The sequence below is a fragment of the Megalobrama amblycephala genome, linkage group LG6, assembly GCF_018812025.1.
Source record: "Megalobrama amblycephala isolate DHTTF-2021 linkage group LG6, ASM1881202v1, whole genome shotgun sequence".
Taxonomy (NCBI): Eukaryota; Metazoa; Chordata; class Actinopteri; order Cypriniformes; family Xenocyprididae; genus Megalobrama; species Megalobrama amblycephala.
Window position 1 is genome coordinate 3610833 of NC_063049.1, and position 288358 is coordinate 3899190.

Sequence of the window (288358 nt, forward strand, 5' to 3'; positions counted from 1 at the left end):
GCCACCGTACGCGAACGCAAAAATCCAGAATGCCAGCTGACAAGTTGATCCACGTTGTCAACAGCACAAAACAGCAGCACTGAATGACATACAACGTGAGGAATACAAGAGACCAAATATAAAGTCAGATTGTGCCAGTAGTAAAGCATCAAACAGAGCCACTGACATCCTGAAGTAATCTTTGAAACGCTCGGATGATGAGGTGAATTCTCCTGTCTCTCTATGCAATCTCGGGATTGAATGGACCCAATACTTCCTGTTTCTTTTTCTCTTTTTAAGAAGAGAGGAGACAACTTAATTGTGCTCACTGCTGCTTGAAGACTTCATTTTGTATTGTTTTGCGATTTGTTTAAAATATGCCCCAGACAGGGTGGGTGGAGGTGGCAGGAAAAAAAGCTGTGAATAAAACTGATGTTAATATGTTTTGAAAAATATTCAGTTCCAATAAGGTTGGTGTTAAAATTAAATTATTTTGAAAATGTTCTGTTCCAATAATGGTAATAATAAAACAAATAAATAAATCTTATTTGTTGTAATCCAGTTCATCTCTTTGTCATTTTTCTGATAAAACCACCAAACATTTGTAAATTCCATTTTCAAATTAAGTTAAACTATTCTTTTTGCTAATGTCTTAAAATTTAATAATTTGGTGTAGTCTCACATTGGATCTTGATCTCTCTCTGATCTTATTGTTAGAGTTTCTTGGTATGTTTTTTTTTTTTTTTTTCTCTCTGAATGTTGATTTTTATTTTACAACAAAATTGAAGGTTTAATGTCATGCCAACAAAATCCATACTAACCATATCTTTCTTTAAAGTTGGAATTTGACAGCTTGACAATTTGTTGTTGGTTTTTGACAGATACCGATTTTGATTTTATTTTCCATCAAAGCGCAATGTCTCAGATGTAGGAGATTGATGTTAGTCTGACGTTGGGTTCTGACATCAACCCAATTTAAATTTTCAACCAAAATGCAACATATGTTGGACGTAGCAGATTGACGTCAGTCAGACGTTGGTTTCTGACATTAACCAAATTGTAATTTTCCACCAAAATGCAACGTCTGACCAACGTTGGAGATTGACGTCAGTCTGACGTTTGGTTATGACGTCAACCAGATTTTCATTTTCAACCAAAATGCAACGTCTTACTAACGTTGGAGATGGACGTCAGTCTGACGTCTGGTTATGACGTCAACCAGATTTTCATTTTCAACCAAAATGCAACGTCTTACCAACGTTGGAGATTGACGTCAGTCTGACGTTTGGTTATGACGTCAACCAGATTTTCATTTTCAACCAAAATGCAATATTTTACCAACGTTGGAGATTGACGTCAGTCTGACGTCTGGTTATGACGTCAACCAGATTTTCATTTTCAACCAAAATGCAACGTCTTACCAACGTAGTGGTCCAACGTCAATCTGACGTTATATTGACGTCCGGTGCCTGCTGGGACACCTCAGCATTGCCTTAATCTACATTTCCTTTCCTTCACCCCCTCTTCCCCCATCTCTTCTCTCTACATGCAGAGATGACCTGAAATTCACCCAAAATCTATATGGTTTATTGTGAACAGTTATCATACAACACTATACATGTTTGGTTCATATGAAATGTCTCAGAGCGACTGGTACAAAGGTCTCATTCCCACAGAAGTAAACCAGAAGGTAATAAAGGTTTGAAGATTTTAGAGATATTTTGCTCTCTGTAATGGGTGTGTCCACCTTCACAGGGTCTTTCATAAATGGCCTTCTGTCCCCAAAAGGTGTAAACTACTCAGTCTAGAACCCTGATTAATGCAAATTCCCATTGTGAACTCATGTTTCCATTTGAAAGAAGTTTCTGTCTTGCAACTTTCAACCTCCGGAGGACGGACTGGAGCGTGATCTGGATATGCTGCTGAAGAATGAACCTCTGAGGAGCAGCAGAGAACAAGTTGTAAAGCTTCTGAACTACGCCAAAGAAGCTGAAGACATCTACTGACTGCTTTGATGAATCTGCACCCATTAGATTTAGGGAGTGTGTTCCTCCTGAAGCATAAAGAGCACGAGCATCTCTTTCAAGCAGCCTGACCTGCACTCCTTCATGTTGGAGCCATTATCATGTGACTGACCCCTGCAGTCTTGAAAACAGATGCCCAGCTCCTCCAGCTTGTTCAGAATCAATGAAGATAGGCCAAAGCAAGTGGGAACCCAGAAAGTGCTCTTTAATCTCTGGAGGTGTTGATGTGGAGACACTTCTGACGTTTGTTCCTGGTGACAGATGTATCAGTCTAAAATGATAGCAGAATACTTTGACTGCTTTATTTCTGTCACTATAGTGCTGAGTATTTTCCCACTTATACAAGCAATGAGTTCATTTTGGATTGTTTTCCTCAAGTAGGTAGTGTGATTTTCACCAGAGTTGATGCGTCTGACACGGTCATTTAAAACTGGATCATATTTTGTAAGATCTTCTGCCTCTTTCAGAAACTGCTGTTGTTTGGCCTGTTGATGGAGTCTGCTGATCCTCGGAGAGCAAGGTTTCTTTCAGACAATGATTGAATGATGCTGATCAAGTGTTTGAGTCCCTCTCTCCATCGATCTGCTCTGATTGAGAGAGCTGTCGCAGTGTGGTCTGCTGATTTTCCTGCTTTACAGTTTTTTATTCACTTTGGTACTATTTTCACATGTAAAGGCCCTTTCACACATGACGCGGTATGCGCTGTGCTATGAAACCCATTCATTTCAATGGTTTGTGCCACGTGAGGACGGTTTGTTGATGCATCGACCAAAGCACAGCTTGCACACTTGCCCCGGTCAAAGTTCAAAATAGTTCAACTTTTGCCGCTGCGCTCTGTGACGATTACCCGTGCAGCCAATAGAAACGGGGCATCCAAACAAGTGTAGAAAGCAAAATGGACAAAAAGATTGTACTTTGTGTGTCGGATATGATACTGTAGCTGTATGAGCTGTATGATAAGTTTATGCTCCTATAGACATCAGAAGAAAAGCTGTGACATGGAAACACATATCAATTCAAGTTGGCATGTCAGGTGTGTTTTAAAGGTCCCGTTCTTCGTGATCCCATGTTTCAAACTTTAGTTGGTGTGTAATGTTGTTGTTAGAGTATAAATAAAATCTGTAAAATGTTAAAGCTCAAAGTTCAATGCCAAGCGAGATATTTTATTTAACAGAAGTCGCCTACATCGAACGGCCAGTTTGGACTACATCCCTCTACTTCCTTCTTTAATGACGTCACTAAAACAGTTTTTTGACTAACCTCCTCCCACAGGAATACACAAAAAAGGGGGCGTGGTCTTGTTGCGCTCCCACGGAGAAGAGCAAGAGTTGCGTTTGTAGAGTGTGTTTGTCGCCATGTCGTCGAAACGCTGTTACCCATACGGAAATGTAATATATGTACATATATGAAATTTACATATATGAAATATATAAACATATATGGTGAAAACATATATGAAACCTATTCGAAAATGGAACAATTTCATATATTGACATATAAAACTAGCCCATATAAATATATGTTTATATATGTATAAAACAGTCTTATATACATATATGTCACATATATAAATATCAATATACATGACATATTTCTTTGTATAAATGTTCAATATACAAATTACACATATATGTATAGCATATTGCTCACAATGCACATGGCCTTAAATGTTAAACGGTGCAGTTAGGAAAAATAGAATACAGTAAAAGAGTTAAAACATTAAATCTTTATTAAAAGATTACATTATAAAATAAATAAATAAATAAGTTGTGCAAAATTTGAAATCTAATGAACACACAACAAAAGCCCAGAACATGAAAATCCACCAACAGGGGCCTGTACCATGAAGCTGGATAAGTTTCAGATTAGTTTGGCCCAATCCTGGGTTTTAGGTACCATGAAAGTGACTTGGCTTTTAGCGGTGTTCATCACCATAATAACTTGCACCCCACGGCTAACCTTTCAACCGGTAATAAAATTGTCTGGCTTTAATAATAATTACTTAGAATTATTATATGATTTATATTATATGATATTATTATTAATTCATTAAACAAGCGATTTTAGTTAAAATTTTAGTTTAGCAGTTATTATTAAGCATTTAGTTCCAATGAATATTAATATATACAGATCATATGTAATATAAATAAGCTGTAAATAAGCTTTAAATATGATATGACCTTACATGTTTGAGTCTCTATCGCTATTATCAACTATACAAACTAACTTCACACGTTACTAATCCTATAACACTGAGTTTGTATGCTGTTCATTTTTTAAGTTTTAGAGTCTTTTTGGATGTCCACAGCTCAATGACCTTTTGATTAATAGCAACCCTTAGTTGGCCCCTGGTGGTTCCAGGAGATCTCTGGATCCCTGCATCTGTAAAAAAGACAAAGAAATATCTTTTAGTTTTACAACATTTATCTAAGGACATCCAAATTATAATCCCCTAAAACACATTAAATGAACACGGGCATACTTCGTTAGGTAGATAAACTAAATGTTACTGAAATTTAGGCATTTTTCAGAACCAGGGGTAATCTCAATTCTATTTTATACCCCTTCGCCCTTCCCCTTGAAACAGAGTGGCAATGTGTAGGGGTGAAAATATTCCCCTAAGAAATGGGAAACCACTACAACACGTCATCATAGATTCTTTTATTAGTGTCCTGTAACATTTAACCAGTATGAACAGCAATGAAGTGCGCATATCAACAGAAATCAGGCGTGAGCACATTAAACAGATTACTCACTCACAACATTTTTTTGCGTTGTATTTTGGACGGGCTCGGTTTCAGTTAGAAAACGTATGAGCCTTCGAGTTTCCCAAGACTGGTGAAGCCGCCTTTCCATCAGGCCAAGCCGTTTGTTTAACCATTGCATTTCGTGCCGAGTCGACCGGTACGGATATGGTTTCGTTTTCTACTGTGGCGCTGCGATAACGGAGCTCTTTGCAAAGTAATACAAATGAGTTAGTTGTTGCCTTGGTAACGCAAGAGTTTACAGCCGATACGAGATGTGTTCACATCATTCAAATAGCACGTTTAGCAAGCTACGGAGAAACTGGCAGCCAGGTAACACATAAGTGATCAATCCTGTGTGGAAATATCAATACCATGATCACTACACACATTCTAGCAGCACGGTAGTCTGTGTATGCAGGGAAATTTCTCATACGAAAAATCTTCGTTTGAAAGGCTATCTGGCCCTTTCCCTAACCTCTACCACTCCAGCCAAAAGAGAATCGAGACACCCCTACCCCTTCTTGTGAACGCACAAAATGAAGGGGTAGGGGTAGAAATGGGATTGGGCCTAAGTGTCATGACACTGATACACCAAGATGACACTGATAAATTCTCATGGTTTACTGTGACATTTGGTTCAACAGTTTTAACAAATGAGCCCAATTAAAAAAATAATATACATACTCATTATTGCATAAATTTTTGTTCTGTCCAAGGCCTCTTTTGTTTCCCCAGGGCTTGCTTTTTTTAGACTTGCCACCTAAGAAAGAGCAACATAACAGTTTAGAACAAAATCAGAACTCACTCCACTCCTATCTAACTACTCAACTATAAATTACATTTTTCAACTTAATTCTTGGACAGCCTGCTTCAGTAAAATGGTGATAATGTAAATAGTACACCTCAAATTATTTATATTTTAATGTAAATGTGTGTACATATATCTGTAAATATGCCAGAATTGCTATAATAGGACTTTTTTTTTTTTTTAAGTTTTTTATTTTATTTTGACCTCTTACCCAAAGACTTCAGATATTAAGTTCAATCTACATAATTACCAAAATATAATAATAATTATACAGACACATGCACACACTATGACCAATCACATACCTCTGAGATTGCGCTTTAGCAAAAGTGTCAAAATACTCCAAGAAGAAGCATGCCATAGCAGTGGGGCTGTTTGCATGACCACAACACAAATTCCTGAGCCCGGGTGAATTTCAAGCTGTGAGGAAAGGCAAACATGAATCAATATTAAAGTTATATTAATAAATAGAACATTGCTTTATCAAAAAGTGTTTAGGGGGCCTGATACAATTTAGCTTTGCATCACATATTTTCAATACTATTACTACAATTATTAATAAATAATAATAATTATACTTAACAATATATGAAGTTAAATATCTGCTTCCGCCAGAACAACTTCCTTATTCTTAAAAAGCTTGGCCTGCATTTTCTTTTGCTCAGAAGTTTTGGACTGGACTGATGTTGAGTCCTCGTTGGTTTTTCTAGGGTGGACTCTCTCTCTGTGGGAAAAAGGGGAAAACAAAATGTAGAATCTAAAGTTACAACTAGGGCTATGATATTTTTAAATGCCCCTGGTTTCACAGACAAGGCTTAAGCTAGCCCTAGACTAAAATGCATGTTTGAGCTGTTTTAACTGAAAGAAACTTACTAATACATCTTAAATCATGTCTAAGCCATTGTTCCGTCTCAAGATAGTTTTTTTTTTTTTTTTTTTTTTTTCAAATATACGTTTATAAAAGCTACTTAAATATTAATATTGAACTAAGGCCTAATCCTGGCTTAGGCCTGTCTGTGAAACACAGTGTAGTTAACAGTCATGCACTTTTATTTCTCCACTATGTGTCTGACAGCTAAAACATAACTTTTTAAACATATTATTCTCACATAAACATTTGAAGATCATAGAATTATGCACTTCATTGTAGTAATCTACTCGTACTTAACGTTAGCTGTTAAATATGAACATACAACGCACACAATTATGCAGTAATAGAGCAATTTAAAAACCTAATAGTTAAACACGGTTATTTTCTGCTCATTTAACTGATCTGTAGCCTATAGCTGCGCTAATGTTATCCAGTACCTTGGTAAATCAATGGCTCATGCAGTATAGCGATCATTTAAAATGTATTCTCCGTGCAATATCAATATGTGAATTATAATTTAAAAAAAAAAATCAGAAATTACCTGCAACTTTATGCGCCATTGCCTCATACAAATGCCATCCGCATTGAGGTTTTTTCTTCAGTCCACCTCTCCACTCGGTTAAATATACAGATCTGTCATCTTGTCCGTCCAAAAAATCATCATTATTTTATCTAAGTTTTTTATGTGTGATGTTGGAACAATGCTCCAACTTTAATTCCGTTTCTCGTTTCCACTCGACAAAAGCGAACATGTTCATCCCGGTTCATCCGTTGGTCTCGATCCTGAAATGCGCGTAATTTGGCGGTCTTTTGATTACGTTTGAATTTGGGCGCGCGCAATGACGTAACTACTGCGCAGCATTCTAAATGCAAGGCCTGAAATGCAGACTGAAAGTGTTTCTATCATTTTTTGTTTGTTTGTTTGTTTGTTTTTGGGTCAAATCTAAACGCTTTATTCAATAGTAAGCATTAAGTATACTATTTTCATTACCTCTTGGTTAGGTCACAGTAATAACAACAACAAAATTAATTTAAACCATACAAATTCATTAAATAAGTAATTTAATTAAAATTATTTGAAGTTGGGTTAGTTGGGTTAAATTGCATTTGTTTTTTACAGCAGTTTTTATGAGATTTTTTAAGATAAGGTAAAATAAATAATGTAAAATAAATCAAGTTTTTAAAATATTGTGCTAATTCTAAAATGGGATAGAAATTTAAATGAAATGTGGATTGTGTAGACTTGTTAAAAGTTCAGTCTGTTCAAATAATGAAAACATAAGGAGTATGTTAGTAACAGAAGGGAAACAAGCATGTAAAATGTTTTTATGTATGTTGTGTAAATAAATTGGCATATATAAATTAAACATATCTGTGACATATATGGTCATAACATATAATATTATATAAACAAAAATCATATAAATAGTATAAATATATGTCAATATATTTATTTAATATGGACATTTTTTATAAGTTATAAACATATATTGGCATATATAAATTAAACATATATATGTGACATATATGGTCATAACATATAATATTATATAAACAAAAATCATATACATGGTATTAATATATGTCAATATATTGATTTAATATGGAAATTTTATATATGTTATAAACATATATCAACATATATCTAGAGATATGTATATATGTGATAGCAATATATTGTCATATATTTTGCATATATGACAGTGTCACTTGCGATATAGGGACATATATGTCATATATTACATTTCCGTATGGGTATTTTCATCCTGCAGTCCAATCACCTTTGTTTGGCCTTCCCAGGGACGCTGTACTTAGAGATCAATGGTTACAATTTATGTTTAACTTGGTTCCCGAAAATTATAATTGTGGTATCCTTACTGCAATAGTTAATGTTGGACTGCAGTGCACATAATGGCCACAAGAGGGCACTATGTTTATGTATATGGCTGTTTTCCGTATGAGGTACTCTTCTGAGTGAATGCTAACGTTGTACATTTTCTGTCGCTGCTTGTGGAGATTAAAGAGTTCAGTCTCTCGGGAATTATTGTCTTTTGTGTTCATTCGGCACGACACCACAATGATCCACAAGTAAAACTATGTGCAGCACACGTTATGGTAAGAGGCGTGACCTTTCCGGGCAAGATGCGCTCTCTATGGCTCTGGGTTCGCTAAGCTGCTGTCGAATCACAACACAGGAACCGCTGGCACAATCAGAACTCGTTACGTATTTCTGAAGGAGGGACTTCATAGAACAAGGAAGTCATCAGCCCGTTTTTATGACAGTGGAAACAGCGGTATACAGATAAGTAAATTATGTGAAAAATACTGTGTTTTTTTACACGCGAAACATGAACACATGTTATATTGCACACTATAAACACAATCAAAGCTTCAAAAAAAACACGAAAAACGGGACCTTTAAGTCAGGTAGCATGTTGGTAGACAATATGTGTTAACATAGCTTAGGTTTCGATAAGTGTTCCCCATGGATAGCTCTATACCTTCTAGAGGTATTGTTTCAGAGGAACAATTTTCAAATGTGTTATTACAGTTTTTTTCGATTGCTAAACGACAGTGTGCACAACTGGAGCTACATGTGCAAAACTTTAACTACAGTCTGCACTACCAACAGTCACCTGAGCTGAACAGTTAACACATGGCTCAAAACAGGCTCAGTGCAGCCAAACACTGTCACAACCCTCACTGAGATACACACACTGTCACTCAGAACACACTGAGAGTAAAAACACTAGCGTCAAACTCCAACACAGAAAATACAAACTTTTCATCTTTACATTTTGAACAATTTCAGTGACTTCATACAAAGTAATATTTTCTTCAAAGAAAAGAGTGACATTCTTTCACATGATTTATTTACATTTTTAGAACATAATTCTTTAAGGTAAATGAAAATTAGCAGTTTGCTTCAATAGTCTGTAGTAATTTACGGAATTACAGTAATGAGTTACATATATATATATATATATATGTGTGTGTGTGTGTTCACTAACAAGTCTAAAACAAGACACCTGCTTAGCCTTTCAGCTGAAATTGCAATGTTTGAAAGGCACAAGGCTGAAATCTATTCTGTTTTGAATGTGTGGTTCACAGTTTTGACAGCAATGTGTTTGCATTTGAACAAAGTGCTGTAAATCCACAGTGTTGTGCAGGTTGTGGTTAAAGTCATGGGATAAGTGTGTAGAGTTTGAAAACTGTGTTCAAGCAATGAAAAACGAACTAGAGTTTGGTCCACATGAACTGCTGCTGTGCAGACTGTAGTTAGAGTTTTGCACATGTGACTCCAGTTGTGCCCACTGTCGTTTAGCAATCGAAAAAAACTGTAAAAAATAGTAACACATTTCCTCCACTTATTTAGAGGATGAGTGTAAAAGGCGTTGGAAAAATCTCAGGGACAGATATATAAAGGAGAGAAAGGCCATGAGGGAGAAGAAGAGTGGTGCAGGGGCAGAACAGAAAACCACATGGAGGTATTTCTCCATTATGAGTTTCTTGGAGCCTCATGTCAGAGAGAGGGCCACTTCCTCCAATATGTCCCCGTCTCTAGAAGAGAGATCCTCTAGCCCCTATGCCCTCCAGGTTACCTCATCACCTCTGACTGGTAACCCAACTGAAACCTTTACCCTGAGTTGAAATCGAGTTCTTGTCTGTTCTACATAGGGCTGAGTTTTCCTGAGAAATAGCTTCTTGATCTCATTTGTTCCTTGGTGTCAGCTTTAATGTTCAAATACTTTAATTTTTTATTCTAAAACATACACAACTTACCTTAAATATTCCGCTATACATAAAGGATAGGACAAACATTGTCCAAGAAAACTGTTAATAAATCCAGTTATTTTGTAACAGAACTGAGCTCATGATTTATGTTTTGATTCAGATGTTACAGTGATGAATCACTGTTTAGTGTATGAACTATGCAGTTGCAGTTGCAAATGTTTTTTCAAACTATTAAAACACATGACAGATGTAATGTGTGAATGTAATGTGTATGTTTAGTCAGGAATCGGATCTTTCCAGAATAAGTGAGTGGCTCTTAAAAGAGCCTTTGTGTTATGAAAAGCACAGCAGGTGAGGGGTGCAGAGATGACATGTGGGCAGATCAGGCTATGTTGTGTTGCCAGGGCACTTCACCAGTGACAGAAGAAAAGCACCTCTTGAAGGACTCCCGAACAGCTATGGCCTCTTGGGTGGAGCTGTTGGTGCCCACTCTCCTTGCACGTGTCAGTCACATTGATTCACATCTGGCTACAGACTGATCGTGATCGACGTGAGACCAGATCCTATGAGTACAGTAAGTCATCTCATCAAATTGCTGAGGAATATCTGTGTCCAGGCAGCTGGTAGGTTAGTTAACAGTTTGACCAGAGTACTTTACGTGAACTAGTCTAGCTAGTAGGGATGGGCATTTTTCCAAAATATTGTATTTGAATATTAAAAAAATGAATATTCGTGTATTTAAATGACGTTATTTTGAATAAATGAGACACACGTTTTTTAATTTTATTTTTTATTCGAGTTGTAGTCACCATTTCTGAACAAACTTATGATTAGGTAATATACACAACAAGCTTATGTTTTATCTTAAGGTTTTCATTTTCAGTTTAAAACATTAAACAATATGTGTAAACAAAAAATATAATCATACACATTATATTGTTGTTTTTTCTCAACATTATAATGTGTGTGGAAGTAAATTCAAACATGTACACTTTATATTACCAATCTGTTAAGCCCAATGCCAAGTAAAACAGTTTGCTGATAGTGTAATAAATATTTGAATTCATGTATTGCAGATATCCGGATTTGATCCAGAGGATCTGACTGTGGATGTTGGGTATTGGTTTAAGGGAAGCACCAACCGTAAAGGTTGCCTGGCAGGTTTGTGATTCAACCAGCTCTACTGTTATACAACAAAATTCAGACATTTTAATTTGTTTGCAATATATATATATATATATATTTTATTTTTTTTATTTTTTCCCAGAATTTTGTGACTTCCATGACAGCAAGTACATGGAAATGCTGCTGCACGTTTTAGTGCGATGGTTAAGCCTGGAGAGGTGTATTACACAAATTCTGTGGCAGTATGGGCCACTTACCAGCTATTTTAAGTCTTTAAGTATGTTGCTTATTTCATTGACAGTAGTACAGGTGCATTACACCAGACTAAATATGTATTTTTTAAGAAAAACCTGTTTTTATTTACAGATGAGAAACAACCAAGGTTTAGAAGGCTGGTGGATGCTTTTTCCAAGCCCCTGACAGAAGTCTACCTCCGCTTCTTTCAAGCAATGCTGCCAATGTTCTCCACACTGAACCTCCTCCTCCAGTCCTCCAGAGAGAAAGGTCTTCCATCTTCCAGCTCCATGGAGAGGTAAAATGCAAGGGTTGAGCCATCCTGCTGCCAAGGATGTCTGCTTATTTTTCATGGGCTGAAATGTCCTTTTTCAAGTAAAACATGGAAATCTTTTATGAACTACAAATTTGCAGATGACAAAGCTCATCATGAAACTGTGTGCGAGGTTCATGATGCCGTCAGCACTACAGGGCCGACAAGTCCAGGACATCCCCTACAAGGACCCAGTAAACCAACTGCCAGGGAAAACTTTCAAGTCTCACATAAGGAGATAAACCTGTATTCCCATTGACCTCAAATATACTTTTTGGGAAGATTGTTGTTGGGCGATCTCTCTGATGTTATGGAAGAGGCATAAAATGTGTGTAGGCATACAATGTATATGTAGTCTATGGGTAAAATAGCATACTTATTGCTTACATAGACGAATATGCTTTTATGTGTATTCCTTTCATTAGGATACCTCAATTGTAGCAAATGTATTCATATATTAGACTATATGTATATTTAACTTTACTACATATTGTGACACTGTCCCATAAAATACATGTTTTACCGCTCTATTTATTACAATGATTTTATGTATAATAGAGTTTTAATTGGTTTACATGTGTTTTAGTCCATTTTATTCCTCTTACTTATTTTAATGTGTGTATGTCTTTAAATGTGTATGGGTCTGCCTGTCATGTGACTGGTCACATGACAGGAACCAGGAAGTAGACCAGCATAAAGGAGGCAGCATGACAAACAATCAGCCTGATTGCAAACACAACAGCTGGACTGTGGAGTTACTTTTATGGACTTGCCTTTCCAGCCAATCACATCACTTTCCGTGGACTTTGTATATACACCGGTGGACATTTCTCACTTGCACATTGGGACTTATCAGCACACTAGGATTCTTAAGGACTGTTTTATGGTATGGTGAACATGGACTCCCTGCTTTTAAACGGCCTAGGTTATTCTAGTTTTATTGTGTTGTTTTAAGTTCCTTGTGAATATTGTAAATACACTTTATTTATTCATTTGTTGTCTGTCTCATCTTTTTAAACACTCCAAAAGCTCACACAGTATAATCTGACCCCAATTTCAATCAATGTAAAATCGACCGATACACAATTACACATGCAGGCATGTATAACCTGGTAAAACAAAAACCTGGGGAAAAAAAGAAGAATGAATTGAGGCTTAATGAACGTAAATTCTGAAACTGATAAGTGTACAGAGGCTATGTGTAATAAACAGTCGCTTCTGCCTACTTTTGGTCACTTATATGTCTTGATCACTTATAGAGCAGAGCAATCTGCAGATTAAAGTATCTGCTGCATGGGTAAAAAAGAAATGAGAGAACCTTCAGCAGAAGTACAAAGTAAGTTTTTTTGTTAACTTTTATTTGTGAACAACTTTGTTTTAATGCTATTTGTGTATTTATTTAGCTTGTGACAGGACCTTAAGTGTCCACAGACAGGGGTCGGCACAGAGGCTGAGGATCCTCCAGCATCCTCCTGGAAGAGGTATGGAGTGATGGATTCTGCTTTAGGAATTAAGCCGTCCATCACCCCACCACTGATCATACACTCCTCATCCTCTGTTACTGGACCATCTGATATGACACCAACAACCAGACAGAGAAGAAGGAGACCTTTTGACATTCCTCAAGGAGATGGAAGAAAGAGGCAAAGAGAGAGGAAGAAGCCCAGCAGAGAGAGGAAAGAAGAACAAGAGAGTTGGAAGAGATACAAGACGATATAATCACTTTCCAAAAATGATTAATTTATTATTATATTATGATCTGATATGTCACCAACAACCAGGAAGAGAAGAAGGGGACAGGCTAAAGCGATTACCAAATCTATCAGGATGTTTATCACTGCAGACATGAGGCCATACTCTGTTGTGTCAAACAATGGGTTTAAAAATATGTTGAAAGTGCTTGAGCCACGCTACACAATCCCCTCACAATCCCACTTCAGCATGAGGATCGTGCCAGAACTTTACGAACAGGAAAAAGCTAAAGAGTTGCAGACTTATCTAATGCACCCTGTATTGTGATCTCCACAGACGGATGGACATCAAGGGCTACAGAAAGCTATGTGACTGTGACTGCTCGCTTCATCACAGCGGAGTGGGAGATGTGAAGTCCAGTGCTACAGACAAGCCCACTCTATTAAAGTCACACAAGCACAAATCTAGCGCAGGTGCTGATAGAAGCAGTAAAGAGTGAAGTTAAACAGGCACAACACATGCAGCAATATGCCAGTCACCACAGATAATGCCAGAAACCAAGTAGATGCAGTGACAGAAGCTGGACTGGGCCACAGATATCTTGCTTTGCACATGTGATAAATTTAGCATCTCAAAGGGGAATCTCTGTGAACCAGATGGGAGGATCAGGAAGGTGGTTTACTTCTTCCACAGAAGCACAACAGCAGCTCATGTGCTTAAGACTGAGCAAGAAATGCTACAGCTACCAGCCCACAAGATGATGTCACAACAAGATGGACTTCCACTAATGACATGTTGTACCGTTATCTTGAGCACCAGATGACTGTATACTCTGCACTGACAGAGAAGACACTGAAAACATATCAGATGTTTTGCAGGACATAAGGGCATGAATTTAGTAGATAAAGTGACGGGCTCTGTAAAAACTGCTTTTTTTTCAGTGTCGGTTCATATTACGTCACTAAAGGGAGTCGATCGCCAAGCTCTGTGTTGATTCAGTGCAGAGTAAGCTGGTATTCACTGACAGCGGTCGTGAATCAGTGTGTTTTCTGTAGTTTTTGTATTCTATTTATCATCGTCATGGTAAATTATTGTGTTTGTGGAGGCTGCACAAACTCCAGCCTGTCAGGACATCGAGTCCTGAGGTTTACTAACAAGAAAAAGGACGCTGCTATCTTCCGTGCTGGTGTGTGTTTTGTGCAGGTGAAGAGACGGACTTCACTTCTGCATCTGCTTCGAGAAACGCGTTCATTATAGACCGGAGGATTATCATCCCTGTGATATGATGTAGTTCAACATTGTAATACTACTGTAAATAATGATATTTAATGAATAAACTTACACATGCAATGCTTCTTCACCGTTTTTGCTTGAATCAATTTCAACACTGATGAATACAAATTATGTACACATGCATACAGTCTCACACTCACACAAAACAGTTTTGAATTATGTGCTGGTAATGTAAATAGGCCTACTCCAATTTCATTCATGCCATATATATACCGTAAACGTACATTCAAGTTCACACAACTACATAATCATGGCATCTTATACATCCATTTTGGGTTTTTTTATCATTTTTTTTTATCATTTATTTTTTTTTTTTACATGCGCTAACGTTACCAAATAAGTCGTGATGAGAAACCGCTATATCACGTAACGTTAGTGTGGACGGATATTAAGGAAGTTTATTAGTTTCTGTTATTAGTAATCAATAACGTTACTCCTAGATGGCCAATAGCTTTGCTTTTGCCTGATTCATAATAATCTGTACAATATTGTGATCTGAGAACAGTGTTACATATCGTTTGCTAACGTGTATATATCTATAAGCTAATACTCTCGGCCCTGTTCTCCACTGCTTCTCCTCGCACAACAGCTCAATTTGTCTCTTTTGACCGTTGTTCTGTCTAATTCTGGCCTGTCCTGCTGACCACATAGTGGTTAGTTATACGAGTATGAATAAACATTTACAATTTCCTCAGCATCCTAACTGTCATTGCGATCCATTGTTTTCCTATTGCTTATTTTGATCGCACTCCCTTAAGTTACGTCACTTCCGATTTGGCATTTTTCAGATGCAGAAGTAAAATTCTCTCACAAAAACTACTCCAGAAGCCTATGTAGCGTATTTATACGTGCTTTTTCAAGAAAATCTATTTCATACATTATTTTTCTATACATTGAATCACTGAAGCTCTAACCTGCAATATAACTGTGGAGTATGCATAAAACTTGCATGTCCATGTATTAAAGAGATGTAAGCACATCATGTATGCAACCTAGTCAAAGACACAATATATCAAACAGTGAACTGTTGAACATAAACATGGGTAACTAGGAAGGAGAGGTTGCTAGCACATCACTTCCACAAGGCGTCTTTACCACGCCTTTCCCTGGCTACAAGCAGAGCCTGTCGGGAGGCTTTACCATTCTGTCTCGTCTGGTAGTGTACTGCCCATTTGACAATGTCTGCTTAGCAGTCCTGAATTCTTTAGGTGATGCTTGGAATGAATTAGGATGATCTACAGACTTTGGCTCCTCGACACTCACTGGCTCTGATGTCTCTGTCCACTGATCATCGTTAAGCCCGTGACGGGACTCATTAGCAGCTGCTGTGCTCTTGCGAAGATGCTGGATGTTGCGACGGTACTCTCTACTTCCACAGTCAACAACATAAGATCTTGGGGCACAGTGTGATCTCACAACAACTCCAGGAGACCATTTGGGACTGCCAGGATGTGGTTGCATCCTTACTTCATCTCCAGGCTTCAACGCAGCACGAGGGCCACTTGCGGTCATAGTAAAACTTCTGAACACTTTTACTTTCGCCTAGTTGCTGTTTAACTTTGAGGGTGTCGTATGCTGCTGGTGCGAGCAGCAGACGGGCAGCAGGCAGGTTGTTGCGGGGACGCCTGGCCATCAACAGTTGAGTTGGTGAAAGGCCTACTGACTCCAGTGGTGTCGTTCTGTAGTCAAGCAGTGCAAGATGTTTGTCTGGTGCCTTATACCAAAGTTTCTTAGCAGTCTGGACTGCGCGCTCTGCCTCACCGATGGAATGTGGCGTATGAGGGGATGATGTTTTGTGAATGATTCCATAACTTTGACAGAAATCCTTAAACTCATCCGTTGAATATTGTGGACCATTGTCTGTTCGAAGGACGGTGGGGATTCCATGTCTGCTGAATTGAGCCTTGAGTTTTTCTATGACAGCACGGCAATGTAAGCTCTTCAGCTTCTCCACTTCAATGAATTTTGAGTAGTAATCCACCAGCAGAACAGAATTGTTCCCCTCAAACTCAAACAGGTCAGAAGCTACTTCTTTGAATGGAAGATCAGGTGTTTCTGTTGGTCTGAGTGGTTGTCTAGGTAACCGGTTCTGAAAGTCTGCACACTTACCGCAGTTCTTCATCATTTGCTCGATTTCAGAACTCATTCCTGGCCAGTATAGGACCTCGCAAGCTCTCTGCTTGCCGTTCACTATTCCTAAGTGTGACTGATGTATAAGCTTCAGCATATGTTCTCGCATGGAAGGGGGTACGACTATACGCAGGCCTTTATAGACAACACCATCAGCAACAACAAGTTGGCTTTGTAAGTCCCCAAATGGCTGAACTGCATTAGGTACATCACGCCTGTGGTCTGGCCAACCCTGTCGAATTGTTTGTTGAAGACAGCTGAGCTCCTTCTTTGTGCAGTCCTGGAGCTCTAAATATTTCTGCTCACTCACTGAAACAAAGTTGAGCATAAAGACACACTCAAAGCCTTCCATCTCTTGCTTGTTTTCAGGTAACTGGGCTCTAGACAGTGTGTCAGGCAGTTCCATATCCTTTCCTCGTCTGTATTTAACAGTCAGATCATACCACTGCAGGCAGAGACGCATTCTCTGTATGCGCATGGGGGTAGAGAGCAGTGGCTTTCTGAAAATATCTTCCAGAGGCTTATGGTCATTGTACATTGTGACATGGTTTCCAAATATGTAATTGTGGAACTTGACACATGCGTGAACTATTGAGAGTATCTCTTTCTCAATTTGCGCATAGCGTGTTTCTGTATCTGTCAGTGACCTGGATGAGAAAGCCACTGGATGACTGTCCTGTAATAAAACAGCACCGATGCCGTTGCTGCTGACATCACAGAAGATCTCAACAGGCTTGGATGGATCAAAAAAATTTAGCACAGGGGACTTTGTGCATAAGTCCTTGAGTTTGTCAAAAGCTTGCTGTTGTGCTGGTTGCCATGCAAACTCAACATCTGCTTTCAGGAGTTGTCTTAGAGGTGCGTCGACCTCGCTGAGGTTTGGCAGGAATTTTGACAGATAGGTGACAAAACCTAGGAAACGACGAACACCATCATTGTCTGTTGGTGTTGGCATGGACTTGACAGCCTCTATTTTCGCTGGGTCTGCCTTCAGACCAGGGTGCTGCGATGAGAATGTCATCCATGACACTTATTGCTCCACTGATGCCTTCAAGCATCTCATCCATAATACGCTGAAAGATTTATGGTGCGCATTTTAGGCCAAAAGGTAGCCTAAGGCACCTAAATCTACCAATGGGCGTATTAAAGGTTGTCAGAAATTATGATGCTTCATCTAGTTCTATTTGCAGGAAACCAAATTTTGCGTCCAAGACCGAAAAGACTTTAGCACCAGGCATTGCGGAGACTACCTCTTCGATGGTTCGCATTGGGTAATGCTCCCTTTTTATGACCTTATTCAAGTCGCTTGGGTCAATGCAGATCCTTATCTTGCCATTACGGACAGCTGCTACCATTGAACTCACCCAGTCGGTCGGTTGGCTGACTTTTGTGATGTATCCATCTTTAACCATCTCGTGTAGTTTCTCTATTATTTTCTTTTTCAGTGCAGCTGGTTGACAGCGGACAGGATGGACTACACCTTTTGCATCAGGATTAATTTTGATTGTGTATTTACCTGGTAAAGTTCCAGTAGTGCGAGTCAGCTCTGGATAATTGTCTAATCCAGCTGGCGCATTTTGTTCTGTTGTCGTGTGACCGTAATGTGTCTTATTTTCTTTGTTAGTAGACTGCAATGCATCAAGCCGCATAACTAAGCCTAAGGCTTCTGCTGTTGCACCGCTGAGCACATTTTCTTGAGAAATGTCCACAATCTCAAATTCTGTTAATATCTCAGCATCCTTATATTTAGTCAGAAGGTCAGCCACAGCTATAGGCTTCAGCTTGTGGTTAGAGTAGGACTTCAGCACTCGATTAGAGCATTTAAGCTCACCATCATACAGGAGTGCCTGGTAACTACTTAAAGTCAATGTGTTACATTTTGCACCAGTATCAATTCTGAATGGCACCTTCTGAGACAGAATTTCAATGTCTGCTGTCCATTTATCATCACTGTTCTCATCTGTTTGTGTGATATTTATGCTCAGCATCTCCTCATCCTCTGTTGTGGGTCTTTGCCGCAACTTGGACAGTTTTTTGGTCGGTTTACATGCATTTCTTTCTGCACAAATTTTGCCTGATTTTTCTGAAAGGTCTTCTTGTTTGCAGTTTGGTATTTTGCTTTCACCTTTACTGCTTGCACTTGAGATTATTCTTCTCTATTTTAATTTTAATTTAATACAATTTTAATTTGCCTCTGTGACAGTTCAAACAGCTGGGCGATTTCAATTGTTTTTGGTAGCGTTAAATCTTCCACTTTGTCTAACAGTCTCTCCTGAACGCGCTTTTCTCTGACACCTGCTATTATCGCATCGATCAACATATCATCTGGATCGCCATACTCGCAATCCATGAGCAGGAGTCTCAAATCCATCACAAAGTGTTCAAGACCTTCTGTGACTCCTTGTTTTCTTTGTTTGAAACGGTGTCTGGCTATTCTCTTATTTTTCCTCGGCCTTATATAATTAGCAAACTTGTCCAGGACTTTAGACGGGTCATCCTTCTCACCTTCGCCCCACTGCAGCGTCTTATATATCTCTCTGCCCTGCTCACCGATCCACGTACCCAGCCAGCCTGCACGCTGCTTTGCTGTTTGCTCCGATAGCGGGCCGTCGAAGACGAATGTGATATGGCTCTGAAATCTTTCAAACTCTTGGTACAAATCTGGAGCATCCCAGTCGATCTTAGGGTGATCAAACTGTGATGATGTCATACTTTGCTTATTATCTGTTCTTGACAGACTTCTGACACCATGTAAAGTAACGCGACTGACACAGAGCTTCAGTAACGAGATATACTTAGTTTACTAGGTACTGCAGTGCATATACAAAGTAGGAGGAGTCATAGCATCGACTACGGAGGCCGGAGCGCCACTTAAAGAAACATTGTCAAAATGACAATACATTACAATTAACATTTGAACTCTCTCTTGCAAAATTAACATCCCCATCCGAGACACAATCACACCGAGTCAATCACTCCTCAGCATTGCCTTAATCTACATTTCTCTTCCTTCACCCCCTCTTCCCCCATCTCTTCTCTCTACATGCAGAGATGACCTGAAATTCATCCAAAATCTATATGGATTAATGTGAACAGTTATCATACAACGTTATACATGTTTGGTATCATTTGAAATGTCTCAGAGCGACTGGTACAAAGGTCTTATTCCCATAGAAGTAAACCAGAAGGTAATAAAGGTTTAAAGATTTTAGAGATATTTTGCTCTCTGTAATGGGTGTGTCCACCTTCACCGGGTCTTTCATGCAAATGTCCTTCTGTCCCCAAAAGGTGTAAACTACTCAGTCTAGGACCTTGATTAATGCAAATTCCCATTGTGAACTCATGTTTCCATTTGAAAGAAGTTTCTGTCTTGGTCTGAGTATTTAAAGAGATGTTTCAGGAGGCTCAGGGCAATTCTTTGATCAGATCAGCCCACGTGTGTCTGAAATGTGAAATGTGTATTTTTCTAATGTCAGGTATTCATCTTTTACTCTGTTTCTGAACATTTGATGTTTTGTATTGATCATCTTTGAAATGATTGTGTGATTGTAATCAAAGTGTTAAAGGAATCCGAATTAACGAGTACAATAAGAATTAAGAGTTAAATAGAATAATCAAATGTCTAGATAAATTATCATATAAATGGTCAATAATCAGTTGACATTTTAAACTAAATTTGAGATCATAATAGAGCTCATAATAAAATGGAGTCAGATAAAAGTTTACTTGGAATTAAACTACTTTGCCACACTGAAAAGACCGAACGAGCAAGAAACCTTCCCCGTCCTGTGGGAAACCGCCACTGAGCCGATTGGGCCTAACAGGTACTAAAATACATCGTTAAAACAGTCATGTGACTGCAGTGGTTCAACTTTAACCCTGGAAGTAAACAATAGCTGTGTCTCATTTCATTTCGAAGGCTGCATCCTCAAGAGGACGAATCCTGTGAAGGATGCAGTATATGGAGTGTCCTGAGCCAGAATTAAACAAGACATCCTTCGTAGGACACACAGGCAGGAAAGGAAACAGGAAGTACATCGTTGCTATGCCAACGCATAGTTTAATAAATCTGTAAAGTCATTTGAACAGAAAATGCATTTAATTGTTTTATTTTGGGTAATGTTTGAGGAGCTGGATTATGTTCAACAGATTTCTGTTACAGAGACAAAGGAGGAGGATATTAAGAAGAACAAAGTTTAAAACAAAAACAAGCATGAAACTACTTACTGTTACAGTACAGAAGGGACAGAGACAGGGAATCACAGTTAAGGATGTTTTATTGAAACCAGTATGGATAAACAGCAGTGCAGGTGAGTAGATGGTGAAGTTAATGATGATACTTGAAGAGTGGAAAGGTAATACTGTCCTCTTGTGATCGTAGATGCATTAGGTCCTGGAATGACTGGAGATGGAGATCGCTGGAGACAAGGAACACTTGATTATTTTATTTGGAATGACAAATACTGATTAAAGCAACACAGCATCCAAATATTCACAAAGAGCCTATTATGTTTCACCTGACAATACAGACAATGCAAATAGTCACAACCATATTAATAAGTAGACTATGGATAAAGATGACATCGTCTTCTCCAGACATGTAGACTGCCTATAATTGCTGACACAGAACAATACCTGGCTGTTTGCTTAGAGGTCTTTTTACTCACTCACACATAGACGAGGAGTCACACGAGGAGAACAGGAGACGCTGGAGACAGATAAGTAGATCGCTGGGAGTCCTTAAAGGTCCCGTTTTTCGTGGTTTTTTGAAGCTTTGATTGTGTTTATAGTGTGCAATATAACATGTGTTCATGTTTCGCGTGTAAAAAAACACAGTATTTTTCACATAATTTACTTATCTGTATACCGCTGTTTCCACTGTCATAAAAACGGGCTGATGACTTCCTTGTTCTATGAAGTCCCTCCTTCAGAAATACGTAACGAGTTCTGATTGTGCCAGCGGTTCCTGTGTTGTGATTCGACAGCAGCTTAGCGAACCTTGCCCGGAAAGGTCACGCCTCTTACCATAACGTGGAGATGCACGCGCTCAGTGTTATTGTAAACATGTCTTTAATTTTACCCTATCAATTTGAGCCGGAATCAGACCCGGTGATTGGACTGCGGGATGAAAATAACAGCGTTTCGACGACATGGCGACAAACACACTCTACAAACGCAACTCTTGTGTATTCCTGTGGGCGGAGGTTAATCAAAAAACTGTTTTAGTGACGTCATTAAAGAAGGAAGTAGAGGGATGTAGTCCAAACTGGCCGTTCGATGTAGGCGACTTCTGTTAAATAAAATATCTCGCTTGGCATTGAACTTTGAGGTTTAAAATTTTACAGATTTTATTTATACTCTAACAACAACATTACACACTAACTAAAGTTTGAAACATGGGATCACGAAGAACGGGACCTTTAAGGTAAGCGTTGATGCAAACAAGACTGGACACTGGAGTGGTGTGTGTGAGTGTTCTTTATACTGATGGTGATGAGGTGCTGATGAGGTGCAGGTGCCGGTGATCAGTACTCGGGTGATTGAGTGCGCTGTGATTGGTGGACGGTGGAACCTGACGTGTCTGTGGCACTTAAATTTAAACACATCTTCACTTGTACATTTGTCGACGCCGCCATTTATTTTTTATTTTTTTCAAATAAATTACGGTTGTTAACAGCGACGCAAAGAATTGTGGGCTATCTGCAGCAGGGAAGGATACACCTCATGCATCCTCCGAATTCCTGTGAAAGAAGGACACATTCGAAGGTCACGTTCGGAGTGTCCTACTTAATTTTCTGAAACGATGCAGCCTTCGAAATAAGACACAGCTAATGTATGAGAATGACACAGAAGAGAAGATATTGTTGAATGAAGCCTAGTTCCTGTGCAGAATCCGGGTCCTTCAGCCAATAGTTGTAGGAACTATGAAAAGGTTCCTCTGGTGTGAAAGCCCCTCATGACTTGAGTGTGATCTGGACATGCTGCTGAAGAATGAACCTCTGAGGAGCAGCAGAGAACAAGTTGTAAAGCTTCTGAACTATGACAAAGAAGCTGAAGACATCTACTGACTGCTTTGCTGAATCTGCAACCATTAGATTTAGGGAGTGTGTTCCTCCTGGAGCATAAAGAGCAGGAGCATCTCTTTCAAGCAGCCTGACCTGCACTCCTTCATGTTGGAGCCATTATCATGTGACTGACCCCTGCAGTCTTGAAAACAGATGCCCAGCTCCTCCAGCTTGTTCAGAATCAATGAAGATAGGCCAAAGCCAGTGGACTCTGGAGCAGGAAACCCAGAAAGTGCTCTTTAATCTCTGGAGGTGTTGATGTGGAGACACTTCTGACGTTTGTTCCTGGTGACTGATGTATCAGTCTAAAATGACAGAAGAATACTTTGACTGCTTTATTTCTGTCACTATAGTGCTGAGTATTTTCCCACTTATACAAACAATGAGTTCATTTTAGATTGTTTTCCTCAAGTAGGTAGTGTGATTTTCACCAGAGTCTGACACGGTCATTTAAAACTGGATCATACTTTGTAAGATATTCTGCCTCTTTCAGAAACTGCTGTTGTTTGGACTGTTGATGGAGTCTGCTGATCCTCTGAGAGCAAGGTTTCTTTCAGACAATGATTGAATGATGCTGATCAAGTGAGTGAGTCCCTCTCTCCATCGATCTGCTCTGCTTGAGAGATCTGTCGCAGTGTGGTCTGCTGATTTTCCTGCTTTACAGTTTTTTTATTCACTTTGGTACTATTTTCACATGTAAGTATATATTTTCAAAACTCCAATCTGATCACACTTGTAACAGCAAAACCTGATCTCATGCTTTCATTCAAGTACATTCAATACATATTTCCATTCTTCATAATCACTGTTTCAAACACAAGATCATTGTGATGTAATGAGAACATTTGGTTTAATCACAGAAACACAACAGTTTGATCTTTCAGTTTAGTACTTTAAACAATCAGTTCAATAGCAAACAATGTAAGACACATGTTTAAATCACTCTTGATGCTGAAATAATTACAGTTACAGGATACAGATTACATTACACACACACTTACATTACCTGAATTACATAATTGATATAAAATCCATAATGTTTGTAATAGTATCTATACAGTGTTATCAGAAGGTGTGAAGTATGACAGTCATGAGGTTTTGTGTAGAACAGAGTTTGCTGTAATACAGTAAATGATCTTGCTGTATATGACTGAATCTATACTATAGTTGATCTTTATAAGGGTGAGTTACAGTAATGTGTCGGTCTCTACCATGGTAATCTGTTTACAGTGTCACATGACATACAAACTGTAATGTAAAATGCTGTATTTGATGTCATCTGTCTCTCTTCTACTGATGTATCTCTGATCAATCTGTTGTTATACAGTTATTGACTGTTGCTCTGTTCACAAATTGCAAATCTCTTTGCCACGCACACACACACACACACACACACACACACACACACACACACACACACACACCATCACTCATCATGACCCACACACACACACACACACACACACACACACTTATTCTGACATGATATTTCAGTGACAGTATTAATGTAATGAAGAGACTCTATAACATCTCACTGTCACTGATTCATCATGAGCTCAAAGCATTATGGGTAGAGTCTCTCTGTTCTGATTCATCAACACAGTTTCACTGATGATTCAAGATAAACCACAAACCCAGGATAGAGTGGTTGTGTGAATGTGGTCTGGACTGTGTGGATGAGGATCATTGTGTCTCCAGAGACGCTGTAGAAGGACAGAGTTCCTGCACTGTGATCCACATACACTCCTGCTCTATAGTGATTCTCCTTATTCACTCCTGATCTCCTGCTGATGATGGGCTTTACAGGGAGATCAGTCTTTATGTTATTGTGTATGAATGAGTAACTGGAGGGAGAGCAGATCAAACTCCAGGACTGATTATTACATCCAAACAAACACTCTTTACCTCCCTTCCTGCTGATGCTCTTATATGACACTGATATATCAACATATTCTCCACTCCACTCAATCTCCCAGTAACAGCGTCGATCACACACACTCTCTCTACACAACACCTGAGGATAAACATCAAATCTGTCTGGATGATCAGGATACGACTGAAGCTTTGGGTAAGTGTTAGTAATCACTGTGTTCCTCTCAGACAGACAGATCCATTTATTCACTGTGTTCAGATCCAGAGTGATCCGATGGGAATCTGATGGAGATAAAACACATCACAATCAGGAATCATCAATCTGTCCATCTTTTAATCTACACTGTAAACATGATTTCTGCTGCTTGTTAAATGAACTTCATTTAAATGAGTTAAAGCACACAATTACTGCACATTCTGTCCTGTTTTAATTGAGTAAATCCACTTAAACACGTCAAACTGAAGTTCACTTCATCATTTGTGTTGAACGAACTGAAACTGGGCAGTTCCCAGCATGCTTTGCTCTGGTCTGGATCTATTCCAGAATCTTGAGTTAAGATCTGACGAGTTCATGTAGGATTTGTCTCAGATCTGAACTTGATTTAGGATCTTCTCCTCTCTCACAGAATCTCATCTGTAGTTGTGAATCTTAAAGCCTCCATCAGTTCGGTGATCGACTCTCATCGCTGATCTTCATCGTTTATCATTAATAAATGTGACATCATTCTCAGACGGGGATATTTATAGCAGCCGCTTGAATAAAAGACATTTGTCTGTGTCTTCCTTTTTAATTATTTTCCGTTCATTACACCGATATAAAGTTGGTTTGACATTTGTCAGCTTAAAAACTTCAATAGATCAACAACGATTAAACAAACAAACAAAAAACAGGTTGTGTTTGAATTGTTTTAAATGTATCAGAGAGCACAATGTAGTTTATGTGTTTAATCTGCAGTATCACAACATACAGTCATAGGCGCCGATTTATGTTTCTGCCGGTGGGTGCCCAGTAACCCAGATGTTATAGTTTCATTCTTACAACTACATTACAATACAAGTATCGTACCACTATTATATTTTAGACAAATCCGCATTTTGTTTTAGTATTCCCCATTGGTCTCGTGGTAGAGTTATCGTTAATAGAGTAAGAAATTCACCCGTGCTCTAATTATCATCGGTTCAAATCCGCCCTCGCATAGTTTTTTTTTCTAATTAAGATCAAAGAAGTTTATTTATGATTGTATATCAATACCAGGGAACTCAAATGAACGTCAACTGGATGTTTCATTTGAATTCGAACCAAATCAAGCACATTCTTTTCATGAGTGTTGTCGTGCTCTCGCTGAAATCTGATGATCAGACAGTAACGTTACTTAAAGGTAGCCTACACTGTGTTATTTCCTCAGTCAGTCATGAAAGTCAGGTGGTTAAAAGCTTCTGTCAACTTTAAATCCAAGAAAGAAGACCATTTTAGGGACAGGGCAAGGACAGTTTTGAGTTCTGATTCTGAATCTGAGCAAGCGCGAGAGTGATGGAAATCCGAGTTGAGATTTGTGCTCGCTCGACACTGGATGCACTCTCGACGCGCTCTTGACTTTTGCCATTAAAATAACGGGTAACACTTTATTTTACAGGGCCATAGTTACACGTTACTGTTACAATACAGATGGCTCGGAGGCAGATGTAAAAGCAAGTATGGTTTCTTTATTGATATCAGCAGGCAATGGGTGAGTATATGGCAATTGAAGAGCTTGAAGTGTTGATAGAAGAATAATACTGTCCTTTTGTTGGTCGTAGGAGGAATCTTGATGAACACACGGATGACTGAAGACTGGGAACACTCACACACAGTTGGAGAAGCACACGAGGGAGACTGGAGACACAGGAGACGTTGGAAGCAGGTAAGTAGCAGATTGGAGTCCTTGAGGTAAGTACACATGAGTCTGTTGTACGAACGAGACCGGACAAAGACTGTGTGTGAGTGTGTGGTTTATATAGTGCTGGTGATAGCTGAGTTGATGATGTGCAGGTGGCGGTGATTAGTACTCCGGTGATTGTGTGCGTGGGTACTGGAGTGAGGTGGAACCTGACGTGTCTGTGACAGTACCCCCCCTCCCACGGCCCGCTCCTGAGGGCCGAGGACCCCGGCGTCGTGGTGGTCGTCCTCGTGGGCGCGGGGCAGGTCTGTCCTGGTGGCTGGCGTGGAATGCTTGTAGAAGGTTGGGATCAAGGATATCATTTCTCTGGACCCAAGAGTGCTCCTCAGGACCGTAGCCCTCCCAGTCTACGAGATACTCTAGGAGACCACCACGGCGCCGGGAGTCCAGAATTTCGTGAACCTCATATGCAGCTCCATCCTCCAGAAGAAGTGGAAGGGGGGGCTCGGCGGCTGCCACGTCAGGTTCTGTGGAAGGAGAGACAGAAGGGTGGTGAGGTTTCAACAGAGATACGTGAAATGTGGGATGAATTTTATATTGAGGTGGGAGTTGAAGACGATACGTGACAGGGTTGAACTGTTTGAGGATGGTGAATGGGCCAATGAAGCGAGGACTCAGCTTCTTGCAGGGCAGACGCAGCCTGATGTCCCTGGTTGACAGCCAGACCTTCTGCCCCGGTTGGTAGTTAGGAGCGTTGGAGCGACGAAGGTCGGCTGTCATTCTGCGTCTGCGCAGGGCTCTCTGCAGTTGATGGTGAGCAGAGTCCCATACCCTCTCGCTCTCCCGGAACCAGTAGTTGACTGCAGGAACGTTGGAGGGTTCCCCGTCCCAGGGGAACAGTGGGGGTTGGTAACCGAGTACGCACTGAAACGGTGTTAATCCAGTAGAAGGCTGTCGGAGGGAGTTCTGGGCGTACTCGGCCCAACCCAGGTACTGGTTCCAGGAGTCCTGGTGGCCGTGACAGAAGGTACGCAGGAAGCGGCTGATCTCCTGGATCTTCCGTTCCGTCTGCCCATTCGACTGAGGGTGGTATCCTGAAGACAGACTGACGGTCACACCCAGGAGGGACAAGAAGGCTTTCTAGACACGGGAAATTAATTGGGGCCCTCTGTCAGATACGATGTCCTCGGGGATTCCATAATACCGGAAGATGTGGTTGAACATGAGTTCTGCAGTGGTTAGAGCAGTAGGTGGACCTTGTAGAGGAATTAGACGGCAGGCGTTGGAGAATCGGTCTACTACCACGAGGATACATGTGTGACCGTCTGAAGTTGGGAGATCCGTAATAAAATCCACTCCCAGGTGTGACCATGGTCGCTCAGGAACGGACAGAGGATTGAGCTTGCCGGCCGGCAGATGACGAGGGCTCTTTGAGATGGCGCACTCCCTGCAGCCCTGCACATACCTTCTGACATCCCTGGTCAAGCTGGGCCACCAGAAGCGCTCTTTCAGCAGAAAGAGGGTCTCATTGACCCCCGGGTGGCCAGTGCCAAGTGATGAGTGAGCTGCGTGGATGAGTGGAGTGCGTCGTGCTCGGGTGATGTACTGGAGACCTTGAAGACAACCCGGCGGAGTGTGGGTGGAGACATTGGAGGAGGGCAGAGTTTCTTCGGACCACTGGATGGGGCTCACGAAGATGGATTCTTGAAGGATGGTCTCGGGAGTTTCATTTTTCTCATCTGGAGCATGGAGACGGGATAAGGCGTCCGCCTTGATATTCTTGGAGCCAGGACGATAGGAAATAGTGAAATCAAACCTTGAGAAAAACATAGCCCAGCGGGCTTGACGAGGGTTCAGTCTTTTCGCAGCCTTGAGGTACTCCAAGTTTTTGTGGTCGGTTAACACTTGGAAAGGGTGGTTGGCTCCCTCCAACCAATGCCTCCATTCCTCCAGAGCAAGCTTGACGGCCAGGAGCTCGCGGTCACCGATGTCGTAGTTGACCTCCGCCGGGTTGAGCTTGCGGGAGAAGGCGGCGCATGGGTGGAGTCTACTTGGTTGCCCCTGCTGCTGTGAGAGTACCGCTCCCACTCCTGTGGTGGAGGCGTCCACCTCCACGATGAAAGGTAGGTCTGGGTTAGGGTGGACGAGGAGGGGAGCAGTGGTGAAGGCGTGTTTGAGGGTCTCGAAGGCTTTGGTGGCATCTTCGGACCAGGACAGAGACTTGGGCTGATGTCGGAGGAGGTTGGTGAGTGGACTGATGATGGAACTGTAGTTTCTGATGAATCGGCGGTAGAAATTGGCGAAGCCTAGGAAGCGTTGGAGTTCTTTAATGGTTGTAGGAGTCGGCCAGGATCTGATGGCTTCTACCTTCCCCTCGTCCAGCCGGATGCCACTGTGATCGATGAAGTATCCCAGGAAATGGACAGACGACTGATGGAAGGAGCATTTCTCTGCCTTGAGGAACAGTTGGAATTGCCGTAAGCGTTTGAGGACCTCCGCAACGTGGTGGTGATGTTTGGCCATGCTCCAGGAGTAAATAAGGATGTCATCGATATACACTAGTACAAACTTGTGGAGAAACTCCCGGAGCACCTCATGGATGAAATCCTGGAACACAGAGGGGGCATTGACAAGGCCATAGGGCATGACCAGATATTCATAATGGCCGGTGGGCGTGACAAAGGCGGTCTTCCACTCATCCCCCTCGCGTATCCGGATGAGGTTGTACACGCTGCAGAGGTCCAGCTTCGTGAACACAGTGGCACCACGGAGATGTTCCAGGGCCGCTGGGACGAGGGGAAGTGGATAGTGGAACTTGACGGTGATTTTGTTGAGAGAGCGATAATCGATACAGGGCCGCAAGCCTCCGTCCTTTTTGGCCACGAAGAAAAAGCTGGAAGCAGCAGGGGAAGTAGACGGGCGGATGTATCCTTGATTAAGGGCCTCTTCAATATATTCCTCCATGGCCTTCTCCTCCGGCACTGAAAGGGGGTAGATCCTTCCCCGTGGCACTGGCTCACCCGGTAACAGATCGATGGCACAGTCCCATGGCTGGTGTGGAGGTAGCTTGGAGGCTCGTTGCGGGCAGAAGACGTCACTGAAGGGGGCGTAACAGGATGGAATGTCAATGGAGCGTTTCTCGATGGGGCTTGCGATGGAGGTAGCGCAGACAGAGATTTCTTTGGAACGTGGAGATTGGAGAACTGGAAACCCGGAGAAGCACTTGGAGAAACAGTGTTCGCCCCACTTCAGGATCTCCCCCGTGCGCCAGGAGATGGTAGGACTGTGCTGTTCGAGCCATGGGCGCCCTAGAACCATGTCAGCGGTGGAATCCTCCAGAACCAGCAGATGGATGTCTTCAACGTGTAGAATACCCACACGGAGCTGCAGAGGTCCCACACAGCGACTGATCTTCTTGCGATAAGGGGCTTTCCGGTGATGGAGTGGACTTGGTAGATGGTCGGCGAGGGCGAGGTTTTGAGTTTGAGTTGTCGGCAGAGGGCACCGGAGATGAAGTTCCCTGCTGACCCTGAATCGAGGAGCGCCACCACTGGAACGGATACATTTACAGCGGTAAGGTTTACAACAGTAGTGAGTGGTTTCATCTTCTTAATGGAGGGAATGATGGCACTCACCAGAGGTCGTGGAGGATGGATTGGGCATGCAGAGAGCACATGCCCAGGAGCACCGCAGTATAAGCACAGATTCAGGGTCAGCCTTCGTTGACGTTCGGTGGGTGAGAGGCGTGAATTGTCGACTTGCATGGGCTCGCTGGCTGGTTCTGGGGAGCTGACAGGCTCTGATCGACGGAGGAAGATGTTAGGAAGTGGCTGGCCCTGGTGCTCTTCGAGACACGACTGCATACGAGTGCCTACGCGGATGGCGAGTTGGATGAAGCGTTCGAGGCCGATGGAGTCCTCGTATGCAGCGAGATGCAACCGCAACTTAGGCTCCAACCCTTGATGGTACGAGGTGATGAGGGCTTGTTCATTCCATCCACTGCTAGCGGCTAGCGTACGGAACTGCAAAGCATAATCACTCACAGACTTAGATCCTTGTTTTAAATTATAGAGTTTCTCACCAACTGATGAATCAGAGAGGGGTTTTCCAAAGACCTTGCGGAAATGGGCGACGAAGGCAGAATAGGATTTTACCACGGGACCTTTCTGAATCCAGAGTGAGTCTGCCCAGTGGAGAGCTTTGCCTTGCAGTTGCGAGATGATGAAGGCGATCTTAGCTGTGTCGGTGGGGTAGAGTTGCGATTGCATCTCCAGGACCAGCTCACATTGCAGGAGGAATCCGCTGCAATCCTCCGCCGATCCTGAGTAGGGCGCCGGTTTGGCCATGGGACTGGCGTGCATGGTAGGTGGAAGGAACGAAGAAGTGAATGAGGAAGCGGCAGCAGGTGCTGGTGACAGTGACGGTGGTTGCTGTGGAGTGAGTGCTCGGCGCAAAGTGTCAACGAGCTCTTGAAAAGGGACGGTTTGGCTCATGCTGATATCCTGTTGCTTGGTCCGGTCTTCTGTTACAATACAGACGGCTCGGAGGCAGATGTAAAAGCAAGTATGGTTTCTTTATTGATATCAGCAGGCAATGGGTGAGTATATGGCAATTAAAGAGCTTGAAATGTTGATAGAAGAATGATACTGTCCTTTTGTTGATCGTAGGAGGAATCTTGATGAACACACGGATGACTGAAGACTGGGAACACTCACACACAGTTGGAGAAGCACACGAGGGAGACTGGAGACACAGGAGACGTTGGAAGCAGGTAAGTAGCAGATTGGAGTCCTTGAGGTAAGTACACATGAGTCAGTTGTACGAACGAGACCGGACAAAGACTGTGTGTGAGTGTGTGGTTTATATAGTGCTGGTGATACCTGAGTTGATGATGTGCAGGTGGCGGTGATTAGTACTCCGGTGATTGTGTGCGTGGGTACTGGAGTGAGGTGGAACCTGATGTGTCTGTGACAGTTACTACATGTACTTACTATAGTAATAACAGTAAATTATGCATAATTACAAGTAACTAACCCTAAACCAAACCCTAACCCTAACTGTAACTCTATAGTAAGTACATGTAGTTAATTAATAGTACTCGGTACTTATTTGAGCAATTACAATGTAACTACAGCACTGTAAAATAAAGTGTAACCAAATAACGTCATTGAAACGGCCTTAAATAAACTATATATATATATATAAGGATCATTTCTGATAGCTGCAATCAATTTTTTTCTTGTTAAAATCCATGGAGAATATCTCGTAATTTTCCGTGGGTTCTCGACCATTTCCGTGGGCAGGAGCACCCACGGGATCGGGATCGGCGCCTATGTGTACAGTCTGTGATGTAAAACAGCAGATAGGGACCGTCTACAAAGAACAAAACGAAGAGGAAAACGTTCAATTATTCCATCCATATGATTTACTCTTGAAAAAATGTGATCAATAAATAAAGTTGGTTTGACGTTTGACATTCGTCAGCTTCCATACCTGCAAACTAGTCACTTTTCGGCAAAATTCATCGTTTTGAATCAAAATATGTCATTTATGTGAATAGTGTAGATCTGAAGAGTTTTCTGTTCTCGAGGTGTCAGGGTGAGTTTCAGGCACAATAAACCTCACAGGAATTAAAAATGGGCTACTTTCCCATAGACCAGAGTGCTACCATAGACGTCTCTCGAGCTGTCGTGATCTTTTTTAGCGCTCTGTGGTGTGACTGACACATCGCTGAAGCGCTTCAGTTCAAAAAGAAGCAGAGCTCACGTGAACCGATCATCTCTTCCGCTTTACAACACAAAATAAACATGAATGGATGAATGATGAATGAACACCTAAGGTATGTTGAAAGATCCAGTACAGCTTACTGAAATCAGTATCATGTCATATGTAACGTTAATCGATCAATCATTGTTTCAACCGCAGAAAAGCAGCAATAAAATAGCTTGTAAAAATGTCACAGTTACCGTAATATTTACCTCATAAAAGCTGTTCAATGTCAAAAAAACTTGTTATTCAGCAACAAAAATGATCTTGGAGAGGAGCATTTTGATATGTGACTATAGGCCATTGCATATTCATGTACTTAACATGTGCTTCAGTATTGAATGAATAAAACCATTTTATGATGGCCACCATTTAAATGTGTAGGTCCATGTTAAAAATGAGTAGAAACAAAATTATGTAATTAAAAATATATTATAACCTTATTATAACACTTATTTATCTGTAATTTATATGTAAATAGCTTACAAACCAATTCATTTGAACTTTTAATATATAATACAATACAGCACAAGAGTAACCCGGGACGTGATGTCTGACGCAGGATGTTGGAGTATCGTAAGATTAGACTAGTGACTGTTAGACTATTAGATTAGTGTCAGCAAAATATGGGACAAATCACATCCTGCACTGATTTGATACGGGACGCATCATTTAACCTTTAAATCCAGTTTTTTACGGGATGATGATGTCATTGTGTCAACCCTACGATAGCAGCGATCATTACTGAGGACGCTCAGGGTTTGTGGGATATTGTAAAACATTAATCCATTTCTTTGTGATTTGCTGTTATCACAGACTGTGTGTGTGTGTGTGTGTGTGTGTACTTACATTTACGAACTCTTGCTGTAATCCTGATTTCTCCTCCATGATCCACACTAGAAAACACACACAGTGTCACATTCACACACAGACACAAGTAAACTTTAGATTTCTGAGGACATTTCTGAATTTTCATAATCAAAATGGTGGTGAATAAATGATGTGGAATTAAATGAAATGTCCTAACAGTAACACTTTAGATGCTGGAACAAAAAACATCCAGGCCACAGCATCAGAAGTGGAAACTTTGATCAAGTCGAGGCTCTGTAATGCTGGAGACCGTGATGATGAAAGAGGAGAAGATCCAGAAGATCAGAGATCATGAGGAAATCTACTGATGTGTCTGAGAGGATTGATTGATGCTCTATTTAATGTGTTCTGATGCAGTTAGAATTGATCATTGTTCTGTTTCATAAAATATTTTGTACCATCAGTAAGATCGTAACCTTGAGGGCTAGACTCATTTAAAGTAATGTAATCGTCCAGTTTTAGCCAAGTTTCTGTCAAACACAGCACATCTTTATTGTCTGTGATAATTTAATTTATTATTGATAAATTATCATTTGTTTTATCATTTGTTTATCATTATTATCTCTATTTTTTATTTGTTGAACATCAATTCAATTTTTACCCTTAAATGGGTTTGGAAGATTTTTGTTTTTACTGGTTCGGGGTACAGACACAGTCTCTATGTGATAATATCTAGGTGTAAGAGTTTCTATGTGTTGGGATTTATCTGACTTCAAATTACTTCTCCTGACATTGTACTTGCGAGTTCACACACCGCTTTAATGTTAATTTTAGTGATCTCCGACTGGTGAAGTCGAACATCATTTGTGCTGACGTGAATAATAATTTTAGAGTATTTACTAGCGGCATCCAAGTAGTGGGCTCGTGACACGTTTGCACTTGGTCATCTTGACATCAAAGGAAGACGAAGATTTAACTCGCCTTTTGGTTTTATTTAAGCACATGAAAACATGACTAGACAAGCACAAAACGGTCAACAGAAAGTTGGCTCCCGCTACTCGCCCCTTCCACCAACTAACAATCAATCCCAATCCCTGCATACATTGTTTCACATTTGAACTTCTTATGAAAACTTTCCACCCAATTCACAACATGTGTGTACACACAGAAATTTGTTCTTTACCTCGTTCTAATCTTGATCAATTCCGAGTATTGTAAATGAGCGACTGTGTGCCCGAGGTAAATGCCGAGCCTAAATACACCCAAACCATCCACAAAACAAGATCAAATGCAAATCTTATGCAGAGCTACCTCACAGCTTCAGCTAAAATGCACCTTTTCTTTCCCTTTTCTGATATATATATTAATTATATATATAGTGCACAGTGTACCGGTACTACGGTAGTATCGTATACTGGCGATGCCATTATATTTTTTTAAACGGTAGTATCGTCAGTACCGTAAGGAATGTTGTATGTGCGGCAGGTACACTTCAGTTAAATATCCATGCCAGCAAAAACATTACAAGAGACTTTTGTTGCCTGTCTGCTGTGCCCTGTGTAGTAAATGCTCTGTAGAATTAGCGCCCTATTGCAGACATCCCAACCTGCAAAAAGTCATTTCAGGGAGGTACTACTATACACCCCCCCCTCACAGGAATTAAAAAAAAAAAAAAGGAGCTATAAGCTATAGGCATATGCAATTATTCGTTAATTATTACTTTTACTATTTATATAAGCTGCTTATACTATTTATGTAAACTGCTTTTATTTCTTTTCCATTGCAACTTTAAACAGGTCTAAGGAGTTTGTTGTTTTCATGTAGCCTTGGCAACTTGCCTGAATAATATGCACATGAAATGAAACTTGTCAACTCACCTCACTGATAATTGATTGGTTGATTTGCCGAAAAAGGACATTCGGGATGCTCTCTGTCATACATGCGCTTCGCACACACACGCACGGTCTCTCTCTCGCTCCCTCTCCCTCTCTGCTGTGCGCGCGCTGGTTTGAAACACAGTCTCTATGCGCGCTCTTGCTCGCTCGCTCTAGATTCCGGGAGATTTTAACTAATTTGCGGGCATCAGGGAGCCGCTATCAATATGCGGGAGACTCCTGGAACTTCCGGGAGACTTGGGATGTCTGCTATTGTTTCCCAATGCTTCAGTTAATTTTGCAATGAGATAAAGTTGCACTTCCACATTGTTGTTCGCAGTGCAATTTACCTGGAGAAAGTGTCTGAAATTCACTTAATTAACATCATAATATATTTATATAAGAATGAATTCTCACAGTTTTTCCGTTGCTCATTTGACCACTTCTGGAAAAGGTGTAATGGTTTGTTTCTAGAAACATCTTTGCTTAGACAATTCAGACAAATGCAATTCCATTCATCAATAGGCTATAGCGGCTTTGCACTCAGCTCTTATCAATCATATCAATCATGATTTTAACAATATAAATGTATCATAGGAGTGCTGTTTTTGTTTTGTTTCTAAATGAATCTGTTTTGAACAAATTGGGAGAGTCACTGACTCACTAATCCATTCCTAAAAAACAGTCATTTGCTTTGTTCCTGAATGAATCAGCCATTTTGAACCAATCGGTTGAATGATTCATTGACTTAATCATTTACACTTGCTGCCACCTACTGGCGACTTTAGTCTCCCATCTAAAAGTAGTCCTCTTCTATTATTTTTTTCCCCCAACATTTTTATTTCTATATTCAGATTTTTTATATTAACATTATTAACATATATTAACATATTAACATATTAACATCGTAACATTATTTATGCAATTGCAATTGAAGTGCAAATTCTTTTTGATGTAGCACGTTATAACTGGGACAGGATTTTTCTTATCCCTGACGTTGAGTCTGCCTGGAAATACTTTTATGATGGCTTCATATCGTCTGTCAATAAGCATGCCCCTTTTAAAAGATTTCGTGTCAAAGGTAGGGATAATACTTGGTTTTCTGAAGTCGTATCTGCTCTTATTCGTGAGCGTGATGTTGCTTGGGCTAAAGCTAAACAAACTGACTCAAGCTCTGATTGGATCTACTTCAGGCAGCTACGTAATAAATGCCCAGTTGCCATCAGAAAAGCTAAGGCTGATTATTTTGCTGCAAATGCTGCTAATTCAAATAATCCCAAAAAATTTTGGCAGAACATAAAGCTGTTAACAGGCAGTAAAAACACTTCTAGGTTTCCTTCATGTATAAATACGGATTCTTCTACTATCTCAGAAAAAGAGCAAATGCTCAATTGTTTTAATAAGCATTTTGTTGCTTCCGGTTTTCTATTTGAATCTAAAAATACTACATGTTCTGATTCAGATTTTATTCATGCAGAAAGTCGTTCTAAAAAGCGGGAGATTTAAACAAATCACAAATTCAGATGTCTATAAAGCACTCAGATCATTGGACACAAATAAATCACCAGGTCCTGACTGTGTGGAACCTTTATTTTTAAAATTAGCTGCAGATATTATTACTTCCCCTTTAACCTACATTTTTAATCTCTCATTAAATTCTGGTGTCATTCCAGAGATTTGGAAATCAGCCTTTGTTGTTCCACTGTTAAAAGGAGGAGATCCTGCGGTGTTAAACAATTATAGACCAATTTCAAAGCTCTGTGTTTTAACAAAGATTTTAGAAAGTTGTATTAGTGAACAGTTATCTTGTTATTTGAATACAAACATCTGGGTTCCGCAAAAAACACAGTACTACAACAGCTGTTCTGAAAGTTATGAATGATATTGTGGGATCAATTGATAATGGTGAATATTGTGCCTCTCTTTTTATTGATTTATCAAAAGCTTTTGATACGGTGGATCACGAAATATTGCTGCATAGATTGAAAAGCGTTGGTCTATCAAGGTCTGTTATTCTCTGGTTTAAAAATTGTTTATCTGGAAGAACTCAACGTGTACAAATTGAAAGTAAACTATCTGATTCACTGGAGACTGCTAAAGGTGTTCCCCAAGGATCTGTGCTGGGGCCTCTCTTATTCACTATTTATATAAACAGTCTCGATTACGACATTCAAGATGCCAACTTTCATTTTTATGCAGATGATACTATCATGTACTGTAGTGCTTCTTCTGGGCAGCAAGCCATGTATAAGCTTCAGTCTGCTTTTGATGTTATCCAGTCACGGCTTTCCAGTTTAAAACTTGTTCTAAATAGTGATAAACCAAGTACATTGTACACTTGTACACTTATTTTTAGGTTCTAAAAACTTGAAGGTAATTTAATTTCTCTACAGACCCTGCAAGGTACCATGATTGATTGAGTAAAAGAGTACAAATATCTTGGAATTATTGTTGATGATGCTTTATCCTTTGGTCCTCATATCACTCAGCTGAAGAAAAAACTGAAAATTAAGCTCGGGTTGTATTTTAAGAACAAGTTCTGTATGTCATTTGATGCAAGAAAGCAATTAGTTTCTTCTACTTTTTTATCTGTACTTGATTATGGCGATGTGGTGTATCAGTTTGCTCCATTATATCTTATCTCTTCTTTAGATGCTGTTTACCATGGTGCTCTTAGATTTATATCAAATTGTAAAGCTTCAACTCATCATTGTACCTTGTACAGTAGAGTGGGTTGGCCCTCTCTGTCTAGTAGGAGAAAAACACACTGGTACTTATTCATCTATAAAGCCATCTTGGGGATGTTGCCCTCGTATCTTTCCTGTCTTCTTCAACAGAAAACTGTTAAGAATTATTTTCTACGTTCACAAAAATGTTTTAATCTTTTTGTTCCATTTGCTAAATCTGAACTTGGGAAGAAAGCTTTTGGGTATGCAGCCCCATTTGATTGGAATTACCTTCAATCGAAATTGAACTTAAAAAATGTGTTGTCTTTAGATCAATTAAAAATAGTTATCCGGCAAATGGAAGACGATGCATTGAAATGTAAATGTTTTTAATTCTGTGTGTATGGTGTAAATCTGTGTTGAAACTAATTGTATTGCTGCTCATTTTGGCCAGGTCACTCCTGTGAAAGAGATTTTTAATCTCAGTGAGTCATTCCTGGTTAAATAAAGGTTAAAAAAAATGCATAAATGCTACATCGTAACATCACTTCATGCAGATTCTGTGCTACTGTGCAGTGCTAAGATGAATTTTGTTTCCAATGATTCATTTGATTGGTAATAAAAGCCTGTTATTCATTCTCATTAATGAAGTATTCAGAGAAAAATCTGGTCTGTTTTCATGTATTTATGAAAGTTTGGCTCATTTTGTATACTGCATGTTATCACGATACTACTTGGTATCATGATACTTCAGCTGGTATAGTATCGAAAACATTTTTATGGTATCGTGACAACCCTAATATATTTGTGGTGACCAGGGCGGGTGAGAGCCGTGAGAGAACGGCGCGAGGCCGGTGGCGCGAGTGTTAATGAGCTCCACCTGGGAGGCGCACTGGCCTTGAGTCTCTCACGGAGGAGATCCGGGAGCATAAAAGGAGGAGCGACGTCAGTGAAGGACGAGAGAGGACCAGGCCTGGATTTTACGTTATGTTTTATTATGTTTGTGTGGCCGGCAGACGTCCGCGAGGGTCTGCCGGCATTACTTTCGTTTTGTTCTTTGTTTATTTTATATTAAAGTTTGGTTGAATGTTTGCCGGTTCCCGCCTCCTTCTTCCCATATTTACGAACATTGTTACAATATTTATTTATTTATATATGTCTGTTTAAAATTTCATCTTATTATGTTTGTAAGGCACCAAAAGTATGTGATTTTTACATTTAATATTTTTTCATGAATTTAGGATAAATTTTAGAGCAAATGTTATTGATGAATCATGATTTGTTTGTGAAAACTTTCATACGTATATCTCACACACATTTGTAGGTACGCAAGCTGAGTGAATGAGACCCTAAGATCTATGAAAAAGATTGCACATCTTAGAACGTTAGTCATCCAATCACATTCAAGCATTGAATGTCTCTGCAGTATAACTAAAGCTAAACTGGTTACAAAACGCCTCAGCTTGATATACTTGAGTTTGTCCAGTCTGTAGTTTGGATGGTTGAGTTTATCGGAGAGCAGCTTGATTCCTGAATCTCTTGGATGATTGTAGCTCAGATCCAGCTCTCTCAGGTGTGAGGGGTTTGAACTCAGTGCTGAAGACAGATAACGACAGCCTTCTTCTGTCACCATACAGCCAGACAACCTACAAACACACACATGACATTAGTTTGACAATCAAATCAGTCATTATCTCACAATGATCTGTGCAGTTTGCATTTGTTCACAAAATTAACAAATGAGTCTGTGGAAATGTACTAGAGTAAAAGCATTAATTTACTTTTATTAATATAGTGAAGCCAACACTTCATTGAGAGCACATTTCAAAATTAATGGTAATTTATTGTGATAGCATTGTGTTAATTTTATGGAAAACCATTTACCTCAGTATCTGCAGTTGACAGTTTGGACTCTTCAGTCCATCAGAAAGAAGCTTCACTCCTGAATCCTGCAGGTCATTGTTACTCAGGTCCAGCTCTCTCAGGACAGAGTTTGAGGACTGAAGAGCTGAAGACAAACACTTACAGGAATGAGCGGTGAGATTACAGGACTGTAGTCTGTGTAGAGAACAAAACAAACAGCAAAATGAATGCGTATTAGGTAGGGTTTATAATAACAGATGACTTGCGGAATCCTTGGATGTAGTAATTTAGTTGAGACAAAGCAAAAACCATCAGATGTATTTGGTCATTATTGAATGTAAGAAAAAAATGTAATGCTATAAAAGAAAATTATATAGCTTCCTTTAGATTATATTAGTGTAAAATCTTTCAATAAATCAACTCTTCATAAAGCATCAAACCAGGGCAGTTTACCAAATATTTAATGTACAGTTTATTTAAATATTTAGTTGATTGTCACCACTGCTGAGGTTTGAATGACGAGTGTTCAAATCTAAATGTGAAATGTTTAAAAACATTTACAAACAAAGATGTTGCATCTTTGAAAGGGAAGCTGTAGTCACCTTGTCTCATTTTTGATGCATCACACATATATTTTTTTATCACAAAAACTGATTTTCACATTTAATACCACTGCCACTCTTCTGTTTGCTTTATAATCAAACTACAAAACAGCACATGCTAAATTCATGAATGTGATCATGTTTTGAAAGTGGAGTGATTGTTGTCAGTGTTTCTTACTGAGCAGATCTGGATTCTTTAACCACAGGCAGTAGCTTCTGGAGAACTTCATCTGCTGTATTACGTGCTCCAATAAACTGTTTTAGATCAAAATCCATCTTCTGCTCTGATGTCAGCAATACATAAACCAGAGCTGACCACTGTGAAGAGGAGAGTTTGGTTTCTCCTATTTTTCCAGATTTCAGATAACGCTGGATCTCCTGCATCAGTGAATCATCACCCAGTTCATTCAGACAGTGGAACAGATTGATGGATCTCTCTGAAGAGTGATTCTCCCTGATCATCTGCTTGATATACTGAACTGTTTTCTCTTTGTTGTAGGAGCAGCTTCCTGTTACTGTCAGTAGCTCTCTTAAGAGAGTCTGATTGGACTCCAATGAGAGACCCAGAAGGAAACGCAGGAAAAGGTCCAGATGTCCATTCTTACTCTGTAAAGTCTTATCCACAGCTGTCTGATGAAGCTCAGATAATGAATGATATTTCTTCTGGTTTAAAATCTTAGACAACAGACTTGGTTTGGTGATTTGTTCAAACACGTTTCTGTTCTCGTTTGTACAGTTAATGTGTGTATATAGAGCTGCTAGATGTTCCTGAAGGCTCAGATGAACAAAGCAGAAGACTTTCCCCTGATACAAGCCCAACTCCTCTCTGAAGATCTGAGTGCACAATCCTGAGTACACTGATGCTTCTGTCACATCAATGCCACACTCTTTCAGGTCTTCCTCATAGAAGATCAGGTTTCCTTTCACAAGCTGCTGGAAAGCCAGTTTCCCCAGTTTGAGAATCATGTCTTCATCTTTCACTTTCTTCTCATAGTCCTTCTCATGTTTGATGTTGGTCTGAATGATCAGGAAATGTGTGTACATTTGAGTGAGAGTCTTGGGAATCTCTCTTCTCTCTGCTTCACTCAACATCTTCTCTAGAACAGTGGCTGAGATCCAGCAGAACATTGGGATGTGGCACATGATGTGGAGGCTCCTTGATGACTTCAGGTGTGTGATGATTGTATTAGCCAGACTCTGATCACTGATTCTCTTCCTGAAGTATTCCTCCTTCTGTGGGTCATTGAAGCCTCGTACCTCTGTCAGTCGATGGACACACTCAGAGGGGACGAGATCAGCTGCTGCTGGTCTGGAGGTGATCCAGATGAGAGCAGAGGGAAGCAGATTCCCCACAATGAGGTTCATCAGCAGCACATCCACTGAGGCTGATTCAGATATATTACACAGTTTCACTTTGCTCTTAAAGTTCAGAGACAGACGACACTCATCCAGACCATCAAAGATGAACAGCACTTTATATTCATCACTGGATATTTCCATTTCTTTGGTTTCAGGGAAAAAGACATGAAGAAGACCTGAAAGACTGAGTGTTTTGTTCTTCATCAAGTTGAGCTCTCTGAAAGGAAGTGGAAATATGAGCTGGACGTCCTGATTCTCTTCCCCTTCAGCCCAGTCCAGGATGAACTTCTGCACAGAGACTGTTTTTCCAATGCCAGCGACTCCCTTTGTCAGCACAGTTCTGATGGGTTTGTCTTGTCCAGGTAAAGGTCTAAAGATGTCATTGCATTTGATTGGTGTGTCCTCTGTTGCTGCTCTCCTGGATTGTGTCTCAATCTGTCTCACCTCATGCTCATTATTGATCTCTCCACTTTCACTCTCTGTGATGTAGAGCTCTGTGTAGATCTCATTCAGGAGTGTTGTGTTTCCCTGCGCTGCTGTTCCTTCATTCAAACACTGAAACATCCTCCTCAGGTTTGATCTAAATGTGTTGAGGCTGTAGGCTTTATGAATGTAAAATAAAAAGGCCACATTATTACATGGGTTAATTACCACAATGCCTAGTTCTGTATCATATATTCAAATTAAAATATCTGTTACAGAAATGTTTTACCTGAGATCAGGCTGTGTATCTCCACTCTTTAAATGTATTGGCTGATCTATAGACGCGTCACTCTTCATAGACTCTGGTTCTGATCTCTTCTGATGAACTGAACTAAAACAGAGAGAGATTAATGTAAATTACTGTATTTAACAACTCAATTCTTTATTTATCATTAAAGAAATAACTCTAATGTGTGTTTTACATTATAAAGTAAAGATAAAAATACACACGAAGAAAGCACAAGAAGAATGTCCTATCTCTATCTTGTAGAAAATACATGATAATATTTAATGCCATAATATAATCATGTTTTTATATAAATATTATACCTGAGGCCAGTCCGTGTATCTCCACTCTTAAACTCTATTGGCCGATTCAAAGACGCATCACTCTTCATAGACACACAGCTGGGCTCTGGTTCTGATCTCTTCTGATGAACTGAGCTGAAACAGAACATCATTCATGATTACAATCATCTTAAGATAATATGCATTACAAAAAATAAAAAAATATGAAAAATTAATGAAAAGCACTCAAAGAGGCTTATTGTTTATTGTAAAAAAAAAAAACAAATCTGTAGACTGTCATTTCCTCTATAACATAAAAGGATATGTAATGATTTACTCGAAGTACCTGTATTGTGGAAAATAATGTTCATTTCTGGATGTTTGTGTGTCGTCCATAATGGATCTGAACAGTTTGATCTCCACCTCTGACTCTAGACGGAAGTGACAAACAATCACAGAAACTAAAGTAATCAAACAGCTTTTATAACTCATCTGAATGATCTTAAGCTGGAGAAATAGATCACCATCACTGAAATACATGAAGTTAGTCACATGTAGACACAAATGCTCTTTAGACTTTTACACAATCACAGTCAGCATTAAATACACAAGAAACATTGTTCATTTTCTTTAGGTTGAAAAATATCATACATACCGATTCACAGAAATCCTACAGCTTTTCCATCGAGTAGATACACATACATTCCTGCCTAAACTTTTATAAAAGACTCTATTACAGTTTTAAAGATATTCTGACTTGTAAATGATCGATTCTGTCTGTTTAAAATGGAGAAACGTCAGCTCTGAAGATTACTTTCACTTTCATTTATACAGCAGGTGACTGAAACAGGTGTTGTGCTGAAATCGGTGATCTATCGAAAACTGTCGCCAGGTGTCGCTGTTCAGCAAATGTTCTCGCGAGAGCGTGATGACGTGCAGTGGGCAGACGCTGAAGAGAAATGATACTGTAAAATATGTTTTATGTTTAAAAACCCGTCTAAGGTAGATGTTGTGGCGAGCATAGACATGCTTGTATAGAGAACAAATTAAACATTAGCTAATTAGTTATTCAAAGAATGGTTTCATTTTATAATATATTCTCGTTGTCTGATACACGCTTATCTTTATTCTTTTTACAATCAACTAGAATCACCCAATAATGTTGGAGATCCTATAGTTATATTTGATATTTTTATATATAGTTTTACATTGATCAGTCTATAGGGTCACAGAATCTGACGGGTCAAACATGAAAAAAATACCACAGTAATTTTTAGAGTAAATACTATAGTGTTTTTGAACCATACTATAGTAAAGTACTTGAATTAATTTGTTGTGTTAATTCTATAGTTGCTGTGTAATATAACAACTATAGTAATATAACAATACTTTACCCAATACTGTACCAAGTTTTCTACTACTATAGTACAGTGTTTCTCAAACTTTTTCTGCCATTCCCCACTTTGGAGGTAGGGAAGGGTTCCAAGCCCCACCTGTCCCCAATCGCCCCGACAAAATGGTAATAAACTAGGCTTTAAGTTTAACTATTAAAATTTATTAAAATGTATTTCATTAACATCAAATTAAAAAAAAAAACATAACATCAAATAACTCATTTAACAGTATTAAAAACTTTCAAATAGAGAAAATAAGTGCAACTGTATTATCACTTTGCATGAAGACTTAAATAATAGTAAATAATAAAATAATAATAATGCAATTGTTACATTTAGTCTCTGATAACATCAAATTCAGAGAAAATTAAAGTGTGGACTAGTTGTGCTTTACTTAATTTTTTCACTTTTCAAACTGTTAGCAAAAAGAACAAACAAAATTTACAAAAAAAAAAAAAAAAAAATCTTATTCACTATTTTAGTGGCTGCAGTGAGCCTGTTTTGTAGTACACATCTTTTCAAAACGAGGTTGTTGGCTTGATACTGCCACTCTCAAGTCATGTTCAATCTTAAGATGAGATCTGTATTTTGTTTTCAGTGAAGCAACAGCTGAAAATCCCATCTCACAGAGATAAGATGTAGCAAAGGGGAGAAGAATGGTCAGACTCCTCTACCCAATGAGTGGATACTCTTTCTCCACTCCAAGCCAGAATTCACTCAGTGTCTGAACTGGAAACCTCAGCCTAAGAGTGGAGTTGCTCGTCATCTCAACGAATTGGTCCTCTTCTGCAGGGCTGAAATCTGCAGGTGCTGCAGATACAATATTAATTTTGACAACAGTCTTTTAGCATACATTATAAATAAATGAACAATATATGACTATAATAAAAAAAAAAATAAGTCAATAAAATTAAAATACCAACCTGCTGTATTGAATGGATCGATAATCCGGTTATACTGGACGCTGTTGTTTGGAAAGTATTTTTAAACAATTCTGTCAATGTAGAGATGTGCTGTTTGACACATGGGATCACTGTGGTGGCTCCAGAAGTACTGGTTTCAGCAATTTCACTCAGATTCTCAAAGGCATCAGTACTTCTTTGATCAAGGTGTCTGCCCCATGCCTCGAGCTTTCGAATGAATGCAGTGATCTTGTCTGCTAGGTGAGGTAGATGCTTGTCTCTGCCTTGAAGTTGAATATTTAATTCGTTCAGCTTTTCAAATACATTGCTAAGATAGGCCAGTTTCATCAGAATCTGTTCATCACTGAACTTGCCTGCAGCGTCATACATGTGTTCCTCTTCCAAAAAGGCCCCAAACTCCGCTCTAATCTCAAAAACTCGCGACAACACTTTGCCTCGGGACAGCCACCTTGCCTCGCTGTGAAATAAAACACCTGTATGATCAGCTCCCATCTCCTCATAAAGTGCGGAGAACATTCGCGCTTTCAAGGGTCGGGCTTTGATGAAATCGACCATGGCCACAACGTCCGTCAAGACCTTGTTTAGTTCGGGGCTGAGCTGCTTTGACGCGAGCGCCTCCCTGTGAATAACACAGTGTGTCCATTGCGCTTGTGGAGCGACCCGCTTTATAAGTGCCTGCAGTCCTTTCCTTCTTCCTGCTATGGTCTGAGCACCATCGGAGCAAAAGCCTAAACAGTTTTCCCATTTCAGATCATGTTCTATGAGATAGCTGTCAAGAATCTTAAAGAGTTCATCAGCCGTCGCCCTAGTTTGGACATATTTGCAAAACAGCAAATCCTCTCTCAGTGACTCAGAATATACAAAGCGAACATATGAAATGAACAAACAATCTTGATTGCTGACAGTAGCCTCATCTACTTGCAGTGCAAATCCTGTGTCTCTGAGTTTTTCCATGAGTTGGTCCTCAAGATCATCTGAAATGTTGTGTATTCGTCGTGCAACTGTGTCGTTTGACAGAGGTATAGCTTTCAGTTTGCCGGCGCATGTCTCATCCAGCATAACTGACACCATGTCCTGAGCAGCGGGAAGAATGAGCTGCTCGGCTATTGTATGTGGTTTCTTGCACTGGGCAATCCTGTACGCAACTTTGAAAGACGCCATTTGTGCATTTCTATTAACTGCTGTAGATTTTAGCATTCGACTTTACTGCTGACGGTATTCCGAGAGTTTTCTTTGGAAGAAGTCAACCGACTTGTTAATGTGTTCGGAATGTTTTGTCTCTAAAAGTCGTCTTAATTTGTTGGGCCTCATGCTATCTGCTGCTAATGTTTTGAGGCAGAGATCACACACAGGTCTCTCATCGGCCCCCACCGCACCAACCGTAAATCCAAGACCAAGATATGCCTCATCATATTTTATTTTCGGCTGGCTTTTTGGTTGATCAGGTCCACTGTCTGTCGTGGTTTTCTCTGCTGGTGTAGAATAAGTTTTCTTATCATTCCATGTCACAAACTTATCCATTGCTACCTTTTATACCCGCTACCGCCTCTCCACATTAAAGCTTGTGTTCGCTTCAATTAACATGCTGACGTTAACGTTAAATTATTCTCGTAGACTATTATGGTTCCACGTGACATTTTCTTTGCAGTCTAATGTTGTTTTAAGTAAGGCTTGCATTTAAATGTGTCGCTGTTTTGTTTTTAGTGTATAGTCAATAAATAAAGGAATTAATGGAGATGAATAATTAATAGAGACAAAAATGACCAAATTTCCTCCCGTTTGTTGCGCCCCACTTGTCATGTCTCTATTGCCCACCAGTGGGGCGCGCCCCACACTTTGAGAAACGCTGCTATAATATAATCCACGTTAGGCCTGGGACACTCTTGACATTTGTCAAATCTTAACTGATTGTGAATCTGTAGGAGACCACAGACATAAAGACAGTTTCAGCTGATTTTATCATTATAATCCTCTGAACGCGCACTAGATGATTATAATGTAATATTGAGTTCCTGTGAAACACTGTTCCAGTGGGCGGAGCATACGAGCACATTCATGAATATTCACTCCGCTGTGGGCGTGGCTTTACTGAAATACAAACAAACGAAAGGAATGAAAGTTGTTGTTTTATCTTCGGATCACAACATGTTTGATAGATTATTTCGATAAGGTAATACAGCCGAATGGACACATGTCCATTTACATATTCAACTGTTTATAATCTTTACATAATAGGATAAAATGATCGGCTTTGCACGTGCTTTTATTAGAAAGCTTTCATCAGGGTTTAATGTCTTCTCCTAACATTAGGGATACAAAAAACTAATCGAGCACATATTTCTGTTTTTCCTCGTCGCATATTTTGAAGTTGTACATGTTACTGTGTCTCTATAATTGTTTATTTTGCAGCATTGTTACTTTCACTAGAATGACTGAAATACAATTCAGATCTAACTGCAAATTTTAATAAAGATTTTAAAATGTTCTCTGATGTTGTTTTGAGTTCATTCTTGTCATTTTTCAACCATTGGGTCATGCTGACAACACATTTAGACTACTTTGGGCATTAGGCTATCAAAATGATTGACTAATATTTACACTAAAAAGCTATTTTTTCAATTAATTTTTTATTATTTGTGTATTTATTTTATAAGGACTGCTCTGACACTGTTTGATGAGAACTGAACTAAGCTGGACGATGAAAAACGTCTCGGGTTACTTGTGTAACCCTGGTTCCCTGAATAAGGGAACGAGACGCTACGTCATATTCTGCAGAGCTGCTATAAAGTCAAACTGAACTAATTTAACAATGGATCTGCATCATCACTGAACTGACCTCAGTTCAGCAACACTATTGTCTTTTTAGAGAATTGATCTCTGTTTGCATTATTGAATCATTATTTTTCTGATGATCATTAAAGCTGATTTGAAACAATCTGTATTATATAAAGCCTTCCAAAAATAAATGTCTTTGTAGTGGCTTCCTTTTGGTTCTTAGCCACTTCCAATGGGGAAAGTACCTTTGACGCTACATATCATTTAATCAAACCTTTTTATTGTAACAAAAACGTGTAAACTTAAAAACAAAACCGTGAATCCAGAAAAAGTGTAGAGCAGTATAGTGTAGGTCAAAAAACTGTCTCCCTTCCCCATGCCATTGCCACATCACTTCCTGTTTTAAAATGGCTAACCCCCGGCAGATCCTAAAATGGCTCCTTAAAGTGGAAATACAAAATATAATAATGGATAAATTGATAAACAACATTAGTAACAATATGGCTTCTACAGTCTTCACTTGACTTGGACTACTAAAAGTTTTTTTTTTTTAGTTATTATGCACATTCACTAATAGTAAATGTAAATTTATGCCATTCATGACTTAATTTTGTAGTTTTGTAGTTTTTCTCTTTGAGAAAACAAAGGACATGAACATTTGAACTCTCTCTTGCAAAATTAACATCCCCATCCGAGACACAATCACACCGAGTCAATCACACCTCAGCATTGCCTTAATCTACATTTCCCTTCCTTCACCCCCTCTTCCCCCATCTCTTCTCTCTACATGCAGAGATGACCTGAAATTCACCCAAAATCTATATGGTTTAATGTGAACAGTTATCATACAACACTATACATGTTTGGTGTCATTTGAAATGTCTCAGTGCGACTGGTACAAATGACTCATTCCCACAGAAGTAAACCAGAAGGTAATAAAGGTTTGAAGATTTTAGAGATATTTTGCTCTCTGTAATGGGTGTGTCCACCTTCACAGGGTCTTTCATAAATGTCCTTCTGTCCCCAAAAGGTGTGAACTACTCAGTCTAGGACCCTGATTAATGCAAATTCCCATTATGAACTTTATTTTCATTTTGTTTTCATTTGAAAGAAGTTTCTGTCTTGTTCTGAGTATTTAAAGAGATGTTGCAGGAGGCTCAGGGCGATTCTGTGATCAGATCAGCCCACATGTGTCCAGGACACTCAGAAATGTGTATTTTTCTAATGTCAGGTATTCATCTTTTACTCTGTTTCTGAGCATTTGATGTTTTGCATTGATCATCTTTGAATTGATTATGTGATTATAATCAAAGAGTTATAGGAATCCAAATGAACGAGTGCAATAAGAGTAAAGAGTTAAATAGAATAATCAAATGTCTAGATTAATTATCATATAAATGGTCAATAATCAGTTGACATTTTAAACTAAATTCAAGATCATAATAAAATGGAGTCAAATAAAAGTTTACTTGGAATTAAACTACTTCGCCACACTGAAAAGACCGAATGAGCAAGAAACCTTCCCCATCCTGTGGGAAACCACCGTTGGGCCGATTGGGCATAACAGGTACTAAAGTCATCGTTAAAACAGTCATGTGACTGCAGTGGATCAACCTTAACCATGGATGTAAACAATAGCTGTGTCTCATTTCATTCTGAAGGCTGCATCCTCAAGAGGACGAATCCTGTGAAGGATGCAGTATATGGAGTGTCCTTAGCCAGAATTAAACGAGACGTCCTTCGTAGGACACACAGGCAGGAAAGGAAACAGGAAGTATATCGTTGCTATGCCAACGCGTTCACGGCAGCCTCATTGCGCTCTTAGCAAATGAATGAAAATAATTAATGAATTTGTAAAGTAATTTGAAAAAGAAAATGCATTTACTTGTTTTATTTTGGGTAATGTTTGAGGAGCTGATTTATGTTCAACAGATATCTGTTACAGAGACAACGGAGAAAGATATTAAGAAGAACAAAGTTTAAAACAAAAACAAGCTTGAAACTACTTACATTTAAACACATCTTCACTTGTACATTTGATGACGCCACCATTTATTTATTTTTTTCAAAAACAGACTACTTACATTTAAACACATCTTCGCTTTTAACATTTGTCGACGCCACCATTTATTTATTTTTTTCAAATAAATGAAGGTTGTTAACAGCGACGTAAAGAATTGTGGGCTATCTGCAGCAATGAAGGATACTCCTCATGCATCCTCCGAATTCCTGTGAAAGAAGGACGCATTCGAAGGTTGCGTTCGGAGTGTCCTACTGACTTTTCTGAAACGATACAGCCTCAGTGATGTATGCAACCTTCGAACATGACCTCTGGAGGACGCAGCCTTCAACATGAGACCCGGCTAATGTATGAGAATGACACAGAAGAGAAGATATTGTTGAATAAAGCCTGGTTCCTGTGCAAAATCCGGGTACTTCAGCCAATAGTTGTAGGAACTATGAAAAGGTTCCTCTGGTGTGAAAGCCTCTCATGACTTGAGCGTGATCTGGACATGCTGCTGAAGAATGGACCTCTGAGGAGCAGCAGAGAACAAGTTGTAAAGCTTCTGAACTACGCCAAAGAAGCTGAAGACATCTACTGACTGCTTTGCTGAATCTGCAACCATTAGATTTAGGGAGTGTGTTCCTCCTGGAGCATAAAGAGCACGAGCATCTCTTTCAAGCAGCCTGACCTGCACTCCTTCATGTTGGAGCCATTATCATGTGACTGACCCCTGCAGTCTTGAAAACAGATGCCCAGCTCCTCCAGCTTGTTCAGAATCAATGAAGATTGGCCAAAGCCAGTGGACTCTGGAGCAGGAAACCCAGAAAGTGCTCTTTAATCTCTGGAGGTGTTGACGTGGAGACAATCTGACGTTTGTTCCTGGTGACCGATGTATCAGTCTAAAATGATAGCAGAATACTTTGACTGCTTTATTTCTGTCACCATAGTGCTGAGTATTTTCCCACTTACACAAACAATGAGTTCATTTTGGATTGTTTTCCTCAAGTAGGTAGTGTGATTTTCACCAAAGTTGATGCGTCTGACACGGTCATTTAAAACTGGATCATATTTTGTAAAATATTCTGCCTCTTTCAGAAACTGCTGTTGTTTGGACTGTTGATGGAGTCTGCTGATCCTCTGAGAGCAAGGTTTCTTTCAGACAATGATTGAATGATGCTGATCAAGTGTTTGAGTCCCTCTCTTCATCAATCTGCTCTGCTTGAGAGAGCTGTCGCAGTGTGGTCTGCTGATTTTCCTGCTTTACAGTTTTTTATTCACTTTGGTACTATTTTCACATGTAAGTGTATATTTTCAAAACTCTCAGTACAAAACTCCAAACTGATCACACTTGTAACAGCAAAACCTGATCTCATGCTTTCATTCAAGTTGAACATATTTTCATTCTTCATAATCACTGTTTCAAACACAAGATCATTGTGATGTAATGAGAACATTTGGTTTAATCACAGAAACACAACAGTATGATCTTCTTTCAGTTTAGTACTTTAAACAATCAGTTCATTCAATAGCAAACAATTCATGAGATTCATGTTTAAATCACTCTTGATGCTGAAATAATTACAGTTACACAGGATACAGATTACATTACAAATACACTTACATTACCCGAATTACATAACTGACATAAAATCCATAATGTTTGTAACAGTATCTATTCAGTGTGTTATCAGAAGGTGTGAAGTATGACACAGTCATGAGGTTTTGTCTGTAATACAGTAAATGATCTCACTGTATATGACTGAATCTATACTGTAGTTGATCTTTATAAGGGTGAGTTACAGTAATGTGTCAGTCTCTACCATGGTAATCTGTTTACAGTGTCACATGACATACAAACTGTAATGTAAAATGCTGTATTTGATGTCATCTGTCTCTCTTCTTCTGATGTATCTCTGATCAATCTGATGTTATACAGTTATTGACTGTTTTCCTGTTTTCCCTTGTACTCCTTCCTGCTCTGTTCACAAAATGTGCTCTGTGTTCATAAATTACAAATCTCTTTGACACACACACACACACACACACATTTATTCTGACATGATATTTCAATGACAGTATTAATGTAATGAAGAGACTCTATAACATCTCACTGTCACTGATTCATCATGAGCTCAAAGCATTATGGGTAGAGTCTCTCGTCAGTCTGTTCTGATTCATCAACACAGTTTCACTGATGATCCAGAATAATAAACCCTAAACCCAGGATAGAGCGGTTGAGTGAATGTGGTCTGGATTGTGTGGATGAGGATCATTGTGTCTCCAGAGACGCTGTAGAAGGACAGAGTTCCTGCACTCTGATCCACATACACTCCTGTTCTATAGTGATTCACAATCACTCCTGTTCTCCTGCTAATGATGGGCTTTAAAAGGAAATCAGTCTTTATGTTATTGTGCCAGAATGAGTAACTGGAGGAAGAGCAGCTCAAACTCCAGGACTGATCATTATATCCAAACACAAACTCATGACCCCATCCCTTCCTGCTGATGCTCTTATATGACACTGATATAGACACATGTCCACTCCACTCAATCTCCCAGTAACAGCGTCGATCACACACACTCTCTCTACACAACACCTGACACACATGATCAAATCTGTCTGGATGATCAGGATACGATTGAAGCTTTGGGTTAGTGTTAATAATCACTGTGTTCTTCTCAGACAGACGGAGGGCTTCATTCACTGTGTTCAGATCCAGAGTGATCTGATGGGAATCTGATGGAGATAAAACACATCACAATCAGGAATCATCAATCTGTCCATCTTTTAATCTACACTGTAAACATGATTTCTGCTGCTTGTTAAATTAACTTAATTAAAATGAATTAAAGCACACAATTACTGCACATTCTGTCCTGATTTAATGGAGTAAATCCACTTAAACATGTAAAACTGAAGTTCACTTCATCATTTCTGTTGAACGAACTGAAACTGGACAGTTCCCAGCATGCTTTGCTCTGGTCTGGATCTATTCCAGAGTCTTGAGTTCATGTAGGATTTGTCTCAGATCTGAACTTGATTTAGGATCTTCTCGTCTCTCACAGAATCTCATCTGTAGTTGTGAATCTTAAAGCCTCCATCAGTTCGGTGATCGACTCTCAGGTCTGTTACCAAGAGCAGCTGCTGTGAAGAAACGCTCCAGATTAAAATGGAGGATCAAAACAGTGTGATTTTAATGAAGAGCTGCAGAAAGAGACGTTTGATCAGCGCAATAGAAAAGACAAAGACTATCACTGATCAATAATTACAGACTCCATGAAATAGTGTTTTGTTGAACATCATTTGTGTGTTCAGAAAGTCTTTCCAGCATCAAACATCACTGATCTTCATCGTGTATCATTAATAAATGTGACGTCATTCTCAGACAGGGATATTTATAGCAGACGCTTGAATAAAAGACATTTGTCTGTGAATGTCTTCCTTTTTAATGCTTCTTCGTTCATTGACTCACAATACACTGATATAAAGTTGGTTTGACGTTTGACATTCGTCAGCTTCCATACCTGCAAACTAGTCGCTTTTGGGCGAATTCGCAGATTTTAATCAAAATATGTCATTTTTGTGAATAGTGTAGATCTGAAGAGTTTTTTGTTCTCGGGGTGTCAGGATGAGTTTCAGGCACAATAAACCTCACAAGAATCAAAAATGGGCTACTTTCCCATAGACTAGAGTGCTACCATAGACGTCTTTCGAGCTGTCGTGATCTTTTTTAGCGATCTGTGGTGTGACTGACACATCACTGAAGCGTTTCAGTTCAAACAGAAGCAGAGCTCACGTGAACCGATCATCTCTTCCACTTTACAACACGAAATAAACATGAATGGATGTATGTGAATGAATATCTAAGGTATGTTGAAAGATCCAGAACAACTTACTGAAATCAGTATCATGTCATATGTAACGTTAATCGCTCAATCATGGAGGTTATATTAATTAGCTCTGAGATTGGAGGGGGAAGGTCTAGATTGATTGTGTGAGTATCGATTTTTGATTGAATAGATTATTTGATTTGTAAATATTCCAAAAAACAATTACACCCAATGCCGTATTTCTGGACCAAGTGGGAAAATGGTGCCAAGTTATTATTAAGGAGGATGTGTTGAAGTTGTGTGATGCTCTTATCTACCCATGTGTGTAAGTTGAGTGGCTTCTTGTTAACTATGAAATCTTTTAAAACAGTGATGCTTTTTGATTGTCTGATTATAGAAAGGTAATTCTGAAATGTTAATGTCCTTACAAATTGACTGTTCAACATCAAGCCATGTGCTTTCTGATGGGTTAGGATGAATCCATTTGTATATATTTTGGAGCTGATTGGCCAAAAAGTAGTGGTAGAAATGTGGTGCTTCCAGTCCTCCTTGTGTTTTTGGTTTCTGTAGTGTGGTCAGTTTAATTCTTGGGGTCTTATTTTTCCAGTAGAATTTAGTGACGATTGAATCTAGTGATTTGAGGGTGGGAAGTGCTGGAGTCATTGTAAATAAATAGTTTAATTTAGGGAGTATAGTCATTTTAATTACTGATATTCTGCCCATAATGGATAGTGGTAAATTCATCCAGCGATGAATGTCATCATTTATTGATTTAAGTAATGGAGTAAAGTTGAGTCCAAACTCATGGGATGTCACATCCCGCTGTCTCCCTCACTCTGTATATTAGGTGACATATCCATAATCAATTTAAACAGTACAACCAGTCAATTACTCCTAGTGGCTCTAACTATCGCCAAGAAAACTATCCTCATGAACTGGAAATCAAGGAACACCATACACATTACAACTTGGAAAAATTTAATAATAGAGTACATCTCCATGGAAACCTCCCCTCAAATTAATACATCAGAATTACACTCTTCCTGGTCATCTCTCTTTAACTTCCTACAGTCATGAATCCACTGACCTTCTTTGTCTGAAGCCATCCTCAATGACATACCATAAATATTCACACATGTTTGGGGGGAGGGGGGTCAGGAAGAGGTAAGAACACTGACTAATATCAAATATAAATAAAATACTTATAAGATTACATTTAAATCACTCTCTCTCTCCCTCTCTCTCTCTCTCTCTTTCTCTCTCCCTTTCTTTCTCTTTTTCACTGCTTCTGGACCCTGGTTAGCTGTGGCATGCTATGTCCCTGCCATGTGAGGTTCTGATTAGTTGTGGGGGCCTTGGGCTTTCGCTCCCCAGCTTGTAGCTTCACCTGGGATTTCTTGTCTCCGGCTGGTTCGGCACATGTCTCGCTATTTTAATGCATCACATGTTAGATAAGGTGCACACACACATTAATTTGGAGCTTAAAACATGTTGTAAGAAAAAAAAAAAAAACCCACACACATAGGGCAAGTGTGGCGTGGGCATGGTGGCCTGGGCGTCTCACTGGGCTGGTTCCATGCGGCACGCCATGCTTTTTTAATGCATTATACACTAGTAGACATGAACATATGCCTATCACAAGTATAGCAATGAAAGCAGCCATATTTATTATATAAAAAATAAAAAAATAAAAAAACACAACAAAGACAGGGTAAGCGTGGCATGTGCGGGACGGCCGGAGATGGGTGTGGATATTGGGACCCTGGGCCCCGCAACACCTCACCTTGATATCCCATTGCAACATGCTGGCGGGGGTCTATCCTATGCCATAGCAATGAGGGGGTTCAGAGGCAGCTTTATAATACTTTATCATTAATAGCAGTATTATTATTATTATTATTATTGCTATTACAACTACTATTATTTTTATTTGGTCCTCTTCCTGATCCTTTAACCTCCCCCGCACTTCGGATGAAATTAGTATATTTGTTAATATGTTTGTCATTACTACTATTGCTAATACAATTTGAATTTATTATTATTATTATTATTATTATTGCTTGTAACAGACACACCAGGCTCCAGCATCCACCAATCACAACGAGCACCTTCCCCCGAGTACTAATCACCGCAACCTGCACCTCATCAGCACGATCATCACCAGCACTACAAGAGACACTCACACACACAGCCACATTGTCCGGTCTCGTTTGCATTACAGGAACTTACCTCTATGCTTACCTCAAGGACTCCAGTCGTTACCTACCTGTCTTCAGTGCCTCCGTATTCCCTCCTGTGTTCCAAGTCTGTGTGTGAGTGTCTTCCTCCAGCGTCATCCCCAGCCAGCTTCTGTGATCATCCTGCAAACACAAAGGACAATATTATCATCTACTCACTCTACTATCACTTCAACCATTGCAATTCACTTACCTGTCATCTGGTTTACCTCTGCTTGTGTCCAATAAACACCTTTAACTTTTACCTGCTGTCTCCGTCTGCCGTATATTGTAACAGAAGACTGGACCATAACAGCGGGACACAAGCATGAGCTCGACCGATCCATTCCAGGATTTAGTGGACGCCTTCCGTCGCACTTTCCAGTTACCACCTCCACAACCGATGCCAGCACCAGTACAGTCACCCGCTCCAGCACCAGCCATCACTTCCGCATTCACCGCCACTTCTTCTTCACTGCCAGTTTACGCCAGTCCCATGGCCAAACCAGTGCCCTACTCTGGTTCGGCGGGGGGTTGCAACAGATTCCTCCTACAATGCTCACTGACCCTGGAGATGTAACTGCACTTGCTCCCAACGGAACATTCCAAGGTAGCGTTTCTGATTTCTCAACTTTCAGGAAAAGCTCTCCAGTGGGCCGATTCCATTTGGTCACAAAAAACTCCAGTCACACAGAATTACGGTGATTTCGTGGAGCACTTCAAAGAAGTATTCGGAAAACCTTCCTGGGATTCATCCATCGATGAGAGACTTTATCATTTAAAACAAGGGAAAATGTCTGTTAAAAAATATGCCCTTCAATTCAGAACCCTTGCTGCCAGGAGTGGCTGGAATGAACAAGCGCTACTCACAACTTATCGTCAGGGATTGGATCCTCGGGTGCGGTTGCATCTCGCTGCATACGAGGACACCATCGGCCTAGAACGATTCATCCAGCTGTCAATCCGCACACACTGCTGCCAATGTCAATTTCGCCACTCGTATGCAGTCGTGTCTCGAAGAGCACCAGGGTCAGTTGCAGCTCACCGACGTCCTCTGCCGGCCAGAATCCGTCAGCACCCCAGAACCAGCCAACGAATCCATGCAAGTGGATTTTACACGGCTCTCACCCGCTGAACTGCAGAGGAGGATGACCCAACACTTATGTTTATATTGCGGATCTCCTGGGCATGTACTCTCCTCATGCCCAACCCGTCCACCACGTTCCTTGGTGAGTGTCTTCGTCTCTAGCCACCCTACCTGTAAACCACTCACCACTAATGTAACACTTACTGCTGCTGATGTTTCCATTCCAGCGTCCGCCCTCCTTGACTCTGGTTCAGCGGGAAACTTTATCTCCGACGCCCTCTGCCGTCAGCTCGGACTCAAAACCAAGACCACGCCGTCAACCTTCCAGATCCACTCAATAATCGGGAAACCTGTAAGTAGAAGACATGTCAGCCGTCAGACTGAATTACTGCAACTTCAAGTTGGACTACTGCATGTTGAAGACATTCAATTGCTGGTTCTGGAGGGTTCCACCGCTGACGTGATACTAGGGTGCCCGTGGTTAGAGCAGCATGATCCCATCCTCTCATGGAAGACTGGGGAAGTCCTGAAGTGGGGTGACGCCTGTTTTCCTCAATGTTTCTCTACGTTACCTGTTCCAAGATCCTCAAGTTCCAAGTCTCTTCCTGTCTGTGCCACTTCCATTGAAAGCCCCTTAGAGAAACGCTCCGTGGATATCCCACAATGTTACGCCCCCTTCAGTGACGTCTTCTGCCCCAAGAGAGCCTCCAAGCTGCCACCACACCGGCCATGGGATTGTGCCATCGACCTGCTTCCGGGTGCGTCAGTGCCAAGGGGAAAGATCGATAGATTTTTATCGATAGATAGACCCTTTCCATCCCGGAGGAGAAGGCCATGGTGGAGTACATCGAGGAGGCTTTGGCTCAAGGATACATCAGACCTTCTACTTCCCCTGCTGCTTCCAGCTTCTTTTTTGTGGCGAAGAAGGATGGAGGCTTACAACTACGTATTGATTATAGAGCTCTCAACTCCGTCACTATCAAGTTCAGGTACCCCCTTCCTCTCGTCCCAGCAGCCCTGGAACATCTCCGTGGTGCCACTGTGTTCACCAAGTTGGACCTCCACAGCGCGTACAACCTCATCCGGATACGCGAGGGGGACGAGTGGAAGACCGCCTTCGTCACACCCACCGGCCACTATGAATATCTCGTGATGCCATATGGCCTGGTCAACGCCCCCTCCGTATTCCAGGATTTCATCCATGAGGTGCTCCGGGAGTTTCTCCACAAGTTTGTGCTGGTCTACATCGACGACATCTTGATCTACTCCCGGAGCATGGCCGACCATCGCCGCAACGCCTGAGAGACTTCCAGCTCTATCTCAAAGCCGAGAAATGTTCCTTCCATCAAGCCTCAGTGCAGTTCCTTGGATATCACATCGATCACAGTGGCATCCGGATGGACGAGGGGAAGGTGGCAGCCATCAGAGACTGGTCAACACCCTCAACAGTGAAGGAACTCCAAAGATTCCTCGGCTTTGCCAATTTCTATCGACGTTTCATCCAGAACTACAGTGTCATTACCTGCCCTTTAACAAGCCTCCTCCGAAACAAACCCAAGTCACTATCCTGGACGCCTGCTGCCACAGAAGCTTTCAACTCACTCAAGACTGCCTTCACCACCGCTCCACTCCTGGTTCATCCTGACCCCGAGAAGCCGTTAATCGTAGAGGTGGATGCTTCCACAACCGGAGTTGGAGCAGTCCTGTCACAGCAGCAGGGGAATCTGAGCCGACTCCATCTATGTGCCTTCTTCTCCCGCAAGCTCAACCCTGCGGAGGTGAACTACGACATCGGCAATCGTGAACTCCTCGCCGTCAAGCTGGCCCTAGAGGAGTGGAGGCATTGGCTAGAGGGAGCCAGACATCCATTTTTAGTACTCACTGACCATAAAAACCTTGAGTACCTCCGAGCAGCCAAGAGACTAAATCCCAGACAGGCCCGCTGGGCTCTCTTTTTCACATGCTTTAACTTCACTATTTCCTATCGACCAGGCTCCAAAAACATCAAGGCAGACGCTCTCTCAAGACTCCATGCTCCCGAAGAAAATCCTGAAGAACCTGAAACTATTCTCCCTGAGAAGTTATTCGTCAACCCGATCACCTGGTCTAACGAGACCCTTCCCTCTTCCAATGTCTCCACCGACACTCCGCCGGGTTGTCCACCGGGCTTGCAATACATCAACAGGACACGGCGCACTCCACTCATTCACTCTGCTCACTCTTCACTCGGCACTGGCCACCCGGGGGTCAATGAAACCCTCTCGTTGCTGAAAGAGCGCTTCTGGTGGCCCAACATGGCTGCCGATGTCAGAAGGTACGTGCAGGGATGCAAGGAATGCGCCATCTCAAAGAGTCCTCGCCATCTACCATCAGGCAAACTCCTACCTCTGCCCGTTCCCAATCGACCATGGTCACACCTAGGAGTGGACTTCGTCACGGATCTTCCAGCCTCCAATGGATGTACCTGCATACTTGTCGTAGTAGACAGATTCTCCAAATCCTGTCATCTCATCCCTCTGAAAGGACTCCCCACAGCTATGGAAACAGCTGAATTAATGTTCAACAATGTGTTTCGATACTACGGTATCCCCGAAGACGTTGTATCTGACAGAGGTCCACAGTTCATCTCCCGTGTGTGGAAAGCCTTCTTCTCGCTCCTAGGTGTGACCGTCAGCCTATCGTCGGGATACCATCTGCAGTCGAACGGGAAGACGGAACGGAAGATCCAGGAGATGGGTTGCTTCCTCCGTACCTTCTGTCACGGCCACCAGGACACCAGGAACCAGTACCTGGGTTGGGCCGAGTACGCACAAAACTCCCTACGTCAACCGACCACTGGACTCACACCCTTCCAGTGCGTACTCGGCTACCAACCCCCATTGTTCCCCTGGACCGGGGAACCATCTGACGTACCATCGGTGGATTACTGGTTCCGAGAGAGCTAGAGGGTCTGGGACTCAACTACAACGTGCTCTGCGGAGGCGCAGGATTACTGTAGACCGTCGTCGCTCCGAAGCTCCCATCTACCAGCCAGGACAGAAGGTTTGGCTGTCCACCAGAGATATCCGCATGCGCCTCCCATGCCGTAAGCTGAGTCCCAGGTTCATTGGCCCATTCACCATCCTCGAGCAGGTCAACCCGGTCACCTACAAACTCCAATTACCACCTGAATACCGCATTCACCCCACATTCCATGTGTCACTGTTAAAACCTCACCACCCTTCACAGAGCCTGGTGTGACCGAGGACGAGCCCCCCCTTCCACTCATACTGGAGGATGGAGCTGCCTATGAGGTGCGAGAGATCTTGGACTCCCAGCGCCGTGGTGGTCAGCTCGAATATCTCGTGGACTGGGAGGGCTATGGTCCTGAGGAACGTTTCTGGGTTCCACGTAAGACACATTCCACGCTGCTCATCCCAACAAACTTGCCCCTCGTGGAAGAGGAAGACCACCATGACGTCGGGGTCCTCGGCCCTCAGGAGCGGGCCGTGGAGGGGGGAGGGGGGGGTACTGTAACAGTCACGCCAGGCTCTAGCATCCACCAATCACAATGAGCACCTTCCCCTGAGTACTAATCACCGCCAACTGCACCTCAACAGCACGATCATCACCAGCACTACAAGAGACACTCACACACACAGCCACATTGTCCGGTCTCGTTCACATTACAGGAACTTACCTCTATGCTTACCTCAAGGACTCCAGTCGTTACCTACCTGTCTTCAGTGCCTCCGTTTTCCCTCGTGTGTTCCAAGTCTGTGTGTGAGTGTCTTCCTCCAGCGTCATCCCCAGCCAGCTTCTGTGATCATCCTGCAAACACAAAGGTATTATCATCTACTCACTCTACTATCACTTCAACCATTGCAATTCACTTACCTGTCATCTGGTTTACCTCTGCTTGTGTCCAATAAACACCTTTAACTTTTACCTGCTGTCTCCGTCTGGCGTATATTGTAACATTGCTATTATTACTAATGTTTTTGTCACCCTCCTCATCCTCCATTCTCTAGTTTTCTTGAAATATTATTATTATTATCATCATTATTGTCAATAAAATTATTATTATTAATTTTTTATTATTATTATTATTAGTAGTAGTAGTAGTAGTAATAACTTCCTGCTTCGCTACTGTTTGGACGCTCTTGCTTACAGCTCCGCGCTTTGCTCTATTGCTTTTATATTTTATCTCCTAATTTTAACTACAGCAAATAGGCACAGTGCTCAAACAACAAATCTTGGCACCAACAATCTTTTTAACTGGAAGAATTGCTACAAAAAAGGGGAATTTTTATCCAACCAGCCTCCCACTGACGGCAGCCATCAGCTTACATTCCGGAGAAGGGAAAACACAGCTGCCTACATCCACAAGGATTAGAAATAATATGCCTCCTCTGGTTGAATAATCTACCTGTTGCACAAACTGCCACAGACTTCTACAAAGGATTGCAGTCCTTGAAACAAAGTTACTTGCGGGACTACCAAACCAGAAGGAACACACAACAGAGCTTCATCATGGACGTCCTCAGCACACAGTCGGTGAGTCCCATGAATCTAATGCCCCTAAACAGACCGTACTGAGTGCCGAATTGATCAACATATTAATCGATGGCACACACAGGGAGCGAGACCCAAAGGCACTCGAGAAATCAGATTGTCACGAGTATCACATATTAATGCAGTAGCATCCTCTACCCCAAACAATAGCTCCCTACCACCGCCAATACATCTGGAGAACAGATTTGAAGTGTTAATGAATGTGGGTGAGGAATCCTCAAACATGATCGGACACAGATCAAATCAGCCAGCAGCTAACACCGATGCTAACTACCGCTCAAGGCTGAACAGTCAGCGGCACTCAGCTCTTAGAGCAGCCGAGCCCAGGACTCTGATAGTGGGTGACTCTATTATCAGAAACATTAGCAGCAGGGATACAACTACATGCTGCCTTCCACATGCAACAGTTTCTGATGTAAACAGGGAACTTAAGAGCATTATGATGAAATATAAGACAAATCGACTAATCATTCATGTGGGGAAGAATGATATTCGGAAGGAGCAGTCAGAACTCCTTAAGAGGGATTTCAATGAACTTTTTGAAATGCTTAAAAGACTAAAAGTTCAGTCGTTCATCAGTGGACCACTCCCAGCAAGAGGAACAAATAGATTTACACGGTTGCTTGGTCTTAATGCATGGCTGCAAAAAACCTGCAACTTAAAAGGACCGAATTTCATCGACAACGTCAATCTGTTCTGGAGTCAGAGACAACTGTTCACTCATGATGGCCTGCACCCAAACAAACTGGGCTCAAGAGTGCTAAAGGACAATATCTACTTCTGCCTCCATCATCCTTCAGCAGTGTGTGCAAATCCACTCAACCTGAATGGCACAAACACACCTGGACAGAGTACAACTGACCACAGGACTTCATTTCAGCACTTGAATGGACATGCGGTTGACACATCCCACAAGGTCAATGATAACACCACGCAGCCACAACAACCACTGCTCATGCACACAATCCTGACTGAGCCCTGCCCACAGAGCTCACCGAGAGACAGTGACGTGTTAGAACTGCTCCAAGATTCAGCACCCAAGGACGACTTTCGGGAAAACAGCCAGGGAAGCCAGGACAACATATTACAGCGTCCGGTAACACCAGAGCAACAGCCCCTCTCACCGGACACGTTATCCCTCTCTCCAGCATCCCCTCTTCTGTGCTTCTCAGAGAAAATGGAGGAACTGGTGTATGCTGGAACCAAACTCTCCCACTCTTTTGCTGCGAGCCCCCAGATATCAACAAAAAAGCGTCAAGCCCCGAAACCACCAAAACCTGTGGGCCCAGCTCGCCCTCCCACTCCTCCTGCGAGAGCTCTTCGGCCCCTGCCACAACGCCAGGGCACTCAACCTCCTCCGTCTGTTCTAGGTGAACCAAAAACAACCGATAACAGCTCTCAGTGATGTGTGTTGGGTCCCCGCTATGACAACAGTGACTTTATCAAATGTTTACAGAATAAGTGGGAACCCAGTGTGCCTGTAGCTTTCTCTATTTCTGTTTTATTACGTTATAAAAAGCCTAAGGCCTTCTCAAACCGTTTGGCAAACCCATTTAATCTGCTGCCTATTACACGTCAAACTAAGATTACTGTAGAGACAGAAAGTAAGACTGTTAAGTTAGCACTTTTAAACATCCGCTCACTTAAAAATAAATAACACTTCTAGTCAATGACTTAATAACCTCAAACAACCTAGATTTTATTCTTCTAAATGAAACATGGCTTGAAGACAGCTGCAGTGCAACAATCCTGAATGAAACAGCCCCTCCTAGCTTTACTTTTATGAGTGTCTGCAGAGCTGTTAGGAGAGGTGGAGGTGTTGCTGCTCTATTTAAAGATGTCTATCAATGCAAGCAAGTGTCATTTGGTGATTACTTGTCTTTCGAATACTTGGGTATTGTGTTAAAAGGTGCTCCTCGCATTCTACTTATAGTTATCTACAGGCCTCCAAAATACTCTCCAGTCTTTGTGGAGGACTTTACAGAACTGTTATCAGCAATTTCCTCTGAGTTTCACTGTTTTGCTATTACTGGGGACTTTAACATCCACATAGAAAATGCAGAATCCAATATGGCAAAAGAAATCATAACTGTTTTGAATACTTTTGATCTGACTCAACATGTACATGGACCTACACACAATCGTGGACACACTATAGATTTAATTATTAGTAAGGGTCTAAACATTTCATCCATTGTCATTAAGGATGTAGCGCTATCTGATCATTTCTGTATTTTCTTTGATTTATTGATCTCTTCGACTGTTGAAGCTAGATCTATCTCGGTCAAAAAGCGATGCTTAAATGAGAATACTAGTGCACTGTTTATGAAGGCTATATCTTTAACACCAAACATATCTGCAGACTCTGTTGATTTTCTCCTTGATTCTTTTAACTTAAAAGTACAGAATGTTATTGATAACATTGCTCCTGTGAAAGTCAGGAAGAAGAGTGGCAGACAAAAAGCACCGTGGAGAAACTCAACAGCAGTGCAAAATATGAAAAGACAATGCAGAAAAGCTGAGCGCATGTGGCGAAAGACAAAACTCGAAATCCATTATCACATCTATAAAGATATTCTTCATGCTTTCAATGTGGAACTAGGCAAAGCTAGACAGACCTTCTTCTCAAATATTGTAAACAAAAACTTAAACAACACCCGCACTCTTTTTGCTACTGTAGAGAGACTAATAAACCCCCCAAGTCAGATTCCCAGTGAAATGCTCTCAGACAGCAAATGCTGTGAGTTTGCTTCCTTCTTCCCTGAGAAAATTAATAATATCAGAAAGGCGATCAGCACATCCTTGAGTTGCACTGGGGTAAAACAGATCAGATCACAACATCAGAAAGCAGCTATTATGCTATTATGTCTGTTTTCGAAGCAATTGATGGTAAAATTTTGGAAGAAACAGTACAGCACCTTAAAACAATCAACCTGCGCCCTTGACACACTTTCCACATCTTTTTTCAAAAGTGTGTTTAACTGTTTAGAAGCAGATCTCCTAGAAGTGGTAAATGCCTCACTTCTCTCTGGGACTTTTCCAAAATCCCTGAAAACTGCAGTTGGCAAGCCCCTCCTGAAAAAGAGCAATCTGGATAACACCATATTGAGCAACTACAGACCAATCTCAAATCTTCCTTTCATGGGCAAGATCATTGAAAAAGTTGTTTTCAATCAGCTGAAGAAGTTGTCAGGGTTCTGTCACTTCTGTCTAGTTTATTTCTTAGTTTTGTGACAGAGCTCTGACACTCCCGTTCTTGTCGTGTTTTTGTGTTAGCGTACGGTCTCGAGTGTTCTCGGGGCCGTGCGCTCTCTTGTCTGCGTGCCTTGTTTCATGTTGGGAGCGTGGCGTTCGGATCCCGGTACTCGTGTCTAGTTTGGTTTTGGTTTCGTGTCCTGTCTTTTATTGTGAGCGCATGGTCGAGTGTTCCTTAACTTGCCATGCGTTCTTGTCTCATGTTTTGTCTCTTGTATTATCATGTTCTGTGTAGCACGCGGTTGTTTCCACCTGCCGCGTGCTTTCATGTTTTGTCTTTTGTGTAGCACGCAGTCTGTGTTTCACGGGCTGCGTGCTCTCATGTTGTCTTGTTTTGTGTGAACACGCAGCTTATGAGTTCTCATAGTTGCGTGTTCATGTCTCGTCTTGTGTAAGCACATGGCTTGTGATTTGTCTTCATTGGCCATGTGCTTTTGTTTGTTGTTTTGTTTGGTGTGAGCACATGGCTTGTCGTGTTTCTTTGTGCCATGTGCTCTCATGTCTATTGTCTTGACCCCGCCCACCTTGTTATCTCATTATTGGTTGATTTGCCCCACCTGTCCTCCCTCATTACCTGCCTTGTTTGCTCTCATATTTATTCTGCTTGTGTTTGCAGTCCTGTGCTGGTTTGTTGTTGTTTTCTTCCTCATGTGTCTAGTTCAAGTCGGTCAAGTCAAGTATAGTCTAAATTCAAGTCTGTTTTCCCCCTTGGGGTAGTTTTTGTTATGTTTTTGTTTTATTTTTATTATTGAATAAAGCCTGCATTCTTGCAATTGAGTCCTTGCTCCTTTCACCACCACCAAACCTGACACAAGTTCTTAAGCTTGAATGGATACTTTGACAACTTTCAATCTGGTTTCCGACCGCATCACAGCACAGAGACGGCACTCATAAAGATAATAAATGATATTCGCCTAAACACAGATTCAGGTAAATTATTAGTGCTGGTTCTACTCGACCTCAGTGCTGCGTTTGACACTGTCGATCACAACATTCTTCTTGACAGGCTGGAAAACTGGGTTGGGCTTTCTGGGATGGTCCTTAAATGGTTCAGGTCATACTTAGAAGGGAGAGGTTATTATGTGAGTATCGGTGACCAAAAGTCTGAGTGGACATCCATGACATGCGGAGTCCCTCAAGGTTCAATTCTTGCACTCCTCCTGTTCAACCTATATATGCTGCCACTGAGCCAAATAATGAGAAAGAACCAAATTGCATATCACAGCTATGCAGATGACACCCAGATTTACCTAGCCCTATCACCTAATGACTACAGCCCCATTGACTCCCTGTGCCAATGCATTGATGAAATTAAAAATTGGATTTGTCTAAACTTCCTTCAGTTAAACAAAGACAAAACTGAAATAATTGCGTTTGGAAACAAAGATGAAGTTCTCAAAGTGAACATGTACCTTCACTCTAGGGGTCAAACAACTAAAAATCAAGTCAGGAATCTTGGTGTGATTTTGGAGTCAGACCTGAGTTTCATTAGCCATGTAAAGACAATAACTAAATCAGCATATTATCATCTCAAAAATATTGCAAGAATTAGATGCTTTGTCTCCAGTCAAGACTTAGAGAAACTTGTTCATGCTTTCATCACCAGCCGGTGAATTATTGTAATGGGCTCCTCACTGGTCTTCCCAAAAAGACCATAAGACAGCTGCAGCTCATACAGAACGCTGCTGCCAGGATTCTGAGCAGAACCCGAAAACATGAACACATCACACCAGTCCTCAGGTCCTTGCACTGGCTTCCAGTTGCATTTAGAATTGATTTTAAAGTACTGTTACTTGTTTATAAATCACTCAATGGTCTAGGACCTCAATACATTGCAGATATGCTCATAGAATATAAACCTAACAGATCACTCAGATCATCAGGATCAAGTCATTTAGAAATACCAAGGGTTCACTCAAAGCAAGAAGAGTCTGCTTTTAGCTGTTACACCAGCCGCAGCTGGAACCAGCTTCCAGAAGAGATCAGGTGTGCTCCAACAGTAGCCACATTCAAATCCAGACTCAAAACACATTTTTTTATCTATGCATTTGATGATTGAGCATTGTGCTATGTCCGAACTGTTTGCACTTTATTTTATACGTATTATCTTTTTATTCTTTTAATTCCTTTTCCTGTTTTTATTTTCATTTTTAATGTATTTTATATCTTTTATGTATCATCTTGTTATTCTGACTTTTAATGCATTTTAAATATTGCTGTCTGGTTGAAAGAGCTGGGAGAATTAGGAAGAAAGTGATTAGGTTAGTATTTGGTAAATTTGGATAAGGGGACAAACCATGGGGAAATTTAAGCTGTAGTGCATGGTTAAGATATCTCTGGATTACAGTCAGGACACTTTCCAAAGGGGGAAATTTCCAAAGGGGAAATTTGAACTGCGTTGCATAGATAAGATATCTCCTGAAGGGGGATTAGGGCTGTGTGGTGCAGTTTGAGGAGTCCTGGCAAAAGGGGAGATTGAAACTGTGTTTATCAGTTTGAAGTGCCTTAACAGGTAGCAGTCCTGTCGTGTGAGGAAGATCCATTCTGATCCGCTGTGATGGATAGATCCGTTTAGATCCACTCTGATGGACAACAACAACAACAACAACAACAACAACAAACTCTCTGAGACTTCCTAGCTCTTCCATCCAGATAGCAAAAAAAAAAAAAAAAAAAAAAAAAAAAATATATATATATATATATATATATATATATATATATATATATATATATATATATATATATATATATATATATATATATATATATATATATATATATATAATTTCACAAAGTAATTTATTCCTGTGATGGCAAAGCTGAATTTTCAGCATCATTACTCCAGTCTTCAGTGTCACATGATCCTTCAGAAATCATTCTAATATGCTGAACTGCTGCTCAAGAAACATTTAATGTGTACAATTGTACTAAATATTTGTGTACAATATTTTTTTTAGGATTATTTGATGAATAGAAAGTTCAAAAGAACAGTGTTTATCTGAAATCTAATCTTTTGTAACATTATAAATGTCTTTACTGCCACTTTTGATCAGTTTTTTTAACAGGGGTGGCCTTAGTGGAGCACTGATTAATTCAAGGGTGGCATCATAAAATCATGCATCGAACACCTTACTCATAAATTGAAGGACAAAGGCCGTACTCTTACATCAAATTTATTTTTATTTGAATAAAATCAAATATAAATAAACAAACATCTCAAACATAAAAATACACCTTCAAGACTTGGCACAATGCACAACAAAAAACATATTATTTACTTACTGTGTAATTAATTACACAAAATTAAAGCTTAATCAAAGGCCACATCTGACCTGTGAGCTAAACTATTACTATTTATAAAGTTTAAACGATATAGACTACTCTTTCATGTCATTACTGCTAGGGCTGCACGATTAATCGCATGAGATTGAAAGCCGGTTCTGTGATTAGTGGTAAATGTCCATCACCTGCTTTCAAATGGAGCGGCACTTAATATACAGAGCCGTAGTTCGCGGACAAGCTACGCAATATCGCGTTCATAATCGCAGATGAATCGCCTTCGATTATGAACGCGATATTGCGTAGCTTGTCCGCGAACTACGGCTCTGTATATTAAGTGCCGCTCCATTTGAAAGCAGGTGATGGACATTTACCACTAATCACAGAACCGGCTTTACTGACGAGGCACGCATGACAATCTCATGCGATTAATCGTGCAGCCCTAATTACTGCATTGGTGATGTGCAAGTCGAATTCAGTGCCTGTCACTTTAAGGCCCTGACGGCCGTGAGGTTTGCTTGATTCTCAAGGTTTAAGCTAAATTGTTGTTGTGCATTGTGCATAAGGATATGTGGATGAAATGAATTATGTTTTCCATGTCATTTGTTAAAATAAATGCTCTAAAGCCTTACAACTCGAAGAAAATCTGTCTTGGATTACAGGAGATACTGTAAGTGTCTTGTAATGATAATTTCTATGATTTTGGCGAGCACAAATAACTATCTCCAGATGTAAATGGTTGCATATCCTATTACTCAAATTCAACTAAACCCACCAGTAGGCTAGACCTTAATTTCACAGCATAGGTATGTTAGCAACACAGGGCTTGAAAACATTGACTGTATAGCCTATAGAACAAACAAAAACGAAACCCTGCGTGGAATTTATCTGGGAATATAGCCTAAGCCTAACTTACTGAAGGTAGGGGCGAGCTATGGCGTGTTTCATTTGGTTAAAATATAATGTAGGCTACATTTTTTTTTCAACAAAATTGCGTCTGCTAATCTGCTAATGATAAATATTTAAATGCTTTTTACAAAAGTAGCCTACAGTTAATGACCTAGCAAATGTCGACTGAGTAGGCAGAATAGGCAGGTAACTTACAGTAGATAAATTAGCCTACATGACGTGATTCAACAGACGTGATACTGGGCTGTGTGTGCGATTAGATATCAAGGCAGATGTGATAGGTAAATATATATCTTTGCGTGCTAGCACAAGTAGTAGTGCTGTAAACTCACATGCTAAAAAACAATAAGCCATGTATCGTTGGTTAGCTTATATCAAACACTTGCTACTTACATTTCTGAGTTCTGGTGTCTGACTGTCCAAGCTCCCGCGCTGATTTAAAGGCAGCAAAGTGCGTCAACAAAGGTTCCGCCTTTGACCACGTTAATGGCCAATCGTAGTGTAGGATTTTGGGGTGGCACCTGGGGTGGCCAATCGAATCTCAGGGGTGGCGTGGGCCACCCCAAGCCACCCCTCTGGCTCCGCCCCTGCTTTTGATTGATTTAATGCATCCTTGCTGAATAAAAGTATTCATTTCTTTAATTTCTTTTCAAAAAAATAAAAATAAAAATTCTTACTGACCCCAAACTTTTGAACGGTAGTGTATAATGCTACAGAAGCTTTGTATTTCAGATAAATGCTGTTCTTTTGAACTTTCTATTCATCAAGGAATCCTGAAAAAAAAGTACACAACTGTTTTCAACATTGAAAATAATCATAAATGTTTCTTGAGCAGCAAATCAGCATATTAGAATGATTTCTGAAGGATCATGTGACACTGAAGACTGGAGTAACGATGCTGAAAATTCAGCTTTGCATCACAGGAATAAATTACTTTGTCAAATATATTTAAATAGTACACAGTTATTTTAAATTGTAATAATATTTCACAATATTGGTGAGCAGATGAAACTTCTTTTAAAAACATTAAAAATCTTAGTGGTTCCAAACTTTTGGACTGTACTGTATATATATATATATATATATATATATATATATAAAAGGGTTGCACGGTGTACCGGTACTACGGTAGTATCGCGATACTAAAGCTTCAAAATACTGGCGATGCCATTGTATTTTTTAAACGGTAGTATCGTCAGTACCGTAAGGAATGTTGTATGTGCGGCAGGTACACTTCAATTGAATTCACTTCTGGAAAAGATTAAATAGTTTGTTTCTAGAAACATCTTTGTGAACACGATTCAGACAAATGCAATTCCATTCATCAATAAGCTATAGCAGGTTTGCACTCGGTTCTTATCAATCATATCAATCGTGATTTTATAATTATAAATGTATTATATGTTTTAATATACATACTGCTCTCCAGTCAGGGTTAGATATTTCAAGATAGGCTGGCAAAAATGCTCCTGATAGTGCGTGACACGAGCAAGAGCGCTGTTTTTGTTTCGTTTCTAAATGAATCTGTTTTTGAACAAATTGGGCGAGTCACTGACTCACTAATCCATTCATTAAGACAGTCATTTGCTTCGTGAATCAACCGTTTTGAACGAATCGGTTGAATGATTCATTGACTTAATCATTAACACTTGCTGCCACCTACTGGCGACTTTAGTCTCCCATCTAAAAGTAGGCCTATTCTATCATTTTTTACCATCTAAAAGTAGATCTATTCTATCATTTTTTTCCGCCAACATTTTTATTTCTATATTCAAATTTTTATATTTGAAACATTAATATCATAACATTATTTATGCAATTGTAATTGAAGTGTAAATGCATAAACGCTACAGCTACATACAGCTTCTGTGCAGTGCTAAGATGAATTTTGTTTACAATGATTCATTTGATTGGTAATAAAAGCCTGTTATTCATTCTCATTAATGAAGTATTCAGAGAAAATCTGGTCTGTTTTCATGTTTTTATGAAAGTTTGGTTCATTTTGTATACTGCATGGTATCGCGATACTACTTGGTATCGTGACACTTCAGCTGGTATAGTATCGTAAGACATTTTTATGGTATCGTGACAACCCTAATATATATATATATATATATATATATATATATATACACACACACACACACACAAATCTAACTGGCTGCTTTGTATTGTTTTGTTGTACATGTATTTGTATTTTGCATTTAATGTCTCAACTGTAAATATTGTAATTGTCTGTTTGCATAAAAAAATAATAATATTATAACCTTATTATAAAACTTATTTATCTGTAATTTATATGTAAGTAGCTTACAAACCAATTCATATAATACAATACAGCACAAGAGTAACCCGGGACGTGATGTCTGACGCAGGATGTTGGAGTATCGTAAGATTAGACTAGTGACTGTTAGACTATTAGATTAGTGTCAGCAAAATATGGGACAAATCACATCCTGTACTGATTTGATACGGGACGCATCATTTAACCTTTAAATCCTGTATTTTACGGGATGATGATGATGGCATTGTGTCAACCCTACGATAGCAGTGATCATTACTGAGGACGCTCAGGGTTTGTGGGATATTGTAAAACATTAATCCATTTCTTTGTGATTTGCTGTAATCACAGACTGTGTGTGTGCGTGTGTGTGTGTGTGTGTGTGTGTGTCTGTACTTACATTTGCGTAGTCCTGCTGTAATCCTGATCTCTCCTCCATGATCCACACTAGAAAACACAGTGTCACATTCATACACAGACACAAGTAAACCTTTAGATTTCTGAGGACATTTCAGAATTTTCTATTAAAATTCATCAAAATGATAGTGAATAAATGATGTGGAATTAAATGGAAATGTCCTAACAGTAACACTTTAGATGCTGGAACAAAAAACTTTCAGGTCACAGCATCAGAAGTGGAAACTTTGATCAAGTCGAGGCTCTGTAATGCTGGAGACTGTGATGATGAAAGAGGAGAAGATCCAGAAGATCGGAGATCATGAGGAGATCTACTGATGTGTCTGAGAGGATTGATTTATGCTCTATTTAATGTGTTCTGATGCAGTTAGAATTGATCATTGTTCTGATTCATAAAACATTTCATCATATTGTACCATCAGTAAGATCGTAACCTTGAGGACTAGACTCATTTAAAGTAGTCTAATCGTCCAGTTTTAGCCAGGTTTCTGTCAAACACAGCACATCTTTATTGTCTGTGATAATATAATTTACAATAAGTGCTTTTGAAGAAAGGGATCTAATATTTAACAACCCAAGCTTTATCATTTGTTTATCATTATTATCTCTATTTTTTATTTGTTGAACATCAATTAATTTTTTACCCTTAAATGGGTTTGGAAGATTTTTGTTTTTACTGGTTCGGGGTACAGACACAGTCTCTATGTGATAACATCTAGGTGGAAGAGTTTCTATGTGTTGGGATTTATCTGACTTCAAATTACTTCTCCTGACATTGTACTTGCGAGTTCACACATCTCTTTAATGTTAATTTTTGTGATCTCCGACTGTATTTACGATTAGCATCAGCCAGCACTTTTAAATTTGCTTTGATGTCAGGTGCTCTGGCTCCCGGCAAACATGTGACTATGGTGGCTGGTGTCTCTATTTTCACGTTCCGTGTAATAGAATCATCAATAACTAGGGACTTTCAACAGGATTCTCAGTGGGTGCATCACTGAGTGGGGAGAACCTGTTTGATGTTCTTACCGGAACGGAAGAGTGGTGTTTTCCGCGGCTAGGCCGCCTCACTGTTACTCAAGTGCCCTTTAATCCTCGATTAAAGTTTGGATGCGTGTCTCTAATTCTGAGATTCATTCTGTCAGCCTGACTATTTCCCTACATTTATGACATGTGAATCCCTCGTCGCTGACAGAGAGAGCTATACTGAACATGTGACAAACTGAACATGTGCCTCCACAACTAAGATGTTCACTTTTTTTTTTCCATGAGGCTGTACCACTCGTTTTACACTTCATGTTTGTGTCTTTAATGATAAATAAGTTCATGATAACAAGAATGAAGAGAGTAATTTCCACTAACTATTAGACAAAATTCACTTTTATGTTGTTCTAGATCATAATCATGTGTCTGCAGTGTGTAAATAACAACCATCCTATTGTGGTAAAAATCCATCCACTCAGTTCATTATTTTCCCCATAGATTAGTACATTACATGTGCTGTAATGTGATGTCACACTGGAACAGGTCAAAACATTACTATTTTTAAAGCTTTAAGTCTCTTATGCTCATCAAGCCTGCATTTATTTGATCAAAATACAGAAAACACAGTTATATTGTAAAATATTACTACAACTTAAAAAAATGATTTTCTATTTTAATATACTTTTTTTTAGTTTGGGGGCAATCATTTTCTTTCTTATTTTTGTTGAAGAAATGAATACTTTTATTCAGAGAAGGATGTGCTAAATTGATAAAAAAAGTAATAGTAAATACTTATAAAAGAATTTCTATTTTGAATAAATGCTGTTCTTTTTAACTTTTTATTCATCAATCAATCCTGAAAAAAGTATCACAAGTTCCAAATAAATCTAAAGCAGCACACCTGTTTCCATCATTGATAATCATAAATGTTTCTTGAGCAGCAAATCATCAAATCATAATGATTTCTGAAGGATCATGTGACACTGAAGACTGGAGTAATGATGCTGAAAATTCAGCTTTGATCACAGGAATAAATTATTTTAAAATATCTTAGAAAATTATTATTATTATTATTATTATTAAAAAACAAATCAGAATTTTTGATCAAATAAATGCAGGATTGATTAGCATAAAATACTTTTTCAAAGAACATAAAAAATAGTAATGTCTAGATTTTTGGCCTGTACTGTACATACTAATATATATATATATATATATATATATATATATATATATATATATATATATATATATATATATATATATATATATATCAAGGATTTTTTGCATATTTGTATGAGGGGTGAATTCAACACTGAGAGGAGAACTAACGTGTATACGCACGGCAGTCATCTGGCCAAAATCCCATAGTATTCAGGCGTCAGACGTAAGATATGAGACGTTAGACGTCACGGTCAAGTGTCGGAGCTGTGCTCAAAGTGCGCGGCGGCGATGGCGGAGACATAGTTGAGGAAGTATATTTTTTACTTTGCGTCTGGATAACGTACGTGTGGATAAACACCTGGATAACGTACGTGTGGATAAACGCCTGGATAACGTATGTGTGGATAAATGCCTGGATAACGTACGTGTGGATAAACACCTGGATAATGTACGTGTGGACTAACATCTGGATAATGCATGTGTGGATAACATTATAATGATATTTTAGCTTTATTCCTATTTTGCCCAAAGGAAGCTTTAATTAAGGTGTAAATGTTCATAAGTTGGAGGAAGCATTACAAATCCATCTCCCTGATTGAAGCTTGGCCATTCCTCCGGCCACCTCTGTTGCGCAAGCACCGCATTAACTGCTGACTTTTCTCCGTTTAAAGGACACACCGGCCATTCCAGCTGAACTATAGGTTTTCACCTCTTAATATGGAAAATAAGAATAATAATAATAAGAATAATAAAATAACAAGCCCAAAAATGCATATAACACTCTAAAAACTGCTGGGTTAAATATGGACAAAACCAGGGATTGGGTTGTTTTTACCCAGCCATTTTTTTCAACCAATTTTGGATTTATTTTTTTAGCCAGCAATATAGTAATATAGTAAAAGGCATGTTTTTGCTCACTCCCAAATAGGGGCAAATTTGTGGGGTATTTTAAGCTGAAACTTGACCAGACCAGAGACTTATATTACATCATGTGAAAGAGGGCATAATAGGTGCCTTTTAACCCAACCTGCTGGGTTTGTCCATATTTTACCCAGCTTGGGTTGTTTTTAACCCAGCATTTTTTAGAGTGAAGTGTCCATGGTAACACTGCAACTGCGCGCTTGGCTTGAAGCAGCTAAACAAATAAAACACAACAGAGACAAGCTCGATGGTCAAACATGTTTTTTTTGTTGTTGTTTGTTTGTTTTAAGCCCCGTTTACTTAGAAAAATAATGTAAAAGTGCTGCAATGGCATAAAAAACCTTAAGGTTAGCACAAACAAAATAAACAAATATATTGCATGGTTATACACGTTCGTTTGAGATGTGTTGCATTAACTATTATTAGTAGACATTTATTTGTTCTCATGTGCTTGCATTCGATTTGTCTAATGCACTAAATTGAATTATTATATTTAAGCTTTAGTTATATTTTAGGTGATGTTGCTGGGTAAATGAATTAAGAACAGTGCTCAGTCATAAAAAAACAAAACAATGTTGTGTGTGCATGTGAGGCGCCGGCGTGATCACTTACGTTTTCTTATAAAAGCGGGGGAAAATTAAAATACTCAGACATTTATGATCACATTTATGTAACACATTTCGAATCTGTGAAGGGTTAAATATTTTTGTACACTCACAATAAAAAGAAAAAATTGCCTGTAAAATAAAGAAAACAAAACAAATTTCCTTTCTGTGGACTTCTCAAAAATGAACTGAAACTCAGCATATATGGCTTAATCTATTACTTGTTGCATTTTGTTCCTTTCATTTTGTTAATATGTTTATTATTTAGGTAAAATAAATTTTGCACATAAGTTATTTATTCCTTTTATAGGATTTAATCCTGAAGGATTTAAGTGCCTGAAGATGATGATGATGAATCCTCATGTTCTGTTGTTTATTCTGCTATTTGTTCATGTAGGCTAAAACTAATTAACCTGTTAGCCAGCACCCCCGCTTTTGGAAAATCCCAAAAAATGACATACCCAAACTAAAACAGATACAGTTCATGAACCCTTTGCACTAAAAGCATAAGTAAGGTCTCATTTGAAAGCAGACACTTTGCAGTTTATGGTAAACTCATAATTAATTATTGTCACAATGAAGAAAATAGTTAAAAATAGCTTTGAAATTTTCAAAAGTTATTAGAAATGTATTTTTATGAAATATATTTATGAAAATAAAAGTGAAGTTGGCCTTGTGGCAATCTAGAAATGCACTGCAGCTAAAGCCACATGTCTGACCATGTTATATTTCAAATCTGAAGATGATAGGTTTAAAACTCTGAGTTTTATTACATGTTTTTCAAGACCATGTCATGAGACTTTAAAGGACTCTAAAATGTTAACTGATGTTTATTGTCATCTATTCAAGGGTATTGTCTATATTGTGTTTGTGGTGTTAACTGCCCCATTCAGTTTCAGTCTCCCCTGAACACATTCACACATCTCCAGCCTGCTTATGGCTCTTATTCTTTTCTTTTGTCTCAATTATAATTACTGATGTTCTATTCAAGATGATTTAATCCCTCATTTCATTCACCAAACTTCTCACTTCACCTTCTTTCAAACTGTATCTAATGCCCTTCTTGGAAAAAAAAGAGAGAAAAAAGTGAGCTTTACGATTCAAAATTATTTATTTACATTAGCTCAGAACAGGTGCATCTCTGGGTTTGTTAGCATATTAGCTTAGCACACCAACAAAACACGACAATTTATAAGATTAAAGCCACGTTTTTGCTCCAAACTTACTAGTCGATTGTTTTAAATAACCTTCTGTGACGTGGTGTGGCTTTGGATCAAAAATCAGACAGAAAATATATAATTTTAGGCTTTTCTGCACAATGAGAAAAGCTATCTCGATTAGCATTGCATTATAAATATAATCCCAGCTAACCAAAATACGTGACTGTTACGTAACTGCAACGTAATTTGGTGACCAAACTTTCGTCGTGGCAACCGGAAAAGTGAAAGGTGCCTATACGTCGCTACAACGTAACTTTGTGACGTTGCCAGTTAGTAACTGTGACGTCGTGGCAACGTTGTGTATTATAAGTTGTGTGTTGGTAATCAGTTGGTAATTTTTATATTTATTTTATTTTTCTATGGGCGGACATGCAGTAGTTTAACCTAATTTATGTCCTCATTTGCCCAAACTAATTTAAAGGCTATTCCAACAGCTGTGAACGATGAATGCAGACTCAAAATGAATTCAATTCATTTATTTTGAAAAACACACAGAACATGAACAAAACTCCAAATAAAAATAATATAATACACTCAAACTATAAATAAAAATGTAGCCTACAGCGAAACATAAAATAAAAGCATTCAAGACGTTTTGCACTCAGTATCATTAAAAGCATATGCTATGCTAGCGTAACATTTTGCTAAAACATATTTCAGACGATCAAGGAAAGATACCATATAATCACAGAGGTAAAAATATTAACAAATATACTTAAAGTAGACTGTGGGTAATGTTACTTAACCAATCTGACGCAGTTGTTGAACTTTATTGCTATAAAACTGACGATAAACATGGAGAAATGTCGACGCTGTCCTCTCTAGCAGCTTGAATGTTTTCCGGTTGCCATGGCAACTCTAACGGCCACCAGCACTAACGTAAACATAACAATAAGAAAAGGTTTTGCGTCTTTCCAAAGTTAACTTTATACATTTTTATAAAAGCCATTTATTCGTTGTCAACTCGGAAAAATAAATTCTTCTCTCAGAAAAATTAACTTTACTCTCTTGTCAACATACTGTGGGCGTGCGCGCACTCCATTTGTGAAGGCACGCGCTGTATGTCACATCACTATATATAAAAAGCAGTCATCCATACTCTGACTTGGTGAAAAGAAACATTTTTTTTTTCTTAAGGGACATTTCAGTCTTGTGTCTGACGTTTAATTACACATTTTAAATTGCAAATTCTGGTAATAATAACATATAAAGAATGTGTAAATGATGGTAATGAAATTACGAGCACATGACGTTGCTGTTACGTTGCCAGTAAGTCATGGAATGACCAATATATTACGAATAGAGTACGTATCTGGAACGTCCTTGGTTTTCTTATAACGTTAGGAGAACGTACTGACGACGTTGTGATATGGTAATTTGATGGTAATAATATTACGGGCATACAACGTTGTAGTTACGTTACTAGTAAGTCATGGAATTACCAATATATTACGAACAGAGGACGTATCTGGAACGTTCTTGGTAATCTTATAACGTTAGGAGAACGTACTGACGACGTTGTGAGATGGTAATCTGAAGGTAATGAAATTACTGGCATGCGACGTCATAGTTACGTTGTCAGTTGGTAAGTCATGACATTACCAAAAAGTACGAATACATTACATAACTGTTACGTCGTGTGTTAGCTGGGATCTACTATTATGAATACCTGACATGGCGTGAAGAACACAGATAAACCACATATCGTCACAATCGTGTATTTATTACTTTCAAAAGTGACGTTCTGTATGTTTATATCAGTGATTATAGCGATGTCTGGTAGCCTCTGTTAGTTCCGTGTATGTCACATGATTAAACCCCTGGGATTGTAATTGTATCCATTGTAATTTCGTTTAATTCTAATTTTATTTTACCTTGTCAGTTAATGAAAAGATAATGATCTCGTCCGTTGAAAGTCAAGGGGGAAAAACAAACTGACATTGACAAGGCAACATTTCTAGTTTTCGTTTAGGTTTAAGTTTTTTTAACTAGTATTTATTTTTTCTTATATTCAGGTTTATTTCGATGAGCATAAATGTTTTAATAGTTTTAGTTTTTGTTAGTTAAGTATAATAACCCTGCCTGGGAAAAACAGTACAGTCAGTTTTCCAGCTGTTTAAGCCATGAATATTGACAAATATTCAGAAACTTTTTATTGCCGTCTGGGCAATAATCTCAGGCAGGGAGTCTCAGACTTATCAAAGCCAAATACAGTTATTGATGCTCAGGAAGCTAACAGCGATTTCTTAACAATCAGCATTTCATCTGAAAGAGGTTCACCTGAAAATGTTGTCCAATGATGCTGACATATGTGTAATGCTTATTGTCACAGACACGTCAGGTTCCAACATCACCCAATCACAGCGCGCACCTTCTCCAGAGTACTGATCACCGCCACCTGCACCTCATCACTCAACTCATCAACAGCACTATAAAGCACACACGCACACAGCACTCCACGTCCGGTCTCGTTCGCATACCCTCATTGTTATGCTTACCTCAAGGACTCCTCTTCGTATACTCACCTGTCTCCAGCGTGTCTCTTCTCTCTGTGTGCCTCGTCTGCTGTGTGGGTGTGTTCCAGTCAGCTCCCAAGTTCTCCAGCGATCTCCAAGCTCCAGCGTGTATCTACCTGCAAAAGAAAGGACAGTAAATATACCTCGTACTACCTGCTCAAGTCTATCTACAACCAGTTCACTCACCTGTGTGTTTCCATCTGCTCTAATGTGGTCAAATAAACAACCATTACCTGTTACATCTGTGTCTGTCTCCTGTATACCGTAACAGAAGACCGGACCAACACCGCAGACCCAGTATGAGCCAGCCCGACCCCTTTCAGGAACTGGTGGATGCGCTTCGGCGCACTTTGGCCAGCAATCCACCACCGCCATCTCCAGTCACTGTCCCTTCACCTGCACCAGCACCAGCACCAGCGAACACCACAGCCATTGTCAACAGTCCTCCTTCATTGCCGCCGTACGCCAGTCCCATGGCCAAACCGGCGCCCTTCTCAGGATCGGCGGAGGATTGCAGCGGATTCCTGCTGCAATGCACACTGGTCCTGGAGATGCAGCCGCACCTGTACCCGAGTGACACTTCAAAGATAGCGTTCATCATCTCTCAGCTCAGCGGCAAAGCATTGAAGTGGGCCGATTCCATCTGGTCCCAGCGGGGCGCTGTAACCCAATCCTACTCGCCGTTTATTTCCCACTTCCGGGAAGTGTTCGGGAAACCGATCACGGACTCTTCAGCTGGTGAGAAGCTTTATAATTTAAGACAAGGATCAATGTCCATTTACGATTATGCTTTGCAATTCAGAACGCTTGCAGCACTCAGCGGATGGAATGAACAAGCCCTGATAACAACTTATCGTCAAGGATTAGAACCTCGGGTGCGGCTGCAACTCGCTGCATGCGAGGACTCCATCGGCCTTGAAAAGTTCATCCAGCTCTCCATCCGCTGCGCCACTCGCATGCAAGTGTGCCTCCAAGAGCACCAGGACCAGTCTCTCTCCAACGTGCTACTCTGCCGATCCGAACCCGTCAGCACCCCAGAACCAGCCCAGGAACCCATGGAAGTAGAAAACTCTCGTCTATCCTCTGAAGAACGCCGTCACCGGCTGACCCTTCATCTCTGTCTCTATTGTGGTGAACCGGGGCATGTGATTGCCGCATGCCCCACACGACCGCCGCAACCCCTGGTGAGTGCTATTATCCCTGATACTCGTAAAATGAAACCACTCACTACTGTCGTCAATCTTACTGCCGCCAATGTCTCTCTTACAGTGGTCACGCTCATCGACTCGGGGTCCGCCGGCAACTTCGTCTCCGGTGCCATCTGTCGCCAACTACGTATCAAGACCACTTCGTCTCCGACCATCTACAAGATCTGCTCAATAACTAACAGACCCCTGAGCCGTAAGCGCGTCCGCACAGTGGCTGGACCAGTAACCCTTCAAGTTGGATTACTTCACCAAGAAGAGGCTCATCTGCTGGTTCTGGAGGACTCCACCGCTGACGTGGTTCTGGGGCGCCCCTGGTTGGAGCAGCACAACCCTACCATCTCCTGGAAGACGGGCGAAATGAAGTGGGGCGACACTTGCTTCACTCGCTGTCTGGCTGAACTGCCTGTTCCACCATCTCCATCACCTGACCTCTCTCTCTGCGCCACGTCCATCGAAAGTCCAGTCGAACAACGCTCTGTCGACATCCCCAAGTGTTACGCCCCCTTCAGCGATGTCTTCTGCCCGCAACGGGCTTCCAAGCTGCCTCCACACCGGCCATGGGACTGTGCCATCGACCTGCTTCCAGGTGAACCAGTGCCAAAGGGTAAGATATACCCTCTTTCCATCCTGGAGGAGAAGGCCATGGAGGATTACATCAAGGAAGCCCTCGCCCAAGGTTACATCAGGCCGTCTACTTTCCCTGCTGCTTCCAGTTTCTTCTTCGTGGCCAAAAAGGACAGAGGCTTGCGGCCATGCATTGATTATCGCTCACTCAATAAGATAACAGTCAAGTTCAGGTATCCCCTTCCTCTCGTCCCAGCGGCCCTGGAACATCTCCGTGGTGCCACTGTGTTTACGAAGCTGGACCTCCGCAGTGCGTACAACCTCATCCGGATACGTGAGGGGGACGAGTGGAAGACCGCCTTCATCACCCCTACTGGCCACTACGAATACCTGGTTATGCCATATGGACTGGTCAACGCCCCCTCCGTATTCCAGGATTTCATTCATGAGGTGCTCCGGGAGTTTCTCCACCGCTTTGTCCTAGTCTACATCGACGACATACTCATATACTCCCGGAGCCAGGCCGAACATCGCCAACACGTTGCGGAGGTCCTCAACTGTCTTCGTCAATACCACCTGTTCCTCAAGGCAGAGAAGTGCTCATTCCACCAACCTTCCGTCTCTTTCCTGGGTTACAACATAGACCACAGTGGCATCCGGATGGACGAGAGGAAGGTGGAATCCATTACTAACTGGCCAGAACCCACCACCATAAAAGAACTCCAGCGCTTCCTCGGATTCTCCAACTTTCACAGACGATTCATCAAAGGTTACAGTTCCATCGCCCATCCACTCACCAGCCTGCTCCGTAATAAGCCCAAGTCTCTGTCCTGGAACCCGGCAGCCACCAACGCCTTTAACCAATTCAAAGAAGCCTTTACCACCGCTCCCTTACTCGTACATCCAGACCCAGAGAAACAATTCGTCGTCGAAGTGGACGCCTCAACAACTGGAGTGGGAGCGGTGTTGTCACAGCAGCAGGGGACGCCAAGTAGACTCCATCCATGTGCCTTCTTCTCCCGCAAGCTCAGCCCGGCGGAAGTCAACTACTCCATCGGTGACAGGGAACTTCTTGCGGTCAAGCTTGCCTTGGAAGAGTGGAGGCATTGGCTGGAGGGAGCCAAGCACGCGTTCCTGGTACTGACGGACCATAAAAACCTTGAATATCTTTGGTCAGCAAAGAGATTGAACCCTAGACAAGCTCGCTGGGCCATGTTCTTCTCCCACTTTAATTACACCATCTCCTATCGCCCTGGTACCAAAAACGTAAAGGCAGACGCTCTCTCCCGTCTACATGCTCCGGAGGAAAAGACTGAAGAACCTGAACCCATCATCCCGAGCTCTCTCATTGTGAGTCCTATTACCTGGTCAGAAGAGACCATCCCCTCCTCCAATGCCTCCACGAACCCTCCGCCGGGCTGTCCACCTGGCTTGCTATACCTTCCACGGACACGACGCACTCCCACCATTCACTCGGCTCACTTGGCACTGGTCACCCGGGGGTCAATGAGACCCTCTCGTTGCTAAAAGAACGCTTCTGGTGGCCAGGGATGGCTTCGGATGTCAGAAGGTACATGCAGGGCTGTCGGGAGTGTGCCATCTCCAAGTCTCCTCGTCATCTGCCAGCTGGGAAACTCCTTCCGCTGCCCGTTCCAGATCGCCCATGGTCACACCTAGGAGTGGACTTCATTACTGATCTCCCTGTCTCAGAAGGAAATACCACCATCCTAGTTGTTGTGGATCGCTTCTCAAAATCATGCCATCTAATACCACTTCCAGGATTACCAACTGCAATGGAGACCGCCGAAATACTCTTCAACCAAGTCTTCAGATACTTCGGAATACCAGAAGATATAGTCTCCGACCGAGGGCCCCAGTTCATATCCAGAGTATGGAAGTCCTTCTACTCCCTCCTAGGTGTGGCCGTCAGCCTGACTTCCGGATACCACCCACAGTCGAACGGGCAGACGGAAAGGAAGGTACAGGAGATTGGCCGCTTCCTCCGTACCTTCTGTCATGACCACCAGGACTCTTGGAACCAGTTCCTGGGTTGGGCCGAGTACGCCCAAAACTCTCTCCGGCAGTCAACCACAGGGCTTACACCGTTCCAGTGCGTACTCGGCTACCAACCCCCACTGTTCCCCTGGGATGGGGAACCCTCCAACGTTCCGGCAGTGGATTACTGGTTCCGAGAGAGCGAGAGGATTTGGGACTCAGCACACCATCAACTGCAACGAGCCCTGCGCAGACGCAGGATGGTAGCCGACCTCCGACGTTCCAACACCCCAGTCTTCCAGCCTGGTCAGATGGTTTGGCTATCCACCCGAAACATCAGACTGCGTCTGCCCTGCAGAAAGCTGAGTCCCAGGTTCATTGGCCCATTCCCCATCGTCAAGCAGGTCAACCCAGTCACCTATCAACTCCGTCTTCTACAAGGGTATCGTATACACCCCACTTTCCACGTGTCACTGCTGAAAGCTCACCACCCTTCTGTTCTTCCCACAGGACCTGACGTGGCTCCCGCCGAACCCCCCCCTTCCACTCATCCTGGAGGACGGAGCTGCGTATGAGGTTCGTGATATCTTGGACTCCCGACGTCGTGGTGGTCAGCTGGAATATCTTGTGGATTGGGAAGGATACGGCCCCGAGGAACGCTCCTGGGTCCCAAAGAACGACATCTTAGACCCCAGCTTACTCCAGACCTTCCACGACAGTCACCCTGAGAAACCGGCACCGCGGGGAAGAGGACGACCACCACGGCGTCGGGGTCCTCGGCCCTCTGGAGTGGGCCGTGGAGGGGGGGGGTACTGTCACAGACACGTCAGGTTCCAACATCACCCAATCACAGCGCGCACCTTCTCCAGAGTACTGATCACCGCCACCTGCACCTCATCACTCAACTCATCAACAGCACTATAAAGCACACACGCACACAGCACTCCACATCCGGTCTCGTTCGCATACCCTCATTGTTATGCTTACCTCAAGGACTCCTCTTCGTATACTCACCTGTCTCCAGCGTGTCTCTTCCCTCTGTGTGCCTCGTCTGCTGTGTGGGTGTGTTCCAGTCAGCTCCCAAGTTCTCCAGCGATCTCCAAGCTCCAGCGTGTATCTACATGCAAAAGAAAGGACAGTAAATATACCTCATACTACCTGCTCAAGTCTATCTACAACCAGTTCACTCACCTGTGTGTTTCCATCTGCTCTACTGTGGTCAAATAAACAACCATTACCTGTTACATCTGTGTCTGTCTCCTGTATACCGTAACACTTATCCCAAGAATAATTATTTTTATTTATTCTAATATGCTGCCTTAACTAATATGACAGTTTGTTCTATGTATTCCTTTTTTTCCAGTATTATATAGGCTATTATAATTTCTATTAAAATATTACATGATTAAAGTGTTTGATAATAGGCCATAGCTTGCACTCTGAATTAATCTTTTAATTTCGAATTTGATCTTTTAATTTAACTGTCTTTAATGCATCAAGCATTTTTTGTTTTATAAAAGATTTCTATGGGGGACAAAACTCTGAAACAACATATTTTACTTGGATAATGCTGTCATTACCTTAGCAGTAGTGTTTATGACAGGATAAATGTGTTGATTAGTGGTCTCTGGTTGTCATTTTAGGACATTAAGCCCAGGCATTTTCAAGTTAAGCAATAGCACATCTTTTAATGTCAGTTATTGATTGGCTAATAAGTTCCCTTTCGGTCGGCCACGTTGGACGTACGTCAGTAGTGACCGACGAATTGGTATATCGCTAGAGAGCCCCTATCAGCTTCGAGAGAACTAAAACAAGCCAATGAACAGTGGCGTGTGATATTTGTATAATGCGCACTGCCCCTAACAGGTGGATATAAATAGGAAGCAGATGCAATCGCACTCTGTCTTTCGCTTCGCAGCCAATCTTTGGTGTCCTACAGCTGACCGAACTTCAAACAAGTCTGAAGATTAAAAGAAGACAGCCTTACCGTGTTGGAGTCATGACACTGCAGCGAGTCCGAGAGCTTCAGGGGCCGGGTGACAGCAGGGTGACTTGAGGATCACGGTGAGGGCTTCCCCACCGAGCGCTGCTCCGCAGGCCCCTGCCGCCTCTTCAGCACCGCAGCCAGTGGTGTTACCAACGTGCCGCACCAGGCCCTCCTCTGAGCATCCGGTGCTGTCCTTTCGGTGTGCCTGCAGAGGATCAGATGTCGATCACAGCATCAGAAGGTGAGCAGGAGTCCTCAGGAGAGGAAGACTCGGCTGTGCTGCCGCCCCAAGGGGCCGCAGCTGTGTCTGAGTCGGATCCTGAGTTGACGGCTGTGCTTTCCCGGGCGGCCGAGAAGGTCGGGCTCGCATGGAACCCTCCACCATGTCCCGGTCCGTCTCGGCTCAACGATTGGTACCTCGGAGCGGGCTGCGCTGGTCCTCAGCGTCCCACTCCGATGCCTTTCTTTCCGGAAGTGCACGATGAGGTGACCAATTCCTGGCGGACGCCGTATAGTGTTCTCTCGAAACCAGGTCCATCATCCGCCTTCACTACCCTGGACGGCGGAGAGGCTAAGGGCTACACGGGGATCCCCCCAGTTGAGCGGTCTGTAGCAATGCAGCTGCGTCCCCCGGTGTTCAGGGGTGTCCACTACACTCAGGTGTCACTGGACAGTGCACCTGTTCTCCGGGCGGAGATTGCTGTCCTCCTGGTGAAGGATGCAATCGAGCCGGTCCCTCCAGCCGATATGAAGTCAGGGTTTTACAGTCCCTACTTCATTGTACCGAAGAAAGGAGGTGGGTTACGGCCAATCCTGGATCTGCGAGTCCTGAATCAGTCCCTGCACAGGCTGCCATTCAAGTTGCTCACGCAAAAACGCATTTTTGAATGCATCCGTCCCTGGGATTGGTTTGCAGTGATAGACCTAAAGGATGCATACTTTCTTGTCTCGATATTACCCCATCATAGACCTTTCTACAGTTTGCGTTCGAGGGTCGAGCATATCAGTACAAAGTCCTGCCCTTCGGGCTGGCCCTGTCCCCCCGCGTCTTTACGAAGGTTGCACAAGGCGTTCGGATTCTCAACTATCTCGACGACTGGCTCATTCTGGTCAGCTCGCGAGAGCAGTTATGCGAACACAGGGACATGGTGTTGGCACACCTCAGCCGGTTGGGTCTTCGGGTCAACTGGGACAAGAGCAAACTCTCCCCCGGGCAGAGGATCTCTTATCTCGGTATGGAACTGGACTCGGTCGCCCAGACTGCGCGCCTCACCGAGGAGCACGTCCAGTCAGTGTTGAACTGCCTGAGTACGCTCAAGTGCAGGACAGCGGCTCCACTGAAACTGTTTCAGAGACTCCTGGGGCATATGGCATCCGCTGCCGCAGTCACGCCGCTCAGATTGCTTCATATGAGGCCGCTTCAACACTGGCTCCACGGCCGGGTCCCGAGATGGGCGTGGCAACGCAGCACGTTCCATGTTCCTGTGACACCGAGCTGCCGCCGTTCTCTCACCCAATGGTCAGACCCCTCGTTCCTGCGGGCAGGCGTTCCCCTCGAACAGGTGTCCAGGCATGCTGTAGTACACACGGATGCCTCGACCTTGGGGTGGGGTGCCACGTACAACGGGCATGCAGCTTCAGGTCTGTGGACGGGGCCTCAGCTGCAGTGGCATATCAATTGCCTCGAGTGGCGGGCAGTTCGTCTTGCGCTGGGCCGCTTCAAGGAGCTGCTGACAGGCAAGCACATTCTAGTCCGTTCAGACAACATCGCGACCGTGGCGTACATCAACCATCAGGGTGGTCTACGCTCCCGTCGCATGTCGCAACTCGCCCGTCATCTCTTGTTATGGAGTCAGAAGCATCTGGTCGCTTCGTGCCATCCATGTCCCAGGTGTGCTCAACCGTGCAGCCGACAAGCTCTCACGGCAGCCTCCACTTGCGGGCGAATGAAGACTCCATCCCCAGGTGGTCCAGCTGATATTGCGGCACTTTGGCGAGGCTCAGATAGATCTGTTCGCCTCCCAGGAGACTGCCCATTGCCAGTGGTTCTATTCCCTGTCCGCAGGCACTCTTGGCACGGATGCCCTGGCACACAGCTGGCCCTGGGGCCTTTGCAAATATGCATTCCCCCCAGTGAGCCTTGTTGCACAGCTCTTGTGCAAAGTCAGGGAGGACGAGGAGCAGGTCTTGCTGGTGGCCCCGTATTGGCCCCCCCCCCCGGACCTGGTTTTCGGACCTGATGCTCCTCGCAACAGTCCCTCCTTGGCCCATTCCTCTGAGGAAGGATCTTCTGACTCAGAGAGGGGGCACCCTTTGGCACCTGCGTCCCGACCTGTGGAACCTCCACGTTTGGTCCCTGGACGGGATGCGGAGGTTCTAAGTGATCTCCTGCAAGCGGTTGTAGACACTATCACTTCCGCTAGAGCTCCTTCTACTAGAAACCTCTATGCGTTGAAGTGGAACCTGTTCGTTGAATGGTGTTCCTCTCACCGAGAGGACCCCCGATCTTGCTCGGTCAGATCTGTGCTTTCCTTCCTGCAAGAGGGCTTGGAGCGAAGGCTGTCTCCCTCCACCCTCAAGGTGTATGTTGCCGCCATTGCCGCACATCACGATGCAGTCGATGGGAAGTCCTTAGGGAAGCACGATCTGATCGTCAGGTTCCTGAGGGGGGCAAGGAGACTGAATCCTCCTCGCCCTCCCTCCATACCCTCTTGGGATCTCACCTTAGTTCTTACATCTCTTCGGCGTCATCCCTTCGAGCCTTTGCAGTCAGTCGAGTTAAAAGTACTGTCCCTTAAGACTGTCCTCCTGGTTGCATTGGCTTCGCTCAAGAGGGTAGGGGACCTGCACACATTTTCGGTCGACGAATCGTGCCTGGAATTCGGGCCTGGGGATTCTCACGTCATCCTGAGACCCCGGCCCGGATATGTGCCCAAAGTTCCTACCACTCCCTTCAGAGATCAGGTAGTGAACCTGCAAGCGCTGTCCTCGGAGGAGGCAGACCCAGCCCTAGCTTTGCTCTGTCCAGTTCGCGCTCTGCGCGTTTACATGGATAGGACTCGAAGCTTTAGGACCTCAGATCAGCTCTTTGTCTGTTACGGAGGCCAGCAGAAGGGAAAGGCTGTCTCTAAGCAGAGGATAGTGGATGCCATCGCCTTGGCGTACGATTCCCAGGAGGATTCCACTAGAGGAGTGGCCTCTTCCTGGGCGCTGGCTCATGGCGCCTCGCTGACAGATATCTGTAGAGCTGCGGGCTGGGCGACACCCAACACGTTTGCTAGGTTTTATAGCTTACATGTAGAGCCGGTATCTTCCCGTGTACTCACTTCCACTAGACAGTAGATGCGTTGAACCCGCTCTATGTGTCGGCTTGCAATGCCACTCCCGCCCCCTGGGCCGGATAAGTGCATCCTTACTCCAGTCGTGTTCCCCTTTGGCAAAACCTGTCGAGTCCCTCCGCCTTCTCCCTTCGGCTCGGACATTGCGGAGTGTCTGATGCCAGACCAACATCCGTCTCTGACGTTGTCTGTTGGTTGGGTTCCATATGTTGTGATCCCTCTACGTGAGTGATCCCATATGTGTATTTTCCACGGGTTACTCCCTACGGTGAGCCCGTGTCTTTCCCTTAGCAGAGCTAGCTCTGCTGTCACCTGTCAGATGAGTCTCCCCCTACTTAGATGGAGCCATCCCAGGGACTTCGTATGTGTGCTGCCCCTCGGGCCAGCCCATATGTGCTTCCACGTAAACTCCTTCCCCACAGGGTAGGTGGTGGTCTCCGCAGCGTCCCCTTCGGGTCCGCTTCCCCAGTGTAGTCTAGTTTACTTAGTGGGTATGTCGGAACAGCAGTAGACTCTTCCGACGTACGCTCGCCCCCTTCACCGTCCCAATTGGTGCGACGGGTGGCTAGAGCTTGCACTGGGCACTGGAAGGGGTTTCGTAACTGTGGCGCTTTATTGGGATCCCAATTCGTCGGTCACTACTGACGTACGTCGAACGTGACCGACTGAAAGGGAACGTCTCGGTTACGTATGTAACCCTCGTTCCCTGAAGGAGGGAACGGAGACGTACGTCCCGTCGCCACAGTTTCTGTACCCTCGCTGCAGTGCGGACACCAGTTGTCTCCTCAGCGAAAAACAGAGTGCGATTGCATCTGCTTCCTATTTATATCCACCTGTTAGGGGCGGTGCGCATTATGCAAATATCACACACCAATGTTCATTGGCTTGTTTTAGTTCTCTCGAAAGCTGATAGGGGCTCTCTAGCGATATCCCAATTCGTCGGTCACTACTGACGTACGTCTCTGTTCCCTCCTTCAGGGAACGAGGGTTACATACGTAACCGAGATGTTTCCGTCAACATATTTAAACAAAATTAGGAATGGAGAAATATTCAGCGATTTTGAGGTGCTAAAATGTTAAATGTGTTTTTTTCTTTTTGCTCAAAACAAAGCAAAAACACTAATTTACAGAACTTCAGACAATTTACAAAATAACAACTTGCAAAAGTTACTTCAGACGTCACAGCGCAGACGTCACGTAGCTTCTCACAGGGCTTCTCAGGCGAGAAGGGGGGCGACGGAAGTGTCACGCTTCTTATCACACATCATTGGTCATGGCTTCTGCTCACGGCAAGGTATGCGACGATCGACACGACTGATTGCTTAGTTAGCAAGGTAAATAGCAAAACGACACCTCATATATTTGAGCAAGACAACAATGCCTTTTTTTACTTTGTCACATCATTGTCTCCACCCACTGGTGTTCAGTCAGCGAGTGGATCTAAAGTACAAATAGGCCTAGTTGTTTACACTAAGATTATGATAATAACAAGATTGTGATGCCACACAGATGTTGTGCTGTTCCTGGCTGTGGAAAAACATCATCTTTGTATAAGTATAATACTCACACAATGCGCCGTCTGACAGCCAGCTTTCTATGTGTCTGTTTCAGGTGTGTGCTCAGAAAATCAAGCATCGCGTTAGTTCAGACAGGCCACGTCAGGCAAGCTCGCACCGGCCAATTATCAGCTGCTGCTGACGTGTCAGTCCAATTTTGACACCTATCATAGCGGGTCATTTAAATTCCTACGCCCTCAGCATCTCTTCTATTGCTTTACTGCTCACAATTCAAACTCCCTCGTCCAACCCCAACTCCACTTAACCAAACCTGTAATCTTATATAACTTGTTCTTTTCTGTACACAGTTCACACTTTTGAACATTTTCTAGAATGTATTTTGCATTTTTACAAACTCATGTAATTAAAAACTGTAATTATGTATGCTTATATTGGATCTGTTCTGTACCCCAGGGGGTTTTACTTGCTGCTCTCCCCACTCTGTTCAAGCATGGCTGCATGGACAGGCGTGGGGAGTTTTGCCCGGAACAGAACCATACCACCAACACAAACTGTATGCTATAATGTAATAAATTATATATTTGATGAAGTGGTCCTGACTGAAACGATAAATTAGAAGTTTAAACTGATATAGCTTTAAACAATGCTCATTACTGCTATAATAAAAATACTTGATATATAGTAGGTCTAAAATTCTACATATTGTACATTTAATTTTCGACAACAAATATTTTAGCAAAAATGTATGTTTTAGTCAGAATTATTGAGCTCTGTGTGTTTGGCATCAAAGTGTGTTAAGCGGAGACCTGCTTGCAGAACTGCAAGAACATTTTTTCCCCTTTTGCTCCACTCCTGACAACAAAATAGAAAGATCTGCATAACGTCCTAACATTTATAGATGGAGAATAGACCTGTGAAATGTAAGGTATTGAGGATGCACTGAGGAAAACACCACATCACAAACACATTAAACAGCACAAGTATCTATCTGTCAGCACATTTACTAGGGCTGTGTATTGCCAAGAATCTGGCGATACGATACGTATCATGATACATTGGTTATGGTACGATATATTGTGATATACTGCGATACTGTAAGAAAGGTGATATTTCTTGTTGTTTTTTTGTGCTGGTGTCATCCATATCCACATCGCTATGATCAGATGCTTTCTTTCTGCTGTCACCGCTGTCAATGTTGTTGTGCGTTTATTTTGTTACTGAGAGAAAAATGTGCCGCACATTTTACATATTCTATCGAAACGCCTCTCAGCAGCACGGATGACGTCAGGATGTTAATGTGTTTCCCGAGTACTGGATTTTAACATGGCCTGTCAAACAAAATGACTCTTGTAGATCTCCGTAGTGGCTTCTTTATAGTTGAAGCCAAAATGAGTCCATACACTTGAGCTGTGTGTGTCGTGGAAGAGGAATAATCCTAGTGTCTTGTGAGCTGGGTTTGCTAATGCTAACACTAGTGATTGCCACACCTTCTCTGGCTCCGCGTCAGTTTACGTTCTGAGATAATGCTGACATCTAGCGCTTGGGTTTTATACAGTCTGTGCTTTAAACTGAACACAAAGCCATGAATCTTGGACGTAAATAAATAAATATATAAATATCGATACAGTGTTTTTGAGAATTGATACAGTATCGCCAAACATAATATTGCGATATTCATGTGTATCGATATTTTCTTACACTCCTAACATTTCACGAGTTCACACTTACAAATAATCAGATAGAAAATAGTATGCGTAGTAGTATGCGTATTTGGCGTGCTGTCCGAGGAGAGGGCTCCGAGCTCGGTATTTTGGCCCGAACCCAGATTACTCCCCCCATTCTGGTTAGTATTCTGGAAAGTAACCAGTGCAGGTGTGAGGAGACGGGGTGGTGGAGGGATGCTGTCAAACTGTCGAGGAATATGGGTGAGTCGACCGTGTCTAATATATATGCTTTCACTCATGCTGATTGGGTAGATATGTTGATTACTGATTGCTGACAGCTGGCCGAGATGACGTGATGATTAGTCAGTTTATTTGAACGTTGCTCCTCCCGAATTTTGTTAATAAAACATCATTTCACGAGTTCACACTTACAAATAATCAGATAGAAAATAGTATGCGTAGTAGTATGCGTATTTGGCGTGCTGTCCGAGGAGAGGGCTCCGAGCTCGGTATTTTGGCCCGAACCCAGATTACTCCCCCCAAAAATTGCAAACCAATGCAGGACAGCAGCCGGAACATTACTGATGACCCCCAAAATTGCCTTGCTTAGGCTGAATGTGCTGCTAGGAGGGTTAGTAAAGGACCGGTAGAGTTATCGTCATATGGATGAAGACATTGGACAGCGTTGAGCTCCTGCGGGAGCCGAGGCGACATTACTGCTGCGGCAGTGGAGGAATTAGCCAGAACTGAGCTCCTGCGGGAGCCGAGGCGACATCACTGCTGCGGCAGTGGGGGAAATAGCCAGAAGAACTGAGCTCCTGCGGGAGCCGAGGCGACATCACTGCTGCGGCAGTGGAGGAATTAGCCAGAACTGAGCTCCTGCGGGAGCCGAGGCGACATCACTGCTGCGGCAGTGGAGAAGTTGGCCTGAAGAACTGAGCTCCTGCGGGAGCCGAGGTGACAACACTGCTGCGGCAGTGGAGGAATTAGCCAGAACTGAGCTCCTGCGGGAGCCGAGGCGACATAACTGCTGCGGCAGTGGAGGAAATAGCCAGAAGAACTGAGCTCCTGCGGGAGCCGAGGCGACATCACTGCTGCGGCAGTGGAGAAATAGCCAGAAGAACTGAGCTCCTGCGGGAGCCGGGGCGACATTACTGCTGCGGCAGTGGAGGAATTGGCTTGAAGAACTGAGCTCCTGCGGGAGCCGAGGTGACATCACTGCTGTGGCAGTGGGGGAAATAGCCAGAAGAACTGAGCTCCTGCGGGAGCCGAGGCGACATCACTGCTGCGGCAGTGGAGAAATTGGCCTGAAGAACTGAGCTCCTGCGGGAGCCGAGGTGACGACACTGCTGCGGCAGTGGTGGAATTGGCCTGAAGAACTGAGCTCCTGCGGGAGCCGAGGCGACATCACTGCTGCGGCAGTGGAGAAATTGGCCTGAAGAACTGAGCTCCTGCGGGAGCCGAGGTGACGACACTGCTGCGGCAGTGGTGGAATTGGCCTGAAGAACTGAGCTCCTGCGGGAGCCGAGGCGACATCACTGCTGCGGCAGTGGAGAGAACAGCCAGAGGAACTGAGCTCCTGCGGGAGCCGAGGCGACATCACTGCAGTGGCAGTGGAGAGAACAGCCAGAGGCACTGAGCTCCTGCGGGAGCTGAGGCGACATCACTGCTGCTGCGACATCACTGCTGCTGCAGTGGAGAGAAAAGCCAGAATAACTGAGCTCCTGCGGGAGCCAAGGTGACATCACTGCTGTGGCAATGATAGAAAATTTTCGTTATATTGGAATGATGGTATTGGTTGAGTTGGATATGGTGGCTTGCAGGTATGTGTGAGAGAACGAGCTGGAGCTGAAACTAACCGATAGGTGTTCGTTGGGCTTCTTTAATATGGAAGCGATTAGATCGGATGTAGTTCTTAAGCTTCCAGTGACCAAATGTTTGAATCTGATGCTGGGAGTGGCCTTTTTGGGTGGCTGTAGTTGCTGCTCCTATGCAGAATGGATTGTAGGGTTCTAAGGGAGGCAGCTTGAAGAATGAAGTTGAGAGAGGTGTCAAGGAGAGTTTTTTGCGGGTGGTTTATGGAAATATCAGCTCAGAATAAGGTACTGGGGTTGAGAATGGGTCCACCTCTGGTGACAACAGCTTGAATTTCTAAGAGGATCTGATGTTGTTGGCAACATGGTTTGGTTCCAGGGCTGTAGCATTTGGTGGGATGGGCATTAGTGTAGTAGACAGGGTGAACTGCGTTTGCTTGTGGGACAGAGCAAGGAGGAAGAAAGGCCGGGACCGAGGCCGTTAGCGGAGGCAGCCTCACGCTCGGTCGGCCCCTGGAGCCAGGGGAGGGATGAGGAGGTTAGAAAAGAGGGAAACTGAGAAAGGGAAATTGCGGCATCTGGGCCTGCACCGTTAGCGGAGGCAGCTTCACGCTCGGGTTTGCCCCTGGAGCCTGGGAAGGAACAGGGTGGTTAGAAAAGGAAGGGAGGGAAAGTAGGACGTCTAGGCCTGTGCCGATAGCGGAGGCAGCCTCACGCTCGGTCGGCCCCTGGAGCCAGGGGAGGGATGAGGAGGTTAGAAAAGAGGGAAACTGAGAAAGGGAAATTGCGGCATCTGGGCCTGCACCGTTAGCGGAGGCAGCTTCACGTTCGGGTTTGCCCCTGGAGCCTGGGAAGGAACAGGGTGGTTAGAAAAGGAAGGAAGGGAAAGTAGGACGTCTAGGCCTGTGCCGATAGCGGAGGCAGCCTCACGCTAGGGTCCGTAGTTGAACTGTAGACCAAAGATAAAAGAGGTAGGGTGAAAGATGGCGGGATGAAATGGTTGAGACAGCTGAGCTTGCTTCACTAGTAGAGGCATCCTCATGTTTGGAGTGAAGGCGTTCACCAAGAGGGGCAGGCATCTTTGGATGGAGTGCGGCGCCGGTGAAAGCCGCAATGTGTGGCTAAGCAGAGGGAGGAAAGTAGGGAATCTGGGGCACGGTCCAAGCTTGCTGCTGCTGCGGCCTGACGCTTGTTTCTAGCACATGAATTGAAGATACAAGAGTGAGGAGATGTAAGATGAAAGAGTGGCCTTGTGGAATTACTCACATCATGAGGTTTAAGTAGCTGATCGAAGATAGTAATTCCTGTTTAGAACAGTTTGGACTGTTTAGGAAGGTGGAAGCGAACAAATATCCTATTGATTCCTTATGCCGTGAGGCCTGGATATTAGCTGTATTCTAGTTAAGGCCCAGAAATTCAATGGACGTGGCTGGACCCATCGTTTTATCTGGGGTGATTGGAAACCTGAGCTCAGCGAAACAGTCTCTGCGTCTCCAATATTGAAGCAGTGGTTATACTTAAACAGAAATACATATTATGACTAAGTTTCTAAGCGATTTTGTTGATAAATCGCTGGACAGCGAGGACAATAAGTTCCGAGTTTCAATGATTCTGTATGCATGTAATATTAACGTCATACGTGCATCAGCTGATTGCGTGTTTAAACCACAATCGTGCCGTAATTTAGAACGGCAAACTTTACAGAAAAGTTTAAAACGTGGATTCCCTCGATCAACATTGATACAGATGGCATAACTGTGGAAATTAATTCAGTGACAGAAAACGAGAAGGATTTTAACTGTGCTTTTGCTGGGTTGAGCCGATGGGGTGGAAAGTGTCAGCTGGCTTGGACTGATATCTGCGCTGCGGCGCGGCTTTGCTGAAAGGCCTGCTGCGGCGGCCTGATGCTGGAGGAAGGCCCGTTTCTTCACGGGAAGAGGCGAAATTGCCCGAGACTCAAGCTTGGTGCTCGACTGCCTTGTTGTCCATTTCTTTATGGCAGGAAAGATAGACTGGGCAGAACTAGGAAAATACACGGAAGGAAATCACGGATGTTTCGACCGCAGTGACGAAAGTCGGCCTCGGCGTCTTGGCATGCGGGGACCGTTTTGTTTGGGCTGAAGTGCCCCCGAGATGAATCGGCGGCGGTGTAATTGCTCCTAGTAAGGCCAGAGGATTGTGGCAAAGATACCTTGTGGACGAAAGATTCTTCATCGGACACACAGAGATTAATTTCGGACACGGTGGGAACTTAGGGCGGGTCAGATGCTGTCAAACTGTCGAGGAATATGGGTGAGTCGACCGTGTCTAATATATATGCTTTCACTCATGCTGATTGGGTAGATATGTTGATTACTGATTGCTGACAGCTGGCCGAGATGACGTGATGATTAGTCAGATTATTTGAACGTTGCTCCTCCCGAATTTTGTTAATAAAACATCATTTAAAAATATCTGTCAGAGCATCTGATGGGGCAAGACTACACATGTTAACTATATCTCATCAGTTATTTTAAAGCCCTTAATATAAAACATGTATCATGTTTAGGACAAACTGGATTTGGCACTTTCCATGCAGCAGCTCACTCTTCATCTTCTACTATTTTTAAGATGTGCTCGTATAAAAACTGATATAAACAGTATTGCCTCTTTCCATATCGTATATAAAAATATATCAATACATCATACAAACTCAATATACTGCCCAGCGATAGTAGTATAAACGCAGGTCAACACATTGAATCAATGTCTTTTATCTCTATGAAGTGAAGCTTCATCTTAAGCGTTACTCCGGTGACACATTGCTCATCGGTTGAGCTTTGTATAAAGCGGCACACATAATTGCATACATTGTTTCACATTTGAACTTCTTATGAAAACTTTCCACCCAATTCACAACAAGTGCGTACACACAGAAATTTGTTTACCTCGTTCTAATGTTGATGAATTCCAAGTATTGTAAATGAGTGACTGTGTGCCTGAGGTAAGTAATTTACATAAAACACACCCAAACCATCCACAAAACAAGAACAAATACAACAGACACCTTTTATATAGACGTGTTTCTGCGTCTTTATGCAGAGCTCACAGCTTCAGCTAAAATGCACCTTTTCTTTCCCTTTATATATATATATATATATATATATATATATATATACACACACAAATATATACATATATAATATATATATATATTAGGGTTGCACGGTGTACCGGTAATACGGTAGTATCGCGATACTAAGGCTTCAAAATACTGGCAATGCCATTAAACGGTAGTATCGTCAGTACCGTAAGGAATGTTGTATGTGCGGCAGGTACATTTCAATTGAATGTCCATGCCTGCAAAAACATTACAAGAGATGGCTGTTGCCTGTCTGCTGTACCCTGTGTAGTAAATGCTCTGTAGAATTAGCGCCCTTTTGTTTCCCAATGCTTCAGTTAATTTTGCAACGAGATAAAGTTGCACTTGCACGTTGTTCGCACTGCAATTTACCTGGAGAAAGTGTCTGAAATTCACTTAATTAACATCATAATATATTTATATAAGAATGAATTCTCACAGTTTTTCCGTTGCTCATTTGACCACTTCTGGAAAAGGTGTAATAGTTTGTTTCTAGAAACATCTTTGCTTAGACAATTCAGACAAATGCAATTCCATTCATCAATAGGCTATAGTGGCTTTGCACTCAGTTCTTATCAATCATATCAGTCATGACTTTAACATTATAAATGTATTATATGTTTTAATATACATACTGCTCTCCAGTCAGGGTTGGAAATTTCAAGATATGCTGGCAAAAATGCTCCTGCTAGTTTGTGACATGAGCAGGAGTGCTGTTTTTGTTTTGTTTCTAAATGAATCTGTTTTCAACAAATTGGGTGAGTCACTGACTCACTAATGCCGAGTTCAGACTGCACGATTTGCTCATTCACACTGCGTGATTGTCACTCGCGTGAACGAGCATCGATTTGCCTGTGATTTCGAGCATTTGTTGGCGATTTCTCAAAACCTGTCGGCGAGCCAAAATCGGGGCTAAAATCGTGCAGTCTGAACTCGGCTTTAGCCATTCCTAAAAAACAGTCATTTGCTTTGTTCCTGAATGAATCAGCCATTTTGAACCAATTGGTTGAATGATTAATTGACATAATCATTTACACTTGCTGCCACCTACTGGCGACTTTAGTCTCCCATCTAAAAGTAGTCATTAGGGGCCAAGCCCCGAAGGGGCTGTAGCCCCTATTGTAATTGTACGTTTTCCCTTTTATTATTATTATTCTTCCTCCCGAATGGGAGTCTATGGCAGCCCTATCAACGGAACATGAGAAAATGATGAAATTTGGCACACTTGTAGTGATGGTCATGTCTAGAAATCTGACCAATTTTGGAGTCTCTAGGACCAACTCTATAGCGCCACCACCAGTTCAAAAATTCAACATTCTAAAGTTTATAACTTTTGAACCATTTGCTCTAGAAAAATACAATTTAGTACATCTAATTCGTCTCTTCATGCTGATTCTATTCAAATTCTTACATTAAGTCTCCGCCCATTACAGTAGCGGCCATTTTGAAAAGTACAGTATTCCGTTTTTTCGCTACTCCTCCTTCAAAATTTGTCCAATTTTGTCCAAACTTTGATCAGGTGATCTTTGGTCTGAGCCGCACAGAAATGACTGAACAGATTTTTTTTATTCATCTTTGTTCAAAAGTTATGATGTCACGAAGTTAACGAGGTTGACCCAAAATTGCTATAGAGGCTGTATCTCGGCCAAACTTTGAGCAATCAAAACTAAAATTGGTACACTTGATCAAGACCATGATCTGAGGTTCCATACCAAATTTGGGAACAGCGCCACCTACAGGTCATGAGATCTGAAAAATGGCTATTTTGGCCAATAACTTTTGAACACTTTATTAGAAAATCAAAATCTTGGTGTCTATGGATTCCCTGTGCCATGCCGAATCCGAGGATATCGAATTCGTCAACATCGGATGAACCACGTGTCCGCCATTTTGAATTTTGTCATAAATTGCAATAACTTTTAAACAATTTGACATATCTTCACACAAATTGGTATGTATGACCTTTAGAAGGTCCTGAAGGTACCTGAGAAGTTTCAACACAGCGCCACCTACTGTTCCACAGATGTAATGATTATTGCAAAACCACTTATAACTTTTGAAAACACTTTCCAAAATGTGTATGCTTTATGTCATTTTATTCCCTGGCTTATGCCGATTCCGACGATGTGTCATTTGTCATTTTCCTTAAATGTACCTGTCCGCCATATTGAAATAAATGGAAAACAGTTTTTTCGCTACTCCTCCTACAATTTTTGTCCAATTTTGTCCAAAATCAGCTCAGGTGATCTTTGGACCGAGCCGCACAGAAATGACTGAATGGATTTTTGATATTCGCTACCATTCCCAAGATATTCATCTCTGAATGTGACCTTGCTTGTGTTTGTTGTCTTATGCTAGTTAGCTTAGCATGCTAATTGCTTAGCATGCTAACCAGTTGTCATTCTCTTTAATGTGGCTCTTCAGTTATCAAGTTAACCATGAGCTTCATTAGCATTAAGTTAGCTTAGCATGCTAATATGGTTAGCATGCTAAGTAATGCTTTTTTTGTGAATTCTTTGTTAGACTAAAAGGTTTTTTCCACAGTCTGTTGAATGTGCATCCTCAAGTAGCTCAATGTGTAAAGCCAGTTATCTGAAGAGCCCTGTATCCGAAGTTAGTGGGTTAGTGGGAATCCCAGGTGGAGCGGTTTTATAAAATAGTGTGTTTTGATTCCTTTACTGCCTCTTGGATTAGAAATAAATGCTTTTTGTTTCATGCTGTGTTCATTTTCATCTAAGCTTATGTACATTCTGAGTTCATTCTTGCCCGTAATTCTGAACCAGCTGTTTCATGTTTGTTCATTTTCTGCTGTTTTTCCTCTTCCTGCTCTGTATTGCACTACAGCATGATGAGCTGCAGAATGATCTAAAGTGCAGCTTTATAAGAATTCTTCATTTTGAGTTCATTTTCACATGAACTAATAAACTTCGGCAGGTGTGGAAACATTCACTTGCACAGTGGTGCAATGAGATGAGAAATGGACCTTGGACCCGGAGGTCGTGGATTCGAATCTCGTGTGGGGTTCCTTTATACAATTGTGTGTAATGAGTCATTTTGATACCTTTTTTATCCAAATAAGGATTGTGCTAATCTTTATTCCTCTTCAATGAGATACAAGTATTTTAGTTCATTCCGTGTTCGTTCTCTGAACTTCTATTGATTTTCATTTCATTTCCACCTGTCCTTCTGAACCAGATGTTTTGCATGTACATTCAATTTCTGCTGTTTTTGCTCTTCCTGCTCCGTATTGCGCTACTGCCCCTACTGGGGCTTGGCCCCGAATTGCTGCTTGCAGCTATATTTAGGGGCCAAGCCCCGAAGGGGCTGTAGCCCCTATTGTAATTGTACGTTTTCCCTTTTATTAGGGGCCAAGCCCCAAAGGGGCTGTAGCCCCTATTGTAATTGTACGTTTTCCCTTTTATTATTATTATTCTTCCTCCCGAATGGGAGTCTATGGCAGCCCTATCAACGGAACATGAGAAAATGATGAAATTTGGCACACTTGTAGTGATGGTCATGTCTAGAAATCTGACCAATTTTGGAGTCTCTAGGACCAACTCTATAGCGCCACCACCAGTTCAAAAATTCAACATTCTAAAGGTTATAACTTTTGAACCATTTGCTCTAGAAAAATACAATTTAGTACATCTGATTTGTCTCTTCATGCTGATTCTATTCAAATTCTTACATTAAGTCTCCACCCATTACAGTAGCGGCCATTTTGAAAAGTACAGTAGTCCGTTTTTTCGCTACTCCTCCTTCAAAATTTGTCCAATTTTGTCCAGACTTTGATCAGGTGATCTTTGGTCTGAGCCGCACAGAAATGACTGAGCAGATTTTTTTTATTCATCTTTGTTCAAAAGTTATGATGTCACGAAGTTAATGAGGTTTACCCAAAATTGCTATAGAGGCTGTATCTCAGCCAAACTTTGAGCGATCAAAACAAAAATTCGTACACTTGATCAAGACCATGATCTGAGGTTCCTTGCCGAATTTGGGAACAGCGCCACCTACAGGTCATGAGATCTGTAAAATGGATATTTTGGCCAATAACTTTTGAACACTTTATTAGAAAATCAAGATCTTGGTGTCTATGGATTCCTTGGGCCATGCCGAATCCGGGGATATTGAATTTGTCAACATCGGATGAAAAGCATGTCCGCCATTTTGAATTTTGTCATAAATTTCAATATCTTTTAAACAATTTGACATATCTTCACAAAAATTAGTATGTATGACCTTTAGTAGGTCCCGAAGGTACCTGAGAAGTTTCAACACAGCGCCACCTACTGTTCCACAGATATAATGTTTTTTGCAAAAATGCTTATAACTTTTGAAAACACTTTCCAAAACGTGTATACTTTATGTCATTTTATTCCCTGGCTAATGCCAATTCCAACGATGTGTCATTTGTCATTTTCCTTAAATGTACCTGTCTGCCATATTGAAATAAATGAAAAACAGTTTTTTCGCTACTCCTCCCACAAATTTTGTCCTATTTTGTCCACAATCAGCTCAGAAGATCTTTGGACCGAGCCGCATAGAAATGACTGAACGGATTTTTGATATTCGCTACCGTTCCCGAGATATTTGTCTCTGAATGTGACCTTCCTTGTGATTGTTATCTTATGCTAGTTAGCTTAGCATGCTAATTGCTTAGCATGCTAACCAGTTGTCATTCTTTTTAATGTGGCTCTTCAGCTATCAAGTTAACCATGAGCTTCATTAGCATTAAGTTAGCTTAGCATGCTAATATGGTTAGCATGCTAAGAAATGCTTTTTTTGTAAATTCTTTGTTACACTAAAAGTTCTCTTCCACAACACGTTGAACATGTGTCATAATGTAGCTCAATGTGTAAAGCCAGGTACCTGACGAGCCCTGTACCTAAAGATAGTGGGTTCGAATCTCGGGTGGAGTGGTTTTATGAAATTGTGTGTTTTGATTCCTTTATTGCCTCTAGATTAGAAATAAATGCTTTTTGTTTCATGCTGTGTTCATTTTCATCTAAGCTTCTGTACTTTCTGAGTTCATTCTCGCCCATAATTCTGAACCAGGTGTTTCATGTTTGTTCATTTTCTGCTGTTTTTCTTCTTCCTGCTCTGTATTGCGCTACAGCATGATGAGCTGCAGAATGATCTAAAGTAAAGTTATTAAATATAACATTCAGTGCAGTTTCATAAAAATTCTTCTTTTTGAGTCCATTTTCACATAAACTAGTGAACTTCGGCAGTTGTGTCAACAGTCACCTGCACAGTGGTGCAATGACATGCGCAATGGACACTGGACCTGGAGGTTGTGGGTTCGAATCCCGTGTTGGGTGGTCATTATGCAATTGTGTGTAATGAGTCATTTTGATTCCTTTTTTATCCAAATAAGCATTGTACTAATCTTTATTCCTCTTGAATTAGATACAAGTGTTTTTAGTTCATTCTGTGTTCATTCTCATCTGAACTTCTATTGATTTTCATTTCATTTCCACCTGTCCTTCTGAACCAGCTGTTTTGCATGTACATTCAATTTCTGCTGTTTTTGCTCTACCTGCTCCGTATTGCGCTACTGCCCCTTCTGGGGCTTGGCCCCGAATTGCTGCTTGCAGCTATATTATTCTATTATTTTTTTCCCCCAACATTTTTTATTTCTATATTCAGATTTTTATATTTGAAACATTAAACTCATAACATTATTTATGCAATTGTAATTGCAGTGCAAATGCATAAATGCTACATCGTAACATCACTTCATGCAGATTCTGTGCTACTGTGCAGTGCTAAGATGAATTTTGTTTCCAATGATTCATTTGATTGGTAATAAAAGCCTGTTATTCATTCTCATTAATGAAGTATTCAGAGAAAAATCTGGTCTGTTTTCACGTATTTATGAAAGTTTGTTTCATTTTGTATACTGCATATTATCACGATACTACTTGGTATTATGATACTTCAGCTGGTATAGTATCGTAATACATTTTTATGGTATCGTGACAACCCTAATATATTTATTTATATATATATATATCTCTCTGTTTAAAATTTCATCTTATTATGTTTGTAAGGCACCAAAAGTATGTGATTTTTGCATTTAATATTTTTTCATGAATTTAGGATAAATTTTAGAGCAAAAGTTATCGATGAATCGTGATTTGTTTGTGAAAACTTTCATACGTATATCTCACACACATTTGTAGGTACGCATGCTGAGTGAATGAGACCCTAAGATCTATGAAAAAAAATTGCACACCTTAGAACGTTAGTCGTCCAATCATATTCAAGCATTGAATGTCTCTGCAGTATAACTAAAGCTAAGCTTGTTACAAAACTCCTCCAGCTTGACATACTTGAGTTTGTCCAGTCTGTAGTCTGGATGGTTTAGTTTATCGGAGAGCAGCTTGATTCCTGAATCTCCTGGGTGATTGTAGCTCAGATCCAGCTCTCTCAGGTGTGAGGGGTTTGAACTCAGTGCTGAAGACAGATAACGACAGCCTTCTTCTGTCACCATACAGCCAGACAACCTACAAACATACACAGCAACAGTACACATGACATTAGTTTGACAGTCAGATCAGTCATTATCTCACACCGATCTGTGCAGCTTGCATTTGCAGGTATTTTCTGTAGATCCAGTCACAAATTTAACAAAAGTGTCTATGGAAATATACTAGAGTAAAAGCATTAATTTACTTTTATTAATGTAGTGAAGCCAACACTTCATTGAGAGCACATTTCAAAATTATTGGTCATTTATTGTGATAGCATTGTGTTAATTTTATGGAAAACCATTTACCTCAGTATCTGCAGTTGACAGTTTGGACTCTTCAGTCCATCAGAAAGAAGCTTCACTCCAGAATCCCTCAGGTCATTGTCACTCAGGTCCAGCTCTCTCAGGACAGAGTTTGAGGATTGTAGAGCTGAAGACAATCTCTTACAGGAATGAGCGGTGAGATTACAGGACTGTAGCCTGTGTAGAGAACAAAACAAATAGCAAAATGAACGTGTATTAGGTTGGGTTTATAATCACAGATGACTTGCAGAATCCTTGGATGTAGTAATTTAGTTGAGACAAAGCAAAAAACATCAGATGTATTTGGTCATTATTGAATGTAAGAAAAAATGTAATGCTATAAAAGAAAATTATATGGCTTCCTTTAGATTATATTAGTGTAAAATCTTTCAATAATTCAACTCTTCATAAAGCATCAAACCATGGCAGTTTACCAAATATTTAATGTATAATTTATTTGAATATTTAGTTGATTGTCACCACTGCTGAGGTTTGTACAGTATGACGAGTGTTCAAATCTTAATGTATAATGTTTAAAAACATTTACAAATGATGATGTTGCGTCTTTGAAAGGGAAGCTGTAGTCACCTTGTCTCATTTTTGATGCATCACACATATATTGTTTTATCACAAAAACTGATTTTCACATTTAATACCACTACCACTCTTTCTGTTAGCTTTATCATCAAACTACAAAACAGCACATGCTAAATTCATGAATATGATCATGTTTTGAAAGTGGAGTGATTGTTGTCAGTGTTTCTTACTGAGCTGATCTGGATTCTTTAACCACAGGCAGCAGATTCTGGAGAACTTCATCTGCTGTATTTTGTGCTCCAATAAACTGTTTTAGATCAAAAACATCCATCTTCTGCTCTGATGTCAGCAACACATAAACCAGAGCTGACCACTGTGAAGAGGAGAGTTTGGTTTCTCTTATTTCTCCAGATCTCAGATAACATTGGATCTCCTGCATCAGTGAATCATCACCCAGTTCATTCAGACAGTGGAACAGATTGATGGATCTCTCTGGAGAGAGATTCTCCCTGATCTTCTGTTTGATATACTGAACTGTTTCCTCTTTGTTGTAGGAGCAGCTTCCTGTCTGTGTCAGTAGTTCTCGTAAGAGAGTCTGATTGGGCTCCAATGAGAGACCCAGAAGGAAACGCAGGAAAAGGTCCAGATGTCCATTCTTACTCTTTAAGGCCTTATTTACAGCTCTTTGTTGCAGCTCAGATAATGAATGATATTTCTTCTGGTTTAAAATCTTAGACAACAGACTTGGTTTGGTTATTTGGTTAAACACGTTTCTGTTCTCGTTTGTACAGTTAATGTGAGCATATAGAGCTGCTAGATGTTCCTGAAGGCTGAGATGAACAAAGCAGAAGACTTTCCCCTGATACAAGCCCAACTCCTCTCTGAAGATCTGAGTGCACAATCCTGAGTACACTGATGCTTCTGTCACATCAATGCCACACTCTCTCAGGTCTTCCTCATAGAAGATCAGGTTGCCTTTCACAAGCTGCTGGAAAGCCAGTTTCCCCAGTTTGAGAATCATGTCTTCATCTTTGACTTTCTTCTCATAGTCCTTCTCATGTTTGATGTTGGTCTGAATGATCAGGAAGTGTGTGTACATTTGAGTGAGAGTCTTGGGAATCTCTCCTCTCTCTGCTTCACTCAACATCTTCTCTAGGACAGCGGCTGAGATCCAGCAGAACACTGGGATGTGGCACATGATGTGGAGGCTCCTTGATGACTTCAGGTGTGTGATGATTGTATTGGCCAGACTCTGATCACTGATTCTCTTCCTGAAGTATTCCTCCTTCTGTGGCTCATTGAAGCCTCGTACCTCTGTCACTCGATGGACACACTCAGAGGGGACGAGATCAGCTGCTGCTGGTCTGGAGGTGATCCAGATGAGAGCAGAGGGAAGCAGATTCCCCTCAATGAGGTTCATAAGCAGCACATCCACTGAGGCTGATTCAGATATATTACACAGTTTCACTTTGCTCTTAATGTTCAGAGACAGACGACACTCATCCAGACCATCAAAGATGAACAGCACTTTATATTCATCACTGGATATTTCCATTTCTTTAGTTTCAGGGAAAAAGATATGAAGAAGATCTGAAATACTGAGTGTTTTGTGCTTCATCAAGTTGAGCTCTCTGAAAGGAAGTGGAAATATTAGCTGGACGTCCTGATTCTCTTTCCCTTCAGCCCAGTCCAGGATGAACTTCTGCACAGAGACTGTTTTTCCAATGCCAGCGACTCCCTTTGTCAGCACAGTTCTGATGGGTTTGTCTTGTCCAGGTAAAGGTCTAAAGATGTCACTGCATTTGATTGGTGTGTCCTCTGTTGCTGCTCTCCTGGATTGTGTTTCAATCTGTCTCACCTCATGCTCATTATTGATCTCTCCACTTCCACTCTCTGTTATGTAGAGCTCTGTGTAGATCTCATTCAGGAGTGTTGTGTTTCCCTGCGTTTCTGTTCCTTCATTCAGACACTGAAACTTCCTCCTCAGGTTTGATCTAAATGTGTTGAGGCTGTAGACTTTATGGCTGTAAAATAAAACGCCACATTATGGGTTAATAAGCACAATGCCTAGTTCTGTATCATATATTCAAATTCAAATATCTGTAATAGAAATGTTTTACCTGAGATCAGGCTGTGTATCTCCACTCTTTAAATGTATTGGCTGATCTATAGACGCATCACTCTTCATAGACTCTGGTTCTGATCTCTTCTGATGAACTGAGCTGAACATAAACAGAGAGAGATTAATGTGAATACTTCAAATTACTGTATTCAACAACTCAATTCTTTATTTGACATTAAAGAAATAACTCTAATGTGTTTTACATTATAAAGTAAACATAAAAACACGCACAAAGAAAGCACAAGAAGAATGTCCTCCCTTGTGAAAAAGAAGTGCACTTAATTGTATTGAAATTGTATTGTATTGTGTACAATACAATTGTATTGTGTACTTCAAATCTTAAAAGTATACTTTTTAAAAAGTGCACTGGCAGATAATATAATATAATTACAATTAAAGGCCACTTAATTGTACTTAAAAAGAATATACTTTAATGACAATATTTATTAACACACTTAAGTGCACTTTTTAAAAATGCACTTTGTAATAATGTCAAATTAAGTTTTACTTACAGAAAGTACACTTTAATGACAATATTTATTAACATGCTTAAGTGCACTTTTTAAAAATGCACTTTGTAATAATGTCTAATTAATTTGTACTTAAAGAAAGTACACTTTAATGACAATATTTATTAACACGCTTAAGTGCACTTTTTAAAAATGCACTTTGTAATAATGTCTAATTAAATTTTACTTACAGAAAGTACACTTTAATGACAATATTTCTAAATATGCTAAAGTGCACTTTTTAAAAATGCACTTTTTAAGAAAGTACATTTTAATGACAATATTTATTAACATGCTTAAGTGCACTTTTTAAAAATGCACTTTGTATTAATGTCTAATTAAGTTGTACTTAATGCAATAGTGCTGTACTTTACATATGTGTCTATTAATTTTAATCTCATTATGTTGTTCTAAGTTGATTAAACATATTTAATTGCATTAGTTGCAAGCAAAAGTTTAACAAATCTAAACAAAATTTGAATTCATATTCAATTAAAATACATTAATAATTTTAATCAGACTAAACTGTAAAAATGATTGACTTTTAGTTAGGTGAATGAGTCAAGTTCTCTAAACTTACAGTCTAACTACAACAATGAACTAGAAAAACTTCAGTTTGAACAGAAATTAAATCATGCACGTATTATAGCCTATTGTCAGACACAGACGAGGACACAGATGAGGTAAGTGCAACAGTGTTTATTAACAGAGGTTTCAGACACAGGTGATGACACAGGTAGAGAAACTTGACACGTAGAACTGACAATAGGTATAACAATGATAACTTTCCTTGGCAGATGACGATGGTGACACAGATGATGACGGAGGACTCAGGACTGGAGATGAAGATGATGAAGACAACAGTAGGTACAATGTTCAGGTAAGACAAGGTCGAGTGACGTGTAGGGATCGGTGCAAGACCAGACAATGAGTGAATGGGACTGGTGTGCTTATATGTGGCTCTGGTGATGATGCACAGGTGTTCAGTATTCCGGTGATTGTGAACGAGTGGGCGTGGCGTAAGTGTCCGTGTCTGAAGGTGCAGGTTGTGTAGCCGTGACAGTACCCCCTCCTCCACGGGCGGCTCCTGACGGCTGGGAACGACGGCGGCGATGGGGTCTACCACGGCTTCGAGGAGCGGGACGGTCGGGATGTTCCTGGTGGAACTCGGTAAGTAGACTGGGGTCAAGGATATCCTGGCGGTTGACCCAGCATCGCTCCTCTGGGCCGTAGTTCTCCCAGTCCACTAGGTATTCCAGTTGGGACCCACGTCGCCGCGAGTCAAGGATAGCTCTCACCCGGTAGATGTTGGTGTCTTCATCGATGGCAGGAGGAGGAGGTACGGCATCATCACCAGGCTCTGTGGAAGGAGGAGACAAAGGGTCAGTGAAGGGTTTGAGAAGTGAAACATGGAAGGATGGTGAGATGCGGTACTGTGCTGGGAGTTGGAGACGGTAGGTCACTTCATTCAGCTGCCTTTCGATGGTGAATGGTCCGATGTACCGGGGACTCAGCTTACGGCAAGGCAGCTGGAGGCGGATGTCCCGAGTGGAGAGCCAAACTTGTTGTCCTGGTTGATATTGAGGAGTGGGTCGTCGGCGGGCGTCAGCTTGCTCCTTGTGCCTCCGGACTGCCTGCTGGAGGTGCACGTGAGCTGAGTCCCAGACCCTCTCCTGCCTGGGTGTCCAGAGCCCGGAGATGAGTGAGCTAAGTCCAAGAGGGTGATCCGGTGATGAGGTGGAACGTACAATCTACCCTCTGGACCTCCCGGCGGAGCAGGTTGGAGACGGTTCTCTTGTTGGATCCGTTGGTTGATGGTCCACTGGATAGGGCTTACGATCATGGCTGGAGGGAGGATAGGTTCTGGAGTTTCAGGATCGGGATCGGCTTGGTGAAGACGAGATAGAGCATCAGCACGGTTGTTCTGATCTCCTGGACGGTAGGTAACTTTGAAGTTGAATCTGGTGAAGAATAAAGCCCATCGGGCTTGGCGATGGTTGAGTCTTTTTGCGTCTCGTAGATATTCAAGGTTGCGGTGGTCAGTGATGACTTCAAATGGTTCCTTGGCTCCCTCCAGCCAATGTCGCCACTCCTCCAATGCGAGCTTGATCGCCAGGAGCTCACGATTGCCAATGTCATAATTCTGCTCCGCCGGGGATAGCTTCTTGGAATAGAAGGCGCATGGATGGAGTCGTGGAGGATCCCCCTGCCGCTGGGACAGTACCGCTCCGACCCCGGTGGAAGAGGCATCTACCTCGACGATGAACTGACGGTTTGGATCGGGATGGACCAGGATCGGAGCGGACTTGAAGGCGAGTTTCATCTGATGGAAGGCGTCCGTGGCCACGGGGTTCCAGGACAGAGACTTGGGCCGGTTACGGAGAAGAGAGGTGAGTGGTGAACTGAGCATGCTGTAGTTGTTGATGAAACGGCGGTAGAAATTAGCAAAGCCCAGGAATCTCTGAAGCTCCTTGATGGTGTTGGGTTGTTTCCAGTGAGTGATGGCTTCCACCTTCCCCTGGTCCATCTTCACACCATTGGAATCGATGACATAACCCAGGAACTGGACTGAGGAGGTGTGGAATTCGCATTTTTCCAGTTTAAGGTAGAGTTGGTGTTCACGGAGCTTCTGGAGGACGAGTTTGACATGGTTCACATGGTCTTCATAACGATGAGAGTAGATGAGGATGTCGTCGATGTATACAATAACAAACTTGTTCAGGTAATCTCGGAAAACTTCATTCATATAATTCTGGAACACAGACGGACTATTGGACAACCCATACGGCATCACCTGATATTCGTAGTGCCCGGACGGGGTGATGAACGCTGTCTTCCACTCGTCCCCCTTCCATATGCGAATCAGGTTGTAGGCACTCCTCAAGTCCAGTTTTGAGAAAATGGTGGCTCCACGTAATTGTTCCAGGGCAGCTGGGACCAGAGGAAGGGGATAGCTGAACTTAACTGTCTGTGAATTGAGATGGCGATAGTCAATACACGGCCGCAAGCCTCCGTCCTTTTTGGCCACGAAGAAGAAACTCGACGCGGCAGGGGAAGTCGATGGTCGTATGAATTCCTGCTGAAGAGCTTCTTGGACGTACTCCTCCATGGCCTTCTGCTCCAGGATGGACAAGGGGTATACTCTTCCCTTTGGTAACGTGGCCCCAGGCAGGAGGTCGATGGCGCAGTCCCATGGCCGATGAGGTGGAAGTTGAGTTGCCAACCGCTTACTGAAGACATCCTGGAACGCCCGATAAGCTGAAGGAATGGTTACTTGGACTTGGGTTTCTGGACTTTCAACTGAGGTAGATTGGATCGGTAGTGGTGGTTTTCTGGATGAAGAAGATGATTGAAGAACTTTTACAGGTAAGGTGATGCAGTGTTCATGGCAGTTCTTACCCCACTTGAGGATTTCACCAGTTGGCCAATGGATGTAAGGTTGGTGTTGGTTTAACCATGGGCGTCCCAGGATAATGTCAGCGGTTGACTCCTCCAGCACCATAAATGTGATGTCCTCCACATGCAAGTGACCGACGCGCAGGATGAGTGTGGGGGAGAAGTAACGGACATGACCTCGGCCCAGCGGTTTTCCCTGTATGGTCGTTATTTTCAGGTCGACGGGGCTGCGTTGACGTTTGGCATTCAGGAGATTGAGGGTTTGTTGGCTGATGAAGTTCCCCGCCGACCCGGAGTCGAGGAGGGCTTGTACTGAAACAGAAGATTGACAATGTCTTAGGTTCACCCAGGTTTTAGTTAAGCGTGCTGTTTGAGGAGGTAATTGAATGGTACTCACCGCTGGACGAGGAGGTCGAACTGGACAGGTGGGTAGTTGATGTCCATCTCCCCCACAATACAAGCACAACCTTAAGTTGATATGACTGCAAGCAGCGAGTCGTTGGGAAACCCGGATGGATTTTTGGATAAGATTCTCTAACCCCAGGGAATCCTCATATACCACGATCCATTGTTTAACTTCTTCACGTAATCCATGACGAAAAGCTGTGATGAGAGCGGTTTCATTCCAGCCGCTTATATAAGCAAGGGTGCGGAAGCGCACAGCATATGAACTTACAGTCTCGTTCCTCTCTTGGCGAATGTTGAATAGTTGATCGTGAATGGATAAATCAGCTGTCTGCTGGCCGAAGACTTCCTTTAACTGGGAACAGAATGAGGATACAGAACCAAGGATCGCAGAATTAGCTTCCCATAATGATTGGGCCCATTGCAGGGCTTTACCTGATAATAGATTAATGATGAACGCCACCCGGCTTCTTTCGGTGGTGAACAGATGAGCACTGGCTTCCAGGTAAAGAGAGCATTGTAGTAGGAACCCGCTGCAATCCTCCGCCGCGCCGCTGTATGTCGCTGGTTTGGCCATGGGACTCGCAGGGGCAGCTGAAGAAGTGACCGGCGGTGTAGGTGTCGATGATGACGGTGCGGTGGTTGTGGCATCTTGAAGGAGTGAGGACCGAACAGCGTTGACCAGTGCCAGGAAGGGATCCGCGGTGCGGTCCCCGCCTGTGTCTGAAGAGCTCTGCATCAGGTCTGGTCTTCTGTCAGACACAGACGAGGACACAGATGAGGTAAGTGCAACAGTGTTTATTAACAGAGGTTTCAGACACAGGTGATGACACAGGTAGAGAAACTTGACACGTAGAACTGACAATAGGTATAACAATGATAACTTTCCTTGGCAGATGACGATGGTGACACAGATGATGACGGAGGACTCAGGACTGGAGATGAAGATGATGAAGACAACAGTAGGTACAATGTTCAGGTAAGACAAGGTCGTGTGACGTGTAGGGATCGGTGCAAGACCAGACAATGAGTGAATGGGACTGGTGTGCTTATATGTGGCTCTGGTGATGATGCACAGGTGTTCAGTATTCCGGTGATTGTGAACGAGTGGGCGTGGCGTAAGTGTCCGTGTCTGAAGGTGCAGGTTGTGTAGCCGTGACACCTATAAACTTTTTGTTTAATGTGCATGCGCCAAAATATTACGTCATGACGGCGCACTACTTCACCAGAGTTTGAAAAATGCACTTTCAGCCATCTTTCTGTGATTGCGATGCGCGAGGCAACTTTGCCGATCAAAGGAGAAAACAAAGGAGCGCACGTTTGGATGACTACAGATGAGACATTATGTACTACAAATAAAGAAGCAAGTAAGTATCTTGATATATGCTCTCTTCATTTTTATTTTTTCACCGTAACATAGCAGTTCTTATTGCCATTAAGAGTGTAACTTGTTTAGTTTAATCGCAATATGGAGGTGAATTAATCATGTTTACTATAATTTATTTATGATTGCATTATAATAATTTCTTATATATGAATGTGATCGCGTGTGTGGGCGTGTTCAAAGAATTTGGTTGCTGAAAATATTTTAATTGAACTCTGACTTTTTAAATCATTTTAAATGACTTAAGGTTAAATTTGCAGAACTAAATTCAAAGATGTGATTTTGTAACATTCAAAGACATTTACAGTTAATCCATCTAATCGCTATTATAACCACCAGTAATGTTCAATATATCACCCCCTCTAGAAATACTGCTTATAATCTTATAATTTTTCTTTTTGCATTTGAAAAATGAGGTGTTCAATTACTGTTTGTAATATGTAATATTTTTGTGCTTATCTAGTTATATATTCATTTTGTAGGATCAGTACAGATCTGTCAATGGAGATACAGTGCAAGCTGTGTGGAATCAAAGACCCGTATTGATGAGGTGATGTTCCAAGTTTTGCCATTAATTCTGCCATTAATTCAGCCAGCACACCCTGATCACACATTACAAGTTAAAACACTGCCATCAACTATCCTTATAGCTTTTAAATGCTTTGAATCTTTTCTATTTGCAAGTAATAAATTCTCACCTGTGCACTTACAAATCCCCATCTCATCAGTATATATTTATAATGATATTATATCATTATTTTCAAAGCAAAAACGCATTCTGTGTGAACGCCCGCTCAATTTGCTTGGGTCTTGGGTTATTTATCTATATTTGTGTAATTGATAAAGTTATGTTTAATTCCCTGTAAAGTAGGAATAATAACGTTTATAAAAATGTTCTCTATGTTTAAAGGCCAGTGTCAGTGAAGATGGTGTGGTCACTGGAATCCTGGTGTTTGTGGGAAATGTGAAGGATGTTCTCCCAGGATTCTACTACAGTGTTGTCCTGATGACTGAGGTAATTCATCTTAGGTGATGCAGTTGCGGTCAAAAGTTTACTTACACCTTGCAGAATGAACTGCTTCATCAGGGAAGTACTAAATAAAAAGACAACATGCAAATTTTTATGATCCCTCTTATTGTTAAAATTATTTTGCAGATACTGCAAGGTGTTAGGGTGATTTGCCTACAGTGGTTCAGGCTGCAGGATGGCCGAATGACTAAAGAAACGTTATCAGACAAGAAACTTATAGTTTTCTACCATCTTGCTATTACCACCCACTGCCACTTATACCAACAACGGAAATAAGTGCAGGAAATAAGTGGAATAAGTGCAGGAAATAAGTGCAGGTGACCTTTAAACATGGCGGCAGGAGCATTAGGCGTTGTCACAGCGCTTTTAGTTTACAGCTTGCTTCTTAACTTTCTAAGTCCTGTTAATTTTATATTTATTGTGGATCATTCTAATAACCATTCATTATTCAATGTATATGAGAAAACTTTTGTTAATCATGCTGATTGGTTAGTTAAACAAACATACGCCCTGGGAAACGTCGGATATGGGAAGTGCACTTTAGCGTTAACCTTTATTTATCCATCTCTGTATAAGCGAGTGAAGAAACATTCAAAGCCATCAACTAGATTTCATCAAAATGAAGCCTTGGGACTAATTATTATGATTAGTCTGTTGTTATCGGGAGATATTCATCCCTGTCCCGGTCTACGCTACGCCAAACCAGAGAGTTTACTGGATTCGGATGCCTCTCGGGTACGCACTCTGGGTCGCGGTGCGCTGCTGTCTGGTTATGTACAACAAACTAACCTCCCTCGTTTTGGTGGCGGTGTCTTGCCCACGGGAGGGGATGTGGTGGGGGCTCGGCGGCTGGGCTCTACCATCCTGGATCGACGTTACACCGGCCGAGTGGATTGCATGTCGGATCCAGCTATCCTACAGGTACGCACTTTTGGTGGCGGTACGTTATTGTCTGGCTATGCGCAACACACTAATTCCCCTCGCTCTGTTTCGCTGGATGTTGGTGCGGGGAGCGACGCGGCGTGGGAGGTCGAGTCGCAAGGAGTTTCCGTGGCCAGAGTCGGCGTTCCGCGGCGTGTCCATGTGGGGTTATTGGCGTCTGAGGCAGGCCTGTGTCATCATGCGGCGAACGCGAGTGACATGGACTTTCAGACAAGCTCCTGCATCACGAAACCCTTGGTGAATGAAGGGATTTTTGCGCCGATCGAGGCACCGACCAGTTTCATTTCTGTGAACTCTGATTTAGGTACTTCACAAGTGTCTGCAAAGTCTATGCAAAATGTACTAAGGAAATCTGTAAATCAAGGTATTTTAAAAAATAGGAAGTGGGGGTTCTTTCAGACAGTAAATCAATCACGAACAATTTGGGATCCTAAATTTAAGCCAAAGGGTCTCTTAGGTGGTCATTTAAATATACGAAGCATTATATCAAAAAGTGATCAAATTCATCATCTTTTATTAGATTCTAATCTAGATTTTCTTTGTTTATCTGAAACATGGCTTAATGAGAATTCTCCATCTGCGGCATTGGAAGTGCCTGGTTTTAAACTATATAGGAAAGATAGAGTTGGTTCTAAAGGAGGTGGAGTCATGATTTATGTGAAAACTGGCATCCAGTGTAATGAAATCGCTTGGGCAAATGGCATAGATTTGGAATGTATTGGTTTGAATCTTATACTATCATCACAGATGTCTTTTGTAGTAATTGTAATTTATTGTCCACCATCTTCAAAAATCAGTTTTTATGAAAACCTGAAACAATTACTAAAACAGTGTGATTTTAACAAAGAACTTATTATTATGGGAGACTTTAATATTAATTGGGATGATAAAACAGTTAGAAAGAAACTCAAACAGATAACTGATCATTTCGATCTGAAGCAAATGATTAATGGGCCCACAAGAATAACTAATTCAACAAGGTCTCAAATTGATTTGATTTTTAGCAATCGAGCAGAGAGAATTTTAAAAACTTTTAACATGTTAACAGGCCTTTCTGACCATAATTTGATTTTAGTTGCCAGAAAATTATCTAGTAAGAGATTCAATCCATTCTCAAGGAAGTATAATTTTTATGGCATTCCAAAACGTAAATTAGACGACTTCAGAACGGCGGTCCATCAGATTAAATGAGATGATTTATTAACTGGAAAAGATCAGGAGGATGATAGTCGAATATTTTCTAAAAAATTAGAGAGTACTATTAAAGATTACATTTGTAAAATTAATCCTAAAAATAAAAAACATACTGTCCCCTGGATGAATTCAGATATTTTAGATCTAATGAAAAAACGTGATCGTGCTTTAAAAACTGCAAATAGATCAAAGTTAAGTCATGATAGACAACATTTTGTCACGCTACGGAATAAGGTGGTAAAGACCCTGAGAAGAGCAAAGGCTGATTTTTTCCTTAGAATAATTAAAGAGGCAAGAGGTAATTCTAAAACGATCTGGAATCAGTTGAACTGTTTAATAGGAGACAAAAGAAAAGATAGGTCATCAATTGAATTAATGGTAGATGGGAAGCTGACTAACAATCCAGCTGCTGTAGCCGAAGCACTTAATTATTACTTTGTTGACTCGGTAGTCACAATTGCACAAAGTTTTTCTCCCAAGTATACAGAAGTCTATCCAGTTAATACAGTGGAACAAGCCCTTATTTTAAGGCCAGTCTCTGAATTAGACATCAGAAGAACAATTACATCTCTTAAACAATCCAGAGCAAAGGATATATTTGGTATGGATGTGGTAATGCTTAAAGAGCTTTGTGAGTCATTAGTTAATCCCATCACTAAAATTATTAATCTTTCAGTTTCTCAGGGGATGTTTCCTTGTGCTTGGAAGTCATCTGTTGTTGTGCCCTTATTCAAAAGTGGCGATCCTCACTCTGCGAATAATTATAGACCTATTAGTATTTTACCCATAGTTTCAAAGGTTGCAGAGAAATTGGTGGCTACACAAATCACTAATCATTTGAATAATTCTTGTGCTTTACATCCAATGCAGTTTGGTTTCAGAGCAAACTATTCAACTGAGATGGCAAATTGCTACTTCACTGAAAAAGTCAAGTCTTTATTAGATAAAGGAGGGGTTGTGGGGGCTGTATTTCTTGACCTCAGGAAGGCCTTTGACACGGTAAACCACAGAATTCTGCTGTCTAAATTATTAGATTTTAACTTCTCTCAACATACTTTAAGTTGGATTGAATCATATTTGTCCAGTCGCACACAGCATGTTGGTATACAGAATTATAAGTCAGCTCCTTTAAGTCTATACACTGGTGTTCCACAAGGATCTATTCTGGGTCCTTTACTTTTTACGTTGTTCATCAATGATCTTCCGTCCGTCTGTCCTAACACTAACATTCAAATGTATGCGGATGACACTGTAATTTATATACATGGAAGTAGTGTGTCACAAGTTGCAAATGAACTTACGGAATCACTGGTTCATGTCACAGCTTGGCTAGAACAATGCTGTTTACAGTTAAATATCTCTAAAACAATGAGTATGTTTTTTACCAAAACTAATAGTTATAGTGTAGTACCAGATGTTTTTGTATCAGGAGAAAGATTACAAGTTGTATCCGAATATAAGTACCTTGGTGTTCTGATTGATTCCAAACTTTCATTTAAGGCTCAAGTTAAAAAGGTATGCAACCGGGTCAGATTTAGTCTATCAAATTTTAGATTTATTCGCTATTATATGTCATCTGAGTCTGCTTTGATGTATGTGCATTCTATGATTATTTCTCATATTACTTATTGTCTTACCACTTGGTCACAAGCTAGTATAAATACTTTGAAACCTCTGGAGTCATTGTATAAACAAACACTAAAAACTCTTGATCAGAAATCAGTTCAGTTTCATCATTGTTTAATATTAAAAAAATACAATTTGCTAAGCTGGGATAACTTGATTAAATATGTACATATTTGTTTACTGTTTAAGACTATACACAGCTTGACTTCACCATTAAAACAGTTTGTGAATATTAGAACAGCTACACATCGATCGACAAGGGGAGGGGAAAGAGGGGACTGTATTATACCTCTCAAACGATGCAAATTCAGTCAGTCTGTATTTTCAGTAAGAGCTGCAAGGGAATGGAACTCCATCCCATCAACTATTAGAAAATTACATACTTTTGGTTCTTTTCAGTTTCATCTCAAAAAATGGTTACTGACAAATCAGCATTGTCAACATTAGTATTGTATTTTTGACAAAATAGACTTTCTTGTACAAATTGCTCTTGGCTAGGTCGCCTTCTCCTGTTGCCATCTTTCTTATTAGTTTCATTTTTTTTTTTTTCCCTTCCTCTTTTTTCTCTCCTCTTTTTTTATTCTCTCTCTCTCTCTCTCTCTCTCCCTCTTCTTTTGTTTCTCTTCCTTCCCTTATATTTTGTTTATTTTATTTTATTTTTTTAATTGCTTTTTTTTTTTTAATTATGTATATGTGTTTAATGATGCTATATCTTTGTTTTAGGGTGACTTTTTAACATTCTGTCAAGGGTCTGCAGATGAAAAATAGCCCTTTGGGCTAATTCTGGCACATTTACTGTAAAGTTTATTAATGTGCATTGACCCTACTAACTAACAATAAACAATAACAAAATATGTGGGAGAGCATTATGATCATTGCACATCAAAGTTAATACCGAATCAAAACTAGTTAGCACATAATTTATAATTGAAATAGTTTAATAATATTTGGTTTAGGGCTGCACGATATTGGCAAAAAAAAAAATTTCTGCAATATATATTGCGATATGAAAAAAATTCACCAGATGACTTAAATAGCTCTATTTGGAAAGAAGTAATCATTCTAGGAGGATTGGCTTGATTTTGTAGGTGAGTGAATGCACATAGAAAATAATGAACAAATTATAAGCATAGATAAATATAGAACAAAGATACAAATGAAATAAATAGTGCTTTATATTTTTCAGCTAAGTCTAACAGTATTCAGTAGGGCTGGGTATTGACAATTTTCACGATTCGATTAGACAAGCTTGCGATTCGATTTCGATTCAATATCGATTATTTTGGATGTATATCAGATACAGTAAATGACAAAATTTCTTGAGGAACAAAAATCTCTCAAATAATGCTATAAACTAGACGAGGGAGTCACTTGGTACTATATTACTATAATATTGAAGGTTAAAATTAACCTATTTACATACAAACACTTAAATTACACTAAATAGTTTTTTATAATAAAGTTATAATACTAACTTTAGAATTACATAATCATATTTCTACTACAATTCGTTTTTTGAAATATAAACATTTAAATCATGGCTGTCATAAATGATTTATTCAAACATGCATTAAATACATAGATTAATTATAAATAAAATAAATAATTAAAATAAAATTATAATGAATATGTAACGTGGTGCATATATTTATCAGAATGCTCCTCTCTATAGCTGACTAATGAGTTTATGCTGAATATGATTTTTCTGAAGTAAATGTGACCTTACATTGTTTACAAGCTGTTTTATTGACGTCTTTACACGGTTGAAATACTGATCTGAGCGATTAAATGTGACGTTATGGATCAGTTGTACTGTATCTTGTAACATACCTTCAGATGTTCATTCATATTTGTTTCACACTGTAACTGGTATTAAAGTGGAGGAGATGATCGTTACACAGTACACATCTTGGCTTCAATCACTATCAGCAACTCTTTGCCTTTAGGAATACCAAATGGGTCTAGGAGGGTGGTGGAAAAGGACATCAAATGTCTTTGTTCATTTTTGATTATTTTCAAACCTACAAAGGTGTATATAAACTTTGCAGTGCAACTATATATCTATATCTATTGCTTTCATTCAATTGAGCCAATTATAATAATGGACTGACTCTGTTTACAAACAATTGTTTTCCTTCTGTTTATCTTTTTCCTCAAGGTATTTTTTTTTTTTTACTTTCCTGCCTCTTTGGAACATGTCCATTTACGCATACTGTGTAGAGATGGTGCGCAGCTTCATGGACATTTGAGGTTTTCTGCTGATGGAGAGCTTCTGGGACATTGACATAAACAGCACTTTTTCCTACAACTTCAAAAAAGTTGGTGATAGACAATTTTGGTTTCTTGTTTTTGTGCCTTTGGAATTCGTCAAGTTCCCTTTCATGGGAACTATCGACGCTACGTCGGATGACGTGATGGGAACCTTCTGTCTTTTGTGTTCGTGAAGCACCTCTGTATCCAACCAATGAAAAGACGTGACGTCAGAGGCGGGTGACGTCACGGATCAGGAAGCTATAAAGCACACCTGAACACAAAGCACGCCAGCTTCTGTTGTCTTCAGCAAGCGCTCTCTGTATCTTGTCTGTCTTATTTATTGTTGTCTGTCTGATATATATATATATATATTCACACAGTGATCTCTTCGTCTGAGGACAAGAGTTTCAAGCACAAAAATAAGACAAAAAGCATTATGGCGGAAAAGCAGCAACAGTTTAAAAAGTGTACTCCTCCTTGTCCACGCTACATAGTGACAGGAGATTCACACGACATGTGTGTGAAATGCCTGGGGGTTGAGCATGCACAGGCGGCTCTCGAGGGAGCCGTCTGTGTACACTGCGATCGGCTCACCCTCAGAGTGCTGCGATCTCGCCGGGCGCTCTTTGAGGAGGGCGCCGAGGCGAGTGTTCCCCGCGGGTCTGGTCCCGCTGCTGCCGAGGCACAGCGAAGGCTGCACTCGTGGGGTTCACAGATGGATCTAGCAGAGGGGGAAGAGACGGGCGCTGCCCTATCGCTTCCCTTACCTGCTAGACCCAGTGTCTCTCCTTTGGTGGCGGAAGCACGCGTAGCGGTTTCTTCCCCCCGAAGAGAGGCACCGATGCTTAACATATCTTCCTCCGAGGAGGTTGATGTGGAGAGCGTCGATGAGGAACCGCCATCCTCATCCCCTGCTTATGAGGAGCTATTAGAGGTAGTGACCAGGGCAGTAGAAAAGTTAAAAATCGACTGGCCCGCGGAGAAAGCTGAAAATAAACCAAAAAGTAAGCTTGATGAAAGGTTTCTTCCCGCGCGGTCACTACCTCAGCGCCGGGGTCTGCCGTTTTTTCCCGACCTCCACACCGAGGTGTCGAGGTCGTGGAAGCGGCCAGTACAATACAGACTATACAGCCCGCAGACATCACTATATAGCAATATAGTTGGGCTGAAACGTCACGGCTATGGGGCGATGCCTCGGGTCGAGGAGACGCTCGCGAGCCATCTCTCACCCGAGTCCACATCGTCCCTTAAGACCCCGACGCTGCCCACCAAGCCCCTAAAGACAACTTCCAGCTTGGTGGGCAAGGCTTATTCGGCGGCAGGTCAGGCGGCGGCATGCCTTCACACTATGTCTATCTTACAGGCATACCAAGCCGACCTGCTGGGGGAAATTGATGACACTGGGGAAGCGTCCTTTGAGGCTATTCATGAGCTCAGAAAGGCAACAGATTTAGCTCTCCGGGCCACCAAGGAGACGGCCAAATCCATCGGCCGCTCTATGGCAGCCCTGGTGGCCACGGAGAGGCATCTCTGGCTCAACCTCTCAGACATCAAGGAGAGAGATAAAAATGTTCTCATGGACGCGCCGCTGTCTCCTGATGGCCTGTTCGGCGACGCAGTGTCAACTGTCGTCGACAGGTTTCAGGAGACACGAAAGCAGACAGCAGCATTCTCTAAAATTATTCCCCGCCGCTCTCATCCCCCGAGGCTGCTGGGCGGGAGCAGCCTCGGCCGACAGCCAGCTCCTCAGCACACAGGGTGCAACAAAAAGCCAGTGTCGCCTCCCGTGCTCCCCCACAAAGATCTGGGGGGCCGGGGCGGGCGGCACAGGCGAAGCCTTCCGGAGGTAGGACGGATCTGAGGACCGTCATTATCTCCCGGAAGGCTTCAAAGAAGAGGTCCTGACCTTTATAGTGCAGGATCTCTCGAGGGCAGCCCCCTCCGGGGGGATTCGGATATCGGGTCCCTCCCGGTGCCCTCAGGGGACCGTCCTGTCAACCCTGCCACCCAGCGTGCGTCAGGGCACAGCGGTCTCCGCCGATCCTCCGAGGAGGGTCGGCCAGCACGTGATTCGCCTGTCTGCCGGTGCGCCGCGTCAGATGGACGAGCCAAGTGCTCAAAAAACACCAGAGACCAGTCTCGAGAGACTGGTTCCCTTAGTAGAATATTTGGAAGAGTGGAAAAATCTCCCGAATGTTTCGAAGTGGGTGCTGCTCATGGTAGAACAGGGCTACAGAATTCAGTTCGGTTCACGACCGCCCAAGTTCAATGGGGTGCTTCCTACGGTGGTAACCCCAGAGCAGTCTCTGGTGATGGAGCAAGAAGTAACGACGCTTTTGCAAAAAGGGGCTATAGAAAGGGTTTCCTCTCCCAGCAAAATGTCGGGCTTTTACAGCCGCTACTTCATTGTTCCGAAGAAGGATGGAGGGTTGCGTCCGATCATAGATTTACGTGTGTTAAATCGATCAGTAAGGAAGTTGAAGTTCAAAATGCTTACACTCAGACAGATCATCCCTCAGATCAGGTCCGAGGACTGGTCCCAGATAGCAAACGGATGTGGGCCACTTTAGGCAATGATGCGGCACTACAGGCCTTCTTATGGCCCGGACAAAATGTATGTGAGCCTTAAGTGGCCCACATGTAACATGGCAAATATGGCCCAAATATTTCAAATCACATGTGGGCCTTTTTAGGCAAAGATGCGGCACTTACGGCAATGTGTAATCTGAATGTGAGCCTGAAGTGGCCCGTGTGATAAATAATGAATATGGGCCAAATATCGCAAACCAAATGTGGGCCATCTTTGGCAAAAATGTGGCACAATCAATAATGGCTAATCTGGCTTTAAACCAAATATGGCCCACATATGCTGCAGCAAATGTGGCCCAGTTATCTTAAAACACAACTGGGCCAGTTTTGGCAAAGATGTGGAAAGTAAACACTGGCGATTCTGAATGTGAACCTTAAGTGGCCCAGACATGGCATAACAAATATGGACCAGATACATTACACCAACTTTGGACCACATTTGGCTAATGTACGGCACAGTCAGCACTGGCTAGCAGGTGTGTAAGCCTAAACTGGCCCACATATAATGCAGCAAATGTGGCCCAGTTATCTTTAAACTTATCTGGGCCAGTTTTGGCAAAGATGACAGAGTGTAATCACTGGCGATTCTGAATGTGAACCTAAAGTGGCCCACAAATGGCATAACAAATATGGCCCAGATACATTACTTCAACTTTGGACCACATTTGGTTAATGTACGGCACAGTCAGCACTGGCTAGCAGGGTGTAAGCCTAAACTGGCCCACATATAATGCAGAAAATGTGGCCCAGTTAATCTTAAAACATATCTGGGCCAGTTTTGGCTAAATTGTGGGACAGTAATAACTGGCAAATCTGAATGTGAACCTTAAGTGGCCCACAAATGGCATAACAAATATGGCCCAGATACATTATTTCAACTTTGGACCACATTTGGCTAATGTACGGCACAGTCAGCACTGGCTAACCAGGATGTAAGCCTAAACTGGCCCACATATAATGCAGCAAATGTGGCCCAGTTATCTTAAAACATATCTGGGCCAGTTTTGGCTAAATTGTGGGACAGTAATAACTGGCAAATCTGAATGTGAACCTTAAGTGGCCCACAAATGGCATAACAACTATGGGCCAGATACATTATTTCAACTTTGGACCACATTTGGCTAATGTACGGCACAGTCAGCACTGGCTAACCAGGATGTAAGCCTAAACTGGCCCCCATATAATGCAGCAAATGTGGCCCAGTTATCTTAAAACATATCTGGGCCAGTTTTGGCAAAGATGACGAAGTGTAATCACTGGCGATTCTGAATGTGAACCTAAAGTGGCCCACAAATGGCATAACAAATATGGCCCAGATACATTACTTCAACTTTGGACCACATTTGGTTAATGTACGGCACAGTCAGCACTGGCTAACCAGAGTGTAAGCCTAAACTGGCCCCCATATAATGCAGCAAATGTGGCCCAGTTATCTTAAAACATATCTGGGCCAGTTTTGGCAAAGATGACGGAGTGTAATCACTGGCGATTCTGAATGTGAACCTAAAGTGGCCCACAAATGGCATAACAAATATGGCCCAGATACATTACTTCAACTTTGGACCACATTTGGTTAATGTACGGCACAGTCAGCACTGGCTAACCAGAGTGTAAGCCTAAACTGGCCCACATATAATGCAGCAAATGTGGCCCAGTTATTCTTAAAACATATCTGGGCCAGTTTTGGCAAAGATTACGGAGTGTAATCACTGACGATTCTGAATGTGAACCTAAAGTGGCACACAAATGGCATAACAACTATGGGCCAGATACATTATTTCAACTTTGGACCACATTTGGCTAATGTACGGCACAGTCAGCACTGGCTAACCAGGATGTAAGCCTAAACTGGCCCACATATAATGCAGCAAATGTGGCCCAGTTATCTTAAAACATATCTGGGCCAGTTTTGGCTAAATTGTGGGACAGTAATAACTGGCAAATCTGAATGTGAACCTTAAGTGGCCCACAAATGGCATAACAAATATGGCCCAGATACATTACACCAACTTTGGACCACATTTGGCTAATGTACGGCACAGTCAGCACTGGCTAACCAGGATGTAAGCCTAAACTGGCCCACATATAATGCAGCAAATGTGGCCCAGTTATCTTTAATCTTATCTGGGCCAGTTTTGGCAAAATTGTGGGACAGTAGTCACTGGCAATTCTGAATGTGAACCTAAAGTGGCCCACAGATGGCATAAAAAATATGGCCCAGATACATTATTTCAACTTTGGACCACATTTGGCTAATGTACGGCACAGTCAGCACTGGCTAACCAGGATGTAAGCCTAAACTGGCCCACATATAATGCAGCAAATGTGGCCCAGATATCTTAAAACATATCTGGACCAGTTTTGGCAAAGATGACAGAGTGTAATCACTGGCGATTCTGAATGTGAACTCCAACTGTACTTTGGACCATATTTGGCATACGTATGGCACAGTCAGCACTGGCCAACCAGGGTGTAAGCTCAAAATGGAACAGTAAGCATGTTAATAGTTCATAACAATTAGGTCCAATGTTGGTAAATATTTGGTACAGTTGACACAGCAAATATGCTCTAAATATCATAAAAAACTAGGCTACTTCTGGCTTTGTATGGAGCACCTTTAAAAATTGGTTAATTTAAATGTATAGCTAAAAATGGAGCTGAAAATATATCATTAATACTTTTCAGGGATATTTGATGTAGGATGCAACACTTAATTGTACAGGCTAATCTGGAGAAGGCAGATATTTCAGGTTTTTTTAACATAACTTTATTGGTGTGTTTGTGTGTACAGGTATATGTGGTTTGTAAGGACACAAATATCTATAATGACATTTGCATTACAACCAAATGGCTTAAAAACATACAAAACATTTTTCTTTTTTCAATTCAAAACATGCAGAAAGTTGTGTGTGGTGGGTAGGTTTAGGGCTAGGGGAGGGGGGATGTACAATAAATGGGGAAGGGGGGTAATAATAAATGATGTTTTTGGAAAATGTAAATTGTAGAAAGTTTTCTGTGATGGGTAGGTTTAATGTAGAGGGATAGGTTATGCAGTTTGTACAGTATAAAAACCATTATGTCTCTGCATGGTCCCCATAAAACATGAAAACACAGCGTGTGTGTGTGTCTGTAGCAGAAACACAGATGTGCACTATTACAGCTCTTACAGTCAGTTATGCTGTACATGTACTGTAAGTAAAGTGTCTGATTGAGAAATGTGTACAACATAGTTAAAATTAGTGAACTATGGTCTTGGAACATATATTTAGTAGAGTGACATTTTGAGCTGCTGTATGTTAAAATCTTTGCCATGGTTTCAAGCCGAACATATTCCACTGTCCATGTTTTGTTGAACTTGTAACAATATCCCAAGGACAAGTTAGTCCTAATGCTACCCTAAACCTAACCCAACCCATTATCCTTAAAGTAAATGATAACCGGCACAAAACCCTGGTTGTATGCATAAACTTGACATAAACTGTAAACTTGTCACTCAAATATGATTGGTTGAATGAAATGCAGGATTAACAATGTAAGCAGGCAGTGTCATTTTATAAACTGCTTCAAGTGACCCTGATATTGTAATAAGTACATAAATGAATGAATGAATAAACTAATAAATAAAACATTACAAAACAAACATTAATAAAAATATTTATTTTGTCTTACATTTTAACTGAATATTGACATTTACATTTATAAATGACTTTTTTATTAATAAAAATAGCCTGTCATATTATTAATTGATAAATTAAATTATGAATGGGTAAATCAGCACAGCATAAAACTGCAATGAGAACATTGTTTTTTGATATTATTTGATTTGATATTAGGCTATTAACTTTTCAAACATTTCGTATTTTTATTTTATTATTATTATCATGTTATAGGCTTCAGCTAACTTTATTAGAGATCATTATTTAATAGAATTCAAACTGGTTCGAATTCCTATTTCCGGCCCTTTAAATTTAAAAGTAGGCGCGCGGAAAAGGCGCCTAAACAGCAGAGAGGATCGGCTGGAGAATTGACGGTTGAAAACTGCACAAAGTAAAGTCAAGGTAAGACTTCATAAAAAATAATGGATTTAAACAATGTTTTTATGTTGTTGGCGATTGCTTCGTTATATTTGATTGGAGTATTTATGTGATATTAAAGTTAGCTAATGATTACTTAAATCGTTAGCAAGCAAACACATAGGTAAGGCTATTTGAATTTAAATTACTTCATTTCAACTTTTGCTATCTCTGGATTTTCAGGATTTTATTTTTAAAAAAATATGAATGTTTATGTAGAAGATTTGTAGTTTGTGTAGGCTACAATGATTAAGTGACCGGACATAGTAATTTGCTATGTTCGCGCTGTTTACATTTTTCTTATGATACGGCCAGTAGATCAAGACTGATTAGTTCATTGTTTTTAACTATTTTATGTAATATCTCGTGAATAACGTTGATTAGTTCACCTCCGAGTCTTTTGAACCGAGTCTCTTTCGTTCATTCACGTCACGTGACGGCATACATTCAGTTAACGTTAGTTTGGTTTTACTTAAGTAACATGATATACAGTTAAGTCCCATGTAGCCCAGTTAAACTGTAAATCCAGTGGTCAATAATACTGAAGTGATACATTGTCTGTCTCCTCAATGTAGATCCTCCTGCTGTAAAAACCAGCATTGACCAGCATGAATTCCCTTTCACTCACTGTTTCCCAACCTGCAGTCGGTTCAGCACGGTACTGTAGACAAGTGTTTTTACTTATGCTTTATTATGGCATAACAGTAAAATAAAATTATGACTATAATTCAATTGGACATTCATCTATGTATTCATTGTACATTATACTGCACTAACTAATTTTATTACTTGTCAGAAACATCAGGCTCACAGCAACAGATTAAGAAGAATCCTGCATCAAAAGATGACTTCAACTTGCATGTGAGACAGAGTGAGAAGAGAAAAAGAGGAATGAAGATGGACTGTCTAAGAAACCTGTAAGTCAGTTACACTGTCTATTTTGCTATATGTGTGTATTAATTTGTATTATACTACGAGGATGTTGAATGCTTGAATTAGAGCTACGATAACCGCAATACCGCAGTAATGAGATGCCTACCGCGATGTTGAGGCCATCACCACCATCACCGCACCGTTTCTATGGTAACCAAGAGCTCCTGAACTCATCAGATTCATGCGGCTGCGGCTTGTTTGTAGTATCGGCGAAAAGAATTTCTTGAACATCTGCGAAAATGTTAAAGTATGTAAAATAGTGGCTGAACTTAAACATATGCTTTTATTAAAACTGGTGCTCTGCTGTGCCAAGGGACATTTCGAAACATTTCACCAGTTACTTTCGTTTACTGCATAGACCTTTATGTCCTATAAATGTGTCATATTCGTATTTGTGTGACAGTCCACGCAGCTTTCAGTGGGCAGGGCTATTGGCATTATTAATAAAGAAACATGAATGAATGAGAAAGTAAAGAGCAGGACGTGGTTGATATTAAAAATAAAATTAAATACTGGCAGGATGTTTCTATGCGCATACTCTGAGTGTAAGACGGACAAGCATTGAAGCCTCTGTTTGCGCGTCTAATTGGTCAAATACACCGTGTGAGCCAGAAAGTGAGCTAATGTATATCACACAAAAAGCAAAGTGCAAACTATTCTCAAGAGACAAATTTCAGCATAACATGCTGATAACGGTAGGCTATCCTAACTGTCTTAATTTATTCCTTTATTTATTTTGTGGACCATAAATATAGTAAAACAAATGAGAAGAATAGTATTTCGTGTTAAACAGGTTGGTTTTTAAAATGCATCTAAGGGTGCTTTCACACTTGGTTCGATTGCCTGGACCGAACGCGAGTTCAATTGCTCTCCCCTCTCCCTGCGCCCACTGGACTGTGTTCACATTATATTATTTGGGTCCGAACCACGGTTCGTTTTCGTCATCAAACCAGCAGCTGTTGACTACGTTGCTTAATAACGATGGCACAGGAGAAGTCGGCAAAATGCATAACGTTGCTCTCCTCCCTATTTTTGTTTTTGAACCGTAGGTTTTGTTCATAACGGAACTTGCATCTATCTCCCACGAATGTAGAATGCTGAAGGCGAGCAGAAATGAGAAAAGTTATGCTACAGCTCTCTGTTTGCAGCACGTCAGTCACGCTCGTCGGGAAAGTGAGTGAAACACACACACAAACACACATTTTTATAAAATAATACGGCATTAATAGCGGTTCACTTCCACAACTTGGTGCGTTTGCATTTATATCAGAAGCGAACTGTACCTGTAACTGTTTTTTTTGTTTTGTTTGTTTCATCCTTTGGCTAGCATTACAATATATGATTACGCTCTTATTTCTGCGAATGCTTTTAAACCATTTAAGCGCACCAAAAGAGAAAAAGAGAACGCACTGTCTTTGAATGTCCTGTCACACACACGACGCACAGAAAGACATGAACCAGTATAGTGAGCATGGACGGCCCACCAGTATCGAGTTCTCTGTCATGCTTGAAGAAACAATAACACACACGATAATGTCAAAAATGTCAGTTTTGTTAAATATCACCAATGGAGCAGCCTTAAATGAGTTAAAGTCCCCGTGAACCGGAAGTGCAAACGTCTTTTCTCCAGTGTTGTGACATATTTCCAAGCGAAACAGAATATTGAATAGAGGGCAGAGTTTTAATTTAACGCTCCTCCTCTCCGTCTCTCGCTCATAGCAGACTAAGGGTTGGGGGGGAGTGGTTTTATTTTATCAGAGAAGGAGCACCATTTCAGACCAGAAGTAACATTTCAGATTTTGATTAAAGATTACCACGACAAACAATTTTTTTCGGTGTATTAACTTGCATGGATTAATTGTTCACCACAAGACTAGTAATATGCACTAACAAAGTAAGTAAGGTCAATTTTGTTTTTTTTATGTCGTCTTGAAATGAAGTCTTAATTGAAAAGTAAATGAGTTGTGAGAAAGTGGACATCAGTAGCTGTATTAAGACCCGGGTATACTTCACTTTCCGCGGCCAGACGCATCTCACGTGCAGTCTTGTCTGCGCATCTTTCAAAGTATACTCAACTACAGATGTGCGTGGATGACCGAGTTCAACACATGCAGTACAATTTAATTCACGAATCGTGCCATCAACGGGACTTCGCTGGGTAGGATCAGAGAATAAAAATAGTGCATCCACCATCCACCACACAGTCTTGAAATTTGGCCTGCACACGGACGAGGTATGCAGACATCCGTGAGCCCTCCAGATGACGAACATTACGTCATGCAGACGGTGCACGAACGTGGCTTTAGTTTCAGTGAGACTGTCCTTATTTCATAAAAACATGCCATTAAAAAGTATTTAAAATATACTCTTTATGTTGTTTTTATTTTAGAGATTAACTGTGACATTATTACATAATAATATGTATTATTAAAAACTTGACTATAACATTACATTTAGATCTATTGCATTATATTTAGATAGTGGCATGAAAGGTTGCAACTTTGAATGAGCATTGTAGCTGATCACAGTCATGTTGAGTGTATGTAAGCAGTGATCTCATCATTGAAACTCGAATTCTGCTCACTAACAAATACGTTCATCGTAACTAACAGTGCAAACACAATGTAAATAAGAGGTTTGTTGATTATAATGGGAGTTTTGGTGTGAGTTCAAAACATTTTCAACATTTCAACATTTTGTCTGTCTCTTCCTTATCCCGAGGTTACCATAGTCAGCAGGATCCCCTCCAAATCCAGATCAGATGGTGGACCTGCATCTTGGCATGACCACGACGCAAGCCTAAATGTCAACGAAGACCATGTCAACTAGACAAGCCAGACAGATCCCCTGTGAGAACTTCGTTGACAGCCATCGGCAAAGATCCTCAGCAAAGACCACAAGAACCAGACAAGTCCTCTGCACAGACCCCTACGGCTAGCTTCAACTCTATGCCGGCGTGTTGTATCTTGATCTTCAAACTGATGGAACCATATGAAATATTCTAGATTATACCAATCCACAATCTGACTTGTGTTGCTGCCTGAATCACATCACACCATATTCGTTCATTGGCCAGAGGAGAACTGGTCCCTGACTGAGCCTCTTTTGGGTTCCTTACCCCTGTTGCCTTTGGCTTGCTAAGTTTGGGACACTTAATATTCAGCAATAATATTGATTTGATTGCACTGACACTATCATATGAGAACTGAACTGAGCTGGACAATGACATCACTGTTTTTTGCAGAGCTGCTTTATAACAAATTGAACTGATTTCATAATTGATTAACTTTATACAGCTATTGAACAGAACTGAATTAAAACATACTGACTTCAGCTGAACAATGACACTATTTCTTTTAGAGCTGCTTTACAGCAGAATTGAACTGGAATAATTGAATCATTCTCCTGTTTATGCCTGTAAAGCTGCTTTGAAACAGTCTATAAAGTGTTAAATTAAAGGTGACTTGACTTTTGAAATAGCCTGATCTGGTAAACAGTAATGCGTTGTCAAAATGTCACCATTCTAGGCAGCATGTGGGCCACATGAGGATTTTTATTTTAATCCACTAGGGTTAAAATAAAAATATACTGTGGCCCACATTAGGGTCAGTTCTGGTTTATTATTTGGTTTGTTATTGGCTTACGTGTGGCATGATTGTGGCTTTATTGTGGCCCAGATCTTTCAAACAGGAGTGGACCGCTCATCATGCCATCATTCAACGCAGTATGTGGGCCAGAGCGAGGTGTTGGATCTGGGCCAGAATTAAAATGAACTGTTGCCCAGATTAGGGCCAGTTATGCTTTATTTGTATTGCTTATGGCTGACATGCGGCATTGGTATGGCTTGCTTGTGGCCCAAATCTGGCCAACAGGAGTGGTCCGCCTAAGTGCCATCATTCCATGTGGTATGTGGGCCAGAGCAAAGGGGTTGGATCTGTTGCACACTTGACACTTTCATGTGGCCCACATTTGGCAGGAATAATGGCACTTGGGCGGTCCGCTCCTGTTTGCCAGATTAGGGCCACAAGCAAGCCACAGTTATGCCGCATGTCAGCCATGAACAAAACAAATGAAGCAGAACTGGCGCACATCTGGGCAACAGTTCATTTTAATTCTGGCCCAGATCCAACACCTCGCTCTGGCCCACATACCGCATGGAATGATGGCACTTGGGCGGTCCACTCCTGTTGGCCAGATTTGGGCCACAAGCAATCCATACCAATGCCGCTTGTCAGCCATAAACAAATCGAATAAAGCAGAATTGGCCCACATCTGGGTAACAGCAAGGTGATGGATCTGGGCCAGAATTCAAATGAACTGTTGCCCAGATGTGGGCCAGTTCTGCTTCATTCGTTTTGTTTATGGCTAACATGCGGCATTACTGTGGCTTGCTTGTGGCCCTAATCTGGAAAACGGGAGCGGACCGCCCAAGTGCCATCATTCCTGCCAAAAGTCAGCCAAATGAAAAGTGTCAAACTTGCGCCAGATCTGGGCCACAAGCAAGCCATACCAATGCCGCATGTCAGCCATAACCAAAACGAATATAGCAGAACTAGCCCACATCTGGGCAACAGCAAGGTTGTTGGATCTGGGTCACAATCAAAATGAACTGTTGCCCAGATGTGGGCCAGTTCTGCTTAATTCGTTTTGTTTATGGCTGACATGCGGCATTACTGTGGCTTGCTTGTGGCCCTAATCTGGAAATCGGGAGCGGACCGCCCAAGTGCCATCATTCCTGCCAAAAGTCAGCCAAATGAAAAGTGTCAAACTTGCACCAGATCTGGGCCACAAGCAAGCCATACCAATGCCGCATGTCAGCCATAACCAAAACGAATATAGCAGAACTGGCTCACATCTGGGCAACAGCAAGGTTGTTGGATCAGGGCCAGAATCAAAATGAACTGTTGCCCAGATGTGGGCCAGTTCTGCTTAATTCGTTTTGTTTATGGCTGACATGCGGCATTACTGTGGCTTGCTTGTGGCCCTAATCTGGAAAACGGGAGCGGACCGCCCAAGTGCCATCATTCCTGCCAAAAGTCAGCCAAATGAAAAGTGTCAAACTTGCGCCAGATCTGGGCCACAAGCAAGCCATACCAATGCCGCATGTCAGCCATAACCAAAACGAATATAGCAGAACTGGCCCACATCTGGGCAACAGCAAGGTTGTTGGATCTGGGTCACAATCAAAATGAACTGTTGCCCAGATGTGGGCCAGTTCTGCTTAATTCGTTTTGTTTATGGCTGACATGCGGCATTACTGTGGCTTGCTTGTGGCCCTAATCTGGAAATCGGGAGCGGACCGCCCAAGTGCCATCATTCCTGCCAAAAGTCAGCCAAATGAAAAGTGTCAAACTTGCACCAGATCTGGGCCACAAGCAAGCCATACCAATGCCGCATGTCAGCCATAACCAAAACGAATATAGCAGAACTGGCTCACATCTGGGCAACAGCAAGGTTGTTGGATCAGGGCCAGAATCAAAATGAACTGTTGCCCAGATGTGGGCCAGTTCTGCTTAATTCGTTTTGTTTATGGCTGACATGCGGCATTACTGTGGCTTGCTTGTGGCCCTAATCTGGAAATCGGGAGCGGACCGCCCAAGTGCCATCATTCCTGCCAAAAGTCAGCCAAATGAAAAGTGTCAAACTTGCGCCAGATCTGGGCCACAAGCAAGCCATACCAATGCCGCATGTCAGCCATAACCAAAACGAATATAGCAGAACTGGCTCACATCTGGGCAACAGCAAGGTTGTTGGATCTGGGCCAGAATCAAAATGAACTGTTGCCCAGATGTGGGCCAGTTCTGCTTCATTCGTTTTGTTTATGGCTGACATGCGGCATTATTGTGGCTTGCTTGTGGTCCAAATCTGGAAAACAGGAGCGGACCGCCCAAGTGCCATCATTCCTGCCAAAAGTCAGCCAAAAGAAAAGTGTCAAACTTGCGCCAGATCTGGGCCACAAGCAAGCCATACCAATGCCGCATGTCAGCCATAACCAAAACGAATATAGCAGAACTGGCCCACATCTGGGCAACAGCAAGGTTGTTGGATCTGGGCCAGAATCAAAATGAACTGTTGCCCAGATGTGGGCCAGTTCTGCTTCATTCGTTTTGTTCATGGCTGACATGCGGCATTATTGTGGCTTGCTTGTGGTCCAAATCTGGAAAACAAGAGCGGACCGCCCAAGTGCCATCATTCCTGCCAAAAGTGGGCCAAAGGAAAGTGTCAAATTTGCGCCAGATCTGGGCCATATCAATTTTGCTATCTGGGGTTTGTAGCGATAGATCTGAAAGACGCATACTTTCATGTATCCATCCATCCTTCACACAGGAAGTTCCTCAGGTTTGCTTTCGGGGGCGAAGCTTACCAATACAGGGTTCTTCCGTTCGGCCTATCCCTCTCACCCCGCACGTTCACGAAGTGCGTGGATGCAGCGCTGGCTCCGCTGAGACTCCAGGGCATCCGCGTGCTGAACTATATCGACGATTGGTTGATACTAGCTCAAACAGAACAATTGGCAGTTCAACATCGAGATGTTGTTCTGTCGCACATGAAAAGGCTTGGGCTGAGGCTCAACGCCAAAAAGAGTGTGCTGGTCCCGAGTCAGGTTGCAAACTACTTAGGTGTAATCTGGGATTCCACCACGATGCAGGCGCAGTTGTCCCCTGCTCGTGTGAGTTCCATTCTCGGGGCCGTGAAAGGGGTGAAATTAGGCCAGTCACTCACTGTAAAACAGTTTCAGAGACTGTTGGGTCTGATGGCAGCTGCGTCCAACGTCATTACTTTTGGCCTCCTGCACATGAGACCCTTACAGTGGTGGCTCAGGACCAAGGGGTTTTCCCCGAGGGGAAATCCTTTTCGCATGATCAAAGTCACGCGGCGATGCCTTCGTGCTCTGGTCATGTGGAAGAAGCCTTGGTTTCTAACCCAGGGACCCGTGCTGGGGACTTCTGGTCGTCGTGTAATGCTTACGACAGATGCTTCCCTCACGGGCTGGGGGGCGATCATGAGTGGTCGCTCGGCGCAGGGTCTTTGGGAGGACCATCAGCTCTCCTGGCACATAAATCGGCTGGAGATGATGGCGGTGTTTCTTGCACTGAAACACTTCCTCCCAGACCTGAGAGATCACCATGTGTTGGTCCGTACGGACAACACTGCGGTGGTCTCGTACATCAACCATCAGGGGGGCTTGCGGTCTCGCCTATTATCAAAATTGGCCAGTCGCATCCTCCTCTGGTCCCAGGGAAAGCACCTCTAGGGCTGGATGCCATGCTACAGACGTGGCCGAGGCTGCGTCTGTATGCGTTCCCCCCAGTCTCAATGCTCCCGGGAGTTCTGGAGAAGGTTCGCCAGGAGAAGGTCGACCTAATATTGGTGGCCCCTTAAAAAAAAATTCAACTAATTGCATTTAATATGAACTTAATCTGTGATATATTTAAAATTAATTACAAATAGAATGCACTTAAGCGGCTGAAAACATTATATTTAATTCACACTTAAGTGTATTAACAACTGATATTAAAATATATTTTATTTCACATTAATTGCTTATCAGTACATTAAGCAGTGCACTTCAACTATATTTTAAAGATACTAGAAGTAATTATGAAGGTTATCATAAAGTTGTATTAAAGTACCACTTAAGTTGTTCAAAAAAATCACTCAAAAATTCAACTTATTGCATTTAATATGAACTTAATCTGTGATACATTTGAAATTAATTACAAATAGAATGCACTTAAGCGATGAAAACATTACATTTAATTCACACTTAAGTGTATTTATAACTGATATTAAAATATATTTTAGTTCACATTAATTGCTTGTCAGTATATTAAGCAGTGCTCTTCAACTATATTTTAAACATACTAGACGTAATTATGAAGGTTATCATAAAGTTGTATTAAAGTACCACTTAAATTGTTCAAAAAAATCATTCAAAAGTTCAACTTATTGCATTTAATATGAACTTAATCTGTGATACATTTGAAATTAATTACAAATAGAATGCACTTAAGCGATGAAAACATTACATTTAATTCACACTTAAGTGTGTTCTTTTTAAGTATATTATTTGTGCAATAATTACACTTTATAAAAGTATACTAAAGTGCACTTTTTTTTCACAAGGGCTATCTCTTGTAGAAAATACATGATAATATAGAATGTCATACTATAATCATGTTTTTATAGAAATGTTATACCTGAGGCCAGTCCGTGTATCTCCACTCTTAAAATTCATTGGATGACCCATAGACACATCACTCTTCATAGACACACAGCTGGGCTCTGGTTCTGATCTCTTCTGATGAACTGAGCTAAAACAGAACATCATTCATGATTACAATCATCTTAAGATAATATGCATTAAAAAAACAAAAAAAAATCTGTAGACACTCATTTCCTCTACATCATAAAAGGATATGTAAGGTACTCAAAATACCTGTATTGTGGAAAATAATCTTCATTTCTGGATGTTTGTGTGTCGTCCATGATGGATCTGAACAGTTTGATCTCCACCTCTGACTCTAGACGGAAGTGACAAACAATCACAGAAACTAAAGTAATCAAACAGCTTTTATAACTCATCTGAATGATCTTGAGCTGGAGAAATAGATCACCATCACTCAAATACATGAAGTTAGTCACATGTAAACACAAATGCTCTTTAGATTTTTACACAATCACAGTCAGCATTAAACACAAAAGAAACATTGTTCATTTTCTTTAGGTTGAAGAATATCATACATACCGATTCACAGAAATCCTACAGCTTTTCCATCGAGTAGAAACACATAAATTCCTGCCTAAACTTTTATAATCGACTCTATTACAGTTTTATAGATATTCTGTCTGATAAATGATTAATTCTGTCTGTTTAAAATGGCGAAACATCAGCTCTGAAGATTATTTTCACTTTCATATAGACGGCAGGTGACTGAAAAAGGTGTTGTGCTGAAATCGGTGATCTATCGGAAACTGTCGCCAGGTGTCGCTGTTCAGCAAATGTTCGCGCGAGAGCGTGATGATGTGCAGTGGGCAGACGCTGAAGCGAAATGATACTGTAAAATATGTTTTATGTTTAAAAAAAAACCCGTCTAAGGTAGATATTGTGGCGAGCATAGACATGATTGTATAGAGAATAAATTAAACATTAATGCTGCGCTGTTATTGACTGATGCTGGACGATATACAAAGAATGGTTTCGTTTTAATATATTCTCGTTGTCTGATACACAGTATTATATTTATTCTTATTACTTTCAACTAGAATTACCCAATAATGTTGGAGATCCTATAGTTATATTTGATATTTTTATATATAGTTTTATATTGATCAATCTATAGGGTCACAGAATCTGATGGGTTAAACATTAAAAAATACCACAGTAATTTTTATAGTAAATACTGTAGTGTTTTTGAACCATACTACAGTAAAGTACTTGAATTAATTTGTTGTGTTAATTCTATAGTTGCTGTGGTAATATAACAACTATAGTAATATAAACAAATTACTTTACCCAATACTGTACCAAGTTTTCTACTACTATAGTACAGTGTTTCTCAAACTTTTTCTGCCATTCCCCACTTTGGAGGTAGGGAAGGGTTCCGAGCCCCACCTGTCCCCAATCGCCCCGACAAAATGGTAATAAACTAGGCTTTAAGTTTAACTATTAAAAATTATTAAAATGTATGTCATTAACATCACTTTTTAAAAAAAAAAAACATGACATGAAATAACTCATTTAACAGTATTAAAAACTTTCAAATAGAGATAATAAGTGCAACTGTATTATCACTTTGCATGAAGACTTAAATAATAGTAAATAATAAAATAATAAAATAATAGTAATGCAATTGTTACATTTTGTCTCTGATAACATCAAATTCAGAGAAAATTAAAGTGTGGACTAGTTGTGCTTTGCTTAATCTTTGTTTTTGTTAGCAAAAAGAACAAACAAAATTTACAAAAAAATGATCATCTTATTCACTATTTTAGTGGCTGCAATGAGCCTGTTTTGTAGTACACATCTTTTCAAAGCGAGGTTTTAGGCTTGATACTGCCACTCTCAAGTCATGTTCAATCTTAAGATGAGATCTGTATTTTGTTTTCAGCAAAGCAACAGCTGAAAATCCCATCAGAGATAAGATGTAGCAAAGGGGAGAAGAATGGTTAGACTCCTCTACCCAATGAGTGGATACTCTTTCTCCACTCCAAGCCAGAATTCACTCAGTGTCTGAACTGGAAACCTCAGCCTAAGAGTGGAGTTGCTCGTCATCTCAACGAATTGGTCCTCTTCTGCAGGGCTGAAATCTGCAGGTGCTGCAGATAAAATATTAATTTTGACAACAGTCTTTTTAAATACATTATAAATAAATGAACAATATATGATTATAATGAAAAAAGGATCGATAATCCAGTCATACTGGACGCTGTTGTTTGGAAAGTATTTTTTTAACTATTCTGTCAATGTAGAGATGTGCTGTTTGACACATGGGATCACTGTGGTGGCTCCAGAAGTACTGGTTTCAGCAATTTCACTCAGATTCTCAAAGGCATCAGTACTTCTTTGATCAAGGTGTCTGCCCCATGCCTCGAGCTTTCGGATGAATGCAGTGATCTTGTCTGCTAGGTGAGGTAGATGCTTGTCTCTGCCTAGAAGTTGAATATTAAATTCGTTCAGCTTTCCAAATACATCACTAAGATAGGCCAGTTTCATCAGAAATTGTTCATCACTGAACTTGCCTGCAGCGTCATACATGTGTTCCTCTTCCAAAAAGGCCCCAATCTCCGCTCTAATCTCAAAAACTCGCGACAACACTTTGCCTCGGGACAGCCACCTTGCCTCGCTGTGAAATAAAACACCTGTATGATCAGCTCCCATCTCCTCATAAAGTGCGGAGAACATTCGCGCTTTCAAGGGTCGGGCTTTGATGAAATCGACCACGGCCACAACGTCCGTCAAGACCTTGTTTAGTTCGGGGCTGAGCTGCTTTGACGCGAGCGCCTCCCTGTGAATAACACAGTATGTCCATTGCGCTTGTGGAGCGACCCGCTTTATAAGTGCCTGCAGTCCTTTCCTTCTTCCTGCTATGGTCTGAGCACCATCGGAGCAAAAGCCTAAACAGTTTTCCCATTTCAGATCATGTTCTATGAGATAACTGTCAAGAATCATAAAGAGTTCATCAGCCGTCGCCCTAGTTTGGACATATTTGCAAAACAGCAAACCCTCTCTCAGTGACTCAGAATATACAAAGCGGACATATGAAATGAACAAACAATCTTGATTGCTGACAGTAGCCTCATCTACTTGCAGTGCAAATCCTGTCTCTGAGTTTTTCCATGAGTTGGTCCTCAAGATCATCTGAAATGTTGTGTATTCGTCGTGCAACTGTGTCGTTTGACAGAGGTATAGCTTTCAGTTTGCCGGCGCTTGTCTCATCCAGCATAACTGACACCATGTCCTGAGCAGCGGGAAGAATGAGCTGCTCGGCTATCATATGTGGTTTCTTGCACTGGGCAATCCTGTACGCAACTTTGAAAGACGCCATTTGTGCATTTCTATTAACTTCTGTAGATTTTAGCATTCGACTTTCCTGCTGACGGTATTCTGAGAGTTTTCTTTGGAAGAAGTCAACCGACTTGTTAACGTGTTCGGGATGTTTTGTCTCTAAAAGTCGTCTTAATTTGTTGGGCCTCATGCTATCTGCTGCTAATGTTTTGAGGCAGAGAACACACACAGGTCTCTCATCGGCCCCCACCGCACCAACTGTAAACCCAAGACCAAGATATGCCTCATCATAGTTTATTTTCGCTGGCTTTTTGGTTGATCAGGTCCACTGTCTGTCTTGGTTTTCTCTGCTGGTGTCGAATAAGTTTTCTTATCATTCCATGTCACAAACTTATCCATTGCTACCTTTTATAACCGCTACTGCCTCTCCACATTAAAGCTTGTGTTCGCTTCAATTAACATGCCGACGTTAACGTTAAATTATTCTCGTAGACTACTATGGTTCCACGTGACATTTTCTTTGCAGTCTAATGTTGTTTTAAGTAAGGCTTGCATTTAAATGTGTCGCTGTTTTGACTTTAGTGTATGGTCAATAAATAAAGGAATTAATGGAGATGAATAATTAATAGAGACAAAAATGACCAAATTTCCTCCCGTTTGTTGTGCCCCACTTGTCATGTCTTTATTCCCCACCAGTGGGGCGCGCCCCACACTTTGAGAAACGCTGCTATAGTATAATCCACGTTAGGCCTGGGACACTCTTGACATTTGTCAAATCTTAACTGATTGTAAAGCTGTAGGTGTCACAAATCCTGTCAGTTCCGGACTACATTTCCCATCATCCCCCCTGTCAATCACATGCACTCACTCCACCTATCACCTGTTGCCACATCCACCCTAGCACACCACACTGATCACCACACCCAGCTGCAGCTCATTATCAGGACTATAAAGGACTCACACTCACACCACCAGTTTGCGAAGTCTTGATTACCCAGTGTGTCATTTCTGAGCGTTTCCTTGTTTCCTGTCTGCCTGTGTTTGATCTTGCCTGTTCCTGTTTATTGACCCGTTGCTGCCTGTCCTGACTCTTGCCTTGTATACTGTTCTGTGAATGATATCCACTTGCCTCGATCTACTGCCTGTACCCTGACTACGTTTCTGCCTGTTCCTTACTGTTCCTGTTTGCCCCTGATCGACCCAGCCTGTACGACCACTCATGTTATTAATAAAAAGCTTGCATATGGATCTCTGCCTCAGTCCCGCTATGTTACAGAAGACTTCGCCGCCACTACGATCCAGCAGCTTCCCCGGAGAGCATCTGCATGGTATGGACATTACGCAATTGTTATTGTGGAGCTCGCAGGGCACACGATCGTTAGAGGAATATGTGCAGGAATATTTGGACATTTCTTACCTCTCTGATCTACCGGACTGTGCTTTGATTGACTTCTTCTGTGATGGCGTCAACCAACCTCTCCAGGATAAACTAAGACGAGAGGGACCGCGTTCATCACTCAGCAGCTTTATGGACTTTGCTTTGTTGTCTGTTGGTTCTCTGTTTACTGTGGGGGTCACAGAGGAATGCGACACCATGGTAGATCACGTAATGGCCGCCGCGCCAAGGAACACGCACAAGATGGTGGCTACCGTCACAACAACAACAGTTAATTTCCCAGCTGATCGCCCAGAGCAACGCCACGTCTCCGCTGATCGCCCAGAGCAACGCCACGTCTCCGCTGATCGCCCAGAGTCACGTCACGTCTCTAGATCAGTCAGGGAGTGGAGTGGTTTGCATTCCAGTGTGGCTGATCAACGGCTTAAAATAGAACCGACACCCGACCCGCACCCGAAATCAAATCAGTTTAGCCAATCACATTATAGACACACTTTTTTTCAATTTTTTATTGCCAGGTCATACAGAAGTTATTACAAGGCCTTTGGCCTTAACACAAGGACAACCTCAGCCGAAGTTGTCAAAAAGCCGGTACATAAAGAACATGGCTGACGTTACCACAAAACTGAGTAATGCAATTTCGTCTTGCCTACATCAGACAATTTCGGGTTCAAACACGCCCTGCAGACCACACATAGGCTACTTAACAGTGTTAAAATAAACAATAACAACAACAGTGTAGGCTATGTGATAGGCTACTTTTAAATGAAAGAAAAGTCCAGTTGTATGCGAATCCTAACAAACGCTACATACACTGGCCTGTGAATTATGCTACTTAACCATACAGCCTAGGTATAGGTTACAATTAGGGCTGAGACGTGAAACTGTCCCGTTTACGAATCCAAGATCTAATGGGGGCAATTTTGGCCTACCTTTTGCCGTGCGAGGGGATTAGATCCTATTTGTGGTGTGGTGTTTTAAATTGCTGTGTAAAAAAAGCACATCGTCCACTGTGGACGGTTTCAGCTGACTCCTCCACTCTTGGATAACGTATCCAGCACAAGAGAAGTCTCGCTCACTTGCAGCGCTGGATGCAGGGATGGCGAGGATAGACCTCGCAATCTGGGCAATATTAGGGAAAATGTGAGCATGGTCTTGCCACCATGACAAAATGTCAAAATGGTCATCTTTTGGCGTTTTGTGATCGATGTAAGCAGCCACTTCGTCCTGATACTGCGGAGCCTCATCACTGGAATCTTCTACGTCTGATAAAGTGTCCGCCGACACTCGAACTCGCTTCTCCGGTGGGGGGTGGTGGCACTGCTCCTCAGGACTTCCACACTTATCCTTAAGGTCTATAATAAATGTAAACAAACATTGTAGTGCAATAATTTTATGGACGTGACATTTGCAGTCAAAACTCGAAATATAAATTCTCAGAAAATGCATTTAATACCAATAGCTATATTGAAACGTCTGTTTATATATCCATACACCCCTTAATAGAGGAGTCCAGACATTAGAAAAATATCAGTATACACATGCGTTTTATATTTAATATGAGGGAAATACACATGCCTACGTGACACAAAAAATCTGTAACTTTTAGGTGGCAAAACATTTTTCGTTCGCTCAAATCCCGCTCCGACATTATATATTTCTCTGTACTGTAGGCTATTAGGCCTCTACGTGTGGTAGCCTAGTCATTAAAGAAAACGATTTTCACAATTATGTTTAAAAAAAAAAAATAAATAAATAAAAAATAATAATAATAATAATAATAATACATATATATATATATATATATATATATATATATATATATATATATATATATATTTCATCTATGTTGATTATATGAGAAGTGAAAAGAGTAAGATCATGAGTTGCGCAATATGTCGGGAGACAGAGTGGGCAGACATTATTTTGACCACTTCATTAAGTTTCTTATTGTATAAAGCCTTTCTTTAAAGTGAATTTCGTTTTGTATTAATTGTATCTTAATTTTAATCAATGTTTTATCAACCAATTGCCTGGATTTAATAAATAAGAAGTAAATATAGCAGGCAATATAATCAGGACACGGAGCGGAGGCGCCGGCGCGTGAACTGGAGCTAGTCTCATAAATTAACCGAAACTCAGGGTATAAGCTACATGCCTCACAGACCTGAGAAATATATAGAAAGCTTGAAATGTGTACTTTTAAACAAAACAATTCAAAACGAAATAAAACAGACTGCTCTCTGCTTATGTAATCTGTATGAAATGTGCATTTCTCTCTGGCGTGTTCACTACTGCGAAGATCGCGAGTCAGCATCGTTAACTTCATCTTTGCAGCCGACACAGAAAACACTTGTTTATTAATAAACAATTGAAATGTGTCCTGGCAATATTTGACATATTCATAATCATTAGGCTACTTTTGCCGGTTCTTTGTGACATTTTTCATGAACGCGTCACCATCGCTCAATAGTTAATATTGTTCTTTGGTGTTCAGTTTATACAGGTTTTTCAAATGTTATTTAATAAAAATAAATTTTTCCCCTCAAAATCTCACTTTTATTTTCACTCATTCAACCCCCCTGTGGCTGTGTTTGCATTAATACTGACCTTTCACAAGGCGCCGCATCTCACTGTGCACGCTTGCCACTTCACTACTGTCAGCAAGTAGCTTCATACTTTTCAGTTTAGGATGCAGGAACATTGCAAGTCTGTGTAAACGATGAATGTCGAACTTGTCCTGGAGAATACTGAGGCATTTCTCCTTCAGTGAGGAAATGATCATGCTATCATTTGAAGAAGCTCGCAAGTGGCGTCTGATGCGCTCATACCAAACAATGGTTAGATGGAGGGTCGGGGTTTTCGATGCCTCTAACGCTTTAGTGGCTTCCTTAAATCGCTCCAGGAATGCAACAAAGTCGGAGAGGGCCTCTTCATCCAAGTTTGTGAGGCGGTCAACTTCCCCTCGCTCTTCCAGAAGTGTGCGGATGTCTTCATATTGACTGCTGATAGACTCTAGCATTGTATGCAGGGAATTCCAACGTGTCTCTACAGAGTTTTTAAGAGTCTTTTTCAGGCGAGCCTGGAGGTTGGTCTGCTTGAAATATGTTACCAGTGACTTGGCTGAGTCAATCATTGCAGTTACTTCTTCTCCATACATATCCTCCTGGGATGGTTTGAATGTAGTGTACAGGACAGTATTGAAAATATGGGCAGCGCAGCTCAATCTGGTCACTGTACGCAGGGCCGCAACTATATTTGCGCCCCTATCTGTCACATACACCAGTTTGGAGTAGAATTCATCAATGCCAAATTTACGCAATGCGCTGATGATGGCTGGTTTAATGTTGTCAGCCATTTTACGCAGTGAACTGTCCCACTCAGAGGTACACAGCACTCTTTCGATAAGCTCCCACTTATTGTTAATGTAGTGCAGAGTAACACAAAGGTAGCTGGTTTTTCTGTAATCGTCAGTCCACATGTCCAATGTAACAGCTCCATTACTCCCCTCCAACTGCATTTTAAGTTCTGGGATTAGTTTATGGCGAATCTCCTCTGCATATTTGTTAACACCACGAGAAACCGTCGTAGGGTCAGGCAGTAGTTGTTTAACATCCACATGGCCAGCCTGAGCACCAACATCTATCAACCCTTGTGCTAATGCAAAAAATCCCTCGCCGTGTACTGCATCAAAGGGTCTAATCATTGCATACAAAGTTCACAGACAGCCTGGTTATGGTGTCCTTATCATCTCTACGAGGCACCTTCAGTTCTGTCCCCTTTGAAAGATACTGTTCGATAGAACTGGTGATTAGTTTGTTACCGGCACAGGTATCTGCGTGCTTCCTCAGCGACGAAGTTCCACATTTGCGGCTATCGAAAACGAAAACTTTAAGGCAGGTTTTGCATGCAGCAAAGCCTTTCACAATATTGCTTTCTTCATCTGAGATGACTCCAAATTTCTCCCACACACTGGACTTGAGTTTTGATGAAGTATTGTCGACAACTTTACAGTCTCCTCTAGCTATTTTTTTTTTCAACTCCTCAGGATCCATCTCGACGACTCATGCAGCAGTTCGCGCGGTTGTGATTTTTTAAAAGTGGAATGTGGCCTAGAGACTCCTGGGAGGGCGCGGGCTCAAATAAACAAAAAAAATATTTTACCAACTTGAAATACAGGCATAGTTTTTTAGAAGTGTTCCTAAAAATATGCATTTATTTTTACGTTTGCACGTGACTGTTTTGAACCCGTGTTTAGACCCGTGTTTCCCCCGTGTCCGAACCGACCCACACCCGTATCCGACACAGTTAGATATTTTTCACCCGTTTCAGCCAAATTTGCGGGTCACCCGTCGGGTACCCGCGGGTACCCGAACCCGTGCAGGACTCTGGTCTGCCGGTCGCAACGCTCTCAAGTTCGCCTGTTTCAGCGCTCTCAAGTTCGCCTGTTTCAGCGCTCTCAAGTTCGCCTGTTGCAACGCTCTCAAGTTCACCTGTTGCAACGCACTCAAGCGCCTCGGACGCGATGGACAAAATGGCTGCCTTGCCAGTGCCCACGGGCAAGATGGCCACCCCTGCAATGCGTAGGGATGTAGGGGGCGTTCCAGCCAGTGAGTCCACTCCAGAGCAGCCTGCTCTCCTGGTCAGTCCTGTTTTGGCCCAGAGGGCTGTGCTCACTTTCTATGTTTTGGCTGTCCTGCGTACGTTGAGGAGAAACTCGAACTCTATGGACTTTGGAGCAGTCTGCCAGCCCGAGCAGGCCGCTGTCGTCCCAAACTAGGCCGAGCTCCATGCCAGTTCATTCAAGGCCTGGAGGACGGTCTTGGCCTTCTACTACTTGGCGTTCTTGCGTGCTTGGAGGATGCACTCAAGTTGTATTGACTCTGGACCAGTCTACCAGCCTGAGCCTGCTGCCGCCACTGAGCGGCTCGCTGCCGTTCCAGAACAGCTTGTGGCCATCCCAGGGCTGCTCGCTTTCCCTGATATGGCCACAGAGGCCGTCACCGAGCTGTCTGCTTCCTCGGATATGGACACGAAGTCCCCTTGCTCCACCCTGCTGGCGCCACCTGAGCTCCTTGCCCATCAACCCGCTACGTCCTCCGTTGATTTCCCCAAGAACTTTTTTGGGGGGGGGGGGGGGCAGTAGACCTAGGGGTGGGGAGTTTGTGGGTGGGGTTCCTGCCCGGTCACTGCCTATAACAGCCTCAGAACTATTATGGCAAACTATGGACTGTTACCCACTATGGCCGTTTATGGACCCTGACCTGCCGTGGCCGCCCGTGGCACCTGACCCGCCATGGCCGCCCTTGGTACCTGACTCACCGTGGATACCTGAGTTCCTGGATCTGCATTGGACACCCCGTTCCCATCTGCGTATCCAATGCACCCACCCCCCCTCCCCGGTTGTGCCATCTACGGCGCGAGGACGCGCCTTCCGGGAGGGGGACATTCTGTCACGTATCCAGTCAGTCCCAGACTACATTTCCCATCATCCCCCCTGTCAATCACATGCACTCACTCCACCAATCACCTGTTGCCACATACAGCCATGCACACTCCACACTAATCACCACACCCAGCTGATACGCATTACCAGGACTATAAAGGACTTTCACACACCACCTCACCGCGAAGTCTTGATTACTCTGGTGTCATTTCTGAGCATTTATATCCTGTCTGCCTGTCGTTACTGTTCCTGTCTGTTACCCATTCCTGACCCGTCGCTGCCTGTCCTGACCCTTGCCTTGTCTAACGTCCTGTGAGTGATATCTGCCTGTCCTGACCATTGCCTGTTTCCTGACTACGATTCTGCCTGTCCCTTGCTGTTCCTGTTTGCCCGTTCGACCCAGCCTGTACAACCATGCTCACTGTAAATAAAAGCTTGCACATGAATCTCTGCCTGAGTCCCGATTCATTACAGTAGGAGACCACAGACATAAAGACAGTTTCAGCTGATTTTAGCATTATAATCCTCTGAACGCACACTAGATAATTATAATGTAATATTGAGTTCCTGTGAAACACTGTTCCAGTGGGCGGAGCATACGAGCACATTCATGAATATTCACTCCGCTGTGGGCGTGGCTTTACTGAAATACAAACAAACGAAAGGAATGAAAGTTGTTGTTTTATCTTCAGATCACAACATGTTTGATAGATTATTTCGATAAGGTAATACAGCCGAATGGACACGCGCTCATTTACATATTCAACTGTTCATAATCTTTACATAATAGGCTAAAATGATCGGCTTTGCACGTGCTTTTATTAGAAAGCTTTCATCAGGGTTTAATGTCGTCTCCTAACATTAGGGATACAAAAAACGAATTGAGCACATATTTCTGTTTTTCCTCGTCGCATATTTTGAAGTTGTACATGTTACTGTTTCTCTATAATTGTTTATTTTGCAGCATCGTGACTTTCACTAGAATGACTGAAATACAATTCAGATCTAACTGCAAATTTTAATAAAGATTTTAAAATGTTCACTGATGTTGTTTTGAGTTCATTCTTGTCATTTTTCAACCATTGGGTCATGCTGACAACACATTTAGACTACTTTGGGCATTAGGCTATCTAAATGATTTGACTAATATTTACACTAAAAAGCTATTTTTTCAATTAATTTTTTATTATTTGTGTATTTATTTTATAAGGACTGCTCTGACACTGTTTGATGAGAACTGAACTAAGCTGGACGATGAAAAACGTCTCGGGTTACTTGTGTAACCCTGGTTCCCTGAATATGGGAACGAGACGCTACGTCATATGACATTATGGGAACCCATAACGTCATATGACGTAGCGTCGACAGTTCCCATGAAAGGGAACTGTTTTCTGCAGAGCTGCTATAAAGTCAAACTGAACTAATTTAACAATGGATCTGCATCATCACTGAACTGACCTCAGTTCAACAACACTATTGTCTTTTTAGAGAATTGATCTCTGTTTGCATTATTGAATCATTATTTTTCTGATGATCATTAAAGCTGATTTGAAACAATCTGTATTATATAAAGCCTTCCAAAAATAAATGTTTTTGTAGTGGCTTCCTTTTGGTTCTTAGCCACTAGTGGGGAAAGTACCTTTGACGCTACATATCATTTAATCAATCCTTTTTATTGTAACAAAAACATGTAAACTTAAAAACAAAACCGTGAATCCAGAAAAAGTGTAGAGCAGTATAGTGTAGGTCAAAAAATTGTCTCCCTTCCCCCTGCCATTGCCACATCACTTCCTGTTTTAAAATGGCTAACCCCTGGCAGATCCTAAAATGGCTCCTTAAAGTGGAAATACAAAATATAATAATGGATAAATTGATAAACAACATTAGTAACAATATGGCTTCTACAGTCTTCACTTGACTTGGACTACTAAAAGGTTTTTTTTTTTAGTTATTATGCACATTCACTAATAGTAAATGTAAATTTATGCCATTCATGACTTCATTTTGTAGTTTGCAGAAGTTGTCCTAACAGGGGTTAGTTTGATGTTTGAAGACTGATCTGATTGGCCATAGGCCTGTGCCTGATAAAAGCAACAGGTGCTTATATATAACACATACTGCTGAATATAGTTGACTGATGCTGGACCGTCTGGACCAAGAGAGGGCGACTCTTTGAGAAAACAAAGGACATGAACATTTGAACTCTCTCTTGCAAAACTAGCATCCTCATCCGAGACTCAATCACACCGAGTCAATCACACCTCAGCATTGCCTTAATCTACATTTCCCTTCCTTCACCCCCTCTTCCCCCATCTCTTCTCTCTACATGCTGAGATGACCTGAAATTCACCCAAAATCTATATGGTTTAATGTGAACAGTTGTCATACAACACTATACATGTTTGGTAAAGGTCTCATTCCCACAGAAGTAAACCAGAAGGTAATAAAGGTTTAAAGATTTTAGAGATATTTTGCTCTCTGTAATGGGTGTGTCCACCTTCACAGGGTCTTTCATAAATGTTCTTCTGTCCCCAAAAGGTGTAACTACTCAGTCTAGGACCCTGATTAATGCAAATTCCCATTGTGAACTCATGTTTCCATTTGAAAGAAGTTTCTGTCTTGGTCTGAGTATTTAAAGAGATGTTGCAGGAGGCTCCGGGTGCGATCATGTGATCAGAGCAGCCCACATGTGTCCAGGACACTCAGAAATGTGAATTTTTCTAATATCAGGTATTCATCTTTTACTCTGTTTCTGAGCATTTGATGATTTGTGTTGATCATCTTTGAATTGATTATGTAATTATAATCAAAGTGTTATAGGAATCTGAATGAACGAGTACAATAAGAGTAAAGAGTTAAATAGAGTAATCAAATGTCTAGATAAATTATCATATAAATGGTCAATAATCAGTTGACATTCAAAACTAAATTCAAGGTCATAATAAAATGAAGTCAGATAGAAGTTTACTTGGAATTAAACTACTTTGTCACACTGAAAAGACCGAACGAGCAAGAAACCTTCCCCATCCTGTGGGAAACCGCCGTTGGGCCGATTGGACCTTACAGGTACTAAAGACATTGTTAAAACAGTCATGTGACTGCAGTGGTTCAACCTTAACCCTGGATGTAAACAATAGCTTTGTCTCATTTCATTTCATTCTGAAGGCTGCATCCTCAAGAGGACGAATCCTGTGAAGGATGCAGTATATGGAGTGTCCTTATCCAGAATTAAACGAGACGTCCTTCGTAGGACACACAGGCAGGAAAGGAAACAGGAAGTACATCGTTGCTATGCCAACGCGTTCACAGCAGCCTCATTGCGCTCTTAGCAAATGAATGAAAATTATTAAAAAATGTGTAAAGTAATTTGAACAGAAAATGCATTTACTTGTTTTATTTTGGGTAATGTTTGAGGAGCTGGCTTATGTTCAACAGATATCTGTTACAGAGACAGAGGAGGAGGATATTTAGAAGAACAAAGTTTAAAACAAAAACAAGCTTGAAACTACTTACATTTAAACACATCTTCGCTTGTACATTTATTGATGCCGCCATTTATTTTTTCAAGTAAATGACGGTTGTTAACAGCGACGCACAGAATTGTGGGCTATCTGCAGCAGTGAAGGATACACCTCATGCATCCTCCGAATTCCTGTGAAAGAAGGACGCATTCGAAGGTCGCGTTCGGAGTGTCCTACTTACTTTTCTGAAACGATACAGCCTCAATGACGTGTGCAACCTTCAAACATGACCTCTGGAGGACGCAGCCTTCAACATGAGACAAAGCTAATGTATGAGAATGACACAGAAGAGAAGATATTGTTGAATAAAGTCTAGTTCCTGTGCAGAATCCGGGTCCTTCAGCCAATAGTTGTAGGAACTATGAAAAGGTTCCTCCGGTGTGAAAGCCCCTCATGACTTGAGCGTGATCTGGACATGCTGCTGAAGAATGGACCTCTGAGGAGCAGCAGAGAACAAGTTGTAAAGCTTCTGAACTATGCCAAAGAAGCTGAAGACATCTACTGACTGCTTTGCTGAATCTGCAACCATTAGATTTAGGGAGTGTGTTCCTCCTGGAGCATAAAGAGCACAAGCATCTCTTTCATCAGCCTGACCTGCACTCCTTCATGTTGGGGCCATTATCATGTGACTGACCCCTGCAGTCTTGAAAACAGATGCCCAGCTCCTCCAGCTTGTTCAGAATCAATGAAGATAGGCCAAAGCCAGTGGACTCTGGAGCAGGAAACCCAGAAAATGCTCTTTAAGGTGTATATTTTCTAAACTTTCAGTACAAAACTTCAAACTGATCACACTTGAAACAGCAAAACCTGATCTCATGCTTTCATTCTAGTTGTTCATATTTTCATTCTTCATAATCACTGTTTCAAACACAAGATCATTGTGATATGTAATGAGAACATTTGGTTTAATCACAGAAACACAACAGTTTGATCTTCTTTCAGTTTAGTACTTTAAACAATCTGTTCATTCAATAGCAAACAATGCAAGATTCATGTTTAAATCACTCTTGATGCTGAAATAATTACAGTTACACAGGATACAGATTACATTACAAATACACTTACATTACCTGAATTACATAATTGACATAAAATCCATAATGTTTGTAATAATATCTATTCAGTGTTATCAGAAGGTGTGAAGTATGACAGTCATGAGGTTTTGTGTAGAACAGAGTTTGCTGTAATACAGTAAATGATCTCACTGTATATGACTGAATCTATACTGTAGTTGATCTTTATAAGGGTGAGTTACAGTAATGTGTCAGTCTCTACCATGGTAATCTGTTTACAGTGTCATATGACATACAAACTGTAATGTAAATGCTGTGTTTTATGTCATCTGTCTCTCTTCTACTGATGTATCTCTGATCAATCTGATGTTATACAGTTATTGACTGTTTCCCTGTTTTCCCTTGTACTCCTTCCTGCTCTGTGTTCATAAATTGTACACACACACACACACACACACACACTTATTCTGACATGTTATTTCAGTGACAGTATTAATGTAATGAAGAGACTCTATATCATCTCACTGTCACTGATTCATCATGAGCTCAAAGCATTATGGGTAGAATCTCTCTGTTCTGATTCATCAACACAAGTTTCACTGATGATCCATCATAATAAACTCTAAACCCAGGATAGAGTGGTTGAGTGAATGTGGTCTGGACTGTGTGGATGAGGATCATTGTGTCTCCAGAGACGCTGTAGAAGGACAGAGTTCCTGCACTGTGATCCACATACACTCCTACTCTATAGTGATTCTCCTTATTCACTCCTGTTCTACTGATGATGGGCTTTACAGGGAGATCAGTCTGTATGTTATTGTGTATGAATGAGTAACTGTCAGGAGAGCAGCTCAAACTCCAGGACTGATCATTATATCCAAACAAACACTCTTCACCCAGTCCCTTCCTGCTGATGCTCTTATATGACACTGATATATCCACATCATATCCACGCCACTCAATCTCCCAGTAACAGTGTTTATCACACACACTCTCTCTACACAACACCTGAGGAATATACTCAAATCTGTCTGGATGATCAGGATACGGCTGCGGTGTGCCAGTGTTAGTAATCACTGTGTTATTCTCTGACAGACGGAGGCGTTCATTCACTGTGTTCATATCCAGAGTGGTCCGATGGGAATCTGATGGAGATAAAACACATCACAATCAGGAATCATCAATCTGTCCATCTTTTAATCTACACTGTAAACATGATTTCTGCTGCTTGTTAAATGAACTTCATTAAAATGAGTTAAACCACACAATTACTGCACATTCTGTCCTGATTTAATGGAGTAAATCCACTTAACTCCCTGAGGTCTGATAACGCGCCAGCGCATTTTGCAGTTTTTTTTTCACATTGCAGCAAAACAGGCTTAAAATACTCCTTCATTTTTTGTCATAGAGACATAAGTAATATATCAATTGAAACTACAGAATATCTTCTTTTATTTGTGTACACTCAGAGTAAAAACAAAATGTTGTGCTTTTTGCAAAATAAAGAAAACTAAAATGATGCATGATCTGTCCTCTCCCTCTGAACAAAGTTTAATGTGATAGTTCTCAGAAAATGAACTGTAACTTAGTGAATACTTATCACAAAAAAATTTGACTTATGTTTTAAGAAACTTTGAAATGTAAGGTTTTACATCATGTAAGTCATATCGAAAACAAAAATGCTGTTTATGTAATCTGTATGAAAAGAGAGCCATGTCAGAAGTCTGTGATTCAGCTCATTATCCGCTAATGCGGCCACGCCCACGGAGCCAGCGCTATTCAGACGCTAATTCTCAAGTCAATACAGGCATACATCGTCTCAATCATGTATTTATTGTCTTGAAAAGTGTTTATCTGTATGTAAAAGCCATGGTTAGCGACCGCTGGAAGACATGCCGTTAGTTCCTGGTTTCTTGTTCTTCTTTAGATGAACACAGTATCCAGCACTCATAGCGATGACAATAAATATTACTCCTCAGTATAGAATATTGACATAAACATATGAGAATCCATCAATATTTCTCCAAATGTGCATGCTTTTAAGCTAAAAGCCTATATGAAATGCCATAGAGGTTACACAATTGTTCAGACACTTTGCATCACAGAAATACATTATATTTTAAAGAATATAATAGAATACCATTATTTTAAATTGTAATAATATTTCACAGTATTGCTGTTTATGATGAGTTGAGACATTATTACAGAGGGTTTTTTTCACAGCCTACCTGACTGAAAGGCCTCATTAATATGCAAAGTCATTTCAGGTCATTATTATGTGATTCATTTGTCTTCTCAGATGCAAATGACCCATTATTCATGATGATTCACGCCTCCACGCATACTGTGTTTCGTGACAAAAAGTGTCTTACAAAAACTAAATCAATATATTGTTTTATATGAACAAGTAGGCATTATAATTTTTACATAATTTTGAAGCAAAAACTCTAGTCTACAACCTCCAATACCCAGAAGTCTTGTGAACAAAGATTTAATATACTTTTTTTGGCCTTATTTCAGTGACTTAAGTTTTTTGTTTTTTCAATAACCACGCATAAACATTATTCCTTCAAAAATACAAACATGTACATACATGGTCCTCACATATTATTGTAGCCTAGTTTGTGCTGAATACAGTGTAATGACACTGTACTGTTTCCAGTGTACTTTAGTGTAGTTTAATTTTTGAGCCACTAGGTGGTGCTATTCTATGTTTTTGATAGTAACCTCTGACCTTAATAGCAGCCATCTTGTTTTACTCAGTTGATGCTGATAGTCACACGGTTAAAGCAGCTATTTTCAATCCTTTCATCATCTTTGCAATCGTTTAAAGAAGCTTTGTCTGTAAGTATTACAGGTGTTTACAAGAACGTTATCATCATCTTATATTGTTATTGGTGATGTTATTCAGGACAAATTTCATATTTAGAGAGATTATTTTCAGTACAGTGTTACATGCATCTGCTTTATTAATGTGTATAGTATATGCAGTTATCCCTTATGTGAACTGTTAAATTTCTTTAATGCACATTCTTTAGAAACTTATTTTTTCATTTTTTATGTATTTCAGTTTTACTCTGTTCCATATATTTGAAGTGGTGGTCACAATAAATCCATGCTTCAATTCAATGTCCCTGTGGAAGGAGTTATCTATCTGCCTAGTTAAGAAGGGGAACTCTTTTACGAGGGCAGAATAGTAAAAAGACAATTAACATTGATTGCTGCATCGGTGAATAGGATTTCAAGTTCTGCTTTCACTTCAAGATGTCTTCGAAAAAGAAAAACATAGTCTGAAAACCAGATCAGTGTGTTCGATCATCAAGACGATCAAGCAAGTCAGCAGCAAGTGTAGCTGCATTGCAGGCTCGTGCAAAGGCAGAAGCTGCACTGACTAGAGCCACGTACGCGCAAAAGGAGATAGAGGTGAGAGTGAAACAAGCTCAAGTACAAGCGCAGCTTAAAGTAGAGGAGACTCGTTTGGAGGCTACACTGAATGCGCTCCACCAACAAAGAGAAGCAGAAGCTGCTGCAGCTGAAGCATCAGTGTTTGAGGCAGCTGCAGAGATAGGGGACACTGAACGGCTTTCTGAAGGCAAAGAGTGTCATTCTTCACATGATTCATTGAAAAGGACTGAGAAATATGTAGAAGATCAGCATAAATATAAAGAGGTACAGATACCAATGCTTGTAGAAACCAATGAAGACAAGCCATTAGCTCCATTCTGTGTTGATCTGCCACAGCCTGAACCTTTCGTGCAGAGTAGCCCTTTTCAGGACTTGCCAGAGAGACAGCCTCCAACTCGTGACCTTGCACACACTGTAACACCCCTCAGCTCCCATACCATGCAGATTCATGCTGAATCCTACAAACATGCAGGTGGGAACACATCACAGTTTAATTCTGCATTACATGATGCATCGTCTCCTAGACACAACATTAAATTGACAAGCTGCTCACCCTCTCATCACAAGGAGTCTCATACTGCTCGCTCAGATGTGTTTGAGCTTGCAAAGTTCCTGGCTCGCCGTGATCTTCTGACAGGTGGACTTTCAAGATTTAATGATAAGCCGGAGAACTATTGGGCCTGGAAGTCCAGCTTTTGCAATGCTATTGAGGGACTTGATCTTAAGCCTAGTGAAGAACTAGACTTACTTATACAATGGCTTGGCCCAGATTCTACTGAACAAGCAAGGCGCATCAGATCAGTCCACATCAATCATCCAGACATTGGCCTCAGCATGGTCTGGGCACGGCTGGAAGAATGCTATGGCTCTGCCGAAGCCATTGAGGCAGCTCTCTTTAACAAACTTGAACGTTTCCCAAAGCTGTCTAACAAAGACCCTCTACGTCTCAGAGAGCTAGGAGACCTACTTCTTGAGTTGCAGGCAGCCAAAACTGAAGGCTATCTACCTGGCTTGACCTTCCTGGATACTGCACGAGGCATCAGCTCCATTCTAGAGAAACTCCCATACAGTCTACAAGAGAAATGGATGTTGCAGGGAACTCGTTACAAGCATGAGTATGGTGTCAGCTTTCCCCCCCTTTTCATTCTTTTGCGATTTCATTTGTTGTGAGGCCCGCATGAGAAATGATCACAGCTTTAACATGAGTATGCATAATGCTACATCATTTAAAGGAGATAGATTTTCAACAAAGGCAATCAGAACTCCCATCACCGTTCACAAAACAGAAATAGACAACGCCACACAAAGGGATGAATCTAACAAGGCAAGTGACAACCTCAACAGACAATGTCCAATCCATAAAAAGCCACATCCCCTTAGAAAGTGTAGAGGTTTCAGGGAAAAGACTTTGCAGGAACGCAAAGCTTACCTCAGAGAGAACTCGATATGTTTTAGATGCTGCTCCTCAACTACACACCAGGCAAAGGACTGTAAGGCAATAATCCAGTGCTCTGAATGCGACAGCGACAAGCATATAGCCGCACTTCACAATGGCCCAGCCCCCTGGTCAAAAAAGGAGGATACCAATCCCTCTACAAACTATGGCGGGGAGCAAGAAGAGCCTCCACCCCCAGTCGCCACATCTACCTGCACACAAGTATGTGGAGATCATAGCAGCGGAAAATCCTGCTCAAAGATCTGCCTGGTAAATGTGTATCCAAAAGGTGAGCCTCAGAACAAACAAAAGGTTTATGCAATCATAGATGATCAAAGTAATAGATCTCTGGCAAGATCTGCCTTCTTCGAGATGTTTAATGTTACAGACAATACAGCACCTTACACACTTAGGACGTGTGCAGGCATCACAGAAGCTGAAGGGCGTAGAGCTGAAGGTTTTATGGTGGAGTCTTTTGATGAACAGACACGCCTTGCTCTTCCATCACTTATTGAATGCAACCTCATCCCAAACAACAGAGCAGAGATTCCTACTCCAGAGGCTGCAAAATACCACAACCACTTAAAATCAGTAGCCTCCAAGATTCCATGTCTAGATCCAAAGGCCAAAATTTTGCTTCTTCTCGGAAGAGACCTCATTCAGGCACACAAGGTGCTGGAGCAATGCAACGGACCACAATATGCTCCCTTTGCACAGAGGTTGGCCCTTGGGTGGGTGATAGTTGGAGATGTATGCCTTAACGGAGCTCACAAGCCTTCATCAGTTGATGTTTTCAAAACTCATATTTTAGGAAATGGGCGCCCCAGCTACATGAGTCCATGTCCAAACAGTATGCATGTGAAGGACTTTTTCAATCTTCACAATGAGCCACAGAAATCCTCCACCCTGAACCCCAAGCAGAGCAGTTTGCTGATGCATAATGAATGTCCGATAGGAGAGTCAGTTTTCTGCCACACAAAGTATGACGATAAACCAGCTCCCTCTATGGATGATCTTGCCTTCCTGAAGATTATGGAAAGAGAATTCCATCAGGATGAGTCAAATAGCTGGGTTGCCCCACTTCCGTTCCGTAGCCCACGGCAACGCCTTCCGAATAACAAGGTTCAAGCCAACAACCGGCTCACGTTACTGACTCGCAAACTAAAAACACACCCCGAAGTAAAGGAACACTTTGTGGATTTTATGCGAAAGATATTTGAGAATGAGCATGCAGAGTTGGCACCACAATTGCAGAATAATGAAGAGTGCTGGTATCTGCCAATGTTCGGGGTGTACCATCCAAAGAAGCCCGGCCAGATAAGGGTGGTATTTGACTCTAGTGCTCAACATCAAGGTGTATCATTAAATGATGTTCTCCTTACTGGCCCTAACGCAAACAATAGCCTCTTGGGGGTTCTGCTGCGGTTCAGGAAGGAATGTGTTGCAGTGATGGCTGATATCCAGCAAATGTTCCATTCCTTTGTGGTCGCAAAAGAGCATCGGAACTTTCTGCGCTTCCTTTGGTATGACAACAATGACTTAGACAACAAGGTGCTGGAGTACCAGATGCGAGTGCATGTATTTGGTAATAGTCCGTCTCCAGCAGTTGCCATATATGGGCTCAGGAAGGTTGCCCTCGCAGGTGAAAAGGACTATGGATCCGAGGCAAGGCACTTTGTGGAAAGGAATTTTTTTGTGGATGATGGCCTGATCTCTCTCTCCACAGAAGAGGAAGCCATCAAGCTGCTCAAGGCCACTCAGGAAATGCTGGCTCTGTCTAATCTACATCTTCACAAGATTGCCTCCAATAAAGTGGAAGTTATGAAATCATTTCCGGCAGAAGATCTTGCAAAGGAGTTAAGAAATCTAGATCTGAGCACTGGCCTCCCACCAGTTCAGAGAAGTTTGGGGGTGAGCTGGGACATGTCTGAAGACATGTTCATCTTCCAGGTTGCAGACCAGTTGAGACCTTACACCAGACGTGGGGTTCTGTCAACGATCAACAGTTTGTTTGACCCACTTGGCTTTGCTGCACCTGTCGTAATTCAGGGCAGACTCCTGCTCAGAGCGCTAACCACAGAGTCTTGTGACTGGGACACACCTCTACCAGACAAGAAATTTAAGGAATGGAAGGTTTGGAGAGAGTCATTAAAAGAGCTTGAGCATGTCAAGATTCCCCGCACGTATGCTACAATCTCTCTCTGTCAAGCACAAAGAAAAGAGATGTGCGTCTTCTGTGATGCATCCACAAATGCTATTGCAGCTGTCGCTTACAGCAGGGTTACCAATACAAGTGGTAATGTAGAAGTTAGTTTTATGTTTGGCAAGGCTAAACTAGCCCCCCGCCCTGAGATCTCTGTCCCCAGACTTGAGCTGTGCGCAGCTGTTCTGGCTGTAGAAATAGCTGAAACAATTGAAGATGAGATCGACACCAAACTGGATGCTGTGACCTTTTATTCTGACAGTAAGGTTGTCTTAGGCTACATCTGTAATGAATCCAGGACGTTTTATGTGTATGTTAACAACAGGGTGCAAAGGATACGGCAATCTACACGCCCTGAGCAGTGGAAATACGTACCTACCGATCAAAACCCTGCCGACCAAGCCACAAGATCAGTTTTGGCCGCTGACCTTCCCCATAGTACGTGGTTGACTGGTCCAGAATTCTTGTTTACGACGACATCGCCTGAAACTGACACTAGTCTCTTCAGCATGATAGACCCAGAAGTAGACATTGAAGTACGTCCCCAAGTCACTTCTTGTGCTACACATACGAAAAGGAATGACTGGCCAATGGGAATCGTGTTAGAGACATTTCCCGGGAGAGATGGGAAAGTAAGGAAAGTTGAGGTCAAAGTGGTCAAAGATGGATCGTCTAAGGTGTTCCTGCGACCTATATCGGACGTCGTTTTACTGCTGTCTGCTGGGACTGAATAGAGAAATGTTATTATGCTTAATGATGGCATCTTACCAGATACCAGACGGGGAGTGTACTGTTTCCAGTGTACTTTAGTGTAGTTTAATTTTTGAGCCACTAGGTGGTGCTATTCTATGTTTTTGATAGTAACCTCTGACCTTAATAGCAGCCATCTTGTTTTACTCAGTTGATGCTGATAGTCACACGGTTAAAGCAGCTATTTTCAATCCTTTCATCATCTTTGCAATCGTTTAAAGAAGCTTTGTCTGTAAGTATTACAGGTGTTTACAAGAACGTTATCATCATCTTATATTGTTATTGGTGATGTTATTCAGGACAAATTTCATATTTAGAGAGATTATTTTCAGTACAGTGTTACATGCATCTGCTTTATTAATGTGTATAGTATATGCAGTTATCCCTTATGTGAACTGTTAAATTTCTTTAATGCACATTCTTTAGAAACTTATTTTTTCATTTTTTATGTATTTCAGTTTTACTCTGTTCCATATATTTGAAGTGGTGGTCACAATAAATCCATGCTTCAATTCAATGTCCCTATGGAAGGAGTTATCTATCTGCCTAGTTAAGAAGGGGAACTCTTTTACGAGGGCAGAATAGACACTTTTGTCATTAATATGTTTATGAACAACTGAAAAAAGCACAAATGTCAGGGCATGTCAAAACTTCTCCAGGCCCCAAATCAGCCTCAGACTCCAGAGGGTTAAACACGTCAAACTGAATTTCACTTCATCATTTGTGTTGAATGAACTGAAACTGGGCAGTTCCCAGCATGCTTTGCTCTGGTCTGGATCTATTCCAGAATCTTGAGTTCAGATCTGACGAGTTCATGTAGGAATTGTCTCAGATCTGAACTTGATTTAGGATCTTCTCCTCTCTCACAGAATCTCATCTGTAGTTGTAAATCTTAAAGCCTCCATCAGTTCGGTGATTGACTCTCAGGTCTGCTACCAAGAGCAGCTGCTGTGAAGAAATGCTCCACATTAAAATAGGGGATCAAAACAGGTGTGATTTTAATGAAGAGCTGCAGAATATGGAAGCATATGTGTAGCAATATTCAATTTGAAATGCAATATGTAAAATGGCAATGCATTTCTGTGTTTAAATTTACATTTTCCATTCCATATATGCAATGTTTGGAGCAAAATGATAATTCAAATTCAATAATAGAATTTACATTTGCCATTTCCTACACTACGTTTAACAAATAATTTAAACATATATTTTAATGCTTTATAAGTTGCAAAATTAAAATGAAAATGTATTAAAGAAATGATTATATATGTTTAACACGGTCAAGCCAAAATTATAGCAAAATGATCATTTAAATGTTATTTTTCTTAGTTGCATTTACACTCACAGTGTGATTGCATTTTCATTAAATGCCCCGCAATGAAGTAGCAAAATTCAATGTGGATTTGAAAATGCATTTCCAGCCGATCAAGTCCCCGCCCCGCCCTGTCAATCACTTCATTAAGGCGGGGCCAGGTGTTGGAAACCCATCTTTCAAACACTAAAGCACATGTGAACAGGTGATGGTGACAGTTAAGGGCCCAAACTGTGCTAAGAAAATATCCTCAACATCATCACCTGTTCACATGTGCTTTAGTGTTTGAAAGATGGGTTTAGACATGACCAGTTATTTTTGGGAATATAAATTATTATTACTATTATTATTATTATTATTATTATTATTATTATTATAAATAACACTCATTAGCATCCAGATAGACTACACATCGTTTTATGAATTAAATGATGCATAAACAATAATCAGAACGATAAAAAGAGAAAAACAGACATCATACTGATAGAGCGAGCAATAATCTCGGACATCTTGTTTAAGATTATTTCTATGAGTAAAGGAACCTGTTGTAAAGCACCGCTCACTCGACGCGTCTGTTTCAGCACTTCGAGCTGCGCGAGCACGCTCACCTTACGAGCTTCTAATAACGTACTGGTTCTGTGACTGACAGAAGCGCATCATCTGCAGGAACATTGACATTTCTCTGTTCTTGATCAGCATCATCTGCCAGTTTATGCCTCGCTCTTCATAACTCTGCTGCCGCCATGTATCCAACACCTGGCCCCGCCTTAATGAAGTGATTGACAAGGCGGGGCGGGGACTTGATCGGCTGGAAATGCATTTTCAAATCCACATTGAATTTTGCTACTTCATTGTGGGGCATTTAATGAAAATGCAATCGCACTGTGAGTGTAAATGCAATCAAGAAAAATAACATTTAAATGATCATTTTGCTACAATTTTGGCTTGACCGTGTTAAACATATATAATCATTTCTTTAATACATTTTCATTTTAATTTTGCAACTTATAAAGCATTAAAATATATGTTTAAATTATTTGTTAAATCTAGTGTAGGAAATGGCAAATGTAAATTCTATTATTGAATTTGAATTATCATTTTGCTCCAAACATTGCATATATGGAATGGAAAATGTAAATTTAAACACAGAAATGCATTGCCATTTTACATATTGCATTTCAAATTGAATATTGCTACACATATGCTTCCATAGGGCAGAAAGAGAAGTTTGATCAGCGCGATAGAAAAGACAAAGTCTATCACTGAACAATAATTACAGACTCCATGAAATAGTGTTTTGTTGAACATCATTTGTGTGTTCAGAAGGTCTTTCCAGCATCAAACATCGCTGATCTTCATCGTTTATCATTAACAGAGATGGGCATAAACACATGGAAATGTATTTAAAATACAAATACAAAATACTGTGTGGAAAAATGTATTTAAATACAAATACAAAATACTGTGTGGGAAAATGTATTTAAATACAAATACAGTATTTTGTATTTTGAAAATACACAAAATACATGTGAAATTGAAGATTCAGTGCAGGTATCCCTATTAGGCTGAAATCTATCTTGGCCTATTCTGAATGCCAAAAAGCATTTAGATGTGTGCAACTACTTAGAAACTTTCGTTTTAATTTTATATACCTCTTCCCTTCCCCTGCCCTGTAGGAAATAAAAAACTACAAAAAACCCCCCAAAAAACTAATTTTTAACTTTTATTATGTTTTATCACCATCATTAAAAGCCAATGTGACAATGTGTAATTTGTTAAGCTAATTATAAATAGTCACAGTGAATTAAGAAACTACATAGGCCTACTGACTTTTAATTCCTTACCTCATTTCTGCACTCTCTGTCATTCTCTCTCTGTCATTTTCTCTCTCTCTCTCTCTTTCTTAAGTGCTTGCTTCCTTGCTGGTAATTACAAATAAACGTATGTAGTGCAAAATAGCAGCCATTTATATACTTACTTCTGACAAGGTTACAATGTAGTCTATTACTTATGGTGAACACTATTAAAAAAACTGTAAAACTGTGGGAACCTTTTCTGCTATATAGCAAAGAATAGGGATGGGTGATATGACAATATATGGCATGGTTTCACAATTATCAATATCAGTTTTGATACCACAGCAAAAACTGAATTTCAAACTCTTTTGATGCTTTTTTTACGCTAGTATAGTAACTTTTATATTTATTTAATGTAAAGTTTATTTGTTTCTATATACATAATTAGAAAATATAAAGTTTATCTAAAATAAAAAAAATTTAATTCGAAATCATTTGGCACTTTTTTTGGTGAACAATAAAACTAAAAGTGTAGTGTATCTTTCATCATTGTCATCACAAATGCACACAATTACTACACTAAACTGATGGAGACAGACAATGATTAACCTAATTATTTCGTCTCTACATAAACAAACATTTGCATAGATGGGTAAACACAATCACAATTTGGAAATGTGTCCAGTTACATTTTCATAAAGCACCATGTTTGTAAAATTTAAAATGATTACATTTACAAAATGAGCCTGCATAGCAGAAATAATGAATAAAGTAATGGTCGGTGTTTAATACAATCGTTAATTGAAATAAAATAATTAATGAATTAAAAAACATATATAACACAGTATTGCTCAATTTAGTGTTATACATATGTTATCATATTAATATGTTTTGTTCTAATGTCTCAAGTCACAATTTCAAGTTTACTGGGTTTAACTTGATTATTTGGGTAGGGTTTAAGAAGTGTACTAAAAAACTTTTTCACATGTGTCGTCAAAATGACCTACAACCTAATCAGTTTACATGTGAAGAAATCCATTTATTCACAAACTTCTCACGAGATGAGTGTTTGACAGAGTATAAGAGGTGTTTGACAAATTATTCGGCAAACTACTTCCTCTCATTGCTGCTTTTTGGTGGTTTGGAGAACAATTACTCAGAGTCGCCCTCTGTCGTTTTTCACAGAATTATACAATGGAGAGCACGTCAAGCATAAAAGCCTAACTGTGTGTTCACACCGCCGGCGGCGAGAGTGTCAAAGTGACGCTAGTCATTCATTTTCAGTGAGAGCCGGGGGGTTTTGGGGGCGTGTCTGGTCTGAACCTGGTCTGAACCTGGTCTGAACCTGGTCTGAACTAGTTGATGCATGAAAACAACACCCTGATAAAGAGGTTGACTGTCTCAAAGTGTCACAGTTCCCGTGTTCCCTCGTCTCCTGTACTCCATTTCCCATAGTCCTCCTGTTCTCCACACCTGCACTCACTTCCCTCGTCTTCTCCCCATCATCACGGATCACCTTCACCTGGATCTCCTCGTCAGCACTCCCCATATAATGGACTCACTTCCTTCACTCACTGTCCGTTCTCTGTTTAAGTTAAGTGTGTGTTTGGTGTGCTCTGCCTTGTGTTCATTAAAAGTGTTAAGTGTTTGTGGAAATCCGTATCAGCCTCATCTCTCTACCAACACCCGTAACAGAAGAACGGACCCAAACGTTGGATTTCCACAAGAGAATGGAGACTTCCCCCAGCTCCCTGGCTCCTGCTCCTCCAACGCCTCTCTCCGATCTGTCAACCGGCGATCGCCTCATCGGGCTCTTGCAGGTCGGTCGTTCGCTGGAGAGGTATGTGGAGGAGTTCGTTGAGCTCGCTTTTTTGTCTGACTGGCCTGAAGCATGTTTGATCTCCCTGTTTCTGGATGGACTAGATGATGACACCATCCGTTTTGATGAACCTGATTATCGCTTCTCCTTAAGCGAAACTATCAATTCCATTTTGTGGTTAAATGACTCCAAATTCTACGTTGATTGGGTTCAGGATGGGTGTTTGTCTCTAGTCCATCCAGAAACACGGTGGGCCGGGCTAGTCAGTCAGCCACCGTCTTCCTCCGCATGCCCTTCCAGCGAACTTCCTGCCTGTACTATGCTGGACCCACGCTCCTCCGCTGGGTCCAAAAAGCGGAGGAGGAGGAAGAAAGCGGCGCCAACCAGTCACGAACCTGCCGCTCCAGCCCTCTCCGAGGAGGCTCCAGCCTCACACGAACTGCCAAGTGAGGCAGCCTGGCTTATAGACTTTTGGGCCAAGCCAAGTTCTCCAGTCTCCGCCGAGCCAAGTTCTCCAGTCTCCGCCGAGCTATTATCTCCAGTCTCCGCCGAGCGAGTTTCTCCAGTCTCCGCCGAGCAAGCAGCGCCAGTCTCCGCCGAGCAAGCAGCGCCAGTCTCCGCCGAGCAAGCAGCGCCAGTCTCCGCCGAGCAAGCAGCGCCAGTCTCCGCCGAGCAAGCAGCGCCAGTCTCCGCCGAGCAAGCAGCGCCAGTCTCCGCCGAGCAAGCAGCGCCAGTCTCCGCCGAGCAAGCAGCGCCCCCCACGCTCCTTCGCCGAGCCTGAATCCCCGCGCTCCTTCGCCGAGCCTGAATCCCCACGCTCCTTCGCCGAGCCCTCAGCTCCAGCCGCCGCCGAGCCCTCAGCTCCAGCCGCCGCCGAGCCCTCAGCTCCATGCTCCACCGCCCTAAGGCCCACTCCTGCCCACAGAAACACTCCCTTCCTCAGACTTTTAAGGACTCTCCTTAAATTCCCCATGTATTTTTTGGGGGGGGCCTAGTACCCGTTCCGGTACCTGTGGGGTTTCTGAAGCGCCAGAGCCCACCAGGGCTCCTGACCCTCCATGGCAGCCCGCTGCACCTGACCCGCCATGGCTGCCCACGGCTCCAGACCCGCCATGGCTGCCCACGGCTCCAGACCCGCCATGGCTGCCCACGGCTCCAGACCCGCCATGGCTGCCCACGGCTCCAGACCCGCCATGGCTGCCCACGGCTCCAGACCCGCCATGGTTCATGGATCCGCCCTGGAGACCTCCGTTCCTGTCCGCTCCTCTCCCTGCACCTGCATGAGGTCTCCAGAGCGCCCGCCCCCCCTGTCACAGTCACAGTTCCCGTGTTCCCTCGTCTCCTGTACTCCATTTCCCATAGTCCTCCTGTTCTCCACACCTGCACTCACTTCCCTCGTCTTCTCCCCATCATCACGGATCACCTTCACCTGGACCTCCTCGTCAGCACTCCCCATATAATGGACTCACTCCCTTCACTCCCTGTCCGTTCTCTGTTTAAGTTAAGTGTGTGTTTGGTGTGCTCTGCCTTGTGTTCATTAAAAGTGTTAAGTGTTTGTGGAAATCCGTATCAGCCTCATCTCTCTACCAACACCCGTAACACAAAGTATTTTGAGTATTTTGAAAATACAAAAATACTCATCTTAAATGTATTTAAATACAAATTACATTTGATTTTTTCCAAAGGCTTTAAAATACAAAATACAAAATAGTATTTTGTATTTCAAATACGTATTTTAAATACATGTATCTGAAATACTGCCCATCCCTGATCATTAATAAATGTGACGTCATTCTCAGACAGGGATATTTATAGCAGCCGCTTGAATAAAAGACATTTGTCTGTGAATGTCTTCCTTTTTAATTATTTTCTGTTCATTGACTCACAATACACCGATATAAAGTTGGTTTGATGTTTGACATTCATCTGTTTCCATGCCTGCAAACTAGTCGCTTTTCGGCGAAATTCATCGTTTTGAATCAAAATATGTCATATAAAATAGAAATAAAATAGCCTGTAAAAATGTCACAGTTACCATAATATTTACCTCAAAAAAGCTGTTCAATGTCAAAAAACGTGTTAATCAGCTACAAAAATGAACTTGGAGAGGAGCATTTTGATATGACTATAGGCCATTGCATATTCATGTACTTAACATGTGCTTCAATACTGAATGAATAAAACCGTTTTATGACGGCCACCATTTAAATGTTTAGGTCCATATTAAAAACGAGTAGAAACAAAATTATATTATTAAAAATTTATTATAACCTTATTATAAAACTTATTTATGTGTAATTTATAAGTAAGTAGCTTACAAATCAATTAATTTTAGCCTTTAATATTATAATGATGTACCAGCTGTGATTCCCTGTATGGTTTACAGCATTAGTTGAGAGAGATTTTTTCTTTGAGGAAATTTGTCATGTACTGTACCTGATAGACCCCAAAATAATCAATATTGAATTGAAGGAGATCAAATCTAAATCAAATCGCAAGCTTAGACAACTGGCTGACGACCTTAAAGAAAGCAAATTAAGTGTCCAGCTATAGGAACCCGCCCCAGACTCTAGAGTCCTAATCCAGTCATCATAACTATTCAATAAATGGGTCAGGGCCATTAAAGACAAGAGGAGAGAGTCACAGTAATCTGACTCATTAGACTTACAATAAAGAGAACAGGAACTGCCAGAAAACTCTTTCTGGAAACTTTACTAAACAGAATCTGATGTCATCATATTTACCTTAAAATGCTAAACACAATGTACTTCACCTTAGTATTTCATGTGATGTTATGTCAGGATGTAGGATCAGCAGATCATAAACAGATTCTTAAATTTGTAATCCCACACTAGGTCCTAAAAGAACTGCTTTCCTTTGGTTTTACTATCATAAGTGATGTAGAAACAACACTATTGAGATTCAAATGTGCTAATAAATTTGTATAATGATATTAACGTGGGAACTCAAAAATAAATGCATCCATTGATCATAAATATAATCCATACGGCTCCAGAGGGTTAATAAAGGCCTTCTGAAACAAAGTGATGTGTTTTTATAAGAAAAATATCCATATTTAAAAGTTCATAATGTAAAATAACTAGCTTCTGTCAGACGACCGTACACATACTGCACAACTCGACTTACACCACAAGAGTAACCCGTGACCTGATGTCTGATGTAGGATGTAGGAGTTTGAGTTTAGAGCTGTGCAACAAACTCAAGTTCTGTCATGCAGCGCAACCCGAGTTAAAGTCCCGACTTGTGGTCCTTTCCCGATCCTGCCCCCCTCTCTCTCTCCTACTTCGCTTCCTGTCTAATCACTGTCCTAACATAATAAAGGCAAAAACGGCAAATAAATCTTTAAGAAAAAACAAAAAAACCTCAAGCTCCTCTTCTCTTATATCCAAATCGTCTGACATTTCGCTTTACATTTTTTTGTATTAAACTTCTAATTCGTGACCGGTGTTTTGTTTTGCTCTCTCCTCTGTGTGTCCACGTTCATCTTTACGTCATGTGTCAGGTCAGAGGTCACTCTTCCACTGCAAATTGAGGTGTACGGCCGTCTGTCAGAATGTAGTTATTCTACTTTATAAAGTTTCAAATATGATATTTTCCTTACAAAACTCATAACTCTTTTTCAGAAGGCCTTTATTAATTATTTATTATTCCGATAGTGTATAGAATATTATATTAGGATAATAAATTATCCATATTTTATTATTATGGAAGTGTCTGTCACCACATGCTGCTTTAACTTGTGTTCATCAGAAGTTTCTGAAAGACCCAGTGATAACTTTCCCCATTCAGCCCAATATCCAGAGAGTGTCTTGTGTTCAAAAGACGGTCGTGAGCTCAAGTTTGAACACAGATTTACGGTGCAGATGCTCTCAAGACTCTGTCACTATGAAAACAAAGACACTAAAATGCGATCCTGCACAAATGTGAGCTTCACTGTTATTTCTTGTGAAATTTATATAATCATTATTGCTATTAGTATCATCCACACTGCAAAATGCTTGTTTGTTTATTAATGTTTATGCCTATGTAAAATATGATACAAATCACGTCCTGTACTTATTTGATATGGGACGCATCATTTAAATCCTGTATTTTACGGGATGGTGGCATTGTGTCAACCCTATGACAGCAGCAGTCATTACTGAGGACGCTCAGGGTTTGTGGGAATATTGTAAAACATTAAAGGTGCCCTAGAATGCTTTTTCACAAGATGTAATATAAGTCTAAGGTGTCCCCTGAATGTGTCTGTGAAGTTTCAGATCAAAATACCCCATAGATTTTTTATTATTCAATTTTTTAACTGCCTATTTTGGGGCATAATTAGAAATGCGCTGATTCAGCGTGCTTCCCCTTTAATTGCTCGCGCTACCCGCCCCCAAGCTCACAACTCTATAATACATTGCATAAACAAAGTTCACACAGCTATTATAACCCTCAAAATGGATCTTTACAAAGTGTTCGTCATGCAGCAAATCAGATCATGTAAGTATGATGTTTATTTGGATGTTTACATTTAATTCTGAATGAGTTTGATAGTAGCCTATGCTGCGGCTAACGGGGCTAAAGCTAACATTACACACTGTTGGAGAGATTTATAAAGAATGAAGTTGTGTTTATGAATTATACAGACTGCAAGTGTTTAAAAATGAAAATAACGACATGACTCTGATCCCAGTGAATACAGTAAGAAACGATGGTAACTTTAACTACATTTAACAGTACATTAGCAACATGCTAACGAAACATTTAGAAAGACAGTTTACAAATATCAAAAAACTTTTAAAATCAAAAAACTTACTAAAAATATCATGATATCATGGATCATGTCAGTTATTATTGCTCCATCTGCCATTTTTCACTATTGTTCTTGCTTGCTTACCTAGTCTGATGATTCAGCTGTGCACAGATCCAGACGTTAATACTGGCTGCCCTTGTGTAATGCCTTGAACATGGGCTGGCATATGCAAATATTGGGGGCGTACATATTAATGATCCTGACTGTTACGTAACAGTCGGTGTTATGTTGAGATTCGCCTGTTCTTCAGAGGTCTTTTGCACAAATCAAATTTATATAAGAAGGAGGAAACAATGGAGTTTGAGACTCACTGTATGTCATTTCCATGTACTGAACTCTTGTTATTTAACTATGCCGAGGTAAATTCAATTTTTAATTCTATGGCACCTTTAATCCATTTCTTTGTGATTTTCTGTTATCATAGACTGTGTGTGTGTGTGTGAGTGTGTGTGTGTGTGTACTTGTCTACCTATCAAACTGGGGACATTGGTGTCGTAACACATTCACGAACAGGGGACCACCGAGCAAAGAGGGGACATTTTTCAGGTCCCCACTTTGTCATGCTTTAAATCATGTTAAAATCAAGTAAAAAACGCTCTGGTGAATTTTTTTCATTTTTGACCAAGTGGGGACCTACAGGTGTGTGAGTGTTTAAGCCCATACTCAGCAGCACCCCTGTAGGCAGGAGCAAGAACTGCAATGGCCCATAAACACACGTCGTTCACACTCCTCTATTGTTTGAATGGCTTGCTGTCCTAGAGAGGGTCTGAGACTGTGAGCCGTTTAACAGGCTGCTTAAGGAACTGATTCTTGATACGGAACAAAACATTGTTTAGAGGGTAGTTGTTATTATTTAATACATTACTTTTTTATTTGCTGTATACTGTTTTATTGACATTATACACTTTATTATTGACTATATTATATACTACAAAAAATCCTTATATCTCATATACACTACCATTCAAAAGTTTGGGATCTGTAAGATTTTTAATGTTTTTAAAAAAAAGGTTTTATCTGCTCACCAAGGCTGGATTTATTTAATTAAAATTACAGCAAAAACATTAATATTGTGAAACAATTTACAATTTAAAATAACTGTTTTCTATTTGAAAATATTTTAAAATGTAATTTATTCTTGTGTTGGAAAAGCTGAATTTTCAGCATCGTTACTCCAGTCTTCAGTGTCACATGATCCTTCAGAAATCATTCTAATATGATGATTTGCTGCTCAAGAAACATTTATTGTGTAAAATTGTACAAAATATTTGTGTACAATATTTTTTTTTTTCAGGATTCTTTGATGAATAGAAAGTTCAAAAGAACAGAGTTTATTTGAAATATAATCTTTTGTAACATTATAAATGACTTTACTGTCACTTTTGATCAATTTAATCCATTCTTGCTGAATAAAAGTATTAATTTCTTTAATTTCTTTTAAAAAAAATTAAAATAAAAATTCTTACTGACCCCAAACTTTTGAATAGTAGTTTATAATGTTACAAAAGCTTAGTATTTCAGATAAATGCTGTTCTTTTGAACTTTGTAATTATCAAGGAAACCTGAAAAGTACACAACTGTTTTCAACATTGATAATAATAAGAAATGTTTCTTGAGCAGCAAATCAGCATATTAGAATGATTTCTGAAGGATGTGACACTGAAGACTGGAGTAATGATGCTGAAAATTCAGCTTTGCCATCACAGGAATTAATTACTTTGTAAAATATATTCAAATAGAAAACAGTTATTTTAAATTGTAAATTGTTTCACAATATTACTGTTTTTACTGTATTTTTAATTAAATAAATGCAGCCTTGGTGAGCAGATGAAACTTCTTTTAAAAACATTAAAAATCTTACAGATCCCAAAGTTTTGAATGGTAGTGTATATATAGTGTATAACAAACTAAGTAGGCTTGCTGTCCTAGAAAAGGCTCTGAGACTGCGAGCTGCTGTTTAACAGGCTGCTTTCTTAAGGAACTTTTTATTTTATTTTTTTTTTTATACTACTAGGCCAATTATAGAAATGTTTTGAATTATCTTAATTATTATTTCACTGTAATGCTAATACATTCCGAGACAATTACCATGTAAACTAACAAAATATTCAAATGTTTTTTTGTTTGTTTGTTTTTTAATATAGAAATCATTTATGCATCGTTCTACATCTGGATAATATTTGACCACTAACACATTTGCAAACTGGGACCTTGTAAAAGAAATGGGGGAAAAAGCCTAAAACTTACTAGTTTCAAACTTTGCATTACATTAATATGAAATTTTATTTAAAATTGACATTTAAAACAGTATTTCAAAATATATACTCATCCAGTATAAAATTAAATACAACTGTCATCAACCAAAGTAAAAAACAAAACAAAAAACAAAGCAACTGAACAGGTGTCACACTATATCAGGTGAAGATTCAAAATTTTATATTGACTTGCTGCGTTGAAAATGTTCAGCTGATTTAATCAAATTATGCGAACTGAATGTCTTTTTTTACACAGGCACTTTAGTTGAACCAACTGAAAAATTTCAATAAAACAGTCAACCTAAAATTTTGAACTTTGACCTTGACATAGAAGTCTTTTAAGTTTGTTTTAAGTGTCTGGGTTTGTAAGGATAGCATTATTATTATTATTTATTATTATTATATTATATTTAGTTATATGGGATACAACAGTAAATAGTAAGTATGAACAGTATGAAATATTGCTAATTGCACTTTACCATCTAACTGGGGACCAGTGTCCTTTTGTGTAGTGAAATCACTACTGGACATGCAAATGCTGCTGCTGCTTAACTTTAGCATGAACACTTTTTGCTTGTGTGGAATTGGGCATTGAATGATGAATAAAAATAATAACATCTAAATTAACATATTTTGTTCAAGTCAAAAATATTATTTAACATCAATGAACCAAACCAAATACATCAGTTTATACCAACAAAACTAAGTTTTGTTTTAAATCAAGAAGAAATTGCTCTTTAAGGTAACAGTTGTGGGTCATCACTTTATACAGTGAATATTGATTTGATTAAACAAAATGCCTTTAGTCTTGCAAGGCTAGACTGATATATATCTACAAGATATATCAGTCTGGTCAGTCTGCCTTCCGTCGCGATTCGAGTCAACTCCAAAACGTACCGTGCAATCAGATTTGTTTATTTCAGTGACACAAACAGCGTCACTCTAGTGCGGCGAAAGTCCCTTCAATATCAACAAAGACTGTGCACGGGAGACCTGAGAGTTCGTTCTATTCAGCCGTGAATTCAGTTTTAAATGACCAAAAACACATTAATTATTTACTTTTCGCTGTTGACTCTCTTGTCGCTTTGCTAACGTCATATCTGCCCTTCTCTGATTGGTTTACTCCGCTTCCTGTTTGCTCGGATTTGCTCCGCCCTAGAAATCGAATTGATTCAATGGCCGACCAGAGTCATCCGCTGGTACAGTGGTGAGGCTGGATTTTCCAGGCAACCTTTAGTCCCCTGTTAGATGGTAAATTGCCAGATCTGTTTGGTTGTTTTGCCATTTCTTACCATCACAAACACACTGTAAAGATATTGGAGGTCAGATCTCAAAATCTTATGTTGACTTGCTGGTGTTTTAGTTTTATTATGAACATTACTGTTACAAACAGAGCTAATCAGATTACAAAATATTGTTAAATGTAAAGGCAACCAAATAGGTGTCAAACATTACCATCTAACAGGGGACCAGTGTCCTTTTGTGTAATGATATCACTATAGCATGCACATGTTGCTGCTGCTTAACTTTACCATGTACACTTTAACTTGTGTGAAAACGGGCACAGAACTGTGAATAAAGAATTATGGTAGCCTGTTATTGTAACTGTTATGGTAACCTGTTATTGGCAAATTAACTAATTTTGTTAAGTCAGTTACTAAACTTGCTGAACCAACCTGAATACATTCATTTATAACAACAAAACCAAGTTTTATTGGTTAAATCAAGCAGAAATAGCTCTTTAATGTAACAATTGCAGGTGACCACTTTATACAGTGAATATTGATATGATTAAACAAAATGCCTTTGTACCCCTGTTAGATTGTGCATTGCGACATCTGTTTCTGAACTCTTTTTTTTTTTTTTTTTTCTGAGGATCCAACTGAGGATTTTCAATTAAATCAACATAAAACTGAGTTTTGATCCAAAATAAGGGCAAGGATATAAAGGTTGTAAAGGCAACCAAACAGGGGTTGCACTTTACCATCTAACAGGGGACCAGTGTCCTTTTGTGTAGTAAAATCACTATAACATGCACATGCTGCTGCTTCTGAACTTCACCATGTACACTTTAACTTGTGTGGAATTGGGCATAGAATGATGAATAAAAAATGATAACATAAAAAGTTAAACTAACTCATTTTTTTCACATCAAAATATTATTTAACATCAACAAACTAACCGTGGTCAATAAACCAATGAACACACATCAGTATATACCAACAAAACAATGTTTTAGGGGTTAAATCAAGCAGAAGTAGCACTTTAAGGTAACAATTGCAGGTCATCACTTTATATAATGAACAGTCATTCTGTTAAACAAATTGACTCTGTTAGAGTCCCCTGTTAGATGGTAAAGTGCGATGGTTGCTTTGTCATTTCTTGCCATCACAAACACACTGTAAAGATTTTGGAGGTCAGACTGAATTTCCCCTTTGGGGATTAATAAAGTAAATCAATCAAGTAAATCAATCAATCAAGATCTCCAAATTTTATATTGACTTCAGCATTGCTGCAAAATTGTCAGTTGGCTCAATTAGCTTTTAGTTTCAGATCAACTTTAAAATTTAACCATCTACCGCACGCATTATGATAAATCTATAAAAAAAATATTTGACTCTTTTTCTTTTCTTAGAATGGCTTAACTTAAAGTGCTGTAAAAAAAAAAATTTGGAAAAAAAATATTATTTTAAGGTACTTTATGATATGTTGCCATATGGCAACAACGTACAATAGTGGAAGTAAATTAGAATAAGTGTAAGTGTTTATAGTTAATATTTTTCCTCAGAAATGTTGTTTGTATTGAATCAATTAGTGCTATTATAAGCTTTAGCAGTAAATATAAACAACACCTTATACTTATTTTCCAACATCTTGTGCTTTTATTTATTCTATTCTCCTTTTGCAGAATAATGCTTTATATTCTTTGAATTTCATTACGTTTTTTGTGAATATTATTTAAATTGCAAATATAGACAGTTAATAACAAGTCTAATACTGTTCATCATGTATCATAAAACACTGACATAAAACCAAAAACATTGCAGTTCATGAAAATTAAACATTACGCAATCTTATGAGAGGAAGGTTATGAACATAAATCCCCCATAATCCTTGAAACTTCACCTTTTTTCTGTACGAAACTTTAAAAAGCATTTTTTTTTCAGAGGTGAGACACAGGTACACATCATATTTGGTGCACTTCACCCTAACAATACACTTACATCCACTTGCACCTGCCTTTTTGAGACACAATGGTAGGCCAGTGGTAGGTCTGGGCCAGTAGTACTGGCTGTGGTGGCAGGTCTCTGATGTTGATTTAATCCATAATACAAATGACACGGCAGTCCTTAACATACGACTAATCAACATTATATCACTAGGATTAATGTTTTATTTAATAATTTAACAATCATTTATTGTTACATATTAACAGACTGCAGCTGGCCTTTGCTAGCTAGCTAACCTATTATAATAAAGTCATTCCATTATTGCGCAATGTTGCCATATGGCAACACAGACATTTTATCGATTTACCAAAAACTAATTTCATAACTTTTTTGAGTGGTGAATGTCATCATAACTTACCTGAGATAATGTTAACAATTTTTTTGTGAATGTGAAATGGGCGGGTCCTTGTTTGTTACTGACGTTTAGTTTGCTTTCAGCAACTACCGACAAGAGTCGGCAGTCTGTCAGAAAATCGCGCCACAGAAAAAATTGCATGTCATGTGTCTTAACCAAAGCACATCATTGGCTAAACTAAGGTCTTCTCTTACCAACAAAAAAACAAGAATGTTCTCTTAAAGAGATAGTGGCAAGGAAATGAACACAAAGTGTATGTTGCCATATGGCAACACTATGCGGTAGAGGGTTAATTTAATTTGAGCCAACTGTTTAAGACTTAGATGCAATAATCAACATAAAACTTTGATTTTTAAACAGCAGGCTTTATGTATTGTCTGGTTTTATGACAACTAGATAAACTAAATATTATCAGATTATCACTGAGGACATGAGTACATTATCACTGATGTTCAGCAACATCTAATTGATTTGATAGTATTTTGACAGATCATTTTTTAGATTCTGAAAATATATTTCAGTATGATATTACTAAAGAAATATATCAAACTGATGTCTTATTTAATGTAATATTATGTTCGGGTTTGAACTTAAGTTGAACAGTTTTGAAAAAAAGCATGTACATATAGACAAGGCCTAATATTAATACTTGCCCAACGGCCAAATGTGAGTAAAAATTGGTGTTGGCGAGCATATAAAACGGTGTCACACGCCAGTTGGCTGGTAGCATTTTTATGAATTCTAACAAAGCATGAACGTGAACAAACATAAACAACGATTGGGACAGTTGATGGGTCAGCGCTGCATCATCAAGAGAGTTTAAGCCTTGACCATTTAAATCTTCAAGTGCAAGAAGGGACAAAAGGGAGCTCATTTTGTGTGCTGTGAGAAGTTTTGTGTGCGCAAACAAGCGCATGCCCAAAAATCAGTATCTCTGAGCTGTCTTGCATGGCATTTTGCTCTTAAGTGGACAGACTAATAAAAAATATGTCAAAAAATAGTGAGTATCCCAGTAAACATAGTTGGTTAGGTCTTAATATACAGTATCAGTATCTTAGATCCATGCATTGTCTGTGTTTTTAATGTTAATCAAACAACAAAGGCAAAAGAAAATTATCCCTCACTTCTGTTGACTGGATAACTTTTGTAACTTTAATAAGTATTCATTAATAAAGATGTTTAATTTACAGTGAAGGCTATGCAGTGTTATATTACATTTCCTTACTTTATTCCTGTATCTGAAAACTACTGTTAGACCTACCTGAAAAACCTGAAAAGGACGGTTCATTTTATTTGTATCATTTGGATAATAATTTTATTACTGACTGTTTACTTGTCTTTAATAATGTTTTATATTTATATCAATTAGGCTTGTGGTTTTAGATGTGGTCTTGAAATTGAAATAGAGAATTTTTAAATCTTCACTGGTATCTAAAATGTTGGTGTCATTACTGCTTGTTTTGGCAAAAACAGTTTCATGGCCAGAAAAAAAAAACATTTATGGCTAGAAAATTTTCTTAAGTCACTGTCTATACACAAGGGGAAACCTAGGAGGAACAATTTTACTGTAACATCATGTAAAAAATTGCAGTGAATTCTGAACAGCAGAAAACAGCAAACAAATATTGTATAATGCCTATCGATAGTGTTTTATGAGTGACAGTGTGTTTGTTGGGTGAAACTTTTGCTAGTGTTCTTGAAAAATGACTTGATTTGAGAAATTATGTGTTTTGGTAGTTTTAGTGCATTTTGAATATGAAAATTAATCGCTGTGAAGCTAAAAAGTTGGTTTGGTGTACTGGGTGAATAAGACACTACAAATTCTGTAGTGTTACAGTGCTGCATAAATGGCAGCAAGGTTTCTTTATGAAATAGCAGACATGATAGCATAGATCATTTTTGAAAAAGCTCCAAATCAACTTAAAGGTTTGGATGCGGTGAGAAATTCACACAAACAAAACTAAAAAAATAATGAGTCAAACAAACTCTCTTTGTTTAAAAGACCATTTAAAACTGTAGTCAAAAAAATTGAATGATTTGGCCATAACTCATCCTTGATATTTTAACATAGGTAATTTCATGTGTATTCAGGATTGGGTTTGGATTGTGTAGAGTGCACTACCCCCGCTGCCCCCGCTACCCCCGCTTTACATTTCAATACACTAGGTTTCAAAAGGGCCAGTTTATCACTGGTGAGGTACAGACAAACAAGCTCACTAACTACCAATACTGTTACCAATGTAGAAGAACCTGTGGAACTTCTCAAATAAACAAGAGAAGGTGCTGGGATTTACCCAAATTAAATTAAAACAATTTTTACCACCGCTAGGACACATTTCTTTCAGCTTCAGTTAATCAGTTAATCTCAAATTCAAAATGCACTAAAACTACTAAAATACTTAATTTATGTGTCAAATCATGTCATTCTTCACAAGACTAGAAAAGGCTTCCCCCAACAAACACACTTTGTAACTTTGTCAAAAAACAGGAGCATTACACAATGTTTTCTTTTGTAAAATTTCTTTACAAAACAAGATTGACACTTTTTACTGTTTATAATTCACTGCAGTTTGTTACATGATAAATAACTTTTTGTCATGTAACATACAATTCATTTCTCACTTAGACACAAACATCACCAAAGCTTTATGTTCTATACAGGCCAATTTACACATGCTTACATACTCTTTACAAAACTGTTTAACATAAATTTAAGACCTAACACAACACAAAAACGAGTAAGACTGAAATTTGCTACATTTTTACAGTAACACCATATTGATATATATTCTGAATCTAAAAAACAACAAATACAATCAAAATAATTATATGTAAGCTGAACACCTACACAAGTGTTAGTCTTTGTTTCATCACCATCTAATTTAACATGGATTATGTAACATAAACTACTGTGAATTATAAACAGTAGATAATGTTATTTTTGTTTTGTAAAGAAGTACAAAAGAAAACATTGTGTAATGCTCCTGTTTTGTTGTTGTTGTTTTGTTTTATGAGTGACAAAGTGTGTTTGTTAGGGGGAACTTTTGCTAATTGAGACATAAATTAAGTGTTTTTGGTAGTTTTAGTGCATTTTGAATGTGAAATTAACTTCTGTGAAGCTGAAAGCTGGTTAGGTAATTTTTCAAAACTCTTCACTCAGTTATCCTAAACAGAAATGCATCCTAGCGGTGGCAAAACTACTTTTTAATTTAATTTGGGTAAATCCCAGAATCTTCTTTAGTTTATTTGTGAAGTTCCACAGATTCTTAGACATTGGTAACAGTATTTTTTGTAGTTAGTAAGCTCTTTTGGCCTGTACCTCACCTGTGACAAAACTGGTTTTTGAAGCCTATTGAAATGTAAATTGTCAGTGGGGGTTGGTGCCGCAAGCCCAATTCTAAATACACACAAAATTACCTATGTTTAGAATATCAAGGATAATAATGAGTTATGGCCAAATAATTCAATCTTTAGACCACGGTTTTAAATTATATCTTAAACAAAAAGAGTTTAACTCATTAAGTTTTTAGTATCTGTGACTTTCTCACTGCATATTATCATTCTGTGTCTTTAGTCACTCAGGATGGTGGTGTGAACGATCCTATAGAGGCAGTGATACTTTGACCATCTACATGTGTTTGTGTAAATGTGTTTAACACTAAATTTGAATGATAAATAAGGCCACATTTACAGCTGCTATTACAGTTTTTTTCAATCACTATAGGACACATTTCATAATTATTCACACAGTTATTATTTAGACAAAAAATTTGCAACATTTCTACAGTAGTGTCATATTGAAATATATTCCAAATCTAAAAAAAAAAATGAAATGCTATCAAAACAATTAGGTGTAGCTGAACAGTTACATGTCAGCATTTCATCATTTTCATCATCTATACAAAAGGGGAAACTTAATAAAACTTAATAAAGAAATAATTTTGTACACTAATGTAAACATGAACATTGTAACAAACTGCAGTGAATTTTGAACAGCAAAAAAAAAAAAAAAAAAAAAAAAAATGACATGATTTGAGACATAATTTAAGTATTTTGGTGGTTTTAGTGCATTCTGAATGTGAAATTAACTGCTGTGAAGCTGAAAGCTGGTTTGGAGAACTGAGTGAAGAGTTTTGAAAAAGTGACATAAATATTGAAAAATTTGTCCTAGCCAGGGCTTGACATTAACTTTTTTGCTCACCAGCCACTGTGGCTAGTGGTTTTCCAAAGTTACTAGCCACTCAGAATTTTCACTGGCCATAATTTTGCTGTTGGGAAATTACATTTTATATGATTAAAGTTGACTTTGGCATGCTAAAATTACTTGATTTTGAGTAATTTTACTTGATTAGCTAGATTTAAAACCCTTTCAAACTTTCAAATGCAGATTAACCACCTAAATCAAGACTAGGCCTACATGGTATATCAGCTGGTATGTACGGGTAGGCAAGGGGTGTGTAATATGATCATAATATGATACATTTTATAATTGTGTAAGTTATTTTTATTAGGCTATACAAAAAAGAACAAAGAAGCAATTTAGCAAATTACAAATACAATAGTAAATTAAACAGCCTAAACTATTTTTCAGATACAGTAGGTTTATTTAATATTTATTTATCTTTTGTTGTTTGATTAACATAAATGACATACAAACATTTAATTGGGCTGCTGAATGCATGTACATAATATACTGACACATATCCATACTCCGACATTTTGACATCTGCGTGTGTGTATTTGACTACTCTGGTCTTACCCACCACAGCTGAAATCTACCCGCATTTGGCGGGTTAGCGGGTGTTATTGTCAAGCCCTTGTCCTAGCAATTGTTAAAAAAAAAAAAAACTATAATGAGTCACAGACACATATCTATTCTAATTTAATTGTAATATAACATTCTAATCTTGTCAGTTAATGGATAATGATTGGGTAACAAGCATCACCTGTCAGTGGGGGTGGGGTGGGGGACATGCAAAATGAACATCCATACTTCATATATTTCAATTAAGTCAACATAAAATTTTGAGATCTGACCTCCAAAATCTTTACAGTGTGTTTGTGATGGTAAGAAATGGCAAATCAGCCAAACAGGTGTCGCAGTTTACCATCTAACAGGGGACTCTGACAGTCATTTTGAGATTCGAAGAATCACTATTCACTGTATAAAGTGGTAATATTTTTGAATTGAACAAAATTTAAAAAGTTAATTTAGATGTTGCCATTTCTAAAGTTAAAGTGTAAATGATAGTTAAGCACCAGCAGCATGTACATGTTGTAGTAATTTCACTACACAAAAGGACAATGGTCCCCTGTTAGATGGTAAAGTGCTACACCTGTTTATCTCTGAACATAATAGCAATGTTCATAACAACACTAATACACCAGTTCTTGTCATAAATATATGCAGTATGTGATACAATATTTTTTTATTCAATTTAAATTATATTTAAATATATTTAAAAACTGAAAATTATATATATATATATATATATATATATATATACATTTGTGATATTTCAATATATTGTACAGCCCTAATTTTCAATGCAGCAAGTGAAAATATAAAATTGACATTTGGGGTCAGATTTACTAACGATTTGCAACAGCACAAATCCACTTTCAGGATTTACTAAAGACGGTGAAAAAATTAGCTCTGAAAAGGCGTGAACACAGATATTTTTGCAGCTGTCCTTTTTGCATATGCATTTGTTGGAGTTTACCTTTTAAATGCAAAAATCTTAAACCAGATGCTAATTTGCGCTTCTCTTGGTAGATTGCGTTGGTCATTATGGAAGTGATCCAGCTGCGTCAGTGTGTTCTTTAATTTGTGCTTCATCAGTAGATCACACGATGAAATTTCCACTACCATCAGCACTTTTATGGTTTTGAGCTCTCACACTAATTTTCCCTTTTTATTAAATCTGGCCCTATATCTCCAAAGTCTTTACAGTGTGTTTGTGATGGTAAGAAATGGCAAAGCAACTAAAGAGGTGTCATACTTTACCATCTTACAGGGGACCAAAAACATTTTGTTTAACAAAATCACTATTCACTGTATAAAATGGTGACCTGAAATTGTTACCTTTAAAGAGCTATTTCTGCTTGATTTAACCCACATAACTTTTTTTCTGGGGTAAAAATTAATGTATTTAAGTTGTCATTCAACTTCATATTTAAGGTTTGGTAAGGTTTAATTATTGACTTCAACAAAATGAGTTAATTTGCCATTACAATAACAGATTATCACAATATGTTACCTTTTTTATTCCATGCCCATTTCAACTCAAGTTAAATGGTAAAGTTAAACAGCAGCAAAATTTGCATGTAATAATGATTTCATTACACAAATGAATGGTGGTCCCCTGTTAGATGGTAAAGTGTGAAACCTGTTTGGTTGCCTTTACATTTAGCAATGTTTCATATCTTTGAATGTAATAGCAATGTTCATAATAAAACTAAAACACCAGATATTGCCATAAAAAAATACAATTTAGAAAGATTTTAAAGGTCAAAATTCAGTTTTATGTTGATTTTTGCATTGACAATCTTCAATTGGTTCAGCTAAAGTGTCAGTGTTAAAAGACATTTAGTTCACATAATTTAATTGAGATAACTGACAATTTTGCAGCAATGCAGCAAGTCAACATAAAATTTTGAGATCTGACCTCCAAAATATTTACAATGTGTTTGTGATAGTAAGAAATGGCAAAGCAACCAAACAGATGTCACAATTTACCATCAAACAGGGAACCAAAGGCATTTTTTTTAATCAAATCAAAAATCGCTGTATAAAGCGTTGACCTGCAATTGTTACCTTAAAGAGCTATTTCTGCTTGATTTAACCCATAAAACTTTTTCTGGGGTAAAAATTTATGTATTTAGGTTGGTTTAGTAAGGTTTAATTATTGACTTCAACAAAATTAGTTAATTTGCCATTACAATAACAGGTTACCACAATATGTTACCATTTTTTTTTATTCCATGCCCATTTCCAATCAAGTTAAATGGTAAAGGTAAACAGCAGCAAAATGTGCATGTAATAGTTATTTCATTACACAAAAGAACGGTGGTCCCCTGTTAGATGGTAAAGTGTGACACCTGTTTGGTTGCCTTTACTTTTAGCAATGTTTCATATCTCTGAATGTAATAGCAATGTTCATAATAAAAACTAAAATACCAGATATTGCCATAAAAATACAATTTAGAAAGATTTTAAAGGTTAAAACTCAGTGTTATGTTGATTGTTGCACTGAAAATATTTGATAAATGTTTTAGCTAAAGTGCCAGTGTTAAAAGACATTCAGTTCAAATGATTTAATTGATATAACTGACAACTCAGCAATGCATCAAGTCAACAAAAAATTTTGAGATCTGACCTGGAAAATATTTACAGTGTGTTTTGTGATGGTAAGAAATGGCAAAACAACCAAACAGATTTCGCAATTTGCCATCTAACAGGGGACCAAAAGCACTTTATTTAATTGAATCAATATTCACTGTATAAAGTGGTATTACTTCAAAGAGCTATTTGTGCTTGATTTAACCCATAAAACTTTGTTTTGTTGTTATAAATTAAAGTATTTAGGTTGGTTCAGAAAGGTTTAATAATTGACTTGAACAAAATTAGCTAATTTACCATTATAATAACAGGTTACCATAATAGGTTGCCATTTTTTATTCACTGTAGGGTCTGCACAGTCTCAAAGATGAGCAGGTCCCACCATAAACTGTGTTTAAGTCCCAATTCACGGAACTTCGGTTTGTAAATCTTACATCTCATCCGGCCCGGCAGACACTAATGGACTCGAGACTCTTTTTATGACTATTTCGATAAGTCCCAAAACTCTCCTCTGTGACTTCAAAGGAGATGCGAACACCACAGATCAGGTTTCGAGGAGACAGGGCCAAATTCCAAACGGTCATAAAAAGAAAATACACGCACGCACCCACAGACACACACACACATACTAAGCCCTACTTAAAGACTGTATACACAAATATTATACCTGCAAATATGAATGTATCTGCCACTATGGTGCTTGTTGCATGTATGTGTTGCTAATGTAGAATCGTAGAATTGACTGTAGTAGGTTAGTTTTCATGTTAAACGATAGTATTAGAGTAGAAAGTGTATCTTCTTTATATGACGAGAGACACCTGTCGAGTTTGATCTCTCCGTAAAGCTGTGAATCCGAGCTATTCACTCATGTACGTTACATTTCTGTCAAATGCATCGTTCAATGTTTAATAATACTATGAAGAAAATGCACTGATTCAACATACCATAAATTAACTCGTTGGACAGGACAAAGGGATGTGGAAAACCGCCAAATTGCAACGCTATCATTGGAGGACGTTATCAAGAAGGCGTTCTGGCCTGTTGTCCTTAAAATACCATGACACACGTCTTTTCGATGCACAAGTTTTCTGCACGAGTTCCTGCCGTCAAGACGGACTCTCTTCTTTATTTTCCGGTCATATTACAACAGTTAAACTTTCGTTTGAAACTTCGCCGAAACAACCTCCGGAAGAAGAAACAACTATCAACCCGAGCACTCCGAAACTCTAAGCACCCCAACGAACCTATGCAAGTATAACGTTTTTACGATTTTAAATGCTGAGTTTCCTTGCTGGCTCTTAAAGGTGAACTGTTGCAATTTGCCCTGCTTTGATTATCTCTTTCGTTTCTGCCTTTACTTTCACTTGTATGTATCTGTATCTACTTGTGTACATTTATCCGTATAACCTTTGTATTACCCGTTCTGTATATTAAACATATCATATCCACGCTTTTATTCACTTGCTCCTTCAACCACAACCGAGTCACTTTAACGTTCTGATTCTAATATCCTTGCTTTACGTTTGGATGCTATTCTAGAAATTGATCCTTGTGGCCACAGGGTAATATTTCTGTCGTAATAGTCTGTGAACTTATCGGTGTGCTGGACGGACCGGTAGTTCTCTACATAATTATTAAAACAGAACTAACCATATATGTGATTGATTATAATTCGTTGTAGTTAATTCACCATATATGGTTAATTCCCCCTTGGGTCGGTATGTGCATAATAATAATTCATAAAACCTTATGAATTATTATATTCATATTCCACCCATAAATTGATTAATAACTGTTCAAATCGTCACATCACCATTCCATGCCCATTTTCACACAAGTTAAAGTGTACATGGTGAAGTTAAGCAGCAGCAAAATGTGCATGTTATATTGATTTCATTACACAAAAGGACACTGGTCCCCTGTTAGATAGTAAAGTGACACCTGCTTGGTTGCCTTTATATTTAGCAATATTTCCTATTCTGACTATCTCTGAATGTAATAGCAGATTTTAAAGGACAAAACTCAGTTTTATGTTGATTCCTGCATTGAAAATCTTCAGTTGGTTCAGCTAAAGTGTCAGTTAAGTTCACATAATTTAATTGAGATAACTGACAATTTGGCAGCAATGCAGCAAGTCAACATAACATTTTGAGATCTGACCTCCAAAATATTTAGTGTGTTTGTGATGGTAAGAAATGGCAAAGCAACCAAACAGATGTCACAATTTACCATCAAACAGGGGACCAAAGGCATGTTGTTTAATCAAATCAAATTTCACTGTATAAAGTGATGACCTGCAATTGTTACCTTAAAGAGCTATTTCTGCTTGATTTAACCCATAAAACCTAGTTTTGTTGAAATTGGTAGGTTGGTTCAGTGATGTTAAATAATATTTTTATATTTATACCTTTATATTTAGCAATATTTTGTATTCTGTATATCTTTGAATGTAGCAGCAATGTTCATAAAAACACTAAAACACCTATTCTTGTTATTAAAATACACTGTAAAAAGATTTTTAAGGTCAAAATGAATGAAACTGAAGAACTGGCAAAGCAACCAGATCATTTCACACCATCTAACAAGGGACCAGTATCCATTTGTTTAATATAATCACTAACCTGATAAAATGGTGACCTGCAATTGTTACCTTATACCTGTTTCTGCTAGATTTAAACTTTTGAACTTAGTTCTTGCCATAAAAAATACACTGTAATAAGATTTTTATTTATTTATTTATTTTTAGGTCAAAATTAATTTTTATGTTGATTGTTTCATTGAAAATCTTTGGTTGGTTTAAGAAATGAAGTGCCAGTGTTCAGTTCACATAATGTAATTGAGCCAACTGAGGATTTTTTTAATGCAGCAAGTTTTGAAGTTTTTGGCTCAACAGTGGAAACATGGCTAGTGAGTCTCTTATATGATGGGCAGGAGGAACACAGTCCAGTCCTCAATCTTTTTAAATCGGTGCAAGGAATCAAATCTCACTCTAAACATCTCCAAAACAAAGGAAATGTCTATTGATTTTAGAGAGCATAAATTATTTTTTAATTAATAGGCAGCCAGTACAATCAGTGCAAAATTATAAATATCTTGGTATACTTGACAATAAGCTTAAATGGGATATGTGGACTGATCATATACTGTATGAAGCCACAACAGAGAATACATTTCTTAAAGAAAATACTCTTCTGTAATGTCCAAAACATTAGCTTTTGAACTGTTGCCATCTCACTGACTGTATTTTTTCCCCCGTTGTATTTAAAACTGATTCAAATGGTTTTTCCTCAAGCAATTCAACGTTTAAAATTTTTAATAACTGATGGTTTGGCCATTCTTTTTTTTATTTGTATATTGTGTATGTTTATGCCTACTGTGATCCCTTATGCCTGTGTGAACATTACATAATTATATAAAGTTACATAATGTTTTCACTGCCAGTTCACTGTTCACACATAGCTCCATTGCAGGCTATGCAGGTCCCCTGTTGGATAGGTAGACATCGGTCAGAGTTGCAGGTCCCCTCTTCGCATATTTTTTAAAAAATAAAAAAAAAATGCTTATTTGAAGTTATATTATGAAAAAAGACCTTAAAAGAAAATTTTGTATGTCATTTTTGTTTCTTCAAAATGACCAGAAACACTGGTCCCCTCTTGGCGGGTGTAGAGTGATAGTCCCCTGTTTGTAATATAGGCGTGTATGTGTGTGTGTGTGTGAGTGTGTGTGTACTTACATTTGCGTAGTCCTGCTGTAATCCTGATCTCTCCTCCATGATCCACACTAGAAAACACACACAGTGTCACATTCACACACAGACACAAGTAAACTTTTTAGATTTCTGAGGTCATTTCTGAATTTTCTATTAAAATACATCAAAATGGTAGAGAATAAATTATGTGGAATTAGATGGAAATGTCATAACTGTAGGAAAACACAAGCATATACTTTGCACTTGAGACAAGCCTTGTTTTGTTTTTACATTTACACATTAATTGTTGTTTTCTTCTCACTTAAGACACTGAAACAAAAATCATCCAGGTCACAGCATCAGAAGTGGAAACTTTGATCAAGTCGAGGCTCTGTAATGCTGGAGACTGTGATAATGAAAGAGGAGAAGATCCAGAAGATCAGAGATCATGAGGAGATCTGCAGATGTGTCTGAGAGGATTGATTTATGCTCTATTTAATGTGTTCTGATGCAGTTAGAATCGGTCATTGTTCTATAAAACATTTCATTATATTCTTCTGTTCAATAGAGTCAGTAAGATTTTGTATTGAAGAAAAAAAAAACATATTCAACAAGGATGCATTAAATTGATCAAAGATTATGTTCAAGTAAGTTTGTTTGGGAGAGAGCTGGAGAAAGTAAAGCTGTCACGATAACTGAAATACTGTAATACTGACAGAACAAGGATGACAAGCAGCCGCCAAAACTAAGATGTTCACTTTTTTTTCATGAGGCTATACCATTCTTGCTTTACACTTAATGTTTGTGTTTTTAATGATAAATAAGTTCATGATAAATAATTTCAAGAATGAAGATAGTAATTTCCACCAACTATTAGGCAAAATTCACTTAGTTTTAGATCGCAATCATGTGTCTGCAGTGTGTAAATAACAACTATCATATTGTGGTAAAAATCCATCCACTCAGTTCATTATTTTCTCCATAGATTAGAAACAGTGGATCAGAATGAGCCATTGAGGAATGTGCTGTAATGTGATGTCACACTGGAACAGGCCCCGCCCACAAGTACAGGTCAAAAGTTTGGACACATTACTATTTTTATGCTTTAAGTCTCTTATGCTCATCAAGCATGCATTTATTTGATCAAAATACAGAAAACAGTAACATTGTGAAATATTACTACAATCTAAAATAATGATTTTCTATTTTAATATACTCATAAGTTTGGAGGCAAATATTTAAAAAAAATAATAAATAATAATACTTTTATTCAACAAGGATGTACTAAACTGGTAAAAAGTGAAGTAAAACTTATAAAAGAATTTTAAATAACTGCTGTTCTTTTTAACTTTTCATTCATCAATCAATCCTGAAAAAAGTATCACAGGTTCCAAAAACATCTAAAGCAGCACACTTGTTTTCATCATTGTTAATCATAAATGTTTCTTGAGCAGCAAATCATTTCAGAATGATTTCTGAAGGATCATGTAACACTGAAGACTGGAGTAATGATGCTGATTTTTATTTTAATGATGCAGAAAATTATTTTACTTTTTTCCCACATTTTTGATCAAGTAAATGCAGGTTTGATGAGCATAAGAGACTTTTTAAAAACATAAAAAAAAATGTCTCCAGAATTTTGACCAGTATATATATAAATATATATATACACTTTTGCCTTTCCACATCACCATTTCACATGTTCTTGTTAGCCTACACTTCATCTAATAGGCCTGTAGGTGGCACCTAGGCTTTATTTAACCAACTATGATAGGTTGATCAAATTGTAAAAGGTGCATCAATATACAGTTGATTGTAGAATTTGCAAAATTAATAAAGAAAATGCGTGGAATTAAGAAATGATTATATTAACGCATTGCATATTATATTGTTTGTGCGTCATTTTGCATAGACAGCATTCGAATGAAGTTCATCTATAGCTAAATGTTAAAAGAATATGCCTTGTTGTACAATTTTAATCCCATCTAACAGTCTTTTAAATCTATTTACTTTTTATTTAATATATTTTATATAATTATTATTAGTTACATTTAGCTATTAATTGTAAAAATAATTTCATTTTCCCCTTCATTTCCCATATCTCTTTATCTAATTAACATTCTGTACCTCATGTTACTTACAGTTTGTATTTTGTAAATACTGTAAATGCCCGATCATTCAAATAAAGTTTTGACTTTATGATTGTATTTCTGTAGACTACAGTAGCTTAAATGAGCATCTGTTTTCACTTGTAGACCCTCGTGTCTGTGACAGCATTCAAATGAAGTTCAAAAAATGTGTTACTATTAATAAGCTGTAGCCTATGTTAAAATAATATTTTGTTTATTATTTGTATATAGCCTAAAAGCTTTGATTTTATTTTATTTTATTTCTGTAGGCACACAAGAATTTTAGAGTAGTTAATTTACAGGAATTTAACATATTAGGTTATATTTCATTTTATTTAGGTTTATTAATAATAATAATAATAATAACAAACTTCATTCGAATGCTGTCTAGGCAACATCGCGAGCAATAGGATATAATAGGTTAATCTAATCATTCCTTAATTCTGCCCTTATTTCGTCATTCTTAATTAAAAATAAATATTATTAAGGATGTCGTTACCTCAACAAAAATGATTTTGTGACCACGACTTATTATTACATCCCCGCGAGTTTATATGTTGTGGCCACGACAAAACTAAGTGAACCGAACATGTCCCCTGAACTCAAACACAACTATTAAAAAAGGTTCAAAAGGAACTTTTTGAATTTGAAGATGAATTTGAAGCATGGTTTTGTGAACCATGGTCACATAAGTAACCTGAGACGTTTTATGTAGTGCTTTGTAGTCAATTAAAGGGTTCATGACATGAGAAATCAAATTTTCCTTGATCTTTTGACATATAAGAAGTCTTTGTACCATTAATACATCCTGCAAGTTCCATAACTTTAAACGTCCTCATCATTAATTAAAAAAAAAAAAACATTTTATGAACAAGCTGTAAAAAATACTTCATTTGAATCCGAGGTGGCATGTGACATCACAGGGGCACATTTATTTGCATACGACTGCCTCTGGAGCAAGACAACAACTGTCTTGATCACTATTGGGAGTTCCCTAAATCGGCACTCCAACCAGGACTCTTGTTTTCTACACTTGGACTTCATTTCCCAGAACTCACTTCCCGGACTCATTACCTCTTCATTAGGGTTGGGAACCGAGAACCGGTTCTCATCCGGAACCGGTAGTGTTTTTTGGAAAGAACCGGAACCGTGCAAGATTTCTAAGTTTCGGTTCCGAAAACGGTTCTGGTGTGATGTGTGGGCGAAGTGTGGGGAGCGTATTCTTTAATAGAGACGTCTCATCTCATGAATATTATAGAAATGAATGCACTGAAAAGCCCTTGTGCTACTCGTATATGTCAGATATCAATAGAGAGAGAGAGGGAGGGAGAGATGCACAAAGCTGCACGATTAATCTTTAAAAGATCGCGTTCTCAATTTCATCACCCACATGATCTAATTCCTAAAAGACAATGATTCACCCATGTATATTAAACCTTTGACAAAAATAAAATCTCGACATTCAAATCTGCGTTCGCGCTGCCGTTGATCTGAAAAGAGTTGTCATGTGTAGATATAAACAGCTTCACAATCTTTTCAAACGCACAGTATCATTATTTCTGTCTGACAAATATTCCAATTATAACAGAAGTATACAAAAGTTTATTATTCAGATAGAAGCGCTGATGTTACCTATCAAAATATAATAAATTACCTTCTGAAAGTAACTGGACTTCAAATAACGACTGTATCGTTTGCATTGTTATGCCACTAGGTGGCAACAAATTTTCTGTGTGTCTATCACTGAATCATTCTTTCAGAAACAATCTATTAATCCAATTTACAAAAATATTCTGTTTCACCTGTCTGGATCTTACATGTGTGTTCAAACATCTTATCTAATTTGTGGTAACACTTTACAATAAGGTTCATTTATGAACTAACCATGAGAATGCATTTGTTAATGTATTTGTTAATCTTTAACCTTAGTTAATAAAAAATACAGCTGTTCATAGTTTGTTCGTGTTAGTTTACAGTTCATTAACTAATGTTAACAAATACAACTATTGATTTTAATAATGTATTAGTAAATGTTAACATTAACAAATATTAATAAATGCTGTAGAAATGCAGTTCATTATTAGTTCATGTTAATGTAGGCCTGATGTTAACTAATGAACCTTATTGTAAAGTGTTAGCGAATATAAGATTAGCAGTCTGTTCAATTCATTTTATAAGAATAATAAACACAAAAAGGACTGTTTGAGTTGAGTATTGTGCATTTTTCCCTTACTATTATTTTTTATTAGTTGTTTAATTATTTTAATGGAACCGGAACCGGAATCGTTAGGCAGAACCGGAATCGGAACCGGAACCGGAACCGGAAAATTTCTTACGATTCCCAACCCTAATCTTCATTGCACCCAGCTGTCTTGTGTTATGTTCATTAGTGTCTGTTTATTTATATCTGGTTTGTTTCTGCTTTTGTTATCGTGGTTTCATTTATGGTCACTGGTTTCTCTGTTTGTTTTCTGTTTGGACTGCTCTGTGGATTTTGACCCTTGCCTGTTTGTGGATTGCGTGTTGGATTACCCCATTAAAGCTGCATTTGGATCTTACCTTCTTGTCTCTGTGCCAGTCCGTGACAACAACGCCTACTTTTACTTTGTCACATCGTTGTCTCCACCCACTGGTGTTCGGTCAAAGAGCAGCGAGTGGATCTAAAGTAACAATTGTTTACACTAAGATTGTGATAATAACAAGATTGTGATGCCACACAGATGTTGTGCTGTTCGTGGCTGTGGAAAAACATCATCTTTGCAGTATAATACTCACACAATGTGCCGTCTGACAGCCAGCTTTCTATGTGTGTGTTTCAGGTGTGTGCTCAGAAAACGATAAATTAAATTAAGTTTAAACTGATATTGTCAGGGTTCTGTCACTTCGGTCTAGTTTATTTCTTGGTTTTGTGACAGAGCTCTGACACTCCCGTTCTTGTCGTGTTTTTGTGTGAGCATATGGTCTCGAGTGTTCTCGGGGCCGTGCGCTCTCTTGTCTGCGTGCCTTGTTTCATGTTGGGAGCGTGGTGTTCGGATCCCGGCACTCGTGTCTAGTTTGGTTTCGGTTTTGTGTCGGGATTCGGACACTTGCGCTCCCAGTCCTGTCTTTATTGTGAGGGCAAGGGTTGTGTGTACTTTCACTTGCCGTACACTCTTGTCTCATGTTTTGTGTAGCACACGGTTATTTCCACCTGCCGCGTGCTTTCATGTTGTGTTTTTGTCTTGTGTTGTGTAGCACGCAGTCTGTGTATCATGGGCTGCGTGCTCTCATGTTGTCTTGTTTTGTGTGAACACGTGGCTTATGAGTTTTCATAGTCACGTGTTCATGTCTCGTCTTGTGTGAGCACATGGCTTGTGATTTGTCTTCATTGGACGTGCTTGTGTCTTTGTTTTGTTTGGTGTGAGCACATGGCTTGTCATGTGTTTCTTTGTGCCATGTGCTCTCATGTCAATTGTCTTGACCCCGCCCATCTTGTTACCTGATTATTGGTTGATTTGCCCCACCTGTCCTCCCTCGTTACCTGCCTTGTTTGCTCTCCTATTTATTCTCCTTGTGTTTGCAGTCCTGTGCTGGTTCGTTGTTGTATCTTCCCTTGTGTGTCAAGTCAAATCCCAGTCTAGTCAGTCGAGTCAAGTTTTATTCTTGTCTGTTTTCCCCCACGGGGTAGTTTTTGTTGTTTTGTTTTATTTTTATTGTTTAATAAAAGTCCATCTACCTGCATATTGAGTCCTCACTTCATCCTTCCACCACCCAAACCTGACAGATATAGCTTTAAACAAGGTTCATTACTGCTATAATAAAAATACACATACTTATTATAGGTATAAAATTCTACATACGGTACATTTAATTTCTGACAACAAATATTTTAGCAAATGTATATTTTAGTCAGAATTATTGAGCTCTGTCTGATTGGGGTCAAAGTGTGTTAAGTGGAGACCTGCTTGCAGAACTGCAAGAACCTTTTTTTCCTGTTGCAGAACTCCATTCCTGACAACAAGATGGAAATATCTGTGTAACATTCTAACATTTACAGATGGAGAATATACCTGTGAAGTGTAAGATATGCAGTATGCACTGAGGAAAACACCACATCACAAACGCATTAAACAGCACAAGTATCTGTCTGTCAGAGCATCTAATGAGGCAACACTACACGTTAACTATATTTTAAAGCCCTTGATATAAAGCATGAATCATGTTTAGGACAAACTGGATTTGGCACTTTCCATACAGCAGCTCACTCTGAGTCCTCCACTATTTTTAAGATGTGCTCATATGAAAAAACAAAAAAATGAATCCCGCACACTATCAACTTGCAAAACAATAAAAAAGACACTTTATTAGCAACGTTTCGATCGTAAGATCTTCATCAGGCATAAACATTGTATTCAAACTCCATTGTATTTAAAACATCATGAATCACAAAGAATCATCAATATCCAATCAAGATCAGTGATTAATCATTAACATCACATTATTAACTCAATTATATAATAAAATAATATATATATATATATATATATATATATATGATATCATTAATAATACTCCTTTATATTTATTATATATATATATATATATATATATATATATATATATATATATATATATATATCTCTAATGATCATATTTCATAACATCACATTAAACAATGCTTCATCATTCATACCCATAGGTGATAAAGTCTGAAGAGTAAAAATCCAGAACAATTCACGTCCTTGTAAGAGCAATTCAATATCGCCCCCTCTAGGTGGCACACTCACTTTTTCAATCCCACAGAAGCGTAAGGAAGAAACATCATGATTAAAAGATAAAAAATGGGCAGCGACTGGATAGTTAACATCTTTTCTTCTGATAGAACTTTTATGTTCACTGATTCTTTCCCTGCGTTCCATTCGGAAGGGCTCATCATCCCTCTGCCCTAATCCCTTCAAAGGGTTTACCCTCCGGAGTGAGAGCTTCGAAGGGATGAAGGGTGTAGGGATCAAAAAAACTCTTCTTTTGGAACGCACTTCAGCGTCATCTTAACGAGACAATCAAAGAGGATAGATTGTGCAAGCTGCACCCTTTGTTTAACGTTAGTTTATTTATTTATTTATTTTAGGTTTATCGCATGTAGGCTATATTGTATCTATGTATTTTAAACATTTCAATGGACTGATAAAGGGAGCTGTAAAGTATTTTTGTTGAAGTACAATGTCGTTTTGACCATAATGTACCAAATCTAACTCGTATAAATATTACAGTAGTATTGAAAAATACTATACATACATAGTTAAACTCTGAGCCTCCTGTACCCATTCTGTGATGTCAAACTTCCCTGTGCAAAGGATCATGGGGGCCCGAAGTGTCCATCAGTTGTTCCCTTCGAAATCCTTCATTCCGAAGGGCCCTTTGAAGTGGCCAGTTTTGAGCACTTCGGTTTGGAACGACCCTTCAATATGGCGGCCATGATTATTTTCACTCCGAAGTGCCCTTCGGAGGGCGATATATCCCGTTTGGAACGCACCGTTTGTTTCAATTGACGTGAAGTTTTTCCCACATAGCCCAAACCACAAGGACACCGAATCAGATAAACAACGTGTGTAGACGTACAAGTGATAACAGAATGAATACCATATTTCTTCCCAGTTCTAGGATGACAAAAGAATGAGGTTTTAGTTGTATTATTACACTGCGCACAATTACCACAGCGATAATTTCCATTTTGTAATGGACTAATCAATTTCTGAGAGGACCTAGCAATACCACTTTGAAAACGAGCGTGTACTACATGATCTTTTAGATTTTTCGCTCGTTTAAATACAATCAGTGGAGGGTGTCGAAAAATTGTACTCAGTTCGGGATCAGAAGATAATAAATACCAATATTTTTTAAAAATGGATCGTATCAAGAATGACTTAGAAGAATAGGTCGTAATAAAAGTAAAGGAATGCTTTTTCACTTTTCTTGACCTCTTTTTTAACAAATCAGAACGAGTCTTTTGAAAAGTAGTACTGAATGCTTCGTCAATCCATTCAGAAGGATACCCTCTATCTAAAAATTTCTTTTTCATAATCTCCGATCGAAACATTGCTAATAAAGTGTCTTTTTTATTGTTTTGCAAGTTGATAGTGTGCGGGATTCATTTTTTTGTTTTTTCATATTTTGACTATACCAGTCTTCTTTCCTACGCACCTATCTATCACCGACAGGTGTGCGACGCTGATTAGTCATTGATTGATTCACACTCAGTTGCTTGTTGACTGATAGAATTGTTTGCTTAACGCACCCTGGGGCTTGCAAACATTAGAACATGACTTCATTTCAAGATATCAACAGTTTGACTGAGAATTGCGCCAATACATTGGCATTTTCTCTAGAAGAAGCAGAAAAGATTCTCTTTCCAGAAAAGGACATTGATTTTAATTTATCACAGGATGAACATCGAGTACAACTTGAAAGACTTTATCATAAAGAAATACGTCTGAAAATGCATGGATCCACATTGAGTGAATATTGGAGGAATAAGAGAATTCCATGCGGTCTGAGAATACCAAAACCTCCGACACTGTGTAAGCGGAACAAAGTTTTTTTTAAAGAGATGGAGTGAGATTCTTAACAAGTGTTCCATGGACTTGATGCTTCTTATTGTGGAACAAGTTTCTGCTGATGTTAGAGAAACCCATGATCAAATTGTTACATTGGAAGAGAAGATTAAGTCTACTTCTCAAATTGATTTTGACTCCATTCTTGATTCCATAAAAACTTCTACGGCTAAATATCGAGATAATTTGAAGGAAGTCAAGTTAAAGAAATACAAACGAGATACAGAGGACTATCTTCGCAATGAGGTATATCCATGGGATATTAGTTCAGCAGCTACAGCTACCATCTCTAACACCAGCAACGGTGCTTTTTATGAGACCAGCCAAGTTCGTGGATCATCTAGAACTACATCACGCTTTCGTAAGCACTCGAGAGAGACTGGTTCCCCTTACGACTTCGGGCCTAGTGATTCCACGGAGAATGAATTCACAATGGACAGTGACTCAAGTGCTCAAGGTTCTACATCTTTTTTGGGCAGGCGTGCTTCCCTACGCAGACCAGAGAGAAGAAAAAATGCCGAAGAGGCTCAAGGGCGTCAAAGAAACTTACGACCGTGGACTCGGAGCTTCTCAAAGAGACGGTAATTAATATTTCTGAAAAAGAACTGTCTGTTGACCAAATTGGGGTTTTATCTAAAGGACTGTCATTTGTTCCAACGAGTGGTGTTTTAGACAGATGAAATTACAATATATTTTTTTCTAAATCTGTGTCTGATTCATCTAATAGATTTACACCCTTTAGACCTAAGAGTACTTTTTGCCCACATATGTCGAACCATACTATTCATACTTTTTGTCGGTTGGTTGAACAAGATGTTATGAGAACCTGCTCCTTTAGTAAAGAAAAGTCTTATAATCTTTCTTTGAATGAGAAAAAAGCTCTGACAGAATTGATGAATGATCCGAATATTATTATAAAACCAGCGGATAAAGGAGGAGCTATTGTAGTTCAAGATAAGATTAAATACCAACACGAAATTCTCTCGCAGTTACAAAATTCTAGGTTTTATAAGAAACTGCCTAGTGATCCTACGAGCCACTATCAATCTGAGGTTTTTTCCTTTTTAGAGAATGCGAAAAAACAAGGCTGGATATCCCAATCAGATTTTAACTTTTTATATTGCCAACATCCGATTAGACCTGTTTTTTATACTCTTCCTAAGATCCATAAGCGTCTAATTGACCCTCCAGGCCGACCAATTGTGGCACAGACAAACTCACTTTTATCTCCTTTATCCCAATATGTTGACTTCTTTATTAAACCATATGTTCAGTCTTTACCGTCTTATATTAGGGATTCTACTGACTTTGTTAATAAGATTTCTGATTTACATGATTTACCGGATGATTCTTTATTATTAACTTTGGATATAACCAGTCTATACACAAACATCTCACATGAGAGAGGGCTTAATGCCCTTAGACATTACCTTGCTGCACGAGGTGATGCCATACCACCTTCAGAGTTTCTTGTTGAGATGGCTTCATATGTTTTGAAATATAATTATTTCAGTTTTGATAAGGATTTTTTTCTTCAGATCAGCGGTACTGCTATGGGTTCGATCTTTGCCCCTAATTATGCCAACTTGTTTATGGGTTTTTTTGAGTATTGTTATGTATTTAATTTTGAAAAAAATCCTTTTTGTCCACGTATTATCAAATGGTATAGATACATTGATGATATATTTTGTATTTTTTTGGGAGACTATGATGAGGTCTGTGAATTTGTGTCCATTTTAAATGATTTTGTTGACGATTTGAAATTTACTGTGGAGGTTAATGTTTCTAGGGTACATTTTCTAGATATGTGGGTACAAAAGAATGAAGGTCAGTTGATTACAACTCTGTTCACAAAAGAAACTGATCGCAACACGTTGTTACTTGCGACCAGCTTCCATCCTACTTCTTTGAAGAAGGGTCTACCCAAGAGTCAGTTTTTTAGATTGAGGAGAATTTGTCATTCAGATACAGATTTTATTGAAAAATCGGAGATTATGAAAAAGAAATTTTTAGATAGAGGGTATCCTTCTGAATGGATTGACGAAGCATTCAGTACTACTTTTCAAAAGACTCGTTCTGATTTGTTAAAAAAGAGGTCAAGAAAAGTGAAAAAGCATTCCTTTACTTTTATTACGACCTATTCTTCTAAGTCATTCTTGATACGATCCATTTTTAAAAAATATTGGTATTTATTATCTTCTGATCCCGAACTGAGTACAATTTTTTGACACCCTCCACTGATTGTATTTAAACGAGCGAAAAATCTAAAAGATCATGTAGTACACGCTCGTTTTCAAAGTGGTATTGCTAGGTCCTCTCAGAAATTGATTAGTCCATTACAAAATGGAAATTATCGCTGTGGTAATTGTGCGCAGTGTAATAATACAACTAAAACCTCATTCTTTTGTCATCCTAGAACTGGGAAGAAATATGGTATTCATTCTGTTATCACTTGTACGTCTACACACGTTGTTTATCTGATTCGGTGTCCTTGTGGTTTGGGCTATGTGGGGAAAAACTTCACGTCAATTGAAACAAAGAATCAGTGAACATAAAAGTTCTATCAGAAGAAAAGATGTTAACTATCCAGTCGCTGCCCATTTTTTATCTTTTAATCATGATGTTTCTTCCTTACGCTTCTGTGGGATTGAAAAAGTGAGTGTGCCACCTAGAGGGGGCGATATTGAATTGCTCTTACAGAGACGTGAATTGTTCTGGATTTTTACTCTTCAGACTTTATCACCTATGGGTATGAATGATGAAGCATTGTTTAATGTGATGTTATGAAATATGATCATTAGATATATGATATCATTAATAATACTCCTTTATATATATATATATATATATATATATATATATATATATATATTTATTTTATTTTATTATATAATTGAGTTAATAATGTGATGTTAATGATTATTTAATCACTGATCTTGATTGGATATTGATGATTCTTTGTGATTCATGATGTTTTAAATACAATGGAGTTTGAATACAATGTTTATGCCTGATGAAGATCTTACGATCGAAACATTGCTAATAAAGTGTCTTTTTTATTGTTTTGCAAGTTGATAGTGTGCGGGATTCATTTTTTTGTTTTTTCATATTTTGACTATACCAGTCTTCTTTCCTACGCACCTATCTATCACCTACAGGTGTGCGACACTGATTAGTCAAAGATGTGCTCATATAAAAATTGATATAAACAGTATTGCCTCATTCCATATCGTATATAAAAAATATATCAATATATCAAGTCAATATACTGCCCAGTCATAGTAGTATCCTTTAAATGCTTAGGGGTATTCAACACAGGTCAACACACTGAATCAATGCCTTTTGTCTCTATGAAGAGAAGCTTCATCTTAAGCGTTAACCTGGTGACACATTGCTCATCAGTTGAGCTTTGTATAAAGTGGCGCACATTATCGCATACACTATTTCACATTTGAACTTCTTACGAAAACTTTCCGCCTAATTCACAATATGTGCGTAAGCACAGGAATTTGTTCTATACCTCGTTCTAATGTTGATGAATTCAGAGTATTCTAAATGAGCGACTGTGTGCCCAAGGTAATTTACATAAGACACACCCAAACCATGTCGTCACTCTCAGCAAATATGATGCTCTTTAAAGATGCATTCACGCAGCAAGATCCTCGAGCCAAGAGTGCAAAACAAGTTCAAATGCAATAGACACCATTTCTACAGACATTACAGACCTCTGATTAACCAGCTGTACATACATGTATCTTTGTTTTAATGCAGAGCTACCTCACAGCTTCAGCTATAATGCACCTTTTATTTACCTTTTCTGATATATTGAAAGGGGCTCTATGTAGTAATGACAAGTACGAAATAGGTACTGCAGTTCAAATTCAAAATATTGTTTGCCCCGCCCCCTCCTTCAAAGACAGGGGTGGCCAGCTTGGACACGCAACAAGAGGGAGCGCAATTGACAATGAAATGACTTGATTTATCTGTGTTTTAATATGATTTTGTTCATAGAGTTAGATGGATGCAGAGGCTTTTTAGTTTGGGTAGAATCTGCGATTCTCTGACCCAGTTTGTTTGCTGGTTTCCATGGCTGCAATACACAGTGTTTTCCGCCAACTGGCAACCTGTGATGTCGAAATACTATTGGATAAACTGGTGGCACACGGTTTCGCATAGACCAAAACAAAGACAGACATTCCGACACGGAACGCACATTTCAAAACAGAATATCTGGCTGTAGCATTGTTTTTCTGAGAAACAAGTAGGTGAACTTAGCATGTTTCCTAAACATCTTCAAACATATTGGGGTATTTTTATGCTTTATAAAAGTTAAAATCTTACATATAACCCCTTTAAGATCTAAATCTCTGTTTAAAATGTCATCTTATGTTTGTAAGGCACCAAGAGTATGTGATTTTTGCGTTACACATTTTTTTTGTGAATTTAGAATAAATTGTAGAGTGAAAGTTATTGATGAATCATGATTTGTTTGTGAAAACGTTCGTAGGCATATTTCACACACAAATTTGTGCGTACGCATGCTTAATGAATGAGACCCTAAGATCCATGAAAAAAGATTGCACACCTTAACGTTAGTCATCCAATCAGATTCAAGCATTGAATGCCTCTGCAGTATAACTAAAGCTAAGCTTGTTACAAAATTCCTCCAGCTTGACATACTTGAGTTTGTCCAGTCTGTAGTTTGGATAGTTGAGTTTATCGGAGAGCTGCTTGATTCCTGAATCTCCTGGGTGATTGTAGCTCAGATCCAGCTCTCTCAGGTGTGAGGGGTTTGAACTCAGTGCTGAAGACACATAACGACAGCCTTCTTCTGTCACCATACAGCCAGACAGCCTACAAACACACACAGCAACAGCAAACAGATATTAGTTTGACAATCAGATCAGTCACTATCACACACTGACCTGTGCAGTTTGCATTTGCACATATTTTTTTGTAGATTCAGTCACAAAATTAACAAAAGTGTCTGTGGAAATGTACTAGAGTAAAAGCATTAATTTACTTTTATTAATGTAGTGAAGTCAACAGACACATTTATACTTATTTGCTTTACAGAAAATGTTTTTCAAACATTTACATTTATTTCTGCCATTACGTATGTATTATTTATTTTTAACCATTTAAAAAACTTATCCTCCAGTAATTTCCATTGACTACTTTTTTCAAATTACATTGTTTTGAATTGAAAATATACTTTTTTGTATTACATTTTACGTATTATGTTTACATGATTCATTAAATTTTTAATTGAATATGAGAGAGTAAAAAAAGTAAATTTGTGTGCACGCTTTACTAAGTCGTTCCCTCAATTTCTTAAATTGTGTGCTTGATTTAGCAAATCGAGGTAACCAATTATAATTTTGGACCTTGGCTAAGATGCTAAGAGGTACACCACACACAGCCACTAGATGTTCCTACCAGTTTGTGTCAGAAGCAATCCATGCATTAAATAACTGTATTTGAAACAGCAGTTTGCAATATGTTTAGTAATCACACTTCATTGAGGGCACATGTCAAAAATAAATTATTGGTAATTTATTGTGATAGCATTGTGTTTATTTTATGGAAAACCATTTACCTTAGTATCTGGAGTTGACAGTTTGGACTCTTCAGTCCATCAGAAAGAAGCTTCACTCCAGAATCCTGCAGGTCATTGTTACTCAGGTCCAGCTCTCTCAGGACAGAGTTTGAGGATAGTAGAGCTGAAGACAAACTCTCACAGGAATGAGTGGTGAGATTACAGGACTGTAGCCTGTGTAAAAAACAAAGGAAACAGCAATATGAATGTGTAATAGGTAGGGTTTATAATCTAAAGCACAGATGACTTGCAGAATCCTTGAATGTTGTAATTTAGTTGAGGCAAAGCTAAAACCATCAGATGTATTCAGTGTGTTACAAGTGAGGCTCCCACACTTCAACCCCAGCACCACCGGAGGGAGCCTTCACCGGAATATTGACTCTTTACGATTTGGACTGCATTTCCCATAGGCCCTCATTCCTGGGACTGATTGCATACACACCTGCACCACATCACACTCTCACACTATTTAAGCAGCACACACATCGCGAAGTCTTGATTTGCCCCAGTGATCATTTCTGAGCGTTGTTGTGGATTATTCTGTTGCCGATTGGATTGTTTACCCGTGTGATTCTCTGCTGCCTGCCCTGACCCTTGCCTGTTTATTGGACTGTATTTGTCTGCTGCCTGCCCTGATCCTTGCCTGTATACTGAACTCTGTCTGCCTGTCACCTGCCTCGACCTCTGCCTGTTCCTGTTTACGTCTCTTCCTCTGCCCTTGCCTTGTTGTGATTGCTCTTAATAAAAATCTGCAAATGGATCCCCACCCTGTTGACCCTTCATTACACAGTGATTGAATTTAAGAAAAAATGTAAAGCTATAAAAGAAAATGATATGGTTTCCTTTAGATTATGTAACTGTAACTGTAAATGTAACTGTAAAACTGTAAATGTTTCAATAATTCAACACTTCATAAAGCATCAAACCAGGGCAGTTTAACACATATTTTATGTACAGTTTTTTTTAAATATTTCATTGATTGTCACCACTGTTGAGGTTTGTATGAGTGTTCATATCTAAATGTGTAATGTTTTAAAAAATGTACAAACGGTGATGTTGCGTCTTTGAAAGACAAGCTTTAGTCACCTTGTCTCATTTTTAATGCATCACACATTTTTTATCACAACAACTGATTTTCACATTTAATACCACTACCACTCTTTTGTTTGCTTTATCATCAAACTACAAAGTAGCACATGCTAAATTCATGAATATGATTTTTTTTTTTTTTAAAGTGGAGTGATTGTTGTCAGTGTTTCTTACTGAGCTGATCTGGATTCTTTAATCACAGGCAGAAGCTTCTGAAGAACTTCATCTGCTGTATTTTGTGCTCCAATAAACTGTTTTAGATCAAAATCCATCTTCTGCTCTGATGTCAGCAACACATAAACCAGAGCTGACCACTGTGAAGAGGAGAGTTTGGTTTCTCCTATTTCTCCAGATTTCAAATAACGTTGGATCTCCTGCATCAGTGAATCATCACCCAGTTCATTCAGACAGTGGAACAGATTGATGGATCTCTCTAGAGAGTGATTCTCCCTGATCTTCTGTTTGATGTACTGAACCGTTTCCTGTTTGTTGAAGGAGCAGCTTCCAGTCTGTGTCAGTAGTTCTCGTAAGAGAGTCTGATTGGACTTCAATGAGAGACCCAGAAGGAAACGCAGGAAAAGGTCCAGATGTCCATTCTTACTCTGTAAAGCCTTATCCACAGCTCTTTGATGCAGCTCAGATAATGAAACATGTTTTGATGAATTATTTTGGAACAAGAACAAAATCTTAGACAATCGAGTTTGTTTGCTTTTATTAAACACATTTCTGTTCTTGTTTGTACAGTAAATGTGAGCATATAGAGCTGCTAGATGTTCCTGAAGGCTCAGATGAACAAAGCAGAAGACTTTCCCCTGATACAAGCCCAACTCCTCTCTGAAGATCTGAGTGCACAATCCTGAGTACACTGAAGCTTCTGTCACATCAATGCCACACTCTCTCAGGTCTTCCTCATAGAAGATTAGGTTTCCTTTCACAAGCTGCTGGAAAGCCAGTTTTCCCAGTTTGAGAATCATGTCTTCATCTTTCACTTCCTTCTGATAGTCCTTCTCATGTTTGATGTTGGTCTGAATGATCAGGAAGTGTGTGTACATTTGAGTGAGAGTCTTGGGAATCTCTCCTCTCTCTGCTTCACTCAACATCTTCTCTAGAACAGTGGCTGAGATCCAGCAGAACACTGGGATGTGGCACATGATGTGAAGGCTCCTTGATGACTTCAGGTGTGTGATGATTGTATTGGCCAGACTCTGATCACTGATTCTCTTCCTGAAGTATTCCTCTTTCTGTGGGTCATTGAAGCCTCGTACCTCTGTCACTCGATGGACACACTCAGAGGGGACGAGATCAGCTGCTGCTGGTCTGGAGGTGATCCAGATGAGAGCAGAGGGAAGCAGATTCCCCACAATGAGGCTCATCAGCAGTTCGTCCACTGAGGCTGATTCAGATATATTACACAGTTTCACTTTGCTCTTAAAGTTCAGAGACAGACGACACTCATCCAGACCATCAAAGATGAACAACACTTTATATTCATCACTGGATATTTCCATTTCTTTGGTTTCAGGGAAAAACACATGAAGAAGACCTGAAAAACTGAGTGTTTTGTCCTTCATCAAGTTGAGCTCTCTGAAAGGAAGTGGAAATATGAGCTGGACGTCCTGATTCTCTTTCCCTTCAGCCCAGTCCAGGATGAACTTCTGCACAGAGACTGTTTTTCCAATGCCAGCGACTCCCTTTGTCAGCACAGTTCTGATGGGTTTGTCTTGTCCAGGTAAAGGTCTAAAGATGTCATTGCATTTGATTGGTGTGTCCTCTGTTGCTGCTCTCCTGGATTGTGTCTCAATCTGTCTCACCTCATGCTCATTATTGATCTCTCCACTTTCACTCTCTGTGATGTAGAGCTCAGTGTAGATCTCATTCAGGAGTGTTGTGTTTCCCTGCTTTGCTGTTCCTTCATTCAGACACTGAAACTTCTTCCTCAGGTTTGATCTAAATGTGTTGAGGCTGTAGGCTTTATGACTGTAAAATAAAAATGCCACATTATTACACGGGTTCATAAGCACAATGCCTAGTTCTGTATCATATATTCAAATTCAAATATCTGTTATAGAAATGTTTTACCTGAGATCAGGCTGTGTATGTCCACTCTTTAAATGTATTGGCTGATCTATAGACGCGTCACTCTTCATAGACTCTGGTTCTGATCTCTTCTGATGAACTGAGCTAAAACAGAGAGAGATTAATGTAAATACTTCAAATTACTGTATTCAACAACTCAATTCTTTATTTATCATTAAAGAAATAACTTTAATGTGTGTTTTACATTATAATCATGTTTTTATAGAAATGTTATACCTGAGGCCAATCCGTGTATCTGCACTTTTAAAGTTTACTGGATGACCCATAGACACATCACTCTTCATAGACACACAGCTGGGCTCTGGTTCTGATCTCTTCTGATGAACTGAGCTGAAACAGAGGGAGATTAATATGAATACTTAAAATTATTGTATTAAACAACTCAATTCTTTATTTATCATTAAAGAATTAATTCTAATGTATGTTATACATGAAGATAAAAATACCCAAAAAGAAAGTAAGTAAAGTAAAGTAAGTAAAGTTTATTTATATAGCACATTTATCACAGCAGAACTGACCAAAGTGCTGAACAAAGAGACAGGAAGCCAATGAAGAGAGGCTAAAATTGGTGTGATGTGATCTGTTTTCTTTGCCCCTGTCAACAGTCTCGCAGCTGCATTGTGTACCATCTGTAAGCGTGCAATGGATGACTGAGGAAGACCCAAATATAATGAATTACAGTAGTCAAGGCGAGAGGTAATAAAAGCATGAATGACTTTCTCCAGGTAGAAGAAGAATGTCTATCTCCTGTAGAAAATACATGATAATCAGTGCTTTCCACACATAGACTTTATATTAACGGCTGCCCAAGTATAGTTGGTGGCACATTTTTGCTTTTATTTTTTTACTCCCTTATACTTTTTTTATCCGTAGAGATAATGAAACCATTCCCATTCGTTTTAGAGGCCGTTCACATATTGCGTCTAAAAACATGTGGAAAACGCCAAACGCACCCCTTTCTGTTTTTTTTTTTTTTTTAAATGCTCATTGCTAAGCAATCATGAGCCATGTTTTTAATGAAGAAGAAGAAATTTCAGCAAAAGATAAATGGATTTCCAGACCTTGCATTAGCTATAATAATAGATTATACTACTTATGGAGATGAGAAATAAAAAACCCGCACTGTACAGGTATGATCAGCTGTTCGTCCATTTTGGCAGAGCTTTCGATCTCTATTTGAGCGCGTTTGTCCCGCGTCTACATTTAAAATAACGAACTTGAGCGTGCAAAAGACACGACATGTGAACGGCCCCTAACTATTGGAAAGTCTCCATACACTCTATTGTTTCGTACCTGCTCGATCAGTGTGCACAAAAAATGGGAGCGTTTAGCGGAAGTTCTACCCGGAAGACTCTAATGCACGTCATTTCTCATTTTCTAACCAATCATTACACGTCACCTGAGTATATAAGTTCTGTTCCCACCCACTATTGTGTTCGCAGATACCATCGCCGGCATTCAGCCCCATCCTCCCCACCACCAGGTCGGTCCCTGCAAACATCTGCTGCCCTCCGGATTGTACTATGGACGGTGCCTACGCCAAAGAACTTTATCATTTATCTTTGATATTTACATTCAAACTGTTGAATAAATTGTATTCAAACGTTTCTTTGCTTCCCGAGTCTTTCTAGTAGAACTGTTTACTCCCACTGACAATCCCACATGTGCTGCAAAGTCCCTCAGAGATGCAGAAAATATCACAAAGACCTGGTGCACGCACGTGATCATGTTTGTTCCACAGTGCATTTATAAGAGCAGTTGGCCACATCCAGAAAAGTTAATGGGTCCTCTGCTGGATGTATATGGTAATTGCACAAAAAATGTATTTCCTTCAGATTTCTCTAACCAGCAGATGACAGAATTCTGCGTCTAAACCCTAGATCAATATCCAGAAACAACTATTTAATTTTGATCATTATCATCAATTTTTTTTTTTCATTAAAATGTAATATTTCATATGCATACAAATGGTGTAGTTGAGGAATTTTGCGGTAAATGGATAAAAAAAGTAGCCAACTTCATATCCCCGCAAAAACAAAGCATAATCTGTATCCAAATGAATTTCATTATTTTTTAGTTTTTTTTTTTATAAAGTCACACATTATTTGTTGTTTGTCACATGAAGTAGATCATTTTTGTGCCATGGGTGAAAGGAGGATTTTCCACCTGGCTACCACCGCAAGTATATTTCAAACCTGTGGGAAGCACTTATAATATAGATTGCCATACTATAATTGTTACGTGTAGCTGGTAGAGAGACGAGGCAGATACGGATTTCCACAATAAAGACATCACTTTAATAAACTCAGGTGAGGAGAAACCAAACATACACTTAACACAACAGTATTACAACAGAGAACGGACCAGGAGTGAAGGGAGTGAGTGCCATATAAAGGGAGTGCTGATAATAGAGTCCAGGTGCAGGTGATCCGTGATGATGAGGAGCTGACGAGGGAAGTGAGTGCAGGTGAAGAAACAGGAGGATCATGGGAATTAGAGTCCAGGGGAACAAGGGATCTGTAACAGTACCTCCCGGTAGGCGCGTCCTCGCGCCGTAGATGGAACAACCGGGAGGGGGGTGGGCACCCTGGAGACCTCAAGCCGGTGCAGGGGGAGGAGCAGACTGGAGTGGAGGTCTCCAGGGCAGGTTCAAAAGCCATGGCGGGTCAGGGGCTGAAGGCGGCCATGGCAGATCTGGAGCCATGGGCGGCCATGGTGGGTCAGGTGCCGCGGACGGCCATGGAGGGTCAGGTGCCACGGACGGCCATGGAGGGTCAGGTGCCGCGGACGGCCATGGAGGGTCAGGTGCAGCGGGCTGCCATGGCGATTCAGGGGCCAAAGGCAGCCATGGTGGGTCCAGAGCCTTTAACGAGGCCTTGCTGCCGTCGAGCCCAGGAGGCGCTGAAGGACCGGCGGGAGATGGCGGAACCAGCGGCTCCGCCAACCGAAGCGCAGCCGGAGCTCCAGAAGGCCGCAGTTGAAGACAGACGACAGACAACAAAGTGAACACCGGAGGGAGTGAGGAGGCCAACTGGAACCGAGGGACGGAGGGACGGAGCGGAGACGGAGGAGTGCAGTCCAGAGGTGAGGGCAGGCTGACGAGGGACCAAGGTGTGAACGGAGGCAGGATGGAGACTGGTGAGACTGGTGGACTGATGGGCAACGGTGGAGCAGAGGGAGGTTGGAGCCAGGGTGAAGGTAATCGACCAGAGGGCCGAGGTGGAGATCTGGGTGAGGTGGCTTGAGGCGGAGGTGCAGTGCAGACACAAATGGGAGGAGGCGGGAGAGGGAGGCAGGGAGGGAAAACAGTCTTTGGGCTGGAGAATTCAATAACACAGTTCATAATAGGAGCGGCTGGCTCGGCGGTGGCTGGAGCGGCTGGCTCGGCGGCGGCGGCGGCTGGAGCTGAGGGCTCGGCGGCGGCTGGAGCTGAGGGCTCGGCGGCGGCTGGAGCTGAGGGCTCGGCGGCGGCTGGAGCTGAGGGCTCGGCGGCGGCTGGAGCTGAGGGCTCGGCGGCGGCTGGAGCTGAGGGCTCGGCGGCGGCTGGAGCTGAGGGCTCGGCGGCGGAGACTGGAGGTGCAGGCTCGGCGGCGGAGACTGGAGGTGCAGGCTCGGCGGAGGAGACTGGAGGTGCAGGCTCGGCGGAGGAGACTGGAGGTGCAGGCTCGGCGGAGGAGACTGGAGGTGCAGGCTCGGCGGCGGAGACTGGCGCTGCTTGCTCGGCGGAGACTGGCGCTGCTTGCTCGGCGGAGACTGGCGCTGCTTGCTCGGCGGAGACTGGAGAATTCTGCTCGGCGGAGACTGGAGAATTCTGCTCGGCGGAGACTGGCGCTGCTTGCTCGGCGGAGACTGGAGAAACTTGCTCGGCGGAGATTGGAGAAACTTGGCTCGGCGGAGACTGGAGCAATTTGCTCGGCGGAGACTGGAGAAACATGCTCGGCGGAGACTGGAGATAATAGCTCGGCGGAGACTGGAGATAATAGCTCGGTGGAGACTGGAGAAACTTGCTGGAGCAGAGGGCCAGTCCATCCCCTCAAATACTATGAGGATTCCCGTAGGAACGGGTGCGGGCTCAGCGGAGACTGGAGCTGTTTGCTCGGCGGCAGAGACTGGAGTTAACTTGGACCTTCTCTTCTTCCTCCGCCTTCTGGACCCAGCAGTGGAGTGTGGTTCCAGCATGGAACAGGCAGGAAGTTCGCTGGAGGGGTATGCGGAGGAAGACGGTGGCTGACTGACTGGCCCGGCTAACCGTATTTCTGGATGGACTAGAGACAAACACCCATCCTGAACACAATCAACAAAGAATTTGGAGTCATTTAACCACAAAATGGAATTGATAGTTTCGCTTAAGGAGAAGCGATAATCAGGTTCACCAAAACGGATAGTGTCGTCATCTAGTCCATCCAGAAACAGGGAGATCAAACATGCTTCAGGCCAGTCAGACAAAAAAGCGAGCTCAACAAACTCCTCCACATACTTCTCCAGCGAACGACCAACCTGCAGGAGCCCGATGAGGCGATCGCCGGTTGCCAGAGGTGTTGGAGGAGCAGGAGCCAGGGAGCTGGGGAAAGTCTCCATTTCTTTGTGGAAAATCCGGTCGGTATTGGTCCGTTCTTCTGTTACGTGTAGCTGGTAGAGAGACGAGGCAGATACGGATTTCCACAATAAAGACATCACTTTAATAAACTCAGGCGAGGAGAAACCAAACATACACTTAACACAACAGTATTACAACAGAGAACGGACCAGGAGTGAAGGGAGTGAGTGCCATATAAAGGGAGTGCTGATAATAGAGTCCAGGTGCAGGTGATCCGTGATGATGAGGAGCTGACGAGGGAAGTGAGTGCAGGTGAAGAAACAGGAGGATCATGGGAATTAGAGTCCAGGGGAACAAGGGATCTGTAACAATAATCATGTTTTTATAGAAATGTTATACCTGAGGCCAGTCTGTGTATCTCCACTCTTAAAGTTTACTGGATGACCCATAGACACATCACTCTTCATAGACACACAGCTGGACTCTGGTTCTGATCTCTTCTGATGAACTGAGCTAAAACAGAAATGAAAGCGTTAGCGCAAGTTCTACCAGGAAGACTTAATGTCATGTCATCCTTCGTAATAAGCCTGGCCAATCACTGCTTGACACCTGGTATAAATGAGCACTGAATTCTCTGTTTCACATTCGCAGTTGATGACGCTGACGTTCCTCACGATGCATGTACAGGCCTATTATTGTGATTATCTAAATAATCACACAGAAAATGTTAGCGGTAGTTCGATGTACTACAATGTGAAAATGTTAATTTCAGATGGAATATGTTAAATGCTACAGCGTCATTTAAGTTCATGTTAGCCTATCATTTTGAATGTTCATTGAGCTGTCGCGGCAATGAGAGAGACAGTAATTCCCGTTTCAAATTTCAGAAGCATGCAGGTCCACTCTTCGTGGATTTCTATTTTCGAATTTCGTTTCAGCAAAATCACGTGACATGTGGCCTATCATCAAAGCACTCTTCAATATTCTCTCGTCATCACTACAACAGCCACTTCATCTCAGTTATAAGTATTTTCATCGTTTTATGCACTTTGATGTCATTTGGGTGTATAATTGTACTCTTTTGCTCTTTTAGATACATTAGCAGAGGTGTACAGTGCAGTCTGCATCATGACCCACATGACGCCGGTTACCGTTTGTTTTAGAAAAGCACAGAACAAAGAATGGCGAACCATGGCTCGTTGCAAGGCTCAGGGAAACCCCACACGTTTAAACTTTAAAGCAACATACACCCAGATCCTACATCATAATCAGAGGCCACACGATTAACAGAGTTTAAGCTGGAATAGCGAATTAGCTCAGTGATTTTACTATGTCCTACTTAATATGCTGTAAGGTATATCTCAGCGGGCATAGAATAGCACTAACATCAGTGCATTTTTTTACAAGATGTAATATAAGTCTAAGGTGTCCCCTGAATGTGTCTGTGAAGTTTCAGCTCAAAATACCCCATAGATTTTTTTTTTTTTTCATTTTTTTAACTGCCTATTTTGGGGCATCATTATAAATGAGCCGATTTAGGGTGTGTGGCCCTTTAAATCTTGTGCTCCCCGCCCACGGAGCTCGCGCTTGCCTTAAACAGCACAAACACAGTTCACACAGCTAATATAACCCTCAAAATGGATCTGCTCATTCTAAATAAGTGGTGTGGTGACATCAGCGGCATCCATAGTGTTTTCCTCGTGCTGTGCCAGGTAAAAGAAACACCTGTGTTGCATTAGCAATCAGGGATCAAAGCTATAAAGGTATGATGTTTTTGTTGTTTGGGGGGGTTTTTCTTGTGAGTGCTGCTGAGTTCCTTGCCAAGGCTGCCAAGCCGGGACGTGGGCTGGAGATTATCGTACGACGCGTGCGAATAGATTGGGAGGGATAGTTTGTAGCATTGGGCGTTTTCCCCTGCTAAGTTAGGCGGCCGCCGCTGATTTCCTCGAACGCTGTACCCCACGTCCGGTAGCGGGTAAGAAAGCCAGCAGTACATTTTTATATTTATTTATATATTTGTTGTTATATATGACAGTGAATTGCTCTGTTCGCCGGGGAGGCCTTGGGTAATGTGTATATTTATTATGGTCCCCCGGCGCCATGTGTTTGTAAAGTGAGTGTGTGTGAATGAGTACGGGGTATGAGGGCAGGTTATCAATTCCCATATCTCCCGTACTGTATACTGACGACGGCTGGGTATTTAGCTTGAGGGGTATTGATGGTATGTCGTCTTGATTGATATTTGGGTTATCTATTTATGTGTGTATTTATGTGTGGTATTTATGTGATTTAGTACTTGATATTTATATGGCTTTGAGGTTTGCTGTGTAATGAAATTATGCATGTTGGGAGTTCACATGAATTTAATGTATTTCACAACAACCATTGAAACCCTGGGCTGTATAGTTTGCCTTGATCGTTGATGCTGTATTCTTTCATGAGTTAAGTTTACTGAATATCATTCGTGCAAATACATAGCCAGTTGAATGGTCCCTGTCATGATTGCCTTGACCTGCTGTCACCCTGTGTTTTAATATTATGATTGTACAAAAATAAAATTGTTATATTTGTATTTGATTAATATTGTGGTCCTTGTGTTTTCTTGGTTATTGAGCCCATATATAATTTAGATCCAGTAGAGAACCTGTGTATTATCCCTATAATTTGCTGGGGTTGTTACACATACATCGGATCATGTGAGTATTGTATTTATTTGGATGTTTACATTTGATTCTGAATGAGTTTGATAGTGCTCCGTGGCTAACGGCTAATGCTACACTGTTGGAGAGATTTATAAAGAATGAAGTTGTGTTTATGAATTATACAGACTGCAAGTGTTTAAAAATGAAAATAGCGACGGCTCTGGTCTCCGTGAATACAGTAAGAAACGATGGTAACTTTAACCACATTTAACAGTACATTAGCAACATGCTAACGAAACATTTAGAAAGACAGTTTACAAATATCACTAAAAATATCATGTTATCATGGATCATGTCAGTTATTATTGCTCCATCTACCATTTTTTCACTGTTTTCCTTGTTTGCTGTTGTCTGATGTTTCAGCTGTGCACATCCAGACGTTAATACTGGCTTGTCTAATACCTTGAACATGAGCTGGCATATGCAAATATTGGGGGCGTACATATTAATGATCCTGACTGTTACGTAACAGTCGGTGTTATGTTGAGATTCGCCTGTTCTTCAGAGGTCTTTTAAACAAATGAGATTTATATAAGAAGGAGGAAACAATGGAGTTTGAGACTCAGTGTATGTCTTTTCCATGTACTGAACTCTTGTTATTTAACTATGCCGAGGTAAATTCAATATTTAATTCTAGGGCACCTTTAATGAAATAACAAGACCTTAACATCCTTTAAAGCTTTGAGTGTTGGACCCGTGTCTAGCAGCAGAAAGAACGACACGCTTTGTAACTTATGGTGCATCTAGTGTCGAAGTGACTTCCTTTGTAACGTTAGAGGCAGAAACATTATTAAGTATGGTCTGTGTGGTAATAAGGCTATCTTTCTGCGACTATATATTGCGATATGACAAATTCAACAGATTATTTGAATAACCCTTTTCGGAAAGTAATAATTCTAGAATGATTGGGGTGGTTTAAATGAAATAAATGGTGTTTTATATATTTCAGGTAAGTATTCAGATCCAGGAAATAAATAATTAAAATGTAAAATAACACTGCATAGTCTTCACTGCATTAAATGAATTTAATTTACCTGTGCTAAAGGCACAATCTCGGCGTGGAATCACGGGCGCGACTGCCAATGAGAGACCGATTTCAGTGCCACACGCGAGTCCTAGCCTGGACTTCAGGAAAAGGAATCAGTCAATTCATTCTACCGAAATACTTTCAATTGCTTAAATACTACTCATGCAGGTAAGTTTATTTTATGAATTAAAACTGAGGTAACACAGCTTCACTTGGGCTCTGAATCTGCATCCCCAGGATTCGGACGAAGGATGGGGCCTACACCAAAGAACTTCAGTACAACAAAGCATGAAATGTTGAACCATGTTTACTTGTACCGTTCGTCACTACCATCTGTTTATACTTTAAAGAATAAATAACATGTAAACGTTTACCTGCCCTCTGAGTCTTTATGTTAGAACATCATTTATGATTACAATCATCTTTAGATAATATAAAAAAAAAAAAAAAACAATTATGACAAGCACGAGGCGGCTTATTGTTTTCAATAAATGTTAAACTTAAAAAAAATCAATAGATAGTCATTTCCTCTATAACATAAAATTATATTTAATGAGTTACTCAAAGTACCTGTATTGTGGAAAATAATCTTGATTTCTGGATGTTTGTGTGTCGTCCATGATGGATCTGAACAGTTTGATCTCCACCTCTGACTCTAGACGGAAGTGACAAACAATCACAGAAACTAAAGTAATCAAACAGCTTTTATAACTCATCTGAATGATCCTGAGCTGGAGAAATAGATCACCATCACTCAGACACATGAAGTTAGTCACATGTAAACACAAATGATCTTTAGACTTTTACACAATCACAGTCAGCATTAAACACACAAGAAACATTGATCATTTTCTTTAGGTTGAAGAATATCATACATACCGATTCACAGAAATCCTACAGCTTTTCCATCGAGTAGAAACACATAAATTCCTGCCTAAACTTTTATAATCGACTCTATTACAGTTTTAAAGATATTAAAGTTATTTCTGTCTGTTTAAAATGGCGAAACGTCAGCTCTGAAGATTACTTTCACTTTCATTTAGACAGCAGGTGACTGAAACAGGTGTTGTGCTGAAATAGGTGATTTATCGAAAACTGTCACCAGGTGTCGCTGTTCAGCAAATGACGTGCAGTGGGCAGACGCTGAAGCGAAATGATGCTTTAAAATATGTTTAATGTTTAAAAACGTCTAAGGTAGATATTTCGTAGCGAGCACAGACATGCTTGAATAGAGAATAAATTAAATATTAATGCTGCGCTGTTCTTATCACAGAATCTGAGGGTCAAACATGAAAAAAAATACCACAGTAATTTTTATAGTAAATACTATAGTGTTTTGAACCATACTATAGTAAAGTACTTGAATTAATTTGTTGTGTTAATTCTATAGTTACTGTGGTAATATAATAGTAATATAAACAAATTACCAAGTATAAACCAAGTTTGGACACTCTTGACATTTTTCAGATCTTAACTGATTATAAAATTTGTGGGAGACATGGAGACATAAAGACATAAAGACAGTTTCAGCTGATTTTATCAGTATAATCCTCTGAACGCACACTAGATGATTATAATGTAATATTGAGTTCCTGTGAAACACTGTTCCAGTGGGCGGAGCATACGAGCATATTCATGAATATTCACTCCGCTGTGGGCGTGGCTTTACTGAAACACAAACAAACGAAAGGAATGAAAGTTGTTGTTTTATCTTCGGATCACAACATGTTTGATACATTATTTCGATAAGATAATACAGCCGAATGAACACATGCCAATTTACATATTCAACTGTTTATAATCTTTACATAATAGGATAAAATGATCGGCTTTGCACGAGCTTTTATTAGAAAGCTTTCATCAGGGTTTAATGTGTCTCCTAACGTTAGAGATACAAAAAACTAATCGAGCACATATTTCTGTTTTTCCTCGTCACATATTTTGAAGTTGTACATTACTGTGTCTCTATAATTGTTTATTTTGCAGCATCGTGACTTTCACTAGAATGAATGAAATAAAATTCAGATCTAACTGCAAGTTTTAATAAAGATTTTAAAATCTTCTCTGATGTTGTTTTGAGTTCATTCTTGTCAGTTTTCAACCATTGGGTCATGCTGAAACAACACATTTAGACTACTTTGGGCATTAGGCTATCTAAATGATTTGACTAATATTTACACTAAAAAGCTATTTTTTCAATTAATTATTATTATATTATTTATGTATTTATTATGTATTTATTTTTTAAGGACTGCACTGACGCTGTTTGATGAGAACTGAACTAAGCTGGACAATGAAAAACTGTTTTCTGCAGAGCTGCTATATAGTCAAACTGAACTAATTTAACATCTGCATCATCACTGAACTGACCTCAGTTCAGCAACACTATTGTCTTTTTAGAGAATTGATCTCTGTTTGCATCATCGAATCATTATTTTCCTGATGATCATTAAAGCTGATTTGAATCAATCTGTATTATATAAAGCCTTCTAAAATAAATGTCTTCACTTTAGTTATTATGCACATTCACTAATAGTAAATGTAAATGTATGCCATGTTTTCATGACTTCATGTTGTAGTTTGCAGAAGCTGTCCTAACAGGGGTTAGTTTGATGTTTGAAGACAGATCTGATTGGCCATAGGCCTGTGTCTGCTGAAAGCAACAGGTGCTTATATATAACACATACTGCTGAATATAGCTGTAAGACTGATGCTGGACCGTCTAGACCAAGAGAGGGCGACTCTTTGAGAAAACAAAGGAAATTAACATTTGAACTTGTCTCTTGCAAAATTAACATCCCCATCCAAGACTCAATCACACCGAGTCAATCACACCTCAGCATTGCCTTAATCTACATTTCCCTTCCTTCACCCCCTCTTCCCCCATCTCGTCTCTCTACATGCAGAGATGACCTGAAATTCACCCAAAATCTATATGGTTTAATGTGAACAGTTATCATACATACATGTTTGGTATCATTTGAAATGTCTCAGTGCGACTGGTACAAACGTCTCATTCCCACAGAAGTAAACCAGAAGGTAATAAAGGTTTAAAGATTTTAGAGATATTTTGCTCTCTGTAATCGGTGTGTCCACCTTCACCGGGTCTTTCATAAATGTCCTTCTGTCCCCAAAAGGTGTAAACTACTCAGTCTAGGACCCTGATTAATCCAAATTCCCATTGAGAACTCATGTTTCCATTTGAAAGAAGTTTCAATCTTGGTCTGAGTATTTAAAGAGATGTTGCAGGAGGCTCAGGGCGATTCCGTGATCAGATCAGCCCACATGTGTCCAGGACACTCAGAAATGTGTATTTTTCTAATGTCAGGTATTCATCTTTTACTCTTTTTCTGAGCATTTGATGTTTTGTATTGATAATCTTTGAATTGATTATGTGATTGTAATCAAAGTGTTAAAGGAATCTGAATGAATGAGTACAATAAGAGTAAAGAGTTAAATAGAATAATAATATAAATTAATAATAATAATAATAGAAAACAAGCATGAAACTACTTTTAAACACATCTTCGCTTGTACATTTGTTGATGCCGCCATTTATTTATTTATTTTTTCAAATAAATGATGGTTGTTAACAGCGATGCAAAGAATTGTGGGCAATCTGCAGCAGTGAAGGATACTCCTCCTGCATCCTCTGAATTCCTGTGAAAGAAAGACGCATTCGAAGGTCGCGTTCGGAGTGTCCTACTTACTTTTCTGAAACGATACAGCCTCAGTGATGTATGCAACCTTCGAACATGACCTCTGGAGGACGCAGCCTTCAACATGAGACCCGGCTAATGTATGAGAATGACACAGAAGAGAAGATATTGTTTAATGAAGACTAGTTCCTGTGCAAAATCCGGGTCCTTCAGCCAATAGTTGTAGGAACTATGAAAAGGTTCCTCCGGTGCGAAAGCCCCTCATGACTTGAGCGTGATCTGGACATGCTGCTGAAGAATGAACCTCTGAGGAGCAGCAGAGAACAAGTTGTAAAGCTTCTGAACTACGCCAAAGAAGCTGAAGACATCTACTGACTGCTTTGCTGAATCTGCAACCATTAGATTTAGGGAGTGTGTTCCTCCTGGATCATAAAGAGCACGAGCATCTCTTTCATCAGCCTGACCTGCACTCCTTCATGTTGGAGCCATTATCATGTGACTGACCCCTGCAGTCTTGAAAACAGATGCCCAGCTCCTCCAGCTTGTTCAGAATCAATGAAGATAGGCCAAAGCCAGTGGACTCTGGAGCAGGAAACCCAGAAAGTGGTCTTTAATCTCTGGAGGTGTTGACGTGGAGACAATCTGACATTTGTTCCTGGTGACTGATGTCTGGGTGCAGTCTAAAATGATAGCAGAATACTTTGACTGCTTTATTTCTGTCACTACAGTGCTGAGTATTTTCCCACTTATACAAACAATGAGTTCATTTTGGATTGTTTTCCTCCAGTAGGTAGTGTGATTTTCACCAAAGTTCACTGTTCACTGTTCACTTCACTGTTCACTTTATTATTAGCCATTTGCAGTATGAAACCACATTGGAAAAGATGTGCAAGAAGCTCTGAGTACAATGTACAATGTCAAACACTCAAAAAAAAACAAAAAAACATAACATAAAACAGATAAGCAGATGCCACATAAAAACTCAAAAGTAAAATGCTATACAATAGAATCCACACATAAATATAAAGTGCCAAATTTAAAGTGCTTTGTTTAAAATGATTACAGCTTGGGGAAAGAAACTGTTTAAATGGCGATCAGTAGAACATTTTACCGAGCGATACCTTCTCCCTGAGGGAAGCATCTCAAAGAAGGCCCCTGCAGGATGGCCTGAGGCATCATTAACGAGTTTTAAAGCTCGATTCAAAAGTCTAGCTTTATATATAACCTCCAAGAATGGCAAAGTACAGCCAATGGTCCTGCTGGCTGAGCGAACCACTTTGTTCAAAGCCTTCTTCTCTTTCAGGGTGAGATTACCATACCACAAAGTAATACAACTAGTTAAAACACTCTCAATTACACAATAATAAAAATTCAAAAGAATCTTAGTATTTTGAGTAAACTCTCGAAGCCTGCGTAAAAAGAAGAGGCGCTGTCTCGCTTTCTTAGCAATGCTAGTCGTATTAGAGCTCCAGTTCAAATCATGAGAAAGAGTCACACCCAAAAATTTACATTTCTCAACAATCTGCACATCAGAATCATAGATAGTAATAGGCAACTGATTCCTGTTGTGACAAAAATCAATAACAAGTTCACATGTTTTTGAAGTGTTCAGAAGCAAGTTATTTTTTTTACTCCATTGAGCAACATTCTCCACCTCCTCACGATACTGAGATTCATCGTTTGAACTAATCAGCCCAATGATAGTTGTATCATCGGCATATTTGATTATCACATTATTATCATAGGATGCTACAAGGTCATGAGTATACAATGTGAACAATAGGGGGCTCAAAATACACCCCTGTGGTGAACCAGTACTAACATACAACTCATCTGAAATACAGCCATTAATTTTGACCCTTTGTGGTCGACAAGTGAGGAAGTTTAAAATCCATTTACAAATGGCATCATCGAGTCCAAGACATTTCAATTTGTGAAAGAGCTTTGTTGGGACCATTGAGTTAAAAGCTGAACTATAGTCTATAAATAGCATTCTAGCATATGATTTTTGTGCATCAAGATGCTTATAGACAGAGTTCAGAGCAAAGGAAATGGCGTCCTCCACACTTCTGTTTTTCCTATATGCAAATTGTAGTGTGTCCACAGACATAGGGATTTGATCTCTAACAAAGTTCAACACCAACCGCTCAAAGGTTTTCATCAAGACAGATGTAAGGGCCACTGGCCGATAGTCATTCAAACACGTCACAGGTGTCTTCTTGGGCACTGGAATTATGATTGATCTTTTAAAACTAGCTGGAACAGTACACTTCCCAAGTGACATGTTAAAAAGATCAGTCAAAACAGGAGCAAGTTGCTCGGAGCACAGTTTAAGGACACGAGGAGGAATACCATCCGGACCAGGTGCCTTCCTAACCTTCGTCCTGGACAAGATCCTCTGGACATCCTCCTGAATGATTGTTAAACTCTGCTCATTACAAGCCGAAAAAACAACAGGTTCAACATATCCAGTTTCAAAACGACAATAAAACTCATTTAATTCGTTTGGCAAGGATGGATCAACATTAATGATAGATCCTCCTTTAGGTTTCCAATCAATGATAGAATTTAGCCCTTGCCACATACGTCGAGGGTCCGCCACCGTGAAATGTCCCTCTATCTTAGCTCCATAGCCTCGTTTAGCAGCTTTAATAGAGCGCTCCAAAGAGTATCTGGACACCTTATAAGCAACAGCATTACCAGATTTAAAAGCCACGGCCCGCTGTTGTATTTTCCTATTTACATCCGCATTGTACCACGGGTTCTGACTGGCATGCCGTTTTATTACCTTTTTTGGAACACAGCAATCAATGCAAAAGTCAATGTACCCAGTCACTGCATCACAATACTCATCCAAATTTTCTGAATGGAACACAGACCAATCAGTAGCATCAAAGCATCCCTGTAATTTCACTTCACTCTCCTTCGTCCAGCACTGAACAATACATGACGAAGGTTTTGATTGTTTACTCCTCTGTATATATGTAGGAAGAAGTAACACAGAGGAGTGATCTGATTTTCCAAAAGCTGGTCTAAGACTAGATTGATAAGCAGATTTTACATTACTGTAACAGTGATCCAGGATATGTGCTCCCCTAGTTGGATGTTTAACATGCTGATAGTAGTTGGGAAAGACAGTTTTAAAATTACACTTATTAAAATCACCAGCTACTATAACCACGGCATTAACATGGGAGTTCTCAAATTTGTGTACAATGTCACTTAAGTTTATGCGTCTGACACGGTCATTTAAAACTGGATCATATTTTGTAAGATATTCTGCCTCTTTCAGAAACTGCTGTTGTTTGGCCTGTTGATGGAGTCTGCTGATCCTCTGAGAGCAAGATTTCTTTCAGACAATGATTGAATGATGCTGATCAAGAGTTTGAGTCCCTCTCTCCATCAATCTGCTCTGCTTGAGAGAGCTGTCGCAGTGTGGTCTGCTGATTTTCCTGCTTTACAGTTTTTTATTCACTTTGGTACTATTTTCACATGTAAGTGTATATTTTCAAAACTCCAATCTGATCACACTTGTAACAGCAAAACCTGATCTCATGCTTTCATTCTAGTTGTTCATATTTTCATTCTTCATAATCACTGTTTCATACACAAGATCATTGTGATATGTGATGAGAACATTTGGTTTAATCACAGAAACACAACAGTTTGATCTTCTTTCAGTTTAGTACTTTAAACAATCAGTTCATTCAATAGCAAACAATGCAAGATTCATGTTTAAATCTCTCTTGATGCTGAAATAATTACAGTTACAGGATACAGATTACATTACAAACACACTTACATTACCTGAATTACATAATTGACATAAAATCCATAATGTTTGTAATAGTATCTATTCAGTGTGTTATCAGAAGATGTGAAGTATGACACAGTCATGAGGTTTTGTGTAGAACAGAGTTTGCTGTAATACAGTAAATGATCTCACTGTATATGACTGAATCTATACTGTAGTTGATCTTTATAAGGGTGTTGCAGTAATGTGTCAGTCTCTACCATGGTAATCTGTTTACAGTGTCACATGACATACAAACTGTAATGTAAAATGCTGTATTTGATGCCATCTGTCTCTCTTCTTCTGATGTATCTCTGATCAATCTGATGTTATACAGTTATTGACCGTTTCCCTGTTTTCACTTGTACTCCTTCCTGCTCTGTGTTCATAAATTACAAATCTCTTTGACACACACACACACACACACTTATTGTGACATGATATTTCAGTGACAGTATTAATGTAATGAAGAGACTCTATAACATCTCACTGTCACTGATTCATCATGAGCTCAAAGCATTATGGGTAGAGTCTCTCTGTTCTGATTCATTAACACAGTTTCACTGATCCCGACCAAACCCTAAACCCAGGATAGAGCGGTTGAGTGAATGTGGTCTGGACTGTGTGGATGAGGATCATTGTGTCTCCCGAGACGCTGTAGAAGGACAGAGTTCCTGCACTGTGATCCACATACACTCCTACTCTATAGTGATTCTCCTTATTCACTCCTGATCTCCTGCTGATGATGGGCTTTACAGGGAGATCAGTCTTTATGTTATTGTGTATGAATGAGTAACTGGAGGGAGAGCAGATCAAACTCCAGGATTGATCATTAGATCCAAACAAACACTCATTACCTCCCTTCCTGCTGATGCCCTTGTATGACACTGATATATATACATAATATCCACTCCACTCAATCTCCCAGTAACAGCGTCGATCACACACACTCTCTCTACACAACACCTGAAACACATGATAAAATCTGTCTGTATGATCAGGATACGACTGCGGTGTGTTAGTATCAGTAATCACTGTGTTCCTCTCAGACAGATGGAGGCGTTGATTCACTGTGTTCAGATCCAGAGTGATCCGATGGGAATCTGATGGAGATAAAACACATCACAATCAGGAATCATCAATCTGTGCATCTTTTAATCTACACTGTAAACATGATTTCTGCTGCTTGTTAAATGAACTTCATTAAAATGAGTTAAACCACACAATTACTGCACATTCTGTCCTGATTTAATGGAGTAAATCCACTTAAACACGTCAAACTGAAGTTCACTTCATCATTTGTGTTGAACGAACTGAAACTGGGCAGTTCCCAGCATGCTTTGCTCTGGTCTGGATCTATTCCAGAGTCTTGAGTTCATGTAGGATTTGTCTCAGATCTGAACTTGATTTAGGATCTTCTCCTCTCTCACAGAATGTGCTACTTTCCCATAGACTAGAGTGCTACCATAGACGTCTCTCGAGTTGCTGTGATCTTTTTTAGCGCTCTGTGGTGTGACTGACACATCGCTGAAGCGCTTCAGTTCAAACAGAAGCAGAGCTCACGTGAACCGATCATCTCTTCCACTTTACAACACAAAATAAACATGAATGGATGAATGATGAATGAATACCTAAGGTATGTTGAAAGATCCAGTACAACTTACTGAAATCAGTATCATGTCATATGTAACGTTAATCGATCAATCATTGTTTCAACCGCAGAAAAGCAGCAATAAAATAGCTTGTAAAAATGTCACAGTTACCATAATATTTACCTCAAAAAAGCCGTTCAATGTCAAATAAACATGTTAATCAGCTACAAAAATGAACTTGGAGAGGAGCATTTTGATATGTGACTATAGGCCATTGCATATTCATGTACTTAACGTGCTTCAATATTGAATGAATAAATCCGTTTATGACGGCCACCATTTAAATGTTTAGGTCCATATTAAAAATGAGTAGAAACAAAATTATGTCATTAAAAATTTATTATAACCTTATTATAAAACTTATTTATGTCGTCATGTCAAGTCACCTTCATTTATATAGCGCTTTTTACAATGCAGATTGTGTCAAAGCAGCTTTACATTGATAATTGGTATATAATTATGTGTAAATAAGTAGCTTACAAAACAATTAAAGCTGCAGTAGGTAACTTTTGTAAAAATGTATTTTTTACATATTTGTTAAACCTGTCATTATGTCCTGACAGTAGAATATGAGACAGATAATCTGTGAAAAAAATCAAGCTCCTCTGGCTCCTCCCAGTGGTCCTATTGCCATTTCCAGAAATACACCGCTCCCGGTAAGAAACAACCAATCAGAGCCAGGAGGAGTGTCTTAGCAGTGTCAATCAAGCTGGCGTGCGCGCTGATCACACTCCTGTCATGCAGCGCGTACAGGCGTCAAATTCAAGATTACCCGTGTGCCGCAGCTTTGCTCATGGCGGAAAAACAATCCAAACTGCCATTTCCTCGAGTGGCACCTGCTCATAAAATAAAGACGGGTAAACGGAAAAAGACAGATGACGATGATAAAAAAGCCAAAAAGAAAGAATTAGATAGAGCCCGAAATAAAACGAGGGTAAATATCGGAGCGACTTTTCCGAGGTGGAGGGAGCTACGTGTCCTGAAAGGATTAAAAACTGATGCAGAGTCAGCCACATTTCTGCTTGACAAGTAAGTATCTGTCACGAATACAGCTCCTCCGGTGCATCCTCCGGACCACCGGAGGGAACCCTCACCGGAATACTGATTCGCACCCATCCGGACTCCATTTCCCAGAGGCCCGCATTCTGGGACTGATCACCTCTCACCTGCACCATATCACACCACACTATTTAAGATGCACACACACACCTAGTCGTGAAGTCTTGATTTGCTACCAGTGATCATTTCTGAGCGTTTATTTGTGGATTGATTTATTGTTACGACCTGGACTGCTTTACTCTGCTGAACCTTGCTGCCTACCCCGAACCTTGCCTGACCATCGATTCTGAACTATTGCTGCCTGTCTCGATCCTTGCCTGTGACTCAACCTTGTTTACTGCCGCCAGCCCTGAACTTCTGCCTGTCCCCGTTTACGGTACTGCCTTGCCCAAGTTTGTGTTTGCCTGTCTTTTACAATAAAGCTGCAAATGGATCCGCTATCTCCAGACTCTTCATTACAGTATCCCTGCTTGATTTGTTTCATTTTTTAAGAACTACACAACTAAGATAATTTCAAAACAGGCCTGCCCGTCCCCTGCCTGATGCTTCCTCTTCTCCCTGCCCGGTGACTCCTCGAAGGCGCTGTGGGTGTGAATTCCTCGTCGGAGCTCATTGACTCGGTGTCAAAACTCTAGCCGCATAACATACAGATAAAATGTCACGCACTGTGCAAAGCAACTATTGAAACCTACTAATTCACTGGCTTGTCATGTTGCTGAAATAATGTACTAGCAAACCTTATTTAGCATTACATATCGATAGAATAATTACTTGCATACTGTAACGTTAGTTACCGTTATATTATCATACTAGCTCTTTATTACTTATAGAAATAGTGCAACGTCATATAGTTACATTACATGTATTGCAAAATACGTAATGTTTTGAGGACCAAGTTTGTAGTCAAAGTATGGGCAGGCCATAGTCAATGTAAATCATATTGTTGATGTTTCATCTGTACCAGTGAATGTGCCATAACTGTTTACCCGCCTTACTAGCCTGCGCGTTCACGGCAGGCTCCATTGTGATGGGGGAGGAGCTGTGGAGGGAGGGCTGTAGCGCAGCAGAGAGCAAGGGGGAGTGACCTGTGAGTTGTGCTTGTTCAAATTTTCAGGCTAAGTCATCGTTTTCTAAAAACTCCCTACAGCAGCTTTAATTAGCCTTTAATATTATAATAATGTACCAGCTGTGGTTCCCTGTATGGTTTACAGCATTAGTTGAGAGTTTTTCTTTGAGGAAATTTGCCATGTACTGTGCCTGATAGACCCCAAAATAATCAATATTGAATTGAACGAGATCAAATCAAACTTTGGCTGACGACCTTAAAGAAAGCAAATGAAGTGTCCAGCTATAGGACTCTAGAGTCCTAATCCAGTCATCATGACTATTCAATAAATGGGTCAGGGCCATTAAAGACAAAAGGAGAGAGTCACAGTAATCTGACTCATTAGACTTACAATAAAGACAACAGGAACTGACAGAAAACTCTTTCTGGAAACTTTGCTAAAACAATCATTCATCTGATGTCATCATCTTTACCTTAAAAAGCTAAACACAATGTACTTCACCTTAGTATCTCATGTGATGTTATGTCAGGATGTAGGATCAGCAGATCATAAACAGATTCTTAAATTTGTAATCCCACACTAGGTCCTAAAAGAACTGCTTTCATTTGGTTTTACTATCATAAGTGATGCAGAAACAACACTATTGAGATTAAAATCTGCTAATAAATTTGTATAAAATACATAAACACTAAATTTTCGATTCTAGAGGGTGTGTGATGTTACTGGTTCCCAGAAGAACATTTTAAGATTACCTCTACTTCATCTCAGGATGGGTTAATGATATTAACATGTTTTAAAGCCAAAAATAAATGCATCCATTTATCCTAAATATAATCCATACGGCTCCAGAGGGTTAATAAAGGCCTTCTGAAACAAAGTGATGTGTTTTTATAAGAAAAATATCCATATTTAAAACTTCATAATGTAAAATAATTAGCTTCTGTCAGATGACTGATACTGCACAACTCGACTTACAGCACAAGAGTATCCCGTGACGTGATGTCTGACGCAGGATGTAGGAGTATCGTAAGATTAGACGGCTCTCACGATTTAAACAAATAGAGCTGTGCAACAAACTCAAGCTCTGTCATGCAGTGCAAATGTGCTTCAGGTGACCCGAGTTCAAGTACCGATCCAAATGTCCCCACAATGTAATATATACCTGAGTTCACCAGCCAGCGGTCCCCACAATGTAAATGGATTTATAAACATACTAAATGATGTTTTTGTGAGAAAGTAAAAGTGTGCACAGTTTCCTGTGATGGGTAGGTTTAGGGGTAGGGGCAGTGTAGGGGGAAAGAAAATACAGTTTGTACAGTATAAAATGCATTACGGCCTATGGAATGTCCCCACAATTCACAAAAACAAACGTGTGTGTGTGTGTGTGTGTGTGTGTGTGTGTGTGTGTGTGTGTGTGTGTGTGTGTGTGTGTGTGTGAGTGTGTGTGTGTGTGTGTGTGTACTTACATTTTCGTAGTCCTGCTGTAATCCTGATCTCTCCTCCATGATCCACACTAGAAAACACACACAGTGTCACATTCACACACAGACACAAGTAAACTTTTTAGATTTCTGAAGTCATTTCTGAATTTTCTATTAAAATTCATCAAAATGGTAGTGAATAAATTATGTGGAATTAGGAGGAAATGTCCTAACAGTAGGAAAACACAAGCATATACTTTGCACTTGGGACAAGCCTTGTTTTGTTTTTTACATTTACATGTTAATTGTTGTTTTCTTCTCACTTTAGATGCTGGAACAAAAATCATCCAGGCCACAGCATCAGAAGTGGAAACTTTGATCAAGTCGAGGCTCTGTAATGCTGGAGACTGTGATGATGAAAGAGATCCAGAAGATCAAAGATCATGAGGAGATCTACTGATGTGTCTGAGAGGATTGATTTATGCTCTATTTAATGTGTTTGATGCAGTTAGAATCGGTCATTGTTCTATAAAACATTTCATTATATTCTACTGTTCAATAGAGTCAGTAAGATATTGTATTGAAAAAAAAAAAACATATTCAACAAGGATACATTAAACTGATCAAAGATTATGTTCAAGTAAGTTAAGTTCAAGTAAGTTTGTTTGGGAGAGAGCTGGAGAAAGTAGAGCTGTCACGATAACTGAAATACTGTAATACTGACAGAACAAGGATGACAAGCAGCTTGACAAGCAAGTCAATGAATCCTGAAAAAAGTATCACAAGTTCCAAAAAAATCTAAAGCAGTACAACTGTTTTCAACATTAATAATAATCATAAATGTTTCATGAGGAGAAAATCATAATTTCAGAAGGATTTCTGAAGGATCATGTGACTCTGAAGACTGGAGTAATGATGCTGATTTTTATTTTAATGATGCACAAAATTATTTTACTTTTTTCCGCATTTTTGATCAAATAAATGCAGGTTTGATGAGCATTAGAGACTTTTTAAAAACATAAAAAATAGTAATGTATCCAGATTTTTGACCAGTACTGTACATACTGCATAAATAATAATAATAATTTATATATATATATATATATATATATATATATATATATATATATATATATATATATATATATATATATATATTATTAGTCCTTCCACTTGACCATTTTGGTGAGCTATTCTTGTTAGCCTACACTTCATCTAATAGGCCTGTAGGTGGCACCTATGCTTTATTTAATCAACTATGATAGGTTGATCAAATTGTAAAGGGTATATCAATATACAGTTGATTTCATAAGTTTACATACACCTTGTAGAATTTGCAATATTTATATTAACACATTGCATATTATATTGTTTTGCACGTCATGTTGCTTAGACAGCATTCAAATGAAGTTTATCTATAGCTAAATGTTAAAAGAATATGCCTTGTTGTACAATTTTAATCTGATCTAACAGTCTTTTAAATACATTAACATTTTATTTAATATTTTTATATAATTAGTTACATTTAGCTATTCATTATAAAAAGAATTTCATTTTCCCCTTCATTTCCCATTTCTCCTTATTTAATTAACATTCTGCACATTATGTTACTTAAAGTTTGTATTTTGTAAATACTGTAAATGCTCGATCATTCCAATAAAGTTTTAACTTTATGACTGTATTTCTGTAGACTACAGTAGCTTAAATGAATCTGTTTTCACTAGTAGACTCTGTGACAGCATTCGAATAAAGTTCAAAAAATGTGTTACTATAGCCTATGTTAAAAGAATATTTTGTTTATTATTTGTATATAGACTAAAAGCTTTAATTTCTGTAGGCGCACAAGAATCTTACAGAAGTTAATTTACAGGAATTTAACATATTAGGCTATATTTCATTTTATATAGGTTTATTAATAATAATAGTAATAATAATAGTAATAAAATCTTAATTTGAATGCTGTCTAGGCAACATCGCAAGCAATAGGATATAATATGTTAATCTAATCATTCCTTAATTCTGCCCTTATTTCGTCATTCTTAATTAAAAATAAATATTGTTATAGTCTTATCCATTATTATTTCTGGTAATTCCAGGTTGCTATGGTCGCGCAGGTTGTTTACACATTTAACTCGTGGCCACGAGAAAAAAATATATCGTTCCCTCACCACATGATCTCGAAGCCAAAAAATTATCATCATGTCCCCGCAAGTTTATATGTCGTGGCCAAGACAAAACTAAGTTAACCGAACATGTCCCCTCCCGGCCACCGTAGAGGACAATTGACAAACTAAAACACAACTATTAATTTAAAGGAACTTTTTGAATTTGAAGATCAAGGTAAATTGTATTAATTTGTCTTCTGGGAAACATGTAAGTATCTTCTGTTGCTTCTGAAGGGCAGTACTAAATGAAAAATATATATATTTTAAACAAAATAAGAAAAATTTCCACACATCTCCATCCTGTTCAAAAATGTTCACCCCCCAGCTCTTTTATTTTATTTAAAATATCTAATTCAGGACAGTACTAAAAAAATATAACATTCATTTTACATGATCCCTCTTATTTTGTTAAAATAATTAACATTTTGCAGATTCTACAAGGTGTAGAAGTAAGTAAACTTATGACTTCAACTGTATACACAGGCTAAATAAAATTGACATGAATACTAATTATTAATGCAACTTTTGGTGCTGCATGGTTTTGTGTAGTGCTTTGTAGTCAATTAAAGGGTCATGACATCAAATTTTCCTTGATCTTTTGACATATAAGAGGTCTTTGTACCATTAATACATCCTGCAAGTTCCATAACTTAAAACGTCCTCTTCATTAATACAAAAAGAAGCATTTTTATGAACAAGCTGTAAAAATACTTAATTTGAATCCGAGGTGGCAAGTGACATCACATGGGCACATTCATTTGCATACGACTGCCTCTGGAGCAAGACAACAACGCCTACTTTTACTTTGTCACATCATTGTCTCCACCCACTGGTGTTCAGTCAAAGAGCAGCAAGTGGATCTAAAGTAACGTTAGGCCTAGTTGTTTACACTAAGATTGTGATAATAACAAGATTGTGATGCCACACAGATGTTGTGCTGTTCCTGGCTGTGGAAAAACATCATCTTTGCATAAGTATAATACTCACACAATGTGCCGTCTGAGAGGCAGCTTTCTATGTGTGTGCTTCAGGTGTGTGCTCAGAAAATGATACATTAGAAGTTTAATCTGATATATATTTAAACAAAGTTCATTACTGCTATAATAAAAATACACATACTTGTTATAGGTCTAAAAATCTACATATCGTACTGTCACAGAGCTGCCCTCTGTTCCCTATGTTGTCCTTGCTATGTTGTCCCTTGTATAAAGACATGAACACGTATTTGAGTTTTAAAACTCTTTATTTACCTTGATGTGACATCGAGGTGGAGAGATGGATCATGCATATACACCTACATACACCTGCAACTAGACTGTTGTGTTCAGACTGGCCACCTGAGCACTAAACCAGTGGACATTTAAACTTTTTTCATAAACTGTGGATTACCTGGGTTGGCATTCATGGGGGGCGGCCATCTTGAATTGAGTAAAAGACCTGAAAGAACTTTCATCATGCTTTTTATATTTTGCCATGTTGCATCATGGGAATGGGAGATACCAAGTGGGGGGGTGAAGGCGTGAACATTGTTTTATGAGGTTATTGCCCTTGACTTCCTCTCATTTTTGCTGAAATGAAGCTGATAATGGGTTTTATTGTGCTATTTATATTTGTGTATTGAAGGAAATGAGGTTATGTGATCTTTAGTACTTTCCATGTAAAATTATAGTTGAGAAATGGTTGTACCCATGTGTATAAATTCTCACACAATGAAGTGGTCCAGGAGTCTAGGATTGATGTTCAGTGAGGGCAGTAGCTACTGTGGAGTACTTTGGGAATTGGGAATGTCCCCAAATAAAAAGGGAAAAACTGGCATTTACCGTCCTCCAGTCATTCATTGAAGAACGTTTGATGGTATCCTAAGTTGATGCATTGACAAGTGGTGTCAGAAGTGGGATCAATAATGCCACCCAAGACCAGACAAGATCGAGGTACTGGGTCAGATGAACAGGTGGGGATAAGTCAGGAGGCACCTACTTCCACCGACTTACCACTAGCCACAGCTGCTTCCAGTGTGTGTGGTACAACTACTTCAGAGGTCTTAGTGGAGGGAACGGTGTCAGAACTGGCTGGCCTGGTTAAAGTTCTCCTGCAGTCACAAGCCGCCCGTGACGATCAAATGGAGCAATTAATGGTGAAGCAAGATCAGCACTGGCGGAGCATGCAGCACCAATTCCAGCAGATTCAGCATCAGGTCTTAGAGATCCAGACTGGAGGGGACCGAAGGGGAAGTCAGATAACATCCATAGCTGTAAGCCCAGTGCCAACTGGAGAAGGTACCTCATCAGGAAGTATGGAGCCAAGATTACATCCCTTGACCAGAGATGATGACATTGAACAGTTCTTAACAACTTTTGAGAGGATGGCTGCAGCATGCAGATGGCCTAAAGTCAACTGGGCGATAAGACTGGTTCCCCTGTTAACGGGTAAGGCTCGAAGTGCCTATGTGGCCATGGATGGGACTGATGCTGAGGACTATGAAAAAGTCAAAGAGGCCATACTCACAAAATATGAGATTAATGCAGAGATTTACCGGCAAAGGTTTCGCTCCTCAGAAATTCTGCCAGATGAGACCCCCCGTGAGCTTTATGTGCGGCTGAAAGATCTTTTCTCCAAATGGGTGAAGCCAGAGACGTGCACAATTCTGCAGATGTCGGAGCTTATTATCTTGGAGTAATTTATGAGAATGATAAACCCTGACATGGCAGTGTGGATTAACACTCTGAGGTCTGAGGGTATCGCCGGCGATACCACCGTGGTTTTTTCTTATCAGAGTGAAAGAGACTCAAAATACTCCATCAATGTTGCACATACAATTAAGAGTTATACACCATTTTAATCTGTGGAATATCTTCTTTCATTTGTGTACACTCAGAGTAAAAACAAAATGTTGTGCTTTTTGCAAAATAAAGAAAACTAACATGATGCGTGATCTCTCGTCTCCCTCTGAACGAAGTCCAATCTGATAGTTCTTAGAAAATGAACTGTAACTTAGTGAATACTAATGACAAAAAAATTACACTTATGTCTAAAAAAACGTTAAGATGTCAGGTTTTAAAACATATAAGTCAAATCGAAAACAAACCTTCTGTGTTTATGTAATCTGTATGAAAAGAGAGCCATGTCATAAGTCTGTGATTCAGCTCATTATCCGCTAATGTGGCCACGCCCACGGAGCCAGCGCTATTCAGACGCAAATTCAGTCAATACATGCATTCGTCATCTCAATCGTGTATTTATTGTCTTCAAAAGTGTTTTGAATAGCCATATTTAGCGATCTCTTGCCTCTGTTAGTTCCTTGATTGTCACATGATATGCCTCTTCTTTTACTGAGGCATTTGTGGACAAAAGGGGCAGAGCGCCCTCCGGCTGCAAGTATGTATGATGAAAACACAGTATCCAGCACTCATAGTAATGACAATAAATATAGAATAATAAATATTACTCCTCTGTATAGAAAATTGATATAAACATATGAGAATCCATCAATATTTCTCCAAATGTTTATGCTTTTAAGCATATTAAGAAATTATGGTCAATATAAGATTTTAAGAGTCAAAATGTGAAGCTTGAGTCTTAGATCTTTTTAATCATGTATAGTTTGTCAACTGCACATCAACATTTAGGCTCTATAATATAACAAATATAGAAGCCTATATGAAATGCCCTAGAGGTAGGAATGTTCAGACGCTTTGCATCACAGAAATACATTATATTTTAAAGTATAATAAAATAGAAAACCATTATTTGGTTAGAGACTTGAGACTTCTTTTAAAAACATTATAATGGCAATGTGTTCAATCTTTTGACTGGTAGTGTAATTTAACATAGGCCTATACAAAATTTTCTTCATATCATGTGCAATAATACATGCATGCATGAGATCACAAAAATCATGTTTTTTTTTTGTCCTGAGTGGACTTTAATCCTGTTATCAGCATGATCACAGAGGGTTTTTTCACAGCCTACCTGACTGAAAGGCCTCATTAATATGCAAGTCATTTCAGGTCATTATTATTCAATTCTTTTGTCTTCTCAGGTGAGAATCACCCATTATACATGATGATTCACGCCTCCACGCATACTGTGTTTCTTGACCAAAAGTGTCTTAGAAAATTTAAATCTCTCTATTGTTTTATATGAAGGAGTAGGAAGGATAATTTTTACTTCATACTGAAGCAAAAACTCTAGTCTACAACCTCCAATACCCAGAATCCTTGTGAACACAGTTTTAATATATATATTTTTTGGCCTTATTTCAGTGACTTAAGTTTTTTGTTTTTTCAATAACCACGCATAAATGTTATTCCTTCAAAAACACAAACATGTACATACATGTTCCTCACATATTATTGTAGCCTAGTTTGTGCTGAATACAGTGTAATGACACTTTTTCCATTAATATGTTTATGAACAACTGAAAAAAGCACAAATGTCAGGGCATGTCAAAACTTCTCCAGGGCCCCAAAAATCCTCAGACCCCTGAGGGTTAAGGAGCATGATCCAGCCACGGCAGAAGAAGCAGCCAAGCTTGCAGAGAGGTACCTAGCCGCACACCGAGATACCCAGCACAGCTTCGGAGGTCGGAGTCAAAGATGGCCAAGTAAGTCTGGGGGTGAGGGTGGTCATGCCCAATGTAAAATGAGTTTTGCGGGTAAGCAAGGGGATAGAACTCACAAGCAGGAAGTCAGATGCTACTATTGTGGAGAGTTAGGACATACTAATCCTTGTTGTCCTTCTAGAAAGGTTAAGCATTCTGCTGTCTGTTATGTTCCCCGGCCCCGCCTGCCACACACTTCGTCCCCCGAGTCTTTGCAAACACACACCACAGAGATAGTGACGCAGGTACTTGTAAATGGTCAGTCGGCCAAGGCCTTAGGGGATACAGGTAGCACTCAGACTCTAGTACATAACAGCTTGGTACCTGAAGATGAATACATTACTCAGAACTCCATTAAAGTTTGTTGTCTACATGGAGAAGTTAGAGAGTATCCTACTGCTGAGATTTATTTAACAGTGCAGGGGCAGACTTTTTTGTTACACGTGGCTGTCTCATCCCAGTTACCTCATGAGGTAGTACTAGGCCAAGATCTCCCCATTCTCTGTGATTTGGTGTCCCAAGTTCAGTCTTGTTATGCAGTAACCCGAGCCCAGAGTGCAAGAGCCGACTTTAGTGAGTTGCCCTTTGCTGACGGTGACTTGGAAGGGGGCGGTGAGAAAAGCCGAAAATCTAAAAAGGAAAGGCGTAAGCTTAAGTTTCAGGGTAGTGTGGAGAGTAGGCAGGTTGAGCAGCTGCCTTTGCCGGAAGGGCCTCTGAATATGACTATCCCTGAGGACATAGCTGAACTGCAAAAAAAAGATCCTACTTTGCAGGACTGGTTCCAGAAAGTGTCTGAAGTAGATGGGGTCAGAAATTACAATGTATCTTGTTTAAGGGAGGAAATGTACATCCTGAAAAAAGGTATACTCTATCAGGTGAAGGGGGAGGTTGAGGCTTTGGTACTTCCAGAATCTATGCGCCATACCGTTATGACCCTGGGACATTCTGTTCCATGGGCTGGACATTTAGGCAAGCATAAGACGTTGGCAAGGATTGCAAGTCGGTTCAGTTGGCCTAAGATATACACGGATGTAACAGAGTTCATTCGTACCTGTACAGAGTGTCAGATGACAGCTGGAAGGAGAGTTCCACCCGCACATTTGTTACCATTGCCAGTTATTGACACACCCTTTAGTCGCCTGGGAATGGATGTAGGGGGCCCCCTGGAAAGAAGCAGGAATGGGAACAGGTACATTTTAGTAATCTGTGATTATGCCACCAAGTACCCGGAAGCCTTTGCACTTAGAACCATCAAAGCAAGACAAGTAGCTGACTGCCTTGTACAGCTGTTTTCCAGGGTAGGGATTCCCCGTGAAATTTTAACAGACCAGGGTACTAACTTTATGTCTTTGCTGTTAAAACAGGTGTACCAACTGTTGGGAATTAGGGCTATTAAGACCACACCCTACCACCCCCAGACTGATGGGTTGGTCGAGCGCTTTAACCAAACCCTAAAACGCATGCTGCGCAAGTTTGTTTCCGAGTCAAGGTAACCATTGGTCCCAGTCGGACCCTATCTATTGTTTGCTTACAGAGAAGTGCCACAGGCTTTCACAGGTTTCTCCCCATTTGAACTGTTATATGGCCGGCAGGTGAGAGGTCCTTTGGACCTGCTTAAGGAACAGTGGGAGGGACCCAAGGACAGTGCTTGTAGTGTGGTCCACTATGTGATCCAAATGAGAGAACGTCTGGAAGAGATGACCTCCTTGGCCCAAGAGAACATCAAAAAAGCCCAGCACATTCAAAAAACCTGGTATGATAAGAGGGCAAGGGAGAGGTCATTTGAGCCAGGCCAAAAGGTGTTGCTGCTGCTGCCCACCAATGAGAATAAGTTGCTAGCTAAGTGGCATGGACCCTACGAGGTAGTGAGGAAAACTGGCAGTGTAACCTATGAGATCTCCATGCCAGAGCGGGGTAAGAAAAAGCAAAACTTTCATATTAATTTGTTGAAGGAGTTCCACCACAGGGTTGAGTCGGAGGCTGCACAACTCTTTGTTCGGGTGGTCGGGGAGGAAGAGGAACCAACAGAGCAGTATTTTCCGACTGGCTGCACCCAACAAGCGGTGGATATATCCCATCTAGAGCAACCTCAAAGAGACCAGGTAAAGCAGTTTTTGGATCCTGAGCTGTTTCAGGAGAAACCTGGGCGTACGGACATAGTGCTACACGATGTCATCCTTAGGGAGGCAACTCCAGCACGCCAGAAGAGTTACAGGATTCCTGAATGCCTGGTAAAGGTACTTAAGGATGAACTGGACATTATGCTTTCTATGGGTGTGATTGAACCATCCCTTAGTGAGTGGTGTAGCCCCATCGTTCTAGTTCCCAAAAAGGATGGCACCCTCAGATTTTGTATTGACTTCAGACAAATTAATAGCCTGTCTAAGGTAGAACCCTATCCGATGCCAAGGATTGATGAATTGGTGGAAAGACTGGGCAGAGCTAAATACCTATACACTGTGGACTTATGCAAGGGGTACTGGCAGGTTCCTTTAACTGCCAGAGCCAAAGAACTGACTGCTTTCAAAACCCCTTTTGGGCTATACCATTTCCGGGTTATGCCGTTTGGCCTGCAGGGGGCACCGGCGACTTTCCAACGTTTAATGGATCAGATCCTGCAAGGCACCAGGGAGTTTGCTGCAGCCTATCTGGACGATGTGGTCATCTTTAGTGAGACCTGGGAAGACCACTGTCAACATCTGAGGCAAGTCCTAGGGAGAATCAAGGCAGCAGGTCTTACCGTTAACCCGAAAAAATGTACAATAGCCAAGAGAGAGATCAGCTATTTGGGTTTTGTGATTGGAGGAGGAGTCATTCGCCCTCAGCTGGAGAAAATGGACGCTATCCGAAGTTACCGTTCCCCTACAACCAAGAAACAGGTGAGATCTTTTCTGGGTTTGTTGGGATGGTATCACAGATTTGTACCTAACTTTTCTGCCAGGGCTTCTGTGCTTACAGATCTCACTAGAGCCACAGCTCCCAACAAGGTGGTCTGGACAGAGCAATGTGAGCGAGCTTTCCAGGACTTACGAGAGGCAGTATGTGGGGACTCTGTTCTGCTCAGCCCAGATTTCCAGAAACCGTTTATCCTGCAGACTGATGCCTCCGGAGTTGGACTGGGGGCCGTGTTACTGCAGGAAGTGGATGGAGATCGTAGACCAGTGGCATTCTTGAGCCAGAAACTGTTCCCACGAGAAACACGTTATTCGACAGTGGAGAAGGAGTGTCTAGCCATTAAATGGGCCACGGATTCCTTGCGGTATTACCTTCTGGGAAGACCTTTTGAGTTGGAAACCGACCATCGAGCTTTGCAATGGCTGGAACGCATGAAAGACTCCAATGCTCGGATTACGAGATGGTCTCTTTCTCTCCAGCCCTACCAGTTTACAGTGAAATACTGCCCCGGAGCCAAAAACAAGGTTGCTGACTTTTTGTCCCGTATTCCAAAGGAGGTAAATACAGAAATCGGCTTGTCGACCCCAGTTCATAGAGAGTTGGAGATCTGACATTTGGGACGACAGTTGTCGTCTGCAGAAGGGGGAGGAAGTGTCACAGAGCTGCCCTCTGTTCCCTATGTTGTCCTTGCTTAACCCCTTTGTATAAAGACATGAACACGTATTTGGGTTTTAAAACTCTTTATTTACCTTGATGTGACAGCGAGGTGGAGAGATGGATCATGCATATACACCTACATACACCTGCAACTAGACTGTTGTGTTCAGACTGGCCACCTGAGCACTAAACCAGTGGACATTTAAACTTTTTTCATAAACTGTGGATTACCTGGGTTGGCATTCATGGGGGGCGGCCATCTTGAATTGAGTAAAAGACCTGAAAGAACTTTCATCATGCTTTTTATACTTTGCCATGTTGCATCATGGGAATGGGAGATACCAAGTGGGGGGGTGAAGGCGTGAACATTGTTTTATGAGGTTATTGCCCTTGACTTCCTCTAATTTTTGCTGAAATGAAGCTGATAATGGGTTTTATTGTGCTATTTATATTTGTGTATTGAAGGAAATGAGGTTATGTGATCTTTAGTACTTTCCATGTAAAATTATAGTTGAGAAATGGTTGTACCCATGTGTATAAATTCTCACACAATGAAGTGGTCCAGGAGTCTAGGATTGATGTTCAGTGAGGGCAGTAGCTACTGTGGAGTACTTTGATTGTAGTAGTGTTATACCTGACTAAAGGTTTTTTTTTTTTATTATTATTATTATTTGTTTTTGATTTACATTTAAGAATTTTTTTTTTTTTGTTTCCCTCTTTGGGAAATTTGTTTTTTGTTTGTTTTTGCATCTGTGAGCACTCTGCACTTTACTGGCTTGGGAATGTCCCCAAATAAAAAGGGAAAAACTGGCATTTACCGTCCTCCAGTCATTCATTGAAGAACGTTTGATGGTATCCTAAGTTGATGCATTGACAGGTACATTTAATTTTTGACCACAAATATTTTAGCAAATGTATATTTTAGTCAGAATTATTGAGCTCTGTCTGATTGGGGTCAAAGTGTGTTAAGTGGAGACCTGCTTGCAGAACCGCAAGAACCTTTTGTCTTTTGCAGAACTGCACTCCTGATAACAAGATGGAAATATCTGCATAACTTTCTATCATTTACAGATGGAGAATAGACCTGTGAAGTGTAAGGTATGCAGTATGCACTGAGGAAAACACCACATCACAAACGCATTAAACAACACAAGTATCTATCTGTCAGAGAATGTAATGAGGCAACACTACACATGTTAACTATATTTTAAAGCCCTTGATATAAAGCATGTATTATGTTTAGGACAAACTGGATTTGGCACTTTCCATGCAGCAGCTCACTCTGTGTCCTTCACTATTTTTAAGATGTGCTCGTATCAAATTGATATAAACGGTATTGCCTCATTCCATATCGTATATAAAAAATATATCAATATATCAGGAAAACTCAATACTGCCAAGCCATAATAGTATCCTTTCAATGTTTAAGGGTATTCAGTGCTGGTCAACACATTGAATCAATCCCTTTTGTCTCTATGAAGTGAAGCTTCATCTTAAGCGTTACCCTTGTGACACATTGCTCATCGGTTGAGCTTTGTATAAAGTGGTGCACATTATTGCACTACACTATTTCACATTTGAACTTCTTACGAAAACATTCCACCTAATTCACCTCATTCTAATGTTGATGAATTCAGAGTATTCTAAATGAGCGACCATGTGCCCCAGGTAAGTAATTTACATAAAACACACCCAAACCATGTCGTCACTCTCAGCAAATATAACGCTCTTTAAAGATGCATTCACACAGCAAGATCCTCGAGCCAATAGTGCAAAACAAGTTCAAATGCAATAGACACCTTTTCTACGGACATTACAGACCTCTGATTAACCAGCTGTACATACGTGTATCTGCGTCTTTATGCAGAGCTACCGCACAGCTTCAGCTATAATGCACCTTTTCTTTACCTTTTCTGATATATATATTTAAGATCTATATCTGTTTACAATTTCATCGTATGTTTGTAAGGCACCAAGAGTATGTGATTTTTGCATTTCACATTTTTTCGTGAATTTAGAATAAATTGTAGAGCGAAAGTTAATGATGAATCATGATTTGTTTTGAAAACGTTTGTACGCATATTTCACACACAAATTTGTGCATACGCATGCTTAGTAAATGAGACCCTAAGATCTATGAAAAAAGATTGCACACCTTAGAATGTTAGTCATCCAATCAGATTCAAGCATTGAATGTCTCTGCAGTATAACTAAAGCTAAGCTTGTTACAAAACTCCTACAGCTTTACATACTTGAGTTTGTCCAGTCTGTAGTTTGGATGGTTGAGTTTATCGGAGAGCAGCTTGATTCCTGAATCTCCTGGGTGATTGTAGCTCAGATCCAGCTCTCTCAGGTGTGAGGGGTTTGAACACAGTGCTGAAGACACATAACCACAGCCTTCTTCTGTCACCATACAGCCAGACAGCCTACGAACACACACAGCAACAGCAAACATGACATTAGTTTGACAATCAGATCAGTCATCACACATTGACCTGTGCAGTTTGTATTTGCAGGTATTTTCTGTAGATTCAGTCACAAAATTAACAAATGTGTCTGTGGAAATGTACTAGAGTAAAGGTTTTCATTTACTTTTATTAATGTAGTGAAGCCAACACTTCATTGAGAGCACATTTCAAAATTATTGGTAATTTATTGTGATAGCATTGTGTTTATTTTATGGAAAACTGTTTTACCTCAGTATCTGCAGTTGACAGTTTGGACTCTTCAGTCCGTCAGAAAGAAGCTTCACTCCAGAATCCTGCAGGTCATTGTTACTCAGGTCCAGCTCTCTCAGGACAGAGTTTGAGGATTGTAGAGCTGAAGACAAACTCTCACAGGAATGAGCGGTGAGATTACAGGACTGTAGCCTGTGTAGAGAACAAAACAAACAGCAATATGAATAAGTATTAGGTAGGGTTTATAATCTAAAGTACAGATGACTTGCAGAATCCTTGAATGGAGTAGTTTAGTTGAGGAAAAGTGTAAGGACCTTAGGTCATTTATTAGCTCAATTTAATTGTTACAGGGAATAAAAATTGAATCAACTGTAAATGATTCACTGTAAATGATTCAGAATTAATATTTAACACTTCATCAATTATTCGTCCAGCGAAAAATTGAGGTTAAAGTATTTTACCAATTCTGGATAAAATATTATTCTGTGGCCAACAGTAACAATATTTTATTATAATTATTATAAGCAAGAGGTAACTGATCTTTGAGTTTAAGACAGTAATTTGATACACAGCACAAGAAACTCGTATATGTGAAAATCAAAACAAGCTTTATTGACTACTTCTAATGATTACAAGAAACTAAGGCTAAACACACACATACATACATACATACACACACACACACACATTCGCGGAGTTGATATGAGTTATGAAGAAAGTCCCAAATACTAACTAAACATCGCAACCTGAGGAAAATCACAAAAGCAGAGCTTTGGCTTGATTCTTTAGGTTTAAAGGAGTTTCACCAGTTTCCAGCGAGAAAGAGAAGTTTGCTTGTACCTGCGTTTGCTCTGACAGCTGAGGTAATCGGGTTGTTCTGCGACTCGCGTGCAGCGGAGTCCCATTCTGGATTGGCTGTCTTTCAGGTGACGTCTTCTCGGGAAAGCCCTTTGTGGGTTGCGCGGAAGCTTTAAAATTGTTGCGCTGTTCTGAGCAGTTTTCTTCTTTGGAGACTTTGGTCAGATGTTTCACAGAGTGTTTTGGAGTCTGGATGTGACGGCTGTTGAATGGTCAGCTGCGCGGCTTGTGGATGAAGTTGGCGACTGTTAGATGGAAAATCAGCCCCAGTAAGGATCAGTTCTCAATGACCCATGCGACTTTTCCGCCGTGGTCAAAGTAGCGGTGCTTCGGCTGCTGGGTTTCAACTCCGACTTCGACGACCGACTTCGAGCCTTGACTTCTGACCGATTTCTGACTTCCAGCCCTAGCTTGTTTGAACAGCATAGTTTTAAAGGAGCGATCCTCCAATGAGATGTTGCTACGGAGATTAGACACGCCTCGTCTATTGTCTATTGATCACATTGCATGATATCTGTGGAACATTCTCCTGTTTTATTAACAACTTTATAATGTTTCTTAATATCTTCCTGATACTGAATTTCAATGTTTCATTCACACAGAATTACACAGAATTATAAATTCTGTATTTAGAACTCAAACATGACACACTTCTTACACACATATTACTAGACTGACCTAATTAAAACAATGATTACAAGAGAAAGAAAATGCATACGGGAATACAAACATATAATGCATTGACTCCAACATGTTAGTTATCACATCATAGCAAGTGTTATTCTGGATATAGTTAATACTTTAAATGATTGTCCCTTTTGAGATTCAAGATTGAGTCCTTAAGCATAGAGTCATTGAACAGCGACCAGAGTCACAAGTGACCGGGTCAAAATGGATTGTTCAACACAAAGGGAGGTATAGATAGGACAGATTCGTCTTTAAATCCGTTGATGGGTGTTTTCCTGTTCCGTCCGATAATACAAGAGGGTTTTGTGAGAGAATCAATAGATTTAATGTGATCAGACCCACGTGACAGGTTCTGATTAGTTTATTGCTGATGAGCTAAGAAGTACTTTAGACAGAGTCCTTTGTTAAAAGAAGTCGCGTCATCACTTCTGTTAAGGCTAGGTCTTTCCTGTCAGGAAATGGACCTGTTGGTCAAAATGGAGCTTTGTTTGGTCGGTTCCTGGTTGACGGAGTCATAGGGCAAGTCCTGTTGAACGATGCCCTACAAAAGCTAAAACCATCAGATGTATTCAGTGACTGAATTTAAGAAAGAATGTAAGACTACAAAAGAAAATTAAAGACTTTCTTTAGATTATATAAGTGTAAAATGTTTCAATAATTCAACCCTTCATAAGGCATCAAAACAGGGCAGTTTACCAAAATTTTATAAATAATTAAAACATTTTTTTTTAAATTAATTAATTTTGGCTGAAGTGTAGCCTACAGCCTAACGTGTTTACAGCAGTGGCGCATTGTAGGATTGGTGGATGCCAACCACTACCGCTTAGAGAGAAAATGCACATTTCATTCGATTTAGGCTAGATAATCAGAGTAGCCCATTTCTTTTCGTTTTTAGATATTTCAAGCTTTCTATAGCTATGTTTCTCATGCGAGGCAAGCAGACTATACGCTGAGTTTCGGTTCATTTAGCCCAGGGCTGGGCAAACTCGGTCCTGGAGGGCCACTGTCCTGCAGAGTTTAGCTGCAACCATGATAAAACTCACCTGTGTGTAATCCTGAAGACCTTGATTAGCTGGTTCAGGTGTGTTTGATTAGGGTTGGATCAAAACTCTGCAGGGACGGCGGCCCTCCAGGACCGAGTTTGCCCAGCCCTGATTTAGCCTATAAGTCGCGCTCCAGTTCACGCGCCAGTGATCACGCCCGCACCTGCCATGATTATATTGTCTGCTATATTTGCTTCGTATTTATTAAATCCAGGCAATTGGTTGATGAAACATTGATTAAAATTAAGATACAATTTTTTACATAACTTAATGAAGTGGTCAAAATCATGTCTGACCCACTCCATGTCTCCCGATATATTGCGCATCTTATGATGCATCTTACTCATGGTGTTCACTTTTCATAATCAAGTAAATGAATTTAAAACATAACATAGGACTATTTAAACATATATATATATATGAAACTACATTTTCTTTAATGGATACCAACACGTATTGTACAGTACAGAGAAATTTCATAAGCAAGAGCGGATCATGAGTCACGAGTCGGTTCAAGAATAATTTATTCTTAGACTTATATTTAATATTGTGGGTATTTAAGTTATTTTGACATATTTTGATTTTGTATTTTTTTAAAGTAACGCAATCGTTTCTTTTCCTGGTAATTAGTTACTTTATAATGATGTAACTCAGTTACTAACTCCGTTACTGTTTGTGAGAAGTAACTAGTAACTAGGGCTGGGCGATATATCGCATGCGATTGTCACGCGCATTTCGTCAGTAAAGCCGGTTCCCTGATTGCCGCTAAATCGCCATCACCTGCTTTCAAATGGAGCGGCATTTAATAGACAGAGCCGTAGTTCACTGAAAAGCCACGCAATATCGCGTTCATATCGCAGATGAATCGCCTTCGATAATGAACGCGATATTGCGTGGCTTTTCAGTGAACTACGGCTCTGTCTATTAAATGCCGCTCCATTTGAAAGCAGGTGATGGCGATTTAGCGGTAATCAGGGAACCGGCTTTACTGACGAAATGCGCGTGACAATTGCATGCGATATATCGCCCAGCCCTACTAGTAACTATAACTAATTACTTTTTTAAAGTAACGTGCCCAACACTGTCACACACTGACCTGTGCAGTTTGCATTTGCAGGTATTTTCTGTAGATTCAGTTACAAAATTAACAAAATTGTCTGTGGAAATGCACTACAATAAAAGCATTAATTTACTTTTATTAACTTAGTAATGCCAACAGACACATTTATACGTATTTGCTTTATAGAAAATGTTTTTCAAACATTTACATTTATTTCTGCCATTCAGTAGATATTATTTATTTTTAACCAATTAAAAAACTTAACCTACAGTAATTTCCATTGACTACTTTTTTTTTAAAATTGCATTGTTTTGAATTGAAAATATAGTTTACATGATTAATTCAATTTTTAATTGAATATAATGAGACAAAAAACATTAACAAAGTTCTTTTAAGATGGAATGTGTGCATATTATAAATAAAATATTATTTACAAATAGTTCAAATTTATGGAGTCAAGCACATGACATGCAGATAAAAAAGTAAATCGTGCACACACTTTACTAAGTCGTTCCCTCAATTTCTAAAAGTGTGCACTTGATTTAGCAAATCGAGGGAACTAATTATAATTTCATATAACTGCCATTTGTGTGGTGGTAATTTAAGACCTTGGCTAAGATGCTAAGTGGTACACTGCACACAGCCACTAGATGTCACTACCAGTTTGTGTGTCAGAAGCAATTCATGCATTAAATAAATGTTTTTGAAACAGCATTTTGTAGTATGTTTAGTAATCACACTTTAATGAGAGCACGTCAAAATTATTGGTCATTTATTGTGATAGTATTGTGTTAATTTTATGTAAAACTATTTACTTCAGTATCTGGAGTTGACAGTTTGGACTTTTCAGTCCTTCAGAAAGAAGCTTCACTCCTGAATCCTGCAGGTCATTGTTACTCAGGTCCAGCTCTCTCAGGACAGAGTTTGAGGATTGTAGAGCTGAAGAAAAACTCTCACAGGAATGAGCGGTGAGATTACAGGACTGTAACCTGTGTAGACAACAAAACAAACAGCAAAATGAATGCATATTAGGTAGGGTTTATAATCTAAAACACAGAAGACTTTAAGAATCCTTGAATGGAGTAGTTTAGTTGAGGCAAAGCTAAAACCATCAGATGTATTCGGTGATTATTAAATTTAAGAAAGAATTTAAGGCTATAAAAGAAAATGAAAGACTTCCTTTAGATTATAAAAGTGTAAAATGTTTAAATAATTCAACTCATCATAAAGAATCAAACCAGGGCAGTTTACCAAATATTTTATGTACAGTTTATTTGAATATTTTGTTGATTGTCACCACTGTTGAGGTTTGTATGATGAGTGTTCACATCTAAATGTGTAATGTTTAATAAAATGTACAAACGCTGATGTTGTGTCTTTGAAAGAGAAGCTGTAGTCACCTTGTCTCATTTTTAATGCATCACACTAATATTTTTTATCCCACCTGATTTTCACATTTAACTCTTTCTGTTTGCTTTATCATCAAACTACAAAACAGCACATGCTAAATTCATGAATGTCATCATGTTTTGAAAGTGGAGTGATTGTTGTCAGTGTTTCTTACTGAGCTGATCTGGATTCTTTAACCACAGGCAGCAGCTTCTGGAGAACTTCTTCTGCTGTATTTCGTGCTCCAATAAACTGTTTTAGATCAAAATCCATCTTCTGTTCTGATGTCAGCAACACATAAACCAGAGCTGACCACTGTGAAGAAGAGAGTTTGGTTTCTCCTATTTCTCCAGATCTCAGATAACGCTAGATCTCCTGCATCAGTGAATCATCACCCAGTTCATTCAGACAGTGGAACAGATTGATGGATCTCTCTGGAGAGCGATTCTCCCTGATCTTCTGCTTGATATACTGAACTGTTTTGTCTTTGTTGTAGGAGCAGCTTCCTGTCTGTGTCAGTAGTTCTCGTAAGAGAGTCTGATTGGACTCCAATGAGAGACCCAGAAGGAAATGCAGGAAAATGCAGATGTCCATTCTTACTCTTGAAGGCCTTATTTACAGCTCTCTGATGCAGCTCAGATAATGAATGATATTTCTTCTGGTTTAAAACCTTAGACAACAGACTTGGTTTGGTGATTTGTTCAAACACATTTCTGTTCTCGTTTGTACAGTAAATGTGAGCATATAGAGCTGCTAGATGTTCCTGAAGGCTCAGATGAACAAAGCAGAAGACTTTCCCCTGGTACAAGCCCAACTCCTCTCTGAAGATCTGAGTGCACAATCCTGAGTACACTGATGCTTCTGTCACATCAATGCCACACTCTCTCAGGTCTTCCTCGTAGAAGATCAGGTTTCCTTTCACAAGCTGCTGGAAAGACAGTTTCCCCAGTTTGAGAATCACGTCTTCATCTTTCACCTTCTTCTCATAGTCCTTCTCATGTTTGATGTTGGGCTGAATGATCAGGAAGTGTGTGTACATTTGAGTGAGAGTCTTGGGAATCTCTCTTCTCTCTGCTTCACTCAACATCTTCTCTAGAACAGTGGCTGAGATCCAGCAGAACACTGGGATGTGGCACATGATGTGGAGGCTCCTCGATGACTTCAGGTGTGTGATGATTGTATTGGCCAGACTCTGATCACTGATTCTCTTCCTGAAGTATTCCTCCTTCTGTGGGTCACTGAAGCCTCGTACCTCTGTCACTCGATGGACACACTCAGAGGGGACGAGATCAGCTGCTGCTGGTCTGGAGGTGATCCAGATGAGAGCAGAGGGAAGCAGATTCCCCACAATGAGGTTCATCAGCAGCACGTCCACTGAGGATGATTCAGATATATTACACAGTTTCACTTTGCTCTTATAGTTCAGAGACAGACGACACTCATCCAGACCATCAAAGATGAACAACACTTTATATTCATCACTGGATATTTCCATTTCTTTGGTTTCAGGGAAAAAGACATGAAGAAGATCTGAAAGACTGAGTGTTTTGTCCTTTATCAAGTTGAGCTCTCTGAAAGGAAGTGGAAATATGAGCTGAACGTCCTGATTCTCTTTCCCTTCAGCCCAGTCCAGGATGAACTTCTGCACAGAGACTGTTTTTCCAATGCCAGCGACTCCCTTTGTCAGCACAGTTCTGATGGATTTGTCTTGTCCAGGTAAAGGTCTAAAGATGTCATTGCATTTGATTGGTGTGTCCTCTGTTGCTGCTCTCCTGGATTGTGTCTCAATCTGTCTCACCTCATGCTCATTATTGATCTCTCCACTTTCACTCTCTGTGATGTAGAGCTCTGTGTAGATCTCATTCAGGAGTGTTGTGTTTCCCTGCGCTGCTGTTCCTTCATTCAGACACTGAAACTTCTTCCTCAGGTTTGATCTAAATGTGTTGAGGCAGTAGGCTTTACGGCTGTAAAATAAAAACTCCACATTATTACATGGGTTAATGAGAACAATGCCTAGTTCTGTATCATATATTCAAATTCAAATATCTGTTATAGAAATGTTTTACCTGAGATCAGGCTGTGTATCTCCACTCTTTAAATGTATTGGCTGATCTATAGACGCATCACTCTTCATAGACTCTGGTTCTGATCTCTTCTGATGAACTGAGCTAAAACAGAGAGAGATTAATGTGAATACTTCAAATTACTGTATTCAACAACTCAATTCTTTATTTCTCATTAAAGTAATAACTATAATGTGTTTTACATTATAAAGATAAAAATACCCACAAAGTAAGCTCAAGAAGATTGTCCTATCTCTTGTAGAAAATACATATTAATATAGAATGTCATACTATAATCATGTTTTTATAGAAATGTTATACCTGAGGACATTCCGTGTATCTCCACTCTTAAACTCTATGGCCGATTCAAAGACGCATCACTCTTCATAGACACACAGCTGGGCTCTGGTTCTGATCTCTTCTGATGAACTAAGCTAAAACAGAACATCATTTATGATTACAATCATCTCAAGATAATATGCATTAAAAAATAAAAAAATTAAAATATGAAAAGCACTCAAGGATGGTTATTGTTTTCAATAAATGTTAAACTTTTTAAAAAACAAAACAAAAAAATCTGTAGACACTATAACATAAAATTATATTTAATGAGTTACTCAAAGTACCTGTATTGTGTAAAATAATCTTCATTTCTGGATGTTTGTGTGTCGTCCATGATGGATCTGAACAGTTTGATCTCCACCTCTGACTCTAGACATAAGTGACAAACAATCACAGAAACTAAAGTAATCAAACAGCTTTTATAACTCATCTGAATGATCTTGAGCTGGAGAAATAGATCACCATCACTCAAATACATGAAGTTAGTCACATGTAAACACAAATGCTCTTTAGACTTTTACACAATCACAGTCAGCATTAAACACACAAGTAACATTGTTCATTTTCTTTAGGTTGAAGAATATCATATATACCGATTCAAAGAAATCCTACAGCTTTTCCATCGAGTAGATACACATAAATTCCTGCCTAAACTTTTATAAACGACTCTATTACAGTTTTAAAGATATTCTGTCTGGTAAATGATCAATTCTATCTGTTTAAAATGGCAAATCTGAAGATGTACTTTCACCTTCATTTATGACATGAGGTGTGTGTCATGGGTTGCCAGATCCTGTAAAAATGTCCAGCACAAAACTGACTCAAAACCTGTCAAAAGGAATGAAGACTAGATCAATTTCAGTGTTGCCAAGTCTGTGGTTTTACCGTGGAATGGGGATACTGTTAAACTGTTGCTGAGGTCTTGATGTTTTACCCCCTGAAGGTTAAAGGTCACTCTATTTTGGGGTTATTTTTGATTGGCCATTGTGTTAGTATTGTGGCACAGACCTGGAAACTATAATTGTTGAGTTATTATAATACAGTATAATTAATTTAAAAAAACAGACAGAGCCTTGGATATGAAAACATAAGACTTGTCTTTAAAATTATTTAAAAAGTTGATAAACATTAAAAGATTTTTTTTTTATCTTTTAAAAGGCATTTTTTAATCATTAATTAAATGTATGCTTCATCTTTTATTTCAAATTCAATTAGAAAAATAAGACTCTATAACCATTCAAATTAAATTACACAGAACGTTTATGATATTGTTTTAAATATTTTTTGAATATACAAATAAGAAATGTTGGGGGGAAAATTATTTGACTTTTGAACATGAAACTATAGACATGTTACAGTAGTGGTTGTATACAAATGCACAATGAAGAAGATTCAACAATAACAGTCTATTAATAGATCCACAGGCAAGGAAATCCACAAACTGGTAAACAGGAAGCAGAACCACACATATCACGAACGATACCAGACAACACAGAACTGAAAACACAAGGCTTATATACACAGGCAAACGAGGTGGGTGATTGAACACAGCTGGTGGTGATAATGAAGGTGATCAGTAACTATGGTAACAAACTATTGGCGGGAAATAGTGCAACACAGAAGTCCAAAACAGAGTGAACATGTAACAAGAGCGAGAGTGACGCGTCATAATCTGAAAACCACGCCCACCGGGGGGGAAACAATCCAACCGTCTCCATTGACTTTATATAGTGTGAGGCTGCCTCTTTGTCACTTCTGACTTATAACAAAAAACAGAACAATGTCTAAAAGCTGCTATGTGACATGGTTTACAATAAACAAGCTAAAAAAAACAGAACTAAGTTTTAAATGAATGTTTAAGGACACAAAAGGGGAAACAGGCAGTGTGACAGAGCGCAACGGTTCATAATACTATAAGAACTACATTGGAGGGGAATGTAATCGGCAACAAGTGAAATAATTATTTGACATGGTTAAAAATAATTAATGTTTTTTTTCTTTGTTTGTTTAGCATAACCTGTCTGTCTTGGTCAAGCGTAAATGTCATAAATGAACCCTGTAGGCTATATGCCAAACTTATCTGACCTCTTGCATGTTTCTCTGAGGGTTAGTGTTGTTACTGTAGTGCTTTGGCTGCTCCCACTCAGGTTGACATCATGAGATTTTTTTTTAATATTATTTCAGCATACCCCCCCCCCACCACCACCACCAATTCCTGCAACTAATTCTGTGTTTGAGACACTTCAGAAATTTTCCAAGTAAATTATGAGTAAAACATAAGCGATGAACAAGGGATTAAGTGATGAATATGAATAAAAAAGAGTGACTGATTCTGTGTTGAAAAGTCATGACATATATGAAATATTAAAAAAAAAAAAAAAAACACTTAAACACACATTTACACAGGGTCTTGGGATCCCAGACAAATTAAAGTTTATTCTGCTCATGCAATTTCAGTGACAACAGCCTTTGCAATTGACACATTCAATCTAAAATATAAATAAATAAATAAAATGACATTTACAACAAACCTGTATTATTAAAATATAAATACATTTTCATTTTCAAAATAAAGTAAAAGATAAAAGTGTCAGCTCTGTCTGGTGTACATGGATATTTATTGGCACAAGTCATCTTTGGAAAAGAATCCAGGTCATATTAGGTATGGTTATCACGTGTATAAATCATTATGGCCTATTAAGGTAATCGTTAAAATATATTTAAAGAATTAAAGAATTTTCATGCATGCAATTTTGGAAACATAATATTAGAAGTGCTTCTGCAAACTAGGAAAGTGTACTGCTGCTTTCACCACAGGAGTTTATAATTAATATTTCCACAAGTTTACATGTACGTGAAATCAAAATAAAGTAATCTGAATAGAAATTATGCGTATTTGGCATGCTGTCCGGGGGAGGGCTCTGAGCTTTGGCCCAAACACAGAGTACTCTCCCTCCTTAACTGGGATAGAAACCAGCCAGTGAGGTGATGGGGTGATGGAGGGATGCTGTGAAACTTGTCACGGGATAAAGGTGAGAGACGCCTTGTATACCGGCTTCCTCTTGCACTGATTTTGTGCCTCCCAAATTTAGTAAAATAACTTAATTTTATGCTATCATACATTGTCAACCTTATAAAACGGTACGCATTAAAGATTCTCAGTGTAACTGGTACAGTGCAGGATCACTTTTAGTGCAGGATCACATTTTGTCAACGGTAAAGCAACAATTGTAAGGTAGGCTAATCAGGCATGTTAATCTGCACATGTACATGACAAACAGGAAAGTTAAGCTGTAGTTATGATTTCCACTAACATTTGGGTTTTCATTTCATGTAACTATTGTTGGTAGTGTTCTGAATCATTCCTAGCCTTGAAATAATGTAATTCTGACAATAAAGAAGCCAATTAGAATGTCCATGTGACTTCTTGAACAAGACTAATGTGAAAGTTTGTTTCCACTTTCCCATTATTTGAGTAATGATACTGTGCGTATTTTGCTGAAGAATGGCATCCAGACCAGATGTGGACTTAATCTATATTTTTGTCTCTTGAACATTTTTTTTATGTTGTGTGCTCATAGATTGGAAACAGTGTTGCCAAATCTATGTGTAACTGCTTCTGCACAAGAGCTCATCAGTCTTCTATCGGAGTTCATTCAGATCCTGCAAGACTAATACTCAAGGTAGTTTAATGTCATTGATTATATTTATTTGTTGCACACTTTAATTCATTATAGCAATTTAATGGGGATAGCTGACATTTATCCCCAATTTATGTTGAATAATATTTGTTTTGAACACCAATCTTACCTGCAGCTTCTCCAGTTTGCCAGTCAAATTGTTAATGGGCAGAAATTATTCACTAGTCCATAATGCACATTTCAACTATTTAGTCTACATGCGAGTTTGTTTGAACACCTTACAGAAAATGCTATCTGTTTTTTTCTATGCTTCCAGAAGGTGCAGGAGGGTATCAAGTACCATTGATTCATGGTGGTATAGGTCCCCCATCCTATGATATAACCAGACCACAACTAGAATTTCTGGTGGGGTCTGGAATTAAATTTAAGGCAAATCCCTGAAATACTCAATGTGTCACAGATTACAGATCAGGAGCTTGACAGTATGGTCATCGAAGTTGACGGTCAAAATGATCTGCTTGCACCTGAATCTGTGAGGGCTCAGTTAAACTCAGCAGGTGTACTTGAACAAAGGAGGAGGGTGAGGGCGAGTATGTTTCAAACCAATCCAGATGCAGCAGTTTTGAGAGCAACATCACAAAGACTACAATGCAGAAAATACAGCGTAGCTGGCCCAAACTCTCTGGCAGATAAACGGTTATCACAAACTCATAAGGTAATGATTCATTTTCTGTACATCTGCAGAAGTCACACTAAAAGTAATTAAAATCACATTTATATATGTGTACAGTTGTTTAGATTGGTAATTGTTGTAATTGTGTTGAAGCCATACATCCTTAATGTTGACAAATATTGTAATGTATGTAATTATATTGTAATAAATATTGTAATATATGTAATTTTTGTAATACATATTATATAGACTCATAGTAAGATTTTGTGTCAAAGTATTGCATTGTATATCCATTGTAAAGTTACAAAACCCAAAAGGCTTGATGACTTTATCAGCTATGTAATCTTCCTTCATATTCATATTATACTAGAGGAAGAGCTGCATGATAATTAAAAAATATTTTGCTTTCAAAGGTGGCGGATTGTGATTCATGGATTGATTGATGGCTACAGTCCGCTTGTGGTTTCCTTGTTGCATCAAACAACAATCGCAGCAGTACAGTCCTGCAACATTTCTACACAGCAGTCACCCAGTATGGTGTGCCATCATGAGCGTTTGTGATTACGGTGGAGGGAACATTGATGTGTGTCTTCATGAATGTCTTCCATGGAATGAGCACCAGGAGTGATCTCAGAGGTCAGAGTACACACAATCAAAGGATCGAGAGATTTTGAGGTGATCTTTGGTCCGGCATGATCAATGTGTAACCATGGCCTCTTTACATTACTGGAGTCGGAGGGGATCATTGATCCTGACAATGAACTGGACATGTGGGCTTTGCAGCATGTGTATAAAACATGGATCTCAGAGTTTTCCGTCGTCACTGGAATAATCATGGCCTGCACACTGAGGGATTTAGCACTCCAGTACAGCTGTTTGTCCGAGCATGTCGCGGTTGCAGAACAAGCCCTTGAGAGTCATTCAGGGTATATTTGAAGACCCTGTCAATGCCCCAGATCCAGCAATGGCACAAGAAAGGGACCCAACTGAGAACCATAATGCTGATCCTCTATGGAGAGAGGACATTCATGTTCCTGAAAGTCTGCTTAGTCTAACTGAAGGTGATGTTCATCAACTCCAATGCTTTAGATGTCTCCAGGGATCACATGGGTGTTGACTTTCTTCAGATGACAATTATGTTCCTGCAGTTAGTGGTTCATCCATAGACTGTGGTAATATTGAAGTTTTATGTTTTGTGACATAATTTTTTAACAGTAGTTTTAAGTTCTGTGTTTTGGTATAAGCCATTGTAATCTAGTTGGTAATTCTAGTTTTGTCAATTATGTATTTTTAGCTTGTGTTTGTATGATGTTGACTGCATTGGTATGGAGTTCCTTATGCAAAGGGTAATTGGGTTGTATTTATCACAGATGAAATCTCTTTGATATTCTGCCCTCTGGCATATTAATTACCATTATTTATAAATTATATATAATGCCATGTTGTACAATTTAAAATTAATTTATTAATATGCATTTATACTCTTGTAGTTGTTCATCATATAACATATGGTTAGTAATACATTAATTTATAAAGATTTTATTATTTAAAAAGACTTAATGCATTTCTAGATGTTTGGTTTCATGCGTTATATGATGTACATAGTTAATTATATAGTTAAAGTCTTGAATATGATGTTTTACAATAGGTACATAATAAAAAACATAATTACATGCAAAATATTTTATGTGACTCTGGGAAACCCTGCCACAACAAACATGGTCTGCATAGAGTACATAGCTACAGTCATCATGGAGAAAGATCAGCGCTCATGCTGTTAGATCATGTCAGATCAGAGGTACAGATCACGTCTCATAAGTTTAAGATCACAGACGAATGCTAACTTTGATAGATTGATAGGACAAGCAACTCTGGCAAATGAGCACCGAGAAGACAGTCTCACTGAAAGGTAATTTGGCATTACTGTAAAATAATGTATAGTCATTAAGATAATTGCAAGAGAGATTTTTTATTTATTTTATGTATAACCCAGCCATAAATTTTGTTATGAATAGTTATGTTATAAATTATGATTGAAAATGAACATGCAGCGCACAGTGTTGCAAATTGTTTTCAGCTTAAAGTAGCTAAAACTGTTCACTAAATAATTAATAGCAAGTCCACTGATCTAAATTAATTAAATAAAGATCAGTGGGCGAGTCACGGAATCTAGATAATGTGTGTCCAAGAAGTTAATCTAGATTTGTCGCTAGGCTTTTTAAAAAAGTCTCAAAAGGGCGTGGAAGTCGGGAAGAACTGCTAAATTGGCAGCACTCGACAGACGATCACTTTTATGGCAAGACAGCTGTGCTAAAATAAATGTTCAATCATGTGAGTGTCACTGAAGGGTTCCTGCTTTAACGTTAGTGATATTCTAAAACAAAATATCCAATTTTGTGTAACTTTTGTACTTGTAGGTGTGACGAGCAGGGCGGGCGAGAGCCGTGAGGGAACGGCGCGAGGCCGGTGACGCGAGTGATAATGAGCGTCACCTGCGAGGCGTGCCGGCCTCGAGTCTCTCACGGAGGAGCTCCGGAGGCATAAAAGGAGGAGCGACATCAGTGAAGGACGAGAGAGGACCAGGCCTGGACTTTATGTTATGTTTTATTATGTTTGTGTGGCCGGCAGACGTCCGCGAGGGTCTGTCGGCATTACTTTCGTTTTGTTCTTTGTTTATTTTATATTAAACTTTTGTTGAACGTTCGCCGGTTCCCGCCTCCTTCTTCCCATATCTACTAACCTCGTTACATTGGTGCCGAAACCCGGGAGGAAGGAGGGACATGCTGTCGAAGAGCCCTCGCTGCTGAGGGGGATCGCGGTGCTGCGGAGTTCGGGCAGCGCGGGAGTGCGTGTAGACCGCGAGAGGCTGCCCGAGGCGGTGGTGCTGGAGCCTTGTGAAAGGTGGGACGGAGACCCGGATGCCGTGCTCCTGGGACGAGGTGGGGTGGCTGCCGTCCTGGACCTGGAGGGAGCGGAGGAGTCGCCGCCGTCTGCCGTGGGCCGGAGCCTGCTGCCGTCCGCCATGAAGGGGAGGAGCAGGGGACGGGGGACTCGCTGCCGGCTGCCCTCAGTCGGAGGAGCCATCGCCGGCCGCCAGGAGGCGGTCGAGGATCGGGCCGTCCACCGAGCGTCCAGTGCCACCGCATGGCACCGCGAGGAAGAGCCTCCCGGCTGGCTGAGGACCGAGCGGCAGTGTGTCTGGGAACCGGACCAAGAATTTTTTTTTTTTTTTCTTTCTTTCTTTTTCCTCTCTCCCCTCTCTCGTCCTGTCGCTCCCTTGCTTCCGTCTCCTTTCTCTCGTCTCGTCTGTCCTTACCCCCAGGTGCTGCGGCCGCCGAGACAGGCCCCGGGGGGGAGTAAGCGCAGTCGCGGGAGTACCCCCCGGCCTGCGAGGGGCGTTGGGGGTATGTGACGAGCAGGGCGGGCGAGAGCCGTGAGGGAACGGCGCGAGGCCGGTGACGCGAGTGATAATGAGCGTCACCTGCGAGGCGTGCCGGCCTCGAGTCTCTCACGGAGGAGCTCCGGAGGCATAAAAGGAGGAGCGACATCAGTGAAGGACGAGAGAGGACCAGGCCTGGACTTTATGTTATGTTTTATTATGTTTGTGTGGCCGGCAGACGTCCGCGAGGGTCTGTCGGCATTACTTTCGTTTTGTTCTTTGTTTATTTTATATTAAACTTTTGTTGAACGTTCGCCGGTTCCCGCCTCCTTCTTCCCATATCTACTAACCTCGTTACAGTAGGGCACAAGAGTTCAGAAATGAGACGAATCCAAGGCCGCCAAGGAGAAGGAGGAGGGTAACCATTCCCCCGCGGATGTTAAGGATACGCTTGGGATTTATAAATGAGGGAACCAGTCGACCGTGAGCATTGCATTGATGGGAAGTTTCAACAGGTGGAGGTCAAAACGAACAGGGATGGGGCAGTACTTATGATACATGTGTTTCAAATATGCATTTCAAATATAAAATAGGATTTTGTCATTTGTATTTGATAATACTGTAAAATACTTTTTAAGATGTCTACATGATGACATCATAAACATGCGTCCTCTGATTGGAGCCTGACAGACTGTGTTCCACTGCAGATTCTTAATGTGTCAGACCACATATTACTATATGTTATATGTTGAATTCATGTTTATTAAAAAAGACACTGTAGACCATGACATCATATCATGACCGTTGCAGCATAACCGCGGCTTTAATCTAAACCCTGTCTGTGAAACCAGCCGTAGTGTTTTATAGAGGTGTGACGAGACACAAGATTGAGTTGACAATTAATCTGATAACTTTTCCCCATTCAGCCCCAATATCCAGAGAGTGTCTTGTGTTCAAAAGGCGGTTGTGAGCTCCAGTTGTTATATATTATATTATATATATATATATTATATTATATATTATATATATATATATAAAAAAAAAAAAAAACACACACACAGATTTTCGCTATGAAAACAAAGATGCTAAAATGCATTCCTGCACAATAGTGAGCTTCACTGTTATTTCTTGTGAAATTTATTTAATCATTATTGCTATTAGTATCATCCACACTGCAGAATGCTTGTTTGTTTATTTAAGTATGTGTGGATCTGTGTAAAATATGGGATAAATCACATCCTGAACTGATTTGATACACATAATTTAATCTTTAAATCCTGTATTTTACGGGATGATGTCATTGTGTCAACCCTACGATAGCAGTGATCATTACTGAGGACGATCAGGGTTTGTGGGATATTGTAAAACATTAAAGGTGCCCTCGAATGAAAAATTGAATTTACCTTGGCATAGTTAAATAACAAGAGTTCAGTACATGGAAATGACATGCAGTGAGTCTCAAACTCCATTTTTTCCTCCTCCTTACATAAATCTCATTTGTTTAAAAGACCTCAGAAGAACAGGTGAATCTCAAAATAACACCGACTGTTACGTAACAGTCTGGATCATTAATATGTACGCCCAATATTTGCATATGCCAGCCCATGTTCCCAACATTATGAAAGGCATTAGACAAGGGCAGAACATCTGGATCTGTGCACAGCTGAATCATCAGACTAGGTAAGCAAGCAAGAACAATAGCAAAAATGGCAGATGGAGTGATAATAACTGACATGATCCATGATATCATGATATTTTTAGTGATATTTGTAAATTGTCTTTCTAACTGTTTCGTTAGCATGTTGCTAATGTACTGTTAAATGTGGTTAAAGTTACCATCGTTTCTTACTGTATTCACGGAGACAAGAGCCGTCGCTATTTTCATTTTTAAACACTTGCAGTCTGTATAATGCATAAACACAACTTCATTCTTTATAAATCTCTCCAACAGTGTTGATGCCCCAAAATAGCCAGTTAAAAAAAATGAATAAAAAAAAAATCTATGGGGTATTTTAAGCTGAAACTTCACAGACACATTCAGGGGACACCTTAGACTTATATTACATCTTTTTAAAAAAAATTCTAGGGCACCTTTAATCTGTTTCTTTGTGATTTGCTGTTATCAGACCACAGCACAGCAGATAGACTCATGTTACAGTTCAGTCTTACAGATGGAGACCGCTCCACTCTGTGATGTCACATGAAATACATTAATTATCTTTCTGTTCATTTGTGTGTCCATTGGCTTTTCATCTTCTGTTCTCCCGCGAAACTACACTTCAAAATAAAAGTCCCTATATGAATGCACAACTAATGCTAAAACACACACTAAAATATACATGATTTATTATACTAATAAAGTGAACCAAAAAACTAAACTATTCAAATAACTGAGGGTTATTTACATTATTGTTATGTGATTTTTTATTTATTTTTTGGGCTTTCAAATAATTTTGCAGGACACCAGTGGGGTTATCCTAAAGTTAAGACAGTTTTTAGGATGTTTTGTTGAGTTAGGATGTTTCTGTAATACCTTTTTCTTATCCATAGTTAAGATAATGTGCTTAAGAAACATCATTCTAATAGCTTTTGTCCTAAATGAGGTCCTAACTGAAACTGCCATAGATAAGGATCCTTTAGTAATGTGTGTGTGTGTAGTTTTTGTGTTAAAGTTTTTTTTAATTTGACCCAATTCAAAAATGTCACTACACCTGCTCAAAAGCATGTTTTTAAATTCATGATTAATGTTGCATTGCATAATGTGTGCTTATACAAACTGACAACCACAAGTTAATCGCATTCAATTATTTAATATGGACTAAAATAATTGTTTTGTTTGCAATTTTAAGGCTATATTTACATACTACGACTAACCTGACAGTTGTTTATACAGGTTTTGTAATGAAAACTAGTCTAAAATTAAGAAAACTTTAGAAAACAGTAAACATTGAGTTTACATGTGATTCACTTAAAATACTAATAATTTATTATTCCAATATCCGAATATGATACTAAATCCCACAGAAAGAGGGTTTCTATTTGTAACATCCTTCTTTTAATTTGATCACTGTACATTATAAACAAGACAAAATTCACTGAATAAAGGTTAGCCAATACAAACATATTTATAGAAAACAGTTGACAATGAATCGAAAGGACCCACAAGAGCAAAACAAATCGAATATTCAAGAATATCAAGCAGAAGTCTGACATAACAATTACACAAGGGGTTGTGTAAAGCATCCGTCATTTAACAAATTAAAAACACGGATGGACAATTCAAAATGCTTTTTGACAGAAAAATAACACAAGCAAGAACAAATTTTAAACCTAGAACATCAATTTTCATTTTACAATGATCTTTCCTTTCTGTGTGCGCGTGTGTTTGTGTTTATGAGAGAGAGCTTGCGTAGCACTGAGACAACGGTCATTTTAAATGCATAAGTAACTAATGTGCTAGTTTTCATACAAAATAAGTAGTCTATTTAACATAATTAGGTACTTTAGTTAGTATTAACACAATAACAACACATGCTACGTTTCTGAACACTGAGAATAAATAAATAAATAAACGCCTGTTTCTCCAGACTCATGCTTGTCAGTCAGTCACCGTTTTCTTCAACCAGTTTATTGAATCGAACTGTCCGAAAGAACCGGTTCGTGGAAAAGAACCGAACTTCCCATCACTACCATGGGGATCTTCAAGCCCGTCTACAATGCCGCCTGTCCAGCCTGCTCTGCCCTGGCCACTTGTTCCACTCTGGCCAAAATGGTAGTGAATAAATTATGTGGAATTAGATGGAAATGTCCTAACAGTAGGAAAACATGTATGTATTATATAAGTGTGTACTTTGGGATAACCCTTGTTTTGTTTTTTACATTTACATGTTAATCATTGTTTTCTTCTCACTTTAGATGCTGGAACAAAAAACATCCAGGTCACAGCATCAGAAGTGGAAACTTTGATCAAGTCGAGGCTCTGTAATGCTGGAGACTGTGATGAAAGAGAAGATCCAGAAGATCCAGAAGATCAGAGATCATGAGGAGATTCACTGATGTGTCCGAGAGGATTGATTTATGCTCTATTTAATGTGTTCTGATGCAGTTAGAATTGATCATTGTTCTATAAAATATTTCAATATATTGTACTGTTCAATAGTTCAGGGTCAGTAGGATTTTGTATTGGAAAAAAAAAAAAAATTCATTCAGCAAGGATGCATTAAACTGATCAAAGATTATGTTGAAGTAAATAATGTGTTTGGATAATACTTTTTGTTAGCCTACAGTTCACCTAATAGGCCTGTAGGTGGCACCTGGGCTTCATTTAACCAACTATGATATGCTGATCAAATTGTAAACGGTGTATCAATGGACTAGCTGCACGGGGCCGCCATTTTGGATTTTCGATCAGTGAGTGTACGCATATACACTTCCGGTTTCGCTTTATGGTGGTGCAGAGTGCCGGGGAAAGCCGAAAATGATCTCTTATAGTTGTTTATAGAATCTGTTATATCACTTAAAAACAACTAAGATATATAGTACAATCACACGAGCCAATGGCATTTAGATTAACAAACTCATGGTGCATACGCATATATATGTATAGACAAACTAAATCTAAAGGAAGCAAAACAGACTTCAGGAGAGGGTAACAGCACAGTAACAAACAAAAAGTACCCCTCTGAATAGTTAAGGAGTAAAACTACTTTAACTACCAAAGGAAAACAAATAAGCAACAGAAATGTACGCTAACTCCCTAACTAGCCAAAAACAGGAGAACATTTAATACAAAAATTAAATAGGCACCCCCCTCCCTACAGCTTCCAGCACATTTGAGCATGAAGATAACAATGAGTAGATGGTTAAACTCTTTAGGCTACAATAAACCTATTAACTTTGTAGAAAAGTACACCGTCTCTACACAATTATTTACACTCAATTCAGAGCAACAAACAGAGCAGGTGAGGGACACAACACTCTTCTTCTTCACGGCGGATCGCAGACATTTAAGTGCATTACCGTCACCTATCACACAAAATGACCATTGACACTCTCCCTATGATTTCTTACTCAAACTACCAATACAATCACTCTTTATTCCTATACCCTCATAGATTCTTCATAGAGTTTCATCCGGCGCTGCGTGTTCAGCTCCTCCGTCCACACTCAGCCTCATGTCAGGAAAAAATAAATAAATAAATAAAAACTATCTATATCTTGTGTAAACCAGTACTTCCCAAAAATTTTAACATTATTGACATTATATCTCTACCTGGTTTTAATAAATTTATTATCGTAAACTGCTCACTCTTATTCATTAGTTCATTCTTTAATTCATTCCTTTCAACAATGTATCTCCTACACTGCATTATTACATGTTCAACTGTTTCATTAACATTCCTCACATAGACCTGTTGGATGTTTGCTTATTAAGTGCACAGTACTGTTCAATCTTGTATGCTCCAATCTTAATCTAGTAATTATGGTCTCTTCAGATCTACTCCTACCTGACACTCTTCCTTTACCCACTATTGGCTAAATTTGAAACAAATATCTACCTTTTATATCTGAATCCCACTGATGTTGCCATATTTTCAGAATATTATTTTTGATTATTGATTTAATCTCTGACCTACTAAAAGGAATCTGTATATCAACCACTTTTCGTTCTATTGCCTTTTTAGCTAAAACATCTTTTCATTTCCTCTTAAGCCAATATGAGCCGGAACCCACAAAAACTCTACTTTTATATTATTTTGTTTAAGTGAATATAATTCTTGAATAATCTCTATTACCAGGTCTTGTCTAGTTTCTGACTTCTGCTCATTCAGACTTATTAGATCTGAGCTTGAATCTGAACATATAACTGGACACAACACTCTGGAAGACAGGCTTCAGTGTGAATGAGTCTGGGAGCTTCTTTTGAGCGTGAATCCACAACGAGCATCAGGTGTGAGCAATCATCTCTCTCTCTCCAGCACCTGGTAGAGCAGCAGAGAGACACACAGAGAAAAGGAAAAAAAAAACAGTACACAGAACAGAAAACAGATGACACAATCATGGAGCGTAACATATGTTGGACGTGATCCTTATGTTATGAAGAGGAGAGATTTTTCCACTGAATTGAAAGACTTTCCTGCCATCGAGGAGGAAGATATAGAGGATGTGAAGCTGCCATCACGCCGCGTTCAGTTCTAGTCTGGGTTTGTGTCGCGCTGCCTTTCTGCTAGTGACGTTAAGGCCATTGTTTTGAGTTTCTGTCATGATTGTGAAAAATGTCGCCATTATAGATCATTTATGCTGAATCGAGAATTGCAACAGGAGCTCAGATCATCGTTCAGGGAAAAACTGGACGGTGTAATACAATTTTTGCCTTTTCTATGTGTAAAAACACACTAAGGGAAGCAGACTGAGGAGGTGACGGGGAGACGCTGTATAGTAAATCTAATAATGTCACTGATTTAACCCACTGCCTATCACTCAATAAAATAATCACATTGCTGAGTGTTTTTGAAAGTGTTGTCTTTTGTTTGGTGTAATAATTAACATTACATTTGCGAGTTTGACTCTCACTCGACTTGTGAATGAGTATAACCTGCACACATCCACTTCAGACCTGTTCATGAGCTTCTGGTTTGATTTTGGTTGTCTTTTTTTTAAATGAATACATGAATGTGTCGGTGTCTGTCATAGACTGTAAAAAAGTGTCTGTCCGCTGAATGCCACTCCGATTCTCCTCCGTGGTCATATGAGAAAGTGAATATTTACAAAGACAACATTAAAACTACAGTTACATTTACACCCTTCTGTTGTGTATTGAAGTATTAAACACAAGACCGGAGTAATTCCTTCGATGCTCTTTTTATTTCACACATGCCAAACTTGTCTTTTCAGAACATCACCTCTCCTTCTCTTTTTCCAAGCAGCACTTCAACACTTCAACATTCCACTGCCACCTTGTGGTTAACTATGAACACAACATTTCCCCTCTTACTTGAAAGATTCTTCATATCACAGATTAGTATTCAGAACAAAGTTACTCTTGTAAGGTAACAAAATCACGTAAAATTACTGTGTACTTGTTAATAACTCACAACAACTTAACCAATGTAACTGACCTTGTTTTACTCTTTCTAATGCACAGTTTTAAGTATTTAAGCAATTACAACTGTTCACAAGCTCACAACATAACCAAACAAAGATGCATGTTTTCTTTACTTTTTTTTCTTTCATGCATGTACAACTTCACTTCACTTCACTTTAAATCATATTCCTTCAACCACGTTGGCATTCTACGCACTCTACTACTTTTCCTAAGATTAAATGTCACTGGTGCTTGCAAGTTCTCATTCTATGTGGTAACAGGGGCTGTAAAGCGAGCTAGTTTCAATACATTCCATTTCTTTTTGTCACTCAGAACGAAAGTACTCTTTCCGATTTGTTGCTCAATGTTCAGTGGTGGTGAGAACTGAGAAACACCCTTCTTCACATGCCCAGGTTGTTTCACTCTCACCTGGTCTCCTGGTTTGAAAGTGTGGTACTTGGCACCACGTCTTTTGTCAGTGTACTCTTTACTCTTGCACTGTTTGTTACTCACAGTCTCTTTCACTCTAGCACATTTGTCACTTTTGGGGCCAACAGGAAAAACATTCAGCTTTGTACGCATTTTGCGATGATGGAGAAGCTCAGAAGGTGAAACGGCTGTAGTACTGTGAGGGGTAGCTCTGTAGCTTTGCAAGAACTCAGTCACTGCATGTTTCCATGGTTTCCCCATCTGTTCCGCAGAGAGGATGCATTCTTTCAGGACTCTGTTCCACCTCTCCACAGCCCCATTGCATTGTGGAAAATAGACCGTACTACGCATGTGACTTATTCCTCTCTCCTTTAAGAATGCTGCAAACACACTGGAGAGGAATTGAGGCCCGTTATCAGTCACAACACACTGTGGATTTCCCTCTCTACTGAAAACTGATTGGAGGAATGATGTGACCACCTCAGCAGTGACATTCTGAGAAAATGCTACCTCAGGCCACTTACTATAGTAATCCACCAGACAAATGGCAAAACGACAATCAGAAGGTCCTCTCTCAAAAGGTCCAACGATATCGATCGCTAGTTTCTGCCATGGTCCAGATGGCAGGCTGACAGGCTGAAGCGGAGCCGGTGCTGTTTTAGCCGATTTGTCATTCAATTGGCACGTTAAGCAGGAAGAGACAGCCGACTGTACTTGAGCATCCATCTGAGGCCACCAGAATAATTCACGCAGCCTCTGTTTCGTCTGGACAATTCCTTGGTGTGTCTCATGTGCTAGGCTTATCATCTTAGAGCGCAATGTAGAAGGAACAAGAACACGATGTTCACCTCTCCTCACTAGCACACCATCCACACACAGTTCATCACGAATGCGAAAGAAGGGCACCAGAACAGGATCCAGGTCACAGCATTTTTTCGGCCAGCCCTGCCCGATTCGCAAGCGCAGCTGGGTTAACTCAGGACAAGCTTCCGAAGCAGCCATGAAATCCTCGACAGACAATGTAGGCAGTCCAGTAACGAAAGCAACCATCTCTGGTTCCACAGCAGCACTATCATTTCCTGTCGGTAATGGCAGCCTGGATAGACAATCTGCAGCACAATTAAGACGTCCAGGTCGGTAGATGACGTCATATGTGTAGCAAAGCAAGCGTGCCGACCACCGGGCGACCCGCATACCGGCCCGGCCAATGCCTTTGGTTGCCAATAGTGTAGTGAGCGCACAATGATCAGTTCTGAGCGTAAAGTGTCGACCCCACAAATACGGCCGCCATTTTTCTACGGCCCAGACACAAGCCAACGCCTCCTTCTCGACCGTAGAATATTTCCTTTCGGCAGCAGTAAGGGTTCTAGAAGCAAACGCTACAGTTCTCTCTACACGGTCTGGGTGTATTTGTGTCAAACACCCCCCCAATCCATAGTCAGAAGCGTCAGTCGACACTATAGTGGGGAGGGAAGGGTCAAACAACGCAAGCACCTGACTTCCAGAAAGCAGTTCTTTCAGCTCTTTGAAGCTGCGTTCAGCAGACACAGTCCATTCAAATTTAGAAGTTGACGCATCTCTAAGTAGCGCACGCAACGGCTCAGCAACAGAAGCGAAGTTCGGCAAGAACTTGCTGTACCATGAAATCAGTCCCAGAAATGAGCGCAAGGAAGCAACATCGTGTGGCGCAGGAGCCTCAATGATCGCGGACTTGTGTTCCTCATCTGGGAAAATTCCATGTTTGGAAATGACATGTCCAAGGAATTTTAAGGATGACTGGCTGAACGTACACTTGTCCCAGTTCAGTTGTAGTCCTGCGTCGGACAAGCGCTGCATGACTGAGCGCAGCGTCGCATCATGACTTTCCTGGGTGGCACCGTATACTATAATATCATCCAGGTAGTTCCTCACCCCACGTATGCCTTTCAGGACAGTTTCCATCATTTTTTGAAACGCAGATGGCGCGGAAGCAAGGCCATATGGAACCCGGCAGTACCTGAAGAGACCATCATGCGTAATAAACGCAGTGATGTCCCGGCACTCCTCGTGTAAGGTAAGCTGATGGTAAGCAGCCGCTAAGTCAATTGTAGTGAACACTGATGTGCCTCTTAATTCACTCAACAGTTCGTCCATATGCGGCAGAGGGTGGCTGTCAACAATCAGGGCCTTATTTGGCTCGCGCAGATCAACACAGAGACGTATTTTACCTCCTTTCTTCGTGGTGACAACAATAGGTGAAATCCATGGGGAAGAATCTATTTTCTCAATTATGCCATTTTGCAGTAATGAGTCCAGTTCTGCAGAAACAGCTTGTCGAACGGAGAATGGAAGTCGACGAAGCTTCTGTCGAACTGGAGTAGCATCAGGTTTGACTGTAGGCTTATGAACAAAGCCTTTCACGCACCCCACAGAAGTATCTGGAGCAGAAATAGTTTCACCAACGAGTGCATGTAGTTCGTTAGGAGCAGTAACAGTACCAAAGTGAAAAGAACAGTTCAAGGCTCGAATTAGGTCCATGCCCATCAAAGCAGAGCCACCTTTCACAACGTAAAAACAAGCGGTGGTTACCTTTTCATTCAGTGAGACGTCCGCATGTAAACATCCTAGTACAGGGCAGGGGCGTGTCTAGAGCATTTTCAGTGGGGGGGGCCATGCTGGGGCACTGCCTCCAAATGGGGTGGCCGCCAGTGACCAAAAAAAAAAGTAAATTCTACAGTATATTACATAAATCTTTGATTTTATTATTTTTTTTTTTACTTGAATAAAGTTACTTGTAAACAAATGTAGTAATAAAGCACATTTTTTATTAATTTAGTTTTTTGTCATCCCTGTATATATCCATTAAGTTAAATTTGAGAGCCAGTGTTTACTATTTTTAGTGTTTTAAAAAAAAAAAAAAACAAGTTTATAAAATAAAAGGAAATTTAATAATGAGCAATTTTAAAAACCCAGAAGCAGAAACGATGTCAACTATTTGTTTTAATAAGTAACGTTAGTTTGGCATTACAATATACAGTAGTTTTATTCCACTCTTTCAAATAATGATAAATAAATTAAAAAAAAAAAATAATTCCCCCCACTGTAATAAATCAAATGGTTTGGCCAAAACATCATAGTCATTCATTCAACATTTCTTTCAGATTAATTTACAAAAAAGCTGAGTAACCAGAGTTAAAGTTTTAGCACTGTAACAGTTCAAATGAAAACACCACAGTTTAAAAATAAAATATGGAACCATAATTGTGCTCAGTAACTATTAAAGAACAGTCTTTAGTTTAGAAACAATAAAAACAGTAGCAGAAAGAGAGGAAGACAATCGAAAAAGAAAGAAGGCAGACCTCAACTAAAACAGCTGGATTCTTCTGTTGTGGTGACTGGCAAACCGTCTAACAAAATCATCTAAGTCAAGACATTGCTCTCCTCACCTCAGTGCTTAAACTTCGGTAAAGTTGGTTTTATATTCGCAAATTCGGACTTCTGATAAATTCAGACTTTCCAAAAAATGTGCAATAAATTAATGTTTGCGAATTTTAAGCAGCGACATATATTGACAACCAACGTTGTCAACTTAAACATTTTTCAGTCGATCAAAATAGGGAAGTATTGTTTAATGGCAATTTACTTGTGAATGTCACGAATGTCCAATGTAGGTGATTAACAAGGCATTGAATACGGATTCTGAATGTGCGAATATAAAACCAACTTTACCGAAGTAGTGCACAAGTTAATTAGTCTGTCTCAGTCATGGTAGTGCGTAAATGTGTTTTTATGACCTTAAGGCAAAAGCTGCGCTCACAACTTGCGCTGCTGACTAGAAAAGTCCAAGTCCGCGACGACCGTTGTTTCTCGATGCTCTTACCAGACGCGACTTGCGCGAATAAATCGCGCTATTCGGCGTATTGGACGTGGAACACTTTGAGTTTACTCGCTTCATTCGCGCGTGAAAATCTCTTCACAACAGACGCGAATTCGCGTCATGAGAGGGGCTCTCCCGCTCCTTTATGTGTCCCAGAGTCTCCCACTGCTTTCTGCACACTTCCTCTGAATAAACACAACTTGTCAGTGGGGAAATAATTGTAAATTACAGCGAATCTCAATTGGTCGTCTTTAGTTAGCTTGTAGTCTTAATATGTATATATATATATAGCTCAAACTGAGTAAAGACCGTTTTTTACAACTTATCAGATTGTCCGACCTCCTCACTCACTTTCTTTCAAACACGATCCTTTTTACTTCTGTTTCTATAAATGTATGAAGATGTACAGCGACGATGATTTTGCATTGACTTAACATGTAAATCACTCGCGCTTACCGCTTCATTCGTGTCCGGTGTGAACGCACTTCTTTGAATCGCGAACTTCAGTAGAGTCTATAAACTGATTGGCCGTAAAATGAACCAATCACAAGACATCTTATAGGGGGGGCACCTGGGGTGGCCAATCGAATTTCAGGGGGGGCCGGTGCCCCCCCTGGCCACCACGTAGACCCGCCCCTGGTCCAGGGATATCCTCTTTCATGTACGTAACCAGTTTCACTTTGGGAGCAGTAAGTGAACAATCCGAAAAGTGTCGTTTGTACACAGCCACAGGCAGGATTGACACTGAAGAGCCTGTGTCCACGACTAATTCAGTCTCAATAGAAGCACCATTTGCCGTTGTAACAAGAACATTGCACAAAAGTTTGTCTGCAGAGGTATTTACAGTATCAGTCAAAAGAACAACCACGTCCAGGACCACTTCCCGAACGTCCTTAGAAGAACGGCAAACTTTAGAAAAATGTCCGGTCTTACCACAAGTACGGCATTTGGCTCGAGCAGCTGGGCAATTGGCAGCATTAGCGAGGTGATTTGTAGCTCCGCAACGGTAACGCGCAATTCGCGCGCCGTGTAGTATCAGCCACAGATTTTGCTCCGTTAGAATGTGCATCACGCTTCTTCCGATGAAAGGGTTTAGAAGCTACGGCCTGAACTGCACTTTGTGCCGTGAGCATGTCCGAATTAGAGAGCGCTTGTTCCACCTGCCATGCAATAACAATAGCGGTGTCAAGTGTCAATGATGGTTCAAGCAGGAGTCTGTCTCGCACTGCTGGAGCATACGATCGTTCGACCAGCTGATCGCGCAGCATTTCACTTTCCATGTCACCATAAGCACATGATGAAGATAAATCCCGCAAAGCAGACAGGAACTGTGAAATGGTCTCATCAGCGCGTTGAGAACGCTGGCGAAAGCGATGTCGAGCGACCACAACATTCACCTTTGGGACAAAATGATTCTCCAACGCTGACATTGCCTCTGCAAATGTAGTTCCAGTATTAGGAAATGTGTAAAACAGCCTCTGGCCTTCAGTCCCCAAACTGTGTAGTAGAATAGCACGTTTCCTGGCATCCGGCCATGAGTCTCCTGTAGCATTAATAGCAAGCAAGTAATTTTCGAACATTTTTCGCCAGGTAGCAAAAGGAATCGCAGGCTCTCCACTGCATGGCAGAAAAGATGCAGGCGTAGGCACGGAAACCATCGTCGCCAATTGTTGTGTATTGAAGTATTAAACACAAGACCGGAGTAATTCCTTCAGTGCTCTTTTTTATTTCACACATGCCAAACTTGTCTTTTCAGAACATCACCTCTCCTTCTCTTTTTCCAAGCAGCACTTCAACACTTCAACATTTCACTGCCACCTTGTGGTTAACTATGAACACAACACCTTCCAACAAAGAAATGGATCGATTTCTGTCAGCTTGTTGAACACATTTATTTATTTATTTTTCTGCCACATGATGGCTGAAGCAGCAGCGCGTGACACTGTTTTCACGGTAACCAGATCAACATCGTGAACAGAATTCTACAAAACTGAAGTGAAAACACCAAATGATCATGATAAAATATCTTCTCTTCCCTGCAAACGATACCATGAAGAATGTGAATATTTAACCAAGTCAAAAACAAATAAGGTAAGCAGGTATCCATATTCATTTCAGTATCCGCAAATGCAAAACTCTATAAAAGGTGCCAACTTTTAAAGTTAAAAAATGATATAAGTTACGTAAACGATAAAAGCTCCTTGTGGTTTCTCGGTTTGATGGATTTGAGCAACCATAAATGACACAAAACAGGAATTTTGAGTTTGTGATTGGATTCCGATATAGAAAAATCACTCCTTGCCCTTCAGCCACATTTCATGCTGCAGCAATGACTTAATGTGCAAACAACCTCTATACAGCTAAAGTCATGAGTTTACTTACACCTTGTAGAATCTGCAAAATGTTAATTATTTAAACAAGAGGGATCATATAAAATGCATGTTATTTTTATTTAGTACTGTCCTGAATAAGATATTTTACATAAATGTTTACATATAGTCCACAAGACAAAAAATAGCTGAATTTATTAAAATGACCCTGTTCAAAAGTTTACATACATTTACATACAATATATAATATTCTTAATATTATGTGTGGTTACCTGGATGATCAATGCCTTTTTATGTTTTGTGGGTCCATTGTTTGTCCTGAGCAGTTAAACTGAGCTCTGTTCTTCAGAAAAATCCTCCAGGTCTTGCAGAAATTTCAGTTTTCAAACATTTTTTGCATATTTGAACCCTTTCCAGCAGTGACTGTATGATTTGAGATCCATCTTTTCACACTGAGGACAACTGAGGGACTCAAACACAACTATTAAAAAAGGTTTAAACATTCACTGATGCTCCAGAAGGAAACACAACACATTAACAGCCAGGGGGTGAAAACTTTTGAATTTGAAGATCAAGGAATACTGTACTTAATTTGTCTTTTTAATTTTTAATATAAATAAAGTAAACATTTCCACACATCTTCATCCTGTTCAAAAGGTTTTTACTTCATCTACAACATTCAATAAACACTCATATTCATTCTAACCTTATTGTGAGTCTGTGTTCCTGTAACAATTATTCAGCTTGGATGCGTCAGGATATTTATTAATAAATCTCCAATAGTGTTGATCAAAATGAAGAAAGTCATGCACCCAGGATGATGAAAATCTACTCGTAAACTCAGATTCTGGGTCCGAACATTCCGACACCCAAAGTGAATCATGCACGTGATTGGACAGAAAGTGAGGCTTTGTTTGTCATTGGTCACGTGATTTCTACATTAACAACACAAGCATCGACTCCAGGCTTCTTCTGACATACCTATTTATGCTCAACACAAGCTCTGAAGCCTGGGTTCAAATGTCACATCACTACTTTCTGGTGTGGGCCTTGGAATAATCTCAGGGCCGCATTAAGACTATTAAGGCAGGAACACAAGTTCTCTCATTGTGTTCCACACCGTCGGCTGAAGTTGGTCCTCGTCGCCTTTTTTCAGCTAATTCGAAATGTTGAATCGGCGTCGGAGCTCGTTGGTCCATTGGGCCATCTGATTATTCTGATTGGCTGTTCAGATACTGCCAGCTGCTGGTTCGGAAAGGCATTTCATCTCACGCAGGCACAGAACTGACATGCTACTTGGCCGTCGGCTGTCTAGCGTTGGTTTGGTGTGTCAGGCCAACTTTGGACACAGACGCTGCTGACGGGAGCCAACCCACAGTCTGCTTTCATTATCGGCGTCGGCTTGGTGTGTTTCTGCCTTTAGGGGCCTCTCGAGGGGCCCTTCATCCACCAGAACTATAACCTGCATTCACTCAATCTTCTTAATCACACAGTGCAAGTTATCAGACTTTTATTTTGCATGAATGAAGGCCATTACTAAAACATCCAAACCTGTAGGTCTGTCATAAAATATAAATATCACTGCATGAACCACATATTCATTTTGTTAATGAAAACTATGATGAAAAATGTTCGTTCTTTTTTTGCATGACTAAGACTAGACAATGAGAGATGACACCAATGTCAATGAACGAAACAAGCAAAATTGTTGACGAAAAAAGACGAGAATGAAAGGTGACTAAAAGACTAAAAACTTTACCAAAATCACTCTTTTCAAATCACTTTTTGTGTTTTTCGAATAAAGGGGACAAAACATTACAGGCTGTTTTTACGGGCTTTTAAACCTCCAATCAGAGCTTTTCTGCTAAAAGAACATGTTTTACTTACTGTTTGCAATCTGGACACCACAGATACACACCCTCTCTAGTCTACACTGAGAAAGAAGCGTGAAAACACAGACAAGTAAGCTGGAGTTCAGCAATCTTCATTTGAGATTTTCTACTGTAATTAAAGTGTAATTCAGTCGGTCTATGTTGAGCTGCGCGTTTACTGACTAAATCTGCGACTGAAGTGTAGGCTGATATCCAGCAGTGGCTCTCAAACTGAGGTATGAACAAAACACTGAGTTTTGCCGTTTGTTTTATTCTACTCCACCTTAAAATAACATTAAAACTGAATGTATTTTTAGCAGGTAAAATGCCGTAAACACACAACATTCAGTCAAAATACCTCATGTTGCGCGGTCAAAACTGACTGTATCCACACAAGCCAGCATCGCGCTACATTAGTGCTTTGTAAAAGTGGGGATTCAGCACTTACTAGCATGAAGAGCAAAGAGACACAGACTGTATAGAGATTTCTCTTCGATACAAAAACATAGGCTACCCTTCTGTGAGTTACTGTTTTTAATAAAATCCACACAATTTCAAATGTGACATTGATTTTATACAACAGTTCAACAAACAAAAGGGAACGTACACTTTAAACAGTATAGTCAGTAGTGCTATTTGTAGGTATTTCAAGAAGGTTTTTAAGCATGACTGTTAAGGATTTAGATGAGATGGTAACACTTTACAATAAGAGTCCATCTGTAACATTAAGGTTAATAAAAGTATTGTTCATTGATAATTTCAGCATTTAGTAATGCATTTTTACATTTACAGTCATGTATTTTAAAAAATAATTATACCTTGATCATTCATGTTAGTTCATAGTGCATTAACTATGTGCATAGCCGATTCACTAACTAATAGATTAATATATCTGAAGTACAATACCTCATTGAACATTTTTAGAAACTGTAATACTTGTTAAACTGCATTTGGATTCTCACTTCTACTCCTCTAATGCCAAATCATTACATACAGCCTCATTTTAAGCAATGCATGCAGATTTATAAATAATCCCTCGAGAAGTTATAATTAAGGCATTTAATTGAAGCACTTGATTATCCTTGGAGTTAAAGCATCCTGATGTGTTTTCATGATTGTGCAGGTGGCAGCGGGACTTCAGTCGGAGGGTTTGGATCACTAGTGATCTTTAAATCACGGCAGAACAACACCGGTTCATTACCAAGACCCATTCTGTACTGCCACAGATATACAGACTTGTTTGGCTTCAGCTCAAATGAGAGTTTTTCTTCCTCTTCAGTCATTTCATTACAGCTTTCATTTTCAGTGCTGACATGAGAACGTCCATATTCTGCAGAAAAGGAGAAATGACTCTTTGTAATCAACTTTGCCAGGGCTCCAGATTCAATCGAGGCTGATGCGGCAATGTTCCAGTTGTGTGTGATCTGGGTCATCTTCTCCTTATTCCATCCCACCTTTTTAGTGATTTTCCTTTTCAATGTCACTGGTGTATTGCTGTCATTAGATATAGTTTTAATATTCTCCCAAATGCCAAAGGCTGGGCCTTTAGTTACTGACAGACCACCAGGAAGGAAGTTAAGAACATCGTGATGAACAGAAAAGACACCAGAGAAATAATCTTTGCTGAAGTTAAAACTGCTGACGCAGAACTGAACTCCCCACTCTGAGACTGGCTTGAGGAAGAAGATGCTGTAGCGTCTTGCAAAGCGTACAACCGGCGTGTGTTCTTCTATGTCTACTAACACGGTACCTGTATAATCGATGAATCCCACACTCCAGTAATAGAGCCCTTCTCTGCAGTCGGGAGGCAGGTTTTGTTCTAGAACATCCGAGGCTGTATTCAGGTTTGTTGTTATTCGGTAAGTGCCCTTTTCTTGGAAGATAATGTAAAACATGCGAATGGCTGAGAAGTAGTGGTCTCCACCCTGGCAGTTGGGATGAAGGGTGTGAACTTCGTCATCGCTGTCTGTCGTCAGGTTGGTGAATTTGCGGTACTCATTGCCCCTGATGATGTAAAAGTAGCCATCTTTATCTGCAAGGTAATGGTCTCCATTTTTGCAGGCAGGGTGCAGACTGAAAATAGAGATGTCTGAACCTTTATTTAAATCACTTGTCTTCATATAGCAGCCGAGATCAGAGCGGATTATATAAATGTTTTCGCCCGCTCCACAGATGTCGATGCCTTTTGTTTTGCTCTTGGGAATAATGCTGTTCATCATGTCTGAACCTGAAACACAGAATAAACCAAACACTCAATCTCCACACCAAATGAATGCTGTTATTTTACTCCTTCTATAGATTGAGTTCATTAATTACCAAAACAGCTTTATATGTGAGGGAGGAAAATGAAATCTAACTGATGATTTTTATTTTGTGCATTTAATCATCTTGCAGAAGAAACACTTTTTATGTCAAAATGCCAAAAATGCACATTTTTAAAAATATTTTAAAATAAGTACATTTTTGCCAAACCTGGTATTTCCAGGACTTACCGCTTTGGCATTTAAAGCAGAAAATGAAACAACCAAATGACAACCATACATTAGTGCTGTAGTCCGGACTCGAGACGTTTTTCTGTTGTCTCGGACTCGTTGGTATTTGCACTCGGACTTGTCTTGGACTTGGTCATTGGTCTCGCCAAAAGTTCTAGTTGGTCTCGACCGAGTTCAGCAGGTCAGTCTCACTTCTTTCCAATTCTTCTGATATTCTTGACTGAATTCGTTTTATAACTTTAATGGTAATAATAAATCTGTATTTAATATTTACAATAAAGAATACAGAAATTAAGGTAACCAATGTAAAATAACACTGGATGTGTTATTTTACATTTGATTACTTTAATTTCTGTAGTATTTCTTACCTGAATAAAAACCTACTTAACCTGAAAAACGTAGTTTCATAGCTCTCTATTCTATTGCATTTATTTGTGCTGTTGTTTGCAATTTTTTTTATTTGTTTTTATTTTATTACTGAGTTTTCAAAATAAAACTTTGCATTGAAGAAAAGTAGATTTTTGTTTGTATATGCTGTCAATTATAGTTCTTAGAAAGAAAATTGGAATCAGTAAAAACAGGTATCGGCAGATCACACTATCAAAAAATCGGAAATCAGAATCGGCCAAGAAAATTGCAATTGGCGCATCTCTAGTTCCAACGAAAGCCACAGCAAAACTGCGAATATCGATGTTTTGTGAACGAATCTGTGGCTGTGAAAAAACCATGAGAGTCAATTATTCAATTACCCTTTTTAAAAATACTGCCACTTGCTTCGTTATTGAATGAAAGAATGACTCGATGACTCACTCATTAAGACAATGACTTACCGCCACTGAAAATGTGAAGTTGCACGTCAGAATTATGTGACTTTAGTGAAATTGAAATGCAAAATGATTATCTTAGAATAGAAGATATGCTGTCTCTTGCATCACATAAATTATCAATAGTTATGTACGTGGTCTTGAAGAGGATTTTTTTTTGTCCTGTCTCTGTCTTGACTGTCTCATTTGGACTCGGACTTGACTTGGACTCAAACTTTTTGGACTTGGACTCGAACCTTTTGGACTTGGACTTGACTTGGACTCGACAAAGGTGGACTTGACTACAGCCCTACCATACATTAACATTAGGAGAACAATCTGTGTTTGCTGAGTCTGTCAGCCATTTTGAGTTCACAGATTCACATGAAATTGTGCACATATCAGCCTATATACAGGACATCTTCATTCAACTAAATAATACAAATTCTCCTCAGCAGAAGTGGGCAATGAAGTACATTTACTGTAGTTTTTTTTTTTTTTTTTTTGACAATGTGTCCTTTTAAGAGTAGATTAAAATGTGGGTACTTTAACTTGAGTAAATTTCTAATGAAAAATCTGTACTTTTACTTCACTACGCTGGGTGGCATTCCTCTTGTTACTTTATTTTAATTAAATACTGTACATGTTAAGAAATGCATAGTTTATTCCAAGCATGTAGTTCTGTCCTTTTGAGTCGATTGTGTTCAAAGTCGTGATCAAACAAGTTAGCTAAACTGTCTAAATTGGTTTGAGAATGATTTGTTCAGTTCCTGCCTGCACTGAATCGCCTGAAGCGTTTCTCAAGGCTGATTTATACTTCTGCATCTGACCTGCGCCGAAGCCTCTGCGCCGTAGGCTATGTGTCTGTTTTCATTTATACTTCTGCGTCGTAGGCTATGCAATTAACAGCAAATCTGTAAATGCGTCCTACCGTTCGCCAGCAATGAAGATCTTTATTAGTTGAACTGCGTATGCGTCTGAGAACAATTCCACAGGTATCAATTTCATTTGATCTCAATTCATACAGCCAATAGCCGACATTTTACAACCAAACAGATTATTACGCCACGATAACACCAATACAAAGTATGTAGCATTTCTTTAGTTTTTTTTTTTTTTTGGGACATATATCTTAATTTATACATTAAATAAACTCCCAGAGAGTATGAAATGAACACCTGCGGTAATGTGTGGATAGTCATCTATAGACTCTTTCACAATCACATCGGTTAACGTCCATCTGTAGGTCCATCTTTCCTTCGCGCCAGAGATTTCTCAGGAAAATGCTGTAATAACTTTAAATGTGAACTGTTTATGTCAAGAGTAAGACTAATCATTTTTATGTATTTACACAGTCGGTCCTTTTGATAACATTATTTATTATTTCCTTTCTGTAACTGCCTTGCTTAGTGTTTCCGTGAGCAGAAACTTTAGCAATGTTGTGTCCTTGAATTGCTGTCAGAGTTTTATCACAATGATTGTGTATCCACACTAATCTGTTAACAAGAATATTCTCTTTAAAAACAAATCTTTATTTTTTGAAAATGGTATGACAGTATTGTTCTTGTGAGATTTATTTACGAGTAATGCACACCTGAAAGCAGCACATCCACATAATACTCTGAAGAATTAATGGGGTGAAGATTTTTGTCACGAACATTAAGCTCACTCACACATTCATCCTTTGTGAAGTCTTGTTTTGCCCTGTCTGACACTACTGAGCGGTTTTCCGTTTTCTGTATTCCTGTGTATGACCTTGGACTGTTTATTAGTGATGGTGAAATGAAGCTTTGTGAAGCACCGAGGCTTTCCCCTCAAGTGTATCATAAAAAGGTTCATTACTCTAAGCTTTTCAACACGGTGCACACTAACGCCATCTTGTGGTCAAAAGGTGGGAAAAAAAACTGCATTTGCGTCCCAGACGACCCAACTATTTTCAGACTGATTTTCATGTAATAAATCAGTTTGTGCTATGAAAAGTGTATAAAACAATGTAAATTATTATTTTACTTACACAATTTGAATAAATGAGTCTGTGAATACATTTTTTGGGGGGAAATAGGCAAGCGTGGGCATATATTATCAAAATAAATGAAGATTGTCATAGAATGAAGTATGAACTGAGAATAAATACAAACTGAACATGCACAAAACTGCAAATGTAAATATTTATTTTTATTATGACATTCTTTTGCTAAAAAGCAAATGACACTTCACAGCTTTGGGTAAAACGCAGCGCTTTAAGCCATGGTCACACTAGACTTTGAGCATGCAATATTTCTTCAGACACTGCAATAGTCGTGATATGACGTCACGCTCTTTATGAACATCAATTCAACATATAACAAAACAGAAATACACTCAAAAAGTAAAAAAAAAAAAATGCAAAAATATAATTTGCTTAATTCAGCCAGGAGGTCACTGAAATGCATTAATTTTAAAAATAGGCTACAGAAACAGTTATTGACAAAAGCAAAGATTCTGAAAACACTGAATGAGATCCATACTCATTTTATATAGCCTAGCATTATTTACAGTAGTAACAGTAAATATATTTTATTAGGATTGATATCAGATTTGAAAATGTCATTATAAATATGGTGATTATAAGGTGGAACCATCACCTTTGTGCTCCGTTTAAGACTTTCTCAGTCTCTGAATACACAGCTCCTGTTCCTCATTTCCTGATCAGTCCCACTGATTGTTGTCAGGAGGACGCTACAAAAGGCTTTACTGTGTGTGTGTGTATATATTATATATATATATATATATATATATATATAGTACAGTCCAAAAGTTTGGAACCACTAAGATTTTTAATGTTTTTCAAATAAGTTTCATCTGCTCACCAAGGATACATTTATTTAATTAAAAATACAGTAAAAAAAACAGTAATATTGTGAAATATTATTACAATTTAAAATAACTGTTTTCTATTTAAATATATTTCACAAAGTAATTTATTCCTGTGACGGCAAAGCTGAATTTTCAACATCATTACTCCAGTCTTCAGTGTCACATGATCCTTCAGAAATCATTCTAATATGCTGATCTGCTGCTCAAGAAACATTTAATATGTACAATTGAACAAAATATTTGTGTACAATATTTTTTTTCAGGATTATTTGATGAATAGAAAGTTCAAACGAACAGTGTTTTTCTGAAATCTAATCTTTTGTAACATTATAAATGTCTTTACTGCCACTTTTGATTGATTTAATGCATCCTTGCTGAATAAAAGTATTCATTTCTTTAATTTCTTTAAAAAAAAAAAAAAAAAAAAAAAGTTCTTACTGACCCCAAACTTTTGAACGGTAGTGTATAATGCTACAGAAGCTTTGTATTTCAGATAAATGCTGTTCTTTTGAACTTTCTATTCATCAAGGAATCCTGAAAAAAAAAAAGTACACAACTGTTTTCAACATTGAAAATAATCATAAATGTTTATTCAGCTTTGCATCACAGGAATAAATAACTTTGTCAAATATATTCAAATAGAAAACAGTTATTTTAAATTGTAATAATATTTCACAATATTACTGTTTTTTGCTGTATTTTTAATTAAATAAATGTAGCCTTGGTGAGCAGACGAAACTTCTTTTAAAATCATTAAAAATCTTAGTGGTTCCAAACTTTTGGACTGTACTGTATGTATATATATATATATATATATATATATATATATATGTAGCAGACTTCAAATGGTAAGGTCCAAACCTCCAGACACCACGGAAACAACCACACCACGAATGTGATGATGGATGCAGATGGATTTATTCCCTTAAACAGAGTAGTGTGAGGCAATATTAGTATACACACATCAGGCCTACTCTCTCATTCCTCTGCTTCTCAGTCCGCATACACCGCGTCTGAGCAAGAACGCTTAAAGGGTGTTACAAATAGAAATGATATTTAACATGAGAAAACATAGTGCTTAATTATCTCACATAACATGACAACATAAATAAAAACGTAATAGTCATTAAACATGTTAACATTCAAATACATTGTAACTTCATAGGAATGCATGTAAAGTATACTACTATAAACTCTAAATTGCATCAAAATTTGATTGTTAAATCACTGTGTACAATAGAGTTGTTGTTTTTTTTGCATGAACGCACTGTCAATGCATAAAAATGTACCACGAAGCAGTTAGTATAGAAGGTCTAGTATACACTCAAGTATACATGCATTCTAAATCAACTCGCAAATAAATTCAGATTATAAAATAAACATTTAAATTAATGATCAGATTGAAACAACATACCTTAAACAGAGTAGTGTGTGGCAATATTAGTATACACACTCATTCCTGCATGGAAAAATACACATGCAAACTTTTAACACGGTTAAAAGTACTAATTTCACGGAAAATACGTTAATCACACGGATACAAGTTACAACAGAAACTCTTAACAGTGTTTTAACATCATGAATGTAGCGATTACGTTATAAAAAGACAGTTAATGCAAGATATATGAGAGAGAGAAAGACTACCTCTGCTTCTCAGTCCGCATACACCGCGTCTGAAGGAGAAGGATATATTTCCCTTCGGTGTCTCACTAATTAAGCCCCACCTACAACAATTGATAGGAACTCCCAATCGGAACCATTGAATATAGAACTTAATAAAAATTAATTTAATACAAGTTTTGATGAAGTTAACTAAATTTACAGAACAATTCAAAAAAATATCATATTAAACAGATGTTTTAGTCAACTGGCTATATATATAATATTATATTATTATATATATTATATAATATATATATACAGTTGCAAGAAAAAGTATGTGAACCACTTGTAGAATCTGTGAAAATGTTAATAATTTTAACAAAATAAAAGTATCTTCTGTTGCTTCCGGAGGGCAGTACTAAATGAAAAAAATGATATTCAAGCGAAATAAGAAAAATTTGGACATCAAAAGTTTTCACCCCCCGACTCTTAATGCACCGTGTTTCCTTCTGGAGCATCAGTGCATGTTTGAATCTTTTTTAATAGTTGAGTTTGAGTCCCTCAGTTGTCTTAAGTGTGAAAAGATGGATCTCAAAATCATTCAGTCACTGCTGGAAAGGGTTCAAATATGCAGAAGATGCTGAAAAACTGATGAATCTGCAGGAGCTGGAGGATTTTTCTGAAGAACAGAGTTCAGTTTAACTGCTCAGGACAAACAAGAGACTCATGAACAACCATCACAAAACACACAAAACAGTCGTGGATCATCAGTATTAAGAATCAATGGTTCACATACTTATGAATGGGGTTATTTTAATAAATTCAGCTATTGTTTTGTCTTGTGGATTATATGTAAACATCTTTTATGTACAATATTTTACTCAGGACAGTACTAAATAAAAAATAACATGCATTTTGTATGATCCCTCTTATTTTGTTAAAATTATTAACATTTTCACAGATTCTGCAAGTGGTTTACATACTTTTTCTTGCAACACTATATATATATATATATATATATATATATAATTATATATAATTATATAATGTGTGTGTGTGTGTGTGTGTGGTTCAGTCCAAAGCAGATCATCTTTCTTTTTATGAGGCTCTTTATCCTCATCAGCATCATCTCCACATTCATCACAGAACTGCCACAGCTTTTCACACAAACCCAACTGTGTTACTGATCAACATCAAAATAACAATACACTGCAGTTAAATTAACACTAATCACATGGTACGCAAACTCACTAAAAATAAACTCAAACATATGACAAATAAAGATCAGCTGTATCCAAAGTACAAATTATAAAATACCCAAATAAACCTCAAACACAATATAATATACAGAAAATATATGCTCTGTCACATTTACGAAACAGTCAATAATATTACAGATACAAAACCATCCATCAAAAATAATCACACATATACATAAACATTATATTTCTTTAACAAGCATGTATGGTCAATATGATTAAAGAAATTCAATAGATATCCCAGAGAACAGCGATAAACCTCCTTACCTTCCGCAGGGACACAGAACTGTGACTATGCAATCTTCTTAATCTTGTTAATGGCCGCTGACTCCTCAGGAGTATTACTGCCATCAGCTGTATATCTTAGATGGGTGATGCGTGTTGTGTTTGTGTATGAGGATGTAATGCTCCGCCCTCCCTCTGCTGGAGTGTGTTCAGCTTCCTCATCCTCCAGGATGGGTAGAAGCACCACGATCCCCATACATCATATCCTGTGCTCTTGTCCTGTGTTCTTTAAAAAGATTAAAACAGCCCTATATGAGAATCTCTTAAACCCTTTCCCTACAGGTCCGTAACATTTACTGGTCTATCATTTATTATTAAAGGTGCCATAGAATTAAAAATCTAATTTACCTTGGCATAGTTGAATAACAAGAATTCAGTACATGGAAATGACATACAGTGAGTCTCAAACACCATTGTTTCCTCCTTCTTATGTAAATCTCATTTGTTTAAAAGACCTCCGGAAAACAGGGGCCGTATTCACAAAACATTTTATCTTACCACTAAGTGTTCTCCTAAATAGCAGTAAAAGTTCTTAGCTAAGAGTTTTCTCTTAAAACCTATTCACAAAGCTTCTGAGACAAACTTTTACTAAGGAATAGACTGAAGTCTTAAGCTAAGAGTAAGGGCGGGGTTGACCTCGTTGCTATGGAGTAAACACACAGTGATTGGCTGACGGGGGAGGAGTCAGCGATTTAATCATAGAAATATTGTAGAATGAGGTGTCATGTTTCCACATTAAAATAAAGGTTTTAAAATACAAATGTTGCATTATTCAAATAAATTTTTTATAAAAATGTTGCCATAGTCAAAATAAAATGTTGCCATATTGTTGCCATAAAGGTTTTAAAATGTAGGCTAAGTGTCACTAATTAAACTAGTATATACAGTTAATTGTCCACCTCTTGGATGTTTTTATCTCAAAGGAATTCAGAATTCAAGCAACAAATTATGATTTATAAACAAAGTTTGGGAGGAACACATTCAAACAGTCTTTCTAATCAGCTCGAGAGGAGGAATAAATACACAGACGAGAGCCGACTCGCCTATAGTTACTTCAACAGTTTTCTACATCCCTCCACCACCCCGCTCCTCACTCTCGGCTGGGGATATGAGGAGAACTCTGGGTTTGGGCTAAATTCCTTGGACAGCACGCCAAATACGCTTATTATATATATATTTTTTACTCTATTCAATCATTTGTAAGTGTGAACTCATGAAAACCACTGCCACAGGTAATCAGACAATATTTATTTATTTGTTAAAGTTTTTTTTTTTTTTTTTTGGCATCTCATCGTAGATCTAAATCTATAAATCAAAATGTATTGCATTTATGAAGAAAAGGTTCAGCACCTAAGGCTCTGTCGCTATTGTCTCAATGGTGTTCAGTGTCTTTGGGTGGATTAGGACTGTTTGTGATTTGGTCTTAGTGATTTAGGAGTCCTCTTGATTACTCCTAGCGTTTCGCAGATTTAGGAGCTAGTTTTAGCGCTAAAATGCTTTGTGAAATACTCTTAAAACAAAAATTTAGGACTCCTAAAATTAGGACTGACACGGCCATTATTTTTAAGAGTTTCTCCTAAATCGCCAAGTTAGGAGCTACTTTTAGCCTTAAGATGTTTTGTGAATACGGCCCCAGGTGAATCTCAACATAACACCGACTGTTACGTAACAGTCAAGATCATTAATATGTACGTCCCAACTTTGCAGGCCCCCAGCCAGTATTAAAGGGGTGGTTCATTGCGATTTCACTTTTTTAACTTTAGTTAGTGTGTAATGTTGCTGTTTGAGCATAAACAGTATCTGAAAACTAAAAGTTCAATGCAAACGGAGATATTGTCTTGTAAAGTTATGGCAGTTTAATGCCTACAAAAACGGTCTTCATTATCAGTCAAGAGTTGATTAAACTCACTGTTGAAACGATCAAGAACGTTTAAGTACAGCGTTAGTTCATGATCCTCTGAACTGTCTGCAGACCTGCCAACCTTGGAAAATTTTTTCGAGTACCAGTGTGACTGGACGGGGGTGGGGGGGTGGGGGGGTAATTTTTTTTGAGAATACAATACACAAAGCACACAAACCCATCTTCTTTAATCTAATTTTGACTGTTAAAGTTTTTTTAATTTGACACAATTAAAAATTTTACTACACCTGCTCAAAAGCATTTTTTTAATTCATGATTAATCTTGCATTGCATAATGTGTGCTTATACAAACCACAAGTAAATCACATTCATATATTTAATATGGACAAAATTTTTTGTTTGCAATTTCAAGAAGGCTATATTTACATACAACTAACCTGACAGTTGAGTCGTTTATACAGGTTTTGTAATGAAAACTAGTCTACAATTAAGAAACCCTTAGAAAATAGTAAACATTGAGTTTACATGTGATTCATTTAAAATACTTAATTTATTATTCCAATATCCAAATATGATACTAAATCCCACAGAAAAAAGGGTTTCTATTTGTAACGTGCTGTCTTTGAATTATAAACAAGACAAACATTCGCTGAATAAAAGGTTAGCCAATACAAACATATTTATAGAAAACAGTTGACAATGAATAGGAAGGACCAATAAGAGCAAACGAATCGAGTATTCAAGAATATCAAGAAGTTAGTCATATAACGAGGGGTTGTGTTAACTAAAGCGTCCGTCATTTACCGAATCTTAAAAACACGGGTGGATAGTTAAAAATCTTTTCTGACAAAAAAAAATAACACAAGCAAGAACAAATTTTAAACCAAACACGGCAATTTTCATTTTACCTCTCTGTGTGCGCGCGCGTTTGTGTTTATGAGAGAGCTCGCGCAGCATTGAGACAACGGTCATGTTAAATGCATAAGTAACTAATGTGCTAGTTTTCATACAAAATAAGTAGGCTATGTAACATAATTAGTTACTTTAGTTAGTATTAACACAATAACGCAACACATGTAGGCTATATATGTTTCTCAACACTGAGAATAAATAAATAAACGCCTGTTTCTCCAGACTCGCGCTTGTCAGTCAGTCACACATCACAACATTTTCATAATCAGCGATTTCAATTTTATTTAGATTTGTTGTTCAACATTACTTGTACATTTTATACTCGTTTAGCTTAAGGTGTCAGAAGTACCATGACTGCTGTATTGTTCTCGCTTGATAATTCAGTCACAGACGGCAGGAGTGGAAGGAGGGATCGAGCGGGATTTTGTATTGCTGTCGATTTGCAGTCTCTTTTTATTGATAGGCTGTACGCATTTGTCAATCATCCCCTCTTGCTATTTAGGGAAATGAACCCAGCGCTCAAATTGGTCGAACTCTTTTGCTGGATTTGAGTACTAGGCGTGCACAGAGGAGTCACCGGGTTTTTGCATAGTATAGAATGACAAATCGTACCAGCGTACTTTGAGGTCAAAATGCATACATGTTGGCAGGTCTGTGTCTGTTGTTGGCCACTGCTTGACCCCACTAATGCTCTGGACACATTCTGTATTCAAGCAGGCCATGGAGGAGAAGGTGTGTCTAAAGCAGTCCCGCTTCTGTGGCGAATGCCTTTGCCTCGCTGAATGTGTTCTGCAACTCAGAATCTGACCTCAGCATTTCCAGCTGATGTTTTGTGCCATTATTAAGGCTTACAGCTGTTGTGATAGAAGAGCCTACATCTTGGAGATGTTCAGACAATCCATAAGTCAATTTTAAGGCTTGTTTGCATCTTCATTCTGAGCCCATCTGCTTGCACAGATCCCTCTGCATGGGTCGTGGAGATGGCCCGCCATCTCTGCCTCGTGACTATTGAAGTGCCCTATACCAATACAACCAGCAAGTTGCACAAGTGTGCTCCAAATTCAACACTTTCGGTCCTTCTGCATCTAAATGAAAAGTATGCACCTGGTATTGCTGTTTGCAATGAAATTATAAAGTGTTTGTACAACGCTGACAAACTCAGATAACTCAGGCATTTCTGTTACAGAATTCATGAGCACAAGATTTAATCGACGTGCGTAACAGTGGATATAAACAACGTAAAACAACCTCAAGAATATTTCATGTAAGGCTAATAATAGTAACATTAACAAACACCATAATGTCATATTTCTACAGCTTCAGTAACTGCATGCTAATGTTCATAGAGCTGGTGCTGTGTGTGTATTGAAAAGCTAGTGTAGATTTTACCACCAGTTCAGGCAATGTCTTTTTAATTTCACGTTGCAAGCTTTCGTTATCCATATCTGTAGTGATTTAGAAGAAGCATATTTCATGATGCAGGGAGACAACATTCAGTCCTGAAGCTTGATATGCTGGAAGAGGACAGTAATCACACAAACTGTCCACATGAACACACGGGAATCTTTCTTCTGAATTTCCCAGGCAATGAAGATCGATCAAAAGCACAACAAAATGCAATCGTTTATGACTGAGGGAAATCACTGGTATTTTTCCAAAAATGAAGTCCTGAACAAGCCCGTCTCTGTGCTCAGTCCCTCTGTACACCACCGACTCTTCATGGTTTCTGCTGCTCTCACAGCCTCTTGAACACGAGCACAATAAAGCTGCTCATGTTCACTGAACTGTAGGGGAAACACTGAGCCGCTGCACAGAAACTCATGCCTTCTGACAGAGTTTTACACAAATTGTGGAGTTTCCTTCAAATATGAATGTTTTCTCTCAAATCTGAGGGTCCTCAAACAAATAAGAGGGTCACTGTAGTGAAGTGAATAGTGATGTTTTAGCATCTGAAATGAGTTAGACCATCTCCGTTAGTTGAAGGCAGCTGCCAGACTTGACTGTCCATCGGACTCTTGATCCTGCTACCAGCTAATAATGGCACCAGATCTGTAATGCAGAGCCACACAGCCTTCTGCCATCAGCTTTAACCTCACAAGGTTCATTGAGTCCATCACTTCCTGAGTATTTCAATTGTGTGATGGATCTGTTTATTTGAGCATATGTGAACTGTTTCTGGTTTCAGTGATCAATGCCAAGTCATAGGAAATGACTCTTCAAATAGATCATGGCCCAAACATGGAGGTAGGCCAGTACAAACATGAAAATGTTTCAGTGAATTAATATGTGGGGTTTTGGATCCTACCAGGAAAAGTTCAGGTGCTCCCGATGGCCAGTCAATCTCCACAGCCAATCACGGGCCTTCTAGCCCTGTTGTTAATGCGTCCTCCACTTCACATCATGTCTAACAACATCCTTCAGCCGTGACATTCACAATACAGCACAGCCTCTCGTACCTTACTGCTTTCGTAAATCAATCATTTCATATTCTCTTATGTGTTCTTTCACTTTGCTCCACTAATAAACTAAAACAAATCTGAAATAAATGAACTTCACATTAATTATATTTATTAAGAAATTATAAGATGCAAGTAATATTGCATTTCAGTAGCAGAATATTTGAATATAAAGATTACACAAAGTTGTAAAATAGACTAACTCTATTTATAATCTTTGACATTATAATGTCTGGTGAAAAGTCCATATACCAGATCTACACTTAAATTTAAAGCAAATGAAATTCAGTTTTATTTTTGACATTCATATTATGTAGTTATTTATTTTTTGATCCAAAAGCTATCTGATCCTTCACAGAAACTCAAATGCAAGACAAATAAAATAAACTCAGTGTCAAGCAAAAACAATGTGTGTCTCCACAAAACTGAGATCATGGAGTTCATGCTGCTTTATTGTTGAAATTTTCAGCAGGAAATTACCTTTAATCCTGTAGTGAAGTTTGTTTGATTTGTTTGTTTGGTTTGTTTGTTTGAGGACAGGCAGATGACGGACAGACAGATATAGTTGGTAGTGTGGGTCACAGTACAGTGTTAACTTTATCTGATTTTAGGACAGGCAGATGCTGCAGAAACACTGTAGTATTCTGCAGCTGAAGAGAGGGTGAACATGAACCCATCACAGATACTTGTTCCTCCAGCAGCCATCTTGTAAAGTAAGAATAAATAGTCAACATGACAATAAAAGTAATATGTCATGTGCCCAATTTGTTAAACATACTATTACTAAATCCTTATTTTAAACAATAACTAATGACAGCAAAGAAATGAAGCGCTTCTTAAATAAAATGATGCTTTTAGACCATCCTGACAGTCCTGTACTTCTATAAGGATAATTACTGCAAATGATGCTCTATATAGTAAAAGAACATGTATAATGCATATAATCTGTTTTAAGGCATGTTAACAGTACTGTATACTAATCTGAATTTATAATGTTTAGCTGTGCATGATACAGCACTTTCACATGTGGTTGATATCTGCATGAGATTATGATCACAATATCAATATCAATAAATACATCAAATATTTCTCTAACCTTAGTTTAAAGAGATAATGCACTTTTACAAATCATCAGCCTCAAATTCATCTGTAAACAGAGTTTAAGAAGTTTACAGCATTAACAGGATCACAAAACATTCAAACATCACTAGTCAAATATGAATGTGCGATTCATCTAGATCAAGAATTGTGCTAATATAGGAATATATAACACATATATGTTAACATCAGGTCAAAACAAAGTTTCCATGCAGAAGAACATACCTTTGTAGGTGGAGCAATGACCTTAAAGTTTGGAAAAGGGACGTGTGTCAGTGGGACAGGTGTGATGGACTTTCTTAACTCCAGTGTGGCTCCAGTTTCTTCTGGGCTGGAATATTTCACTATAAAACTGTAATAAAACGATCAGGCGGGAGCTGTCAGATCAGGTCACGTCAGTTAAAGCTTCACACCGCAGCTGACTGTGACCACGAACACGTCTGCTGTTTCTGCTCAAATCAAACAAACAAGACTGTATGATTGTTCACATGTAACAAATTCAGGCGCTTATCCTGAACAGCCAGCAATTTAATTTGCCCAATTTGAACGTAATTTATCTTTATACGTTTGCTTTCAATGATGATCAAACTTAGATCTGAAATCAGAAGTTTATATACGCTTATGTTGAATTCATTATGTTGTTCAGGACATCTACTTTGTGCTTGACATGAGTCATTTTTACAGCATTGTTTACAGAAATATTGCTTTAGTTTTAGTTCATTATGGCCCAGTTTCATTACTGGTGTGAATCTTGAGACAAAACAATGACACTGACATATTTTAAGATATGCTTTCAGTTAACAGCTCATGTGTTTAAGATTAAACCATAGATTAAACCATTCCAGTTCAAAAGTAAGCAGACAATAGGGTAATGTGTAAAGAAATTATTCCAACTATTTAGGAAATTGCCTAATAATTATTTAGGAAAATGCCTGAAATTACCATGTGTAATAAGTGTTATATTAAATTAATTTCACTCAATCTCTCCCTTTGATTTTATCAATTATTTTATATTTATATAATTATTTTATATTATGGAAATTACTATTAAAATTTATTTTAATTTAGAATTTTAATATTAATTTCTTTTATTTAAGATATTTCTATAGTTATGTTTATTTTTCAGTGGTTGGTTGCTAAATATGGTGCGTGGCTCCTTTAAGAGTTCCGGTTCCGGTCGCTCTGCTTCAGTTCGCGGGCAGCGCGAGAGACGAGAGGTGAGTTGTGCTGAAGCTCCGACTAAAAACTTTGCTTATAGTAACAAAACAAACAATTTTGTTTTAAAATGCACTTTAATCTTACTCAGACATGTTTTATTGTTGAGAGATTTTCAGCCTTAGTGTGTAAAGAAAGATCCGTGGATAAAATAATCCCTTTCACTGACAGGCTGATGTTAGAGAGAGAGAGAGAGAGAGAGAGAAGGCCACAGACTCGAGCTTGTTTTGATTTATTTGTGTTTTTATTCATGCAGAATAAAATGTAAAGGTCTCGTTCATTTATCCACACAACACACTGAATGCAGAGCTAAATGAGGACTCCTCACACATGCTCATCTAAACAACAGTACACTAGTGTAAAAATGACCAACAGCATCATAATGCAGGACGTCTTCTGGAGATGAATGCTGTAGCAGAACATTTACCTTTTAGAACACTTGAAAAAATATTCACCTTTAAATATTCAAGTGGATATCTTCCACATGCAATTTGTGCATCATGAACTACGGGGGAAAAACATTAGTCTGACATTATTAGAAATAATGCTGAAAGTAAAACATTACTTATAATATTAATGAGGCTTTGTAAACCTTTTTTGCATTGGCAATTGTAAACAAAGTTTACAAAGAAATATTATTTTATCTTCCATCTGTCCCTATGCTGGAAGTATACACTTACACACACACACACACACACACACACACACAAACTTCATACAGTTCATCATGTTTCAAGCTCCAAGGGCCAACTTTAACATGCTCCATATATTTAATATAGTAACAGAACACTAGCTGAATTTATATGTTTACAGAAATTATGTGCACTCTTCATATTTTCCACCCATCTCTCATTCACTTTTTTGTTTGGCAGATTTTTTTTTTATTTCCTGCTTTTGTCCGCAGTGTTTGCAGGTTTTATAAGCAACAGAAATGTGGACATTGCATGAATTACATTTTATTAATGTGGATCCAGGGATCATAAAATAAATACTGTTCTGAAAAATCAGAATGGAAAAATAAAGACAACTCTAATATAATCATGTAATTTCACAAATTCTTCCTCAGTGTCATTGTCTTGTTCAGAATAAATTAGAAGGAAAACACCTGTACCTACCTGAGGATCCAAATATACACATATTCAAAAGGTATCCTTGAATGCTTTATTTTGCCTCGACTGTTCTTTAACCATCTTCCCAGCCCACTTTATTTGAAGATGCCAGCTCATTGGTTAATGCACAGGAAAGCATGTGTCATTTCCAGTGTTGAAGCGTCCCACCTGCCATACAAACGTGTACACAAAGCAAAGAGAACATAAGACAAATGTCCCAAAAACAGATTAATAACTGAATGGTCTACATAAAAGCACTAACCATCATTTGCCTTGCTTCACTGGATTGTAAAATCTCCTCTGAATTTTCAAGACATCAGTATTGTGCAGCGGGACTGAGGGTGCTTTCACACCTGCCTCATCTAGTTCGGTTCAATCGTACGAGAGTTCGTTTCCCCCTTTAGTGTGGTTCGTCTGGGCAGGTGTGAAAGCAGCAATGGAGCGGTTAATTTGAGATGTGAAAGCAATCTGACCCAGTTAACGGCCCAACGAACCAAATGATGTCATAATTCATAACGGGACATGTGATATAAAAAGCGGTAGTGTCTGTTCTGTGAGTGAGCATGTTATTCACCATAGTTGAAGCCTTGATTCCCGCTCTGCTTTATTATAAAATTCATATGGTCTCTCTCGACACACTGACAACAGGTCGCCTACTAGACAGCGCTGGGAAATCCAGAGACAGAGCGAGAGAAAGACAGCGCGTTTGAATATGCCGCAGCATTAATATGAATGTAGTATATAATTTAACAGCGGGAAAGATGGCTTCATTTATCATGGTTAAATTTTCATGTTGTGATTAATTGCTGAAGCTTTTATCACGATATACAGTATTATCACGATACTGAAATAATTTGCAAAAAAAAGTATTGTCATAGTATAACGGGTTTAAGAACTCTTTGCAATAACAAAAAGAACTCTGAATGTATAAATACAATAATACAATACACAAAAAAATATAAAGTAAAATTTTCAGTTTGGTAATAATGAATTAACATGCTAACTAATGAAGTCGTATATCTCAAAGTTATACTGAACAATAACAAATAATCAGAACATTTCTAATCATTAGGGCATGTAGTGCATAATAAAATATAAAAATGGTTGCACTTGGTGAGCTACTGACACTGTCCTATTACTGTTTTTACCGCAACACAACTCAGAATATGTGATGCCACAATGTGCAGCAGTGTTGTGCATTTTATACGGTTGATGGAGAAAGTATTTGTAAATGCATTATACAAATTGGTAATAAATTATTATTTACGGTATTTTGAAGTGCCCACAATAACAATACCGTGCATATTCATTATCATGATATGATATATATTACCGAATATCGGCACGTCTACTTTCCTTAGAATCCCACAAAAGTTAATTCTTATCTGTCAATGTGTTGCAGTGTTTCACTAAGGTCTCCTATGACATTGCTTGTACAAATTTCTTGTGTATTTAAACACAAGAATGCTTTAGAGGATGCAAAAATTACACTTCACTGTTTTCTTTTTTGATAAACCTTTTTGAATAAATACATAATTAGTTTGTTAAACCTATTAATATATAGTGTGCGTCAAACGTGCATAAAATGGAGAATGGACTTATTAGACTGATGACAGCACAATGTGACGCTTACCGGTAATGACATCATTCATCTGCAGCCGGTGTTTTCCCATTGATGCCTCGCCAGTTTAGTTGTTTGGCATGGGAGTTGGTAAAGCATTGCTTCATGACCCGCCAAACGCTATCCTTAATGTCAACTCCTCCGATGACCTTCAATGCAGTTATCTGAAAAAGATCATTTAAAAGCCACAGATACATGTTTTATATCAACATTACTCACAGTAACAGAATCCGAATTTTAAAAAAATGTCCTTAGTTGCATTTATTACATGTGTTTGTAAAGCAAGGAGGTGCACTCATGCCTGTCCATCAATTACAGGAGTTATATTAGGCTGCAAGATGTCGAGAAAGTTGGTCTGTCCCTGGACGTGGACAAACTGCACCTCCTAAAACTGGGCATACTCTTCTAAAAGAATGAAGTGTTATAAATGCAAGTCTGAAGTTTATTTTAATATGCACTGCCTGAGCGATTAAACAAAAAGGCTTCTTGAAGGTAAGGCTGTCAATCATCCTTGCATCTAATACTATAATAATACCACTAATGCCTAGCAAATGAAGCCTCTTTCCAAACCTTCAGCTCCTTTAGGAGCATTTTAATACGGGAATCCCTCATCCCAGGGATAAGGTCCTGTGCCTGCCCATGTGCCCTCAGTGCTGCTGCCTCTTGAAAGTATTTCTGCTTTTCATCTTCCCCTAATGTGGCCCATCTGCCCTTGATAACATTCATTGTGCCTGAGGAAAAAAATAGATGCACAGAAAACTTAACACTTTAGAGTCAGCATCTCTTTTTAAATATTGCAATCCGTTAAATATTGTCTCTCACCTTTGTTTCTGAGTATGTCCCTACAAAAAAGATTGTAAGGCGACAGCTGTCTGATATTAACTTTGGCCTTTGATGGCCGGGGCTCAGGCGACGCTTTTGTAATTACTGATCCAGTCCTGAAAAAGAAAAACAAATAAATAACGAAAGAGTATTACACCAATTAAAATGAATGTTAACAAAACACTTCATTTATACAGCACAAGCAGTACAGCAGAATGATATATTTATTTGACATGTTGATTGTTAGTGTGGCACTAAAGTAAACCTTACTTCTATGACACTGGTGTCCAGACCCGTAGCTGATGCCACTCTTGGTATTAATTCTGGCCCAACTTGGGTCATGCTATCTGTAAAAAAGGGTTTAGACTGCACACACATTCCCATCAAGGCCCTCCCAGGCCCTAATGAAGGGGATTTTGTAAACCAAAAGGGGGTTCACAGAATAAATGTGCAGGTGAGTTACTATTATGATCCTTAATGTTTTAGATATTGTAATAAAAGGATTTTATTGAAGTATAATAATAAAATCTCTTAGATGGTGTGTGACTCTCTGTACCATATCACCAATGTGGAAGCCAAATGGCCAGGTGCATGACTCGAGAATTTTTAGAGAGTCAAAAAATACTCCCCCTCCATAGAACTGATTGGTAACGCCCAACCAAATGTGTCGCACTTTCACCAAAACAATGCGAGTGGTGCTCTACTGTTTGAATGAGAGAGCACGGGTAGCACCAAAAATGAAGAGAATCGCTGCCCAGTGACTACATTAAACTGCTGGTCAAAGAGGGACGTTAAAAAGAATAAAGCATGTACTGAGAAGTTGAGAATGTTGTGTAATACACTCCACATATATTTTAGCTAGCTAATCCATTGCAATTTAGCCATAACTATCAGTGTAACTGTAACCAGTTACCAAAACTGTTTTGTTAGTTCATTTTTCAGTAGTGTCTGTAATTATCAATGACAAAAGTATTCACATCAGTGTTTGTTTTCTTCCTAAATTAATCTGACTTTTGAACGAATTGGCTGAATGAACGATTTAAGTGTCTCACTCAATAAAAAAGCGAATCGCTGCTGCCTACTGGTGGTTTCAGTATTTAACAATTTCTTTTTATAATCACTCAGTTATGTTAGAATTTGATGAATGATTATATATAAATTTCATAAAGTTATTAAGTATAGATAGATAGAGAAGAAATAAATTATCCAATAACACTACATATTCGCCTTATTCACCTGGCGGCCATTTTGAAAACTCGAACGCCGTTGAGGGGTACACAAACCCGTAAGTTGGACTCCAAAACAGTACTATCAATCAGTAGCAGCAATGGAAACTTTGTGGACTATGAATCTTGCCATTTTTACATATGATTTGACTGTTTATTAAAAATATAAAAGATGTGCATCATAGCTGACATGTAGATGAACACTGTACAGTTGTTTTTATGGCTGTTAATTCTTCCCTTCAAATGTTATTGAGCATTAAATTATGGCATATTTATGTATGAGCATATATAGTGAAAAATAGCCATATTTACACATGATTTGAGTTTATTTGAATAAATATTAAAATTTAAAAGGTGTGCATCATAGCTGACATGTAGATTAACACTTTACAGCTGGTTTTATGGCTGTTAAGTTCAAATGTTATTGAGCATTAAATTATGGCATATTTATGTATGAGCGTATATACAGTAGTGAAAAATAGCCATATTTACACATGATTTGAGTTTATTTGAATAAATATTAAAATTTAAAAGGTGTGCATCATAGCTGACATGTAGATTAACACTTTACAGCTGGTTTTATGGCTGTTAAGTTCAAATGTTATTGAGCATTAAATTATGGCATATTTATGTATGAGCGTATATACAGTAGTGAAAAATAGCCATATTTACACATGATTTGAGTTTATTTTAATAAATATTAAAATTTAAAAGGTGTGCATCATAGCTGACATGTAGATTAACACTTTACAGCTGGTTTTATGGCTGTTAATTATTCCCTTCAAATATTACTGAAGTTAGAATTGTGCATACCAATGTCGGATGTAACTTTAGAGACAGTCCTTAAATTTGCGAATATCAAACGTCTGACGTCAAACCAACTTTATGCCAGTGACCAGGATGCCTTCTGATATTTTTATCCACTCTCGACGTAGTCCCTTATCCTCTTGAAAACGGTGAAAGGTTTGTCCACTGTTGGATTTTTTTCCTGTGTGACGAGCACTGGGGAACACAGCAGTGCTGCGCCATTACCGCTAAAAGAGATCGCAACGCGAGAATTCCCGGAAGTGGTAGGTGTACCCCTCAAGCTCCTTAGAACGTTCGAGGTGAATAAGGCGAATAAAACAGATTATTATAACAATGTTCAACCCTCCCCAATGTTGAAACCAAATCTACGCCTTTCCATATATGCACATTATTTGAATGTGGTAAGGAAAATATAGATGTCCAGCTCACTGTTACATACACTTATTCTGGGCCTAATAGAATTAGTATTCCATTATACAGGTGATTACGACAGGATCCTGGTTGGAGATGGG

General features: G+C 39.7%; 5 protein-coding genes, 3 long non-coding RNA genes and 1 pseudogene across 11 annotated transcripts; 2 read left to right on the forward strand and 7 right to left on the reverse strand.

The window, feature by feature from the left end:
- Positions 1-5416: 5416 nt before the first annotated feature.
- LOC125269691 lies at positions 5417-7186 on the reverse strand. Its single transcript, XR_007185176.1, has 4 exons — positions 6971-7186; positions 6142-6280; positions 5864-5978; positions 5417-5510 (listed from the first exon to the last, which is right to left on the reverse strand). It is a non-coding gene; the product is annotated as an uncharacterized LOC125269691 (long non-coding RNA).
- A 17424-nt stretch (positions 7187-24610) lies between these two features.
- Positions 24611-43536, reverse strand: LOC125269537 (NLR family CARD domain-containing protein 3-like). Its single transcript, XM_048192422.1, has 9 exons — positions 43351-43536; positions 43042-43126; positions 42738-42851; positions 42418-42519; positions 40525-42315; positions 39766-39939; positions 39354-39527; positions 33381-33427; positions 24611-25170 (listed from the first exon to the last, which is right to left on the reverse strand). Exons 2-9 carry the CDS (start codon positions 43089-43091, stop codon positions 24611-24613), a joined length of 3012 nt encoding a protein of 1003 aa, XP_048048379.1. The 5' UTR covers positions 43092-43126; positions 43351-43536.
- A 1223-nt stretch (positions 43537-44759) lies between these two features.
- LOC125269538 (zinc finger BED domain-containing protein 5-like) lies at positions 44760-46173 on the reverse strand. Its single transcript, XM_048192423.1, has 2 exons — positions 45144-46173; positions 44760-44899 (listed from the first exon to the last, which is right to left on the reverse strand). Exons 1-2 carry the CDS (start codon positions 46171-46173, stop codon positions 44760-44762), a joined length of 1170 nt encoding a protein of 389 aa, XP_048048380.1.
- Positions 46174-51969: 5796 nt separating this feature from the next.
- Positions 51970-134924, reverse strand: LOC125269540 (NLR family CARD domain-containing protein 3-like). The gene is made up of 9 exons (XM_048192426.1): positions 134760-134924; positions 134451-134535; positions 134212-134325; positions 105675-105776; positions 103785-105578; positions 103021-103194; positions 102575-102748; positions 71605-71651; positions 51970-52529 (listed from the first exon to the last, which is right to left on the reverse strand). The coding sequence occupies exons 2-9, from the start codon at positions 134498-134500 to the stop codon at positions 51970-51972; spliced, it is 3015 nt and encodes a 1004-aa protein (XP_048048383.1). The 5' UTR covers positions 134501-134535; positions 134760-134924.
- Positions 111329-118533, forward strand: LOC125269692. Of its 2 annotated transcripts, none has more exons than XR_007185177.1 (3): positions 111329-111353; positions 111853-111920; positions 112281-112459. It is a non-coding gene; the product is annotated as an uncharacterized LOC125269692 (long non-coding RNA). The 2 variants fall into 2 exon arrangements; XR_007185178.1 differs by lacking the exon at positions 111329-111353 and adding an exon at positions 118321-118533 and having other exon boundaries at positions 111824-111920; positions 112281-112385.
- LOC125269687 lies at positions 124901-127235 on the forward strand. Its single transcript, XR_007185171.1, has 4 exons — positions 124901-125062; positions 125653-125735; positions 125874-125994; positions 127060-127235. It is a non-coding gene; the product is annotated as an uncharacterized LOC125269687 (long non-coding RNA).
- A 13827-nt stretch (positions 134925-148751) lies between the features above and the next one.
- On the reverse strand, positions 148752-210111 carry LOC125269696 (NLR family CARD domain-containing protein 3-like). Of its 3 annotated transcripts, XM_048192639.1 has the most exons (10): positions 209951-210111; positions 209642-209726; positions 205742-205855; positions 201022-201135; positions 200788-200889; positions 198883-200685; positions 197620-197793; positions 196701-196874; positions 183347-183393; positions 148752-150040 (listed from the first exon to the last, which is right to left on the reverse strand). In XM_048192639.1, exons 2-10 carry the CDS (start codon positions 209689-209691, stop codon positions 149442-149444), a joined length of 3177 nt encoding a protein of 1058 aa, XP_048048596.1. In that variant the 5' UTR covers positions 209692-209726; positions 209951-210111; the 3' UTR covers positions 148752-149441. The 3 variants fall into 3 exon arrangements, with proteins under 3 accessions (XP_048048596.1, XP_048048597.1, XP_048048598.1); XM_048192640.1 differs by lacking the exon at positions 201022-201135; XM_048192641.1 differs by lacking the exon at positions 205742-205855 and having other exon boundaries at positions 209642-209724; positions 209951-210101.
- Positions 210112-217072: 6961 nt separating this feature from the next.
- LOC125269697 lies at positions 217073-242899 on the reverse strand (annotated as a pseudogene).
- A 14304-nt stretch (positions 242900-257203) lies between these two features.
- LOC125269541 (uncharacterized protein K02A2.6-like) lies at positions 257204-259882 on the reverse strand. The gene has a single exon (XM_048192427.1). It carries the CDS (start codon positions 259880-259882, stop codon positions 257204-257206), a length of 2679 nt encoding a protein of 892 aa, XP_048048384.1.
- Between the last annotated feature and the right edge of the window lie 28476 nt (positions 259883-288358).

Coding starts and splice junctions, on each gene's coding strand:
- LOC125269537 (XM_048192422.1), bottom strand. CDS start 43,091: ATGGACGACACACAAACATCCAGAAATGAACATTATTTTCCACAATAC. Junction 39,940..40,524: donor AAAGAATCCAGATCTGCTCA/GTAAGAAACACT, acceptor TTCTCTACACAG/ACTACAGTCCTGTAATCTCA. Junction 25,171..33,380: donor TACAGCAAGAGTTCGTAAAT/GTAAGTACACAC, acceptor TATCTCCATCAG/ATTCCCATCGGATCACTCTG.
- LOC125269538 (XM_048192423.1), bottom strand. CDS start 46,173: ATGGCGTCTTTCAAAGTTGCGTACAGGATTGCCCAGTGCAAGAAACCA. Junction 44,900..45,143: donor GAGTGAAATTGCTGAAACCA/GTACTTCTGGAG, acceptor TTGTATCTGCAG/CACCTGCAGATTTCAGCCCT.
- LOC125269540 (XM_048192426.1), bottom strand. CDS start 134,500: ATGGACGACACACAAACATCCAGAAATGAAGATTATTTTCCACAATAC. Junction 134,326..134,450: donor GATTATTTTCCACAATACAG/GTATTTTGAGTA, acceptor GTTCTGTTTTAG/CTCAGTTCATCAGAAGAGAT. Junction 102,749..103,020: donor TGTCAACTGCAGATACTGAG/GTAAATGGTTTT, acceptor GTATGTTTGTAG/GTTGTCTGGCTGTATGGTGA.
- LOC125269696 (XM_048192639.1), bottom strand. CDS start 209,691: ATGGACGACACACAAACATCCAGAAATCAAGATTATTTTCCACAATAC. Junction 205,856..209,641: donor GATTATTTTCCACAATACAG/GTACTTTGAGTA, acceptor TTTCTGTTTTAG/CTCAGTTCATCAGAAGAGAT. Junction 200,890..201,021: donor GATACACGGATTGGCCTCAG/GTATAACATTTC, acceptor TCTCTGTTTTAG/CTCAGTTCATCAGAAGAGAT.
- LOC125269541 (XM_048192427.1), bottom strand. CDS start 259,882: ATGGACCTAATTCGAGCCTTGAACTGTTCTTTTCACTTTGGTACTGTT.